The sequence below is a fragment of the Leopardus geoffroyi genome, chromosome C2 (genome assembly GCF_018350155.1).
Source record: "Leopardus geoffroyi isolate Oge1 chromosome C2, O.geoffroyi_Oge1_pat1.0, whole genome shotgun sequence".
NCBI classification, from domain to species: domain Eukaryota; kingdom Metazoa; phylum Chordata; class Mammalia; order Carnivora; family Felidae; genus Leopardus; species Leopardus geoffroyi.
Genome location: NC_059333.1, coordinates 122,256,275 through 122,544,632, shown reverse-complemented (window position 1 = coordinate 122,544,632; position 288,358 = coordinate 122,256,275). Strand labels below are relative to the sequence as shown.

The window sequence follows — 288,358 nt, the reverse complement described above, 5'->3', positions numbered from 1 at the left end:
TGGGCTCTGTGCTGACAGCTCAGAGCCTGGAGCCTGCTTCAGTTTCTGTGTCTCCCTCTCTCTCTGCCCTTCCTCTGCTCATGCTCTTTCCCTCTCTCAAAAATAAATAAACATTTAAAAAAAAGAAAAAAAGAATAACGCCCTGCTTAGTGCTCCAGTATATGTAAGGAAGAGTCCAAGAACACATTTTATAACTTGTATTGTGTAGCGTAACTAAAATAATCATGGTGATGGGCATTAGGGAGGGCACTTGTTGGGATGAGCACTGGGTGTTATAAATAAGTGATGAATCACTAAATTCTACCCCTGAAACCATTATTACGCTATATGTTAACTAACTTGGATTTAAATTAAAAAATAGTCAGTGAACAGCTGTGGCCTTCCCCAGCCCTAAGGCAACGGGGTTCCCTAGCCATTCAGGGTTCTGCCGCCTCCTGTGTGGCCTTAGGTGTCATTTCTTTCCCCCGCCTGTCCCCTGGTGGTAAAAATGGGCACCACAGGCTCAGCTTCCAGCCAATATTCCATCCAGAGTAGCCCGGCTCGCCGCTGTCTCGCTACGCCATCTAGTGACTGTTGTTAACACTGCAGAACAAGAAAGGGATTGTACGAGTTGGACCTCACTCCCCTGCGCCAACACCCACTGCGCGATCTTGAGCATTTGGCTTAACTTCCCTGAATGTTAGTCTCCACATTTGCAAAATGAGTAATGCACCTACCTCAAAGAGTTTTTGTGATAAATAAGATCATTGGGGTAAAACACCTAGCCAGAAACAATGATCCATGGAAATTTAGCCCCTCTCAATAAAATGAAAAATTAAATTGCACGATTAGATTCTTACAAGCTGGATCATTGGTTTTGTAAAAGAATAAAGGGTCATAAAGCAGGTCAGTTTCGAAGGCATGGAGGAAAGGGCAAAGGGAATTGTTAGGACGATGTGGGACGTAGGCCACGACTCAGGAGTGTAGATGTGGAGTCAAGTGGACATTCAACAGCCAGTGGATGACTTTGAGAAGCAACCTATGCTTGTGTCCTTAAAATGCAGATATGTGAAGGTCACAGGACACAGCATAGCAGAAGCCATGAACAACAGCAAATTTTCTAGTGGGGCCAGGCCAGTCAAGGAGGGCTCCCTGGAGGAGAGGATATTTAGTTAGGGTAGGATCTGGGGAATGAAGAAGGGCTCAGGGATGGGCTGGTGGTTCTAGACCAGGGAAGGGGAGAAAGGAGAGGTGTGAGCAAAGGGTCCAGGGGCTTGGTGAAAGAGACCAGCCAGAGAGAAGCAGGAGCAGGAAGTCAGACTAGACCACTCTAGGGCCAGGAGCTTCACCTGGACCCTCTGGAATGGGAGGAGCCCACAAAAATATTCAAAGACAGACTGACGTAAGGCAGATGCTGCGTACAAACTTGACATCTCCGTGCAAGGTGAATGGCAAGAACAATTAGATTGGTCGAATGCACAAAGAATTCAAAGCAACAATCCCTGAAACCGGTATTAGGTGGGAACAGCCGTCTGGTGGCACCAGCACTTTTCAGCAGGCTCTGCTGGCCCTACTGCTGGGTAGGATTGTTTCATACTCAGCCAGAGCCCTCGTCAGGCTGCAGTTGCCTCCTCAGAGCTCATCAAGTGGCCCATCCTCCCTGCCGAATTAGGAGAAGCGGCAGCTCCTATCAGCCAGAGGCGGCCAGACGATGTAGGGCCAATCCTACACCCGCTGAGCATCAGAATCACCCGGAGACCAGGGGCGCTTGTAAAAACCAAATTCCCCAGCTCCAGCCCAGAACGGCTCGGGCAGAATCTCTGGGGTTTGGTCCTAGAATCAGAATTTTTAATAGCTCAGCAAGTGTTGGAGATATGTCTCCAGGCTTAGGGGTACCGGTGAGGAGAAAGAGCAGGGATTTGGAGTCAGACAGACCCAGGGCAAATCCCAGGCCCATTCCTTTGCAGGGAAAAACTTCTTTACCAAAAAACTACTTTAAGTATAAAGACATCAATAGATTAAAGGAAAAAGGATAGAAAAGGATGTACCATACTAACCAAAAGAAAGCTGGAGTGGTCGTGTTAATATCAGATGAAGTAGATTTCAGATCAAAGAATATTTGAAGGGATAGAGAAAGTATTTTCATAATAATAAAGGGACAATCTATCAAGTACCCATAACAATCCAAAACATGTATGCATCTAATAACAGCTTAAAAATACACGAAGTAAAAATTAATAGAAGTGAAAGGAGAAAGAAACAAGCATGTAATTATGGTCTCATTCAATAAGTGATAGAACAGGGGCACCTGGGTGGCTCAGTCGGTTAAGTGTCCAACTTCGGCTCAGGTCATGATCTCACGGTTTGTGGGTTCGAGCCCTGTGTTGGGCTCTGTGCTGACAGGTCAGAGCCTGGATCCTGCTTCACATACTATGTCTCCCTCTCTCTCTCTCTCTCTGCCCCACCCCTGCTCACGCTCTCTCTCTCTCAAAAATAAATAAAACATTAAAAAAAAAGAGATATCAGGGTTCGTTTCAGCTCTCGGACCCAACGGATTCAACAGGGGCTTAAACCCACAGCCATGTTCTGTTTTATGTTTTTCTTCCCCCAAAAGAAGTCCAGGTGGGCACTCCGGGCAGATGTTGAGGCTCTAGCAAGCTCTCCAGCACCCAGACCGCCCCCATCTTTTGGCTCCACCGCACGTTGAGTACCATCGTTACAATTGCCTCAAGATCCAAGGTGACAGTGGAGTTAGTCATTACATCTCCTTCCAGCTAGTGGAAAGGAAGAAGGGGGAAAAGGAAGACTGGATGTGAGTTAAGCGAGCCTCTTTTAAGTAGCCTTCTCAGAATTTCTCCATGACGTGTTCACATCTACTGGCCAGAATCAAGTCACATGGCCACAACCACTTCCAAGAGAACCTGGGAGATACCTTCCTTATTGCGAACAGCCATGTACCCAGCTAAATACCAGGGATCTGTTACTACCTAAAAGCGGGGAGGATAGACTGCCCAGAACTTTCCAGGGAGAGGTGTGGCTTATGAAAAGATGGTTATTCACTGCAGCCTTACTCAGGAGAGTACACAGAGTGACAAGGTGCCTGATGTCAGTCCTGCAGAACTACCATGTCAGGGACCTTCCAAGGAGCCTGCGGGAGAGCCTGAGGGAGGAAGAGCTGGAGCCCGACCGGGAGGAAACTTCGCAGAGCTAGCGAGCCAGAGGAGCTGGGGCGGGAGAGGAAGGGCATGTTCACAGCTTGAAAAGCAACGCAGACCTATAGAAGCACGGGCTTCCGAGCAGCTGCAGGATTTCACTCCAGAATGGTCACCCGAGCTGGAAACGGAGCAGGTCTCAGGATGGGTGGCATCGGAGGAAGCCAGCTGGGAGAGTCGGAACAGAGAATGCCTCCGCCATGAGCAGGGATGACTTCTCCAGATCCTGGCAGAGAACAAGAGGAGAAAGGTAGGGCAGCAGTGGGAGATGGAAGAAGAGATTTGAAGAGGAGTTTTTTCCTTCCCCAGAGGACTGAAAGAGAATTAGGAGTATTTAAATGCAGATGGGAAAATGGGGCGCCTGGATGGCCCAGTAGGTTAAGCGTCAGGCTCTTGATTTCCGCACAGATCATGATCTCACGGTTTGTGAGATAGAGCCCCACATCAGGCTCTGCGCTGACAGCACAGGGATCCTCCCCCTCTTTCTTCCCCAGCCCCCATCTCTCTCAAAACAAATAAATAAACACTTAAAAAATAATAAATGTAGATGGGAAGAAGCCAGTGGAGAAAACAGTTAAATAAAACCTGGAGAAGAGGAGAAAAGTTGAAGTCTGGAATTCTCCCCTCTTGTCTTGCCCGCAGAATTCCAGACTCAAGTGACTTGCTTCTGGGAAGGAGGGCACCTCTCCACTGGGGACTGGGGGGCAGGGGAAAGAGGACAGACCTTGGCAGGGGGACACAGGACACAGATGTTACAGAGAAAAGCTGACTGTGATTCCTTTCCCACCACCACACTCTCAGATCAGAGGGTCAGAGAGGAAAGTGATTTCTCTACTCCCCTCTTCCTGGCAGAGACTGGTGGATAAGAGGTTAATGGAGACTTTAGAGGCTCCTGGGATGTGCCCATTGTTTTGCTGACCATATCAATGGATGTAAATGGAGGCCTGGGGCAATCTAGGTGCAGAGGCAAGAATGGGCTACATTGCTCTGAACCAGAAGGTGTGGGGGTTGTGGTTGCTGGACTGTGAATAAAGACAAACAGGGCAAGGAAGAGGTGGGGTCCAACTGGCGAAAGCAGCTGAGGGAATTTTTAAGAACAGGAAATTCTAATGTTTGATTTTAGGCTGTTTGCGTTTCTGTGCTATAAATTCCACTGGTCTCCAAAATGATCGGTAAAATCTGCCGTACCTGCAAATGCTTTGTCTGAGTGGTGAGGGAACCCTCTGGGATCTGGATCTCCCTTGGACTCCTGAGGAGGTTCTGGCAGGATGCTGAAAGAGCCCCCTCTGAGAAGCGGCGGCAAAGTCACCTGCTGAGAGTGTGAGTGGGGCAGGGCTGGAGCCCATGGAGGGATTTGCAAAGAGCTGCTGTGGCACCTTGGGGAAAGAACTCCTGGTGGCATTGAGGACCCAGCTGAGTTGAAGTCACAAGGTTATATTCTCCCAGCCTGAGACCAACAGCTCTAGGCCACGTGGAAGTGGCACAAAGGGGCAGACCACTGGGTTTCTTAGGGGTACCCCAGGGGACCTTGGGGGATGGATAGGACAGCTTGACAGAGGGACAGAGAGTTTGAAGTTACCACAAGAGGTGGAAAGCTTGGCCTGAAGAGCGGTGGAGCCTGGAGGGGTTGACAGGGAGAAGCTCAAGTCACATCAAAGACTTCCAGATCTCACTGAGGAGAACCAGAGGGACAGGGACTGTGTGTACCCTGGGCAACATGTGGACTTAAGATGCTCATGGTCAGGGGCCCGTGGCTCTGTGATGGAGAGGTCTGGAGTATAGTCGTGGGAACCAGTGGCTCAGGGAGAAGAGGGGTGAAGATTCTGGGAAACATGGCTGTCTAGGGTCCGAGAGGCTAGGGCACCTGACAGGTCGTCCGTGTAGGCACTGGAGTACCCCGGGTGAGGAGGAAGGCAGTGAGAGGGAGGTGCCTGGCAGGGTAAGTCAGCCCCCAGCAGGGGAAGAGGGCTGCATGGTTATATGGCAGAACCCCCAAGGGAGAGGGGGATTTCTTGCGGCAGGGGTGGGGGGCGGGGGACAGGGGGGCGGCGGCTTGGTAAGGGCATGGAGAATAGGGAGGCCTGAGGTATCAGGCACAAAGGAGAATGCATCAACGGCATTGAGGGTTTCTTCAGGGGAGCAGTGTCCTGAGGGCCAAACGGTGAAGGCAGATGGTGCAGGAGGTCTTTGGTAAGAGGGTTAAGGACAAAGGGTTTCTTTTCCCCATGAAACAAGAGCAAGCAAGAGCTCATTTTGAGGGACAGGGTACTCCTCACTGCCATGTAACTGCCTGGCTGCTCGGTCCCTCTCTTAAGGCAGACATAGCTAGGGGTCGTTACATGGAAGGGTCGTCCCCTTCCATAGGGGACCCTGAAGGGGCCTCCAAACCCTCAACACCGCTTTCCCGGGGAAGTCGCCACCAATGGATTAGGTCAGGGGTTGACAAATTACAGTCCACCAGGCTAAATGCTCAGTTTGTTCTCCGTATTTATGAGTCTCTTATGTTTTGTTCCCCTTCCTGTTTTTATATTCTTTTTGCTTCCCTTCCCTATGTTCACCCGTTTTGTATCTTAAAGTCCTCATATGAGTGATGTCATATGATTTTTGTCTTTCTCTGACTGACTCATCTCACTTAGGGTAATACCCTCCAGTTCCATCCACGTAGTTGCAAATGGCAAGATTTCATTCTTTTTGATTGCTGAGTAATACTCCATTGTGTGTGTGTGTGTGTGTGTGTGTGTGTGTGTGTGTGTGTGTGTATATATATATATATATATATATATATACCACCTCTTCTTTATCCATTCATCCATCGAAGGACATTTGGGCTCTTTCCATTATTTGGCTATTGTGGATGGTGCTGCTATAAACATTGGGGTGCATATGTCCCTTCGAAACAGCACACCTGTATCCCTTGGATAAATGCCTAGTAGTGCAATTGCTAGGTCATAGGGTAGTTCTATTTTTAGTTTTTTAAGGAACCTCCCTACTGTTTTCCAGAGTGGCTGCACCAGCTTGCATTGCCACCAACAATGCCAAAGAGATCCTCTTTCTCTGCATCCTCGCCAACATCTTTTGTTGTCTGAGTTGTTAATGTTAGCCATTCTGACAGGTGTAAGGTGGGATCTCATGGTGGTTTGGATTTGGATTTCCCTGATGATGGATGATGTTGAGCATTTTTTCATGTGTCAGTTGGCCATCTGGATGTCTTCTCTGAAGAAATGTCTATTCATGTCTTTTGCCCATTTCTTCACTGGATTATTTGGGTTTTTTGGTGTTGAACTTGATAAGTTCTTTATAGATTTTTGGATACTAACCCTTTATCTAATATGTCGTTTGCAAATGTCTTCTCCTATTTTGTCAGTTGCCTTTTAGTTTTGCTGGTTGTTTTCTTGGCTGTGCAGAAGCTTTTTATTTTTATGAGGTCCCAGTAGTTCATTTTTGCTTTTGTTTCCCTTGCCTCCAGAGACGTATTGAGTAAGAAGTTGCTGTGGCCAAGATCAAAGAGGTTTTTGCCTGCTTTTTGCCAGGATTTTGATGGCTTCCTGTCTTACATTGAGGTCTTTCATCCGTTTTGAGTTTACTTTTGTGTGTGATATAAGAAAGTGGTCCAGGTTCATTCTTCTGCATGTCAGTGTCCAGTTTTCCCAGCACCACTTGCTAAAGAGACGGTCTTTATTCCATTGGATATTCTTTCCTGCTTTGTCAAAGATTAGCTGGCCATACGTTTGTGGGTCCATTTCTGGGTTCTCTATTCTGTTCCATTGATCTGAGTGTCTGTTCTTGTGCCAGTACCATACTGTCTTGATGATTACAGCTTTGTAGTATAGCTTGAAGTCTGGGATTGTGATGTCTCCTGCTTTGGTTTTCTTTTTCAAGATTGCTTTGGCTATTCGGGGTCTTTTGTGGTTCCATACAAATTTTAGGATTATTTGTTCTAGCTCTGTGAAGAATGATGGTGTTATTCTGATAGGGATTGCATTGAATATGTAGATTGCTTTGGGTAGTATCGACATTTTAACAATATGTGTTCTCCCTATGCAGGAGCCGGGAATCTTTTTCCATTTTTTTGTGTCTTCTTCAATTTCTTTCATAAGCTTTCTATAGTTTTCAGTGTATAGATTTTTCACCTCTTTGGTTAGATTTATTCCTAGGTATTTTATGGTTTTTGGTGCAATTGTAAATGGGATCGATTCCTTGATTTCTCTTTCTGTCACTTCATTGTTGGTGTATAGGAATGCAACCGATTTCTGTGCATTGATTTTATATCCTGCAGCTTTGCTGAATTCATTAATCAGTTCTAGAAGTTTTTCGTGGAATCTTTTGGGTTTTCTGTATAGAGAATCATGTCATCTGTGAAGAGTGAAACTTTGACTTCCTCCTGGTCAATTTGGATGCCTTTTATTTCTTTGTGTTGTCTGATTGTAGAGGCAAAGACTTCCAATACTATGTTGAATAACAGTGGTGAGAGTGGACATCCTTGTCTTGTTCCTGACCTTAGGGGAAAGCTCTCAGTTTTTCCCCATTGAGGATGATATTAGCATTGGGTCATTCATATATGGTTTTTATGATCTCGATGTATGACCCTTCTATCCCTACTTTCTTGAGGGTTTTTATCAAGAAAGGATGCTGTATTTTTGTTAAATTCTTTCTCTGCATCTATTGAGAGGATCGTATGGTTCTTGTCCTTTCTTTTATTGATGTGGTGAATCACGTTAATTGTTTTGTGGATACTGAACCAGCCCTGCATCCCAGGTATAAATCCCACTTGGTTGTGGTGAATAATTTTTTTAATGTATTGTTGGAGCCGGCTAGCTAATATCTTGTTGGGGATTTTTGCATCCATGTTCATCAGGGAAATTGGTCTATAGTACTCCTTTTTAGTGGGGTCTCTGTCTGGTTTTGGAATCCAGATAATGCTGGCCTCATAGAAAGAGTTTAGAAGTTTTCCTTCCATTTATATTTTTTGGAACAGCTTCAAGAGAATAGGTGTTAACTCTTCCTTAAATGTTTGGTAGAATTCCTGTGGAAAGCCATCTGGCCCTGGACTCTTGTTTTTTGGGAGATTTTTGATTACTAATTCAATTTCCTTACTGGTTCTGGGTCTGTTCAAATTTTCTATTTCTTCCTGTTTCAGTTTTGGTAGTGTATATGTTTCTAGGAATTTGTCCATTTCTTCCAGATTCCCCATTTTATTGGCATATAATTGCTCATAATATTCTCTTATTGTTTTTATTTCTGCTGTGTTGGTTGTGATCTCTCCACTTTCATTCTTGATTTTATTTATTTGGGTCCTTTCCCTTTTCTTTTTGATCAAACTGGCTAGTGGTTTATCAATTTTGTTAATTCTTTCAAAGAACCAGCTTCTGGTTTCATTGATCTGTTTTACTGTTTTTTTGGTTTCAATGGCATTAATTTCTGCTCTAATCTTGATCATTTCCTGTCTTCTGCTGGTTTTAGGTTTTATTTGCTGTTCTTTTTCCAGCTCTTTAAGGCGTAAGGTTAGTTTGTGTATCTGAGGCCTTTCTTCCTTCTTTAGGAAGGCCTGGATTGCTATGTACTTTCCTCTTATGACCGCCTTTGCTGCGTCCCAGAGGTTTGGGGTTGTGGTGTTATCATTTTCATTGACTTCCATATACTTTTTAATTTCGTCTTTAACTGCTTGGTTAGCCCATTCATTCTTTAGTAGGATGTTCTTCAGTCTCCAAGTATTTGTTACCTTCCTTTCCAATTTTTTCTTGTGGTTGATTTCGAGTTTCATAGCATTGTGGTCTGAAAATAGTTTATTTATTTATTGTGAGAGGGGGCAGAGATACAGAGAGAGGAGAAAATCCCAAGCAGGCTCCACAGTGTCAGCACAGAGCCTGACGTGGGGCTTGATTTCATGAACCATGAGATCATGACCTGAGCCAAAATCAAGAGTCAGATGCTCAACTGACGGAGCTACCCAGGCACTCCTAGATGTCATTAATGCCACACAAAATGGAGGATGCCTCCCTGGGCTACCAGAACTGGGAGAATGCAGGCTTGGGCTGAGGCCTCACAGGCCACTCAGAATGATGTCTGTCAATGTTTGGCTTATGCTAACCATACTCATAGGAGACTGATGTACCCCCTTCTCCACAAAGGAGGTGTATTCACAGCACTGAGACCCTAATCTGGAGTCAGGAAAGTTCTGAATGTGTCAATGTGCTAAGATGGTAAAGTGTTAGTCCTTCAGCTGCTTAGGAACTGTGAGCCCTGAACCAGAACGTCCTAAAACAATCTCTTACTCCAGGGCTGAGGTTCCTCTCTGGTGGCAGGACTCCCCCAAACCTCTCTATCCAGGGTCTCTCCTTTTTGGACAGTAACCTAGTTTTCTCTCTGAACCCCAGGTTTTCTCTGCTGCATGATTCTTGAGGTGGGTTCATGCCCCTGAATTAGCTGTAGTCTCTCTGTGCTACTCTGCCTATCCCAAGAGACATTCCCTGCAGATTCATCAGATCTTACAATTCCAAGGCCTTGCTATTGTATTTGCCTTAAAATTTGGTTTAGGAGAGACTCAGTTTCTATGTCCTTTGGGACATATGAATCTATCAGGAAAATAGACACACAAATCAAGAGCTTAGGAGATCTTGTTGGACTGGATTCAGACTTGATAAAAGAAGTAGATGACCTCATTGAGGTACGTAAAGCAGAAGGCTTAGAAGTTAACCTCAGGGAACACATCAAAATTTTAGGGCAGATGGAGCAGAGTACCAAGATCTAGAAAGAAACACATATTTTTTGAAAATAAGAACATAATCCTGCCAGCATGCAATACTGTTCAACAGATTGGAATATTTGTTTCAGAAGGCTTTGTGCTGTAAGTATTGGTACCTATAAGAGCTTCCCCAGGAATTAAGCCCCAGAAGGACTTTGGAGTAGATTCTGAGATCTCTGACTACCTACTCTGACCACATCCATCTCAGAGAATTCTTTGAGGGTATCTCTTGGATTCTGCCTCTGCAAGCTGGGGAGCAACATTTACCTGGACATCCCCTAGCCAGTGTGAGAGGTGTTACTGCAGAAAAGAGAGCTCAAGGGTAGTGGAGGAGATGGTGCTTTGGGATCATACCCAACTTTGTGTGGAGAACAAAGTTTAGGCTAGATGAGGACAGTGGCCAAGTCTGCCTCATCTCCACTTTTCTATTACAATGTTTGGCTCTGTCGGGTACTCAATACATATTTGTTGAATATATGTATGGATAAATAGATAAATGAACGGGTGCGTGAATTAGTGGATGAATGGATGGGAGGATGGATGGATGGATGGATGGATAGTGGGTGGATGGAGGGTAGGGTGAGGTTTCAGTCAATACTGGTTTTCCAATATCATTAGGTTTGCTGCCCTCCCCCTTTCCCACAGCCCAAGCCAGCAGGACTCCTCTGAAAAAATATGGAGGTCCTTTACTTAATCTTTCAAACTTCGGGGATAATAATACAGATTTCTCTTTCAACCCTGAGGTTTATGTTTACTTAACAAAAATATTGTACATGTGGACTCAAAACCTTACCAGAAAATAAGATCGAGGGATTGATATATGTGGATTTATAAAACTTCTAATATATTTAAGTAGCCTCTACAAAAACACAATAGAGTATCACTCAAAACAACAACTACTACTACCATCTTAATGGCATTTAAAATATTTTTTTAGGGGCGCCTGGGTGGCGCAGTCGGTTGAGCGTCCGACTTCAGCCAGGTCACGATCTCGCAGTCCGTGAGTTCGAGCCCCGCATTGGGCTCTGGGCTGACGGCTCAGAGCCTGGAGCCTGTTTCCGATTCTGTGTCTCCCTCTCTCTCTGCCCCTCCACCGTTCATGCTCTGTCTCTCTCTGTCCCAAAAATAGATAAACGTTGAAAAAAATTTAAAAAAATAAAAATAAAATATTTTTTTATTTAAAAAAGTTTTTTTAATGTTTATTTATTTAAAAAAATTTTTTAAACATTTATTCATCTTTGAGAGACAGAGAGAGACAGAGCATGAGCAGGGAAGGGGCAGAGAGAGGGAGACACAGAATCCGAAGCAGGCTCCAGGCTCTGAGCTGTCAGCACAGAGCCCGAAGCGGGGCTTGAACTCACAAACTGCGAGATCATGACCTGAGCCAACGTCCGATGCTCAACCGACTGAGCCACCCAGGCGCCCCAAGGTTTATTTATTTTTTAGAGAGAGAGAGAAAGAGCGAGTGGCGGGGGGAAGCAAAGAGAGAGAGAGACACAGAATCTGAAGCAGACTCCAGCTCTGAGCTGTCAGCACAGAGCCTGACAAGGGCTTGAACTCATGAACCGCGAGATCATGACCTGAGCTAAAGTTGGATGCTTAACTGACTGAGCCCCCCAGGCGCCCCTAAAACATTTTAGATTGGCAATAATGTGCCATATATAATTAATTCACAAAAAATATTTTCAGGATCTTCCTTCTCTAAAATTTCAAAAAAATAAAAAGTGGAGATGGGAGGATTCCTATACATCCACTTGCCTTGCTGCAAATACTGTGCATCTAAAAGCACTATTTTTTATCTCCATGCAAATATTCAAAGCCTTTCTGACATTATGATATGGGTCCCTAAATCATAACTGGAGTGACTCACCGTTCGTTCTGCCTCCATTGTAATGGTTCCTGATCGTGAAAAAAGGACTCAGATGTCCAGCCACGTAGTTCAGCATTTTGAACTAGAGGGATGCAAAACTGAGGAGGAATTTCTGTACCTACCCCATCTACTTTACAAGGTTTCTAGAAGAATCCCCAAAGGAAAAATAGATGAGAGGCCCTTTGTGACTCTCCAGGCTCTGTGTAGCTTCATGCAATTCGTGTTGTATGTATTAGAAGAGAATCAACCTTCCACAGAGACTCTCACAGGTCAGATCATGTCACTCACCTGCTCAGAAGGCTCTGGCACCTCCACTCACATGGCACGTTTGAGCAAGCCCTGCCCACAACCTGCAGGGCTACCTGTGATCCAACCATCCCAACCATTAAGCTCAGCTCTTACAATAACCCTTCTACCAAGGGATTCGACTTGCCAAACTTGATCCCACCCCAGGACCTTGGGACTTGCCATTCCTTCTGCCTGGCATGCTCTTCCTCCTGATATTCCCACTTCTTCAGTTCTCTGATCAAATGCTTTCTCTGCACAGAGAACTTTCTTCACCAGCCCCATCTAAAATACCATCCATGGGGCTCCTGGCTGGTTCCGTTGGTGGAGCATGTGGCTCTTGATCTCGGGGTTGTGAGTTCAAGCCTCACATGCGGTATAGAGATTACTTTAAAAAAAAATGTTTAAAATACCATCCACCTCCTGTTCTAGTCCCTCACCCTGATTTTTTTCTCTCCATGGCAATAACTTATTAATTTATTTATTATGTGTCTCCTCAACTAGGAAGGAATATCCACAAAGGCAGAGAATTGTCTGTCTTTTTCACTGGGGTGTACATGGCACTTAGAACATCAGCAGGTGTTTTTATTAGTTATCTGTTGCTGCATACACAAAGGTAGTGGCTTAAAACAACACACATCTATTACCTCAGAGTTTGTGTGAATCAAGAATCCAGGCATGGCTTAGCGGAGTCCTCTGCTTTGGGACTTCTCATGAGGCTGCAATTAAGGAGTTGGCTAGGAGTTGGATTCTTATCTGAAGATCTGATTGGGGAAGAATCTACCTCCAAGCTCATATGGTTGTTGGGAGGATTCAGTTCCTTTGGGTTGTTGGACTCAGAGTTTCAGTTCCTTTCTGGGTATTGTCTGGAGTCTGCCCTCAGTTGCTTGCCAGAGGGTCTATCCACAGCTTAGCTCACAATATGGCATCTTGCTTCATCAAAGTGTCAAGGGAAAGAGTCAGTTAGCAAAACAGAAGTTACGTGTTATGTAATATAATCACAGAAGCATCGTCTTGTCACCTTTGCCATATTGATTAAAAGCAACTCACAAGTCCTGCTCACATTCAAAGTGAGGGGGTTATACAAGGGTATGAATACTAGGAGGTGGAGATCATTGGGGACTATTTTAGAGTCTATCTGCCACATTACTTGCTCAATAAACACTGAATATTTTTAATCCAATGTACAAATTGACACTGGGGAAGGAAAGCTGTAAGATTCAAGATTCTTGCAATTTATTTCTTGCACAATGTAGAACTTCTGTGAAATTTACTTATCCTTTTCCCAACTTCCCTCTGATGTTCTGTGACCAGCCTGGTCTGCTTGCCTGCATGAGCTGCCCCAGGCTTTGAAGATTCACCCAAGAGAAGTGACCCACACACAACCCAGATCCTTCAAGAATCTATAATCTGAAACTCACCATTCACAGAGTTTATTCCTTATCCACAAGGATCCCTGGAATTGGTCAGTTGCATCCTTATACATTACAAGCTGGAAGTGGTGTCCTTGAATGGTTACTTTGCATTTATGAGGTCTTGCTGCTAGCCAAGTTAATAATGCATCTAATAAAAAGAAACAAAGAAATATATTGTTCAGTAAGGTAGATATTATTAATATGATTCTGTTTTAAAAGGGCCATTACTTCAGAGTCTTGATGTCTGGCATGCTGTTAAAGAAGTCTTTTTTTAAGAATCGCCATGACAACAGAGAGAGCCCCACTTCCCCTGAGTCGATTACAGATTTGTCCATGTAGGGAATTGGAACACATCCAGCTTACTGGGAATCCTTTTCTGTCTCCTTTGGCAAAAGCCCTGGCTTATCATCCAGAGTGAGCTGGAGTCTCAAGTCCATCAATATTCACTGATGAAGTCGTCGCCATTCATTAACAGAGACTTGATCAGCAGACGTTTATTGATTGCCAGGCACATGCACGGCACTCTGGAGGATTCAGAGACATTGCTGTCTGAAGGATTGATGTGTCCACTGCATGACAAGTTCCAGCCCCTCCAGGCAGAAGGAGCCATGTGGGACTGAGCTCTGGGTGGGACAGACCCTGCTCAAGGACCTGGGACTTAAACGGTGAAGAACCGTGATGTCATGATGTGCACATTGGACAGTTCTGACCTGTGAGGGGATTCTTGGTGTGCAGGGTTGGGCTGCATGGATGAGAGGCCTAAGACAGTGGGTGAAAACCTGCCCTGGGTCTTAATTTTATATAAACTCTAACTCCAAATTGCTGGGTCACCTTGGGCATGCCACAGGACCTCTCTAGCCATTACTTTCATCCCTTACATGAAATAGGATTACATTTCTTCTTGGTGAACCTGCAGTGATCACATTGTGATCTGTTGCTTGTTTGACCAGACAGGCCTTTGAACCTGCTCGGGCAGTGATGACCTACTGTTGTCTTAGAGGTGCTCAACACAGTGCTGGGTATGCCCTACACTCAACAAATGAATGAATGAGAATTGAAGCCTTCCTGCAACCACTCTATTCTTTGCCAACCCCTCCACACTGCTATTATACCAGCCTCTCACTCTTCCAAAGGAAATCCAGGACAGTAGAAAGCACCCCAGTGATCCCAGGCCTGCTTCCCACCCCAACCTATGGCTCAACTCAACTTTTCGACTTTGGATAATTTTTCAACCCAGGAAGGGTCCAAAGGAATGGGATAAGGTGTTGAAGCCAGGTATGATGGATAGGGAGAAGGGGGCAGGGGAGGAAGGAACAAGTCAGAACTGTTTTGCTTCCTGTAAGATGTGTGAGAATATGTTGGATGCTCTGTGCAGTGAGGGAGCAGCTCCATACTCAATTGGCAAGATGAAGAAACAAAAAATGGAATGGTACAAATAAAAAGCAAATAGTAAAATGGTAGCATTAAACCCAACCAAATTATTAATCTCATTAAATTAAAATAGTTTAAACACTTCAAACAGAAGGCAGAATGTCAGATTGAATAAAAAAGGAACATACAACTTTATGATGCTTACCAAAAACCTACTTTAAATATAAAGACATCAATAGATTAAAGGAAAAAGGATAGAAAAGGATGTACCATACTAACCAAAAGAAAGCTGGAGTGGTTGTGTTAATATCAGATGAAGTAGATTTCAGATCAAAGAATATTTGAAGGGATAGAGAAAGTGTTTTCATAATAAAGGGACAATCTATCAAGTACCCATAACAATCCAAAACATGTATGTATCTAATAACAGCTTAAAAATACACGAAGTAAAAATTAATAGAAGTGAAAGGAGAAAGAAACAAGTATGTAATTATGGTAGATGCAACCGCTTATTCAATAAGTGATAGAACAGGGGCGCCTGGGTGGCTCAGTCGGTTAAGTGTCCAACTTCGGCTCAGGTCATGATCTCACGGTTTGTGGATTTGAGCCCCGTGTTGGGCTCTGTGCTGACAGCTCAGAGCCTGGACCCTGCTTCAGATTCTGTGTCTCCCTCTCTCTCTACCCCTTCCTCACTCAGGTTCTATCTCTCTTTCTGTCTCTCAAAACTAAATAAACATTAAAAAAAATTTTTTTAATAAGTGATAGAACAAATAGAAAATCAGTGAGGATTGGAAATCAGCTGACTTAATTCAGTCAATCAGCTTGACTTAATTCATATTTATAGGACACTCTACACAGCAACAGCAGTAGGGACATTCTTTTCCAGAACATTATCAAGTTAAACTATATTATGGGCCATAAATAGGTCCCAATAAATTTCTTAAGAATCAAAGCCTACAAAGTAGATTCTCTGACCACAATGGAGTAAAATTAGAATTCAATAACAGAAATATAGCTGGAAAATCCCCACATATTCGGAAATGAAACAGACTATTAAATAACCCATGGCTCAAAGAACAATCAGAAAGTATTTTGAACGGAATATGAATGAAAACAACACATCAGAATTTGTGAAACACAGTTAAAGCAATGATTAAAAGGAAATTTGTGCCACTAAAAGCCTGTATTAGAATATAAGGAAAGTCTTAAATCAGAGACCTAAAATTTTACCTTAAGTAATCAGAGGGAAAAGGAGCAAAGTAAATAAGAAAGTAAATAATAAGTGTAAGAGTAGAAATGAATAAAACAGAAAACCAAGAGAAAACCAATGAAAGCAAAAGATCATTTTTGAAATGCTCAATAATATTGATAAACTCTAGCAGAGAGAAGAGACAGACAAAATACAGAAACAAACTACCAACAACAGGAATGAGAGAGGAGAAATCATTACAGATCCTACAGATATTAAAAAGATATGAAGGGAATATTGTGAACAGCTTTATGCTAATATTTTTGACAACTTAGATGAAATTGACAAATTACTTCAAAGACACAAACTACTGAATCTCACTGGAAAAGAATAGATATTTTGCACAGTCATATCTACTTATGAAATCAAATTCATGGTTAAAAAAAATCCCATAAAAGAAACTCTAGATCTACATGGCTTTCATAGTGATATCTACCAAATATTTAAGGAAGGAATAACACCTGTTTTACACAAAATTTTCCAGAAACCAAAATAGGAACAAACACTTCCCAATTCATTCTATGAAGCCAGCATTGGCCTGACATCAGAAACAGAAAATTATTTCACAAGAAAATTATTAATATCACTCATGAACATAGATGGCAAACATTTAATTTTTTAAAATTTTTAAACATTTATTTATTTTTGAGAGAGAGAGAATGAGAAGGAAAGGGGCAGAGAGAGAGGGGGGGACAGAGAATCTAAAACAGGCTCTGCACTGACAGCAGCAAGCCCAATGTGGGGCTCGAGCTCACAAACTGTGAGATCATGACCTGAGCCAAAGTCGGATGCTCAACCGACTGAGCCACCTAGGTGCCCCAGATGCAAACATTTAAAACAAAATTTTAGCTAATCAAATTCAGCAATGTATTAAAAGGATAATGTATCATGATCAAGTGGATATTATCCCAGGAACCCAAGGTTGGTTTAACATTTAAAAATAATGAGTATAGGGGCACCTGGGTGGCTCAGTTGGTTGAGCATCTGACTCTTGATTTTGGCTCAGGTCATGATTCTAGGGTTGTGGGATGGAGCCCCACATCAGTTTCCATGCTGAGTGTGGAGCCTACTTGAGATTCTCTCTCACTCTCTCTCTCTCTCTCTCTCTCTCTCTCTCTCCCTGTCTCTTTTCCCCACTTTTCCTTTCTCTCCCTTTAAAAAAAAAGTATAATTCACTATATTAACAGAGAAGAGAGAAAAAATTGTATGGTCATCTCAACAGATGGATAAAAAGAATCTGATAGAATCCAACATCCATTATTGGCAACAACTCTCAGCAAATTAGAAATAGAAGGGAACATCTTCACCCTGATAAAAAGGAAACTATGAAAAGCCCCTAGCTAACATCATACTTAATGGTGAAAGACTCAAAAACCCTTTAAAATCATAAATATTTCCACTCCTCTTGTTTAGCATTTTACTAGAAGTTTAAACCAGTACAGTAAGAACAAGAGATTTAAAAAGCATAGAGTTGGAAAGGAAGAAGAAAAACTGTCTTGATTCACACATGACATAATCCTCTCCATAGAAAATCTTAAATGGATCTACCAAAAAGCTGTTAGAGCTAATAAATGAGATTAGCAAGTTTGCAGGATACAAGAGCAATATATAAAAATCAATTGTATTTATATCAACTACCAATGAACATTTGGACATTTTTTAAACAACACCATTTATAACAGCGTCAAAAATATGGAACCACTGGGGATAAATTTTTTAAAAAATGTGTAACACCTGGGGGAGGCTGGGTGGCTCAGTCGATTAAGCATCCGACTCTTGATTTTGGCTCAGATCATGATCTCACAGTTCAAGCGTTCGATCCCCACATCGGGCTGTCAGCACAGAGCCTGCTTGGCATTCTTTCTCTACCTCTCTCAAAATAAATAAATAAACTTCAAAAAATGTGTAATACCTGTACAATGAAAACAATAAAACATTGTAAGAGAAAGTAAAGAAGACCGAAACAAATAGAAATATAGGGTGTACATATTTCAGAAGACTTAATATTGTTATGTTCTTTAACTTTCCCAAAGTGATCTATAGATTTGTTGCAATCCCAATCAAATTCCCAGCAAGTGTTTTGTAGAAATTCACAAGATGATTCTAAAATTTATGTGGAAATGTGAACGACCTAAAACAACACGATTCTGAAAAAGAAGAACAAAATCAGAAGTTTGTGCTACCTGGTATTATGATTTATTATAAAGCCACTATAATAAAGACGATGTGGTATTGCCATAAAGATAGACATATAGATTAATGGAACAGAGTAGAGGGGTCACGAAGACACAAGGACATATAAACCAATTGATTTGCAACAAAGGTGCCCAGGCAAATCAACAGGGAAAGGATGATGTCTACATATGATGACAAAACAACTGGAAATCATACGCAAAAACTTGGACCTCCACCCTGACCTCACACTCTATACAAAAATTAACTTGAAATGGATCATAGACCTAAATATAAGAGCTAAAACTTCTGGAGAAGTTATAAGAAAATCCTACTGCTGCTGGGTTTGGCAAAGATTTCTTAAAGAGAACACAAAAGTCAAGAACTGTAGAAGTCAAAAATCAACAAATTAAGCTTCATCAATGTTAAAAATTTTGCTCTTCAAAAAACATTGTGGGGCATCTGGGTGGCTCAGTGGGTTAAGTGTCAAACTCTGGATTTCAGCTCAACTCATGATCTCAGAGTTTGTGAGTTTGAGCCCCACATCGGGCTCTGCCTCTCTCCACCCTCCAAAGGGGGGAAAAAACACCTTAAAAAAACATTGTCATGAAAATAAAAATGCAAACAGGCTGGGAGAAATTATTTGCGCAGCGGACGTCTGACAAAGACTTGTGTCTAAAATATATAAAGAACACTCACGACTCAATAATAATAATATTGACAACCCAATTAAATAGTTAAAAGGTTTGAACAGATACTTCACCAAGGAAGATATACAGATGGCAAATAAGCACATGCAAAGATGCTCACCATCATTAAACAGTAGTGAAATACACATATTTAGACCACAGTGAGATACTACCACACACCCACCAGAATGGATAAAATTTAAAGTACTGACCATATGTATCAGGTGTAAGGATATGGAGCAACAGGAATTTTCATACACTGCCTGAGAGAATGCAAAATGATATATTCACTCTAGAAAACAACTTGGCAGTTTCTTAAAATGTTAAACATAGGGGCACCTGACTGGCTCAGTCAGTAGAGCATGCGACCCTTGATCTCGGGGTTGTAAATTAAAGTCCCACGTTGGGTGTGGAGATTACTTAAAAATAAAGTCTTTAAAAAAATTTAACATATGCCTACCCGATAACCCAGCCATGCCACTCATAGATAGTTACCTAAAAGCGACAAAAGCATGTGCTCACTAGGACAAGTACCAAGTCTTGTACACAAATGTCCATAGCAGGTTCATTTGGAATAGCCCAAACTGGGAACAACCCAGATGTCCATCAACAGGTGAACCGATAAGCAAACTGTGGTATATCTTTAAAACGGAATAACTTCCTTTTTCTTTTTAAAGATTTTTAAAAATGTTTATTTATTTATTTTTGAGAGGGGGGAGGGGCAGAGAGAGAGAGAGAGAGAGAGAGGGAGGGAGACACAGAATCGGAAGCAGGCTCCAGGCTCTGAGCTGTTAGCACAGGGCCCAATTGGGGGCTCGAACTCATGAATCATGAGATCATGACCTGAGCTGAAGTCAGACGCTTAACTGACTGAGCCACTCAGGTGCTCCTAAAATGGAATAATTTTTTTTAACGGAATAATATTCAGCAAGAAAAAGAACAAATCGATACATCAGAATGGATGAATGTCAAACTAATTATGCTGAGTGAAAAAAGCCAGCAACAAAACAAAAAGGACGCATTCTGTGTGATTGCATTTATATAAAATTCTAGAAAATGCAAGCTACTCTCTTGTGATAGAGAGTAGATCATTTGTTTGGACGATGGCGGTGATGGGGAGAACCAAAGGGGGCAAACTGGGGGAATATTTACACAGGGTATGATTAACAAGAGTTGGGAAAGGTAGATGTGGGGGTTGAGGGAGAGAGAGATGTCTCCCAATCTCTGGTTTCCAGACTAGGGAAGGTGGGTTATGTACAATTCCCTAAGATGAGAAACACCACGTTAAACATCAAAGTGTTCAGTTTTAACATGATGGAGTTTGTGAGCAAGCAGTTGGATGTTCTTGTCTGCTGCACAACAGAGGTCTGGGCTGGAGGCAAAGAATCTCAGAACCCAGGTCATCTGAGCCTGGGTTAAAAAATGTAAGTAACCTGAGTACACTGAGAGTATGGGTGACCCCAATGGGCTTTGGAATGCAATTTCCGAAAAAATTCAAACTCACTAGAAGATAAATTTGTTCAGCTCCTCTCTGGATAATACTGAATTTGTTTCCTTTTCATGCAGTGGTTTAAAAAATAGAGAGATAGGAAAGAAAACATCTTAGTTCAGTGAAAAGGGCCCTGCAATTTTGAGGAAGCCCCGGTTCTAGTCCTGGATCTCCCCTTATCTCACTACGATTGATTTTGGACAAGCTGACTGTCCTCTGTCCCGTTTCCTCTGGGCACAGAATACTGCATTGGCAATGACTTTCTTTTGGCATTTTAAAGTTTTCTAGCTTCTATCTTTTCTGTTTTGGGTCCTAACTGGAAGTCTGGAGTGTTAAGTGGGTCCCACCTCTCTCATGAACATGAACCCCAGTTCTGGTCTCCCAAGAGGCCATGAAACTGCAGAAAGGTCCACCAGGTTCCCACTTGCTCTTGCCCCCTTTCTGATTGGCTTCTAACTGAGAGGGAGGGACTGTAGGTCCCTTCATCCATCCATCCAATATTCATAAAGTATGTGCCAGGTACTGTGGCAGATGAAATAGATTGCCAGAATCTTTTGTTGTCCCTTTAGGATTTCTAAATGGGATTCGTGTGAGTTCATCCAGTGCTTGTCTGTCTCTTTTTTCTTAGAAACCTCTTTTAGTTGAGCTCAGAATTTAGAGGACGACAATGAATATTTAGATCTGTGATTCAGCAAATTACTTCGGTTCTTTCTGATCTTTTTTGGCTCTAGGTCAGGTTCAGAGCCATCTCTTAGTTTTATTTAACGTGGTCATTTGTGTTCTGTTCTTCCAGATTTGCCTCTCTGATTAAATTTTAACCAGATAGACGGTAAAATGAATTTGCCCTCCCTAGTTGCTCTCAGGAGGGGAAGGGGCTTATGTAATAAAAACTGTGGTGGGGAGAAGGGATGGCAGCTGGTGGTAAGTAAAATGAATCATGCATACATAAATAATAGAGAACAGACCACCCTGAAGCTGAGAGGCTCCCACTGCATTTTTTCAAAATATGCATGTGTTATAGGGAGAGTACATTTTTGCAAGAACCCCTGAAATAACCTTCAGCCTTCTGTAAGATATTTATCTCCTGAGGCCCCAGGGTTGCCAGCAGTGAGGTGGAAACTTGCATGGGGCAATCTTCTCTCTTTATAGCTTAGTTTGATATTCTGGACTGTAATAATAAAATATATTATGCATCATTTTTATCTTAATGCTTATTTTTGTGTACTGCGTATTTTTTCCCAAGTTTCTACAGTGAATGGGCACTCCTTTAATAATCAGAAAACCAAAACCCATGACAAGTGGAATTTATAAATAGTATTTATAACTTAGATATTATGGTGGGCACAAATGAAATATTTTGTGTGGATGTATAATTCTGTTGTCAGGCAGGATTGCAGGCAGCAGACCTTTGGAACTTGGAACCTGGTGCAAACAAACCACACTACCTCCTCCTCTAGAGGACTCCCTGGTATTATGTTACATCGGTTTCTGCTCTCCACAACTTGTCTGCCTCCTGTCCTAGGGTTCCATTGGGTGAGGCAGTGGCCCATTGTTTCTCTAAGTCTGCAGTGCAAGACAAAGAAGGCTGGACAAATATTTGTTCAATTTTTGCTTAATGAATTGAAACTGAATTGAAGATGGCCACCTGCTCCCAGCTGCTCCCGGTCTAGGCAGGGATTGATTGTGTGAAATGGCAGCAAATGGCAGCTGCCTAGCAGAATATTCATAACTTGGGTGAGCCTGGGACTGTTTGTATAGGTTGCATGGGTTCAGCTTTCACTGAATTTTGATAGTTTCCCCGGAGGCCAAAATGTGTGTGGAAAGGACAAAGGAACAGGCTGAGAAAAGAAGCTGAGACCAAGGTTGTGAGCTGATGGCACTGCACGTTTTCATTTCTACTCTGTTTTACGGTCATCGATGGGTATCACTTGTTCCTCTATCAGATGAATAATGATGGTGACAGTTCCTATTGTGGCACAGGAACCAATGTGCCACGCACTGTGCTATGGGCTTGTAGTACTCAGGACTCTCTTGCTTGCCAGTGACAGAAAAAAACCCAATTCTAATTTGTTTGGGGGAAGTAGGGGATTTATTGAACAATGTACTTGACAAATCCAGGTCCTGGTTTCAGGCATGACAGAAATCCACCTGTCTCTCAATTCTGCCTCCCTCTGTGTCAGCTAAGTTTCTGGCACAGCCTCCCTAGGTGCTGGCTAGATGACCACTGACAGCTTCAGGCTGATGACATCTTATCTCCTCAATAGCCACAGAGGAAAGAGGTTTAATGGGGATAGTAGTCTTGGGATGCTTCCCCATATATATATATTTTTTTTCCCATAGGAGCCTTTTCTTTTTCTTTCCTTATAGACCCTTCTTCCTTGTGGCTCAGCCATGAGGTGTTATTGTCCTAGAAGCAGGGCAGCGTGGATACCACTCTGAACCTAAAGTCCATAGGGACAAGGAGGGGGATACCTCCTCCAGAATGGAAGATAGCATAGAAGCCCTCAGGGAAATGGCAATGGGAGCAAAGAGACTGGAGAGGATGGGTCTAGGGAAGAGTATGATGCCCAGTTCCCTGAGGGGCCCGAAGCCACCTCTGTGCCATGTCTTGGCCTAGAAAGGGGTAGAGTACAACAGAAATCCCAGCAGGTTGAGAAGAAAGCTGAAAGCGAAGAGAGCCAGTGCCCACTTCTTGTTTGGAACTGTGCCCCAGAATGCCCTGTGCCAACACAGGAGGGCTGTAACAAAGTGAAGTGGTTGTGTGACATATTTAATGGGAAATGGCTCTGGAAGATGCCCGACTCACCCTTAGTCCTCCTGTGACAAAGAAAGCATCCAGAAGCACCCACATGTTCCCTGTGGGGGGTGAGAAGGTAGCTGAAAGAGAGAGGAAACCAACTTCCCACAGTGGCTGGGAGAACAGGATGGACAGGTGACCGACTCCTGGCAATCGGAGTCAGGCCCAGGGCTTGTTGGTATGGCTGGCAAAGAGAAGCTATTTCTCTGCCGGACTTGCGGCTGTGAGGTTGTGAGCCTCGGGCTGCTGGGGTCTCCTTGTGGAAAGAAGCAAAGCTGACTGATGAAGAGTCTCTGGAGTCTTTAGTCTCTGGAAATAAATCCAGACACGAGGCAGAAGTGCCCTGGGCTTTTCATTCGCATAAGTCAACCAAAGTCTTTCTTTGTTTAAGCAAGTGAGAATTGCATTATCTGTCATTGACAGCAGAAAGGGCTCTAACCCAAGTAAGGTATAGAGAGGCAGCGCCAGCAAAGAGGTGGAGCCTGGAATCAGTGGGAGGACAGTCAGAAGGAGGAGCCTGTAGACCAAAGGAGAAGTGTTAGGTGGAATGCGTGGGCTGAGAGCCAGAGGAGAGCGAGAAGGCACAGTGAAAAGATTTTGTGGTGAGCAGTACACGCTCCCGGGTTCATGACTGGGAGGGGTTGTGTCAGTGGGGGCAGGAAGGAGCTCAGGACAGCAGGGCATCACGGGACTAGGGTGAGAAGAATGCCTTCAGGGGAGGAAGGCATCCTAAGTGGCTAGGGGAATGGAAAGGTGAGACCACACGGGTAGATGGGGTTGAGAGCTTGGAACAGAAGACTTTGGTGCAGGAAGTGCTGATGTGAGATAGGAAGTTCTAAGCAGAAAACCAGAGAGCAGGCAGAAACATGGGTAAGGTATCTGGGTGTACTGTGGATTTAGGAGCCCTCAATACACGAGTGAAAGAAGAGGTGAAGTGATGAGCTCCTCCAGAAAGTGCATCTCAAAAGTAAATAGTTAAACAGCAGTGTCTATTTTGCTCAAGGCCAGTTATGCTAGGGCATACAGGGGTCATTGACACCAAAAGCCTGACAGTCACAGTTGGTGAGATCATCACCCACAGAGAAATCGTGTAGAAATTCCCTCCAGCTGGAAGCCAGCGTTGGAAGAAATGACCCCACGAATGCATTATCACATCAAGTTCAACCGCATGCCTTGAGGCTAACAGCGCGTTACAGATCAGTTTCAAGTAGCTCGCTCCTAGGAAGCCGCGGGGTCGGGAGAGGGTGAGAGAGAGGCCTTGCGGGACGCCTGCAGGCCATCCTGAGACCCAGCAGCCGCAGGTCTAGAGTTGACCTACAGGGCCGGATGTGGTCGGTGCCGGAAGAGAAACGTGAGGAAGGCTGAACGAGGCGGGGGCATGGTGGCGAGAACCGTGGGTTTGGGTCCACGCGTCAGCAGTGACCCGGCGGTGGAGGATCCCAAACACGCGTGCCCAACCCAGTACCGGGATCGGGGCGGTGCCTAGCCAGGCACAAGGCCCAAAAGCACCCACACTAGGACCCGGGGCGAGTCTGTGTACCCCGGGCTAGGCGTGCGTCCGCGTAGTCTGATCCCAAGTCCGGCTTTGTGAGGCGCGCGGCGACTCTGTGTGCATGTGGCTGCGGTCCCAGTACACTCACGGTGGCCGTGACCGTGGCTTAGGCACGCCGGAAGCTTGATGGACTGGCCTGTCTCTGGGGGCTCTTTGGCCCTCCAGGGTCAGCATCCCCTCCGCAACCCCTTCCGCGCGCTTCTCCCCGCCGGGGCCGCCCCGCATCGGCGTCTCCGGGGCGGAGCTCGAGGGCGCCCGGCGCGGGGCGGGCCGAGCCCGGCGTGGGGCGGGGCCAGCAGGGGGCGCTGCGGCATGCTGTGCTGCCCCGAGGTCGGTGCACGCAGCCCTCGCCTCCCCCCCGAAAAGGGCTGAGCAGGCGGCGAGCGCCGAACCGGGCGCGCAGCGACGGAGCCGGGGCCGGAGCCGGGCCGGGACCATGGACGGTGAGTGGGAATGGTCCGGGGCCCGGCTGCTTGTCTTTTGGGCTGAGCGGCGCGGAGGCTCGAAGCGGGCAGGAGCCCCAGGGTTGAGAGCCCGAGGGGATCCTCGGGACGCGCCCAGGCCGGGATGACGGGACTGAGTCTCTGGTGGGAGAGAGGGGCTGGGGCGGGCTTCAGAGCACCGGGTCTGAACCCCCCGACTGAGCTTCCTTCTCCATTCCCGCTCCTTCCCCAAACCCCAGCCCCCGACTCGCTGTTTCTCCCCCAGGCCACCCCGGCCTCCGCCCCGCCGCCCCCTGTCTCCAAGCCTCAGCACCCTCTAACTCTGCCAAGGATTCCGGCGCCGTCTCCCGAGCCCCCACCTCCCTCAAACCCGCTGCCTCGGGCTACTCCACCTCCAGCCCCGCGCCCCTCCGGCCCCGCCTTCCTCCACCGCGTCCCCGCCCCTCCAACCAGCTCCCGCCCGGCGCCCGCGCTCCTGCGTCTAATTCCAGCCCCAGCTGGACCTCCCAGGATCCCGGTTCCCGCGGCGCTTCGAACCTGCTGGTCTCCAGGTGAGAAGGCGGCGGCAACTTCTCCGCGGCCTTTCTCGGGGGTGAGGCTGGCATCCCCGCAGCCGCCTGCGCCCGGCGCCTGCGGGAGTCCCGGGGCCCCGCCGAGGGACCGGGACCGCCCCGCGCGCGGGCTGGCGTGCCTGGGTGCTAAGGTTGGGGCTGCGTGCTCCAGATCCCACGGCCTTGCTTTTGCTCGTCTGGAGCGATCTAATAACGAAGCCGGCTTTGTCACACACCAGAAATGGAATTGGCTTAGAGCAGGTTGCTTTCTTTGTGGCAGCAGCGGTCTTTCAAGTTGTACCTGTGGATGGTTCAAGGATTAGCGGTGCAGGAGGACGTGGAGCCATATTTTCCCGCTTCGCTGGGCGTTCGGAGGCTGAAAGGGGTCCCCCCGGGGAGCGAGGCTCTCACCGCCTGAGTGGCCAGTGCCTTCGTGGGAAGGCAAGGATGCTTTGTAGGCTTTCAAAAAGTAAAATCAGGAGAGATGTGAAATTAGATCGGTGCAAATGGGGAAGCGTGGGGTGGATGGCCAAGGGAGCCTCAAGAGGGCTTCATAACTTGGGGACATTTGTTGCCTATGATGCGGAGGGCCCCCGGTGAACCCGAGTATAGAGCAGACCATGCCCAGCCTAGGCTTACAAACGTGACATGACTGCAAACGGAGCTTGGCAACAGTTCCTTCTCCTTGGAGGTGTTGGTGCTCAGCCTGGACATCTGTGGGAAGAGAGTTCAAAGCAGATGGTTTGAAAAGCCTCGTGTTCCCTAGAGAGGGGTGGAGATGCACTGGTTACAGCCTGAAAAGCCAGTGCCTGAATCTGCCCGCATCCCTTCTCCTGGCTTTCCTTAAGTCTTGTTTTAAATTAATTGCGTATTTCAGAGAAAGGACATATAGGGGATACTTCTCTTTCAGGAATTAACTCCTGGCCAGTCCACCCTCACTGATGCTTGGGAGGCTGCTGTGGGGCACCAGGGACAGGATGGGTCACTGGGTCTCTGAAGCCTAAGGCTCTGAGCATTTGTGAAACTTGCAGTATCCATAAGTTGTTGTTGTTGTTGTTGTTGTTTTTCTATTGATTGGCCTGAATAGTAATTAGCTCAATATCCTTTCAGCATTGAAGAGTGAATTAATGAGTAATTAGCCCAAGGTCACACTGGGGCTCGGTAGGCTCCCTCTAAGTGCCCACAAATTGCTGAGGGCACCTTCTTAGTCCTCATCATGCCGTTCAGTGGTGAGTTGTTGACTGTCAGATGCCCCACTAGCCAGGAATGCCTTCAGCGGGGAACCATCTCTGTCAGCACGCAGCCTGGCACCCTCTAAGTGATAGGTACTCGGTGTTTTCTCTAGTAAACAAAATGGATCCCCCTCTTGAATCTAGGCTGAGTCCATAACTCTTGTTTTTCCATTGTGCTGCACTGTTTTCAAAATATTGTCCTTAAATTCATCAGTTTTTTAAAAAATGCATCCTGTCACTGGAGACAGACTCCTTTTTGTGTTTATTTGGGAGCAGAGCACTCGGTTTATGGGTCAGGCTCTGATAGCTGGGTCTCTAACCTCAGTGGGGACTCCAGAATTTCCGTGAAGGAAATCAGCTGTCCTCAGCCTAGAATTGGGGTGAGGGGGTGATGGGCACTCTGGGGAGCTAAGGCTGTTTGCTGAGGGGTGAGGCCCTCGCAACTTAACCTGTAGGGCCCTGAGTTGTGACTGAAGCTCCCCCCGCCGCATCTCTCATCCATGTCTGTAATGGGAAGGAGCACTCAGGGAGACCAAGCAGTGCTTGAAGAGCCCTGCCGGCCGCTTCAGATTGCACCATCTTTAGTCCAGTGGGTACTGTTCACCCCAACTTTCCCGTGGAGAGCTGGGAGCAGTGCTTCTTATAGGTTTCTGGCAATGTGGTTTGTGGCTCTTTTGGGGCTGGTGGTTTAGGATGGGGTTTCTGTTTGTTGGAGGTGGCTGTTACCCACCGACAGGTCAGCAAAGTCCAGCTCTTCTTCCTCTGTCAAAGGCCGGCCCTGAAGAATACGACCAGAGGCGGAGGGGGTGGGAATGCCCCGTGCCACCTTTTTTCAGGAATCCCGCAAGGCTGCCATTCAGCATGTTACTTGGATGTGGGAACCGGCACTGCCCACGGGTTAAGGGTTGTCATGGGCTTATCTTTCTTCCCCAGACTGTCTCAGTCTCCAAGTCTGGCTCCTACCCAGAATTCCTGCCGCTGAAGATGAAAAATCTGTTTTTTAGAGGAGGTTTAATTAATGCCTGCGGTTTGTGAGTGAGACAGGGAAGGAGGGAGAGAGAGGGCGGTGGTGCCTACTCTCAAGGTGGGTAAGGAGAAGGATGGGAGAATATTCAGGGTCCTGGAAAAACAGCAGGGGTAGACTTCAGCCCCAGGGCATTGCCTTGGGACAGGGCTTTTGGTTGGTGGATAAGGATGTATGCCCACATTCTGGGATAGGGGTTACCAGTAGGAGCAGAGTCACTGAGATAGGAAAAATAGCTCACAGTAGCCTGAAATACGATTTGTTGGGCTCACTGTTCACCTTTCCAGAAAGCCTTGAAGGACAGCTGAGAGCTGGACTTAGCACAGTGAGAGTGCAGAGCTATTTTAAGTTTTTGAATGAGGGTTGCGCTGGGCCCCTTTGGAAATGGCTTGAGTGACATTAAGCTGGGGTTGGCCCTGGGGAGTCACCTCACACCTGCGATGCTGAGGGAGAGAGCCCAAGAGAGTGGCAAAGGAGAAGCAGCTGGCAGAGTCTGTGTGCTGCACTTAGGGGTGAAGAAGAGGCAACAGCTGCTTTCTGGTAGGATGGTGGGCCTTTTGACAGAAGCAGCCTTCCAGGGACCTTTTTTTTTTAAATGTTTTTATTTTATTTTTGAGAGAGCATGTGCGCGTGAAGGGAAGGGCAGGGGGTGGGGGGTTGGCTGGGAACAGAGGATCCCAAGCAAGGTCTGCACTGACAGCTTTGGCGCTGACTGCATTGAGCCCAATGTGGGGCTCAAACTCATGAACCTCAAGTTCATGACCTGAGCCAAAGATGGCCCCTCAACTGACTGAGCCACCCAGGCGCGCCCCCCCCCCCCCCCCCCGCCAAAGCACCCTTCTTGAACCTGCTGGGCAGCCTGGCAGATGGAACAGGGCCTGCTGAAGCCCCCCTCCCCCCCAACCTGCAGATCCTGGAAGGCAGCCACGCATGAGGAGGCACCTGTGAACCGGGAATGAATTGCGGAGTCTGCTCTGAGTTCCAAAGGCAGGAGGGTCAGGATTATTTAACTGGACCACAGACTCCAGCCTGCTAGCCTCCACCCCCAGAAAGCTGCTGTGAAGGTTCTTGGGCCTTGGTTAGGGAAACCCCGGGCTTTTGGAAGGTTACGGTTCAATCAGTGATGAAGAGAGGAGCAGTCCCAGGAGCATGGATGTAGATAAGTGATTGAAAAAGGCATTGAAAAACTTGGAGGGGCCTTGAGGAGTAGTTCCTGCAGCCAGGGGTAGCTTTCAGTGTGTGCTCTGGGCTGGGTCATCCATGCACCTGCCCTCCCTTCCTTTGTCCCTCCCTCCTCCTCTCCTTGCCCAGTCTCATCCTTCTGTACTGCAAACCTCGGGGAGCTGCCTCTGTGCTGGTACCCTGAGGTAGAATTGGGGTGACTCAAACATCTAGTAGTAGCAACGAGGAACTTTAAAATTCTGTTTATGTTTGCCCACTTGCCTCCCCAACTTATACATTGATGTTTCTCTATTATGGGGCATCCTTTTGTCATGTGCTTACCACTCTGGGCCTCTGTGTGTAACCGACTTCCTCAGAGAGAGCTGTAATCAATAGCATGGAAACCAGAGCTTTAAAAAACAAACTAAGATGAAAATTATTGCACCTGGTTTTGACACCCCCTTCCCCTCCTCTCTGCTTGTTTGTGATTAGAGTCATAATTTACACCAAATTTACAAATAGTTAGAATACTATTTGTCCTACCACTCAATTAGTAGGAGACCTGTGTCTTTCCCACTAACAAAACCATAGCTTACTTTCCTAGAACTACCTCATTCTTGGATCCCGTACCAAACTTTAGGCCTTCAGAGATACAGCCATATCATTTTGAGCTTTTAAACTATAAAATAAACTATAAAATAAAATGAAGCTCTTGCTTGCTAATTTTGTCATCTAATATGGAAGAATCTGAAGTTAGAATAAAACATGTTACTGCCTTGTTAACTCTTTATGCTTCTAAAATGAAAGAAGCAGTTGGATTAAGGTGGAAGAATGTTATTATGGTAGAAATGTCTGGAAACTCAAAAATAATAAAGGAGGGACACAGTCTTACAGAAATAAACTGTTAAATTTTAAACATTGTTACTAAAATGTACAGAGGTATAAATAGGAATTTCTATAGAAGTATAAGCAAGTATAGAATTTTAATGAGTATAGATAAGTATAGAAACTTTAGTCAGTCATTTTGTTGAAATATTTAATTAAATATTTAATATTATGATCATACATTATTATGCTTATGCAGTACCTTACCATATAAAAATTTTTTTTATGTTTATTCATTTTTGAAAGGGAGACAGAACACAAGTGGGGATGGGGCACAGAATCTGAAACAGGCTCCAGCCTCTGAGCTGTCAGCACAGAGCCCGACGCGGGGCTCGTACTCCCGAACCACGAGATCATGACCTGAGCCGAAGTCAGATGCTCAACTGACTGAGCCACCCAGGTGCCCCAGTACCTTACCATATAAATAGGCAACTGAGCCTGTGATCTTAAGTCCTTCCAGCAAGTCTGGGATCTTAGAGATGAGGAAACAGGACCACAGGGTGTTTCAAAAGGCTTCTCCTAGAATGTAGAACTCTTGAAAAGAGAAATATTATGTAAACTTAGGTATTTCTGCTACAGTTGCTTGATAACCAAATGTGACTACATAGTTATTTGAAAATTACAAGTAGTCTCCTGCTTAGGGGTAAAAGTGGGTATTGGCTTTCTTTAAAATGTTCTGCAGGTCAAACAGACACAACCAGCATGTGATCAGCACTACCAGAAACCTCCTGGAAGGATTTCTCAGGGTTTGTGGACGTAAGAGGTTCTCTGCTGATGACTTCCCAGTACTAGAGTACCTGAAGACCTGTGTATTCAGCATAGTACAGTAGTGAAGAGTATAGACTCTGAAGCCATTCTGGCTTGGAATCCTGGATCTGTCATTACTAGTCTTGTACACTTGGACAAGTTACTTAACTACTCTGTGTCTCAGTTTCTTCATTTGTAAAATTGACATGATGATAAAAATTGAGATGCTATTGTGAGGCTAAAATGAGTTCGTACATGACAAGGACTTGGAACGGTGCCTAGCACATGATATGCTTTAAAAATGTTAGCTGTTGGGGCACTTGGGTGGCTCAGTCGGTTAAACGTTAAACTTAGGCTCGGGTCATGATCTTCTGGTTTGTGAGTTTGAGCCTCGCATTAGGCTCTGTGGTGTCAGGGCAAAGCCCGCTTGGGATCATCTGTCTTCTCCCCCCCACCCCCTCCGAAAAAAGAGAAATAAACATTTAAAAATAAATACATTTTTTAAAAGTAAAAAAATGGTAGCTGTTATTACCATTCACTCATTCCTTAAAAATATGTTTTTGGTGCCAACCAACCTCACCAAGTTGATGGATACAGGAGAATGGACAAGACACACATAGCCTGTCCCAGTGGAACAGAGGACTTGATGCTTAAGTTCACAGTGAAGGACCTGAATGGTAGTGCAGACATTTCCCAGACGCTCACCTGCCTCTTTGCCACCTATTATGATCATGAGGGCCTAGGGCAGGCCTATGAAGGGTTGACCATGGCAGGGGGTGGAGCTTATTATCTTGATCGGGTACACTCAGGTGTGATGTTGCCTTGCCCGCTGTTTAAGATATGCCCGCGATTCACAAGCACATGTTGGTTGTTAATGTTTTAACTATCACTCTTGGCCTCAGGTTGTTAGTGGGAAGTGTGATAAGAGACTGTAAACTCAGTATTTACTCACCTGCTTTGCCGGCACTGCTCTTGGTCCTGGTGGACAGCATACTGCCCTGACCACTGGTTCAGACTGGTGTTTCAGCAGCCCTAAAAGCCTCCCCAGTACTGTGAGAGACCCAATTCTGAGTGAGCAATAGCACGGCTGCTTAAGGGTGGCCGGGGGATTTGCACTGAGGCAGAAGGCCAGACCATCATGCTTCCTGTATCTGCCATAGTCAGAACCTTCTGGACATGAAGATCTCTGGGGGACTGTATTGATAGGCTTGGATTTAATAACTGGTTCTGGAGAATGGAAATCCTCACTTGCTCTGTGTGTCCTGCAAAGAAACTCCCACGTGGAAGCCTGCCCAGCTAGCTAGCGCCTGCCATCACGGCCTGGCGCAGGCCTCTAGCCATGGACTGTGGACTGGAGAGCCCATGATCGCTGCCTCAGGAACTTGAGCGCCTCTGCCTTGTGTGAATGTGATTGCTACAGCCTTGGCTTCACACTGGAGCACTTCGTGTTAATGTGTTGCCTGTCGGACTGGAAACCTAATAGCTCTCTTAGTGAGGAGCCTGTTTTTTTGTTTTGTTTTTTTTTTTTTCAACGTTTTTATTTATTTTTGGGACAGAGAGAGACAGAGCATGAACGGGGGAGGGGCAGCGAGAGAGGGTAACACAGAATCGGAAACAGGCTCCAGGCTCTGAGCCATCAGCCCAGAGCCCGACGCGGGGCTCGAACTCATGGACCGCGAGATCGTGACCTGGCTGAAGTCGGACGCTTAACCGACTGCGCCACCCAGGCGCCCCGAGGAGCCTGCTTTTATTTGTTTTTGAACTACTGGAATTTGAAGTCAGGGAGATTTTGTCATTTTTTTTTTTTTTTTAAATACTTGCCCCATGCTTGGAAAATAAAGAAATGACAAAAATGTCATTCACTTTTAAAAGCCATTTATTTGTATGCAGGCAGAACTGAGTTAAGCAGAGGGGAACCTGTCTTTAGTTTCCATGTGGTTCCCCGGGTGCTCTAACTTTTCTGGTCTTGGTTGCCTCACGATTTCCCAGATGGGGTCATCTTTTGTCACCAGTTTGTCTGTCTCCATCACAGTACCTAATGGAAACCTTGACCTGAAAATCAGAGCTTGGATATTTATGGTTGAAGGTCATCGCACTGACAGTTGATTTTTTTTCTTGTTGTTGGCTCCGTCTTCAAGGTGAAAAATAACTGTTGTCTTTGAGAAAGGCGTATTTCAGGAGATGCTAATGTCAGGCAGGAAGATGCAGGTACGTCTGCCTCGTTCTTGGTTCATCTAATTTCCATGTTAGTAGCATATGATTTTTTATTGGTGCATCTTGCTCTAATGACTGCTGATTATCTTGGAACAGCTGCATTAATTGATGGTGTTTAACAACTCAACGTACAGTAAGTAATTGCAGTTGGCTTGGCTGAACAGAACAGGTTCTTTTTTACTGGCTTTTTAGCTCAAGGAGTGTTTTCTCTGTGTGCTGAATGCCAGAAAGGGAGTTGGGGACGCTTTGCCCCAGTGCCTACCCACCACTCAATGCTCACACTCCCCTGGGACACTGCGTGCCGTCCTAGCATCTTTTCCCACTGCGTGCAGATTGTCTTTGCACGGACCTGTCTCCTCAGCTTGACAGGGAGCTCCTGGAGGCCGGGGCTCACATCCAGCACGTCTCTCTGACTCTTCAGCCCTGAGCACAAGGACTTGCATGGAATATGCCTCAGTAAAAGTTGGGTGAATGAAGGATTGGCTGGTTGCAAATCAGTCAGGTTTGCTTTTAGCTGCAAGTAACAGAAAGTCCTACTTTAGTGGTTTAAGCATATAATGGTTTCTTTCTTTCATGTAACAAGATGTCCAAATGTAGGTGGTTGCTAGCATTAGTTTCAACAGCTGATGTCTGTCTGGACTGACATTTCTGTTATTTTCTTGGCCTGTCCTTCATGATGGTGAGATGACTGCGGCAGGAAGGAGGCGCCAGCCACACTGGTACCTTTGATCAGGAAAGCAGACGTTTTCCCCAGAACACTGAGCAGACTTCCCCTGACATTTCACGTGTCACATGACCAGTCCCAGTTTAAAGGGCCATGTGACTATTTAGCAGGGCACACTGTTGCCAAGAATAGTTGGGTGGGCTCACTGCTAAACAAATAACCCAAATATGCTTAAAGACTCAAATATGGTAGACATTTACTTTTTGCTGACACAAAATCCAAAATGGCTGTTCCTAATTAGTGGGGAGTTCTCTTCCAACAGGTGATTAAGGGACCCAGGCTCTTAATTCTGCCATGCTTGTTTACATCAATCAGAAGAGGAGGGAGCCTGGAGGATGGTGTGTGGGAGAATTTTATGGGCCAAGCTTGGAGGTGGTGAATTAATTCCAGTGATATTCCATTGGCAGGGGCTCAGACACATGGCCACACCTCCTGGAAGAGAGGCTGGGGAATGTGGTCCAGTGCCTAGGAAGAAGAGGAGTTGGGTTTTATGATTAGCTGGCAGTCTCTGCCACACTGTCCCTCCCACCCCCGCCCAAATCAGAATTCTCTTAGCAAGGAAGAAGGCATGAATATTGAGGGACAACTAGGGTTGTCTGTCCTAGAAGGAAATAGTGTGCTAAGAAGGCTACCTCCCAAAATAGTCTTCATTTCCAGATCATCTGTCTTAAATCCCTGCTTCTGTTCCTACCTTTCGGAACTGGACCAGAACAATAGAAGGTCCTCATTATCCCTGTTTCTTGACCCCAGGCCTGTTCTTAACAGCTTTAAGGGAATGAGTCATAATTGATCCCCCTCAGCAGTTGAAGATTACCCCCACTGGAAATGGGATTCAGCACCCCTAGGCCAGAGGAGCTCTGAGCCTTTGAGACCTTCTTGCCAGCGAGCCTTTCAAGTACCCCCACTCACCTAGCCTTCCAAAGTTTCTGTTCCTCTTCAGCCCCCAGCCTAGCCCACCCACATCCGGAAGGGAGCAAGGGATGCAGCACAGAGTGACCCCTGCTTCCCACTCAAATGATTTGAGAAATCTTTTCCCAGCCACTTCCTGCTAGTTTTTCTCTGTAAACATTAATAAATGACCCACTTACCTACTGAGTTAAAGTGTTTTGTTCCTGTTCCATTCGTGGTGGGTTTCTGTGACACGTGTTTCTCCATCCACAGTATCTTTCTTGGTGCCCTTCTTTACTGCCTCCCTTCTTTTCTTCCCACACACACCTACTGAGCCACCTGCTGCTTCCTCAGCTCTGTGTTCGCCCAGCCCTGCAAGCAGTAGGCAGGGAAGGCTGACCTGAGCCTGTGTGTTGACGCATATGATGGGAGGGCTGTGGTCGCCCAATACTGGGGGGCCTCACCTAGCATTGGGGTCAGGGAAAGCTTCTAGGAGGAGCTGCCTTTTGCGCTGCATTTAAGGATGAGTAGGAGTTAACCAGGTCAAGAAGGCACTTGGGCCAAGCGAGTGGGCACAGACACTGAATTATGAGAAGGGGCCTGTGGCGGTTGGGGGAGAACGGTAAGTCCAGTGCGCCAGAGTTCGGGTCCAGCACTGTGGTCATTTACTCATTTAACAGAGAGTGGTGACCGAGGCAGATAAGGTCGCAGCCCCAAGGGAGCTCAGGGTCTGGGCTGGAAGAGGGAATGAGGCTGTAGGGGAGGGTGGGTGGGAATCCGAGGTGGGCTTGGCTGCTGTCCCAGCCGCTGCCCTGAAAGGTTTGCTGTTGCAGGCTGAGTAGGATGTGGGCCCACTGATTGTGCTGTTCGCCTATGCTGCCCCGTCCCTCTGTTTCCGATTCATTTCTGGTCCTGTGCCCGGGCATTACTCAGGCCATGGAAATAGAGGCTGGCACCAGAACACCAGCGTGTAGTCGGTGAGGAAAGTCGAAACTGTCATTACATATCAAGGTATATACGCCAGCTGGATTTTTGACGGAGCGCTTTCTCGGAGCCCCAAGGATGAGGTCCTCAAGTTGGTTTACGATTTTTTTCCCTCTCCTTTCAACTCCTACCAATACTTCTGGCTACTTGGCTCAGAATATGGCCTAGCTGTGTCTGTTACCCACCCTGTAAACACACTGAAATCTAAGTGAGGTTTGCCCTTGCCGTGGGCTGGCCTGTTGGGAGAGGCCGGGTCACCTCTACGGGCCCATTGGATACTGCTCCACGGTCCACGAGGGTGTCCCTCCAGGCGAGGACTACATGAGCACCACCTGAGAAGGGAACTGTTGTCACCAGCAGGCAGGTCTGCTCAATTCCCCGAGGAAATGGGGGCTGTGCCAGGGTTCAGCCGGGCTGTCAGCTGCCTTCATTGTGACGAATGGCCCCAGGGTGGTTTCCTTCTTTCTCTCTACCCAGCCCTGTTCGTTATGGTGGAATTGACGGTGCTAGGGAGTGGGATGCAGAGAGGAACTTTTGTGCTAGTCTAAGCCCAGGGCTGAATGTATGGCATTGTGTTTCCAGGTAGGGAAATCTCAGTCCATAGAAGGAAACTCCACCAGCCCCATGGTGTCTACTGGGTGCCTTCTTGGTGCTAAAGGCTGTAGGGAATATATAGTAATAAAATGAGAAAAGGAGGATCGTTACTACCTGTGATGTGATTTATAATAAGAAATATATGTTTGTTCATCCCTGTTTCTGGTGCAGACCCCCTAAACTGTGCTGGGACCCAAGAAGGTGTCTTTTGTTATGTTAATGAAGTGATGGTTTTTGAAAGCCCCCAGGTAACTAAGGATGGGGACCGGTTGCCAGGAGAACCAGCCTGTGATTAGAAGGTTGGAACTTTCAGTCCCATCCCCAGACCTCCAGGGAGGGGAGAGGGGTCGGAGGTCAAATCAGTTGTCAATGGCCAACGATTTAATCAGTCATGCCTATGTAATGAAACCTCCATAAAAACACAAAAGGATGGGTTTGAAGAGTTTCCAGGGCGAGCACTTGGGGGTGCGGGAGACTAGCACCCTGGGAGAGAGCATGAAAACTAGGTGACCTTTCCCACATGCATATTTTTCCCTGTGCACCTCTTCCATCTGACTATTCCTGAATTCTGTCCTTTTATAGTAAACCGGTGATCTAGTAAGTAAAATGTGTCTCTGGGTTCTGTGAGCCACTCTAGCAAATTAATTGAACCAAAGAGGGAGACAGACCTCCAGGGACAGCACAAGGGACAACCTGGGTTTGCCATCAGCCTCTGAAGTGGTGAGGGCTGGGGGGAAGCTGAGCCCTTAACCTGTGGACTCTGACGCTATCTCCAGGTAGGTAGGGTCAGAATTGAGTTGAGTTGTAGGACACCCAGCTAGGGTCAGAGAACTGCTTGGTGATGTGCGGGGAAAACCCGTACATACACTAGACTTAGGTACGGAATCCTTAGTACCCTAAGTGCAGTCCCTTCCACAACCCCAGAAAGTGGGTGATTTTATATTCCGCTAGAATATAAGCTCTGTGAGGGAAGGGATTTTGGACTACTTTGGTCACTGCTGATCCCCAGCTTCTGTAACTGTGCTTGGCGTATTGCAGAGGTTCAGTAAATACTTGTTGAATGAATAATCGAATCACCATTTACAGGTGAGGAAACCAGCTCAGAGAGGTTAAGTAACTTGCCTGAGGTACTGCAGCTGGTAAGCGGTGGAGTAAAAGGCCCGGCTCTCAGTCCCAGGGAGGCACCATGAGCTGTGACTTGGGGTCCCAGCCCCATTGCCCTTGGAATGTGGGCTCCTTCCAGGATAGCCCTGGAGGAAGGCCTGCAGCCTGTCTGGCTGATACTCTGCCCAAATGCAGCACAAGCTTGGCAGAAGCTAGCATTTGTATGGTGACGAGCCGCAAGCCCCCAAATGTCAAAGCCGGCAAGGTTGTCTGCGTTCTTGGCTGCCAGTGCCTTGCTGTAAACTCAAGGGTGAGATGTGTATACAGGAGTGTTATCTGTCAGCTTCTGAGTGATGTTTCTATGTTGCCGCCTTCATCCTGTCAGGCGTGTGTTCAGGAACCTTCTGTGGCTCCCTCCTCCTACAGCAGCCTAGTCTGGCCCCACTCATTCTCCACCCTGTTCACTGATGAGTGACTGCATAAAACCTGTCATCAGTCAACAGTGTAGGGAGGGGTGGATTCTGCCTCTGCATGTGTACCACTGGATACATTATTTATCCTCCTTGAAATGCCTGCTCACATCAGGCATGCCCACTAACATCCTACCTGCCCTGTAGCTTTAGCAGTTTCTGTCTCTTCCTTAAAGCCCCATCTGACCATTTAGCACATGTCCCCTTCCCTAACCCCTGTAGCCTCAGTCTGTTTATATAGTGCATTTCCTAATGGAGTTCCTGGAACCCTGGTTTCTTTGGGTATGATGGGGCTTCTGCTGAGTGGGGCGCCAGACCCCTCCCAGTAAACTATGATTTTATCTTTCTTACACATCAGGTTTCATGTTGCATTAGTTTTGAAAGGAGGTACTCTTTCAAAACCACTGGTCTCTCAATAGCTTAGGTACCTGCCTTGTGACTTCTTGCTTAACTAACATTGTTTAAAAAATAATTTAAATAGGGGCGCCTGGGTGGCTCAGTTGGTTGGGCGTCTGGCTTCGGTTCAGGTCATAATCTCACATCTCACAAGTTCAAGCCCCGCATTGGCCTGTGTGCTGACAGCTCAGAGCCTGGAGCCTGTTTCGGATTCTGTTTCTCCCTCCCTCTCTGCCCTTCCCCCACTCTCTCTGTCTCTCTTTCTCTCTCTCCCTCCCTCTGAGAAATAAATAAACATTAAAAAAATTGTTAATTTAAATAAATTCTACAGCTTTCTTTTTTTTTCTGATTTTAAAAGTCATAAATGTTTAAGAAAATTTGGGGGGCGCCTGGGTGGCGCAGTCGGTTAAGCGTCCGACTTCAGCCAGGTCACGATCTCGCGGTCCGTGAGTTCGAGCCCCGCGTTGGGCTCTGGGCTGAGGGCTCAGAGCCTGGAGCCTGTTTCCGATTCTGTGTCTCTCTCTCTCTCTGCCCCTCCCCCGTTCATGCTCTGTCTCTCTCTGTCCCAAAAATAAATAAACGTTGAAAAAAAAAATTTTTTTTTTAAAAATTGTTAATTTAAATAAATTCTACAGCTTTCTTTTTTTTTCTGATTTTAAAAGTCATAAATGTTTAAGAAAATTTGGAAAATGCAAGACTATAAATGAGAAAAGAAGTCTTCCAGGATGCTACCACCTGCTTCAAGAGTTGTAAACCAGTCTTTCCCCCTTGCAGTTTGTTTCAAAGCAGAGTAAAATTACTGTAGTCCCAGCCATAACCACTCCTAACATTAAGGGTCTATTTTCTCTTTCCAGGGTTTCTTTAAGAATTGTCATTTTTATTGATTTAAAAAAATAGCACTAAAGAGTATAACAGTAAAAAGTCTCACTCTCAGCCCTGTTTCAGATGACTCAGTCCAGTTTTGTAATGTATCTTCTTTATAACGTAATTGAGCTCAAACTGTATATGCTGTATTATAGCTTGCTCTTTTGACTTAACATAACATTTTCTGTCATTACTAACCATTTGTTATTTGTACCATAACACACTGTAAAAACAAAGCATTAAATATGTGAGTAAATATTGAAAAGTCCACAATAGAGATAACCACTATTAACTTGGGGACTGTCTCCTTCCAGACCTTATTCTGTAAGTTTACATGTTTTCTTAAAATTTCCTGGTATATGTTGAGTTGTGCAAATGTTTGTTTTACCTTCAGAGACACCTATACAATAGATTAGCACTGTATCTATTATGCTGCTGAAATAGAGAACAAAGGCAAAAGAAGAAAATTAAATTTCTTTACAGTTTAGAGCCCATTGACAAGTCCTTGACACGGGCAGAGTGACCTTCCTGTAGGAGCTCAACCCCCTCGATGATGACACTTTGCTAAGGGCAAAAGGCAACCTTAGCTTAACAGTGGCCTCACCTCCAGGATCCTGTAAGTCTACGTTAACATATAAAAACTTCCTTGGAAACTTCCTTTATCTCTGCTCCCCAAGATACATGTTAGCAGTCATCCTCCAAGCACATGGCCCACTGATATGCATCTAAAGGGTCTCATGACTAGGGTTTTACTAGACAGTAGTAAAGGACCTTTTCCTAACAGCTAGCCTCTCAAGGTCCTGGAAACCTTGCTTCCAAAATTCCTTAGAGACTTATGCTATCCCTAACCCTCTCTTAATCCCAGTACAGCTCTTCCTACCCATAGGCCCTATCCCCACGCTTTACTAAAACCTCCTGTTTGCACCAAAGAGGATTCAAGAATTCTTTCTTAACCATTCACTCCGAACCCCACCATCTCCACATCACTGCCACTTGCACACTCTCTCTCATTCATTTTTCACTTGGCAGAATCTGGAGATTTGTCCACATCCACACCTAAGCCCATCTCTTTCTCCTTTCCCCTCCCTTCCCTTCCCTTCTTTTTTTAAAAGATTTTATTTTTAAGTAATCTCTATACCCAACGTGGTACTCAAATTCACAACCCCAAGATCAAGAGTCACATGCTCTACCAACTGAGCCTGTCAGGTGCCCCCCTCTTTCTTTTTAAAGGCTAAATCCTGTTCCATTATATGAACAAACTGTAATTTTCCAACCATTTCCCTCTGGGGTACATTTCAGTTTTCAAATTTTTTTTTTTAATTTTTTTTTTCAACATTTATTTATTTTTGGGACAGAGAGAGACAGAGCATGAACGGGGGAGGGGCAGAGAGAGAGGGAGACACAGAATCAGAAACAGGCTCCAGGCTCTGAGCCCTCAGCCCAGAGCCCGACGCGGGGCTCGAACTCCTGGACCGTGAGATCGTGACCTGGCTGAAGTCGGACGCTCAACCGACTGCGCCACCCAGGCGCCCCTCAAATTTTTATATTTATTCTTATTGCTGCTTTATACACGTGAATAAGCATTTTTGGGGATTAGATACCCAGAATACAAATTCCTGGGGCAAAAGGTATGTGTGTTTACTGTTTTAATGAGACCACAGTTCTTCTTCACAAATACTGTTCCACTTAACCCTCTTACCAACAGTGTGTGAAAGAATGTATTCCCCCCCCCCCCCCCGCCTTGGGACCAACATCCACTAGAGACGGATGATCTTTTTATTTTTTTGCCAATCTGAAGGGTGAGACATACGATGTCATTTTTAAATTTGTATTTCTTTCCATCCAGCTTTTCCAAGCATATACATACACACATTTAAAAAAAAAAAAATGGGTCGTGCAGGGCATGGCTCTGTATCCTTTTTTAGTTTTTCACATCAAGTCACATTAAAATGTTCACATTTTCTGGGCCATTGCATGGTCTTCAAAAGCTCACTTGTTCAGGGGTGCTATTTCACTGAACGGTGCAGATGACCTGGAATGTTCTTTATCTTAGTTTAAGTCCTTAATCTCCAGCAGCCTGGGGAATGACAAGTAATAGAAAAGAAGGGAAAGCAGAAGGAGCACCTTCTGTGGGGGATTGTGGGATCTGCCCAGGAAATGAAGCAAATTAAAATCTGAATTAGATGTTTGCTCAGGGGCTCATCCCTTAGGTATTTGGCAGGGAGGTGCCTAAAGTAAATATCACCATGAGCTCTTGTTTTATAGGGACATTGAATACTATCTGTTAAATATTAAGAAGCTTCACCTGTTTCGTGTGCTCCATTAAAAGTGCACAGCTTTGTTTGTTGTTGTTGTTGTTGTTGTTGTTGTTGTTTTGGATAAGGAGATTATGATGCTCCCAGAGCATCTCACATCAGCGGAAACATCCGGGAGGCAGGGTGGTGTGAGGGACATCGTGTTGAACTGTCAAGTCTGAAGAGTTGGCTTCAGATTCCGGCTCTTCCCCCGACAGCTGTGTGTAAACCTGAAGAAGACACTCAGACCAGTTCCCGGGGGTCTGTGTGGTGTGAATGACCAGGGTGTGAGTGGCTTTGGACAGCCTGATGGAGGTTAGGCTAGTAGTTAGAGGCCAATTCTAGCTCAGTATTATTGAGAACAATAAAAATGAGCACTGTCTAATAGCAGGATGGTATAAAAAATAAATATTTGGTCTTTGCCCCCCCAGTTCAGGGCACGCAGCTCCTGGAACACGGAATCTCCAGAGTGCTAAAAGTATCTTTTAGGTGCTAATGACTGCTGGTCTGGGGGTCAGGAGAGGGGGTAGATAAGCTTCTGGATGGGAGCTGGTTGCCTGAAAGGCCAAAGCACCATTAGAGGTTTGGACTTTAAGCCCCACCAATGGCCTATGATTTAATCCGTCATAGATGAAAGGAGACCTCTATAAAAACCTCTAAATAGCGGGGAGTTAGAGAGCTTCCGGGTTGGCAGCACATCCGCGTACTAGGAGGGCAGCATGCCTGGAGAGAGCATGGAAGCCCTGTGCCCTGGCCCCACACCTTGCCCTGTGCATTCCTTCCATTTGGCTGTTCCTGAGTTGTATCCTTTATATAATAAATCTATGGTGACAGCAAGCAAAATGTTCTCCAGTTTTGTGAGCTGTTGTAGCAAATTATTGAACCTGAAAGGGGGAGGGGTTATAGGAGGCCCCACCTCTGACTTTGTAACTAGATTAGACAAAAGTGGGTAATTTGGGGACCCAGTGCTTGTGACTGGCATCTGAAGTGGGGGCAGTCTTTGGAACTGAGCCCTTCAACCTGTGGAGTCCGACACTAATTTGGGGTAGTCGGTGTCAGAATTGAATTGTAGGACACCCAGCTGGTGTCCACAGAGTTGGAGAATTGGTTGGTGTGGGGGGGGGAAAAAAAAAACGACAGTGTTTGGTGTCAGAAGTATTGTGAGTCAAAACAGCTGAGCTGTATATGTTACCAGTCTCCAGAAATGTTCTGACACACAGTCAGCCAGGTCTGTGCTAGGCTTTGTCCACCAGAGGCACGCTTGTGAACAGACAGACCTCTATCGCTGCCGTACAATGGTTTGTAGTGAGTCCCAGGAGACAGCCAGCCAGCTTTTCAGTGTAGTTGTTTGATTATGTACTAATAGTCCCGGAGAGTGTCCTGAAGGAGAGATACAGAATGACTTGAGAGTGTCAGACAGGACCCTGATCTAGACAGGGGAGTTCAAGGGCAGCTTCCCTGAGAAAATGGTCTTTGAGCTGGGGTCCGAAGGCTGATGGTGAGTTAGCTATGTGGGAAAGGTGGAGGGGCAGAGGAGAGATAGCAGCCTGCTGGCTGGGGGAAGGCAGAAAGGATGGATTGCCGGTGACTGTAGTGAGCCTCTCCTCTGCACATTCATCTGTCCATTCATTCAGCCCTCCAGCAGACATCGATTGATTACCTGGGCCAGGTACTGTTTTTGGTACTGAGGACAGAAGAGCAGGGAGCAAGACAAAGTCTCTGGCCTCATCACTACTGCTGCGTAAGAAATCATCCCCAAATTTGGTGACTTAAAACAGCCATCATTTCACTGTTATCCTCATGGTCTGGAGGTGGACAGGGCCAGCTTGTGTTTCTCACGCGGGTCTCTCACAGTTATGCAGGCAGTGGGTGGTCTAGAATCATCCAGATATTCCCTGACTCACATGTCTGATGCCTGGGCTGGGAAGCCTCAGTTGGGGCTGCCTGGGCGTCCCTGTCTCTGGGTGGGCTCTCACATGGTCGCTTCAGGCCTCTAAAGCAAATGGTCCAAGAGAGAGCAAGCCAGATAGAATCTCATGGACTTTCCTGACCTGGTCTTAGAAGTCACACAGCATCATTTCTGTCCCATTCTATTCACTAAGGTAGTCCTGAAGCCTAATCAGGGGAGCTAGAACTCCCTCTTGATGGGAGATGTGACAGAAAACTTGTAGATGTGCTCCAGAACCCCCACACCCTCACCTTCTGTTCCTCCTAGCTTCTTATCCTTGGCTTTAAACCTACCCACCTGCCTCAGCTCACCAGCATCCTCCAGAGAAGGCAGTCTTATGGCCTGCATCCTGGCTCCAGCATGCCCCTTGGGGGTCCCACCTTCTTCCCCTGCCCCAAATAGCTCCAGAAAGGAGAGTTTTCTTCATCTCCTTTCTTGGTGGGAGATGGGGTGGGGGGCGGTTGGTGCCTTTTGTGGACTCGAACCCCAGGCATCTACCCAGCTGACCCACCTCCTAATTGGGTCATCAGAGAACATGCATGGACACAGGCACCAAATCCCCAAGGAGCAAGGCTGTTTTGTGGGGCTCAGAGATGGCCAGGATGACTGGTAGTCGTACCAGTGAGCCCGGACTGACAGTGAGCCTTGTAGGCCTTGGGCAGGGTTTGATCAGCATCCTAAGAGCATTATGGGAAACTGCTAAATGGCCAGAGTTTTGTTGACCACCTTCCAGGAGGATTACAGAAGACAGTCCTATGATCTCACTTACACGTGGAATCTTAAAAAAAAAAAATGAGGTCATAGATACAGACAATAGATTAATGGTTGCCGGGTGGGGGTGGGCTGGACAAAATGGGTGAAGGACGTCCAAAGGTACAAAATACCAGTTATAAAATAATTAAGTCATGGAGGTGTAATGTACAGCATAGTGACTATAGTTAGTAATACTATATTGTGTATTTGAAAGTTGCTAAGAGTAGATCTTAAAAGTTCTCGTATAAGAACAAAATTGAACCATGTATGGTGATGAATATTAACTATGGTGAGGAACGTTAACTAGGCTTATTGTGGTGATCATTTTGCAAAACATACAAATATCAAATCATTGTGTTGTGCATCTGAAACTAATATAATGCTATACGTAAATTATACCTCAGTGAAAAGAAGACAGACCTCTGGGAAGACAAGATTTTGCATTATGTCTTTAAGTTAATGTTAGAATTATTTATTACAAAGGATTTTCAGTATGTTCCTAGTTTCAGAAAAGGAAGCACAGATCTCCATCCTGATTAAACGAGTTATAATAACACCAATGATATGGCAGTCTGTGGTCAGTTATCATAAGGTAGGTGGGCAGAGCCAATCTTCCGTAGCCAACAGAGTTCACACCACTGTCAGCTGAACAGAGTTTACAGCAAACATAACTACCATTATGATGTCCTGTAACACCCAACAAATAGTGCAACAGTTAACAATCAATAGTGCCCAAGTAATAAAACAGAAAACCTTGGAAGATGACTATTAAAACAAATCTCTAAATGTTACAGGATAGGTCTTTGCTCTCTTTAGTAGACATACTCAGAAACTCAATTTAGAAACTTAATTTAATGATGGTAATACAGAATAAGTATTGGTTCATTTAGCTTACGTTTGTGGAAACTGATATGTAAACAGAAGTCATGGCCACCGCAGTGCCCTGCATTCTCAAAAACACTTGTGTGAGCAGCTGCCTCCCCCATGGTTCTCATTAAATACCATTGATTTATCTATCTATCTATCTATCTATCTATTTATTTATTTATTTATTTATTTATTTTCTAGAACCCCTAGTGATTTACAGGTAAGTATGGCCTGCTCTGGAAAACTTGAAAGGACCTACCATCCTCCAAATGACATCTTTGTTTCAAGACCTCTACTTGTCTCAGCTTCAAGTTAGGTTTCAGGGTAAGTACCACATTCCAGATGACAGAGTGGTTTTAAGATGTAAATGACCAGGTCTCTCCCGTAAATGTTGCTTGATGATAAGTTTATGGGGCTAACCCCAACCTGCACATTTATTTTTTTTTTTTTCTTTTTCCAACCTGCACATTTAAAAATTCCTAGAAAACTCTTGCTTTGAGAAAAAAAAAAAAAAAAAAAAGGAAAATGGAAAGGAATTGACCATTATTGAGCTATTATTGATAGGGTTTTGGAGTGGCAGTAGGGTCTGGAGCGTATGGCCAAGAAAGAAGTATTAAGATGTCTTTGGCTCAAAAAGGTGATTTTATTAAAGCATGGGGATGGGACCTGTGGGCAGGAAGAGCTGCCCCAGGACTGTGAAGAGAGACTGGGGTGGTAAAATTAAAGGAAGTTTCCAAAGGGACTTTGATATGGTAAAGAAGATTCATGGATGCTGGAGGCCTAGCTTTTGTCAAGCGAAGGTTGTTTTTCCCCCTAGCAAAGTATTAACATGAAGACAGTAGGGAGTTCCTGGAGAAATGTCATACTCTGCCAGCCTCAAGTATTTGTCATTGGGCTGCAGGTTATAAGGAAATTTAATTTTATCTGCCATTTCCTTCTGCCTTTGTTTCCCACATCATTATGGTGTTTTATGTATATTGGTTTAATCTTATTCAAAAGCCTATATATACAGATAAGTATTAGTGTTAAGCTACTGTAACAAATTCCCAAAGTTCAGTGGCTTAACACAATAGATTATTTTTCCTTTATAAAAACAGTCCAGTTTGGCTCCAAGATGGCGGTATTAAGGATGGGGGTTCATGAAAGTGGTGGGACCTCTGCTCCACCCAGAAATTTGGGGACCCAGGCTAGCGGAATCCCCGCCTTCTATAATATGTTGTTCCTAAGTGTTTTTTCCTCTTTTCTTTGGATTACTTTATTTTTTTTCTTTAATACTGCACATTTCTGTTTATTCAGTATCAAGTCCTATCCTATCTTCTTTCCTTTCCAGTTGTATTGAGATATGATTGACATATAACATCGTATTAAGGTGTACAACATAATGATTTGATATATATATATATATGTATGTGAAATGATCACAAGTTTGGTTAACATTCATCTCCTCAACTATTTATAAGTTTTTTTCTTGTGATGAGAACTTTAAAGGTTTACTCTTTCTGGGGTACCTAGGTGGCTTAGTCATTTGAGCGTCTGACTCTTGATTTCGGCTTAGGTCATGATCTCAGGGTCATGGGATTGAACCCCGCATGGGGCTCCCCACTGAGCATGGAGTCTGTTTAAGATTCTCTCTCCCTCTCCCTCTGTGCCTCTTCCTCACTTGTGCAAACTTGCTCTCTCTCTCTCTCTCTCTCTCAAATAAAAATGAAAAAAAAACAACAAAAGAGATTTACTCTTTCAGCAACTTTCAGGTATACAATAGAATATTGTTAACTATAGTCACCATGCTATCCATTACATCCCCAGGACTTATATATCTTGTAATCAGGAGTTTGGACCTTTTGTCCACCTTCACCCATTTCCCCTACCCCATCCCCTGCTCTGATAACCACCAAACTGTTCTGTTTCTATGAGTTTGGGTTTTTTTTAGATTCCACATATAGGTGAAAACATAATGCTTTTAAGGTCCAGCCATGTTGTTGCATATGATAGGATTTCCTTCTTTTTTTAATGACTGAATAATACGCCATTTTATATATATATATATATATATATATATATATATATATATATATATACATATATATATATATACATATATATATATATTTTGCACATTTTCTTTATTTGTCAGTGGACACTTAAGTTGTTGCCATGTCTTAGCTATTGTAAAAAATGCTATGAACATGGGGTACAGATATCTCTTCAAGATGCTGATTTGGTTCCTTCAGATATATACCCAGAAGTGGGATTGCTAGATCATATGGTAGTTCTATTTTTAATTTTTGGAGAGACCTCTATACATTTTTCTCCAGTGGCTGTGCCAATTTACATTCCCACCAATGGTGCACAATAGTTCCCTTTTCTCCACATCCTTGCCAGCACTTAGTATCTCTTGTAAAATAGCCATTGTTTTGGTAATAGCCATTCCAATAGGTGCAAAGTGATATTTCATTGTGGTTTTGAATTGTATTTTGTATTTCTCTATAGATTAGTAATGTTGAGCATCTTTTCAAGTATCTGTTGGCCATTTGTACATCTTCCTTGGAGAAATGTTCATTCAATTCCTCTGCACATTTGTTTAATTGAATTATTTTTTTGCTATCAAGTTGTATGAGTTCTTTATATATTTTGGATATTGATCCTTTATCTGATACATGATTAGCAAATATTTTCTCCCATTCCATAGGTTGCCTTTTCATTTTGTTGACTATTTCTTCCGCTCTGCAGAAGCTTTTTAGTTTAATGTAGTCCCACTTGGTTATTTTTGCTTTTGTTGTCTTTGCTTTTAGTGTCAAATCCAAAAAGTTATTGCCAAGACTGGTGTCAAGGAGCTTACCCCCTGTGTTTTCTTCTAGGAGTTTTATGGTTTCAGGTCTTACATTTAAGTATTTAATCCATTTTGACTTGATTTTTGTGGATAGTATAAGATAGGGGTTCCATTTCCTTCTTTTCCATGTGGTTGTCCAGTTTTTCCAACACCATTTATTGAAGACACTGTCCTTTCTCCATTGTATATTCTTGGTTCCTTTGTCATAAGTTAATGGACTATACATGCATGGGTTTATTTCTGGTATCTCTATTCTGTTCCATTGGTCTCTGTGTCTGTTTTTATGCTAATACCATACTGTTTTGATTACTGTAGTTTTTGATATAGTTTAATGTCAGGAAGTGTGATCCTTCCAGCTTTGTTCTTCTTTCTCAAGAGTGCTTTGTTTATTTGGTTGTTTTGTTTGTTTTTTGTGGTTACATACAAATTTTAGGATTGTATTTCCTATTTTTGTGAAAAATGCTATTGGAACTTTGACTCTGTAAATTGCTTTGAATAGTATAGCTATTTTAACAGTATTCATTCAGCTGATCATCACAGAACATCTTTCCATTTATTTGTGTCTTCTTTAGATTTTTCCATCAGTGTCTTAGTTTGCAGTATACAGGTCTTTCATCTTGCTAGTTAAATTTATTCCTAGGTATTTTATTCTTTTTGATGCAATTATAAACAGGGTTGTTTTCTTAATTTCTCTCTCTGAGAATTTGTTGTTAATGTATAGAAATGCAACTAATTTTTGTATATTGATTTTGTGTCCTGCAACTTTACTGAATTCATTTCTTTGACAGCTTTTTGGTGGACTCTTTAGGTTGTTTTATACATATATATATATATATCTCCTGCAAATAGACACAGTATTATTTCTTGCTTTCTAATTTGGACGTCTTTTATTTCATTTTCTTACCTAATTGCTCTGTGAAGGACTTCCAGTACTATGTTGAATAGAAGTATGTGAGAGTGGGTGTCGTTTTCTTGTTCCTGATCTTAGAGGAAAAGCTCTCAGCTTTTCACTATTGTGTATGATGAGTACCATTGACTTTGAGGTTTATGTTTAATTACAGCTTTAACCTAAGCCAAATCAAAGTTATGGAGCTTATAACAGCGTTAGTCTCTACTCTATTGGAATGGAGCTTGGACCAGATAGCAATTCAGCTTTCTTCCTGAGCTAAATGCCTGTGATTCTGTGTGACAGTGTTCTTAGCTCTGTTATTGTAGAGTTTGTAAGTGCAAAGGAGCTCCCTAAAAAAGGTTGAGAGCTTATTTTGGGATATGGACCAGAGAATCCTTGGGTCTCAGGTACATGAAGGGCTCCTAGAGGTCACCCACATCAGCCCCCCTCCCGCCCACACACAGCATTGCCAGCAGGTGGCTGCCCACACTTGACCCCCTCCTTGAGCAGGAGGGCTCATTCTGTACTGATACCGATGCTGCCAAACCCCCTCTGGACTGTCAGCAGTTTTCTAAAATGTATTTCAAGGGCATGGAGTTCCTGCCCTCGGCAATGGCAGTGATTGTCTACGAGGGACCTGGCGCTCCATGCCTCATCGTGATCAAGTCACGGAATGAGCCGGCAGTGAGCCCAGGGTTTAGTCAAAGCTCTGTCGGTAAGCGTACTTCTAGCCTGAAAAAAGCCCTCCTTGGGCAAAACCCCTTGATCTGTGGCATGCATCAGTGCTCTCATTCACGCGTCTGTCCAGAACAAAATCCTGTTTCTGTGTAGTATTGTTAACACAGACAACACAGCTTTCAGAAAGCAGAAGTGGCCTTGGCAACCTCCATTTCCAGGTGTGCCTGATTCACGTTGCACAGCTGTGATTCTCAGGCCCTTGTAAGCTCTTTTTATTTTCTGCCTGTGAAATTTGGCTTTCACCACGCAAACCTTCATTGTAGGCTTGTATTTCTAGTTTTTCAGCCTTGCCTATTTAATGTTCTGTGCTTTCCTTGACATTTTAACAAACTTTTAATTGACACAGTTTGCTTGCAAAATAAAAAAGAATCAGCTAGCTGTATTTTTAACGTGGCTTTGTGATGAGTAAATCATGCCAACTGCATGTTCTCCCTTTTTTTGTTGAGGTACTTATAGTTGCTCTTGACATTCTAAAGTAAGAATATGCCAATTTCAGATGTCGCTACTTCTGCAACTTGAGGAGGAGCAAAGCAGTGAAGTTGGATGGAACACAGGCTTCTCCTACAATGTCAGAAAGAGATCACTGGGGAGTACATAAGATTGAAAATCCTGGCTTGATGAATTAGTTATTTCAATCTGTTCTGGTCCCGAGAAATGATCAGGCACCTTGACAAGTTTATCCTTTTAGAGCTGGAAAAAAACCTCAAAGGAGAGAGTGGCAGGAACATGTAGTTCAGAAATGGTGGAGGGGGTGGGGGGCGGAAGCCTTTAATATTTCAGGGATTAAAAACACTAACTCTGCAGATTATCTGCCTCAAATCCTTTCTGGGAAGAAATGGTAGGTAGATAATTCATGTTGTATATTTGAGCACATGTAAAATAGGGAATAAAAGGTCTTGATGCTGGAAAAGGCACCACAGTCAGCAGGCTGAGGGATGCCGCTCTGCCATGTGTCACTGCCGAATTGCACCTGAGCAAGCCAGCGCTGATGTTTCTTAAACATCTAATTATGACTGTATGTGCTTTGATCGCTAGATCTGAAAAGTGCCAGTACTGTCATTATTTTTTAGAATATTGTGTGTGTTGTCAAACCTTCTCCAACGGTGGGTTTTTGCAGACAACCCCTTGCTCCCTCGTTCCTAACAGAACTCTGATTCTGTGCCTGCCTCCACCCTCTCCCTTCCTCTATGGGCCTCTAGCAGGAGGTGAATCCCAGGTGTTTTCACTTACTTGCTGTGGCCCATTGCTGGAGCCTCCTGCCACTATTCTTCAATGAGACATTAGGAGAAATCCACTGGGGGGTTTCTGGGAAAGCTTTCCTTACTTCTAGAAGAAACGTGCAAGATTGTCCCTTCTGCCTCTTCAGATTGCCAAGTGGTGGTGGTGATGGCTGTTGAGTGTGGCCACCATCTCAAAACCCCTGGAGGAAGTCATCCTAGGGACAGGACAAAGACAGAGGATGGCAGAGAGTCCAGACAGGGACAGGTTCTGGCTTCCTGATGATGCTTTTGGGGTTGCTGAATTAACTAACCTTGGAGATGCATTCCTCAACTATGTTTCGTTATGTGAGAATATGGATGAGTCCCTTTGCATTAGCTAGCATTTTTTTCTTAGACCTGCAGCCAAGCCATCTTCAAAGATGCATAAGTAGTTTTTTTTTAAATTTTTTTTTAACTTTATTTATTTTGAGAGAGAGAGAGAGAGAGCAAGCTAGGGAGGGGCAGAGAGAAAGGGAGAGGGAGAATCCCAAGTAGGCTTTGCACTGTCATTGCAGAGCCCGACATGGGGCTCAATCTCTCAAATTGTGAGAGCATGACCTGAGCTGAAATCAGGAGTCTGACACTTAACCAGCTGAGTTACCCAGGTGCCCCCAAAGATGCATAAATAATTTAAGATAAAATAAAAAATAAAACTCAAAAAGAACAAAGGTTATCATAACCATGATTCATTTATATCATATCTAAGAGTGACATTCTTAAAGTTTATTTATTTATTTTGAGAGAGAAAGAGAAAGAGCAGGGAAGGGGCAGAAAGAGGGAGAGAGAGAATTCTAAGGAGGATCCAGGCGGCCAGCATAGAGCCCAATGGGGGGCTCAAACCCACAAACCGTGAGATCATGTAAGAGTGACATTCTTAAATATGTGATGAGCTTTTTCTGTCTAATGCAATTTGTTATGAATATGTATGTGCATGTTCATCATTACCTACAGAAGGAGCCCCCAAGAAGAGGACCAATGTCATTTAGTGCTGGTGGCAAGTTCTAGTTAGGATATTGGCTTGGCTGCTTTAACAGAGGTGAAACAACAGTGATTTTAGAAGGTTGTGAGATTATTTATTCTCTCCCAAAGCAGTTTGGGCTGACAGGCAGTCGGGAAAATGGGTAGCCTGCCCAATGAGGTCATCCAGGGTTCTTCTGTGTTATCCACTAGGATGTTATCTCCATGCGCATCAAGAAAGCTGGCTTACCACCCCACCAGTGATTCAGAGCATGGGAAATGGTGGAAGAAGGAAGGTCAGAATGAGATAGGACTGATAGCCTCCTTTTGACCCAGAATTGCACATAATACTTGTAATCATAACTCATTGGCCAAGTTGATCATATGACAACAGCTAGTTGCAAGGGATTCTGGGAAATAGTATCCCTAGCCGAATGGCCATGTATCCAGCTAAAACGTAGAGGATTCCATTAGTAAGAAAAAAGAGCAAATAGACACCTGAGAACAGTTCGAAGTGTCTGCCACATAGTGTGTCCTCTACAGTGGAGAGGGAGAGCGTAATGAGGACAAAGCGCTGGGTGTCACTCTCTGTGAAGTAAGGATTTGTGTCACAGGTCCAGTCTCCCTAAGCAGCCTGGAGCTGTATGCCGGTCCTGACCTGGCCTCTCTTCTGGTCAACCGAGGGACTTGAAGCAGTGGTGTTTAAAACCTCTTCAAGCTCTGACCTTCTATGGCATAGTCCTGCAGGCATTCTAGTTATAGAGCTGGGGCAGAGACAAAGTGGAAGCAGAGTGAGTACTTCATATGTGGGTGGCAGGTGTTAAAACCATACAAGAAGTCACTGCTAACTTATTGAGCACTTATTAGGAGCCAGGTACTGTGCTGGGTCCCTTACACCTGTTAACCTCGTTAGCCCTGACACAACCTGTGAGCTGGAGCCTATGGTTGTTTCCATTTCATAGATGGGGAAACTGTGGCTCAGTAAGGGTGTGAGAAAGGCTCTAGACCTAGCCAACCGATCCCTGAGCCCCCAGGCTTAACTACGTGTTGTGGGAAGGGCTGGGACATGAGGTGGGATTTGTGGGGTGTGACCAGATCATAGTGAACCCTGCAAGTAGGGTTAAAGAGGCTTGGGCCTGATGCTGCCCTTCATCGGGGCCAGGCTTGGGATTGATCTGCAGCATTGATTGGCGTCCCCACCATTACCCCATAGCCAGGGGATGGCTGTTGCCACGTGCGTCACATCTGGGCATGATCTCTCACTATCCCAGGGTAAAAGACAGGCTGTTCTTTAGGAGGAGAGTACCTGGTAAGAGATGAGCCCCAGGAGGGTCAGCTTTGGGTCAGAGTGCAGGATGAGGCACACCACTTGCCTAACAGGCATCCTTTAAGGTGTTTGCCCCTGTGAGTCGAGCTGAGCCTGTGGCCTGCTCCTGTCCTGTATTCCCAAAGGAGGCTGGTGCCAGGAAGGCACAGAACCTGGCCCTAGAAAGTGAGAGCCGTCCGTGAAATTGGCCTGTCCTTTAAGCTGGCACTGATTAGTGGCGTGGATTCTGGGATCACACTCCTCCTGCTCCAGCCTGGAAATTAGTGGCTTTGTGCCCAAAGGGAGCTCCAGAGAGGGAGTGGGCGTTGGTGCATGTATTGTCTTGGTGGTGGGACTCCTTCAGGTCATCAGATAGGCTGGTCTGGGTAGGGGGAGTGAGACCCTTGCAGCCTACCTGCCTGTGGGTGCCAGCCAGGGGTGAGGACTCCCTGGCCCGGCCCCATGGGGCCTCTGGGCAGCCAGATTTCCTTGGGCACAGCAGTCTCACTCAAGGTGCAGCTGTTGGGTGGTGCCTGGACTAACCCACCTCCCTTCTCTGGCTCTTGACACTCAGTACAAACAGTGCAAACCTTCCCGTTGCCCCCAGCAGCCAGTACATTTTTACTTAGTGCTTTTTCTTTGGTTCATTCTGTTTTCCTCAAATGCAATTATAAACACACCAGCTCCAATCTGCTCTTCAAGACTGAGCCCTAGGGGCGCCTGGGTGGCTCAGTCAGCTCAGCATCCGACTTCAGCTTAGGTCATGGTCTCATGGTTCGTGAGTTCGGGCCCCACGTTCAGCTCTGTGCTGACAGCTCGGAGCCTGGAACCTGCTTCAGATTCTGTGTCTCCCTCTCTCTCTGCTCCCCCCACCCCACCTCGCCTCGCCCCGTGCGTGCATGCTCTCTCTCTCTCCCCCTTTCTCTCCCTCCCTCCCTCTCACTCTCTCTCTCTCTCTTTCTCTCAAGAATAAATAAACATTATAAGAAAATTAAAAAAAAAAAGACTGAGCTCTAGCTGAGCCTCTTCCAGAAATCCTATCTGCTCCCTTTAGGTCTACGTGGTTCTCCTCCTCTCCCCACGCCCACTTCCCCCTGATGGCACCAGTTTCATATGGTGTAATGGTCTTTTTACTCATTGGTCCGCTGACCAGTCTGTGAGCTTCCTTCCTTTCTTTTTTTTTTTTTAACTTTTAATTTCAAACATACACACAAGCAGAGAGGATCATATAGTACATCCTCAAGAATCCCTTGCCCAGCTCCAAGAGTTGTCAGCATGTTGCCAATCTTGATTTATTAAGTCCTCCTCAACCTGCTCCCACCCTGAATATTTTAAAGCAGTTCCTAGATCTTGTATCATTTTTCCATATATACTTCTGGACCTTTTAGCTGTGAGCTTCAGGATGACAGTACTGTGTCCTGTATCCTGTGTCCTGTGTCCTGTGTCCACAGCACTGTGGATGATGCCTGACACATATTGGCTCTTGAGAAATAATGTTGTTTTGAGTCGACTAATTGGGTGAATGAATTGGCTTCAGCCCCTAGAACTGAGCATGCATTCTGGGTGCTGGAATTTGAATAACAGAATGTGAATAGCTGCTAGGAGCCCACAGCTTCCTTGGTGCCTGTCCTGCTGCCTGGGGTTTCCAGGAGGTTCTGAAATGTGTTATTTATGAGACTTTAAGGTTGGTTTATTCTTAGTCAAGCATCTTTGATTTTGCAATGAAACTCTACTTTGAGGTGACATGGGGTAGAGAGGACTATTAAGATGTAGCTTTTACCTTTGCTTGGTTCATATTTAGTTCACAATTATAGCCTTGGGGTTTGATTTTTTTTTAATTATAATACCATATTTACTTGGGCCAAAGTGATTAAGACCAAAAAAACAAAGTATAGAATACATCTAAAGCATTTTCTTTAATAACACCTTTCTATTCCTGGTAATGGTATTTTAACTACGCAAATAAGAGATAATTGAATACACATTTTTCTTTCAAGCAGTTGTGGTCATGTTTAAAACCCTGAATTCTGTACACTTTGAAGGGAACCCTGAGCCCAGAGTCACTAGATGTGGCATTTCTCACTCTTACGAGGTAGAAAAGCAGGCCAGGGTTTGGGTTTTTGGAAATCTCTGGTGGTAGAATGGTAGTTTGTAAAAATGTCTTTGACATGTTCCTTTTTACTTTTAAATTCAGAAACAGTATTTACCACAATATAATGGGAAGTGCCTATTGACTAGTCCTTTTTTTCAAAATTATATTCTAAAATATTTTCTTTCACCATTCAAATCTGTTGTAAAGTTAAATTAAAGTTGGCTGGGTTTTCTGTTTGTTTTATTTTTTGCTGTTTCATCAGGAATTCAGAGTAATAATTCTGTTTCTGGATTTAAGATATTTTTACCATGTGGTTTTAGCGCAGGGAATAAGGCTGTGCCCAGTAGACATCTGATGACTATGTAACTTATATGAAACATAAAACAGTTGTTTCTACAGAAGTATTTATAGGAGTTGGATTTGGTCACCATGCCATATTGAGTCTAGAGTGTCTTTTCCTTGGAAGGTAGGGGGTGGGACTTGAGGATGTCTGAGGACAAGGAGATGTGGATGCCGTGCTGAAGTAGGTCATGAGCCAGCATCTCATCCTGCTGCTTGCTGTAGCAGTGAATCTTTCCATGCACTTTATTTTCTGGGCTGTGAGTGAGCAGGCTGTGGGGTTTCTGCCATGGACCCAGAGACCTGGCTTTCACTTGGCATGACTTGGACAAGTCTGATGAAGTGTCTGGGGGAGCCACAGTATACCCCAGGAGTGTGTGCACACAGCCCCCATGGAAGGAATACGCAGGAACACGCCTGGAGGGAACCACGGATTGTGTGACTTCCTGAGAGGCTGTGTGAGCCTCCTCCCTGCAGATGGAAAAGAGAATGGGTTCTCTGGAGAATGGGCCAGAGCTCAGGCCACAGAGACAGAGCCCATTGGCTGGTAATCCTCGTCTTCTTAGGATGGGGCCCAACAGAAGCTGACATAGATGTTCCAGGCTGGAAAGCCTGTGGCGGGGGGCGGGGGGACACCACAGATGAGTCAGCTGAGGGAAGGCTCGTCATGGTGGAGGAGTCAGGAACGGGGCTGCAGACGTGGCTGACTGCTCTGATGGCTGGGGCTGGTGAGTAGGGAAGTGGCCAGTGGTCAGTGGCCAGGATTTGGAAGAGGAACCACAACACGGGGCAGAAACAGCAGCTCAGGGGAAAAGGCAAGTCTTTGTGTTTAGATAATGATGCAAGGATTCCTCCAAAGCTGGGCAGTCAAACACAGCATGTGCCTACTGCTGCTGCTGTGTGTATGTTTGCTCCTCACTGCCTTCCCGCTCTTACCCTTATTCCCAATCTTATTAACATCGGGATCCTCGACTCGGAGAAACAAAGTTAGTTGTCAAAGAGACACACAGAAGATAAGCGGCAGAGCAGGGAATTGACCCAGATCTGCAGGTCAGTGGAGCCTCCTTTTTGCCTCTGCATCATGACTCCTCTCAACTGAGGAAGTGTCCTCCCCGAAGGCAACTTTTCTCTGAACCATGCGCCCTGGGGCCCACATGGCACCTGCACGTGGGTACACACACACACACACACACACACACACACACACACACACACTGGGGTCCTAGCTCTAGCTGCAAACACATTTGTCTTCAAATCCATGTGAATTTTAGATACCATGTTTATTTAACCATTTTAAAAAATGAAGAAAGGGGTGCCTGGGTGACTTAGTTAAGCGTCCCAACATCGGCTCAGGTCATGGTCTTCTACCCACGTGGGGCTCTGTGCTGACAGCTCAGGGCCTGGAGCTCATTTCGGATTCTGGGTCTCCCTCTCTCTCTGCCCCTCCTCTGCTTGCTCTCTCTCTCTCTCTCTCAAAAATAAATGTTTTAAAAAATCTAATAAAAAAAATTGAGAACAAAGCATGACCTTCCTCTCCAAGTTTTCTAGGAAAATAAGCCCCAGAAGAAGGCATGTGTTCTTCCTGGGGCTGGATGTTGCCACCCCTTCCCTCCAGGCTGTGTGCACAACCCCCCGGGGCGGTGATCACACCAGGCCTGTCCCTAGCACAAGTGGAAGTAATGAGACTCTGACCACATCCCTGGCATTTGCATTTGGTGGTGGTGCCATAGAAGAGTCAGAGGGGGAGGGTGCAGAAATCCTGAGAGCATTCGGGGGGAAAGCGTGGGTGTTCCCAGATTGAGGCCCATGTCATCAAATGGAAAAGCTACAGATATGTAGAGAATGTCAGTAGCCTAAAAACTAGAAGCAGTCAGGCAGTTACACAATCCCTGCCATTTGGTTAACGCGACACATCCTCAGTATTTTAAATCTGGAACTAAATATAGACCTTTCTGAAAAAGCACGCAGCATATTGAGGAATGTAGGCAAGTGGAGCTTTGCGTGTGCTTCCTGCAGATGACGATATGGAGCTCTAGAGCCTGGCTTAGAAATCCCTAGGAAAGACGCAAGGCATTTCTTCTTTGTCGTATCAATTAGCTTTCGTTTTGTATCAAGTCCCAAAACGGAGTGGCTTAAAACAGCAACCATTAAATTTGCTTTTGATCCGTGGGTTGGCCATGCAGTCTTTAGTCTGTGCTGACTTTCTTCGTATCCATCTGCTGGTGGCATGGCCAGGCTGGCCTTGCTCACATGTGTGGTGATGGGCAGGCTGGTTGTTTGAAGAGAACCTCAGCGGGGACCCCTTGTTTTGGTTCCATGTGGTCTCTCACGGCCTCCAGGAAGACAGCTGGTAGCCGGGTGTCTTTCCATGGTGGCCACAGTGTTCCAGGAGCAGCAAAGGAGGACAGGCCCCAGTGCATAAGTACTTCTCAAGCCTCTTCTTATAGCTGTTACTGTTGTCTCCACTGGCTGAAGTGAATACCTTGTCCAAGCCTAGAGTCCATGTGGGAGGAAACGACACAGGCCATGGATACAGAAAAGCGTGAACAAATTGGGGACTGTCACTACTACACATCCACCGTGCTCTAAGCCTGAGATTTAACTCCTTGATTAGTGGTTGTTTCCACCTAAGGCCCACCAGAAGACAGCTCTGAACAGTATTGTGGTTCATCCTCATGTAAAAAAAGGCAGTGTCAGGTAAAACCGTAGGCGGAGTACTGGTGGCCTCACCTGCCAGAAAGTGTGGTAGAAAATCCGCTGAGAGGCTTGGAAGCAGCAAGTAGTTGAAGGGCCAGACCTGGCCCAGCACAAGAAGAAAGACCCTCGCCTCCCATACCCAAATGCAGAGCAACCAAGTGGCAGGTCTGGTCTCTGAGGTACTGAAGCAAGAGGTACCCCCAGGCTCAGAAGTCAGAGGTGGGTGATTTCCCAGAGCAGCAAGGTTGTTTCCCAGGCTCAGAGTGAGAGAGAGGCCGAAGTCAGCTTTTGAGCCGGAGCTACAGGAGGGATGTGGACGCGAACGGGTGAACGTTGAGTACTCGCGTACGTGGAGGAACCAACGAAACAGGTGAGGGAACTATTCCTGTTACCTAGGAGGAGGGAAGAAGTGGCAAAGTGAACTGAGAGAAAGACGAGGTAGTAATGCTAATAACAACCATTGTCCTTTGAATGTCTGTCACATACCGGGGATTGTGCGTAGTCTTTCCTGAGGGAATTAGTCCTGAGTCACAGATGAGGAAACTGAGTCCTAGAGAGGTTAAAGAACTGGCCTATGTCACTAAGATGAGTGTTCTGGCCCAGGTGTGTCTGACTCCCCAGGGCTGTGCCTGTCTTTCAGCACCATGCTGCTGGTGGGGTGCACAAGAAAGAACATCTTTAGGGGGAACTCAGTGGCTCAGTCGGTTGGGCATCTGACTCTTGATTTCAGCTCAGGTTATGATCTCACAGTTCATGGGTTCACGCCCTGCATCAGGCTCTGCACTGATAGCACAGAGCCTGCTTGGGATATTCTCTCTCTCTCTCTCTCTCTCTCTCTCTCTCTCTGCACCGCCCCCCCCCCCAACAAACAAACTTAAGAAGATATAAAGAACATTTTTAGGCAGCAAAGACCGTAGAGCCCTCTTAACAGTAGAGCTCAGAAACACCCCAAAGGTCATCTCCCAGGCAGGAACACTGGAAGATGTTCATGTAAAGGAAAAGATGGTGGCCTCAGAAGGTGTCATGGTAACAGAAGGGGGAGGAGGGCATAAAGAAAAGCTCCAGCGTATTTATTGTCAGGGGTACAGAGATACCCCACAGGAGACATTTGCTCTGAACTTCCTCCTCATTTTGTGGTCTAATCTCCACCCACACACCCCACTCACCTTCCCCAATCAGAAGGATCACCTTATAAGAAGGTCATTGATAAAGTGGAATAAATTGAATCAGGAATGACTGAGGTAAGGAGAGGGCTTTGAAGCCCACAGGCTGTTTAACAAGGAACTGCCAGCTGTTTTCGAGTATCTAAGAAGCCAGCACATGCCAAGAGTCAACTTGTTCTGTGTTGATCCACAGCTTGCAGCTAGAATCAGTGTGCAGACCTATTGGGAGACACTACAACAAGTAAAAACAAACTGTAGAGGCACAGAGATCTTGTTTGTATCTTGTCGCCATGATTTAGTAACGTGTGCTGTTGATTTGGTTTTCTGCCTGCGTATTAGAAGCACACACATCTGCCCTGCAGAGAGTAAAGGAGGTCATGTCAAGGGCCCCACGTGGTGACTGGTTCACATTGTGCTCTGTGAATGGAAACCGAGGGAATGATGGTTGTGAGCAGTTAGAAGTTCCTCGTTCCAGGATGCCTGGATGGCTCAGTCCGTTAAGCATCTGACTTCGGCTCAGGTCATGATCTCAAGGTTTGTGAGTTCGAGCCCCATGTCGGGCTCACTGCTGCCAGTGCAGAGCCTGCTTCAGATCCTCTGTCCACCTCTCTGCCCCTGCCCCCTCACGTGCTCTCTCTTTTAAAAATAAATTTTTTTTTTTTAAAGAAGTTCCTGGTCTCTGGGGAAGCAGAGCAAAGTTAGAAGGCTGCCACTCATACCTAGGTTGCAAGGGTGGCTGAGGGAGCATTGTTATTCTGCCCACGTGGGGTATGTTTTGAAAACACTGTGGCCAGTGTTCATAGGTGAATGTTGTCGCCTTCCATGCTCATCCCCTGGGGAGCTGGCCCAGGCAGCAGAGGCTATCTAGGGTGGAGGGCAGGAACCTTGACTCCGATTTTCCTTAGGTTGTTTTCCTATGGGGAGGTTTACTGTTGAACAATCAGCTGAGCATTACCAAAGACACCCCCCCGAGGTCAAGGTGGCCCAGAGCCACCCAGGCTTAACACTTTGTTTCTGGGATTGGGGTTTATCAGCATCAAGGGTTCACCCTCCTTGTTGCCACAGAAAGGAATACCTGTAGTGCTATAGTCCAATGGACCCAGGTTCTGTCTCCTACTGTGACCTCACCCTCCTTGGGGTTTCAGTGCAGAAGTCATTGCCCCTCACCAAGCACAGCTTCTGCTGAGCTGCTTTCAGATCCACGCGTGTCTTTTCAGACCCTCTCAGGTAGAGTTAATGAGGAGTTTGAATTTTGGAAACAGAGAACATTTATTTGGGGTCCCAAATACATTAAATCTGGGGTGGGATCAGCCAGGGTAGTATGCTGTTTTAGCCATGATGCTAAACTTGTGAGTCTAATGAGTCCTCTCCAAGGCAGGGAGGGGGTGTCCCCAGGAGGCGTTGCAGGTCATTTTGGAATGCTAGGCACTGGCCCTTGGTTAGGGGTGGTGACTAAAGGGACAGAAGCAGTGCTTATTTGAAGGTCTAAGGTTGGGACCTGTTTGTTAACAGAGATGCTGGTTGCCAAAGTACAGGCTCACTTGTGAGGTGCAAGTGTATTTTTGTTAGTCTTTTAGCAAATGTTCTCTTTTTGTAGAAAGTCTGACAAATCTCTTTAAAGGAGTGGTTCCCAAAATCCCCTGCAGGGCCCTTGCTGGGGTTAGGGGCTGGGAGATAAGGGACTCCAGCGCTCTGGATCATACTTCATTCCCTACCAATACACTTTTTTAAAAAAATAGGTGAGATGAGATAAAATTCACATACCATCCAGTTCACCCAGAGTGCACAATTCAGTAGCTTTTAGTTTATGTTATTCGCAAAGGTATGCAACCCTCCCCACATCAGTAAATGAGTTTTGTCTGGTTGCGTCTCTTGGGGCTCTGAAGGAAATCGTATCCGAAAGAGGAAAAGATGCCTCCACTAAGAGAAGGTTTGAAATTTTTGTTGTCCTCATACTGTACCACGTTGAATCTTTTCTGAGGAGAGTGTCGTTTTCAAGTTCTATCTGGAACCCCAGAGAGAATCAGGAGATAAACTGGATGTCTAAGACTGACGGGTTACCATCTAGAGCCAGCATTCACTTTTCTCACCAGTGCCCATCATTCACCATTTTTTTAACGTCCTTTTGCACTGCTCTGACATGGTTAGAGGAAATAAGCGTGGGTGGAATGGGGCTGTGGGAAGACCAGCGGACGCCGCTGAAATAGGGTCACCGGTCCAGATGCGAAGAGGCCTTTGATTAGCAGATGGAGCTATGAGTGTAGGGACGAGTCCTCTGGCACACTCCAGCCATCCCCAAAGGCGTTACTGCGGGACGTGTGACAGTGACTGGCATTCAGGTTAAGGATTAAAATTTTAAGAAGACCAGAATCATATTAGCCCAATATTCACCAAAAAAGGTTGAAGATGTAGAAGTTGGTTGTCAGCATTGGGTGAGTACGTGCTGGTCAGTAAACACTTGTCTGTCTGGCACACTGTAAGTGCTCGATAAATTTCCTTACCTTTTTCTTTGGAAAGGTCATGCTGGAAAGTATCTCATTTTCTTTTGATGTCAGATCAACGAAGCGTTCACGAATTGGTTTCCTCCTCTTAATGTGAAGGGATCATTCTCGGCTGCTCTTACTTGGGGGCAAAGACGTAACCAACAGTGGGCTATTGTTCTCCGACTAGGATTCCCGCTTCCCTGCTGGAGGACTGGGCTAATTGGATTATTTTCAGTTGACAAACTTGGTTTTCCACCTCAGAACACATGTTTATTGCCTCTGTTTTATTCACAGGCAGGATGTGTTCCCGATTGGAGGTGAAACCATGAAAGGAAAATAGAACGAATAATAATGCTTTTCCGCAATCGCTTCTTGCTGCTGCTGGCCCTGGCTGCCCTGCTGGCCTTTGTGAGCCTCAGCCTGCAGTTCTGTGAGTATCGCCTGGTGTCACTGGGTCGTGGTAGGGGAGGGGGCTTCATTCTGAAATAGAGGGCCCTTGTGGGGAGCAAACAAGTAGGCCCCAAAGCCTTTGTTTTTCAAATGAACAATGCAGTTTAAAACAACTGAGTCTTTTTATTGTTGGTGCTGATGGTGAATGGGTGTGAGTACAAATCCCAAACTGCAGAGCATTGTCCTGAGTGTCTTTTTTTGGCCATAAGGAACTAGAGTGCTCGCTAGGCCTCATGGTACGTTTTTGGCTTTTGCACAGATTACTAAATTGCCCAGTTATTCTGCCTTGGATTCCCAAGGCAGAGACACTGAGTGGCCCGGCTTGAGCAGGGATATTTGGCTGCTGGTTGGTTCTTTGAGCCTCGGGTGTCTGTTTTATGTTCGGTGAACTGTGGGGCTGCCGTTGTTGGGGAGGGTGCGGGAATTAGGTACCAAACTCTGTTTCCTGGGGCAGCAAGGACCATGCATGGGAAGTCTTGTGTGGTGAGGAAGAGCAGGGTCGATGAAGTCAGTCCACGGACCTCACCGCCCAACACTTTGTCCTTCACGGGGAGCCTGTGCTCAGGCTGGGCCCTAAATCTGTGCACCCCACTGCTCCCCAAGATTGGCCATCCTCTAACAGAGATCCAGCCCTGGCACCTCCTTGGTTGGAACCCTTCAGCTGTGGCCAGTGGTGTCTGGGAGGCTCTTTGCCCTCTAGGCTCCACCTCCACCCGGCGCCCCCCCCCCCCGCCCCCCTCCCCCCACCCCCGCCCTTGATCTCTTTGCTGTAGCAGTGCTGAGTTACTTGGCATTCTCTACATGTTTACTCTGTTCTCTGTGCCCAGATCCCATCAGCCCCTCTGTCTGGAGTTCCATCCTCCTCACCTCCCTCCCATCCTTTTCTCCACATGGTTCATTCAGTCCTTTTCTCCTCTAGGAACCTTCCATAACCCCCTCACCCCTAACTTGGCCTGGTGCTTCTTTGATGCACATCCAGGATGCCCTAAACCTGTTCTCCTCCTTACATTAACCTGTAGTATTCTAATGCTCAGTTCTTGTGTCTCTTCCTTCAACAAGACTGTCTGTTCAGGGGCACCTGGGTGGCTCAGTCAGTTAAGTGTCTGACTCTTGGTTTCGGCTCAGGTCATGGTCCCATGGTTTGTGAGTTCGAGGCCCGAGTTGGGCTCTGCACTGACAGCTCAGAGCCTGCTTGGAATTCTCTGTCTCCCTTTCTCTCCACCCCATCCCTGCTTGTGCATGTGCTGTGCATGTGCTTTTTTTTTTTTTTTTTTTTTTTTTTTGCTTGTTCATAACCTGTGCGTGTTCTCTCTCTGAAAAATAAACTTTAAAATATATATGTATAAAACTCTGTGTTCTCTGAGAGCAGGGACCATGTCCTGTTTCCCCCTATACCCTAGGAATTGCACTGCCAATGACACAGTAGGTGTTTCATGACTGTTTATTGAACGAATGAATGAGCTACACCTGCTCCAAAAACCAGGCTGATCCTAATTCCCTCTCCTTCTGGTGCTGTGTACTTGAAGCTGACGATGTAAGATGCTGGCAATTTTTTTTTTTGTTTTTTTTTGCCGTCACCTGCCTTCCCTCCATTATACCACCTCACCCTGATGGGTGGGAGACAAGTGGTTGGCACCCATCACTGCCTAGGACGGCTCTGTGAGGAGGTGGCGTTTCTGTTGCCGTTTGAATGATGGAAAGAAGAGCAGGTGGTTCAGCAAGTGGGTTGTTCTGAGTGCACTGGGGAACGTGGGACACACTTGGCACTTGGAATAAGTGGTTTGAAGTGAGGAGGCTTTGAGCAGGTTTCCCTGACACACCTCCATGTGACATACTCCATTCACACGTCCGGTACATGTGACAGGCTATCTCTAATACAAAAGACTATTAAAAATACTCCCTTTATCCTTCCAGAAGAGGAAACGAGGTCAAGAGAGGGTGGGCATAGGAAGTTTAAAGATACTCCAGATGGTTAATGAACCATAAAATACGTATCCTTTCTAAAAAGACATGTGCTAGGACCCTCGGCAGTTTAATTGTTCATAACTCGTCATGAAAAATTTTTCCCTCCTTTGGTTGGAGAGGTAGGAGGGTACAATCAGCCTTGAGTTTTATTCTGAGAAGCTGACGGGTCCCGAGACACGAATGTGGGTTACTTGTGTTTGCTGCGTTTCTTTTGCATGAGGTGGTTTCCACGTCACTGAATTGGCCAGTGTGTTTTGCTTATATAACTCTTCTGAAAGTACCTTCTGTTTTAGGAGAGCCAATTTTCAGCCATACTTTTTTTTTAAGGAAAATTTTGCAGAGTAAATTAGGCTGCCTGGGTTTGAGCTCTTTATTCTTGGCTACATCGGAGTTCAGGAAGATATTAAGATATGGATGTTCTTACTGCTGTTCTACTTCTAGGTAAACTGTAACTTTGAAATTTACCCATTTCTGTAGAAATGGAGTTTAATTGCTTTATTTAATTGCGTCGCGGGTTGCTGGTTATTATGGTGTGAGGAATGGCACTAATTGATAATACGAAGGTATATGTTTGACTAACGCTTGTGTGTTCATTCCTACCCTAAATTATATGGACTTTTTTTCATCATTTCTTTTGACTAATTTTTGAATGCCAAATTAGCACACGTAACTATTTTAGGTAATATTTTTGAGGCAGTCAAACATAACGTAGTTTTTCTCATGCGTTAAGTGAACAGGATAGTTTTATTTGCTTTCTGCAATGATCATGTATTTTGTCCTGTTGATAGTTTTCTTTTTCTGGTGTTTTGAATATGGGAAAGTTATGACCCGGGTTACAATTTAAAAATCATGTTGTTTAAATAAGCATTTCTTCCTCTTGGTGCAGAAGGTGGGTCTGTGAACCCGGGTATGTTTATTAAGTGCTTATGTGTGTTGGGCATTTTTCTACAGTGTCGGGGTAGAGGTGGTATGGAAAGGATATAAAAAAGGTTAAGACACAGTTCATAGTTTCTCAAAATATGTTTCTTTTAAATGGCGTTAATGCTAACAGCCTCTAATGAAAATCATTCACTTTGTATTTCCAAGTCCTTGATGTTTTTGAATTTGGAAATAGGGAAATTCTGAAATTCCTGATGTTTGAATTGTAGAAGGGAACAAGGAAGGCATGCCTAGCTTTAGTTCTGGTTAAAATGTTTACAAGTGGAAAAATTACTTCTCAAATTAAGGCACTCCGTTAGTGCAACTGGGCAAGAGGGCCAGGACGTGAAGACTTGTGAATGATTAGTTATTTTCTAATCATTAGTTATGTTATGTTAGATTAGATTAGTTAGATTAGTTATGTTTCTGCTCTTTGTGCTCTTTTGTAATCGTCCATTTTCTTGCTTCGGCTCAGCCTTTCTTTAATTCTTATTTTATGCTCATTTCACCATGTTCCACCCAGCATTCCCAAGATGGCAGTGTGACAGGAGTGCGCAGGCTCTGGAATGACAGCCTTGGATTTGAATGCTGCTCTGACACCTACCAGCCGTGTGCCCTTAGGCAAGTTCGACTTCTCAGAGCCTGTGTTTCTTCTGTAAAATGGAATTAATTGCTGCTTTGCAATGCTGGTGTGAGAACAGACACCTTGCAGGGAAACCCTTGGCTTATGGAAGCATAGTCAGTGTAAACCTTTTAAGCAATAGCACGGAGTCCCGTTACCACATATCATCTTCAGAAACCAGGGCTCTTGGTGTCCCACAGGCTGCTGAGCCTTGTGACCCTTCAACCACTTGTCAGGGAGGAGGCTTTTGAAATATATCTTACATTTATTTGGTTTTGATTAGACTTCATTGGCCGAGATAGCAACCAGTCTACACTGGGCACATGGCACCTATATCTGGGGGCAATTTTCCTGGGCAGAGCCCCAGTTGACCAGAGCAGATTCTGAAGGAAATTCCGAAGATGGATTAGAGGTTCAGATCCCCAGGCAGAAGAGGGAAAGTTACCTACAGTCGTGAAAGCCAGGGCTGTCTTCAATATCTGAAGAACCTTTTCTGCAGGAGTCATACCTGTTCTCTGTTGGCCCAGGTGACCATGGGGACACATTCCAGTTAGGCAGAAGGTGGAACAGCCTAAAGGTCAATGTCATACAGAGGTGGAATGCATAGTGTGCAAATTCTGGAGCCTTGCTCTGCAAAGAGGAGAATATTAGGTCATTGGGCCTGATTAAGGTCTCTTAAAGCTTCGAAGTTTCATGAATTTTACCTTTTTTGGTTGATCCAGTGCCATGAGTATGTATAACTTTGTCCTTCAGCAAATGTTCCTTGAGTTTCCACCATGGGTTAGATCCTGGGCCGGTAGCTTAATCCCTCAAAGGCCACAGGAGCCATTTGTCTACTGGAAGAGAATCATGACAGACACTTGGAATACAGATTGCATTGTGCTAACACAGGTAAGAGGCGATAGCATGTAAGGTGAGAGGGGGTAAGAACATGGCTAAAGAGTTAGACTGCCTGGATCAAATCCCTGTCCTGCCACTTACCAGCTAGGTGATCTCAGCCATATCATTTACCCTCTCCGTACCTCAGTTTCCTCATCTGTAGAATAGGGATAATGATGGTTCCTATTTCATAGGGTTAGTAAAGGATTAAGTGAGGTCATGTTTATAAAACACCTAGAACAGTGGCTGGCGCATAGTGATTGGTGTATGTATGTTTGTTAAATAAAATGGATTAGAGATCATTTATGGCAGGGTGATATGGGAGGATAGAGGACGAGAAGCTAATTTAGACTGGGAGTTCAGGGAAGACTCCCCAGCAGAGGTGACCTCCTTGAGGGATGAGTAGACGTTGGCCGTGGAGGAAGGTGAGAAGAGCATTCCTGCAGATGGAGATGGTGTGCAAAGGCAGTGAGAGAGCAGGACCAGTTTAATCACCTGTGTGTAGCTATTAACGTGGACAAAGGCTGGGGCCACCTCCATCCCCACGTGACGTCCTGAAGGCTGTGGGGAGCCACTGAAGGAGGGAACACACCAGCAGATTTATGTCTTGGAAGGACCACAGTCTGGGATAGTGTTTGCCAAGTGTGGGCTCCTGAGCACCTTGAGCAGACTGGCCCTGGGGACTTGTAAAGAGTACATATTCCAAAAACAAAAAAAGAGCACATTTTGTGCCCTTCCTCCAGAATCCAAATTTTGGCAGGAATGGGACCCAGAAATCTACATTTTTGACAAGTTCCCCGGGTGAGTCTAGTGAGCACAAATTTTGGACACTCCCTGTTTGGAGGCTGATGGAAGCACGAAGCCTGATGGAGGCAACTCAGGCCATTTTGCCTCCATAAAAGTCTGAGGGTGGCACCCTGAAGGTGTTGGCCCAGGGAAGAAGAAGCAAAGCCAAAACGGCAGGTGATGGGTGGGTAGAGTGGGTCACGGTGATGGGAGAAGAGGGAAGACCCCATCAGGACACACGGGAGTCTGCCTGGGGTAGTTTGGTGAATGCCTTATTCACTAATCCATTCATGCGTTCATTCACGTAAACATCTCATCTCCCCCTGGGTTAAGTGTGCCAAAGGCTCAAGGCCCAGCCCATGACATGGCCTGCCCACAACATGGCCTGGGAGGTAACCACGTGGAGCTGATGGCTCCGTGGGACTGAATAAGGCCCAGACAAGTGGACAAGCTGGTCACAGAGCAGGACGGGTAGTTGGGGGGGTGTCTCTGAAGTGCATGGAGGTCATTGGAGGTCCCCAAAGGCTGACTGGGTACTACGTACCGCTGGAAAGTGGATTTCAGGATCTGAGCCTAAGAGAGACTCTGTCCAGACCCCCTCCTGGGGCACTCTGTGTTCACTGTTCCTGAAGCCATGACTTGGAGAGACCAGGTCTCCTGGGGGCATGTAGAAGCCACTCCAGACTGACAGTTTTGTTTGGCCCAACCAATGTTTTCACATTTTTGCTTTTATTTATGAATGTTTTAGAACTTAGGCAGTTTCACCTAAACTTCCAGCCCCTCTTTAAAAAAAAAACAAAAAAACAAAAAAACAACTTTCCAGCAAGCTGAGACCCATGGTCCCTTGCAGCGAGAGTAGCTAGAGCAAGCAGCGAGGTAGTGGCCGCTCCCCGTGGCGGTGTGCAAGCTCTTCCTTTCTCCACAGTCTCCACTTGCTAAGCCCTGTCACCTTGGAGTTTGTGCCCTGTCACACAGGTAGAGGAAAGAGAGGACAGGGCAAAGATGAAATCTGGGCAGACAGAGGAAGGGAAGCCATGAAGGAGACAGAATGGCAGCAGATGGGGCGCTTGGGTGGCTCAGTCAGTTGAGCATCCAACTTTGGCTCGGGTCATGATCTCGCGGTTTGTGAGTTCGAGCCCCGTGTCCGGCTCTGTGCTGACAGCTCAGAGCCTGGAGCCTGTTTCAGAGTCTGTGTCTGCCTCTCTCTCTCTCTCTGCCCCTCCCCCACTCATGTTTGCTTGTGCTTTCTCTCTCTCTCTCTCTCTCTCTCTCTCTGTCAAAAAAATAAATACATTAAAAAAATTAAAAACAAAAACAAAAAAAGAATGGCAGCAGAGAGGTGGGTTTCCAAAGCCAAGGAAAACAGGTGGGCAGATGAGGAGCCTCAGCTTAATCACGTGTGTGTGTGCACGCGCGCACAGTAGGCACCCCAGCCGAACTGGCTTAGTGTATGAGTCATTTGTGTGTGCATAGTATGAGTGGTGGTGTGTACGTGTGTCTTCAGTAGTTTCCCAGGTAGCTCTCTTCCGGCAGGGCCACCATTTTCCCACAGCCTGCAGTCCTCACACCCCTTCCCCTTTTATATGCTACTTTGGATCGATCGTCCTCTGGGAAATGGAATAACCAAGTTTGCTGGAACCGTGTGTAAATTAAAAGAAAATTGCCTCTGAGGAGGAGAGTGAGGAGCCCCCGACAGGTGCCTGGGTATTGTGATTTTCGCCTTGATTATTCACACCCCGGCCTCAGCCTGCTCTTTGTAGTTGACTGTTGACATTCACAGCTCCCGCTTTTTTGCACGCACCCTTGAAGGTCTGGGGTAGATGGTGGTAGGGATTTTGCTGAGGCACAAATTTGGATAATAATAGCTGGGAGTGAGCTCCTGGCTGCTGAGCAGGCCTGGCCCTGCCAGCTGACTGGGGGCCTTGTGGTTCCCTGCCCTTCATCCTGAGTCCATTTTATGGAGGAAAGCGTGTGCCCCAGTGGTGTGTGTGAAGTGGGGATTCGTGAAGATTTTAGTGTTTTCATGACAAAGATTTGAGGATGCCAAAGGCCTTAGGTGCTATGTACTCTATTTTAAAAGCCACAGTAAGGTTCCTCCTAGGATTTTATTTTGGTGAATTGGAGTCAAAAAGAATGAGGAGTTAAATATGAGGGTTTGCATTTTTATCCTAAGTTCTGTTCCTAATATCCCAATCTTGACATTATCACTAAAGTTTTACATGTAGTATTTTTAAAATTTCAATCCTTTTCTTGGAGACTTGTTTTCTGTTTGATTTCTGAGAGGTTTAATTTTGTTTTTTCTCTGAATGATTCATATCCAACTACCACATAGAATGAGTTTCCCTTCCTGTCAATACTGTTGAATTGACACACACATGTATTCCCATATAAAATACCATATGTACTTTTAGTTAATATATTATGGACAACCTTCCAAGTGATTACAGATGGGTATATATGTAATCATGGTGTAATGGCTGCGGGAGTATTTACCATTGGACACTTCTGCTGCCTTCCCCCTGTGTCTGTTATAAGCAATGCTTTCATAAACATCTTGGAATGCTCATTTCCATCCTCTCACCTAATTATTCTTTTTTTAAAAATTTTTTAAGTTTACTTATTTATTTTGAGAGAGAGAGCAAGCAGGGGAGGGGCAGAGAGGGAGAGAGAGAATCCCAACCAGGCTCCATGCTTTCAGCACAGAGCCCTACGTGGGGCTCAAACTGAACCGCGAGATCATGATTTGAGTCGGACTCTTAACTGACTGAGCCACCCAGGCGCCTCTTGCCTAATTATTTTTAAGAGAAATTCTCTAAGATCAGAAACTAGGAAGGAAAGAGAGAAGGAAGGGAGGAAGAAATGAAGGAGGGAGGGAGGGAGGAAGGGGAAAGAAAGAGAGAAACAACGCCCCCACTCTGGAAATGCCCCCCACATGTTAAATATGTCTATTTTTAGCTCATGGAAGGGCCTGCTATGGGATACTCTCACCCCTCCTCCAGTGTAACTACAACGTGAACACGTTCATCGCATAAGACATGTGACGAAAGTGGATTTGGCACACTTAATTTTGACACTTACCTACAGAATTTTTTCACCCACAAGGAAGGGAATCTCATTTTAGAGAAGAGGAGACGATCAGGGCTAGTCAGTAAAACTAGAAAACGTTAGCCAAAGTAGCCAGTGAACTTCGGAGCATATCCGCATATGCCAGGACTGTGTGAGGAGAGGAACAAAATAGGAGAGGAAAGCTGCAGGTGTTTACATTGGAGTAACCGCTGGATGGAGGGGAGCCAAGGACACAGTGCAAGTTTGCCCAGGTGGAGTTTACTCCAACTGCACTGATGAACTTGGGCCCCACTCCCTGTTGCCTTGGCAACAGGGCACCTGCCCCAAGCTGATGACATTAAAAACCCCCAAAACTCAAGAAAGTCCACAATGGCATGAGATAAGTCATAATCAGAGGTGGAGCCCTGTGATCTTGACGGCAGCTCTGCCCCAGGGGAAGGGGAGGCTGGGTGGGTTAAGAAACTACCAGGAATGAAGTCTTGACAGCAGAATCTGAATCTGGCATATGAGGGTGAAGTCAGGCTGCACCCAGGAAGAACTCTCTGACTGTCTCACTGTCCACACACAGTGCCTCACCCGCCTGGCAGAGCCAGGCTGCCCCCTGCCCCCCACCCCGGGTGGGAGGGACAGGGAGTCAGCCATGATGTGTGGCCCCTCTCTGATACGTCTGGCTTGGGCTGCAGCATCACGTCTTGCGCCCCCCACCCCCACCCCCCGCCGCCTCCCTTCCTGTCTTTCCTGTATCATCTGAGGGGCTGGGCCCCACTGCCCAGGGGTCTGCCTCTTGGAGAATCTGGAACCCAGCCAGAGTTCTGCCTCTTCCCAGCCCCAGGTATCCAGCAGAGGAAGGGCTGGCTGGTCACTCCAGGTACCTGAGGGCACAGGTCCCTCCCTCAGCATTGTCTCTCAGTGAGGGGGGCTTCCCCAAAGCTCTCCCTCACCCCTGGCCATCTCTTCCTGGTGACCCTTCCCACAGACAGATGACCAGCCGCCTTTCTGCACAGCTGGTTTGTTGGCCTCATTGGGGTTTAGTTTCCCTCTAAAGGTAGACCTTTGAGACAGAAAACTTACTTGTTCCTCTTGAGGGGAAGAGGAAACAATGTCCTTGGGCCTTAGTGACTCTCACCAGAGCAGGGATAGAAGCATGGATTTAACCTCTGGCAGGACATCCAGCCACACATATGTGCTAAAATGTAGACTGTGGGTTGTTCTAGGTGATAAGATTATGGGTGATTTTCACTTCTTTTTATACCTTAGTGTTGAATGGCTATTTTAGGATGAACACATGTTTATGTGAGTTGTACAGCTCCTTTTGCATTTTGAAAAAAGAAAAATCTCCTGTCAAGGGTGTTGAAATCAGAAACCTGTTTCCAGGCACCTAGGGTTGTTAGCCTGAGTCTGCAGATGTCCACATTGTCTCATTTCAGGGGTCCTTTGAACCCTGTAAACTGCCGGATTCAGAAGCTCGTGTATGCAGTCCTTTCTCAGGGTAGAGGAGCAGTAGCTTTTATCAGATTCTCAAAGGTGAGGCAGAGGGGATTCAGGCTGAGAGATGGTTAAGAGTGGCTGATAGTTATTTTCACAGTTCTTTCTGGGAGCCTGTCCTTGGATGACTCTCCGATTTCTAGTTTCTGTCATGATTTGGCATCCTTTGTGCTTCTGTCATCTCATCCAAAGGACTCTGTTTGGGCCAAGCCAGTTATCAGTTGCCTCAGAGGAGAGTGAGGTTTCCTGGCCCCTTTGAGAGACCACAGCTGGGCTCACGCTCGGGCCGTAGGGGGAACCCAGTCCTTATGCTCTGGCAGTCCGTGGACTTAGGGTTCAGTTACCCATGTCAGAGGGAGGTCAGGCAAGGAGGAATTAAGAGCTTGGGAACAGTCTATGACAATACCTCCAGCCTGATCTGATGTGAGTCCCAACCCCATGAGCTACACCTGCTGTGATTTACTGGCTCCCTGAATGGGACCAGGCTTATCACTGGGACAAAAGCACTTACCAGATTCCTACCTAACGGTGGTTCACCATGAGACAACAAGAATGAGGAATGAAGAATGGTTAAGAATGAGGAGAACAGGAAAAGTTGGTTATATTGCAGCCCAAACTGGATAGGTCGGAAAGGACAGATTTCAGCTATTTGATCAATCTTGTCCATGTAAAATCCAGTCTCTCAAAGTAAATGTGGACTTGATTTTCACCTTGCTTGATTTCTACTCCTGCCTTTAAAAGTAAATGGCCAAAGGCAGATAACCGAACTGGTCTTTGGTTGTGGTTCTGTCTTATATTTGAGAATTACATATAGATATTTATATATTCAGTGCTGGGTAGAGGCACAATGGGCCTTTAGGACAATTTAGTGGATTGGGGAGCACTGAGGGAATTGTGGAAATTGCCTGTGGAGCAAATCATTATTTTCTGGCAGGCCAGTGAAGGAGAGAGAATTCAAGAGCCTTTGGATGATTGGGGAGTACAAGGACCAGGGGTATTTTAGCTTGTAAGAAGGTACCATCTTGGGGGCATATAGCTGGCTCAGTTGGTAGAGCATGCGATTCATGATGTTGGGGTTGTGAGTTTGAGCCTCACTTTGGGCATGGAGCTTACTTAAAAAAAAAAAAAAAAAAGGTGTCATCTTGGATATGCTGAATGTATTTAAAGGAGTCAGAAAAGCTCCTAAAATTGAGTAGTCGAGAGGAGAAGGGAGACTGGTTCATTGTGCTTCTGTGAAAGGTGTGGACACAGAGGGTCTGTATCGCTTCCAGATCCTGAGTTAAAGAGAGCACCTTTTAGGAGCCTGGAAGTAGCCAGAATAATCATTTCAAGGGGCCAGACATGCAAATAACACTTCTTACCCCTTACCACACTGCAGGCACTATATGGTGTTCCATAGGCGAGGTCTTTGGTCATCCGTGCCACCACTGTGGTAGGGATGCCATTATCTTCATTTTACAGGTGAGGGGAATAAAACATAGGCAGGAATGTTTGCCCAAAGTCATGCAGCTAGGAAGTAACAAAATTGGGACTTGAACCCAGGTTTGTGGCTCGGTGGCCCCCAGTCCCATACCACCTGTCTGCAGTCAGAACCATGGGCAGCAAGGGTGACTGAGGACAGACTTCAGTGGCCCTGGAAAGGAGGAGCCCCACAAAAGAGGTGACTGCAGTCCCCTAGGGAGATGACCAGCCCAGGGCTGATGGTGAGGCAGGCCCTGGAGCTAGGAGGGTAAAAAGGAGATGGAGGGGCCACTCTTTTGGCCCGATGAGGTTCTCTGCCGCTGCAATCCGTGGTGTAACTCAGGCAGCTGAGCCACTGGTGGAGAGGTGAGCCAGCACTTCAGCCCTGCTGTGCTTTGGTCCGTGCGGACGCCTCTGGGTCCGTGACACCTGGGCTTTGGACCTTCCAGGTGCCCGTGTAACGAGAGGAAGAGCTGACAAATAAATGACACAGGCACAAGGACAGTAGGGGATATCTTGCAGCCCAGGGCCTAGGGTAGGGATGGCAGGAGGCCACCTGAGTCCTTGTGAAACTGCTCCTATCATGTGAGGAAGCCTTTCTTTCCTGGAAAGGGCCCTTATTGGCACAGTTGGCTAGACTCAGGTCCCTATCCCTGGACCCCAGTCAGCTTGGCAAGGGCGGAGCCCTGGAGGAACAGCATGACAGCCCCCCATCAGGCCACAGGTTTGCCATGGGGGGAGGTGCCACTCCACAGAAGGGAGGGACAGGAGGTGATCTGGCTCAGGAACACGGGTGCGGAGGGGAGGCACAGTACTCAGTCAAGTCAGATTTGAAGCACCTGTAAAGGGCTTGCATACAGGGGGTTAAGGCCAGACCTTGTGGGAAAAGGCCAAGTGTACAGGTAGATTTTTATTCTCTGCCCTGGGCCAGAGCCCTGATATGGGGAGATGAGCTAGAGACCGTGGGCATTGGCTTGGTGCCCTCAAGGAAGGACACTAGCCTGTCTGTATGGAAGTCAGAGTGACTCCCAGGTAATGAGCTGGCAGCAGACATCTGTCTGTGAGACTACCTGCTGATCCTGTGGATCACTGAAGTTGTCAAAGTAACTGAAGCGGCCTGAGGCCCAAGGCCAGACAGGGGCTTACAGCCTAGGGGCCTGTGCTGGTAATTAATGATCTGATCCTGACCCTGGGCCCTTATATCTCTTTTCTCTGCCCAGTGAGACACTTCATCAGAAGCAGAGAGCACAGTCCCTGGCTCAGAGCAGTCCTCCAGCTCAGCAAGCCATTTATGGAGGGCCTGCCCTGTGCTGGTCCGATGGGCAGTATTATAAAATTTTTTTTTTCAACGTTTATTAATTTTTTTTGGGACAGAGAGAGACAGAGCATGAATGGGGGAGGGGCAGAGAGAGAGGGAGACACAGAATCAGAAACAGGCTCCAGGCTCTGAGCCATCAGCCCAGAGCCTGACGCGGGGCTCGAACTCACGGACCGCGAGATCGTGACCTGGCTGAAGTCGGACGCTTAACCGACTGCACCACCCAGGCGCCCCGATGGGCAGTATTATAAACGGGAAAAAGACATAGCTCTAACCCTCAAGATGTTTGGGGTGGCAGGTTGACAAACTGGACAGCCCTGCTTATGGGTACTGTGGTACGAGCCAAGATGGCAGCAAGAACCAGGTGGGCCCATGGAAGAGGGATGTCGGGGTGGGATTCCTGGAGGGGTGACCCTGGGATCCTTATGGAGTTGGCCAGATTTGGGGAGCAGCAGTGAGATGAGGGTAATTAGATGTAAAGGGGGGAGTGTGGTTGAGAAACACCTGTGGTAGTGGGGACAGCTCTGAGCAGTTCAGGACAGTGAGAACCAGGTTAGGGGCGAGTATGCAGGAGGGTGGATCTGGGGGAGATGTCTCACCCCAGGCTTCTGTGCATCAGAACCTCCCCAACATGTCTAGTGTGTGGAGGACCCGTCAAAGGGCCCCATGTGGCCTGGCCCTGCATTCTGATGATTCAGGAAGGTGTAAACAGCACAGGGTGCTATCAGAAGCTAGTGAGTGAGGTTGACAGGCCCAGATGTCAGAGGAAGAAGCAGCAGATACAGTCTTTCTGGATGAAAGGTCTGTGATTTTTACCCAGTCTTTCAAACCACTGCTTCCCGGGGTTATGAATGGGTCATTTGAACCCAGCTACTATGGTTCCTTCTTATTCCATGGGCTGCTTAGTAAAAATACCACAAACGGGGTAGCTTTTAAACAACAGAAATGTATTACTTTCAGTTCTGGAGACTGGGAAGTCCAAGACCAAAGCACCAGCAGATTCGGCGTCTGTCAAGACCCGCCTCTTAGAAGGCATCTTTTCTCTGCAATCTCATACGGTAGAGGGGCAGGGTCGGGGTTACTCTTTGGGGTCTCATTTATAAGGATGCTAATCCCATTTGACCTAATCATCTCCCAAAGACCTCACCTCTAGATATCATCACACTGGGGGTTAGGATTTCAACATGCAAATTTTAAGGGGACACAGACATTCAGTATATAGCAGTTCCCAAGTGGTAGCCCCCATAGGCCTTACCTCATGTGCTTACAGATAAAGTAGCAAACTGTGGGGACTCTGGGATGCCCAGGGACCAATGGCCCCCGTCTCTGTGTCACTTCTACCATCATGTGTCCTTAGCTTCACCTGTCTCTGACCCAGACTCCAAGGGAGTGTGCCCACAGGCAGGGTTAAGAAGCCAGAATCTGGCACCGTTCCGTAAAAGATCAGAGTTAAGGATTGAGGGCTGCCGCACGGCCAGAATTGCTGGGTCATTAAGATGCTGCCCTCAGACATATACTTTTCTCATTCGCTTGCTCTGGCACAAATTCCCCCAGAGTAAATTACCTCCAGACACCCGAGCTGTGTGTTAGCAGTTCTGGCCCCTTCCAGGTGCGGGGAAGAACGTTGCTGTAGGACCAAAGAGCTAATTTTGAATTGGGGAAGAGCCAACTCTGTAGCTCTGTGATTGTTGTTTTAGTACAAGTAATACAAGTAATGAATGAAAAGATGCTAATAACTATACTGATACTATTCTGCTAATAGTATATCAAGACATTATAGCAGGATACATATATGTCTATAAATATCGGATATGTATAACATATGCTTACTGTAAGTATATATGTGCGAAATACATAAAACAATATGGAATTTTATGGAAAAACAAGTAAAAATACTTCTTCACACCCCATACCCCTGTTCCCCAGAAGAAACCACTGCTGCATTGTCAGGATGTCCTTATAGACATTTTTTTATGCACTTACATAATGTGCTTGTAGATTCATACATTTATAGTTTTTTTTTTTTTCTTATCTAGTGACTTGGTTTATTCACTTCACTTCATTTACCTTTGATTCTTTTCCATTCGGTTTAGTCATGGCAGAATATTCCCCAATATGGATGCAGCATTCTGTTCTGTTCATGATGGATATTTAGTTGATTTCCCTTTTTTGTTATTACAAACAGCACTGTGGTGAATTTCCGTGGCCATACCTGTTTGTGATTCGAATTGATACCTCTGTTGAGTAGCTTCCAAGATGTAGAATAATGGGATCAGGGATAAAGCACATAGAACATTCTGGTGAATGCTGCCAAATTCTTCCAAAGGTTCCAGTTTCCACTGCCACCTGCAGCACGTGGAAGGCAGTTTCACACCCGTGCGGGTACTGACAGGATTATTAAAACGTGATATTCTAGTCTGTTGGCAGGGTGTCACATCCTGTTGTTTTATTTTGTATTTAAGTATGAATAATGTTGAACATCTTTTCATATGCTTATTGCCATTGGTATTTATTTTTCTGTACTTGGCCCGCTTATATCCCTTGCTGATTTTATGGTTGCAGGAGCTCGTATGCATTTTGGATATTAATAATTTGTCTGTTAGGCATGTTGCATATATGTTCCTTTCCTTTTGTTTATAACATCGGTTTGCCAAAGGGAAGTCTAAAGTATTTATTTAGAAGAATTTGTAGGGGCTCCTGGGTGGCTCAGTCCTTTACACATCCGACTTCAGCTCAGCTCATGATCTTGCAGTTCATGAGTTCATGAGTTTGAGCCCCACATCAGGCTCTGTGCTGACAGCTCAAAGCCTGGAGCCTGCCTCAGATTCTGTGTCTCTTCCTCTCTCTGCCCCTCTCCCTCCCCCTCTCCCATCTTCTCCCCCTCCCTCCTGCCCTCTCTCTCTCTCTCTCTCTCTCTCAAAAATAAATAAATATTAAAAAGAAAAAGAACTTGTAGAGTAAATTAGGGAATTTAAATGGATTTAGATTGGTGATTGGGTCCTGTTTTAGCTATTGTTCAAATGTATGTATGTATATTATGGTGATTAATAAACCTTTTAGAAATGGTGCATGGGCACACCTATTTCTGTGCATTTTCTCAGTGGGTGGATGCTAAAAATGCCACTATCATTGTATAGAGAGTTCCAGAAAATCTGTGATGCTGCAGAGAGGTTCCCCATACATGGAAAGGTTGGAGACCGTTGACCCAGAAGATGGACTTAATCCACTTATAAGTAATTCATAAAAGTCTATTAATCAGGACTCATTTGATTGAAAGTATCAAAAACCCAACTCAAAATAGCTTAAGCAAGAAGGGTTATGTAAGATGTATATGTAACTGGGACCTCTAAGAGAGGTTCTGCCTTCACCCACATCACCCAGGGTCTCAAAGGATGGATATCCTCAGGTCTCCCTCCCTTCCTCCCTCTCCTCTCTCTCTCTCTCTCTCTCTCTCTCTCTCTCTCTCAGTCTCTGCATTTGTTGGTGTGCTTGTCTGTACTTAGTATCATTAGCTTCTACAGCAAGCAGAGGCTGTCTGAGGATGGATAGGTGGCTGGGCAGGCCCAGGTTTCCATTCTTAGAGATCATCATACAAAGGAGACCCTTTTCTAGTGTTTGCACAGCACCTCTGCCAAGGAAAAGGAGACGAATTGCCCCATCACTGTCCTCGTTGACTCAGTCACACGTCCACCCCAGCCAAGGGTCAGAGACACTGTGATTGACAGTTCAGCCACAACCGGGAGAGGAAGGAGCAGTTCATCAACAGAAAGGGGGATGCTAGCTGGACAGACTGCAGGACCCACGTATGACCTACAGAAGACTGGTAGGGAGAACCTGGCCTGGAGGCAGAGGAGTGAGCTTGAGATGCGGTTCCATCCACCACATACGCCTTGGGCAGCTGCCTCAGTCTCCCCCTGGGCTCTAGGCTCTCTTCTCTATAAAGTGGACTTGTGAGGATTAATGAGTGATGTCTGGATCAGGCTCTTGGGAACCCCGAAGTGCAAAGCAGGTGATATCAATGAGATCTGTCAGACAACACATCTCGCGCTTTGTAGGCACTCCATAGGTGATGGTTTTCCTCCCTGGTATTTCCTAGAATTCAGAGGGTGTTAGGAATGAAGCAATCAGTTTGCATGAAGTTCTTCCTTTACCACCGTGAGTGAGGCCGCTTTCTCTGGGATGGCCCACCCGTGGTTGCACAGGTAATTATTGGTCAGAAAAAAATAATAGCATTAAGAAAGAGGCAGGGCACATTTCCTGATGAGAAGCTGACTTCTTGCTGGACTAAAGTCCACCCTAATGCTGTGGGAGAGAATAGTCGCTCAGTGAGAATCTAGCCACACCCTGGGCCCCTCCAGCCGGCCTGGTCCCTCCTGTGACTGCACGTGCCATGACCTGCCTTGCCTTCCTTGCAGTCCACCTGACCCCGGTCTCCACAGCTAAGAATGGAGTGAGTAGCAAGAGTCGAAAGAGAATCATGCCTGACCCAGTGACCGAGCCTCCCGTGATGGACCCCGTTTACGAAGCTCTTTTGTACTGCAACATCCCCAGTGTGGCTGAGCGCAGCATGGAAGGTAGGCCTGCCTGTGCCGCCTAACTTGGTACCCAGCACCCCTCTGGGAACTAGTTCTTCAAGCAGCATAGCGCCACGATATGGAGCCAGGCGGCCTGGACTCAAATCCTGCGGTTGCCACTAGGTCGTGCCCTTGAATGAGTTCCCAAGTTAGCTTCCTCCTCTGCTGAATGGGGGTAACCGGCAGTACCTACTCACAGGGCTGCCCGAGGCCTGAAGTAACTGTTTTGAACAGCACGTGGCTCAGGATAAGCCCTCTGCAAATGTTTGCCATCATGGTTTTCGGTGAGACGCCAGAGATGGAAAGGTGGGCTTGGCGGGCTCCAGGGCATCACCCCCCCAGCTCCCCTCTTTTCCAGTAAGCTCTCTCAGGGCTTAGGAACTCCACAGGATGCTGGATGCTCTGTTGGTGTATTGTAGAAAACGTGCAGGAAACTATGATTTCTGTGTTGAGTTTTGCTTTTTTGAAAGTGTATCAAAGAATGATGTTGAATATTTTTGTCAGTTTGTGCCCTGATTTGTTTCGTGGAGGTTTAAAGCAGAAGTCATCGTTTCCAGTACTTCTGTGGGCCTCCCCCTAGTCTGTGGATGTGAGGGAGGCCCCACGAATCGACATGCCCCCATTTCACTGGTCTCCAGCCCCCAGCCACACCCCCAGAGGCTCCCCGTTACTTCTGGAGGTCTGAGACATGTATAACCAGCCCTGTCATGTTCCTCCGCCTGCCTTGTGAGCCACCCCCACCCCCCAGCATGGCACCCTCTTACCATGGTCATCCCTCCCCAGTTCTGCAGAGTGGAAAGGATCCACACTTCCTGTGCGTTAACCAGGACACATGCTCCTCTCCCACAGGTCACGCCCCGCATCATTTTAAGCTGGTCTCCGTGCATGTGTTCATTCGACACGGGGACAGGTACCCGCTGTATGTCATTCCCAAAACGAAGCGACCAGAAATTGACTGCACTCTGCTGGCTAACAGGTAAATTGCACTTTTTCTAAAAGTGATTTTCAAGAATATGTTCTCTCCGTCTCAGTCACAGTGCTGACTGGAGAATGACACAGGCCAGGAGTAACCTACACTCGCTGAGCACAGACCATTCGCCGGGAGCCTGATCTTTAGAACAATCCTGAGTGTCAATTGCCATTTCAGAGTTGCGAAGGAGGAGGCCCAGAGAAGCAAGGACACCTGTGTAAGGCCACACACAGCAGATAAGTTGAGATTTGGGTCCAGGCCTGTGTGAGGTCTGCTCTCCTCACCTGTGCTCTTCAGTTTGAGGAAAAGCTGGGACACAGTGCAGTGAACACTGGGCTGGATGTCCTCAGGCTCAGCTGTTCTCTTTGGGGGCAGCAGGTAAGTCCCTTAGTCTCTGAGCCTCCCCCTCCCGTCTCTGCAATGAGAATGACCATGCTGACCGTGCAGGGTCTGGGTGAGGAATGAAGTGAAATAACAGAGGGGAACGTGCATTACCAGCTGCAGAGCCATATAAATGTAAGATATACTTCAACCTTTTAATTGTTCATGGGAATAGAGACAGCACGTTCTTGATTGAGAACCCTTAGGGTAAAAAATAATTCAACAGAGAGTGGAAATTTTGAGTATAAAAATAGCACAGCTCTAGGAGCGCCTGGGTGGCTCAGTCAGTTAAGCATCTGACTTCGGCTCAGGTCACAATCTCACAGAACCTGAGTTCGAGCCCCGCATCGGGCTCTGTGCTGACAGCTCAGAGCCTGGAGCCTGCTTTGGATTCTGTGTCTCCCTCTCACTGTTTCCCTGCCCTCCCCCACTTATGCTCGGTCTCTCTGTCTCTCAAAAGTAAATAAAACATTAAAAAAAAAATGTTTAAATGTTAAAAAAAAGAAAATGGCAGAGCTCTAAAATGAAATGATGAGAGGCACCTGGGCGGCTCAGTCAGTTGCGTGTCTGACTTCAGTTCAGGTCATAATCTCATGGCTCATGAGTTCGAACCCCACATCAGGCTTACTGCTGTCAGCACAGATCCTGCTTCGGGTCTTCTGTCCCCCCCCCTCCCCCCCCCCCCCCCCCCCGCTCTGCCCTTCCCCTGCTTTCACTCTCTCTCTCTCTCAAAAATAAATAAAACATTAAAAAAAATTTTTTTTTAATGAAATGACGAGCCGGGCCTCTGCAAATGTGTCTGGGGGCACACCACATGGCTTGAGATTTACTGAACGAGCAGAGGAGATGGAGGGCAGTGCCCAGTGGGGAAGACGTTATTTGGATGGAATGCTTCCGGGTGCCAGCCTGCCTCGGGCAGGGCTGCTCTGGCAGAACCATGGGTTGCCTGTCTGCAGCCAGGCCTGTTCTTTCTAGTGGATGGCGGTGTGGAGCCAGGGGTTTCAGGTTAACTCTTTGCGCCTCCAGGCTTCTCACTGTCCAAGATCATGGGGAAGAGGAAGTGAACCATTCGATGTAAACACATCATGAAATACCGTATGACTATAGGCTTCCATGCACTTTCTCCTTTCCTGCTGGAGGTCACGAAGCTCACAGCCTGGGGGCTTGTGTCGTCTGTTGTGCGTTTAGCAAGCATGGGTGCATGTCCCAGTGTCCCGTGAGTTGGTAGAGCCCCAGGGTTGAGGCTGGCCCCTGTCAGAAGGCCATGCAGTCACTGGCTTTCTTCCCCCAGTCTCTAGCCTTCTGTGCCAACCCTTCCCCTGGGGTCTTCTGTGCTGCTCTACCCACCTTTTGCCGGCCCCCCACCCCTGCAAGCCTGTGTATCTGCTGTTTAGCTTGCTTGCCCCGTCCCTGTGTGACCCACTCCTACAGCTCCTCAGGAGCTCCCCTGAGAAGCTGCCTCCTCTGTGAAACCTCTCCTGGTGTGTGAGGACGGGTTTCTGGTCGTATTGGGCACTGCCACTGCCTCACTCAAACTGAGAAGAGGGCTGTACAGGAAGGGTCTCAAAGCAAAATATTTAATGACCAGACCTAAACTGGCCTTAGGACTAGGGCAAGGGTAGAGGCCACTTGCTGTGCCGGCTGTTAACCCTTTGGTTTCTGGATTGGGGGATTGGCTGGAGGAATAGGGTGAGGTGCAGGGAGGACAGCTCAGAGAAGGGGCTTTTCTCCACTGGCACAGACTTTGGATATCTGCCCTTTGAACTGCCCAGGAATGGACAGGAAAAGACCTCCGAGTTGGGCAACCTCAGGGCAGCCTCAGGGACTTTGTGGACAGTTCCACGCTTCTACCCTGGTGACTCCCGGCTTCTTCTCCTCTTTTTCTGTCTGGGCTTCACATTCCCAGATGTGAGAATTTCAGTGGCTTGGCTCAGACCAGGAGTCTGTCCCCAGACCAGTCAGCTAGTGCTGCAGGGTCCCTGAGTACCTCAAGGCTCTGGAGGCTACCCTCGCTGTTCCTGGAGAAGGTGCCCATTGGGCATGGCCCCCTGGCAGCGGGCAGGGCCTCCTCTTTGCACCTACATGCTTCGCAGCCTATCTTCCGGCATGATTATCTGTGCCCTTCCCACATCACTGGCTCCTTAAGGGCATTGGGTCTTGCTCCTTCCTGTATCATTGGTGCCCAGTCTGAGCCTGGCATAAAGTAGGTGTTGGACTAGGTTGGTTGCTGAGTGAATTCAGGACCTTGGTGAAAATCACAAGTCATAATTGCTAATCAAGTGCCTCAATTGATTTCAGCCTCTGCCCTGGAATCCTCTGAGGACTTTGTGACCTTTTGGTTGTAGGGAAAATCACTTCACCTCTGTGAGCCTCAGTATTCTGTCCTGGCACATGGGGACAATAGTCCATCCCTTATTACATCCTCATGAAATCTGACTAAGGGGACGGACTAAGCACTGAGCTGGTCATACTGAGAGGTTTACAAACGATGGTGTTTCATTTACTGCAGCAGCCTGCAGGTCTTCTGGGGCCTGGCCTCTTTCCCACTCTGAATGGTCATGGTCATGAGGCCAGGCCAGGTCCCAAGGTCCCTCATTCTGTCACAGCCAGGACAGGGCCCTCTGACAGGGCCATTTCTGAAGCTCCCATTTGAGAGACGCTATTCTGGGGACCAGCTGCCCAGACTGCTTCTGCCCTCATTTTCTCTGGCCTTGATCTTTTGGCCTACTTTTATTGAACATTCTGTATCTTTAAGAGCTGCTTTAAGTCTTTTGTGGAAAGAGGGTGGAGTATGCATGTTTAATTAAATAATGTCATTTCATTAATTCTACTTTTAAAAACATGAAGTTGACTTGTCATAAATACCCACTTGGGGAGCCTGGGTGGCTCTGTCAGTTGAGCATCCGACTGGCTCAGGTCATGATCTCACGGTTCGTGAGTTCGAGCCTCACATTGGGCTGGCTGCTATCAGCCTATCAGCACAGGGTCCACTTTGGATCGTCTGTCCTCCTCTCTCTCTGCCCCTCCCCCGTTCACACTCTTTCCTTCTCTCTCTCTCTCTCTCTCTCTCTCTCAAAAAATAAATACAATATTTAAAAAAATTATAAATACCCACTTAGAGTAAGAGTGAGCAGGACTCCCAGTGACAGGGACCCACTTTGAGCCTCTGAATCCCCTGAGACTGTGGGGTCTGGGTCACCAGTTGTGCCTGTGCCTTCCCAGGTGCTAGTTGAGCTTCAAAAATCATTAATTTTTATGGCATCTTAAAGGCGGTGGATCCTGGAATGTCCCTGCTACTTCAGTCTAGTGACAGGGTTTATCGGGGCCAGCAGGCAGGCTTGCAGTGAGCTGAGTAATCAGTGCCAATGTCAGTACAAGGGAGCGGCCCCGTGTTTCCCTTCACGGTGACACATTCCATGGCTCTCCCGAGTCTTTGTAGTGGAAGCTGCCTCTTCACGAATGCCCTGTGCCTCATGACAAAGGTGCTGTTGTAACCCTCATAGGACAAGATTTAGCTAGCAGTAAGGTTATTAGCCATACATGTGCCATGTGCATTAAATGCTTTTTTTCTGCACTGAAGAATATGAATCAGATACTGTTTTCTATATTCAAGGAAGAAAAGAATATTCAATTCAACCAGTATTCAACATGTTATTTTATTATTTTTTTTAATTGTATTTATTTATTTTGAGAGACAGAGAGAGTGCATGCAGGGGAGGGGCAGAGGAAGAGAGGGAGAGAGAATCCCAAGCAGGCTGCATGCTGTCAGTGCAGAGCCCGATCCGGGACTCGATCCTCAAAACCGTGAGATCGTGACCTGAGCTGAAACCAAGGGTCAGATGCTTAACCGATGGAGCCACCCAGATGCCCCATTACATTTTATTTTAAAACACGTATTATATGTCAGGTACTATGTCATGTAACAGGAGGTGACATGTGGGCAGGCACCTAAATAAGATGAAGGAGCCAGCCCTGTGCAGATCTGGGGGAATGGTGCTCCAGAAAGACAGAACAGCAAGTGCAAAGAGCCTGAGGCTGGAGGGGCTGCACATGTAGGAGAACAGTAAGACCAGTTATGTGGCTGGACGGGAAGACTAATGGGAGAGCAGGCTTCTAAAGATTCATGGAAGAGAGGCTGCTCCTGCCCCAGGGGGCCCACTCCCCTCTGAGAGACAGATCTGATGCCTAGCACATGGTGAGCCCTCGGGGAATGGTGGCCAGCACGAATGGTGGCAGCAACGGCAAAGGTATTAGAGACAAAGGCAAAAAAGTAGAAGCAGAAGTAGTTTTGGAACCATATTTAGGGGCACGAACCACAAGAGGGCAGCCTGACCCAGTTTGCGGCAGAGGGAGAGGTGGGATGCCAGGTCAGGGAAAGCCACCAAGAGAAAGGGACCTCAAGGGTGTGCAGGAACCAGTCAGGTGGCGGCTGATGATAAATGATACCTGGGGCGGTGAAACCTGTGCAAAGGTGAGGGGAGGTGGACGGCTCAGCCCACAGGCTGGAGTGGAGAGGTGGCGAAGGACTAGGTTATCTGACACTTTGAATGCCCAGCTAAGGATTGTGGACACCAGGCACAAAGGCAGTGAGGGAGCTGGGAAATGGAGGGATGAAATTATGAAGATCTCTGGCCGCCATGATGTGGAGGGTGGATTAGACGCCGGCAGTGATGTTTATGTTCCTGTGGGGACAGCGATCCAAAAGAAAGATTTCCCGCAGAGTCCGAGCCGAAGTTCTTAAAATGACCTACGAGGCCTCTTGTGCTCTTCCTCATCCCCTTGCCCTGCTTTGCCCTCCGCTATGGCTCTCCTCACCCTCACTCAGCCTCAGCCACACTGTCCCTAGCTCTCCTTCCCACTGACTGTGTCCTCTCTGCAGATAGCTGTTCCCCAGTGGCTTTATGGCTGGCCAGTTCCCCCACCTCCCACAAGCCTTTGCTTAAATGTCACCTTCTCAGTAAGACCACTCAGAAGACTTCACTTATAATTACAATGCACTTCTTCCACCCAAATCTCCTGGGTCCCCTTTTTCCCTGCTCAACGCATCAATGCTTCATAGCATCTGTTACCTTCTAATGTGCATGCATGCATACATGCATGCACGCGTAAACACACACACTCTCTCTCTTTCTAGTGTTCATTGTATGTTGTCTGTTTCTCCAGGCTCCTAAGCTCCCTGAGGGCAGTGTTCAATGCCGCTATATCCCAAGTGCCCAAGACAGTGCCTGGCACATGGGAGGAGCACGATTAAATATTTGTTGAATGAATAAATGATAGAGGCTGAAACTGAGGGAGTGGCAGCAGAGTTGGAGAGAAGTCTTGGATCTGAGAGAAGGGCACCAGGTGGGGTCGGTAGGACTTAGTGACAGGTTGGATGGGGGTGAGACAGAGACAGAGAGGATGGTGCCCAGATTTCTGATGGGGTGTCTGGCTCGTGGTGGTGCCCCTCTCTGGAATAGAAAATGCAGAAGAAGGAGGAGTGGGAGGTAAGTTATGAGGACAGGTCTCAGTGCTAAGTTCGAGTTGTCATCAGGCATCCAAGTGATAATTTCTAGAAGGTGTGTAGGTGTGGACTCAGGGGCATTGTCTTGCTGGAAGGTAGAGGTTCATTTGAGAGTTCACATGTTGATGGCAGCTGAAGCCGTGAGCTTGACTGGTATCACAGAGCCTGTGGAGTGAGGGAAAGCCAAAAACAGTCCTGGGAAATGCCAACCTATAACACAGCACAGAGAGAAAGGAGGATCCCGGGAGGAGGTGGTGACTACAAACACAGTAGTGATGTTAGGAGAGCTAAGAAAGGAGAGAGTTTTAGGAAAGGGTGAGGGGTGAGTAATCAAGTCAGTTAATGCACAAAGTTCCAGAAAGGCAGACTGAGAAAAGTATATTGAGTTTATCCTTGTAGAATTTCATTTCATTAATAAGTTCCTTTGCATAAATCGTGAAAATCTGTAGTATGAACTCACTCCAGTTTCTAGCCACGTAAACATTCTTGAATTGTTTTCTGATAACAGTATCACGGGTATTAAACCTGTTCTCTGTTTGTCTTACTGTTCTGTGCAGGACTCAGAAATTGCTCAGATTATAGCCAAAGCACAATAAATTTTCCCATGGGTGTGTAGATTAGCCTCAGGGTTCTGTCTCGAGGTTTGTGGCATAGAGAGAAGTGAATAATGCGTATAAAAATGTAAACTATTTTGGACGTGAACAGTTTGAATATGTAAACTATTCTGGACGTGAACAGTTTGAAGCCTTAAGATAGTAACTCTTTTAATTCTTCCAGTTTTCAATATGAAAGCTGATTTCCAATGAGGCTACAATGACATGAGTTTTTCCCGAAGAAAAATTCATCGTCACAAATATCATCATCTCTATGTTAGTCAGAGTAAGGCTAGCCTTTTGTAACAAAGAGACTGAAGAATGCATTGCCTCAAATAACAAAGAGGTTTATCTTTTCCTTCTGTGAAGGTCTGAGATGAGTGAACCGGGTTATAGGACGGGACTCCACTTGGTCATTTAGGGCCCCAGGTTCCTTCCAGGTCATTGCCCCCATCGTGCCCTAGGGATGTCTACATGATTGAACTAGGACTGCTGCCATGTCTAAATAGTGGCCCATGGGAAGGAAAAGAGTGTGAAGGGGCACCCCATGATCTGAAAACCTAAACCCAGAAGTGGGATACATCCTTCCATTCCATTGGTGAAGAATACCATGTGGCTCTACCTAACCACCAGGGCCTCAGACATGGGATCTAACCAAGTTCCCAAGAAGAGGAGAACAGATTTTAGGGTACAACTGTTAAAAGAAAAAGCAGAACCAGACAGTAGTAGTCGCAAAAACAGATTTTATCCAGGAACTAATGCAGTAGGAGAGCAGAGACCTTAGCATAGAACTGGGCACTGGGGCGCCTAGGTGGCTCAGTCGGTTCAGCGTCTGACTTTGGCTCAGGTCACGATCTCATGGCTTGTGAGTTCGAGCCCTGCGTCGGGCTCTGGGCTGATAGCTCAGAGCCGGGAGCCTGTTTCGGATTCTGTGTCTCCCTCTCTCTGCCCCTCCCCTGTTGACACTCTGTCTCTGTCTCTCTCAAAAATAAGTAAACATTAAAAAAGATAAAAAAAAAAAAAAAAAAGAACTGGGCTCAAATCCAAATACAACATGGGCAGTGGAAACTTACAGCCAAGGATCAGAGTGGGGGTCAGTGGATGGAAAATGACTAAAGAGAAACCTCAGGGGTGAGGAGATTGCTGAAGGCAGACCAGGGTGAGCAGATATCACCTGGGAGATGAGGAATTTGATCAGATATCAGGAGCAGGAGACTCTGGCTACATTGACTTAGCAGGATGTTTTCTAAAACTGAATGATGCAAAGAGGGACATAAGTCCAAAAAGAACATGGAAGTCCAAAGGTTGAGGCCTAGTTGGGAAGACGATTCAGAGGAGCCTACCTATAGTTTGCTCAAAGAGAATCACAATTAGCACAATTAGCAGTTTCACTCATAGTACTCCCATTGAAATCTGAATATTTTAATAAACCATTGTAGGAACTTGCCATATTCATTGCTACAGATTATGGGAGGCTTATAGTTTTCATAAAGCATCTAAGGTTGGGGCACTTCCCATTGGAATTCATTCACACGTGTTTTGGAGTATCTGCCATGTACTAGGTACCCTCTTGGCTGCAGGGGTGGAGCCATGGCCTTGGCAGATAGGACCTAGTCACTCAGATCCAGGACAGGCCTGGGACTCAGGTTACCTGGTCCTCTTCCTGTTAAAAAGATCCAGCCATCTGCCATCTCTTCTGTATATGAAGTTTTTCTTCCATGAATCACCTGTCTTTCCAGACCCAAAACGAGTTTTCATATGTATAGTTAGATATTAACATACCATTAAGTAGTCAGATGCCCTGAAAACTTGCACCAGCTCTGCAAACTCTGCCCGTAGTGAAATTTCATTCCCGAAATTGGCAGCAAAGCCTCCTCAGATCCTCAAAAATCACCAGCCCATAATAATGACCTGGAACAGAATATTTGACTCCTGTTGACGGATAGCCTTTGTTTGTGTGGATTCATATTGGCAGCCTCATTGTCAGTCTGGAAACCTTATTCCCCAGTTTGCAAATGTTTATCTGTTTTAGCCTCAGGAGGAACAACATACCCTCTGTGTTTATGAAAAGACACAATGCCCTGCAGCAATCCAGGATAATTAGACTGTATTAGGATTAGCATTCTCTAATTTTAAAGTTTGTTTGTTCAGAGAGAACACGTGTGCGCGCGCGCGCGCACACACACACACACACACACACACACACACACACACACGGAAGAGGGGCAGAGAGAGGGAGAGAGAGAATCGCAAGCAGGCTCCAGACCCAGTACAGAGCCCAACTGGGGGCTCCATCTTAGGACCATGACATCATGACCTAAGCCAAAACCCAAGAGTCGGAAGCCTTACAGACTGAGCCACCCAGGCGCCCCAGCATTCTCTAATTTTAAAACACTTTTTAAAGATGGACTTTTTGGGGCGCCTGGGTGGCGCAGTCGGTTAAGCGTCTGACTTCAGCCAGGTCGCAATCTCGCGGTCCGTGAGTTCGAGCCCCACGTCGGGCTCTGGGCTGATGGCTCAGAGCCTGGAGCCTGCTTCCGATTCTGTGTCTCCCTCTCTCTCTGCCCCTCCCCCGTTCATGCTCTGTCTCTCTCTGTCCCAAAAATAAATAAACGTTGGAAAAAAAAAATTTTTTTTTAAATAAAATAAAGATGGACTTTTTTTTAGCGTTATGTTTTTGAAAGATAATAGAAGCATTTTAGTAGTTACTTTAAAAGCATTGTCAAAGTTAACTGGGCTTTCAGACAAGAGAGGTCTGCCATCGGGACAATTTATCCTTGCTTCCTTTTCATGCTGCTTTAGCTTAGCTGGGAACTAGTCTTATCTGTTCACGTCTGTTCAGCTGGAGAATGGATATACGTTCACAGGTCATTTCATTATTCAGGGAAATTGTATATCAGCCGTTAGAAAGATAAATCTTGATTTACCCATGTACTTCATGGCAAAAATATAAATGATGCCAGATATTACAAAAAAAAAAGATGTTTTTTAGCTCTTCATAACCACCCTCCCATGAAATGAAATACTGTATGTGCAAAATGCAATGTGAACTGTAGAGAACTATGGCGATCTTGGTTACCTTAATCAGTTAATTTTCTTCAAAGGAGATTTTCCCCCAGGTCAGTTCAGGATTACTGAGGGGCGGGTTGAGGTAGGTTTTCTAGGAGGAAGGGGCAGCATATGGAAAGCGTTGGAAGCATGAAAGAACAAGATATGTTGGGGGTACAGAAGGCAGTTGGTTGCGTGTGACCAGAGCCCAGCATTAGAATGGAGAGGGTGGGGAGCCCTGAAACTCAAGTGAGGTAGGGTTGGAACAGGCAGATGGGCCACACACCGCTTCCATGGGAAGATGGCAGTGAACAAGAGCAGGGACAGTCGGCCTTGCCTTTAGGTCGATCCCCGGCTGTGAAAAAGGCAAGATTAGACGAGCAAGATTAGGCTAAAGTAGACCAAAGAGGAGCCCGTGCCATACGGACAAAAGCTGCAGGTCGTGGCTGCAGGGATGCAGGAGAAGGGGGGTAGAGAAGCCCCAGGAGGACACGTCTGCAGGATTGGGTGGCAGATGGCATGTGTGGGAGCAGGGGAGGGAGAAGTCAAGAAGGGTTCCCAGCCTGGACATGACTACCCGGTGGGATTCCGTAGCCGCCTGGGGAGGGAGACGGGAGGGGCGCAGGTTGGGGATCTGGGTGGTGGAGGGCAAAGGTGACACCCATAGTACTGGGAATGATGGCTGCTTCAGCAGAGGTTAGGGGCTCAGGCTGGCCTTGTGGAACGTCAGTGGTCATGTAATAATGGTACTGGAATTTAGAAGCGATTAAGCCAGTACCTATGACAGTGGGTGAGCAGGGCATGCCACGCCTGAGATTTTGCTGACTGGGGTTGAGACCCTTGTGGACCGTTTTGGAGCACGGTGACCACTAATTCTCTGTGTTGTCTCTTTAGGAAACCATATCACCCTAAACTGGAAGCTTTCGTTAGTCACATGTCAAAAGGATCCGGAGCCTCTTTCGAAAGCCCCCTGCATTCCCTGCCGCTTTACCCCAATCACGCACTGTGTGAGATGGGCGAGCTCACGCAGACAGGTATGCACAGCGGCCATTTGCTCGTTCCTTCTCCTGTGTGCTCCTCCATTTGGCGTACATCGGAGCAGATGCGCCTGGGCTAGGCTCTGGGCTCACGGGAGTGAATAAGGGCTAATACCTCAAGCAGCTCTGAGTCCACCAACGTCTCTACACACACGATTTCTAAAAATTAAAAATAACCCTTTTTATATTGCAAAAGCAGTATAGTCAATGGAAGAGAAGTTAGGAAAGACAGCAAGCAAAAGGAAGAAAAACGTAAAGTACCCATAACCCTAGTCCACTGAAGAAATTAGTATTCTGTTTTCTTTCGTTTATGTGCATGCTTACGCGCACACAGCGGTAGCTTACTAAACACAGTGTTTTGTAACTCACCTTTTCGTTTAACGGTACGTTGTGATAGTCTTTCCCTGTCAACAAATATTTGTCAACAACATCATTTCTTTTTTTTTTTTTTTTTTAATTTAAATCCACGTTAGTTAACATGTGGTGTAATAATGATTTCAGGAATAGAATTTAGTGATTCATCACCTACTTATAACACCCAGTGCTCATTCCAGCAAGTGTCCTCCTTAATGCCCCTTGCCCAAGCCCATCCCCCGACCCAAGACCCCTCCGGCAGCCCTCAGTTTGTTCTCTGTATTCAAGAGTCTCTTGTGATTCATCTCCCTGTTTTTATATTATTTTTTAACAGCATCATTTCTGATGTCTGCCTATTATCCCACTCTTGCTGGGCCATAATTTCTGTAACCAATCCCATGTCCTTCGATACTTCAAAGAAAATAACCTGATTAAGTTTGGATGGGAGAGATCTCAGGAACAAACACATACGGCAGATCCCCAGTGAGCGCGGAGTTTGTCTGGCTGAGAGTGTTCCTCACAGAAGCCCATCTTTCTCTCTGTAGCCCTGTTCATACCACTACACAGCCAGTTCATTGTCATGTTAGGTTGGTGAGTTAACTGTGGGGTCACCTCTGTTGAGAAGAGAAGGAACTGGGAATCCCCCAATAGGTTCTGGTTTCTTCCTACTTCAGTCTGGGATCTGAAAGGACCTTTTGCATGGTCACCAGTCTTTTTGGAAGAATCGGGAGACCCTACCGGCCATGTTGTTGCCTTGTCCCACCAGTACTGTAGGACCTCAGCTTTGATGGAGGAAGGTCTCTGTCCTATGGTTGGCCCTGTGGATTTGTCACATATTTTTTAAAGTTTATTTATTTGAGAGAGAGTGTGTGCTCAGGTGTGGGAGGGGCAGAGAGAGAGGGAGAGAGAGAATCCCAGGCACCCCAGGCCTGTAGTGGTTTAAAACAGGAGTTCTCATCCTATCAGACCAAGCACCCCTTTTTGTTAACAGGTATTTTGTGGTGCTCCTTTAACCATCCTGAAGTGAAATTCAAATATAATATGACCTATTTTAAAGAAGGGCAATTATTTCAGATACCCTAACTCTAATATAAAGAAGAAACAAAAGGAAATGAATTTGTTTTATAATTTTATGTCTCAATATAAAAGCTTGAGCACACCCACACTAGCAAATAGAATGACACAGTCGGTTATTTATGCGGGCAACTGTGACAACTGTGACAGTTGTAAATGCAGTCTGACCGAGGGATATTATCCCGGGGACTCTAAAACCATGTTTTGGGACATGATTTTTTTGGCAAGTTCTGATCAAAGTAAGATCAGACGTCCCTTAATTTATATTGCATATCTGGAAAAAATCAGTGGATGTTAATGGTATGTAAAAATGGTTTTATATTTATGATACAAAGAAACAGGTTGTAGGCTAAAGTATTTTAACAGGTTTTTCATGTGTGGGAATATTTTGTGGTACACAAAAGTTAGGTGGGACAGAGAACAGTTCCTTGTGGAGACTGTCTAGCTCCGTGGCCCCCACCCACTAAGTATCAAGAATGTTCTTCCCCACATTATTGTGACAACTCAACCTCCAAACGCTCCCTGAGACCAGAGCCATGCTTGCTGAGAACCACTGGTCACACTCTCTGGTTGCAAGCAACAGAAACCAACTCAAGCTAAAGAGGTACATTTATTGTAAGGATTCAGGGTGATTCACAGACTTAGATTTAAGGGCAAGAATATGACCAGGCCTCCAGAGACTGGAACCAGGAATAAAAAAAGCTGTCTGTCCCAGCTTCTGTGGTTTTGCTCTGTCCACAGAGTGACAATCTTAGCCACACCCAGAGGTGAACTGCAAGTCCAAATTCTTTTTTTCCCTCATGGGTGTCCTCTTTTTTTTTTTTTTTATTTTAGAGAGAAAGCACGAGCAGGGGAGAGGGGTAGAGGGGAGAGAAAGAGAATCTCTAGCAGGTTCCATACTCAGCATGGAGCCAGACACAGGGCTCATTCCCACAACCCTGGGATCATGACCTGACCCAAAATCAAGAGTCAGATGTTCACCCGACTACTGAGTGCCCCAAGTGCAAATTCTTGAGAGAGAGAGAGAGAGAAAGTGTGTGTGTCTGATGGGGTCCTTCAGGGTCAGTGCCCATCAGCTGGCTAGGAGGTCAGGGTGACTAGGCATTGAGCAGTGGGGGCCCAGCCACTAGATCCAGGGGCTGTTCCCTGAAAAGAGGTTGGGGGAGGTGGCCCTTACACACTTAGAGACAATTGTTCATTCTGACCTCTCTTCTCAATTGGTCTATTATCTACATCGTTTTCTAAATCAACGTTACTCTAGAAATCATTTTCTCAGTACTGTTTGTTCCTGTTCCCTTATTCTCTTTTTTAATGCTCACTTTTATCTTCTATTTTAAATTTCGTTAAAAATATATGGATGTTAGGATAACCATTTATAACTGAAACACTTTTGGCACCCCCACAGTAACTATATAAGATTGATCATTAGTGCCTACTCTATTCAAGACGCTTTGGCAGCTGCTGAGTGTAGGAGAGAGGAGTGGCTGGATGAGTAGATGCTCCCCGGCTTGTCCTAAAGGAACCGGCAGCTGCCGTGGGACAGCGCGCAAGAAGGCAGCTCACCATGCTGCTGCAAGCTGCACGGTCCTTCAGAGTAGACCCAGGGCTGTAGAGTGCACAGAACTGTGAAACGGGACCGTTGACGTCCGCCCGACAGGGCCGGTGAGGCGGTGAGCGAGATTAGCGTGTGTAAAATGCCTAGCACGTGCCAGCCTACGCTAGGCTCAGTGATTACAGCTCAAGCCCTGGAGATCCAGTGACAAACTGGAACAGGAAGGAATTTTTTTTAAGCTTATTTATTTTGACAGAGAGAGCATGGGAGGGGCAGAAAGAGAGGGAGAGAGAGAATCCCAAGCAGGCTCTGTACTGTTAGCACAGAGCCGGATGCGGGGCTCAAACTCACGAACTGTGAGATCGTGACCTGAACCGAAACCGAGTGTCAGACGCTCAACCAACTGAGCCATCCAGGTGTCCCAGGAAGGAATTCTTGATCTGACCTGGAGGAGGAGGAAGGAAGACTACAGAGAAGGCAGTATTGGAGCTAGAGACTGGATGAGGATTTCTCTAGGCAGAGCAAGGGGAACGGCATGAACAAAGCCATGAAGAGATATATGTTGGGAGAGGATAAGAGACCCTAAATGGCTAGAACATAGTATTTCTGCATGAAAATGCAGGGAGAAGGCACTGTGAGCAGGGACTAGGAGGGCGAGGTTGGGCCTGCGGGGATATTGGGGGTCTTGAGTTCCAACTCTGCCGCTTAACAGCTCGGTTTCTTCAGCTGTAAAGTAAGGAAATTGGGTAGATGATAATATGCCTTCTTTATCAGGTTTTTGTGAGGATGAAAGGAGAAAGATCTGGCATGTGGGAAGCACTCAGCCTTGATGTATGTAGCCTAGGCATAGGTAGACCCAGAGGTGAATTGGGGCCAGACACAGATTCTTAATCTTTGTCACTCGTGGTTTGCCTCTTTATGCAAATCATTTTGGAAATAAATGCCTAAGACCTGTGTCAGCGCCGATCTCTGAAGGAATTCCCTCGATATTCTTCCTTCAGAATGGGACCCAGATACCCTTCATGATATTTTCCTAAGCTGTTCCCCTTCCCGGGCCAAAGCAGTTCCCTCTGTCTCACGCACTTCAGCCTTGAGTTGTCTCAGGTTTTCATATCATTTGGGCATCTGAATAAGTGACATTGGTCATGAACTGGTCATGGGGCCTGCATGTGGCTTACCCTCTCCGAGAATTCATATCTGTTGCTGAGATTCCATCACCCCCACATCCTACTGCTTGGAGGGTGAGCTTGCAGATTGTTTTCTGTTTGAAGATAAGGCTTTTCTTTTTTTTTTTTTTTTTCAAGATAATGTGTTGCCATACTGTGGTGGTTCAAAAATAAAACTTGTTAAACTTTTAGTTAACAGGTAAATTTAAAATTTTTGTTCCTATGTTCCATTTATCCCATTTCTGTGCCCCTGTCATCCCCAGGTAACCATTGGTATTAGTTTCTTGCATGTCCTTCCAAAGGTTCTTTATGCAAAACACAGACACATTCTGTAGTTTATGCAAAACTACAAATATACATTCTTACTTTTCCCTCATTTTTATTTAAAAGAGCTATAATAAATGTACTGTTCTGCACTTTGCTTTTTTTCAAGTATTCCATCCGGTATCTGAGCAATCATTCCGTGTCTGTGCAGACAAAATATCCTTGATGAGCTGGTAACCCTGCGGCAGGATTAGACGGAATGCCGCTAGAAGGTTAGCAGAGAGCCTTCGCTTGGGAGAGTAGGGAGAATGAGGGAGAGAACTCCCCGGCAGTGAGGGGACTAGGGAGCCAGCAAGCAACTTTTTTTCTTTACCTGAGTGATTCCCATGGGCCCTCACTGCATACTAAAGAATGCTGTGTCCTTGGGCAGGTTGGAGAAAGCTCTCCTTAGGCCCATGCCAATTACAGCCTTGACACCTACCAGCAGGGCATTTCCTGCCTTCTGAGGCCCACCAGTCATGATGCCCCTTCCCAGGGAAGGGGCTGGGCAAGAAGGGAGGGATTGGTGCTCCCCAGCTCTGCCCATCCCTTCATGGATGATAACCCCAAGGGGCTCCCTTCACGAGCTGATGGAGCTTCCACACGCTGGGGGATGGTTTTGGTTATATTCTCTGGCACTGATGTAAAGCATTGTAGAGTTGGCCACAGACTTGACTTCCCTTTGCTACTCCTTCTGTTGGGCTAGTAGTGAGGGCAGCTCGTGTTCCTGTGTTTCAGGAGTCGTGCAGCATTTGCAGAATGGCCAGCTGCTGAGGGACATCTATCTAAAGAAACACAAACTCCTGCCGAATAACTGGTCCACAGACCAACTTTACTTGGAGACCACTGGGAAAAGCCGGACGCTCCAGAGTGGGCTGGCCTTGCTTTATGGTTTTCTCCCTGATTTTGACTGGAAGAAGATTCATTTTAGGCACCAGCCAAGTGCTCTCTTCTGCTCCGGAAACTGCTATTGTCCCCTGAGAAACCAGTATCTGGAAAAGGAACAGCGTCGGCAATACCTCTTACGTTTGAAAAACAGCCAGCTGGAGAGGACCTACGAGGACATGGCCAGGATCGTGGATGTCCCCACCAAACAGCTTCGAGCAGCCAACCCCATAGACTCCATGCTCTGCCACTTCTGCCACAACGTCAGCTTCCCGTGCACCAGAAATGGCTGTATTGACATGGAGCACTTCAAGGTGATCAAGACACATCAGATAGAGGACGAGAGAGAGAGGCGGGAGAAGAAACTGTATCTGGGCTATGCACTCCTGGGCGCCCACCCCATCCTCAATCAGACCGTCACCCGGATGCAGCGTGCTGCGGAGGGCAGGAAAGAAGAGGTCTTCACCCTCTACTCTGCTCACGATGTCACCCTGTCACCAGTTCTCAGTGCCTTGGGCCTTATGGAAGCCAGATTCCCAAGGTTTGCAGCCAGGTTGATCTTTGAGCTCTGGCAAGACAGAGAAAAGCCCAGTGAGCATTCTGTCCGGATTCTTTATAATGGTGTTGATGTCACGTCCCACACCTCTTTTTGCCAGGACCACCACAAGCATTCTTCCAAGCCCATGTGCCCCCTAGAAAACCTAGTCCGCTTTGTCAAAAGGGACATGTTTGTGGGCCTGGGGAGTAGTACTAGTACTAATTATTATGATGCATGTCACAGGGAAGGATTCTAAAAGGTGAGCAGCACAGTGCTCATAGAATCTATGCCAATAGAGAGGGATGGGAAGGGTCTGATTCTAGTTCTGTCTGTTGCCAAGGGTTTAAGATTATTGACTTATAAAGGCTAGAAATTGTGTTTTAGAGCCACGTAGATGGTTGGGTTGAACAGTAAGTACGTCGCTATAATTGGGTACACGAGTTAGTTACTTGGTACGTAATGGCCAGTTCACAGAGAAAGGGAAGGTACTTTTATCAGAGCCAGACTTTGCTTACAACGCCAGAATAATAATTCAATACTCAAAGTTGGCGATCCACACGTATATTATTTTGATCCGCCATGGTACTATATGATGGAACCAGCAAACCTCAGCCCGCATTTTCTTCACCTGGGACAATTTTACCTTGTCCTGACTTCAAGGAAACATTTCCTGAAGTGATTTATCTGAAATAGGGGTCGGCAAATTTTTTCGGTACAGGGCCAGATAGTAAAGATTTCAGACTTTGAGGACCCAAAGGCCACATACAGTCCTCACTGTTCAGCTCTGCTCTTGGAACATGAAAGCACCCACAGACAGCACATAGCCAGACGAGTGTGGCTGTGTTCATGGGCTGCAGTTGTGCTGACCCCTGACCTCAGAAAACTGGCTCCTCTACAGTTTGCACTTTCAGCGCTTTAAGAAGCAATTGAACGCAGAGAATTATTCAGTGGTGCCTCCAGTAACCTCCACTAGACACACCGAATTTGGTCTATATCTGGTGTTACAATAAAACTTGAGGGGAAGTAAATATCAAATCCGAATGAATCATAGAAAAATTGTTAGAATAATACTTGATGTTCATGATGATCGTGATAGATGATAGTTTTAAGTATGTTTTAAATATTTGTCTGCTGTAGTCTATTTGCTGTATATGCTGAGATTTTTGTATTCCATTTAGTATTTTTATAGTCTGGGAAAATATTTTCTAAGGCCAGTTTTAGATGTGCTCTTATTCCTATGTGATATTCAATTTACTGTACCTGCTTGGTGGTTAGAAGGAAAGCCAGAAGCTGAATTCAGGCACTTTCTTCCAATAAAACTAATTATGGCCCATTCCCTTTGACCAGCCCTAGAATTAGATCAGTTTTTAAACCATTTTCGTCAATTTCAAATGGTAAATTCTAACTGATTTTTAAATAAGTTTTTGGAAGAACTTTGTTACTAGATAGTTAAATAAGCTTTATAAGGTATTTTATATATTAGAAGCAATTATAATGAAATCTGTGGTTTCTGAACTAAAATGGTGCTAGTTCCTTGTGAAGAAATGTAAAGTGCAGGTGAGACTTTCCTGTGTCGTTGGCATTCCAAACTTTTTGTTTTTGTCTAATGTTGCCTTTGGATACATACGTCCATTTCTATAAATAAATTTTTGAAGAATACTCGTACATACAAGTCATGGTTTGTACCTATGGGTCTTTTCAAGTAAGTTCCAGTATTTTAGAAATGTATCCTGTTGTTGTTGTTGTTGTTGTTGTTGTTGTTGTTGTTGTTGTTGTTGTAAGTAAAAATGTTGCAAATTAGACAACTCTCCAGTACCCGCGGAGAAAAGAGGCCAGGACCCGTGGCCCGGCTGCAGGCTGCGCATGGGGCCCAGAGAACATGCACAGCTAGTGGCCTTGGACTGGTTTGAAATCCATTTACACAGCTCCTTTCATTGCTGAAAATCGTGCTGTCTCTTGAGTACTTAGACCTAATCAGTTGGTTTTTGCTTCCACTCACAGTATATTTGAATTAGGACTGCTAAACACAGCTTGAAGATTTAAAACCAAAAGTGAATCAGAAGATGTTTTAAAAATCAGTTGGAAACGTCTCTTGATAAAGGTAAATATTTTGGATAAAAGTCAACATTAAAAGCATAGGTAAGAGGTTTTTGCCTCCCAAGACATCAGGTATGTACATCATTAATATACCTTCCTCAGCATCAAGTACTGAGACATCTCTCTCCATAAACAAACACTGAGCACTGAGCCGAGATTAATGCATTTAGTTCTTGGTTTCTGGGCAGTGGTCTTAATGGCTTCGTTCATGGCAGGTGTGGGTGCAAATTCAGCTTTCTTGTTTTTATGATTAAAATTAATACATGCTCACTGGAAAAAATCAAACTATACTGAAAGCAGCTTCAAGTGAAGTTCTCTTTTCTCACCTCCAGAGAGAACACTGTGAGCTGTTTGACAGATACTCTTCCAGAAATTTTCCATGCAGATGTACAAATATACATAATTTTTAAATAAGATCACTTTGTATATATTGTTCTGTGATTTGCTTCCCTTAAAATATATTTCTTATTAACTTACTTCCTTTAACAGTATGTCTGGGAGGTATTTCCACATTGAGATAGATGATAGGTAGGTAGCTAGCTAATATTTGCATAATATTTAATGATATAGATGAGACTTTTTAAAAAAACTTTTTCATGATTATTTATTTTTGAGACAGAGAGAGACAGAGCACGAGCTGGGAAGAGGCAGAGAGAGAGGGAGACACAGAATCCGAAGCAGGCTCCAGGCTCTGAACTGTCAGCACAGAGCCTGATGCAGGGCCCGAACCCGCAGACTTCAAGATCATGACCTGAGCCGAAGTCAGACACTTAACCGACTGAGCCTCCCAGGTTCCCCTAAAGACATATTTTTAAAATATTAAATGAATGAAATTGAAACTTAAAACCAAGGTACTAAAATGAGACCACAGGCTTTTGAGGTACACAGGACAAGCAGAAGCCAGTGATTGTACACGTTAATTTTGTAGCCCAATTGAGCAGTTAACCCTTTTTCAGTACAGCTGCAGATATTAACATGACTAGAGTGTTTCTCAAATTTCACTGATAAACAATTGGAGAACTTAATACTGCTGTTACCCTATTTGAGGATCTTCGAGGCTATAGCAGAATTAGGCTTTTGAAAGATGTGAGTGATTCCTTTGCCTAGGACCCCTAAAAACTGATACAGGAGAGGCAGGGATGCATTCTTCCATTTCTGTGAGTCTTCAGGAAGCCTTCTGAACAGATTTAGCAGCCCAAGCTAGCGTGGGTGTACCCGGGTGTGTTTAAACACAGCCCCAAGTACAGAGCAGAAAACAGCTAGGGTTTTTACATTGCAGTACTGGCTTTGATAGTGGCCAGAGTTCTGGCCTGGGCCCCAATTAACTCCCATTGCTCAAGGCCACTGAACTAAATGTTGGTACCTGCCCTGTAGCCATCTCATGAATACTTGAGAGGAACCAGCCGAATTCAGAGTGTCTGGTCAGGCCGTCCTGGCCTCTGAAACCCACTTGCCAGCTGAGACTGGCCTTGATGTGAGGAGCAGGTACACTGAAGGGTCCACTTGGCTCTTCCCAGAGCTGCAGAGCCCTTCAGCAGGGGGCAGCCTGCGGCCTGGCTTCTGGATACCTGGGAGCAGTAAAGGCACCATTTTGGGGTCACACTTTCCTTGAGAAATGCCCCACAAGCATTTCTTTATCAATCTAAATGCTCTCAAGAAGTTCCTATTACCCCTAACACAAATGGGGAAGCAGGCTGGAGTGGGGTACGGGGGTGAAGTCACTTTTCCAAAAGAAGAGCTGAGCCTAGTGTCCAACCCAAGTGTGTGTGACACCGGTCAACTTCATAGCGCTTGTACTGTGTAACACATCATGGAAAAGTCTTTTCCTAGACTAATTTAATCCTCCCAATAGCCCTACAAGATACCATATTTGCTGGTGAATATCAATGAGTACTAAAACATAGTGGGGTTACAACTGTTAAAAATTTAAATGATCAGGAAAATATTCCAGCTGTGCCTCTGACCATCTGTGGTTGCTGCTTTTCTTATGAAAAAACCACATAATATAAAACTAATCTTTGCAGTGATGTTATACTCAGCCATTAAGGGATGGCATCAAACATAATGTCTAGCCTTCAGGGAGGGCCCAGTCTTCCATCTGTAAAGGAGATAGGGTAGTTTGCGGGGCGTGTTCGAATAGGGAGACCAGCTGTCCTGGTTTGCCTGGGACTAAGGAGTTCCCCAGGATGAGGGACTTTTCATTGCTGAAATTGAGCACATTCCAGGCAAACTGCGACAGGTTGGTTACCCCAGGGTTACATGAGACACGTGTCAGGTAGTACCATCATTCCCACTTTATAGAAACAGGTAAGTGTGATGGTGTGACCCATCTGAGGTTTCACACAGTAGGCAGCAGAGGTAGGACTCAAAGCTCTTGCCCATTTAACTGGAAGGACCATGTTCTTAAGCAGGACACAACAGTGCCTCTCAAAACCATTTAGGACTTTGGGTGCCACAGAAACCTGAATACAATGGTTAAGCAAATAAAGCCTTTCATTTTCCCCAGTGGCCCGAGTGTCAGAAACCCAGACTGCTATTTACATCTTACCGGCTGGAACAGGATCCATTGGCCCACCTCCATTGCAAAGGAATCTAGGAGAGTGAATATTTTTGTTGGGCACATTGCTGTCTCTCTCTCTTTTTTTTTTTTTTTATATATTTTTTAAATGTTTATTTTTTGAGAGAAACAGAGCGTGAGTGGGGGAGGGACACAGAGAGAGGGAGACACAGAAGCTGAAACAGGCTCCAAGCTCCAAGCTGTCAGCACAGAGTCTGACGCGGGGCTGGAACTCATGGACCATGAGATCATGACCTGAGCTGGAGTCGGACACTTAACCAAGTGAGACACCCATGCGCCCCAAGGTGCCTCTTAATAAGGAAGAACGGGGAGTGGATATTGGGAAGACCATGACTCTTCCCCAGCAGCTGGCAGTGTCTCCTTCCTGGGACAGCCACATCCAATGAGTAGGCAAGGCAGGGATTGAAAACCCTGGGGGCAATGCTGAGGGGCCATCCCTGTTTCAGCACTCCCCATGGCATCAGCAGAGACCTCATGACTGCATCACAGTCCACTTGTGCCTCATCTGCTGCCTTCCCTTCCTCCGCAGCATTGGCCCCAAGAACATTCACGAGTAAACTTCCCACATGCATCTCTCTCAGAGTCTGCTCTTGGGAACAGACCTGCAACAGAAGGCAAGCAAAGCCTAGGGCCTAAGGCCTCTGCTAGTCTGGGCAGTAAAACTGGGGTCAGTTGCTTGAAAGGGATAGTATATCTATTGATGACAAATGTCTTCTATCTCTGCCTTTGAGGGGCTTAGTGTGGCAGTTCAGTAAGTGCACAAGAAGCAATAGGAGAAACTTGATCTTGAACAGCCCAAAGCTGATTACACAGAGCTGTTCTACCAAGACTTTCCATTTATTGAACACATACCAGGAGCTGGACACTGGCAGAGCCATTATGTCTCATGGGCTGTGTAAGCATTTATTATCTCCATTTTACAGGTAAGGAGACCGGGGCCCAGAGGTAGGCCTCTGCCCAGGATCCCACAGTCAGTAGGAAATGGCAGATTCAGGACTGGAGCGTGGGTTTTCCCAGACAACAGACCTCTTCCAGCTCCCTTGGCGCTCTGCTTCCTCCGCCCCCTTACTCCACTACCCTCCTACAAGTGAATAAGCAAAGCCTGAAAACTGCCATACAGCTGAGTCAACGTTAGTCCAGGGAATGATCTCTGTTACATTCGTGATTCCAGCTCCCTCCATTTCTCTTCCAGCTTTTTTCTAAGGCAGCCTTTCCAAGAAAGTAGGATCATCTTCTCATGGGTTGTTTTAGCCTGCGTTCCGAGAGCAGTCTGAGGGGGAAAAAAAACCCAAAAAAAAACCCTTAAGTGTAGGTGTTTATGAGGGAACGTTGTCCCGAGGACAGGAGCGAAGGACAGGGAAGGTGACAAAGGGAAGAGGGAAAGCTGCAGTGGGGCTGTGGGCCGAGCTGCCACGGTCACCGGTGGCTCCAGCCCACGCGACCTCCTGACAAACCTGAGACGCATCTGAACCATTCACCCGGAGGAAGACCAGAGGGACGTTGACCCCTTGCTCCCATCCTCGGCTGTCTGCCCCCTGTTGCTGGGTCGGACCCGCAGGAGTGCAGAGGGTTCACCTGGGCACCCTGGCATCTGAGAAGCCCTGAGGCAGAAAGCAAGAGCATAAGATGCTGTCAGGTCAAGGCCTGCATGGACTCGGTCGCCACAACAGTGGGCGTACAGAGACGTTAGGCCGAGAGAGGATGGGGAAAAGCAGCAGGAGACGTGTTCGACGTGAGGAGGAGTCAGTGTTCACTGAGCGCCTCAGGGTCCCGGGCACTGTGCTGTGCTTTGCAAGCAAAGCCTTGTTTCTGTCTCATAGCAATCCTGTGGCCCTGATATCATCCTTCTTGTCTCCCATTTTTAAGCTGGAGAAAGAAGCTGAGAGGAGAGGTCATCCTCCGAGGCCTCCCAGCAGGGAAGTGGCAGACCTGGGAGTCAAAGCAGCAGACTCCCGAGCCCTTGCTCATCATCACTCCACCTTCGCAGTAAACATTCCTCACGGGCCCCACATGAGTGTGTGAAGGTTTACTAATACATGCTAAGTCCACACTTGATATTTCTCTCTGGTGCATGGACTGTACAAATCAAACCACGCCCCTCCTTGTTGAAACCCCTTGGTCCTCCCCTACCTTCTAGAGAAAATCCAAGCTCCCTAAGGTGACTCACAAGGCCAAAGGGGTTGTGCACAGACTGCCGTCGTTGACACGTTTCTTGCGTGCCTGGGAGAGAGAAAAAGGGCCAACGTCACCATGTGGGATGCCAGGTTTGCAGAATCTCTGAAGGGGACCGTCCTGTCCGGAGCCCCCCAGCCAATCTTCCTCAGGACCTAGCAACCTCCCAGTCTTTCACTTTCTTCTGCTTCCCCATTTGTGTCTGAAGTAGGATATCCCAGAAAAGGAAAGCGCTTTGGAACCACACAGGCTGAGTTCAAAACCAGTTCTGCATCGCTTCCTATTGTAAGCTGTGAGACCACAGATTCCCCGTCTGTAAACTGGGGGTGATACCTCCTGTGAGAGTGTACATAAAGTGCTAGGCACAAGGACACCTCTATAATCACTATTGTCCCCAAGTTATTCTTTCTTTTAACTGCTCTGACACAAGGAAACCAGCTGGAGCCGGGACATGCTCCTGCCCATTAAGCCAGAAAGCCCATCTGAAGCCATAATATCATGCTCTAGGCATACAACTACCCGGGCTCCTGCACTTCCCTTTGGCAGTGAAAAGAACTCGAATCTTCTGAGTCCTGCCTTTGTGCCCAATGCCGTATTTGACACCTTACATAAACATCTCAGCTATTCCCAAAGGGAAATTAAGCTCATAGCTCATCCTTTCCCCATGTTTCCTTCATTATCTATATCTAACCTCCCTCTTTGGTGTTAGAGTTACTGCCCATCACAGGAGGAGCAGCTGATCAGAGTCCAGCAAAGGAATTGAGTCATCGGCTTTAGGTCAATTGGTCTAGCCCCTCCTTAGCCCCTAGAGAAGCAGCTGCTGAAGCAGCAGCCCGGGAAGTGGCACGCACCTCGACAGAAGACAGATCCTGCCCTCTGTGCTTCAGCTTTAGGGAGTTGCTACCCCTCTGTGCCCTGGGAGAGACAGGTAAGATGCTCCTCCATTCTCCCTCCTCCCCCATGGCTGGTGTGCTCCTGGCAGTGGTGCCTAGGAGTGGCAAGTCCTTCTGGTCGTAGCTGTCTGGCTTCCTCCTAGCTCGGGAGTCAAGCATGTCTTGGTTAAGCACTTCCTAGGTGAGAAATCCTTTCTGGAGCCTTTCCGCAAGCTGGCCAGAGACTGAGCTGCCACAAGCCTGAGGTTTAGCTCTGGAGTGTGCAGGGCACGGTTGGGAAGGGGCGCCACACTGCCGTCTAGTGTCAATTCTGCCTGGCCCTTGTTCTATGGCGTTTCCTCTTTCCCAGCAAACTGAAGCTCCCTCTGGTGGCCTAGGAGTCACCTCTCCTCTCCACTTGCCTATACAGTAGCCCACACTTGCCCTTAAGGGATACATTCCAGGACCCCCAGTGGATGCCTAAAACCACAGATACTGAACCCTATATATACGATGTTTTTTCCTGTACATACATGCACATAATAAAGTTTAATTTATAAATTAGCACGGTAAGACAATATTAATAATAAAATAGAAAAATTATAACAATATGCTGTAATAAAAGTTCTGTGAATGTGGTCTCTCTCTCTCCCTCCCTCCCTCAAAATATTGTACTGCACTCACCCTCCTTTCTACGATGCTGTGAGATGATCAAATACCTACATGATGAGATGAAGTGAGGTGAACACGTAGGCACAGTGATGTAGCATTAAGCTGCTACTGATCTGAGGATAACTCAGAAGGAAGATCATCTGCTTCTGGATCACATTTGACTGGGGGCTGAAACCATGGAAAGCAAAACCGCAAATAAGGAGGGGGGAGCGCTACCATATTGTCTTCAGGATGTAGCAAGTAGAAACACACTCTGTATCCAAATGGTTTCACCCCAGCTGCCCTTTGGTCCCACTGGTGACCCAGCTGTTCGGCATTCTCAAAAACTGGCTCCCTGATGAATGGACTGATCATTATATCGACCTTCGACCGATGAATCCTGACGGACTACTGTCCACCTAAAAAGTTAACGCTAAGTGACTGGCCAGTTGGCTGATTAAGTTTCTAAACCACAAATCACTTGACCTACTGGCTTTTTAACTGACCTTCTAACACTAAATAAGTAAATATCTGATAAGCTTGAACTGCCTGCCTGCTAACTCTTCCACTAACCAGCTGAATGACTGATGGCCCAGCAGAGGACCTGCAGACTGACAGCCTGGCTCCATAACTAAGGGTAACAGAAGGATGGAAAGAGAGACCGCCCCATCCTCATGGCCTGAGACTTGATGAGGCCCAATGCTTCATCCTCTGGGGACTTGGAGCCCTACTCTATCTCCTTTAGCACCACTTCAAAACTACAGAAAGGGCAACCAGGAAACTGGTCCTCTGATTTACTTCTAGTGAAGTTCTTAATTAGGGACCAAAAGATAGGTTCTGATTTTGTTTTCAAAATCGTGGTTACACAGCTATGTTTATCTGGGAAAAGTGTTCACAGCTTTCACTGGATTCTTAAAAGAGTCCAGCAGACACATTCAGAACTACTGCTCTGGAAAAGGCCTCAGCAAACATTCAGATAAGCAAACCCCTTACCTGAATTCAAACTCCATTTATCCCTCCCATTAAGCCAGTGATAGGAAGGTAACCAGGAAGAGCCAGAGTCATAATCGACATGGATGGAGTAGGAAGGATAATGGCTGAGCTGTGTGTGAAGTTCCCAGAGAGAGGCCCAAAGAAATCAACATGTGTTCTTTTGGCTTGGAGGCCACACTTAGCCCAAGGTAACAGCACAACCTCAGCTCTGGGAGAGGCTCTTTGAACTGAGATGGATACATTTATCAGGGCCATTGTCTGGAGCATGGAGTATGTGTAAGTGTATGATCATGAGTAGCTATATTTACACAGTATTTACACAGCAGTGTGCTCACAAGGGTGGGTATGACAGAGCTGTATGGCTATGGGAATGAGTGTCCTCTGGGTCAAAGTATGCATCTAAATGGCTTTGTGAGTAGATTTACACGTGTGCTCACTCCAGGACCCCTCCAGTGTTTTTTGGAGTTAAGACAGATTAGGAGCAAGAATTTCTTAAAGTGAGATCATCTGCAGACATGCCAGCAGCCCACATCAGAAATCTGAGAATCCTCAACTCCTTCCTCCCCCTGAGCCTTTATCACCCACTCAGTCCACACTGCCATTGTCACCATTGGTTATTATCACATCTCCCTAGACTACAGCTCGGTCTTCAATGCCCTCCCCTGGGGAACCTTCCCAACCACAACCACAGTGACCTTAATAAAATGAAATTAGGGTCGCAGTGCACCCCGGTCTGAAAGGGAGAACAGCTTTAAACTGTCAGGGGATGTCGCCATCTCATTAACTCGAAGGTCCTTTTAAGGTCGTTTCTCTGCTCGTTGGGGACTCTGAGCTCTCGAGGCCCCAGAATTTGGACGCATGGCCCCTCAGCCTGTTCCTAAGCCACACCCCCAAGGTTTTAGCTCCGAAGCTTCTTCCTCCAGGCCATGAGGCGCTGCCCCTACATCTGACAGCTCAGAGATATCACAAACCGCTGTAATTGCCTAAATGCAATTGCAATTGTAACTGACAGAGGTCCCAAGTCCGTTCTAACCCGGGACTCCTCCCCAAGATACAAAGAGCCAGAGCAGCACAGGCGTACACGACTCCCCCGTGGCGCAGAACCAGCAGCCGCAAAGTGAAAACGGAAATGTGCGTGCGCAAAGAGAACAGTAGGCACTACGACTCCCAGAATCCTCCTGACCAAGATTCCATTTCCCAGAAAGGCCCTCGGGGTCCCCACCCCGGAAATGCGCTGTTTTGCGAAAGCAAAACGTGGGACCAGCCTAGCAGTGGAGAAGGTTTCTGAATGGGTAGAACGGAGCGAAATTTGTAGAGTGTTTGCCTCCAGAGGTCGTTCGTGAGTCAGAGAAACCCGGACTTTGGAGGGAAAAGACCTGGCCACAGTCCTTCCGCGCTTCTCGGTGCGGTGTGCGGGTTCTTCTGCCGGCCCTTCTCAGCTTTTGCACTCCCTCCGCCTGCTCTGGCCTTGCCTGCCTGCGGAGGCTACAGACTCTCTGCCCACCCCCGGGCGTCTCTGAAGGTAGAGGCCTATAGCGAGGCAGTCCTGTGTACCCTTGGTCCCTGCATTGCCTGTCTTTCGCCGGGAATTCATACTGGATGGAATTCTTTTAACGACTTTTGAACATTTCTGCAGAATCTTAGTTGGTCAGTATTCCATTACATCTGCATAACGGCATTTTAAGGAATATGCAGTCCGGCTCAGCCTAGTTAAAAGGGACATCGAGGAGAAAATATTAGTGAAATATATAAAAGACTAATAATCCAAATATAAGTCAATAAGGAAAAGGTAACCCAATTGAAAAATGGACAAAGAATATGAACAGGCAATTCACAGAACAAGAAATAGTTAACCAAAACAACACATGTTAAGATTTCCAACATTACTAGTAATCGAGAAAAATACAATATAAAACAGCAAGCTGTTTATTTTCACCAAAAAATGCTATCAGATAGTTAAAAGAGTAATAGGGTTGCTGATGATGTTTCTGACATCAAGCCTGTTCATCGAATTCGATGTTGATGTGAGCGTAAATCGGTACAGTGCTTTTAGTAGGCAATGGGCTGTTTATCAGCCTTAAAACGCCTGCGTTCCCTTTGAGGTGGGGAGGGGCTGACGCAGAGCGGGCGGGGCTACGGGAATAGACGTAGTGGGAGGGACTGGAGGAATGGGCGTTAAGAGGAGGGCATAAAGGACTGGAATGTAAAGGGCGGGATCTGTAGGACCCGGAGTGATTAGAAAGGACTGGGGTTGGCGGAGAGGGAAAGGGACAAAGGCTTGGGGGAACCAAGAGGCACTTGAAAGGATAGGGGGAAGTGAGAACAAATGGCAGTGGGAGGATTAAGGGGGATTAGAAACAATGGGAGAAACTTGATGGGGACCGGCAGGGATTAGGAAGGTAAAATAGAAACACCTGGCTTTCAGTGAATTGACCTAGAGCCACTGGCATTACAAGACGTGCTATCACTGAGCAAGGCCGTTGTGGAAGAATGAGGTTTGTTAGCAAACAGGAAATACTGACTTTCAGAGTGCTACTAACTGTGCCTTGCAAGGTTCTTTTACTTCCTCTCCTCTTGGCTCTGTTTTCACATTGTAGTTTGTTTCTAAACGCAACCTGAGATCTTTAAAAACTCCTTAATCTGAAACTTCTGATGGTGAATGGCTTGTATCTTTCCCATGTGATCCTCAGATGCAAAATAGGCATTTCAGCTGCTTCAAGTAGAAAGTTACTGTGTCACTTTTAAAACTCGGAAATGCCCCAAATCCTGGGAAGGCATCAACAATGCGTCTCTCTGTAATAGAATGCAAGAAGTAGGCATAAAGGGGTGCAAGTCCCAAGACTCTTCCATTTCTCTCTTGGTTTGAGGCAAGCGTTCTTTTAGCAAATAGAGGGCCCTGTGGTCCCTGGCTTCTTCTGTGGTTCATGCTGTTTTCCACACAGTGAACCACAGGGCAACCAGATAGCAAGAATCGGCAAAGGGACAGGGCTGTAAAGGGCTGAATTTGCAGCCCTAAAAATGCACATATTGAAGCCCTAACACCCAGTACTTTAGAATGTGACTGTATTTGCAGATAGGGCCTTTTAAGAGGTATTTAAATTAGAATGAGGCCATTTTAGGTGGGCCCTAATCCAGTCTGACTGGTCTCCTTATAATAATAAATTAGGACACAAAAAAGACACACTAGGGATTTGCACGCACAGAGAAAAGGCCATATGAAGACATGTCCTTGCTGACACCTTGATCTTGATCTAACATCCTCCAGAACTGTGAGAGAATTAATTTCTGTTGATTAGACAACCTAGCCTATGTTGTGTTGTGTTATGCCATCCCCAGAAAACTATTACGGGGGCCTTCACAGGTCTGGGAAAATAAAAATTAATTCAAGTCCTCCAGTTAACTATTACTGGGAACTGTTTAGAAGTGCTTCCTTTGAGCATGGAAGAAGCCCCTTGCTGCACTCCCGTACACATATTTATTTTTTGTTCAGGAAATGTGGAGTCTGCTATTACAGGGCCTGAAAAGTTCCCAGGGGTGTTGCGGGATCATCGAGTGCAAGGATCAAGAAAGAATTCTTGAAATGTTATGTGGTGCAACTTAGTTTATTTAAGCAGCACATAGGCAGGACCCATGGGCAGAAAGGACTGCGCTTTTTTGCTGTATGAACCTGGTAGTTATATACTTAGTGCTCCAGGGGGAGGGGACGTGCAGGGAGTGTTAGATCATAAATGTTTGCTTTGAATTTCTACTCCTAAAACCGCTTTTGTAACATTTCTCCAGTGCTTATCATTCGGTTTGGTATTAACTATGAGTGAGATGTATAGACTGTCGTGAGGCCCTTTAAGAATGTAGCAGCCAGCACATGTTGGATCCTTGCTGGAACTGTGCAGGCTGTAGATCAGCCAGAAGTGAACATTTCTCTGCTTCCGTCCCTCATCATTTCCCCCCTGGCCAATTTTCGGTCCTTAAATCTCGAAGGTGGTTGAAGGGTGAAGGCCTCATCTTCTGTGACTTCTTCAGGCTGACAGGGGTCATAGAGATGTCCCAACCTATGGACCAAAATTAGTCACTCTCTGTCCCTGCAAGTAACTATTATGGAAGGCTGTTGCCGTAGAGTCCAGAGTGGACATCAGGATGAATTTGTTTCAAGTAGTAAGGATCATATGTCGGTTGGGTGAAGGAGTCAGGAACTACTTGCAGGTATCTCAAGAATAGAGAACCAAGCAAACGAGACAACACATTAGGATTATTATTATTATTATTATGAAAATAAGAAGAGCAATGAGAAGACCCTTTAGTGTGGATCACAGTCCACCTCCTGACCAGGAATGTAACCAGTCATTAAGTGACAATGTAGGATCTTTTAAGAGCACCAATTTGATTATTCATATCAGTAAGTAATCTTATATTTTTGTAATAATCCTGAATGTAGATGCAACATGCCACTTTATTTTTTTTAATGTTTATTTTTGAGAGAGAGACAGAGTGCAGGCAGGGGAGGGGCAGAGAGAGAGGGAGACACAGAATCCGAAGCAGGCTCCAAGCTCCGAGCTGTCAGCACCGAGCCCGAGCCCGACGTGGGGCTCGAACTCACAAACCGCGAGACCATGACCTGAGCTGACTAAGACGCTCAACTGACTGAGCCACCCAGGTGCCCCGCAACATTCCACTTTAATAACGGCACATGTTCCTCCTTGTGCTGCTGAGACATCTAATGCCATTCTATTTTGTAGAACTGCTTTATACACGAGTTATTTCAGAGTTTAATAATGCAATGTTATTTTAAGGGTCATTTAAGGCCTTAATTGTGTTTGTCAAGGGCCTCCATGTGGCATATGACATTTTCTAAACCTACTGATAGAAGGAAAATAGATGTCAGATGATCATACCAATGGAACACAGATCCTGTCCATTGTTGTTTTAGATATGGAAGATTAGCTGGAATTGTGATAGTCTTAGTGCTATGGCCATGCATCTAGCCATAATCTATAGTACATCTTCCATTCCAGCCTGGTGGAAGCCATGGCTGCATATTTGGCCCATATAACCGTTGTGTTCCATTAGGTGTTAGCCATCTGATGCCCGGTCACTTTGTCCAGTCAGGAGCAAACCAATCAATTGCCTATAAAGTGACGGTATGGTCACAGGTTTCTGGGGGAGCCATCCCATTTGGTGAGTATATTGAGCCATGAATCAAGGGTATGGTGTTTTCTGTTCCCAGCATAAATGGTCTTCTGGCTTAGTTGTCCTGTTATGGTAATAAGCCACATAGATCCATCCCATATTTGGTATCATCCTTCCTGGATGATATCGACAGGAAGGACTGTGTAGTTGGGGAATTTGTTGTTATGAGCCTACCTGTAGGTTGGCATATTCAGTTAAAATTTTAATAGATTTGAGGGTAAGAGAAAGGCATCTTATCGCCTAGAGAGTCACATGTAACATCTATCATAGGCCAGCAAGAAACATTCTTTCTAGTAATAGAAATATCCCTCTATGTGCTAGTGTGCAGGTGATGTATCATATCAGCTGCGTATTGATGTAAATAATGCCAATCTGTATCTTGTAAAGTAGAAACCCACCAAGGAAGGCCTGAAGTGCTTGATACGGGCAGTGAGCTACAAATCCAGCATGAATACTGGTTTTGTAGCTCCACGTAATGTTATACCGACTGTAAAAAAGAGTTACCACTTAGGTATGGTGTGTAGATGGCAGGTAAAAGAAAAGAGACCTTCATGTTTTCTTATCTCGTTGTTGAAAAGGAATTTGAGATCTGCTGGTTCACAGGAATATGAGGGCACATCGACCAGTTCATTGTCACTCTCTGTTGAAGGGGTATAAGTTTAATTCAAGAAATATGAGTCTATGTTGAGTGACCTTCTAGTTTTACCGCAGTGGAGTGCTTAAAATGACCCTGTAAGGTCATTTCCATTTAGGAATTTGTTCTCCTGAGTTGTTTGCCTGCCAGTCTATTTTAAATAGACTAGTTCTCTGGGGTTTACTTGTAAAGAATTTTGAATTTCCTTAGGGTCCGGTTTTGGCAGTACTTCATTAGCGTGTTCGTTACGAGTTTTAGGGACTAATCTAGTGTCTAATGAGAAGTGTAACATTACTTTAGTCTGGGACTGAGGATAAGTCAATGGTAAGGGTCAACCATATATTAATTCAAAAGGGCTTAACCCTAATCTTTCCTGTGGGGTAGTTCTTATTCCTAAGAGACCTATTTGTAAAAGAGTTACCCAGTTTTCTTGTGTTTCTATCCTCATCTTAGTAAGGTATCTTTTAAAATTACGGTTGGCCTTTTCAACTGTGCCTGGTGATTGAGGATGTCAGGCCATATGTAAAAAATATTTAATTTTATGGGTTTAGGCTACCTGTTGAGTTATTTGGGCTGTAAAGGATGGGGCATTGTCACCTTGAAGAGATCAAGGGAGCCCAAACTGGGGACCGATTTCCCTTAATAAAGTCTTTGTTACTTCAGTAGCCTTTTCTGTCTCACATGGGAAGACCTCCATCCATCCAGTAAAGGTGTTTATATAGACTAATGAATATTTATATGCCTTATAAGGTGGCAACTGTAAAATCAATTTGCTAGTCTTCCCCAGGGTATTTTCCACATCTTTGGGCAAGTGTTAAAAAACGAAGGTGGAGGGGCGCCTGGGTGGCGCAGTCGGTTAAGCGTCCGACTTCAGCCAGGTCACGATCTCGCGGTCCGTGAGTTTGAGCCCCGCGTCGGGCTCTGGGCTGATGGCTCAGAGCCTGGAGCCTGTTTCCGATTCTGTGTCTCTCTCTCTCTCTGCCCCTCCCCCGTTCATGCTCTGTCTCTCTCTGTCCCAAAAATAAATAAACGTTGAAAAAAAAAATTAAAAAAAAAAAAACAAAAAAAAAAAAACGAAGGTGGTCATAGTGCACCTTCAAGGTTAACCTGGGCACACACTGCACAAGACTTCCATGCATTTTATAAAACGGCTCTTAATCCTATTCCATCAAATAAGGGTTTGGTGAAATTCCATAAAGCTTCTCTTCCCATATGAGTAGCCTGGTGCAATCTTGTTGCTAATTTGCATTGTTTTTCCTTAGGGACAAAGATTTTTCCTTTATCTTTTCTTATACCATCCCTTAGCAGTTTTAGTAGATTTTCCCCCAAATGCTCTGTTGTTCCCTTCCATAGTATAAGTGGAAACCACAGTGCTTAAGAGATTAGAGACTGGTCTAAGACTCAGAACTAGTTTAGTTCAAGCTGTCACTTAGGCTGCCAAATTGTCTAAATTATTTCCTTTAGATTCTAAATTTGTTCCTTTTGGGTGTCCTCTAAGATGCTTTACAGCAGCTTCTTTGGGGAGATGAACTGCCTTTAACAGAGTTACAAATTTAAGTCCATATTTAATAGGGGAATTATGACTAGTTAATAATCCCTTTTACTTCCAGATGGCACCATATGCATGAAGTGCAAGGAAGGCATACACACACATACACTCTTAGACCTTTTTAAAAAATGTTTATTTATTTATTTATTTATTTGTTGAGAGTGTGTACATGAGTAGGGGAGGGGCAGAGAGAGAGAGAGGGAGAGACAGAATCCCAAGCAGTCTCTGTGCTGACAGCAGCAAGCACCATGTGGGGCTCCAACTCACATGAACTGTGAGATCCTGACCTGAGCCGAAACCAAGAGTCAGACGCTTAACCAACTGAGCCACCCAAGTGCCCCAACTCTTAGGCCTTTAGCTAACTGAAGAGCTTGCATGAGAACTATCAGTTCTGCCTTTTGAGCTGAAGCATTGGTTGGTAACAGGTTGGCTTCAGCAGCTTTCATGAAACTAACAATTACATATCCAGCTTTACTTTGTCCTTCTTACGTAAAACTACTGTCGTCTATAAACCACCTATCTGTGGCTTGATCTTTTAGATCCAGACGTAGCTGGAATAGACTAATTCTATTGCCTCTTTACAGTCATGTTCAGGCAGCGTAGTAGCATGGCCTTGTCCAGGCATGAGGAATGCTGGATTTAGGGTTTGACAGGTTTGAGAACAGTACTGGGGGAATCTAAAGTATAGTTTGATCTTTAGTCATCACCCTGTCGTTCACTGATGTCCTTTAGTTTCTAAAGGACAGTGATAAGAAGTCATCACTGTCAATGGCCGTCCCATTGAAAGTTTAGATGCTTCTACTAGCAATGCAGTGGCTGCTACTGCTCAGAGACATGCTGGCCATCCTTGGGCTGTACTTTCAATGGCTTGGAAAAACATCCTATAGGTCTCAATTCATGCCTGTAGTTTTTGTGTTAGTACTCCTAGGGCTTGGCCCTGTTTTTCAACAATGAATAGGGTAAATGGGTTTTTCTAAGTTTGGTAGAGCCAGGGCCTGGCCGAAGATAGTTTAGTTTTTAGTTGTTGAAAGGCCCCCTGTTGTTCTTTGTCCCATTTTAAAGGCTCTTATTTGGCCCCCTAGTGGCCTTATATTGAGATTTAGCAAAGACTCCAAACCCTGGAATCCATAGGTGGCAAAATCCAGCCATTCCTAAAAAGGTTTGGAGTCGTTTTTTCTTGTGGCAGGAGGTCCCAATTCTATTATAGCTCTTTTTCTCTCAATTGACAGGGAATGATCTCTAGGAGTTAATTCATATCCTAAGTATTGTACTTTCTGTTTAGAAATTTAGAAATTAGAATTAGAAATTAGAATTTCAGCCTTTTAGGTGATACTCAGTATCCTCTCTCTCCAAGAAAGTTTAGTACACAATAGAATTATAGCTCAAGGCCCCTTTTATGGCTGCATATTAAAATTTCATCAACATATTGTGATATTGTTCCTTGAGGCAATGCAAGATATCTAAGTTCTCTACTGAGTGCCTTGCCAAACAAATGGGGACTGTCTCTAAATCCCCATGAAAGGACTGTCCATGTAAGCTGCCATGCTTGTTCTCCTAAAGGAGTCCATTCAAAGGCAAATAGAGTCTGGGCCTCTTCTCTTAAGGGGATACAAAAGAAGGCATCCTTTAAATCAAGCACTGTAAACCATTCTGTATTGCCCAGAATTTGAGTCAATAATAGTATAAAGGTTTGGTACTAGAGGGTGAATAGGGACTCTACCGCTTAGTTTATTGCTTTGAGGTCTTGTACCATTCTGTACTCACCATTAAGCTTCTTAGCAGGCAAAATGGGAGTATTATAAGGGGATAAACAAAGTTTAAGAATTCCGTATTTAAGAAATTTACCTGTAAGTGGTTGGAGTCTAGCTCTGGCTTCTCTCTTAAGAGGATATTGTTTTTTTGTGTGGAATAATAGCAAGATCCTTTAGACCTACTTTGATGGCATGGACCCATATTGCCTTCCCTGGGATGTCACAATTCCATGCTTGTGGGTCTACTTGCTCCCAAACATTAGGGGGAATTCCAGGATGAATGCCTGGTTTTTCTTCAGCCCTCAGGGAAAAGAGACCATCCTCCTACCCAGTTAGTTTGAACTAGCTTCCCAACTTAATTAAACATGAAGTCCCTTCCCAGTAGGGAAGTGAGACAGGAAGGGAGAACCGGAAAAGAGTGGGTAATTAATTGTTCTTCATATTTACAGGTTAAAGGAAAAGTTACTTAGCATGATTTAGGTTCTGCTTCTATTCCGGTAATTTTATGTTTAGAAAGACAGGTCAGGCAAGAGTGCTGAACAAGGGCAGAGTAAGTGGTTCCTGTATCAGTAAGAAAATCAGTGAATTTACCTCCCATGTCCTGGGTAATCCAGGGCTTAGCCACCTTGATGTTCAGGGAAGCCAGACCAGCCTCAGCCCCATAATGCCATCTGTTCAGGTTGTTGCTCTCAGGCTGGGAAATGAGTTCCTGTCTTCCCCTCTCTCTGGAGATAAGGACAGTCCCTTTTCCAGTGTCCCTCTGCTTTTCAAGTGGGATTGGCCCCCGCAGAGAGCATTTATTCAGACATTCTTTACTCCAGTGTCCAGTTTGGCCACGCCTATAGTATGAGGTCTTACCTGAACTTCTGTCTGAGACCAGTTTCTTCTGCTGCCCCTGGTTAGCCTGGCATTGTTGGGGATCCACAATAATGGCAGCCAGTATTTGAACCTTCATTCTACTCTGTTATTTTAGCCCTGCGGTCCTTCTCCTGTTTTAAAGCCATATCTCTGTTTTTAAAGACTCCAGTGGCCGCTTCCAACAGCCACTGGGTTGGAGTTTGAGGGCCTAGGGCCATCTTTGCCAGTTTACAGTGAATGGTGCTGACTGGCTCATAAAATGCTTATTTAGGATAGCCATCCCTTCTGGTGTGTTTGGGTCTAAATCTGTGTATTTATAAGTTGCTTCTATTAAACACCCCTGAAATAAGGCTGGATTTTCAGCATTTGCCTTGGTCACTTCCTTAATTTTATCAGAATTGACAGGTGTAGAAAATCCTCTTTACACTCCCTCCAATAAATAGGTGACCATATAGTCTCGTCTTTCCCTGCCAGGTCTGTCCTCTTGGTAGTTCCAGTAAGACTCAGCATTAGGAACAACCTCTCCTCCTGCTGGATAATGGTTTCTACCCCTAGTTGCCAACTCATCTGCAAATTCCTTTTTTTTTTTATGTTTATTTATTTATTTTTTTTTTTCAACGTTTATTTATTTTTGGGACAGAGAGAGACAGAGCATGAACGGGGGAGGGGCAGAGAGAGAGGGAGACACAGAATCGGAAACAGGCTCCAGGCTCTGAGCCATCAGCCCAGAGCCTGATGTGGGGCTCGAACTCACAGACCGCGAGATCGTGACCTGGCTGAAGTCGGAGGCTTAACCGACTGCGCCACCCAGGCGCCCCTATGTTTATTTATTTTTGAGAGAGAGAGAGAGCATGAGTGGGAGAGCAGCAGAGTTAGAGAGGAACAGAGGATCAGGAAGCAGGCTCTGTACTGACAGCAGAGAACCCAACGTGGGGCTCAAACTCAGGAACTGTAAGATCATGACCTGAGCAGAAGTTGGATGCTTAACCAACTGAGCCACCCATGTGCCCCTCATCTACAAATTCTTGTGCCCCAGTCCAAGTCCAGGCCTTTACTTCTGGGGTACAGCAATGTGTTAGAATAACATAGATATCCTTACAGGTTAAATCAAACGTTAGAGACACCTGGTGAAATCCATCTATAAACTTGGATGGATCCTCTGAGTATCATCCTAGCTTTGGTTTTATTTGAGCCAGATTTGACATGGAAAATGCAACATGTACCTTAATTGTGCTCATTTCCTCATTTGCTACTTTCTGAAGTGGATACAATCCTTCCTTAGTCTGAGTGTTTGGTAAATATGATGTTCTGTTTCTAGTTTATGTCCCCCTGAACTAGGAGTAGAAGGCTTCAAAGGTTTATGTGGAGCAGGAATTACTAGGGGACTGGGGCTTGCTTACAGGCTCATTTTCACTTTTTCTTCTGCTCATTGATTTTCTTGTTTGTCTGACCGAGTTGGTTTCTTTGATTATGGTGGTCTTTTTAAACAATCGTTGTCTGAAATATCTAAAGGTGGGGAGCCTGGAATCTTGCCAGACACATCCTACAAGTCTTCTTAGATTAAGATCCTGACTCAGTGCCATAAAGACCTGGATGTAGGGTATTTTGGTTCATTTTCCCTGTTGCCTGCAAAAAAAAGGCAAATTGATAAATAGTATTGAAGCTTAAGGACCTGTTAATGGGCCATTTTTCATCATCATCCAAAGAATACTAAAGCCAGGCATTTTTGTAGAAAAAAGATGAAGCACTTCTTCTTTAAATCCTGTTGTCCAAATTTACTCCAAGGTGCTATGAGATGGCCCAAAGGGGAATCCCATGGGACTGAGGAAGTTGATTCCGTAGTTAATCCCTATAAAACGAGGAGACCGCATACCTAAAACCATTGCCAAAATCCCCCTCAATTTCCAAATGGCATCCCACCAGGAATATTGCTGAAGGTATCTGGGGTTCAGAGTGCTGAGAGGCGTCCCTCATTCCTAACCCTCTGACACCTTTGTACTACCTGAGAAGCGATGCCAACCTCCCTTTGCTTTCCAATTGCATTCTGGACTACAGTGGGTGCTGGTGAACGGACTGAGATGCTACAGACACTGGGTCTGTCTCCATTTTGAAGAAGTCAATATATTTGGCGATCAATAATAATAACCTTTGTAAGCCTCTAGGTCTAGTATTAATGGATGGGGTTTTCATGATGTATTAAGCATCATATATCTCAGCTGGAAGCGTTTTCAATCTGAGAGCAGGACCAAGAATGTCAAATAGCCCTTGAGTAAGGACAAATGAGAGACCTGGAAAAAATAAAAGCATGGAGTTCCTATCGAATCCAGGCAACTTACTCAGGATCTCTGTTTACAGTCCAGCTCCCCATTGGGTAGTTCTGACTGGTCCCTTTTGAGAAGTACATGGTCAGACATATCTTGGATTTTATGCTAATCGAGGGATCACACTGGGTTATATAGGTAGAAACCTTATGCGGGAGTTTTGAGATTGGTGGCCATCCTAAACCTGACGATAATTTATGCATCAAAATAACAGGAAAAATAAGGAGAGTCTGATTTCTTTTAAAAAAAATTTTTTTTAACGTTTATTTATTTTTGAGACAGAGAAAGATAGAACATGAACGGGGGAGGGTCAGAAAGAGAGGGAGACACAGAATCTGAAATAGGCTCCAGGCCCTGAGCTGTCAGCACAGAGCCCGACGCCGGGCTCGAACTCACAGACCGCGAGATCATGACCTGAGCCGAAGTCGGCCGCTTAACCGACTGAGCCACCCAGGCACCCCAAGGAGAGTCTGATTTCTGAGCCCAAAACCATTACAGCCAAAGTAATAATGTCTAGCTGGGTGGCAGGAGTCCATCCCTTTCCATAGTGTGGCCACAGGCAAGAGGTTTTCTCCTGAGCACTCAAGCAAGACTCATTCCCAAGGGTCATACTATTCAGGACATTTCCAGAAAAGAACAAGTAAGAAGTAGAGGCTGGAGAAGTAAAAGAGACTTACCAAGTTGCACAGAAGCTCTTGTATTCATTCCATAATCCCTGCACAGGCCACCAAAAATGTTATGGGGTTGTTGAGTGCAATGGTCAAGGTAGAATTCTTGAGACATTGTATGGTGCAACTTAGTAAACTTATTTAAGGAGGACAGGGGAAGGATCCATGGGCAGCTGGTGGTTATATGCATAGTGCTCAAGCGGGGGGAGATGTGCAGGGAGTATTAGATCATAAATTTTTATTTGAATTTCTACTAATAAAGCTACTTTTGTAGGACTTCTCTGGTGCTTATCATTCAGTTGGGTATTAACTATCAGTGAAATATACAGGCAATCATGAGACCCTTTAAGAATGTAGCAACTAGCACATATTTGATCCTTATTGGAACTACACAGTCTACAGGTAGACTTCTGAGCTAAATGCGCACATTTTTCTGCTTCTGTCCCTCATCAGGTGGAGCCAGTTACCAATCATAAATTGGTAAGGAAAAGTAGGGATGTCTGGCCAGTCTGGCTGTATCTCTCAGCATGTCTTCTAACTGCTCAAAGATTTAGTCCTTGGCTTTGTAGATTCAAAAACTTTTTCAGTTCAGGTCCAAGTAAATTATTTCCACACTGGCTCTAAAAATCAACTGAAATTTTAGCTTAACAACGAGAGCTATAGGGGCGCCTGGGTGGCTCAGTCGGTTAAGCGTCCAACTTCGGCTCAGGTCATGATCTCGCGGTCCATGAGTTCGAGCCCCACATCGGGCTCTGTGTTGACAGCTCAGAGCCTGGAGCCTGTTTCAGATTCTGTGCCTCCCTCTCTCTCTCTGACCCTCCCCCATTCATGCTCTGTCTCTCTCTGTCTCAAAAATAAATAAACGTCGGGGCGCCTGGGTGGCGCAGTCGGTTAAGCGTCCGACTTCAGCCAGGTCATGATCTCGCAGTCTGTGAGTTCGAGCCCCGCGTCGGGCTCTGGGCTGATGGCTCAGAGCCTGGAGCCTGTTTCCGATTCTGTGTCTCCCTCTCTCTCTGCCCCTCCCCCATTCATGCTCTGTCTCTCTCTGTCCCAAAAATAAATAAACGTTGAAAAAAAAAATTTTTTTAAATAAATAAATAAATAAATAAACGTCAAAAAAATTTTTTTTAAATAATGAGAGCTATATTTTTCAAAAAAAAAAAAAAAACCCAGAAATATTCATGTTAGATTAGTCCTAAACAATCTTTTCCCATGAAGAAGAGCTAAATGGGGGAGGGAGGGGGGAGAAGAGCTAAGTGGAGACAAAAAATTCTTACCTGAAATGACCCTTGTTCTTTAGAACTCAACTGAAAGGTCACTTCCTTGGGAGAGTTTTCCTTGACCTTGCTAGGAAGTATTGGAGCCCCTGCTCTGAGGTCTTAAGGAATCTTGTGTTAGAAAATCCAACTTGTGGTATTTTTCATGAGTTGTTTATAAGCCTGTATTTCCCATTAGACAATGAGCTCCAAGAGGAAAGAGGTTGTGTCTTATCACGGATTTATCTTCAGTAGTATTTGGACTACAGTATGTGCTCAGAAAAACAAACAGGCAAAAAACCCTAGGGAATGAATTTATTAATTAAATTATGCTATCACATGTTTCTTCTATGGGATCTGCCTTCCAAATGGACAATGAGACCAGTCAGTCATCTCCCCATCTGCACAGTTTTGGAGACACAATGATAAAACTTCCTCCTTGGCTTTTCCTTTTCTAGTCTTTTTAAGGATAGTCACTCTTCTATCCTATGCCCTTTTTCATTTGATTTTACAAATGGTCTTTTTCCTGGTTTTATTTACAATGAGACCCCTTATTCTTATCACTAAACCACAACATAGGATGAATAAGTTCTGGGAAAGTCTTCTAGAAGCAACATGTCCCCTATAGACTATGATCCTTGTGGACTACATCTCCTGATTTGGTCTCCAGACGTTTAACCCATCTCACTTTTAGGTTTACTCACCTCTGTCCACTGACTGTTCTCCCTAGGCACACAGACCTGGTGGTCATACTCCACATTCCCAATTCTTCATGGCTAGATTAGGGATTTGAGTGCATCATGTAGATTGATGGGTATAAGTTAAACACAGGATATAGATAAATATTGAGTCTTTGAATTCCAGGAACTTGAATTCAATTTTTAGAGGTCAAAAACAAAAAGTAAATCCGAAATTCAAGAAGCCAAGTGCAGAACAGCCAAGGGTCTCATGTTTCCTATTAGGGCAGGACTAGAGGTCTGAGTATAGATGAGCCTGAGCCTAAAGAAGTAGATGGTGGCATGGTCTTGATGAGCTAAAAGAAAGAAAGGAGGGGGAGATAACGAGATTAGAGAAACGGTAAGGAAGTAGGTGATGGCTTTTTCCCCTGGAAGGTTCTTTGGTCCCTGCTATTCCAAAGAAACTAGCCAAACTTAGCAGACTCAAGTTTTAACATTGCCTTTTCTTTACATAATACCTACCTAAATTCCAGTTTGTTGTTCAATGTACCTCCTGCATGCTGGTGAATGTTAGAGTCCATGAAGGCATGCGCACTGCTATATCTTCAATACTATCCCTAGAATAGTGGGGCTCGACAAGTGTTTTCTGAATGGATCAATAGATGTCTGTACAGGTAGGTGGTTGTATGTACGAGTCTGTATTGGTTCACTGTGCAGTGCCTGCTCCTACTTCCCACAGCAATTTGTGACTCTGTGATAGGTCCATTTCTCCATCCACCTGCCCTCTTACAGCTCTAAAGGCCCTTAGTCCTTTGGCTCAAATGCCTTAGCTTTGCAGACTAGCTACTTATTAACTAAACCGTTGCACCACTTGTTCTTATAGCCTTAAATTAATTTGGGTTAATTCTTAACTGTTTCCTTTCTGTACATATGTCATTTAAAGGTTTGCCTTTATCTGATTTTCCCCAATTTCCTGTGCATTTGTGGTTTCCTACAGGAGCTCTCTACCAGAGGCCTCAGGCAGCCACACCAAACGAGTGTGGGCATCTAAGTTTTCTAGGAGGACTCCAGCTGCTCTGGGCCTCATTCAACTGGTGTCCATCCCAACATTCCCACTGAAGGCTATTTGTGCTAGAGGAGGAAGAACGCCCTCTCCAGAGCCAGTTCTTGGGGGGAAAAGGATTGTTGATATAGCCAGAGCCCACAAGGAAGAAAGATTATTCTGCAGCAGCTAAAGGTGGGTAACATGCTTTTTCTCCAGTTCAGTAGGAGCAGTCCATGTTTGCTTTCTTTCCCATGAATTTCATTAGTGTGTTTTCATCCCGAGTGATCTTTGGAATAAACAGGAAGGAATGATTTTAAACCTATAGAATAAGCTTCCTGGGGAACCAAGAGTTTTTCCACCATTGACTCTAGCAATATCTAGCACAGTGCCTGACATGTAGATATTCAATAAATGTCTGATGCAGGAAGGAAAGAACAGAAGGAGGGCAGGAGAGAAAGAGAGAGAAGAAGGGATTGGAGAATGGGCACGACTGGAAAGAATGTTCATGTATTTTTCAGAAATAATGTGATAATAACATAGTTGTGTTTTCAAAGCTAATTAAGTGCACTATCACTGATACCTACAATCAATAAAACAAATTAAGTCACTTTGCAAAAGGAAGGGTGTATATATAAAGATAAAGTATTAGTATAAACCAGAATAACAACAAAGGTACTCTTTGGAGCTTATGAAGAAAGATAACATCAGTGATTACAGTTTAAGATAAATTCAAAACTCTAATGCAACAGCCATTTGTTCTGTCTATACCAATTCTCAAAACAAATGAAAACCAACAAGAACTTTATCTATGGATAAATGCAGGCTGATCATGGAGTGATAGAACTGACTGCAACCGGTTGGTTTGGTATTTAGAAAAGGTCAACTAATCAGAAACGGTGCACTGAGGAAATTTACAAATATCTAAGCTTCCTGCTGTTGAGAGGGATTAACCACACAGTAATTCAGCAAACGCTCAAAAGCATTTAATTATGTGTCAAGGAAAAACATCTCAGTGCAGGGGGAGGTGAAAAGATTAAGGAAATTAGCATTTTTTAAAAGTATCAGTCTTTCATTTATTGAGATCATACTGGCTACACAGTTCAGGTCCAGCAAGCCAACTCTAGATGACACATACCTTGCAAAAGAACACATCAGCATGATGGAGCTAGAAGGGAATAATAAGACATAATTTTTATAAAATCAAGATCTCATAACTAAGGGATTGTTTCTTCAGTAAGTCAAATTGTAACATATGTTAAGGTTCTCAATGTTAGGAAAAGCCATAATTATTTTATATTATTTTAATTTGGGGAAAATAAAACATAACCTAGGAGAAAATCCAAAAACATCTCTAAAACAAATTCCGAGAGACTTTCTTTTGACCAGCTTTGCAAAGATTGTGTCAATGGGGTGTCTAATTTGGTTTGAAAGGTTTGTCAGAGTGGTTTAGACCATCATGGTCGGCACGATTGTATTATAAAAGAAAACTGTTGGTAATGTGACTAGCAGAAACAAGAAACAAAAAAACAAAAACAAAACAAAACAAAACAGAACAAAAAACCCATGGACCTTATTGCTGTGAGTTGTTCCCGAAGTTATAATAATATAATTCCACTTTTACCTGTGCAATAAATGTCACCTCTGAAACTGATTATTTCAAGAGTTGAGTAAGTCCCAAACTTTAGCCAGTGATAATTTTTGCCCTACCTTTTACAAGTTGTACTACCACTGACATATTTTTTCTTTAAGTCAAATTAGGCTGTTTTTTTTTTGTTTGTTTGTTTGTTTTTTAAGTAATCTGTTTACCCAACATGGGACTTGAACTCACAATCCCAAGACTAAGAGTCGCATACTCTACTGACTAAGCCAGCCAGGCACCTCAAGTCAAATTAGCTTTTTAACTTAAATATATTTAAAAGGAAACTTAGTGGATGTTACCACCTAAAATCATCTCAGGCATTCTTTGGAAAATACTTCCATCATGTGATGATGATGAGAAGGAGGAGGATGATTAATAATAATAGTAATACCAAGAATAATAATAATAATGAGAAGAAGAAGGAGAAGTTAAAGACTGTTTTCAAACTAATTCTGTGAAATAGAGACATATTGGTAGAGAAGAAATCAGAATCCTTAGAGCTCATGGGAAAATGTTAGGGTAAATCATATGCTCAGATTACAGTTTGTTCTTTGAAGCTTTATGTAAGAAGCAAGTTAATATTTACATGGCATTGAACTTCAAAGTCCAGGAAATAATAAGGAGGAAAAGAGAGTGAGAGAAAAACAGTTTGTGTCACTTCCTTGCTCCTCCTTACCCTGTGGCAAGGCCCCAAGGGGGCAGCAGGACACAACCACTGGAGGGAACCAAAACAGTGGGGTTGGGTCTTATCTTTCCAGAGTTCAATAGCTTTTTATTAAGTTATAAAAATTTATTATGCTAAGATACAAGTGCTCTGTTTCCCGACTCACATGGTGACTATTCTTGATAGAGTCTCATTATGTCTTTAAATAATCATCTTTCCTTTGTGTGAAATTCTTTCCCTTACTTTTTTGTAGGGATGTGATCTCTGATTATGTTGTGTGTCTTTGCCATGATACTCTTGGTTTATAGAAGAGAGTGCTGTTATTGTAACGTGGTAGGACATTATTTATGTGTCCAGTACAATGAACATCATCAATATTTTCCAGTACTTTCTTTCTGAATCTTCCTCTTGTTGGGGGGTTTTCACTTATTCCTGATTTTAAGTTAGACCAGCCTCATACACAATACCAGCAGGGTGGACAAGGGGTGGGCCCCGTATCAGACGCCGTTCCGGGCTTGCTTCAAAGGAGTCATCATGCCTGAAGCAGTAGTAAACCAGTGCCTACCTGGAGGGGAGCCACTGCTTGCATTTTAAAATTCTGGTCATGTGGTATATTGAGATTGCATGTATTTAGATACATTTAGAAATGTTGAGTCCCATAAAAGATCCTTTGAAGTCAGGCTCCATTGTTTGGCACCCCTGTGTGTTCTTAAAAGAGTATCTGGAAGACAGAAAAGGAAGCTGGAGAGAAACTTCCTTCAAATGAAAAGACAGCATGAGAATTTTTAAAGTTAACTGCCTGCTCCTTCAAGGAGGAGGACCATAATTCTCCATCCCTTAAGTGTGGGATATACACATTGACTTCCTTCCAAAGAGTACAGTACGGAAGGGAGGCGAGGAGAAAACTCTACAGAGGAGAAAACTGACAAGCATGACTTTAACCTGGCTAGCCCACGTCCAGTACGTACCTTGATAGGATATGAATGAAAATAGCACTTTACCTCTATGGTCTTCCTCCCCAAAACCTATAATCCCAGTTTAATCACGAGAAAAACATCAGACAAACCCCAGTGGTAGGAAATGCTGTAAATAATTGATCAGTATTCCTCAAAACTGTCCAAGTTCTCACAAACAAGAAAAATATAAGAAGCTCTCACAGCCCAGGGGAGCCTAAGGAGACATTACAACTAAGTGTAATGTGTAACCCTGGATGCTTTCCTAGAACAACAACCAAAAAAGGACATTATTGAAAAACCAAGGAAATCTGAGTATGGACTTTAGTTAAAAATGTTGTAACCGTTTTGATTCACTGGTTATGACAAACACACCATACTAACGTAAGGCATTACCAATAGGGGAGACTTGGGTGTTGGGTATATGAGAATTCTCTTTTCCATCTTCTCAAATTTCCTCTAAACCTAAAACTAAAATTAAGGGGCGCCTGGGTGGTGCAGTCGGCTAAGCGTCCGACTTCAGCCAGGTCACGATCTCGCAGTCCGTGAGTTCGAGCCCCGCGTCAGGCTCTGGGCTGATGGCTCGGAGCCTGGAGCCTGTTTCCGATTCTGTGTCTCCCTCTCTCCCTGCCCCTCCCTCGTTCATGCTCTGTCTCTCTCTGTCCCAAAAATAAATAAACGTTGAAAAAAAAAATAAAAAAAACAAAACTAAACTAAAATTAAAAGTTTATTTAAAAAAAAAAAAAGCTAACTTCCAGAGAAACCACTCTTTGGAAAACTATTGAGAGTCTTCATGACTCTCAATATTTCCTAAATATCTTAGGGAAAACTTCTGGTGGTTCTTGCCCTAAGATAATGGGGACAGGTTCTTGTTGTACAGTCTAGTGCTTGACGGTACTTCAAGAGGGGAATCCAGAAGGAAAGGCAGGGATAAATAATTTAAGATACACATTCATTCATTCATTCATTCACCCATACCCCTGCACTGAGAGAGTGATACCCATCCCCTTGGTTCAGCTCTTCCTGGTCTCCTTCATGGACTTCTTTGTATCTGTCCATCCTTAAAGGTGGTATTTCTCTTATACACTCATGTACCTATTATCCTACATTTCTGCATCCTTGGCTTTATATATCATTCATTTGCCAATAATTCTCTGATGTGTAAATGGATCCACCTGTCCAAAGATGTCCCCACTTAGGTGTCCCACATGCACAACACGCAGCAGTACGTAGTGCTCCTGAAAACTTGCTGAACCCATTGTTTTTCTTTTAATCTTTAATGTTTATTTATTTTTGAGAGAGAGAGAGAGAGCATGAGCCAGGGAGGGGCAGAGAGAGAGGGAGACAGAATCCGAAGCAGACTCCAGGCTCTGAGCTGTCAGCACAGAGCCCAACGCAGGGCTCAAATTCACAAACTGTGAGATCATGACCTGAGCTGGAGTTGGATATTTAACCGACTGAGCCACCCATGCACCCCTCTTTTAATCCTTCTCTTTGTGAATGATGCCACCACCCCGTCAGCCACTCAGATCAGGAACTCACCCTGTGCGAGCTATCCCACGAAGCCCCTCAGTTACCAAATTGTCCAGATTCTACCTCCTGAATTTTTCTCAGAGCTGAGCCCTTCTCTCCAACCTCAGAGCCTCAGTCCAGCTTCTCATTATGCCTCCTCCCAGAGACAGCTTCTTCCCTAGCTGAACTCCCATCTCCAGCCCCATCCACCCCTGCCCCTGCCCACAGAGCTGACCACACTACCACCCTGCCAACAACCCTCCATGGTTCCCTAGCACCCTGGAATAAAGGCCAGGCCATCAGCCCTGCATACAAGTCTTCACAGATTGCCTCCTCCTGTCATTTCACCTCATCTGCCACTTCCCAAACTCACCTCCTGCTCCTATGATACTACTGGGGATCCCTTCTCCTGATTTCTTCCCATGTCCTCCTCCTACTTCACTAGTCAACCCAAACTCTCTTTGGAAATGTTCTCTGAGCCTTCAAGCCCACGGCACCCTCCAGGGCTCCTCCTTCGTGTTCTGGGTTCCCCTCCCAGTCCCAACCCCTTTCCCCAACCCACACCACCTCCACTGCGTGTAACTCAGGCATTACATTCAGTCATTCATTCAGTAATTGGCTTGTCTGAATTCTAAAACTACAGCAGTGAACAAAACAGAATTTTAAAAACCCTGCCTTGGCACTTCTAGTTGTTCTGTCTTTGATTTTCCTGGCTCTCCCTTGGAACTCTTTGAAGGTGGGAAATGCTTTTATATGCATCTTAAGTGCTTAGCATAGTATCTAACACATAATTGGTGTTCAAAAAGTACAGATGAATACAAGAATGAAGACCCCCGGTTTTGTTCCTCTCCTCCTTCAAGCCAACCCAAATAGAAGAGCCCCAGAAATGCCTTCAACATGCTGAGGAGAAAGAACTTTAATATCACTCCATCCCCTCCCCAAGTCCTCCTTCCAACTTAGTTAATTTCATTTTACTTTGAGCAGCACAAGTGTAGTGACTCATCCGCTCTTCTTCTCTGAGGGTCCTCACTTGCCTCTGGAGACGATAATAATTACACAATCAGTACATTATAAATGCTGGCGGTTCATTTTTAATTTTAAGAACTAAGTTCTAGGGGTACCTGGGTGGCTCAGTCGGTTCAGCATCCAACTTCGGCTCAGGTCACGATCTCACGGTTCGTGAGTTCGAGCCCCGTGTCGGGCTCTGTGCTGACAGCTCAGAGCTTGGAGCGTGCTTCAGATTCTGTGCTTCCCTCTCTCTCTGTTCCTCCCCTGCTCGTGCTCTCTCTGTCAAAATAAAAAATAAACGTAAAAAAAAAAAAAAAAAAAAAAAGAACCAAGCTCTAGATGAAGCACAAACAGTTATATTTCTAGAACAAAACATAAAAGTTGTAAACCTCGGTGCCATGTAACCGTGATAGTAAGGGTGCCGGGCATTAGGGATTGGGCAGCAGAGAGTAGAAGTGGAAGGACACACAAAGTGGGTCAGTTTCCTTGTTTACAAAAATGGGAGTCACACAAAGCTGCTTTACACCGATGGGTCAAGAACTAGAAAATTATACTTAAATTTCTGTTGCTTTTCTTTTTACTGGACAGCCTTTGGTACTGTTTGAATTTTTTAAAATCAGGTACACGTTATATTTATAAATTTTAGAAAGCTAGTTGGACTAGAAAATCACTGAAGGAGGGGCACCTGGGTGGATCAGTCAGTTAAGCGTCCAGCTCTTGGTTTTGGCTCAGGTCATGATCTCAGTTTGTGGGTTCGAGCCCACGTCGGGCGCCTCGCTGACAGTGTGGGGCTTGCTGGGAATTCTCCTTCCCTCTCTCTTCCTCTCTCTCCCCACCCCCCTTCTCTCTGCCTCCCTCCCTGCTCTCTCTCAAAATAAACTTAAAAAAAAAAAAAAGAAATCAATGAAGGGGAGGTAGACTGTTTCATGGTGAGGGAGCAGTCACTGGGAAGTTAGTTGGAGTCCCTTATGTGTGGGGACGTGCCGGGAGGTGGACGTGTCCAGGGTTGACTGCAGCTGGTGACCTCAGGGAGGTCTGGCCTTCCCGTCAGTGCTGAGTCACTGGCTGAACTGCGGCTGACACGTTGTCCTGACTGTAAGGCCACCACAGGTGCCCCCTCCCGCTCAGTCCCCAAAGCCTCAGGGACAGACCTCTGGGAATAGAGCAGAGGTGCTGGCAAGTCCAACACAACCTCCCGGAAAGCCTTTCTCTCCTGACAGGGAATGTGCCGTGGCTGTCCTCTTCTCTCTTTGTCCCCTTTTCTGATGATGTCATTCTCATCTGTCCCATGGAGCTGTTGGCAGAACACAGCCTCTGGAGCTGGAAGACCTGGGTGAGAAGGTGGCCACACACCGCCTTGTCCAGGTACCTTGTGCGGGACACCCAGACTTTACACCCTGTTTCCCTCCTGCCCTCCCGTAACATGCCCTTCCCACGTCTCTGGGTTCTTTGTTGTATAGGAGACAGAGACAGGCAGAGACAGAGAGACCTGGCCAGCCCAGATGTGTCACCATCAATAGGCACCTGGTGAGGGACCACCTTATACCACCTTCCCCTCGGAAGTTTGTAGCATTGGGCCTTCCTTCGGGGCAGACCACCTTCAGCGTTCACGTTTACCCGGTTCAGCTCTGATGTTCACACCTTCTCCAAGAATGGCTGTGTGTGCCTGCGCATGGTGTGTGTTGCTGGTAATGATTCTGGAGGGGTTTCACTGTAAGGCCGTTCTTCTCTGCATTCTTTTGGTAAGCGTGTTGTGATAAGCTGAGGCTGAGACCGGGGGTGAGTTTGAGTTTTTCCGTTCCCTGGATTTGGACAGGAGGAGAAAGGCCTGAGAAGCTCTGAGCTAGTTGGAGACTGCTCTCACCAGCCCCTGAGCCAGTGTCTTATGATCACTTGCTCTTGCTGGAGAGGATTTTTCTGGGAAGGCCTGTGAGTCAGGAGCCCCAGAGTCCTCGCCTAGATGACTTCAAAGGAGTCACGGGCTTCTCGATGCCTGATGAATAAGTGGAAGATGATACAGCTTGCCTTCACCAGTCTCAAAGCCTTCTGACCCTTTTGGGGAGAGGATCAGCAGTGGGGAAATGTGTCATCAGCGTTTCCCTTTGCTGACCCTTTGTCTTTCCTGCAGACCCATGTCTGATTCCACATCCAAGAAACTTGACGTCTGATTTCTGCTCTTATCTTGTTTTGCTTTTTTCCATTGTTTTTCTAAATTCTAAATCGAATCATTCAGGGCTCTTGATGGTCTCCAAAATGAGTTGATTTTTCCTAGCCTGTTATTCAAATTCTGGCCCCTTCCCATTTTCCCATTTGCAACGCCCTGTCATCCCACCAAATTCATCAGCTAACCATTTCCTGAGTCCATCACAGACACTTCCACCCTTGTTTGTGCTTGTCCTCTCGTCTGGATGCACCCCGCCACCCCCACCCCTCAGATTTTACTTTCTCTTCTCCTGTAAGTCTGTTGAAATCCTGCTGGAGCCCCTCCTGCTGCTCTGTGGGGCCCTGCCCCAGCTGCTCTAGCCCTGGCCGCTCCTCCAGCCTCTGAGCCCATCGTCCTAACCGTACTTGTGACACCCTTGTAGTTGGCATACGCTCTGTGTGATGGCCGTTAGCGTCTTATCTGCCCAGCTTTTCCTTTGTGTTGGGGATGTGTCTTTCACTTCACTGTATTTCCAGAGCATTTCCAGAGCTTGGGATGGACTGTGTGGTGTATCCCGAATATGCAGTGGGTGGTCCTTGATGTTTGCCCAAGATAAGGATGAAACAATCTGCCGCCCTGAGCAGTGCACCAAGTGTTTGTTCCCAGAACCCTTGGGTTTGATAGGAGCCTACAGCTGAGAGTTGGGGGAGGGGTGCAGGGAGAAGAAATCCAGAGTTGGCTGGGGTTATGTCTCTTCTGTATTGCTTCAAGTAGCATTAATTTGAAAAAGAAAAAAATTCAGTGCTAAAAATCTGAAAACCATTGGACTCGTTGTTAATGTCCATGCCTAATGTGGTCAACAGTAGGGAAAATTCATGCTCGCCTTTGAAAGGAGTGCCAGTAGTACTGAGGAGACCATCAGGAAAGGAAGAATTTGATCCAAAGAGTGGGCATTTATTTATTTTATTTTTTTATTTTTTAGAGAGAGAGTGTGTGTGGGCAGGGAGAGGGAAAGGCTCGGCATAGAGCCTGACACGGGGTTCGATCCCATGACCCTGGGATCATGACCTGAGCCGAAATCAAGAGTTGGATGCTCAACTGACTGAGCCGCCCAACTGCCCCAAAATGCCCCAAAGAGTGGGCATTTTATACAGTGCCAAGAAAAAAAATTACTGTCCTACAGAAAGGGATTTAGTAGACAAATGAACTTGCCAAAACCGTGTGAATTCTAGAAGTTTGCATTTGGGTCACAAAAGGTCACAAGTGATTGAAGCTGCACAGTGGTTAGAAGACCTGTCTCCTCTGTGCAGGTCTTTGAAGCCCACAGAAGACAGTGGAAAGCCCAGTCAGTAAAGCTTTGTCTGTATGCAAAAGACAGCACCAAGGCCTACCAGCTCAATAGAAAGGGGATGAGGTGGTGTCAGGGCATAGGCAAAGGACACCTAGGACAGTGAGTCAGGTGCAGCCAGGCCCAGGAAACCTGAGGGGGAAAACTGTTCACCTGCTTGCTTGCTCATTTCAGACGCCCCCTCCCTGTTTCTCTTGCCTGTCTCTGTTGTCTACCTCTGTGTGCTCAAGATGGCTACCGGCCCTGAATCTGCAGGACCTTGTGGCACCAGAGACTGCTACCATCTAACCTCAGACTGGCCACTGGGTCCAGCCCGTGCTAAGTGGTCCATTCCCTACCCAATCAGTGCGTGTGTGGTGGCGGAGGGGAGTCACTGTGAGGTCAAGAAGCCCTAACAGTGCAGGCTGGCTACAGGAGGCAGAGTATGGGAGCCTAGGCTCTCCAGGACAAGAAAGGTGTGACTGGCGTTGCAGTGATCGCTTGCCTAGTGCACACTCACGGACACAGAGACACCCAGCCCTGTACTTTGCAGGGGGGTGGAACACACGCGTCTGCGGCGCAAGCCTGGTGATGATGCACTGACAGCTCCCGGCAACATTTGTAATGCTCTTGCTTCTTCTGGAGGCTGCAGCCTCATCTCCTCTCCTTACTGTGGACTTTACAACATAGGATGGGGTCTGCTTGGCCAGTTTCTCAGCCTTGGCAACAGAGGAAGTCAGAAAATATGAGGCCTTCGTGCACAGTGCAGTTACCTCTGAAGTAAAGGGTCGTGTCTGAAATCAGCACGTAAGATGAAAACATATTTAACCAAAACGTCTCTTGAAAATCCTTTAAATCACGCAATAAGTATGGGACACATACATCTCTCACTAAGCCCCACACAGCCAGTTTTTCTTCTAGCATCACAGCAGGCCATGTTTCTTGGCTGACAACCAGGCAGTGTGGTTGGCTCGCATTCAGGGGCTATGTTTTATGAAAAATCTTTAAATATTAGATCCATTCTCAGCTAGAGGCAGCTATATGCCACAGAGGCCCATGGTAGCTGAGGACCCCAGGGAAATGCAGGCTCCCTCTGAGGCATCTCACCAGAGGAGTGTGGAGGGAATACCCCACAACGTTAAATCTCCCTACCCTGTTCCTTTCTTCCCCACTCCTCCCCCATTTTCCTTCCTTCCTTCCTTCTTTCCTTCCTTTCTTCCTTCCTTCCTTCCTTCCTTCCTTCCTTCCTTCCTTCCTTCCTTCCTTCCTTCCCCCTCCCTCCCTGCCTTCCTCCCACTTTTCTTTCAGGGATATATAGTTAAATAGATGACTCTTTAGTTGTTTGTGGGATACGATGTCACTGTAAAAGTATAGTACCCCTGTTTGTCTGTCCATCTGGTATTTATATATCATTTCTCCACAGGGGGATAAAGCACTCTTTCAGGCTGGGACAGTGTTTTATAGTTTGCAGCATCTCCGCTGTACCTTCCCCAACCCCAGGCACCCCCAAACCCAGCCCTTTGTACGTAGTGTCCTGCTTTAATGTTGTTTAGTTGTTTGCTTACTGGCCAACTCTAACCCTGCTATGCTTGGTTCTCCTACCTGAGAAATGAACCTTAACTAAGGAGGAAAAAGGGTGCATAAAACAAACACTTGTTGGAGTTTGAAGGATTAGCTAACCATGGAAGGCTCATCCTCCAGATCATCTCCCAAAAAATGAAAACATGGACTGGATCAGTGGTTTTGAACTTGGCGATCCATAAGAGTGACCTGAAGAAACAGATTCTGATTCAGTAGCTCCAGGGCAGGGCAGGAATCTGCATTTCTGACACCATGGCTGCTGATGCCTAGTCCTCCCCCAATGCTAACGTTACTGCTACACTGCATGTCATGGGGAAGGGCTGTGATTGGAGGAACAGTCCCACGTCCTTGTGCCTGAATGGAGGATAGTAATACTCCTCAACACCTGGCATGTAGGTTTCTTGTAAGGACAAAATGATTTAACATTTGCAGAGTGTTTTGAGCAGTGCCTGACACAAAGTGAGTGCCATGCGTGTGTTTTTAAGTAACAGTGAATTTGAGAGCCCATGCCGGTTATCTGCCAGCACACCTCTGAAGCACATGAAATCAGCTTCCTCAGATGCAAGCGAAATCTTGGGTGGAGACAGCTGGAAAGCAAAATAAGAAGCAGCATGAATGTTACTCATGATAATTTTATCTGCCCAGGAGCACAGACAACCCACAGGACCTGGACAATACCTGCTGTCCCAGAGGGCACAGCCCCGGCTGGGCTGGAAAAGACAGGAACAGCTGCACAGGCACACGCCTTCCACAGTGGCCCCCCTAGCACCATCCCCCTCCTCCTCCCCAGGGCTCAGCCTGCCTCCAGGGGACAGGTCTCTGCTGAGTTCTATCATATTATTGACCGCTTCCAATTGCTAGTGACCACATCTCTCATGCTATTTAAAATTATCTGACTTATGTGGATCTGTTTATTTGTTTGTTTGTTTGTTTGTTTATTTATTTATTTATTTATTTATTTTGAGAGAGACAGAGCAGGGGAGAGGCAGAGAGAAGAGAGAGAATCCCAAGCAGGCTCCACACTGTCAGCGTGGAGCCTAATATGGGGCTGGAACTCATGAATTGTGAGATCATGACCTGAGCCAAAACCAAGAGTCGGACGCACAACTGACTAGGTCACCCGGGTGCCCCTGATCTGTTTATTTATTGAGTTTTCACCACAGTCTCATTCTCTGTACACCCCGCACCTCGTACAGTGCTTGACACATAGTAGTTGCTCCATAAATACTTGTTGAATGCACACACCACAACAGTGTCCTAGTTGTGGAATTGAAGGGGGAATATAACGCATTCTTTCTCTTTTGTCTATCATCACTTTTCCATCATTATTGTAGGCTGGAAGCTGCTTCTCAAAGGCAGGGGGGTCTGAAGGCAGACCGTTCTGTGTGAGAACTATGAGAAAAGGGACCTTCCCAACTTGTCCTGAAAGGTTCTCAGCCCTTGCCCAGCTGCTGGCCAAGGGGACATTTGTCTTTCTTAAAAAAAAATTTTTTTTAGTGTTTATTTATTTATTTTTGAGATAGAGCAGGGGAGATACAAAGAGAGAGAAAGAGAGAGAATCCCAATAAGGCTCCGTGCTGTCTAACTTGAGGCTCAAATCCATATATCACAAGATCATCACCTGAGCTGAAATCAGGAGTCAGGTGCTCAACTGACTGAGCACCCAGGCATCCCTGGGACATTTGTCTTAAAGACTTAGTACAGAGTACAAGGCGGCTGGTGCCTGGACAACCCTGATTCTCAGAAATATCCCCATGCTCCAGATGGGAGGCATAAAATCCAAGCCACTTGTGCTTCCCATGCTTTTCAATTTACTTCTCTTGACCATTGATGATAAAAGGTACTGTCTTATATATCGATGGAACATGGGCAAGGCATCTCAGTAGCCCAAAGCAAAGACAGAAAATTCTTAATGGGGGAGGGGAGTGGCAGGTCACAGATGAATTCATAATTGCAACCAACCCTAGCTTCTGGGTAGTGTTCCTCACTAGGACTCCTTTCGGCATTTGGGCTGGCATACTATTTTGTGCTGTGGGACTTTCTCACACACTCGGGCAGTTAAATCCGCCATCCCCAAGGGACGAAATGCCAATAGCGTTGGAGTCTTTTGACAACAAAATAAAATGCCACCAAGCAAGCACACCCACTGTGGGTGACCGCTCCATTTGAGAACTGCTAGTTAGGGGAAAGTAAATTACTTCATTTTACTTAAATGTGGTGTTTTAGCATCATCGTGTTTGGGCAGTTTAAAAAATTAATTTTCAATTACAGAAGTAGTATGTTCTCTTTGTAAAAATAGATTCTAGATAAAGCTGGTCTCCCCTGACACCCATTTCTAGTTTTAGTCACCTCCCTACCTCTAGGAGGAAACGAGCATGACCAATATGGTTTCCACCCTTGCAGACCTCTCTCTATGTGTTTACATACTCGCATAGAAACCTGTACACACGTATAGCGGAGTGTTGCTGTTCATGTATATTCTACTGTGTATTTCACCTGCAACTGGAGGTTTTCACTCGGCAACACGTGTGGAAGATCTTTGCATGTCAGAACACGTAGCAATGCCTCATCCTGTGCAGCAGCTGCACGGTATTTTACCATGTCGAAGAGCCTCTTAGCAGAAAGCTGCAAAGGAAATTACTACCCTGGATGAGGCGTTGCCTGCGGTCTGGTCACAGGACCAGATGAGACAAAAGCTGAGGTCATTTTGAATCATCGCCTCCAACCCCGCTGTTGTCCACAGAACAAAGCAGTGCCTTGACTTGAATTTGGAAGTAGTATCTGGAAGCCCAGCTCTTCTGGCTGGTGTATCAACCCAGCTTTCTGAGTCTTCGGCACTGAAATGGATTCATTTTCTAACTTAGCCTCTAGTGTGCCATTTTCCATCATTAAGCTCTAGTTCTTAGAGAGCCAGTTTGGTGATCGCCTCTGTCCCTTAACCAAGTAATGCGCGAAGAAGGATGTTAATTACAAGTCTGTGAAGTGAGCACCTAATGTCAGGTGCTGTCATCCCTTATCTCTAAACCTCACAGCAGTCCTACACAGTAGGGATTACTAGCTCATTTTCATAGATGAGGAAACTGAGGCCTGGAGAGATTAGATGATTTGCCCAAGGCTGTTCAGTGAGTAAGTGGCACAGCCAAGACACAAACCCAGGGCTTGCTCTCAGATGACAAATGATGATATCATCAGCTTATTTATTCATCCAGCAACATCTCCTGAGTGTTTCTAATGTGCTAGAAATGGTACCCAGCACTAGGAATGCAGTAATAAACAAAGCAGTAAACAAAGGTGAGATCTCTGCCCTCATAGGGCTTGCATTCTAGTGGGGGAAATAAGAAGTAAACAAATACATACTGTAATTTAGGGAATGTTAAATACCATGAATGAACATAAAACAGAATAAGGGGACAGTATGTTGCAAAGGGGCTTCTTTATTTTATTTTTTTAATATTCTGTAATGTTTATTTTTGAGAGAGACACAGAGAGAGAGAGAGTATGTGTGCAAACGGGGAGGCGCAGAGAGAGAGGGAGACAATGCAAAGCAGACTCCAGGCTCTGAGCTGTCAGCACAGAACTCACAAACCGCGAGATCATGACCCAAGCTGAAGTCGGATGCTTAACTAGCTGAGCCACCCAGGTACCCCTCAAAGGGCTTCTTTAGAAAGACTGTTGGGTAAGGCCTCCCTGAGGTGGAGATATTCAAGCAGAGATCTGAATGAAGCAAGAGAGTAAGCCATGCTGAAACCTCAAGTGAAGCAGTGTTGCAGGCAAAGAGCAATATGTGCAAAGGTCCTGAGGTCAAGCATGCTAGGCATGTTCAAGGAGCATAAGGTGGCCAGCAAGGCAGAGAGAGAAAGAGGAGGTAAGATCAGAGAGGATGCCAGGCCCTGATCACCTGAGCTTTCTAGGCCATTGGTAGGACTTTGGATTGACTCTGAGTATGGTAGGTCTTGGGAGAGTTTTGAACAGGAGATTGGTATGAACTGGCTTAAGGTATTAGAGAATCATCCTGGCTCTTGTGCGAAGAAAACAGTGTAGTGGGGTAGAGTAGATTCAGGGACATCAGGTAGGAGGCTGCTGTAGGAATCCAGGGGAGAAAAGATAGCAGCTCGGGTCAGAGTGGTAAGCTGTGGAGAGGGTAAGAAGGGATCGGATTTGGGGTATGTTTTGAAGCTAGAACTGATAAGGCTTTTTGACAAATTGGATAACTTTTGAGGAAGAAGAAGAGCAGTTAAGAATGACTCCTAGGGCTCTGCCTGAGCACGTCTTTGGAGGTGGTACCACTTACTGAAATTAGAAAGCCCAGTGTGGGGTGGGGAGCCAGGGAAACAAGTTTGGGGAAGAGTGGAGAATCATGAATTCTGTTTTAGACACATTATGATTGTGATCATGCCTGTTGACCCTGCAGATGGAAGTGTTGAATCAGCAAAGGGACCATCAGGAAAAGGAAAAGAGTTCAGGCGAGAGATACAGATGTGGGACTCACCACTGTATTTGAAGAGGTACGGGCCTACTGGGGACCTATTCACTCAATTTATTACCTGCTGTGTGTGTCACAGTGCTCCATACTTGGAATGTAGCAGAGAGCAAGACAGACATGGTGATTATTCCAGGTGACTTCCTCTGAGCCCAGAAGGCCACCAGGAATGGTCTTAACTTGTTATTATCAAACTTATTCAGTGGTAGAGTAGGAGCAAGCATAGAGATGATCACACACGAACCCCAAAACTCCTCTCCAATTGGCAGCTGAGGAAATGGAGAGATTAAGTGATTTGTTAAAATCTGTTGTTTAAAAACCACTTACATTTTAGATTTTTTAAACGCATGTATCCAGCCCAGATTGTGTATATTTTTCAGTTTTATTTGTATTTTCTTACACTCTAAGAAAGAAAGGTAAAATTGAGTGGAGAGTAAAATAGAGGGTCAAAGACTTTGCTAAAAAGACCTATAAGGAATTCAACTGGATTCAGTAAATATTTATTGAATACCCACTGTGCTGGAGCCCAAGCCGTGTCCTAAACGTACGCGCTCCACTCCCATGAGATTTTTTTAAAAAGCATCCTAGGACGACCCGCAGAATGTTTACAAATTGTATTTCTGTTAAGGGATTTGTATCTAGAATGTATAAAAACTCCTACAACTCAATAATAAAAAGACAAATAACCCAATTTAAAAATTGGCAAAAAATCTGAATAGACATTTTTCCAAAGAAAATGGGATGCCTGGGTGGCTCAGTCGGTTAAGCGTCCAACTTCAGCTCAGGTCCTGATCTCTCAGTTCCTGAGGTTGGGCCCCACATCAGGCACACTGCTGCTATCTGCAAGGAGTCTGCTTCAGATCCTCTGTCCCCCTCTCCCTTGTTGACCCTCCCTCCCCCACTCATGCTTTCTTGCTCTCTCTCAAAAATAAATAAATATTAAAAAAAAGAAAGAAAATGTACAAGTGGTGAATAAGCCCATTAAAAGATATTCACATCACTAACTGTTAGGGAAATACAAATCAAAACCACAATGAGGGGCATCTGGATGGCTCAGTCAGTTAGGCATCTGACTTTGGCTCAGTTCATGATATCGCAGTTCGTGGGTTCGAGCCCCACATCGGGCTCTGTGCTGCCAGCTCAGAGCCTGGAGCCTGCTTTGTATTCTGTGTCTCCCTCTCTCTCTGCCCCTCTCCCACCCACACTCTGTGTGTCTCTCTCTCTCTCTCTCAAAAATAAACAAACATTAAAAAAAAAAACCCACAATGAGATAATCACTTTACACCCTCTAGGATGGCTGTAATAAAAAAGACAGACAGTAACAAGTGTTGACAAGGATGTGGAGAAATTGGAAACCTTAAATATTGCTAGTGGGACTGTAAAACAGTAAAGGCACTTTGGAAAACATTTGGCAGTTTCCCAAAGTGTTAAACATAAGCCTACCATATGACCCAGCAATCTCATGCCCAGGTGTATTCCCAAGACAAATTGAACATTTGTCCACACAAAAACTTGTGTACAAATACAAATGATTATATACAAATGGTATTCACAGCAGCATTATTCATAATAGCCAAAAAATAGAAACAACCCCAAATCCATAAACTGATAAGTAAATAAACAAAACGTGGTATACCCATACAATGGAATATTGTTCAGGAAAATTGCCTGGGAAATAAGTTTAAGGTGAGAATGGACAGCCAAGGACAGAGTTCTGTGAAGCACCAATACTGAAAATACAGCGACAAAGGAAGGGTGAAAACAGATGGTCAGGAGCAGACGATGACGAGAGAGTTGACATTAGGAAAACCAAGTGTGGACCTCCAAGAAGGAACAGCTTAATGGAGGCAAATGCTATAGGGAGGTCACTGGTAAAAAGCAAGACACAACCACCACATGCAACGGACATTCACGATCGCTGCTTTGTCTGAATACGCTTGCCTTTAAGACATATCTAGAACAGGTGAGGAAATTGAAATGTGGAAACCGTATATTCTAGAACTATTGTTTATTTTATTAGGGGTGATATGATCCTAGAGGTGTGTGGGGAAAAGTTCTTATATTTTAGAAGTGCATACTGGATTATTTCAGGGTGAAATGTCAGAAGGTCTGTAATTTATTATATAATTCAGCAAAATAAAAGGAAACAGTTATGGCAAAATGTTAGTAAGGGTTACATCTAAGAAATGGGTATGTGTGTTCATTATGCTATTCTACTTTTCTGTCCACTGGAAAACTTCAGAAATCTAAACAATTATTAAACAAACAAAACCTGAGAAGAGGCCACTAGAGTAGGCAGTTAGGAGAGCCCTGGTGACCTCCCAAAAAATAGCTGTGGTTGAGAAATGGGCATACTATCCAGATTATAGGAGGTGAGGCTGGGGAATGGGCATAAATACTCACAGTGGTGTATTTCTAGACACTTTTTGTCATCAAGGGATCTAGACTTGACTTTATATTGTGAAGAGTTAGCAACTTCCCCTAGATGTGCTACCAAGGACTTTTGCAAAAGAAGGAAGCTGGGTAAGACTGTGTTTGGGTGGGTTGAAAAGATAAGGCACCCATTCTGGATAGATGTCTGGCCCAGGAAGAAGCTCTGGTGGTTGCTATGGGAAAAGGAGGTGCAATGCTTCTGGGATGACAGAACATTAACAACCACAACAACAAAAAAGGGTTTGGGAGGGATGGTCAGGGTTGGTAAAGGTCAGTCCTTGGGGACACAGGTGTAGAATCTGCAAGGGTTGCCCTTGCAGATGAACACACGGGCCTGGACAGGTACACAGCTCATAGTGCTGGGGAAAGTGAACTCTGCCCCATGGGGCACACAGGGATATGAACTTTAAAGAACGGTGGAGTTCTGCTCAGGATGCCGCTCTTTCCATCCCACAGTATCTAAAGCCAAGCAGACATTATGCTGTGAGAATAAGTTTTTCTTTTCCCGACCCCATCTGTCTGCATTTGAGATTCATAATGCTTCTGTTGACTGAACTTTGACCCTGTGCTGTGTGAGCTAATTATTTTGGCCCTATTATGCAAGGAGAGTATTCTCCCATCTCGTCCCTGGGTCCCACCTCTTAGCTGGCACATTTCTTCTCCCTAAACTCAGAAAAGCTGTATAAGCCTGTTGTGCGTGGATGGGGGTGTGCACATGTGTGGGTTGGGGGTGGAGAGGTGGGAAGGTGGGGGCTCGCACCTCTCAGAAGGGCCCATCAGAGTGCCTACCACACCAGAGGTTTCCAGTGTTAGTTTTCTTCCCCACCCCTCCCTCATCCATCCTAACAGCTTAGTTTCTGTCCAAGCCCTAAACTATTCATCACTGTGGCATCTGAAAACACCCCCATGGAGTTCCCAAAGGCCACCCAGGAGACAAGATCACCCCCGCTGGGAACTTCTGCTCAGAGCATGTGAGTAGAAGGCAATGTCAGTCCTCAGCAGGGGCTGGGGATGGCAGTTTCTGGATTACTGAGCTGCTTTGTGGGAAGAAATTTCCTAGAACAGCCCCCAACTGGGAGCCACTGCTCTAAATAGAGACTGTGATTTCATTTTTCTTTTCTTTTCTTTTTTTCTTTTCTTTTTTCTTTTCTTTTCTTTTCTTTTCTTTTCTTTTCTTTTCTTTTCTTTTCTTTTCTTTTCTTTATTTTCTTTTATATATTTATTTTGAGAGAGAGAGAGCGTGAGTGGACCAGGGGCAGAAGAGAGAGGGAGAGACAGAATCTCAAGCAGGTTCCTTGCTGTCAGTGCAGAGCCCTATGCGGGGCTCAAACTCAAGAACCATGAGGTCTTGGCCTAATCTGAAATCAAGAGTGGGACACTCAACCAACTGAACCACCCAGCTGCCCCCCAACTGTGATTTTTACCACTCATCTCCAGAATTCCTACTGTTCACCTCTGGCCATGTTATGCCCAAGGTGGGGAACACCCCCAAGGTTCTCCATCCTGGCTGCACACTGGAATCACAGGGATCTTAAAAATGCTGTCACCTGGGTCTCACCCCGAGAATCTGGTTTAGCTGGCCTGGGGGTCCCAACTATTTGAATGCCCTCAGTGATTAGCCAGCACTGATAACCAGTTACCAGAAGATATTCTTTGTGAATAAGCTTGAGGCTAGGGCAGGGGCGAGGGGAACAGCATTGAATAAATGCTTCCGTTAACTGGGGAAGTGCCTTCATTAGCTCCTCCCCCTTTAATTTATTCTACTCTTTCTCCTCTTGCCCCTTCTACCCATTTTTATTATAATTATTTAGAATTAATTGTGCGGTGCCCTTTTGTTCATCCAAGCTATTCTTCCATTGCAACAAAAGGTAAGAATGGAAAAGACAGCCGAGTCTAGAGCTCCTTAATGTTTTTATTTCCTCTTGGTTTACAATCTGGCCAAGGGAGCAAAGGAAGGTTAGGGAGAGACGCTGGGACTCAGGGTAAATGGGAAATGATTCAGGGTCCAGTCACACTCAGCCCAGCCCCATCCACAGAGCCGGACATCAGACTTTCTGGAAGGTACAGGCCAAAGGCATCTCTCAAACCCTCTGAGTTGTCTTTATAGCTTAATGCTCACATCGGAAAGAGACCAAGACTCAAGCCTTCTTCTTCTCTTCCACATACCCTGTGGATTGGAGTCTCTGAAAGAAGGCACTGTCTACTGTGAATGTTTTATTCTGCCATCTGCCAGGAGGAAATTAGTGTGGGAAAACAGCCAGTGCAGCACTTTCACTGCTAGCTTTTATGAAGGAAGAATCAAAGAACTGTTTTTCATTATTTGTAAAGCCTGTGTTTCAGAACTTTATTCTTTGATAGGCTCATGAAATTTACCCAAGAATCTTAAACTTAGGTGTCCCTGGTTTAAAAAAAAACCACACAACTTGTGAGTTCTGCGTGGGTGGATTGCACATCGTTCATGCCATCACGCGAGTTGTAGCTCTGCATCTCAGACCACACACTCCTGGTTAGTATTAGACATAAAATGAGAGGAGGGAAACGGTTTGCATGTCCAAAGGTTGGTGATTGATGTGTTTCCTGATTTAAAAAACAAAAAGTGTCTATTAGCCTTCCTTTTTGTTTTTTAAAGTAATCTCTCTACCCCAGGTGGGGCTCGAACTCATAACCCCAAGATCAAGAGTCACATGCTCTACCGACTGAGCCAGTCAGGTTCCCCCAAAACATCATTTAATTGACAGCAATATTTGCAATCGTTTATGGCTCTTTTGAAACTGACTTTAATCCATTAAGATATTCCTGGCTCAACTCTGGCTAAGATTATGGTTCCAATTTAACCTGAGTACAGACGTAACTGCAGAGTTATACTTACATACATGAGACACCGGTGCTCGTCGTGTACTGAACCTAAGGAGGGTCCGTATGGTCTATAATACTCTGTACATGTTGTTGTATAGGTCGTGCGCCCATTTGCTTTCAGACTCATGGCTCACCCTCACCTGCTCTGCCCTGTGTCTCAGGGAGCCGACCACTGCAGACAGGTTTCCCTGACAGGCCGCCCTGTCACTTGGGTTCCAGCTGGGCTCAGCCAATGAGAAGCACTGGAGAGGACTGAAGGGAACGGCCAGGTTGTTTGTCCCTAAACCTCCTGCCCTTGGGTAGTATCTCTGACAGCAGCAGTTGCAAGGCTCCAGCCCCTACTGAAGGGCCTGCTGTGGCTCCAGCTACTATTGGTGATCGTAGCCCCTGGGCTCCGGCCATACCATCCCTCTGATTGTCCCTCTAGCCTCAGGGTTGTGACTGACTTTCCGCTGCCACTAACCTGAACTTCTCAGGTCATCCATCAAGTTGTATAAGCAATTCTCTGCATCAAGCTTCCTCTGTTAGAAATCCGTATAGTGGTTTCTGTTGTTCTGGCTAGACCCTAACTAATAACATATGTCATGGTTAAAGTACATTTTCCTTTCACATGGATTAGCTGTTAGCAATTTTTTAAATTAGGGTTGTGGTTACCAATCTATTATTTCTGTAATTATTTGTTTGAAGGATAGTTCATGATCTGTTGAAGTTATTACTGCTTTTCTAAATGCTTAGATTTCACAAATGATTGTGAATTCCACCAACTTGAGCTTCAAAGCAGTGACCTAATTTTACCCATTATCTTCATGTGACAAATGCCATGAAAATAGTGAATCATATGCCATTATTATGTTATTCATAGTAGCATTACTGGTGCATTTTGCAGAAATGGCCCAAAATCTTCTTGAGCTAATATACGTACTGACTTCCAGCAACAGCATCATGAAGGAATGATCTGGTGGTAGTTACAGTAAAAGAAATGCTCATAATAACTTTGAAACTTAGAAGTAATTTATATCTCACTCTTTAAGTGATTTATTTTTATTATTACTTGTAATATCTTTCCTGAAACTTTGCCTAAAACTCTCTCTCCTGCCGACTGCAAATTCAGATCAACTGGATCATTCCAGGAGAGGAATGCATTAGTAGACAGTTTTCTAAGGGACCTCAACTAAATCAAGTCACTTTGGCTACCACTTCCTTTCTTCCCTTCCTTCCTCATCTTGCCCAGGCTTAAAGGACCCCATAAGTACAAGAAAAGTATATTAAAAGAGCCAGAAGTTCAGGGGCACCTGGGTGGCTCATTGGGTTAAGTGTCTGACTCTTGATTTCAGCTCATGTCATTATCTTACAGTTTCATGAATTCAAGCCCCATGCTGGGCTTTGTGCTGACAGTATGGAGCTTACTTGAGATTCCCCCTCTCTCTGCCCCTCCCCTGCTTGCACTCCCTTTCTCTCAAAATAAATAAATTAATTAATTAAAAACAAAACACAGAAGAGCCAGGATTTCAAACATGGAGCCTGGTACTGTACCTGTCAAGAGAGTTTAGCAGTGTCTGATTTAAAGATGGCAGATTAAGCGTGCTTGGTTTTATTGTCACCAAGACCCCACTAAAATGAAAATTGGGTATTTAAAAAACGATAGATACCCAGTAATGGCAGAGGGACTCTCAGTAGATAACAGATTTCAAAGATTTTTCTGGAGGGTAAACAGTGGATGGAAGAGTGGTGGCTGAAGAAAGAGAACAGAGGAAGCTAAACTCATACTGCATGAGTGGAAGGTTAGAGGAGTATAGAATCGAGAAGGAAATCTTTTGCAAAGCAGAATTTGCCACTAGACAACTCATAAACATCAGCTGAGTGAGTGATGGACTGAAAGGGGAGTGATGGATAAAGTGGCACAAAGGAGCAGCTGGCCTCTCTCCCCACATGGCAGCAGGTAGGCTCTCCCCCCATCTCACCCCACTGCCAGTAGGAAACAACAACCGTATTCTTTTCTCTACAGAATTTAATGGCCACGTGGATAAGCCCCCTGACATGTTGGTATTTAGGCGTTCCCTAGCAAATAGCTGGGTTTCTGCCAAGTAATCACAGTAAAAGTAATACAAGTAGCAAATGGTTACATAGCACTGTCATGCCTACACTATGTATCAATTTATTTAATGTTCACAGCAACTCTAGGAAGAAACTGAAGCACAGAGTGGTGAGATAACTTGCCTTAGATGTCACAGCAGCTAACTGGCAAAGCTAGATCACCACAAGGTGAAGCCTCAGTAAGCCCTTTCCGGATTCAAAAAACAAAAAGTACCAAGTAACATCTTACTACCTCATTGTGAAGTAAAGAGAACCAAGGATGACCAGATATTTGCGGAAAGGTCACAACATGAAAGATGGATACAAGTAAACACAAGAATGACCAGAGGAAAGAGTAAAGATAGGAAACAGAAGGGAAGAAAGAAACCTCCAGTTAGTATTCTCAGAGGTATTTGGGAAGATACTGCATCATAAGAGAACAGGATGCAGTGAAAAAGGAATAATCGGAGAAGTATGAATAGCCTCTGGAAATTAAGAAATACATTTGTAAAATCTAAAAACTTCAACAGAAGCATTTACCAAATGCATATTTATGCAAGGCACAGTTTCAGGCCTGGAGATGCAGGCAAGGTTCTTGCCCTCATAGAGCTTACATTCTAGGAGAGCAGAGAAGACAGATATTCAGCGATTTAATAAATAAATATATAATATATCAGGTGATAAATAAAAATAAAGCAGGGAAAGGAGCTAGGGAGCAGGCAGGAGTGTTGCTCTTCTATGCAAGACCTAAATGAAATGAGGGAGGGAGCTGTGTGGTTATCTTGAGGAAGTATAATCCCAGCACCTTGCCTCCTTTCAGGGATACACATATATGTATTTCTGTCCTTGAGGTGAGTACAGACTGTGAATGAACCAGGTGATAATTTGAATTCTCAGAATCTAAATTTCGTAGAATCCTAGAATTCAGAGTATGTTTAAAGTAAAGATTATAGATGAGGAGACAGTCGGTGGAAGAGCTTCAAGTTTAAAGGGAGATGCGGAAGGAGGCAAGAATGGAAGAAGCATTCCATCAAGGGAAGGCTAGCTAGACTGGGCCAAAGGAGCAGCCAAGAAAACCGCCAAGAATCGACAGTGTATGTGGGTGGAGGGAGTAGAGAAGAACTTAAGGCCATGCCGCAGCCATAAAAGTCCTATCTATAATCATTACAGGCTCACAGGCCATTGAGCTCAGATATCAAATATGCACAGACAAAGAAGCCTGAGGAAGCCTGACTGCAAAATTGAAGGCAGCAGGAACACCCCCAAATAAAACTAAGCTGCCTTCAGTCTTAGCACCAGTTTGCACTACTAACACCTGCACCCTCACCCAAAAGCCTTCAGAAGTATCCTAGTTCAGGCCATGGTCAAGGAGTTTCATTGCATAACATACAAAACTTCCTCCAAATAGGCAATAGTCTCTTTCTCCCAAATCCCTCTGCACATAAGTGCTGCTCAGACCCTCTGTCTCTTCCTACCCCCACCAATCTCTCTGTCTCTGTTCTTCCTGCCTCCTTCCCCCTCTCATTCCCTCTAAAGCAATCTCTCACACCTCAACCCAACCCAAATCTTCCCTCTTTCAGAAAGCCTAACCCCTTTCCCCTAAGGGTGATCCCCCTTCTCCAGCCTGTTCCATTTGAATCCCTTACCTCAGCTCAGATAAACCAAAGAAATTTCCTCCAATTCATACCCCTTAGAAAGAAGGGAAAGTTAAGGAATTATAGAAACTTCTTGTTAAATGTCTTCACCGTTGTTATTAAACCGAAAACAAAAGTTGACATTGGAACTCATCAAGGAAAATTGAGAGCCAATCAGCTACCAATACAACAGATATTTTAGTTTCCCAGAGAGAAGGGGTGTTCAGGAGGAGGGGAGTGGGAAGGAGAGAACAACAGCTCTGAACTGCCATTATTCGTGTGCATGTTTTTCTCTCCCGCTGAAGTATAGAGATCATCTCATGCATTGTTGAAGTCTGCACCTTCCATAGCGCCTTAGCAGATACAAATACTTGAATGAATGAGAGAGTTTGAGTGAATAAGTGAATGAGTGCGTGAACATGGCAAGGTCAGACGGTGAGTGCAGTGAGGTTGCTCCCAGGTGTCATGTTACTCACCATCATCTGGGACAGTTTCTTGCCAGCTCTCCTGGGCTCCAGCATCTGTCTCCAGGGACCCTCCCGTCATTCCTCCTGCAAGTGTGCTCTTGCAGAACGTGGTCCTCAGCCAACTTCTGCAGTTTCTCATAACCACCTTATGAAGTCAGCACTTGGGCCTCTAGTCTCATGCTAGTTCCCAAACTTATTCAACCCAGACCCTTCCGATTGTTGATTTCATAAGTCAATAATCCCTTCACTCTCTCACTAATAGTGTGGATTAAGTAGTATCAAGGTGTAAACCCTTCAGAAGCGTTATGCACAACACCCAATACTTGCATCTCAAAGTCAACTTTTTGTTTTAATACCGTAAGCATTATTACAAAGAAATCATTACTAACCCAAAGAATCTCTAATTCTTGGTATCTCCCATGGGAGCTGTCTACTAATCCTCCTTAAGCCCTGCTCTCATAATGTACTTTCTGTACTGGAAACCCAACTGCCTCATGCCTGAACTCCTCTTCCCAGCACTGAAAACCATCCACAAACTGGCCCCACTTGCCGGATGTAACTCCATGTATACCCCAATACCCCCAGCATGCATCATTGACCTCACAATCAGGCATTGACTATTCCTACCTCTGTCCCTTTGTCAAGGCTCTGGAACCTTCCTTTCCTTCCCTTCCACCTTTCTTCTCCAGCCAGCTAAAATCGGGAAATTGGATGGCAAGGTTTCCTCCTAGTGTCCCTTCTCCAGGGAGACTTTCTTGATTCATCCAGTCCTTCTGTCTCTCTGAGCTCCCCATGCCCTCTCTACCCAGCTCATCCTTTACTTCATGGCCTGTAGTCTTATCTCCCCAGTGAGCTGGTGCCTTCCTCCTGGAAGGGCCCATGTCTTTTACTTCCCTGTATTTCCAGAGTGCCAAACACATTGCTGTTCACCCGGTGGTTCCCCAAATGATTCCTCTGGGGACACAAGAGAATTTCTAGAGTAATCAAGATCCAGATCTAGGCTGGTGGGTCCCAATTCCAGGCCTCATTTTCATGATTCTTCTTAAAGATCCTGTTTCTTTTTCTTTTTCTTTTTTTTTTTTAATGGGGAGTAGAGCACTTGGGAAGATCGTAAGAACTCCTGTTTCCACTAAATTAATATATGCATATTATGAGCTAAGCTGTACATAGTGTTTAGACAAGAGAGAATTTCTAAGAGGTGAAAATTATGGTGAAAGGAAGGAGTTGAGGAAGCTCTGTTCAAAATGCAGGAGCCGTTGTCTTCCGGGGGGGATTTCCATAGATTATACATAGAAGAAATAGCTGCATAATATTCAGCTGCAAGGAATGCCACGTTTCTGTATTTCTCTAAAATCAAATTAAACTTGGCTTCAAGGTCTTCACTCTCTCCAGCTGGGGAAGAGCCCAATATCATAATCACTGAGTCTCCCTGTTTCTGTCCCCAAGGCTTTCCTAGGCCCAGGGAGGTGGAGATGTCCTGGTAGGTAGACCATGGTGGGGGCTTTGGTTTCCACTGTTCCTTCTGCTACCCCACGTGCTAGTCAGGGATGACGCTGAGAGGACCATGGAGAAACTTCTCGGTGCTGTGTCTCTCTCCAGTGACTACAGGTTATCCATGGAGGCCCACACCCAGGCTCTCAAAGCAGGAGTGTTTAGTGTCCAAACTCCGTAGGCTTTCAAGTAGGCTCCCACCTGAGTTCCTGCAGGGGTGTTGGGTCAGAGACCCCTGCCACCCTGGAAACCTGCACTGACTACCTCTACACGTGAACATGCACACACATATGCATGCACGTGCACACACACACACACACACAAACACATACACACACACACACACATGCACACACTTCCCCCTCTTGGGGAACCACCAGTGGAGCTGGGCCACATTTTCCCCCTTTAATCCTGAGTAATTCCTAAGTCTGGCTTGTAAACAAAGATCTGAGTGAAAAGTCTTTATCCTGGAGCCTAGAAACTTCTCTATTTTAGACTGTGAAGCACAAAGGGCTGTTTCTTTTCCCCTGAGGACAGGAAGCCCAGAACTTAAAACTCAAGGCCAAGAAGAAAATTACCTTATCGTTCTTTTTTGCTGATAAGGCCACAGCAGTAAAAAGGATAAGACATCAGTTAACTTCTCCGTCACTCTGTTTCCTGGGTGAACACTTGAGCCTGTAGGATTTGTGTGGTGGAGGTGGGGGTGGGCTGGCTAAAAGCATTAACAAAGGAGATTTGGACACTTGATGAAATCTCAAAGGGCAGCTTAGGAGGACAAGCCAGGGAAAGAAACCTGAGCCACGTGCCTGCAGCATTAATTGCAGCAGGTGCCACTGTGTCCTGTGACCATTTGAAATGAGGAAACGGCAATTTGCAAACACTTCCTGTGCGGCAGTTAGACTAGGACCGGTGTGAGGAGCAGGGCGGCCAGTGCAGGGGCCGATGGGGCTAGCAGGACTGAAGACCACCTGCTCTCCACTCACAGAGCGGTGCGGCCTGGCGTGGGGGCTGCACCCGAGGGGACACATTTTCCTAACTCGTACAGAGGTATCATAGGGCTCTTATGGCCCCACTTAGGAAGGACAGTGGGATAAGGGAATATGCCAAGCCTAGGAAAAGTCTGGGTATTTAGATGACTGTAACGATGGATAAAACTTTATACCAAGACCCAACCTTATGGTAAAGCTCAAGCGAACAGCAGGAAAACAAAAAGCATCTACACACCTGAACTGAACGCTGATCAGGGGAAGCCAGGGAAGGGAGATCAGGACAAAGTAACCCCTCCTTCCCTCCCGGCCCGCCCCCCCCCCCCCCACCGCCGCCTCCACCCATATAGGCAGTGGTCTTCTGCCATGTTAAGAAGTAACCAGGTAACAGGGCTAATATCTAATATCAGTCCAGGCAAATGTGGAGAATTTTAAAAATAAATTCTCACTTAAAGAGTTGGAGTTTCAAGATGATTAGCACTGCCAGACTTCCGTATTTAGTATTGAAGGCAACCCAAAAATTATCTTTAAAAGTGTTCTCCTGTAAGCCTCTTAGAATGGGGGGAACTGGAAAAGAAAGATTTTGAGACTCCCCCTCATTACACAAGAATGGCTTTTTACAGGGGCGCCTGGGTAGCTCAGTTGGATAAGCATCCGACTTCGGCTCAAGTCATGATCTCATGGTTCATGGGTTCATGAGTTCAAGCCCTGCGGTGCACTCAGAGCCTGGAGCCTGCTTCAGATTCTGTGCCTCCCTTTCTCTGCCCCTACCCCGCTTGTGCTCTGGCTCTCTCTCAAAAATAAATAAACATTAAGAAATTTTTTTCAAAAAAGAATGGCTTTTTATAAATTCACTTGGGAATTATGAATGTAATAACTGTTTGTGGCAGAAAATAATTAGATCCTACTGAATTGCTCTTTCAAAATTGTGTGTATGTGCAACACTACTATTTATGTTTGATCTTTTCCCCATACACTTGACAATTATGGATAGTCTCAGTCTTTTCCATGTTGGCCCATCTGAGAGGCAAATGATCCTCACTGTATTGTTCTCCATTTCCCTGATGCTAGTGATGTTGAACATCTTTTATATGCTGTCATTTCTACCTTTCCTCTACATATTACTTGTTCATATTCTTTGGTCTTTTTCTAATGTGTTGTTTGTTCAGTTAGTGCCGATACTCATCCTTTAACTATTATATCTCTTAAAAATATTTTCTTGGGATGCCTGGATGGCTCAGTCAGTTAAATGTCTGACTCTTGATTTCAGCTCAGGTCATGGTCTCACAGACTGGGCTAACAGTGTGGAACCTGCTTGGGATTCTCTCTCTCCCACTCTCTCTCTCTGCCTCTTGCCTACTTGCATACGCATGCACATGCATTCTCTCCTTCTCTCTTAAAATAAATAAATAAGCTTAAAAATATATACATTCTTAAAATCTTTGTTATCTGTCCTTTAACATCGTTTATGGTATCTTTTGCCATACAGAAGGCTTGGGTTTTTAGGTAGAGAAATTCATTATTGATTTTCTTGATGGAATCTTGGATTTTGTGATTTATATAGGACTGTCTCCTCTATCACCAGATTATAAAAATCTTCTCTTTTATTTTCTTATGGTACTTTCATTGCCTTTAAAAATGTTTGTATCATCAGTGTAGCTTTTATTTATTTGGCATACAATGCAGGGGTAAGACCATTCATTAAAACCACCTAACTGCATTTCCATGTATCCTAGAGAAAAGGGGGGGCTAAGTTCTTTCATCTATCTAAGAGACAGTGGCAAAAACTGTACGAAGGACTAAAGGACACATAACACCAGTCTGTATCCAACAAAGACCATTTGCTGTAGTGGGAAAGCTGTTATGACAACCATATAATCCAAAATTTCTAAAGTGGTTCATATTTGCAATATTCTTTCATATAGACACATGATTGCCATCCCACTTTTGATTTGGAAACGGGGGCTAGTATAGTCAATGGGATTGTGTAAACACAAGCCTGTAAAAGAGGACAAGGCAAACACCACAGAAGATACATTGAATTCTATGAATTCAGAGGTGCAAGCAACGTTTCTGCCTGGAAATATTAAGGAGAACATTCGAATTGGGCCTTGAATTAGGCCAGTTAGATTTTGAGAGACCAAGATGGTCGAAGAGGTCATTCTAGGCCAAGGTAACATAGGAGCAAGGGTAGAGAAGCAGAGAACCACAGGTTGTGTTTCTGCACTCATGAGCTATCCAATTGTCTGCTATATAGAGAAGTATCCAGGGATTAAATTAGATGATAGTTTGAGGCTGGAGGATAGAAAACCTTGAATGCCAAGGTAACAAATTTGTGCTTTATTTTCTAGATAATGGATCACCACTGAAGGCTTTATTTTTTTAACAGCTTTACTGAGATCACAAACATACAACTCACCTATTTAAAGTGTACAATTCAGTGGTTTTGGGTACATTCACAAATATGTGCTACCATCACCACAGTCAATTTTAGAACACATTCATCACCTCAAAAAGAGATGTGTACCCTTGGGATGCTTGGGTGGCTCAATCGGTTAAGCGTCCGACTTCAGCTCAGGTCATGATCTTGCGGTTTGTGAGTTTGAGCCCCACAACAGTCTCTGTGCTGACAGCTCAGGGCCTGGAGTCTGCTTTGGATTGTGTCTCCCTCTCTGTCTGCCCTTCCCCCACTGATGTATGTGCATGCTCACTCTCTCTCTCTCTCTCGCTCTCTCTCTCTCTCAAGAATAAATAAACATTAAAAATTTTTTTAAAAAAAGAACACGTACCCTTTATCTGCTACCCCCTAACCCTCCATCCTCATCCCAAGCCTAAGAAACCACTAATCTGTTTTTTATCCTTATAGATTTCCCAGCTCTAGACATTTCATTTAAATAGAATCATATACTATGTGGTCTTTTGTGACTAGCTTCTTGTGTTTGGCATAATATTACCACTAATGGCTAGAGAAGTAGAATTCTCTAATCAAAGTGGCTCTTTAGAAAGAATGTTCTTGATGCAGAATGGTAGAAGGGGGCTGTGAGGCCAGGGAGTGCCATTAGGAGTCCATAATTGTGCGTACCTGTTATGGGGTCTTATGCATGCTCAATAAGCAAGGTTTTTGGCTGCAAGTAAGAAAACACTAAACTATAAATGGCTTAAATAATAGGGACATAGTATCTTTGTGTGTATGCATGGTTTTTTTCTAATTTTTTTTTCAACATTTATTTATTTTTGGGACAGAGAGAGACAGAGCATGAATGGGGGAGGGGCAGAGAGAGAGGGAGACACAGAATCGGAAACAGGCTCCAGGCTCTGAGCCATTAGCCCAGAGCCCGACGTGGGGCTCGAACTCACGGACCGCGAGATCGTGACCTGGCTGAAGTCGGACGCTTAACCGACTGCGCCACCCAGGCGCCCCTGTTTTTTTCTAATTTTTAAGTTTTTATTTTAATTCTAGTTAGTTAACATACAGTGTTATATTAGTTTCAGGTATACAAAGTAGTGATTCAACACTTCATACATCACTTGGTTCTTATCACCCATGACAAGTGCACCCCTTAGTCCTCATCACCTATTTCACCCATCCCCACACCCACCTCCCCTCTGGTAACCATCAGTTTGTCCTTTATAGTTAAGAGTCTTGATTAAGAGTTAAGTTTCTTGATTTGTCCCTTTCTCTTTTTTCCCCTTTGTTCATTTGTTTTGTCTCTTAAATTCCACATATGAGTGGAATCATATGGTATTTGTCTTTCTCTGATTGACCTATTTCATTTAGCATAATACACTCTAGTTCCATCCATGTCATTGCAAATGGCAAGATTTCATTCTTTTTTGTGGATGAATAATATTCCATTGTATATATATTCCACATCTTCTTTATCCATTCCTCAGTCGATGGACACTTGGGCTGCTTCCATACCTTGGCTATTGTAAATAATGCTGCTGTAAACACAGGGGTGCATGTATCCCTTTGAACTAGTGTTTTTGTATTCTTTCAGTAAATACCCAGAAGGGCAATTGCTGGATGATAGATAGGGTAGTTCTATCTTTGACTTTTTAAGGAACCTCCATACTGTTGTCCAGAGTGGCTGTACCAGTTTGCATTCCCCACAACAGTGCACAAGGATTCCTTTTTCTCCACATCCTTGCCAAACGCCTGTTGTTTCTTGTGTCGTTGCTTTTAGCCATTCTGACAGGTAAGAGGTGATATCTCATTGCAGTTTTGATTTGCATTTCCCTGATGGTAAGTGATGATGAATATCTTTTTATGTATCTGTAGACCATCTGGATGTCTTCTTTGGAAAAATGTCTGTTCATGTCTTCTGCCCGTTTTTAGACTGCATTATTTGTTGGGATGCCTGTCTGGCTCAGTTGGTAGAGCATGCAGCTCTTGGTCTTGGGTTTTGAATTTGAGCCCCACATTGGGTGTGGAGGTTACTTAAAAATAAAATCTTTAAAAAATTTTTTTAAAATTAATTTGAGTGTTTCTGGGGTGTTGAGTTGTTCTTTATATATTTTGTTACTAACACTTTGCCTTTTAGTTTTGTCGATTGTTTGCATTTAGCAAGATTTTGTTCATTAAGTTTGTAACTGTTTTTTTTCTTTTGGTAACTGAAATTCCTGAGAGGATTTGACATGAAATTTGTAAATGTTGTTTTAAATGTTTATGAATATTTAGTTAGGTCAATTTATATAAATAGTTACTTGTTAGGGGAATATAATCTTTTAAATTGATAAGTTAATGGAACATGAGTTCAAAGTTAAGAGAAAATAATTATTCTTATTTTTATACTTTTGAACATCTATGTTTATGAATAAAACAACTATGTTTACAGGTGATTTTAAGTTTATGGGTTTTTTTTTTTTTCTTGAAAGAGTGAGAGAGAGGATGTGTGTGAGGGGGCACAAGCAGGGGAAGGGCAAAGGGAGAGAGAATCTTAAGCAGGCCCTACACCTAGCACAGAGCTGGACACAGGGCTTAATATCACAACCAGGAGATCATTACCTGAACTAAAATCAAGAATTGGACACTTAAGTGACTGAACTATCCAGGCGCCCCTAAGCTTACATTTTTTTAACTTAAACTTAATTGAATATTGATTCAGACACATGTTAACATATATATTTCTTTCTGTGCTCCAAATTCTACTTTGGACCTTAAAAGCTCAATTGGTAGAGGGGTGCCTGGGTGGCTTAGTCAGTTAAGCGTCTGACTTTCGCTCAGAGTATGATCTCAACGGATCACGGGTTCAAGCCCCACGTTGGCTGTGTGCTGACAGGTCGGAGCCTGGAGCCTGCTTTGGATTGTGTTGTCTCCCTCTCTCTCTGCCCCTCCCCTGCTTGTGCTCTGTGCCTCTCTCTCTCTCAAAACCAAATAAACATTAAAAAAAAAAATTTTTTTTTTAAACCTCAATTGGTAGTAAAATACCCAACTCATCTAGGTTTTTAGGGACTACTTTAGTTTTAAAACTGGAAGTCCCACATCCTGGGAAGCTTAGCAAACTGGGGCAGGAGGTTACCATTATTGGCAGACAATCCTCTGACCTTCACAACAGCCATGTGGCAACCTGGTGTGAAATCTGCATGCAGGGTTTTTATTCCCATTAACAGAAGCAGCAGCTGGGCTCAGAGATGTTAACATGTTTTGGCCAAGGCCATAGTTTGGTTTATAATTTATCCATCTTTCTCACGTCCTTTTTCTACTTAATGTGATTGGTTGATTTATTTCTGAGGTCTTTCCTCCCTCCCCAGTGGAGAACTTGTTTTTTTCTTTCTAGAAATGAGTTTTATTTTCACCTGGAGGAGCCATGGTCTAAGATTAACTTCAGCAGTAACCCCTAGAAATTCTTTTGTAGAGACATTCAGGGAGGTTGCCTTAGTCTTTGAAAGATGGGTAGAAACAAAGGTTATGAAGTTGTTCAGTACATGGATTACTGTGCATTTTAAAAATTATTTTGCTGATTATTTAAAATATATTAATATTGGGACACCTGGGTGGCTCAGATGGTTAAGTGTCCAATTCTTGATTTTGGCTCAGGTCATGATCTCATGGTTTGTGAGTTGGAGCCCCATGTTGGACTCTGCACTGGCGATGTAGAGCCTGCTTGGGACTCTCTCTCTTTCCGTCTCTGTCTGTGTCTCTCCCACTTGGTCTCTCTTTCTCTCTCTCAATATAAACAAATAAACTTAAAAAACATAGTAAAATAAAATACGTTACAACTTATAATTAGCTTTTCAATGATGGTTTTATTGGGATATAATTCACACACCATAAAATTCACTCATTTATGCTCTTAGCCCCTATTCTTAGAGTCAGGGAAATGCAAATTAAAGTAAAAGTGATGTGATGAGCACTGGGTGATGTATGTAAGTGTTGAATCACTAAATTGTACACCTGAATCTAATACTACACTGTATGTTAACTAACACGAATTTAAATAAGACTTAAACAAAATGACGTGACATATAATATACTCTACTGCTCTTCCAAAAAATAAAAGGCAAAAGTGAAATACCAATTTTTACCCATCAGAATGGTAAAATGTAAAAAAAAAAAAAAAAAAAAAAAAAAAAAAAAAGTGATTACTATTCAGTGATGACAAAGATGTGGGAGAATGTTTAGGCTCAGATATTAACGGTTGAAGTATGACTTGCTTCAGCTTTTTTGAAAATTATCTGAAAATATCTATTACTACTTTAAATACACAAAAAACCGAAACAATAATTTCACTTTGGACAATTTATTTCATAGAACTAAAATTATGAAAGGATAAGGATATTTATTGCAATATCTCTTTTGACAAAAGAAACAAATACCTGGGGAAAAAACCCTTTGTCCGTCAGAAGGGAATGATTGAGCGACATGGTTGGCCATACCACGAATGAGTTCGAGCACTCTTCCCCAAACTTAAATCAGTCTTACACCATTAAAATATTTTTATTTGACTTGGCTCCAGGATTCTACAGAGAAACAGAATTAATAGGATTCATATTTACATTATATATGCATTAATAGTATACATATATGTGCATATATACATAATAGGATACATATACACAGAATATTTATTATGAGGAATTGGCTTACATGATTATGGAGGCTACGCAGTCACATGCTCTATCATCTGCAAGCTGTAGACCCAGGAAAACCTGTGGTATAGTTCTGAGAAGCAGGAGAGACCATGGTGTAAGTCTCCGTCTCAGGGCAGGAGAATACCAGTGACCCAGGTCATCAGGCGGAGTGAGACCAAATTCTCCCTGCCTCCGCTGTTTTGTTCTAACCCCTCAACAGATTGTATGATGCTCACCCACGTGGCCGAGGGCCATCTGCTTCACTCAATCTATAGATTCAAATGCTAATCCCACCCAGAAACATTCTCACCGACACACCCAGAAATAATGTTTAGCCAAATAACCAGGCACCCCATGATCCAGTCAAGTTGACATAAAATCAATCAGTACACGTATGTTTGTTATAAAATGAAGTTTTATAGTACCACAGTCAACAGAAAACCAGGATTACTTACTATGCCTTGAAAATATCTGTAATATTAAATCAAAGACAACCAAAGGATGTTACTCATTCCTAGTTAGATAGTATGGCCTATCAAAGATTCTAATCCTGAGCCCAGCGATCCACAAAAAAAGTGAAACGTCAAGTGTCAGAGATACTAAAGACACACACTGCATGATTCAGGGTTATTTAATGTCCCTCATAGGCTATATTAGCTCCTTGGAGTCCACAGTACTGATCATTCCGAACTTCTATAAACATATAGGAGATTCTTATTTTGGACGTGAAGGGATATTCACAATTTATTAGATAAAAAAAGTAAGTTGTAAAGTAATGTGTGTTAATTCAATGTTTATATAACAGGCAAATCAAAAGAAACCCCTGTGTGTGGATTGGTTGCTTGTCTTGGTGTGCACATGGAGAAGTGGATGAATATCTCAAGTATAACCATAGGAAATGACCATTTTTATAAGTTAAAAATGATCTAAACCTGGATATTAATACAACTCCACCTAATAAACCACCAAGGCTGTTGACATTGATTATGGGAAGGAGTAATAGAAAGTCTTATAAGTCTTTTATTATATTGCTTTTAATTATGAGCATATATTACTTTTGAATTTTTCACAATTCTAAGAAAACCATTCCAAAAGAAATCAAAAGAAAGAGAGCACATAGCCCAAGCCATCAAAAGCTGTGAATAAAGCTGCAAGTCTTTAGTTATATGTCGGTGACATCTCAGTAAAGCTTTGCGGAGGGGAAGCTTTAGATCCTTGGGTAGATCACATATCATTAATCCACCTCAGCACTATTAACATTTGGGACCAGATAAATAAGATGTTGAAATAACTCGTAAGAGCATAATAGTAACACACCTGCAGGTGGTCTTTCTATTTGGATGAGGATAAAAACCTTAAGTCCCAGGGATGAAATTCCATCAGTAGTGAAGGACTTGGGGGCATTGAGGCCACTTCCTCAGTTGTGAGGGGTTGTCCCGTGTAGTATAGGATGTTTAGCAGTGTCCCTGGATTCTACCTACCCATGATAGTAGCACCACCCATCCCCAGTCAAATGACAACCAGAAATGTCTACACAAGTTGCCAGACATTCCCTGGGGGCAGAATCAGCCCAGGGTGAGAACCACTGGTCTAGTTTTCAATTTCTCATTACTGATGGGACACCTTGAACCAAGTTAGGGAACCAAGTTAGATCCCTTAAAGATCTAACACTGTCTGATTTCACCAATATGGAATCTATGAGTGTTTTCCAGAAGCTGTTTTCCTCCAGAGCCACTAGAGGGGACACTCTGCAACACAAAGGACAGAAGAGACCTTGGGGAACCTTGTTTTCCTCTACTTGTGGACTTTGTTGTCTCTGATTTGGAGGGCCCAGCCTTTAATAAATAGTCTTTGATGTTGAGAGCTATAACCTTTACCCACAAGGCATGTAGAGCTGTTTGCTTGTGGTTTGTGCCATAAAAGTCGGTGTTTTTAGATCTGGTGGAAGAGAGTGAAGTGTTCTTTGCTTCTTTAAACATTCTTCATAAAGCAGTCAGATGAATAATATTACTAAAAAGAAGTTTTGTGTCTCCATGAAGAGAGCCCATGGGACAACCAGGATAGGATGTCAAAGACTGAGTTCTCTTCCTGGTCCTGCCACTTCCAGGCTGTGAGACATTGGCCAAGTCTCTTAACCTTTCTGGTTAGATACAGCAGCTAAGGAGATAAGCCGAGAGATTAAGGTCACACATCGAATTATATGGTCAAGCAAGGGTTTGGATCTGACCTGTCAATTCCATGGAATACTTGTGAAAATCAAATGAGATGGTGTACGTGAAAGAGCATTGAGGAATAGAAAGCCCCTTACAAGTTCAGGGTGTGGATTTTCAGGTATTATGAGGGCAAAAGGAGATGGTGACTAAGAGTGAGCATGGGGGGGAGGGGTGCATGGGGAATGGGTGGAGGAGGTCCACAAAGGCAACAGCAATAATCCTCCACCAACTCTTATAAATTATAGAAAAAGGCCTTAACACCCCCAAATCCTTCACTGCTGATGGAACTTCATCCCTGGGACTTGAGGTTTTGATCCCCATCCAAATGGACAGACCACTTTATGCTCTTAGGAGTTGCTTGAACACCTTAATGAAAGTGAAAGATCTACTCCAACACTTGTTTCTCAGACTTTAAAAATCCTGAACCACAGTGACAAATATGTTTCACAGAGAGACCCAGCTCGCACCCATATTTTAAAACCAAAACAAAAGTCTTATAATGTACTTGAATTCTTCTGTTTTATTTTGTCACTTGAAGCTCACGCTGGTTCTGACCCAATAAATAGTGGGTACTGACCTGCAGTTTTAAAAACACTGTCCTAGAAGTTTTTGTGGAGGATGGAGTCCTGGTCCTAGGCTGGGGAAGAAACAGGAGATACGACCACCAAACATTACTCAAGGAGCCTCGAGGATGAATTCTTTTACAATTTTCTAGGAGCTGATTCTTTGGGGAATGGTTCAGGAAGTGGAAATGAAAGCCATAATCCCGAATTCATCTAAATGAATGAGGATGGGCCACTGAGCAGTAGCCTCCCAGCTGGATTCTCAGAGGTCATGATCTAAACCCCGCTCCATTAACATGAAGTATAGATAGGTATAATATAACCAACACCATAATAAAAATTAAAACCCAACATTTATTGAGCCCTTATCAGATGTTGCACTGAGCACTTATGTGAATGGTGATACAAACAAAGTTTGAGAGTTCCCTGGTTTTCTTTATGTCCTGAACGCTAAAAAGAATTCTGGCTTTGCCTGTCCACTTTCTTCCCCTTACCTATCAGAAGAACAGGAAGGAAATAGAAGAATTAGAGCAGCATTGGTTAGGGTGGGAGAAAAACTTGCTAGGGAGCTTGGGAGAAAGAAGGCAAGGCCAAAGCTATTGGGTATAAGGAGTTTGGACAAGACGGGGAAAAGGATGTTAAGAAGGCTTGCAGGGGGCTCTATATGGTGCTTCAGAAATGCAAGTATTGAATATGAGTTAATTTGAAATTATTTTTTGGTAACTGGACTGGGTTTCTTAGATTGTAACATCACCCTGAGACTGGCCCATGTGGGTTATGGTCTCAAGAGGGTCACATAATCATTATCTTATTTAATTTTCATAACAAACCCAGCAGGTGGTATTATTATTTCCTTTTTTTCCAGATTAAAAAAATAAAGGAGGCTGATACAGGCTAAGTAACCTTAAAGTCATATAACTAAGAAATAGTGGAGCCAGTACTGAAACTTAGGTCTTTCAACCTCCAAAGCTCTTAACAAGTCCATGAACAAAGATTATTTCCAATATAAATAATATCAAGGAAGAATAAAATAATTAGGATAGGATTTAACGAAAGGAATATAAGACTTGTATGCCAAAATGGTAAAACATTGTTGAGAGAAATTAAAGATCTAAATATATGGAAAGGCTTCCCAGTTTCACGGATCAGAAGACTTAATGTTGTTAAAATGGGAATACTCCCTAAACCGATCTACAGGTAGAACACAGTCTCTGTCAAAATCCCAGCTGGAATAGGGGTGCCCGGGTGGCTCAGTTGGTTAAGTGACCGACTTTGGCTCAGGTCATGATCTCATGGTTGGTGAGTTTGAGCCCCGCATTGGGCTCTGTGCTGATAGCTCAGAGCCTGGAGCCTGCTTCCAATTTTGTGTCTCCCTCTCTCTCTACCCCTCCCCTGTTCACGCTCTGTGTCTCTCTGTCTCTCAATAATAAATAAACGTTTAAAAAAAACAGTTAAAAAAAAAACCCAGCTGGATTTTTTGTAGAAATTGAGAAGATAATCCTAGAAATCAAATAGAAATGCAAGGGATCCAGACTGGCCAAAACAGTCTTTTTTTTTCCTTAATTTTTTTTTTTAACATTTATTTATTTTTGAGACAGAGAGAGAGAGAGCATGAACAGGGGAGGGTAAGAAGAAGAGGGAGACATAGAGTCTGAAACAGGCTCCAGGCTCTGAGCTGTCAGCATAGAGCCTGACGCGGGGCTCAAACCCACAGACCGCGAGATCATGACCTGAGCCGAAGTCAGCCGCTTAACCGACTGAGCCACCCAGGCGCCCCCAAAACAGTCTTGAAAAAGCACAAAGTTGGACTCATCCTCTCTGATTTCATACTTATTATGAAGCTATAGTAATCAAAACAGTGTGGTGCTAGCATAAGAACAGACAGATCCATGGAATAGAATTAAGAGTCCAGAATTAGCAAATATTTATAGTCAGTTGATTTTTGACAAAGGGGCCGAGACAATTAAATGTGGGAAAGAATGGACTGTTTTTTAAAATAAGCTTTGAGGGCACCTAGGTGGCTCAGTCAGTTAAGTGTTCAACTTTGGCTCATGTTATGATCTCACAGTTCATCAATTTGAGCCCTGCATCAGGCTCTGTGCTGACAGCTCGGAGCCTGGAGCCTGCTTTGGATTCTGTGCCTCCCTCTCTCTCTGTCCCTCCCCCACTTATGCTCTTTCCCTCTCTCTCTCTCTCAAAAATAAGTAAATAAATAAAATTTATAAATAAATAAAATAAAGTAAAATAAAATAAACTTTGTATTTTAGAACAGTTTTAGATGTTTAGAGTTCTTGTGAAAATAATTTTTCAACAAATGATTCTAGATATCCACAGGAAAAGAATGACTTTGGATCCCTACCTTATACTATATAAAGTGGATCATAGACCTACATGTGAGAACTATAACTATTAATCTATTAGGGGTGCCTGGGTGGCTCAGTTAAACATCCAGTTATTGATTTCGGCTCAGGTCATGATCTCACATTTGTGAGATTGAGCCCCATGCTGAGCATAGAGCCTTCTTAGGATTCTCTCTCTGCCCCTCCCCTTTTCCCCTCAAAATAAGTAAATAAACATTTTTAAAAATAAAATAATACTGGGGCACCTGGGTGGCTCAGTCAGTTGGGCATCCGAATTCAGCTAAGGTCATGATCTCAAGGCTCGTGAGTTTGAGCCCCATGTCAGGCTCTGTGCTGATAGCTTGGAGCCTGGAGCCTGCATCTCCCTCTTTCTCTGCCCTTCTCCCTCTCATGCTCTGATTCTCTCTCTCAAAAATAAATAAACATTAAAAAAATTTTTAAATAAAATAAAACTATTACTCTATTAGAAGAAAACTTGGGTATAAATCTTTATGACCTTGGATTGGACAATGGTTTCTCAGATTTGACACCAAAAAGCACAAGTGATATAACAGAAGATTCATAAAGGGAATTCATCAATATTAAAAACCTTTCTCCTTCGAAGAATATCATAAATAAAGTGAAATGACAACCCACAGACAGGGCAATAATATTTATAAAGCATATTTCTGATACGGGATTTGTATCCAGAATGTATAAAGACAAATAATCCAATTTAAAAATGGACAAAGGATTTGAACAAACAGTTCTCCAGAGAAGACATGCAAATGACCAGTAAGCCCATGAAAAGATGCTCAACATCATTAGTCATTAGGGGGATGTAAATCACAAGCACAATGAGATACCACATCAAAACCACTGGGATGGCTAGAATCGAAAAGATAGACAAGAATTGTGTTGTGAGGATGCGCCGAAATCAGAACTCTCACACATGGCTGGTGGGAATGTAAAATGGCGCACTTTGGAAAACAGTCTGACAGCTCCTCAAGATGTTAAACAGGATGCTCGCTTCGCAGCCCGTGTACTAAAATGTCAAACATAGAGTCACCTTACAACCCAGCCCAGCACTCCTACTCCTTGGTATCCACCCAAGAGACATCAAAACATACGTCCACACAAAAGCTTGTACTGGAATATTCATGGCAACATTATTCACAACAGTCAAAATGGAAACAACCCAAATGTCCATCATCTGATGTATGGATGAACAAAATGCGGCACATCCACACAATGGGATATTATTTGGGCCTAAAAAGGAATGAAGTACAGGGGTGCCTGGCTGGCTCGGTTGCTGGAACATGCAGCCCTTGATCTTGGGGTCATGGTTCCCAGCCCCATGCTAGGCCTAGAGCTTACTAAAAAAAAGTTAAAATAATAAATAAACAAACAAACAAACTGAAAAAGGGGAATGAAGTACGGATATATTCTACAACATGGATGAACTGTGAAAATATTATGCTAAGTGAAAGAGGCCAGACACAAAAGGCCACATACTATATGATCCCATTTATATGAAATGTCCGGAAGATGCAAATCTATAGAGACAGAGAGAAGGTTAATGTTTGCCTAGGACAGGGGGGTGAGGGGTGGTGTGAGTGAGAGTGACTACTAATGGGCATGTAGTTTCTTTCTGGGGTGATAAAAAAGCTTCTAAAATTAGATTACAGGTCACACAATTCTGTAAATATACTAAAATCCATTGACTTGTACACTTTAAGTGGGTTAACCTTATGGTATGTAAATTATATCTTAATAAATTGTGTTTTTAAAAAGTGCATGAGATGAAAAAAATTGGAGGCAGCAAGTATAGAAAAGTCTTTGAGGAATTTCTTGAACCTGTAAAGGTTTTATTGATGTATTTTTTGATTACCAGTATATAACTGCATTTGTTGTAAAAAAAAATAAAAAATAGAAAATAAAAAAAAAACTGCATTTGTTGTAACAAAGGATTCTCTAGATGGGGTAGAGGTTAGGGGGTGTCACTGTACTTACTTCTCTGGGTCCCCCAGTAGATGTTTTGCCCAATTCTGATTTTATCCTATTAGGATCAATCCCAGAACACACAGTGCCAGGCTTTGTATCTCACTGAAGCTTACTCATCATTTCCCCTTTTTTTCCTTTTGTCTTCACATTATCCTGGCCCCGCAAGGTAGAATGAAAAAATAATAAGCCTCTCTTTGTCTCATTAGAGAAATAAACACCTGTGTATGTGAAGCAAGCAAGGCCACCAAGCCTTTGGGGAAGCAGAGTGGGGAGATGCCCAAAAGGCATTTTCTACAGAGAACCAAGGGGGATAAAAAAAAAACCCAAGCCTTCTGCCAAAAATGCCTGGAACTTAAAGTGCTCTCCTCAGCCCAAGGTCAGGCTCTGCGTGGACGTTGACAATGACCCTGATCAGTTGTTGCTGCTCCCTTAATTAAAAGCATGTGGCTTCCTCTCTTCCAAAATTCACCTTTGCTAATTCCACCTGCCTGGGGAGTCAGAACCCTGTAATTCCTCAGAGTGGCAACTGGCAGAATTCCCAGGAACAAGGTGGCAACACGACGTCCCCAGCTACCAGAGGCATCAATCTCCTGAGCCAGGGAGAGGGGTCTCATAACCACAGTGGGGAGGAAAGCCATGGAGTGGCATTATTGAGGAGGCCACTGACATCTCCCTCCCTGCTTCTGCAAGGGGCTGGAAATTCCTGGCATTTGTATTCCTCTTGGAATGTGACATTTACTCTAGGAGAACCATGGAAAAGTACAAACCATAATCATAAAGCCCAGAAGGAGAAGGTACCTCCAAGGTCATCTTTATCCTGGGCCCAGATACCCCCATAAGCAGATGTTCTCCTCTGGCCAACCCACCTCACCTTGGCTTGAACACAGCCACTGATAGGACTCGCACTCTGTCTCAGAACGGCAGCTGATTCCTGGTAGAGCAGTGCTAAGGGCAGTCACTGCCCCTGTCAGGTCCAGCTCTGTCCCTGTCACCTCCAGCCCCGCCTTGTACTTGAAACACGCCTTTGTTCTAACTCCTTCTCTAGGCCTTGGAGTCTTTGAGAGCTATCTTGTTTTTCTTTGCTCTAGTCTTCTTGCCTGTCAGCAGTGCCTTTAGCTGCACTGACCCCCCACGTATCCCCATGAGTCCAGGAGGCAACAAAGACAATACTGGGCCTCAGCCCCTCTGAGATACCCAGTCCACAGTTCTCCCACACCCTGCATCCACCACACGCCGTCAGACCTCCCTGACTTTGTCTCCCCATCCCAGCTTCTTACCCCCACTGGGACCTGACAATGAACCTGCCTTCCTGACCACTCTGGCTATCCCAGACCTTGTGTTGACCCATTGAGAGGACATGAGGCCTACTTCCCTAGACAGACCATCCCTAATTCCACTACTTCCTTGTGGAATGATTTCAAGCCCCATCATTACCCTTTGCTCACCTGAACAGGCTGCCCTTGGTCATTGTTCACACATTCACTTCAGCCACTCAGCATGGTGATTCAGAACACAGGATTTGAGATCAGACGATCCAGGCTCTGCCATTAGCTAGTGTGAGACTTTAGAGAAGTCTCTTAATCTCTCTGAGCATCATTTTCCCATCAATAGAATAGGGAAGAATAATAGTACCTAACCTCATAGCTTTGTCATGATGATAACAATAAATGAAATCATCTTTGTAAAGCACTTAGCACAGAGGCTTGAACATTCAGTGCAAGTATTCAGTATATGTTTTCTACTATTTTATTCTAAAATTATCATCTAGGGGCACTTGGGTGGCTCATTCAGTTAAGTATCCGACTCTTGATTTGGGCTCAGGTCACGGTCTCATGGTTCATGAGATCAAGCCCCGCGTCAGGCTCCACGCTGACAGCATGGAGGCTGCTTGGGATTCTCTCCCCTGCTCTCCCTCTGCCCCCTCCCTGTCCCCTCCCTGCTCATACATGTGCACGTGCTCTCTCTCTCTCTCTCAAAAATTTTAAAAAGAATTATCATCTAAATGTATCAAAATTCATTCATTCACCATATATTTACTGAGTCCCATGCCAGCACTGGGATATAAAAACCCTTTTAAAGAATGGTCCTCTCTTAAATCCAGGAGGTGCAGGCTCACACTGGCACTCAGAGACAAGGAGCTGAGGTCCAGGGCCATGGCATAAAGGCACTGATCACCAGATACTGTCTAGGGAATGTGACAAGAGCACCTTCCATCTCTTCACATGTCTTTTAATACCGTCTCGACTCCCTGGTTAAGGCAGCACCACAAGGAAAAGGGGGAATGCCAGAGGGAGAGGTAAGAAATCCCCAGAGAAACGCCCTCTTCTGCTTCTCTCTTTGACAGAGCGTGGCCATGCCTCTGCCATGCAGGAGGGTGACGTCCCTTGGGGGAGGCCTTCTTGAATCTGCCTGGGACTGTTCCGGAAGTAGGAAGGGCGGCTGGGGGTGGAGAGACAGCAGGAATGTTCTCCTGGCTTGCTGCTCTGTACAGGCGAGTGTGCCGAGAGGAGGGCCTCTGGACATCAAAGGTTCCTTTTGTCCCCTTCCGAGTGGCAGGGCAGCCAGGCCGCTGGCGATGACTCAGGCCTGGCCCTGACGTCACCCACGCCCGGCCACTGGCCTCCCTCTGCAGCCAGGAAACTGGCTGGGGAGTGGCACTCGCAGCTGCAGCAAATCTCAAAATAAGGAGGCAACTGCCTCTCTCCTCCTCCTCTCCATCTCCTCACAACACACCTTTCTTTTCTTCTTTTTCTTTTTTTTTTTTTTTTTTTAGCCTTATGGAAGGTTTTGCTTGTAGATCAACTTTCAAAATGTAGGAAGTCAGAATGGGTGACATCATCAGAAAAATATGTGGAGCTGATCTCAACAAGAAGTGAAGAACCCAGAGCAAGAAAGCGGTTTTAACTCCTGAGTCCAGGGAGTTGGCAGCGTTTGGGTTTCAGAGGAGCCAGCATCTCCGAGTAAGTGAAGGCCCACCCCTGCCCCTCTCACTCAGCACCCTACACTGTGTGGCGCCATCTTGTTTCCTGACACCTGCGGCTTGGCAGGCCCCAGCCCAGAGGGAGGTGGTGGGGACTACATTTGGGAGACCCTCCAAATATAGCACCAAAGCGATTTTATCTGATCTCTCTCTTTTCACAGGACCAGACAAGAATGCATTTCCTCTCAAAAAAAAAAAAAAAAAAAAAAAAAAAAAATATATATATATATATATATATATATATGTATACATACACATAGGCTGAAACCCTGGGGGAAATGGCTCAAGTCATGCCTTCCCCGGTCAACCTTCTTGTTTTGTCTCCTCTTCCTCCTCCCCGAGCCCTGGTGCTCTGTTTTGGACTGCCAGAATGTTTGTTCAGAGTTCTGAACTCTTTGCTTCCTGAATCTTAAACCGAGTAATCAGACATAAAAAGAAAGCCTGTTCTAGGCAAATACGTGCCCTATGTCGTCCAGTTGTAGTTTTGCACTTAACCTGGTAAAAGATGGCAGTTTTCATAAGAAAACATCCACAACCTGCCGCCTTCACAGAGAGTGTTTCTGGTTGCTTCTGATTGTTTTGGTGCGCGCACCTCCATTGTTTCATCACCGTGTTTATAGAGTGCTTATTTTAATTCCTGCTTGGGCTATTGCATCTGGAATGATACTAAACACAAAGACAGATCTAATGTATCTCTGATGTCTGTTTTAATGTCACCTAAAAAACTTAAGTCGTTGCATAGCCTATAATTTTACAAGCTCTGGAAGTTCCTAACCAAGAAAGTTAAGTTCCTGAGAGAGAAGTTTAAATGTGTACATAAGAACTGCAGAGCACATAGGCATAGAAATCATACCCAGTGCTCCTAGCCTCCAGTGTCATCCCCTGAGTCAGCATTTAGTCTTTGAATAGCTTACTTAGCAGAGTAGAATTGTTCTTTATAAATTCTGTTTTATAATGATTAGAGGGGGATGTATTAAAAAAATAAATCTTATTTTAAAGGCAACGGAGAAGCTTGTCATTCACTGGAAAACAGTGGCAAATTCCTTTGTAGTCTGACAACACTCCTGGAAAGTAACCCTATATTTGTTTTGTAATTCTAATATATTCATTTTGTACATCTTACGTTTACTTTTTGTTTTAATTTAATGCATCAGGTTGTCGATGTGAGATTCTGCTAAATTACTGTTCTTCTGGCTGTAAGATCTGAATGCTGTGACCACTAATTTGGTGAGTGTCATTTGTCCCTAATGGCTGCTTAAATTTAAATTCACTAATTCTGTTCTCTTGGTTTATAGTAAAATTTAAGGAAAGGGGAGAAGGCATGGGAACTTGTGCACACACACAAAAATAACTACATCAAAAAGGACATGTAAGTGTTAGGATATGCTAATTGCTATAGTAGACTGAAAAATGTATAATGGCTCAAACACAACAGAAGTTTATTTCTTGCTCACGTGACAGTATAGTGGGGCAACTCTCTTTCACACATGCATTCAGAGATACAGATGGAAAGAGGCTCCACCTTCTGCAGCATGTGATTTTCAAGGCCATCAGGACTGTCTCCACTCCCCAGTGAAAGAGAAGAAGAGTGTGAATAAGAGCAGAGGGGAGGTTTTCACAGGCCATGCCTAGAAGGGATGTACAACACTTCTATTCATATTTGGTTGACTAAAACTCAGTCACATGACCATGGCTAACTGCAAAGGGATCTGGGAAATGTAGTTCCCAGGGAGGCAGCCACTTCCCAGCAATGGTCTAGAGAGTTTCTGGGTAAGAGGTTGTCCTCTCTGGCACAGCATAATAAAGAGCTTAGAGATGCTCAAGGATAAGATAGCAGAATGAATTAGTGGGAGAAGCAAAAAATTATCAGATATTTAGTATTCCCTGACTGACTCTCTTAGGTAAAATCTAGCCATATGGGCAAGGAGCAGTGGGTGAGATTTTTCAAGATGCCTCTGTTCTTTCCAACCCTGAGCCTTTCTATGAGCACTACCATGCTGCCAGTGACCAGTACATGAGGAAAGACATTCTTTCCCTTATTTTCCCCTCCAGGGTCCTCTTGGTCTAGGATCATTCTGGCATTGTTTCCTGCTTCTGGGTCTAGTCATGCTAGTTGGAATTGTCCAACAGAATTCTGTTCCCCCAACTTTGAGCCCCAGTAGTCTATTGGAAAGCTCATGGTTTCTTTAGCTCATGGTTATGTCTCCTTCTGGGAACTTTGGGAAGCTATCCTGCCTGATCTACTCCAGATCTTGGGAAGTGTTTTAATCTTAGGTGTGTGATCGGGGTAAGGGGTAGGATCCCTGACTGAAATGAGATCTTCAAACCAAGTTATTAGAGAAACATTTAAAAATAGATTTAAAAGGCTCAGGCTGGAGAGATTAGTGCAACCCTAAGGATTTGATACATAATTCTAGTTTTTTCTTTTCAGGGAAAGTTTCAAAACATGTACTGAAATAATGAGTGGTAAGGATATAATCCCTGTTTAGGGAACTCTGAGCTAATTTTATGTTTTATGTAGCCTTTTCACCATTGTTGGTCTTAGTGCAGAATTCCCCTGCTGGTAAATATCAGAAACCATATGGTGGGTGCCTTATGATGCCCCAAGGGCAGCATAAAGACCTCCAGTAAAAACGGACTTAACATGCTTGCTTCAGCAGCGCATATACTAAAAATGGACTTTGCCTGAGTCTTTGCCTGAGATAGTTCTGTAGTTCTGTTGTCAATATCTGGCTAGATACCCTGGTTTCTGATTGTATTTTGCCCCAGGACTTGACATTTCTGAGGCCCACACCCACACCCTGAAGAGCACACATTGTCCATTGTGTGGGAAGGCAGCTACTGGCCAGTTTGACACAGCCTCTAGGGCTCTCATGGAGACTGGTGCCTGGCGTAGTCTCCTATCACTGCTGCCTCACCTCTGCCGCTGCCCAGTGCTCTCACATCAGGAATGGTCTAAGGAGAAGTGGAGTAGAGTAAGTTGAATTGTTGCAAAAATGCTTCAGTCTCTCAGAGTTCATTTGCTGTGCCTTGGGTTTGTCCTGGAAGTATCTACTGAACTGAAGGCTGGCTGGGCTGGTGGAGGAAGCTAAAGATAAGACCAAGTTGAACGGGCCTGCTTAGAAGGGTGCAGCCAAAGGAGTAAGTTGAGAACAAATGCTAGGTTTCTTTTTTTTTTTTTTTTTTTTTTTTTAATTTTTTTTTTTCAACGTTTATTTTATTTTTGGGACAGAGAGAGACAGAGCATGAACGGGGGAGGGGCAGAGAGAGAGGGAGACACAGAATCGGAAACAGGCTCCAGGCTCTGAGCCATCAGCCCAGAGCCTGACGCGGGGCTCGAACTCACGGACCGCGAGATCGTGACCTGGCTGAAGTCGGACGCTTAACCGACTGCGCCACCCAGGCGCCCCAAATGCTAGGTTTCAAAAGCTAGAGCCAGGTGGGGATGATCTGTTGCTGGAAGCCCCTGTCTAATGGAGTCAGCCAGGAAGGGCAAGGCCAAAGGCCATTCAAGAAGGAAAATGGGGCGCCTGGGTGGCGCAGTCAGTTAAGCGTCCGACTTCAGCTCAGGTCACGATCTCACGGTCCGCGAGTTCGAGCCCCGCGTCGGGCTCTGGGCTGATGGCTCAGGGCCTGGAGCCTGCTTCCGATTCTGTGTCTCCTTCTCTCTCTGCCCCTCCCCCCTTCATGCTCTGTCTCTCTCTGTCTCAAAAATAAATAAAAACGTTAAAAAAAATTTTTTTTTTAAAAAAGAAGGAAAGATGTCAGGGTCCATTTACTTGGGAGACTCAGCAGTCCCAGTTGATAAATTTCAACCGCCATGTGGTAGTGACTTCTCAGAGCACTAAGTACGTAGGAAGTGACATATGAGTGTGTGTGTGGAGGGGGTGGGCTGGGGTCAATCTCCTGATTACTCCTGTCTACCTGTATTGATAGCATGAAAGGGAGGGGTGTGTAATCGCCATATCAGAATTTCAGTACTGTCAGCGTGACCCCTCCACAGTGTTGTTACAGCACGCTGAGTGACCTCACAAACACACCAACATGGCAGGGGTGACAAGGTATACACTTGGTAAATATTTTGATCTTCAACATTTTCAAAAAAGTGTCAAAGTAGACATCATGGGAAAAATTAGACTTCTCTTTAATTTTATATTTTCTTATTTAAAAAACTGTTTATTCCACGTGAGGGGTATAATTAAAATTTGGGGCACCATAGTCTTTTCAGAGCTTAGGTCACCTAAAGAGCTTAGCCTGGACCAATTAATCTGTGATAAGCAGGCATGGATGTGCACAGCAGGCTGACATAGATAGTGCCTAGACCAGTTGATTATTTTTATTATTTTTATTTTTTAACTTTATTTTTGTTTTATTTTTTAAATTTTTAATGCTTATATATTTTTGAGAGAGAGAGACAGAGTGTGAGTGGGGGAGGGGCAGGGAGAGAGGGAGACACAGAAATGAAGCAGGCTCCAGGCTCTGAGCTGTCAGCACAGAGCCTGACGCGGGGTTTGAACTCAGGAACAAAACCGTGAGATCATGACCTGAGTTGACGTGGGATGCTTAACTGACTGAGCCACCCAGGTGCCCCTATTTATTTATTTTTAAATGTTTATTTTTGGCAGAGAGAGAGTATGTGCCTGTGTGAGAGGGGGGAGGGGCAGGGGGGTGGGGGGGACAGAGGATCCGAAGTGGGCTTTGTGCCGATAGTAGAGAGGCGGATGTGGTGGAGCTCGATCCGTGAGATCATGACCTGAGTGGAAGTCAGACATCCAACTGAGCCACCCAGGTGCCCCTCAGTTGGTTATTTTTAATCCCAGAGGTTTTATAGTTTTCATAGCACAGAAATGCAAGCCCTCTTCTTACACTGGGTCGGCATTTATGAATGTTCTTTTACTCCACTGAGAGGATTTTGCAATAAGGCCACGTCATATTCACCAAAGCTAAGAATTCATGGTAATAGGGCTTTGTAATTGCTCATGCTGAAATCCCCCGATTTCTTGTCAAGAACGAAGTTGGAAAACACCACACTTGAAGACTTCACGGTTTTGTTTTTAACTCAAGAAGCCTCTGCTTTTCATCAGAACTTGAAAGCTTCCTCCCGCCTCCAAAATGGTATTTTTAAAGGATGTAAAACTGAGATTCTGTCAGAATAAATAAAGTAATATATGTGAAATGGTTTGGGGGGGAAAATGGTTTGGGCAACTTAGAACAATGCATAGCAAGTCAAGATACTGATGAAAATAATTATAATAATGGTTAGCATTGGTGTTTTGACTTTTACTGTTGGTATTAATATTGTAAGTATCATCATTTAACATTTTTTGGTCTTTCTCAATTGACTTTCATCTGAGATCCTTAGCACCACTCACTAGCTAGCCACAGCATGTGGGATAACATTTTCAAGGTCATTCGGAAAGGTTTGACTATAGGCCAGAAGCCTAACCAAGAGGCTTGTAATGTTACTCAGAGAGAGGTTTGACCCTGGGGGGGGGGGGGGGGGAGGGTCACTGAAATCTGTGAGACAGGATGGATTTGAGCTATCTCTCTGCCAAAAAAAACCCAAAAAACCAAAAACAAAAATGGTGTTTCCTGGCATTTTAGGGGGCTCCCAGTGCATTGACCACAGGAGGCTTTGAAACCACTCCACAGAAGCACTGACGTCGGGTGGTGTCTCCCAAATGAGAATGGAGTCCATCGCCTGTCCCAAAGCCCCTAAGCCTGAGTGCAGTCTGTCTGTTTGGTGTTAATGGGGCGGGGGATTATACAGAGTCAACAAGCATGAGTTCAACCCAAGAGCAGTAAAGAAGGTATCATTTAAACTGTGAACTCCCCTCCATGTCCCAGATCCTGTCATCTGCTATCTTGGAATGTAGCGGGGAAAGCAGTATCTAGTGAAAGGATTTTCTCATTGATCCAAATTCCTTGGCATCAACTATTCCAAGGTACTTCACAAAAGAGAATGTAGCTTGAAATTTACCCCAAGCACCAGCCAGAGTCTGAGTCCTTCTACTGCAGCCAGGCCATGGTTGGGCTGGACTCCTAAGAGGAGTCTCTTCCCTCCCTTTTCACCCTACATGAGGTGAATTCCTTTTTGTTTCTTTTAAAATACTTATTGTTTTTCAGATAAAAAGAGTCATAACTAGTTACTATACAAAAAATAGAAAATACAGAAATATATCAAGGAGAAAACAACAGCTTCCAGTAATACAACAAACAAGCAACAATTCTGTATTACCATTTTGATGTATTTGTTTCCAGTTTTTCGCATATAGAAATTATTTGACATGGTATTTTATGTTTTTTCTTACCTCACTTCCATTATGTTGTAAGTATTTCTCCAAGTCACTAAATGGCCTGTGAAAATTTGATTTTTTTAATGTTATGTTATTTATTTATTTGTTTGTTTATTTATTTATTTATTTTTGAGAGAGAGAGCGGGAGCACAAGCGAGGGAGAGGCAGACAGAGGGAGACAGAGGATCTGAGGCAGTGTTTCCTGACAGGCTCTTTGCTGACAGGCTGTCAGCAGCTAGCCCAAAGTGGGGCTTGAACTCACAAACCGTGAGATTGTGACCTGAGCCAAAGTTGGACGCTCAACCGACTGAGCCACCCACATACCCCTGAAATTTTGATTTTTAACGTCTGTGTTTCCCTTGCATTGATATGTCTTAATTTATCCTTTTTGGGTTTTTTTGATGGGCATTTTTTTTAAATGCTTATTTTTTTTTTTTAATTTTTTTTTTCAACGTTTATTTATTTTTGGGACAGAGAGAGACAGAGCATGAACGGGGGAGGGGCAGAGAGAGAGGGAGACACAGAATCGGAAACAGGCTCCAGGCTCTGAGCCATCAGCCCAGAGCCCGACGCGGGGCTCGAACTCACGGACCGCGAGATCGTGACCTGGCTGAAGTCGGACGCTTAACCGACTGCGCCACCCAGGCGCCCCTAAATGCTTATTTTTGAGAGAGAGAGAGACAGAGCCTGAATAGGGGAGGGGCAGAGAGAGAGGGAGACACAGAATCTGAAGCAGGCTCCAGGCTCTGAGTTGTCAGCACAGAGCCAGATGCGGGACTCAAGCCCACAAACGGAACCGGGAGATCATGACCTGAGCCGAAGTCCGATGCTTAACCGACTGAGTCACCCAGGCACCCCTTTGATGGGCATTTTGATTGGCTGTAATGCTCTGCTATTACCAATCTGTAAACATTCTTGTGGATGAATTTTTGTGGACATCTTAGGGAAAATTCCTAGAATTGAATCAGTAGGTCAAATGACCTGTTTCTAAATTTCCTAATGCACATCAGTAAATTAGCCTCCAGAAAGTCACCAGTGTCTATTTCAAAACCTAAGTCCCCTTCAGTTTCTCATGTTAAAATGCATGCTCCTAGGCCCAAGTGGCGTCAGAAGCTCTAAGGACAGGGCCTAGGAATATGCTTTTCAATACACCCTCCTAATCCTTATACACGTTAAAGCCTCTTGATATGCTGCATTCAATTCAATAAACATTCATTTCAGCAAACACTTATTAGAAAACAGAGAGCCTTGAGAGAGTATATCTAAACCAGAATTTAACTTAAAGGCTCCTTTTTTGGCCTCTGAAGTTTAGATTTTTTCTTAATTGTGGTATGGTATAGTTGAAAGATTTTCAGCTAGAGAATCGGGAAACCTTACTGTAAATATGAGATAACTGAGACCCAGAATGATTTACTTCCAGGGGGTTAGCCAGAGATTCAGTGGCAGCAGTAAAACAAGGACTTGGGTAGAAGCAGGGCCTAGATCTCCCCAACCTCAGGGTAGCAGAGACAAGGCCCCAGTGAGAAGATAGACACCTCATGTGAGAGACTCTGCCTCAACCAGGAAACTTTGATCTGCCTTCTTATAGGCAGGGCCATATCTCAGGACCTGTATGGGCAGCCCAGACCCTGTGAGGGGCCCAAGGGCCCACCTTGGTCACCTAATGAGACCAGGCCACTGTGTGCCCTAAGCCCTGAAGTGGTAACACCGAACCTGGACCAAAGAGGACATGGGCAGCCACGCAGAGCCATGCACAAGAGCAGAAGAGGAGGCCGGGTCCAGAGTCAGAATGCAAAAGAGCAGAGACTCATATTGTAGTCAGATCTTAACTGCAAAAGAAGACAGCCAGAGCTAGAGGGGAGCTGTGTGACTCATTCTCAAGGATGGAGTCCCATCACATAACTTCACTGTCTGGGGAGGTACCTGTCCATAGCTGTGCCTGCCTTTTTGAATCTGACAGGTGCTGTGCACCGGGCTGCCTTCTGACAGCAGGTGAGTAGTAGCACCTGGCTGAAGGAGGGGCAGTGGGTCAGAGAAGAGGCTCCTGAAATTGGGAAATCTGGGAAATTCTCTGTTAGAGCAGAAAACATAGTAAACAAACAACAACCAAATTAAAAAAAAATTTTTACCACCTTCTAAGGAGGTGTGAGCATCCATCCTGCTGCATAACCCTGCTCAAGCCCATCAGACTGCGCCTATTGGTCACCTGATGGCATATGGCCGACCTTTCTCATTCTACCACCCCAGCTTCTGGGGGAGTCACCATCGTATCATTTGCTTTCATGCTCAGCCTCCACAAACAGCTCAGTTCCAGTTGGTCCCTAGTTCATGTTTAGGTTCTATAAATCACTATTTAGATTCCTCCACAGCCAAGTCCACATCTTCTGCCTGTGACTGCACCAGGTGAAGTGCAAGAGCCAGAACGCAGAGGCACCAGGGAGTTTGCCTCTGATCACTAAGCTTTACTGCTTCTGTGAAGGGTCTTCATGGTCTCTTGGCTGTTCCCACATAGCATCACTGCTCTTCTCATTCTTGGCCTTCTGGTCCAAACTTGTAGATGATGGGTATGGATTCCGGGAAGTTCTACAACCTCCCTTCACTCAGGGGTACAACAGATGGAAGGTGACTTCCCAGACATGGCTGGAGCAGTTGTCATCACTATGATGTTGGGTCTATGCAAAGCCCATCTCCCTGGCATCCTTTACAACTTCTTTGGCTGAAGCACCTTCTGATGCTTAGATAGAGTTCTAATTACTGGCAAGACCTGGATCCCTTGGCCAAGAAGGTCCATGTGGTGGTGACAGCAGTACCTCTAGATCTAACCCTCAGGAGGTAGATGTTGGAGTTCTGTGACATCCAGACAAGGTGCCCACATGCTGCTGGCAAATCTGAGATTATCAACAGAGTAGGAAGTCCAAGGGCAAAAAGTGTTCAGTGGGGTCTGTGATCTGACGAGTGCTGCTGGTGATCCCATTCTTCCCTGTCTGTGCTGACTCCATGTCTACTCCCCACACACCTTGCTAATGAGTAGTTGACTTTAAGAATAAAAAGCATTCACACAGTCTCTGGCCAAAGCTGCTGGACGACCCTGGCCCAAGCAAATTCTGTCTCTGCTCCATGGCTACCATATCGTGGCTTTCGTATCACCTCTTGGGAGAGTGTCATTGGTATCAAGTCTACCTGTTGGGCCAAGATGTACTGCCTCAAAGAAGCCCAGCATCCCCAGACTGTGATGTCCTACTATTGTAGTCAGGAGCAACTGGTCAAATCTAAAGACTCACCACATATCAAGAGCCCCATTTTCCATCATTGAAGTGCCAGACAGCTCAAACTGCTATGTAGACAAGTATTATGAAATCTGGAACAGTGAGAGATATCAGAAGGCAATGCACCCAAGCTCTGAAGACACCCCCAATTGACTGCCATCTTGACCGGACCAGCAGAAAGAATCCCTACACGTCTATCAGAATGCCTAAAATAACAAATTCTGATGTTCCCCAAAATTGACAAGGAGGTGAAGAAATTGGATGGCTTTTGCACCTCTGGTCGGACCATAAATGGTATAGCCACTCCGGAAAACAGTTTCTAATAAAGTTAAACATACATATATCATACAGTCCCACTCCTGAGTGTTTATACAAGAGAAATGAAAACTTATGCTAGCACAAAAGACTGTATATCAATATTCATGGCAGTTTTATTTCTAATAGCTTAAAACAGGAAACCAGCCAGACGTCCTTCAAGGGGAAAATGGATAACAAAACCGTGGTACATCCATACCATGGAAAACTATTCAGCAATGGAAAGGCACACACTCTTTACATACAACTTAAATGGATCTAAGGGCATTATGCTGGGTGAAAGAATGCCAGTCTCAAAGGGTTATATACTATATGACTCCATTTATAACAAACTCAAAGAGACAAAATTGTAGTGATTGAGAATAGATCAGTGCCAGAGGTTGGAAGAAAACGTAAATGACTTAATGACCTAAGAAAGTGTGATTCTAAGAAGGTTAGCACGGGTTTTTTTTTGGGGGGGAGGTTTTTTTTTTTTGTGGTGATGGAATAGTTCTGTATCTTGGTTGTGATGATGGCTATTCCAATCATTAACATGTGATAAAATTTCATAGAAACACACACGCGCACACACATACACACACACACACACACACACACACCCATACAAAAACTGGTGAAATCCAAATAAGGTCCTTGCCTGAATCAATAGTATTATACCAATGTCAGCTTCTTGGTTTAGACAGTGTGCTAGGCTAGTGGATGATATTATCATTGGGGGAAGCCAGATGAAGTTATTTAGTTACTCTACTATTTTTTCCATGTTTTGTGATTCTTAATCTATTTCCAAAAATGTTGTTAAAAGCAATTCTAAAAACTCTTTTGAAGCTAAAAAAAAAAGGGGGGGAGGGTGTTCCCCACCCCAGAAAAGGGGGATTCAGCCACTGGCCTCTCTTTTACGAACAACTCCTATTTATTTTGCCACTTTCTGATTTACGGGTAGCCTTCTAAGGCCTCGCCCTCTGCTTTTCAGAGACAGCCCATCTCAGATGGAATAAAGCTCAAGTATTCCAGCACAGAGAGTGTGAATATGCCCCCTTTCCCCTCCCTGAGACTTGTAACTTCAAAGCGAGGTAAAGACTCAGAGATCTAAGAAATGGTCTCACGATGAAAATCTAGGACAAATCATCCTTCTTGCCCCTGCACGGTGATTTCTTTTCTGGAATGGCTCTTTGTCTTCTCTGCTCTTCATACAGATTATTCTCTTCACCTTCACCAAATGGGCCCTCCTCTAATGGAAGGAGATTAACCCTTCTTTGCCCCCTTTCAATCTCATTCAGCGGAGGGCTTTCTTATAGCTACACTGCTCTCTCTGAGCCTTGTGCCACAGCTGAATGCTACAGCGTGAGATGGCTGTCTTCCCTTTGAAGATGTATGCCTCTGTCAAACACCTTTTTGCCAGATTTGGCCCTGGAAAGGCAGTTTTGAAATTAAACTTCTCATGAGCTGCTTGGGTTTACAGAATGGAATTGCACAAGGCCATGGGCATTTAGGTCAAGGGGTACTTGCTGAGCTCACTACCTTCAGGTCCCCATCTTAATGAAATGCTAGCATTATTTACTCCCTTGCTTTGCTGAGGAGTCCCCAGCATCACCTAAGATTGAAGCTGAGCATATGGGACGGATTATGTGGTATCCTGTCCAGATATGACAATACACTCAGACATAAGCCACTGTCCCTTAGGATGAGCCTCAGCCCCCAACTTCCTGCCGTGTGTTATTATGGAGATTCATCTCCAGGGACCATGGTGAGAGGGACATAGGTGCACCTTTCCTGGGCCTGGCTTTGGCCCATAGTTCAGGGCAGTGTGCTAGAAAGGTGTCAGTTTGAATTGTTGATTTTCAGTAGGCGTTGGTGAATCTCCTAGCTCTGCACCTTTTGGTTTCAAAACCATACTGAACAACGGAAAATGAAACCTGCAACTTATTTTTAGCTGCTCATGCTAACTCATGAGATTTCTTTTTTGCAAACCAAATAGGATAAAGCCTACTTCAGCTGGCTAAACTTAATCTGATTGACTTAAATGGCAATCAAACCTACTTCTCTGATACTTCTGAAGTGACCCTTGGTCTCAGGTGATATTTTGGCCAACATTTACTATTTTGCTTAAAATTATATTTAGTTGAGCTTTAAAAAAAATTAAACAAGTATACTATAACCTTTTCTTGTGAGAGGAATTGAGAAATAAGTTATAGCTGTCTTACCAGAATCTTCATTAATTTGCTTTTCTATAACCATTTAATAAGTACCTATTTATTTATTTCTTAATTTTTTTAATGTTTGCTTATTTTTTGAGAGAGAGACATAGTGCAAGCAGGGTAAGGCAGAGAGAGAGGAAGACACAGAATCCGCAGCAGGCTCCAGGCTCTGAGCTGTCTGCATAGAGCCCAATACGGGGCCCAAACCCCTGAACCATGAGATAAGCCGAAGTTGGACACTCAACTGACTGAGCCACCCAGGCGCCCCAATAAATACCTATTTAAATGAAAGCCTGGAACTTTAATTTTTTTTTTTTCAACGTTTATTTATTTTTGGGACAGAGAGAGACAGAGCATGAATGGGGGAGGGGCAGAGAGAGAGGGAGACACAGAATCGGAAACAGGCTCCAGGCTCTGAGCCATCAGCCCAGAGCCTGACGCGGGGCTCGAACTCACGGACCGCGAGATCGTGACCTGGCTGAAGTCGGACGCTTAACCAACTGCGCCACCCAGGCGCCCCGAAAGCCTGGAACTTTAATTGAGCCAGTGTGTTGCATTACAAAGGGGAGAGTACTAGAAATTAAGGAATAGGGCTTTTATCCTGTTTGCCGAGGTCTTCAGATATAATACTCTATTTGAACATGATTTTTTTCCACCTCAAAGAGAGGGTTGAGATGGCATCTTGCAAACTGCCTTGCCCATCCTATAGTTCTACGAAACATGTTCTGACGCTGAGGGCCCAGGAAAGGTTGAGGCACAATTTAGAGGCAATGGTATTACTGTCAGACCATTCTTATTTCTGTCTCCCTTTTTCTGTTCTGGGAGGGACAGATTTATTTTTTATTTTTTTTTTTTAATATATGAAATTTATTGTCAAATTGGTTTCCATACAACACCCAGTGCTCATCCCAAAAGGTGCCCTCCTCAATACCCATCACCCACCCTCCCCTCCCTCCCACCCCCCATCAACCCTCAGTTTGTTTTCAGTTTTTAACAGTCTCTTATGCTTTGGCTCTCTCCCACTCTAACCTCTTTTTTTTTTTTTTTTTTTTTCCTTCCTGGGAGGGACAGATTTAAACAAAGCCTGTGGTCTGCTTGCCAGACAATTTGTGACTCCCTTTGGGAAACAAGTGATTAAGTACTTGAAAGACTTCCATAGATATTTTCAGCCCCTAGGTCCATTCCTTAATTCATGGAGCAAGTTCCCCCATTTTGGGAAATGGCTTCATGAGACAAAGCTAAAGATTCCACTGGTAGTGATGGGAGCAGAGAGGGAACTCCCAAGTTGGTGTTGGTCAGTGAAGAGCATACCAATATGAGCCCCCTTCACTGCATCAGACAACGCTCTGGGTGCCACGGGAGATACACAGATCTTGCAGGAAGCAAGCCAGAGACGTGATTAAAGGTAGATAATTCAATCAACAAAAACTTATTCTGCCTTTATCTTCAGTCCGAAGGAAGTGAAGATTCACTGAGGTTTGTTAAAGCTGCTCTGGTGAGATGAGGTGCATGGTTATGGCCTTTCTGAGCCATGTCTTTATCTGAAAGAAGAAAAGACAAATGGCTTTGTTCCCAGGTTGAGTCTTGGAGTATTTGCTGCCCAGGATGAAGGGAAGATATTAGGAGAGGATTATGTTCTCACAAAGGGTGGCTTTTACCAATCTGTGAGAATTCTTCCTCCTCCACCCTAGTTTACATCCCTACCCTCCCTCTTCACCCTACTTGCCAGTCTCTCAAGAAAGAAGAAACTCAGCCATCTTACTGAATATGTGTCTTGCCAGTTCAGGATCTAGTAGAACCTTGTTGTTCTTTCCTTTAGTGCCATGTTGCAAATGCCCTGAGAAAAGCAGGAACTATTCTGCTGCTAACGTTGAGGTAGTGATATCAAAACAGTGGTGAGGAGTATGGAGGATAGTCCCACAGGAGAGCTGGATTGAAGTGGGGCAGAATGTTGTCGGTCAGAGTCTCCCTCCCAACCCTAAGTCACTCACCAGTTTTTCTCTGTTGAAAACCGCATGGTTCACATTTCCCGTCTCCCCCAGGTCTTTCCTAGAAGATAACCTCAGTTTGGTCCCCAAGGTTTGCTGCCTCATCTTTGCCATCAAGTATGTACTCCGTTCCCACATCTTACACAGATCCTAATGGATAGAAGTAAGCAAACTCATGTCTAAGAATTGGAGGCTTCCCGGAGTTCAGATTCCTGTCCTGTCCGTCTACTCAACCATTCATTCTACTGCCTCATGAGCACCAAGCAACATAATCCTCCTCTCATATTCCCAGGCAGAGTGGAGCTGATTAGAAAGCCCCCTTTGAGAGCCATCTGGTTGGCATATAAAATTACTGCCAACGAGCAAGATAGTCAGCTGGCCACATAACCAGGAGGCAGGAGACTTGGAGTCTAGCTCTTGGCCTAGACCAACGTGGAAAGCAAGCTGGGCTAGATTTTTTAGAATTATAAACTTCGGAACCGGAAGGGATCTTAGAGCAAAATGTACAGATGCTAACAGAGAGAGTTAATCACTAAAATCATGCATTTGAAACACTAACCATGGTTGAGGAAAATCTCTTACTCAAAAGTTAGACTTTTGAAAAATCCGTTTTCAATATATGTTGAGGAAGGAACTCATAATACCAATTTAGTTTATTTGTTCAGGACAAAAATACTATTCGTAAGTGGGAACCTGGTCAGTCTTGATTGCTACACTGATTTTTCTTTAACTGAAAATTTAGATTAGAACACTCTAACAACCTGATAACAAATTTACTCACACATGCTGAATCTATTAGGTACAAAAGGAAACAAGATATACTTTTTAATATAACAAATGGGCTAACTTATTAAATGTGTGATCTTGGGCAAGTGACTAGATTCCTCTCAGCCTCAGTTTCCTCATCTGTAACATGAAAAGACACCTAGTGAAGGCTTTTGCTCGGATGGAAATGTGAGCTTTCCCACTTACTTTGTCTCATAAAGCATTTCCAAATTACGACACATCACTGACCAAAATTGTTAATCTGCTCTCTACTCTTAACTTTTCAACCTGGTCTAATGAATTCCTCCTTTTATTTTCTTTTCCACCTGCTGGTCCAGCCTGTCTCCAGTTGATGGCGTCCTAGGTACCCACAGTTTCCAGGGCCTGGGAAATTAAGGCTGGTTCATATAAACAGAATTAGTCCTGGCTTCAGAGAGTGGGGATTCCATCTACCAGGATTCTGACAGGAAGAAGTTTCCTACATCAGGACAGAATGTGGATGGAGGAGGTTTTATCCTCTGAAGATTGGTGGAAAGACCTAGACTCTGGAATTGGTCAGACTTAGATTTGAATCCTAACTCTGCTATTTCCCATGTAACTAGAAATCCCAATTAGGTCCTCAGCCAAAGTTGATAATAACTAATACTCACCTTGAAGCCTTTTGGGTTAGAATTAAATAATATAATATAGCCAAATATTGAGTATGTAGTAGGTTCTCAATAAATGGTAGCTATTATAGACTTAGCTCTGATTAAGATAGGAAACAGAAGTTCCTGCCCAGCTGCGTAGGCAAGATATAAATGTTCAAAATAGCACCAGACTTTCAAAAAATTTTAAGTAAAAATATCATCCAAAGCCACTTTTAGTCCTTGATAAATTAAGTCACCATGTTGTTTCCAGGACTAAATACATTATAGACCGATGTAATAACCTCATAAAACTTTTTAAACTTTTTAATGCTAAGAATTTAAACAAAAATGTTGAATTTGCTGAACATTTCGTTTGCAAAAATTTAGATTTAGAATGGCCTAACCTGGTAACAAATTTACCCAGAACTTTGAATGTCCATATTAGGTGTAAATGGAAACCAGCTGTAATTTTTAATGCAGTGAATGTAGTAACATAGTGCAAACCAATCCAAATGTTTATAAACCAAGGTTTCCTCTGGGACTCAGTGCCCTGACTTTCCTTTTTTTTTTTTTTTTTTTTAAATATACAGAGTCAAGCTTTGTTCATACTTGAATTATGTACTTTGCATAAGCCATGCAATTTAACTTTAACCCGCAGGACTGAAAATAAAATGAGCTAAGACTGCAGAGCAACGAGACTGTGGGCAAGGAAGAACGTTAATCAAAGTGAAAGGCACACCCCTCACTGCTGTCTCTGTCCATCTCTGTCCTGTTCCTGCCAGGCTGTTTAGGGCTCCTTATACTTGACTCCTCAGAGTGGCAGAAACAGGTTAAAATTTTTATCACGCAAAAGGGATTTGTCATTTATTTATTTATTTATTAATGTTTATTTTATTTTTGAGAGAGAGAGAGAGACAGAGCACGAGCAGGGGAGGGGCAGAGAGAGAGGGAGACCTAGAATCTGAAGCAGGCTCCAGGCTCTGAGCTCCGAGCTGTCAGCACAGAGCCCGACACGGGGCTTGAACCCATGAACCGTGAGATCATGGCCTGAGCCAAAGTCAGACGCTTAACTGACTGAGTCACCCAGGCACCCCAAAGGGATTTGTCTTTTAAATTAATATTTGTGTATGTGCCCCGAGGATGTTGATGAGGAGCATGCTATTTCTAAAAATCATAAGTGAACACATACCCTTGCCACTTGTAATCATGACAAAGCCTAAGTAATTCAGGCATGAGCGTGGTTTTTTTTTTTTTTTTTTTTTTTTTTTTAAGTGCAAAACAGGATTTACTAGTTGAGAATGTCTGCCTAAACAAGCTCATCAATCTGAATGCTTTTAACTACAATTCAGATTTGTTTAACCCAAGCAGGTTTGGTAAACGGGCCAAGTTTGCTCATTGTGCATATTTAGAATATCACAGAATAAACCAATATGTGGCTTTTAGGCTCATTTTGACAGAGGGTGGACAGGGAACCCACTGGGAGGTTTGGAAACCGCTTGCCCTGGCATCAGGTTTAAGAGTATCAGTAGGGGACCTGACCACATTCACCACCCTGCCCCTGTGAGGACATAACACTATTCGCTCATCTCATGGGAGCATGATGCGGATTACTGTCCTTGTCACTGTCATTTATTATCCCAGGCAGAGGAGGCAGCGACTTAGTTCTATGTGGTCACAGTTGATTCCATGTGGTGTATATCTAGCCTACATGATAATAATTTGTGAGTATTTTAACATGATCGTCTAGCTTTCTGATGTTATTACTAGGGAAGAGCTGAACAGACGCTAACAGCACCAAATGTCTAGGTGTTCACTTCTACCTCACAGACCCCACCGTGAGGACCCTGCTTTCTAGATGACCGTGTATTAAATTGGTACCTTGTAACTCAGCCTGAGAGTCTCTCTAATTCTTGACCCCCATGGTAAAGGAGGAATTAGCCTAAGGACACTCCATTCTAATTTTCTGTCGCTGTCAATGCTAACCAGAGCTCATAGAGCAATGTTGTGGGGGTGGGGAAGATGGCTCCACCACTGGTGTTAGACCAGGAGCTACTGTTTCTGTCAGAGCCACGTTTATTTCTGGAGTAGTTGTAGGGGAGAGATGTGCTCCAAAGAGAAGAGGATTCGGTGTGGTTCAGGTATGAGCGACCATCTGGACGGCCCAGCTCGGAGACTTTAAAGTGTATGGGATAGAGATGGGCTGGGTGCTTTCCACACATTGAGCTGAAAATCACTTGGGTTCTGGGAAACGAGATAGAATGAAAGCTAGAAACAAAAGATCCAGTTGTGAAACCTAGCACCTAAGTTAAGGTGCTTGAATACAATTTCTCCTTTAAAAAAATTCTGGGGAACTTGAATATTTTGCTAACCTGACTATTTTTAGCCAGTCCTTGTAGAAGATCGAGGCGCTAGGAAACTAGAAACCCCAGAAAATATGAATTCATTTTTGCACGTGTTAAAATTAATTAGCATTAGTATATTCAGTGACACAACAAGACAATTAAAGAATTTTGGAGAGATAAGAAGAAAAACGTAAATATATATTCAAAATAAGGCTCATAGCATTTTATAAAAATGTTGGCTTATGTCCAGGATCTAAGGGTGGGGGTGGGTATGGTTTCTTTGTAGCCAAAGAAAGTGGAAAAGAATCTGTTCTATTTTCTTAAAAATAAAAGACTTCTTGTTTTATACAGCATGGTAAAAGAAATGCTTTTCTGTTTTTTACCTGCCGGCAGTTTCTGGAGGAAATTTTTCTAGCAAGCTATGCTGTTTTCCTCTCTTTGGGGACATGGTGACACTGGTTTTGTAGCTAAACACTATTTGCTTATTAGGCATTTCTTCAAAATCCTGAATAAGCAGCTCTTTCCACATTTTTTGTTCCACATGTTAAACGTTTCACTGCAATTTGAGCTTCAATTGTGTGTGTGTGTGTGTGTGTGTGTGTGTGTGTGTGTGTGTGTGTTGATAGAAAGGATTGAAAGGGGATGCATAAGAATTCTTAAAGGTTTTTTGTTTAAAAAATTAATTCCTACAATTATGTATTGGAGTCTCTACAGAAGGCAATTCCAATTTATTACACACAGCCAAACTAGATCCCATCAATCTTGAACAGCGGGGGTAGGGAGGTGGTATTGAAGAAGACATGAAATTTGGTGTTTGAGTAGATGAGATTTAATTTTCGGAAAACATTTCACTCATAAAACGGATGGCACCCCAGTGTCAGCCCTGACCTCCATGATGTCAATGTCATCGTGCAAGCATAGCTAAGATAAGCCTCAAAGTAAAACAAAGAAACATCACATCTCAGCACAACACCATTTCTTCTCTGACAGCGTGTACAATATATACACATATAGCCTTTGGATATCCCTGCCAATGCCTCGTTACTTTACAGTTTAGCTTCTGGAGAGGGAGGGAGGACAAAAATCATTTTGCGTGTTCTATGTTCTGAGCAAATGCGGTAAGTACGCTGGTGCAGGTCTTAACATTATTTAGGTCAGTATCCTAAGGATGGCTTTTATCGTTCATGATGATCAGCTATACCGTACATCCAAAGGAATTCAGCATCAATTTTTTTTTCTGTGCTGATTTTATTTGCTTCTAAGTTTAAGCAAATTCATTCACATTTTAATACAATTCCAACGGAGGAGGTATCTGCCGCTCTGTACTGCAGATACATTCAGCAGGATACATTTACACGGCTTGTGGTTAGAGGTTATAGCACCGATACAGACAGCCCGATCATGCATTCTTCTGTAAGCCTGCCGGCACCGTTTAGGATTTGAAAAATAATCTAGAAATGCTATACCCTGTATAATATTATTTTTTTACTTCACAATAGCTTAATAGTTTTGGATTTTTGTTGTTGTTGTTAGCAATTCTATGAAATTAATAGTCTATCAAATGCACCCCAAACCAGATACATACTGTATTGAAAGCTTTCTTCAAGAAGAAGATATGACAGTATTCATTCCGGCTTATTTTCTTCATTAGCAAAAGGATTGTTTGATTCTCAGAAGCAAAAGGACACATGCATTGTGCAGCAGCTCTGCTTAAGTGTACGAAATGCCTTCTACTGTCTGGTTGCAGAATTTGGAGTTTGCTAAACAGTGTTTAGTGATTGGGCTCATCTTGCATCACCAGTTGATGACATTTTTCTTTGTTCCCTCCTACCCAGTTGAACCAAGACTCTGAGGCTGATATGCAATGTCACTTACAACATTAATCAGATACTGCATTTAAGGTGAGCTGTCCCCTGCCTCCTCCTTCCCCAGTGCTCGTGTCTGCATGCAGTGCGTATCTTGCTTCTGCGAGCCTAAGATGGCAGGCAGGATTAGCCGTGCTTTTGCTGTGTGTGCATGCTGTGTATAGAATTCATTACACGTTGCCTAGTATTTCAGATGTGAGTATGTAAATGCTCGGTATGCCATATCATCTGGTAGCGAAGACTTGTTTTTGCCTCATTACAGCCTTAGATATTTCAACATCACCTTTCAGTTCCGATTCATTTGCCTCTGGATGTTTGCTTTTCATCACGTTCAAAATAGGATTTTACCTTTTTTTTTTTTTTTTTAACAAAGCCAAAAAAAAAAAAAACCCTAAAAACAAAAACAACAACAACAAAACTCTGCTACCAGATGGTGTCTCTCCTTTCTTCTTGCCTTTGCTGTCTTTTAAATAATGTATGTTGTATTGTTAATTAATGTGAATATCAAATTAAACACTTGAAACTTACATATTTATTATGCAGGTAGGAGGCAAGGTGGAATCTATTTTTAACTCGTGTGCACTCCATGGTGTGCACACAAGTTGGTTCTCAAATTTGTATTTTCAGTGCTGGTATCAGTGGTTTGATTTTCAGCAAATGTGACAGTGGCCTTTGCAGTGGTCAGCTCCGGGCTTTGAACTCTCAGAGGAGGAAGGGGAAAAGAATTCAGCACACCACCTCCTTGGTTGCAGCCTCAGAGAAACCTTGGAAGAGAAACTTCTTTTTTCAATCCTATTTTCCTGTTGATAAATTCAGTTCTCGTGATCACAGTACATTCAAGCTGTTCTGCGTATGATTTTTTTGTGTGTGTGACAATTGCATCTAAAACTTGTGAGCAAGAAGACGGAGAAATCAGTTGGTCTCCATCGCTTTACATAAAAATGGCTGAGTGTCTTGTCATGCTAGCACTGCATTAAGTGATACACACAGGTAGGTCGAAATTTGCATGTTTTATAGATTTTTTTAAGCCATGCAGCAAGAATATTAGAGGGATTAAAATATGACTTTCATAATGAAAATTAAATAAGACAGCTGTAATTTTTTGGAGGGAGGGTATTAAATTGGATAGGCTTTCCTATTCAGATACTATATCAATGTATAGCTTTGCTAAACTTACAAAATGATTCTGCTATAAAAGTGAGCTGATTCCTTTTTAAAAAATTATATATATATGATAGGTGTGGCGCCATTAGACAACAAAAGAATTTTTTGAAAAGTCTGTTGATTCAGCTCCATTTTAGCTTGAAACTAAAAATAAATGGTTTTCTTGAGATAATTTTAAAGAGCGCAAACAAGCTTAATAAGAAACATTTAAAATATTTAAATTTTAAGAAGCGGTCTTTAAACGTGTTATATGAAAGATGAAAATAAAAACTTACATGCTCCCAAAATCCATTTTAGATAATATACAAGAACAAATATACTATTGGTTTATCTATTATTTGGAGAGATGAGGAGTTACAATTTTTAAAGGGGGGTGGTGGATATTAAATATAGATGGCCCTGTTAGAAGAAAGAGAGCTTCACTGAAAGAAAAAGAGTCCCTAGAATGGTTCATTGCAGACCATACAGCTATGGTTCTGTAAGTACCAAATTCTGCCACTTTTCAGAATAATTTCATGGGCTCTTTCCTTTGAGCTTAACTTCCGAAATATATTTTAGTTTCAACTTAACACTGGGCCAGAACCTGTTTCCTTGGTAACCAAATCTTATTTAAAAATGCAATAACTGATATGCAAAAGAATGTCTTAAAAAAAGAAACAAATGGTTAATGAAAACTGTACAGTTCTTTTTTCCTCCCATATAGAGTCTGCACTGGTTTTAGACGTTTTTAAATGCGGTCTTCAAGCCTTAAAAATTAAGCCATATTTCTACACATATAGAGAAAGCTTGCACAGGGAGAGCTTTTTTTTCCCCTCCTTTGTGTTCAGTACTTTCAAAAATTAAGGTTTTTCTTTGTAACGTGCTCCAGAATGCTGGTCAAGGTTTGTGTACAAAGGTGTAGTTTCATTATCACTGGTTCACCAGCGCCCCTGAAACAAAAGGCATCTCAGAAATTCTGAGAATCAGAAAATGCTTATGCCCTTGTTTTCCCCGATCCCTCCATCGGTAACCTCAGAGCTCTGGGTAGAGAGGGACTGAGACCCAAGCCCACCCCCCCAATGATAAGTGCACATCGAGCCTTTGTGGAAACGTCTTTATAGATGTATTAATAGGAAGATACTGGCAAACCTGAAACCTCTCTGAGGTTTACTCCAATGTGAAGAACATTGAGACTCAGAACCCTCTGTGTAAATAGCTGCTTTATTCTAGCAGTTTGCCCGATATTCCAAAGCACTGTCTGTAAAACCAAACCTCTAATGGGCTAAAGGTTTGTTGCTGCTGTTGTTGTTGTGTTGTTTTGAGGCCAACTTGAATATTTTGCTTGGAGTCTTTCTCTGGCTCAATGATATTAGAACATGATTCACCTCATAGTGATTTCGTTCTTTGGGCTTGCCATGAAATATCCTTCCTGCAATACCTTTTTTTTTTTTTTTTTTTTTTTTTGGCTGTTCGGGAGCCATTTTCCTTCTTGCCTGTGACTTAAAATGACTAAGTACATTTTGAATATAGCATCAATCAGAAGATCATAAAATGAAGGGAAATGTAGGACACCTGATTCAGTATTGCCTATTTATTTTAGTACCAGGAGCATTAACAGTTGCAGTAGAATCAAGCTAATTGTCATTCGCTCTCGAGCAAATAATGAGCCAGGCATTTGTAATTAAAACACTATTGCTATTCAGAAAGATTACAACTACAACGTCTTCCATTTTGATAGGCCGGTACAAATTAATCATTTTGAACCTATTTGAATCTTAATCTCAAGGTTAGATGGATGCAATGGAATTGTTTTACCATAAAAATGAATGCCTGATAGATTCAACAGTGTATTTCTTCTTTATAAAATGTTGGTCCTTTTATTGTTAACTCAAGCATGGTTGCGTCATCTTGTAGATTTTCATACCTAATGATTTTTTGTGGCATTATTCATTTATGGTGCTCTTGGTCTTGCCGAAAAGAATTTTAAACACATTTCAAGGAGGTTGAAAGCCAAGTAAGACTGTTGGGAAGTATATTGTACCATTGTCATTCTAATAAATAGACCAGCGAATGGAAGAATAATTATTATTTATTACTTTGTTGTGTTTCGCCTTAATGCTTTGCCTTCATATTTCACAGAAATATTTACAAGGCACAAAGCTTTTCTAAACTTACCCATTTACAATTATTATTGGATCTCCTAGTCTAGCCAAAAACACTTCCCGATGATTGCAGAGATGGCATTTACGCACTCTCATTGCCTAAAAGGCTATGCTTAACCCATTTACACTTTTGGCTAAGGTGTTTATACCGGGCAGGCCAGAGCAGGTGCGACAAGAAGAATGTGCAAACAACTGCCTTTGTTCTCACCAAAACAAAATGAGCAAATCTGTGGTTTTCTACCTGAATGATTTATAGTCTCCAGTTCTCTACTCTTTTTCTTTGGAGAATAGGAAATGTTTTTCCAAGCATTAACTCAGTGAGACGACCACGGTTGCATCTCTTGCTACTAGAGTGAGCTTGATCTACCTCAACCAGTTCTGTGGATCCCCCCGTTAAAAGACTGGTAGCCAGACCCTGTTTTAGAGCTGGTTGGTAGGGGAAAGAGGATCAAAAAAAAAGATCTAGCACTTATATCTTTAATACTAAATCCTGCTGAAGCCTTTGAGTTCCTACAACCATGTCGTTCATTCTAACAGCTCCCTTCCAGGGGAAATGCTGTTCTTAACAGCTTTGTTGGTAATGAAACATTCGACAAATTTATTGAGCACCTACTACAAGCCAGGCATTTTCCAAAGGCTGGAAATATAGTAATGAACAAGAGATCAGGGCCTGCTTCTTATGGACCTGCCTCCAATGGAGAGGAATGGTGGGGGTGGGGAGCTCAAAAATAAATATGTAAACAATTAAAGTAAACAAGCACAAAGGAGAAAAATAGAAATTTAAAAAGCAAGAGTGAAGGACTCCTGGGTGGCTCAGTTGGTTAAGTGTCTGACTCTTGATTTTGGCTCAGGCCACGATCTCACAGTTCATGGGATTGAGCCCCATTTTGGGCTCTGTGCTGACAGCAGGGAGCCTGCTTGGGATTCTCTCTTTCCCTCTCTCTCTGCCCCTCCCCGGCTTACACACACACACACACACACACACACACACACACACACACACTCTCTCCCTCTCTCTCTCTCTCTCTCTCTCTCTCTCTCTTTCTCAAAATAAAGAAACAAACTTAAAAAAAAAGAGAGAGCAAGAGTGATATCTTGGGAGGAAGAGAGCCACTTTCGAATGATTGGCCAGGAAAAGCCTTCCTGAAGAGGTGGCATGTAGGCTGAGACCTGCCTGCAGGCTGAAATGGACCCAGCCAGGTGATGTTCTAAGGGTACCATTATGAGGCAGAGGAGGCTCATCATTATGAGGCAGAGGAGGCTCATGCTCAGACTGCAAACTCCTTTCTTTGTGGAGCTGCTGCTCTAACAGAGCCAGGTCTGACGACTTTGCAGGTTCGGCCTTACATAGGTCAGCTTCCTCTTATGTAGGTAGGTGGCTGGTCTTAGTCAAATTCCCAGGATGCAGTGCCAGCGAAGTCACTACCTGTGACCCAGTCCCAACCTGAAACCACCTAACAAGGTGCCGTGGTAGTGATGAAACGCTGGCATAGATTTAGCGCTCACCCCAGAAATCCCCAGCAGAAAGGATTTTCAGAGCTTTGTTTTTTGTAAGAACTCCGGAAAGTAAATGCATGGCAAAACATTGAGACAGTCGTTTCCTTTCACTTTTTCAAAAGCACATGGTGGAAGGATCAGTCCCATACCGCCAATAAATTGTCTTTGTGCTCTAGTGCCTAAAACACTTCAGTTCTACAGGTCACTTTGCCCAACAATGGCTTTCTAAGGACCTCACTCCTTGGCGTGGTGTTTCTCTATTCGAGCAAGTAATACTAAAGAAATTCTTTTTAAGAACCTCGACTCTTTTATGCCTTTTAGGTTGGTCTGCTGATGAAGCTCTGAGAACAAAGGGATAGCTTTGCTGCATAAGTTAGAAACCATAAGACCCTATGAAGCCTTCAGAATGTGTCAGAGGCATCTTCTAAGATTGATTTACAATATAGTGGGTTTTTTTTTAAGTTTTTATTTTTATTTATTTTGAGAGAGAGACAGAGAGCAAGCAGGGAGGGACAAAGAGAGAGGGAGACAGAATCCCAAGCAGGCTCTGCGCTGTCAGTGCAAGCCTGACTCGGGGCTCGAACTCATGACAATGAGATCATGACCAGACCAGGAAATCAATAGTCAGACGTTCAACCGACTGAGCGTCCCTAGTGGGTTTTGCTTATCACAAGTTAGAGGTGGCCTGGCTGACTCCTTACACTTTGTTTGGTTTTGACTGGCTCGTGAAACTTTCCACTGCCTGAAGTCTGTTCTAAACCTTTGTGGTGGAGTCTTGCCCACGAGTGCGGGAGTGGGCTTCACTTCCTCGAGCATCACTTGTTGAGCATGTACTGTGTGAGAGACACCGCTCCAACCCAGGCAGAATGGAATGTGACATGAAATATCCCAGGAAACTTGCATCCAGGTTCCTACACAAGGCTAGCACATTGTATGGACAGGCACAATTGTGTGTCCTGTCTGTTCCAGAAAGAAATGAATGACATGCTGTTCTCTTAGTGGCCTTTTATACCGTTACCTTGGAGGCCAGCCTTCAGTTTGGGGGCATTTCAGCTGATGGCAGGGGGGCTTCTTCCTGGGACTCTATATCTCATCCTCATCACCTTCCCAAGATGTCTTGGCTCCTAATAAGCCACCGTATGTCTGGCTGCCCTGCTCCAAGCTGGTCTGCCTACATTTGCCAGGTGACTTCAACAACGGCTGCCACTCTTTTGCATTCATGAGCAGATGTTAAGTTGAGAGGCCCTTGAATGCAAAAATTTGAATTTGTGATGCAGGCAAGATGCTTCTGCCTTTTTACCTTCCCTGTCTGACAGTGGGGGTCTCCCTGCTGTCTGTCCTGCAAAAAGGCTTGACGGGTAACAGGTATATCAAAGACCAGTTGCCAAAGCTCATGTCTCTGTTAGGTGATCTCGGTGTGGCTCTGCTATGGCCTCAATGTCTCATTGACCAGAAAGGTGTTCTTTTGATCTTGTAACTCGTTTTGCATCCTTTCCCTTAATGCTTTCCTTGCTTCTGCAGCTTCCTGCTCAGGGTTCAAGACTAGCACTTGGGTCTACACTCACTACACTTGGCCTGCAGAGGGAGTTTGTTTTCTGGTTCTGTTTTGTTTTAAAATTGCCAGTGTAAATATTATTTCTGTGTTCATGAAAAGCTGTGAGAGCTTTCGTGATTTTCCTTATATAAAACAATAAACCTCTTCCTTCCCCTGTGGTCATTGCTGCCAAGTGGATATTTTGAAATTCCTTTTTCCTTTTTCCTGCTAAAATGTTCTACCCTGACTGAGGCCTTGCTCTAATTAAGGCCTAACAGTCCTGCCCATCTTCCCCAGCGCGGAGCATGACGTGCGGAGTGCCTGCCCCGAGGGCCTTACAAGCCAGTGAGACGAGAAAACAAAAGCCACCAGCTGAGAATGTGGTTAAATCCCAGAAGGGCAGTGCCCTTGTAATTTTTTCCCCCTTTTCTCTTGTTTCTTGAGCTGTGGAAGGGAAGAGGGGAAGCTTTAGTAGGGAAAGAGAGGGGCTACATCACTGAAGGATTCTCTAGAAACTGCAGGCTATTGCGGAAATGATGTGGAAGAGAATGGGGTGGTCATTTAGGAGGCGAAATGGGGCGGTAGAGGGGACTGCAGACAGAGAGGGCTGCAGAGGGACTGGTGGGGGCAGAGAAAATAGGAGGAGACAAAGGGAGCAGTCAGGAGGCCGCAGGTAAACAAAAGGAGATGCTGCTTTGCCTACCCTGAAGCTGGGGGTGCAGGGTCCAAGGGCCAAAGAGCGGAGAGGGGGTGCAACTAGAAAAAGAAGTCTAAAATGCAGGCTGCAGGCTTGCGGTATAGGGACTGGCACCATGATGTTCTGTCTGGCTTCCATGGTGATGTTGCCCTTGTGGCTTAATTGTCCCATGTTGGTTAGTACAAAGAGCCTACAGACTGACATCCTTAAGGGTAATTTATCCCAGAATTTTTATGAAGTCTCCATTCCAAGGCTTCTATTCTCCATCTGAGAATGTCAGAGAGCCCCCCCCCCACCCCCATTGCTCTGCTAGATCTGGATTGAATTTTAAATGAAATAAGCAGACTTCTCACTGCGTTGTGATCTTCTACAAAGCCCAGATGAGAGATAGATCCAAAATACCTGATTTAAGCTACAGATATTAGGAACTCTCTCCCGAAGTCGTATTGCTCATAACAGGCATGCTGCTCTGTTTTTGGAGCCTCCCCTCCCAAGCCTGTCCTTCCTTGTTCTTCACCAGTTTATCCAGACCCTGATCTGAGTGCCAGTGGTTACTCTCACGGAGTCCCTTGCTCTGTAGGAGGACCACACCAGCTGGTGTGCCACCACTCAGTGCGGTCATCATCCCTGTACTTCTTGCTTAGCTCTTACAGGAATGTGAATCACAGACTTCAGTTGCTGTGTGGACCTTAGACACACTTTTTTTTTTTTTTTTGTCACTGAGAGAACTGTGGCCCAGAGACGTTGTGACTTCTCCAGGTCACTTGGAGAGTTAAGAGGCCATGCTTGACTCCTGGTCCAGTGCAGTTTCTACAATACACTTCTTTTAGGTCACAGGGAAGCCCAGTCCTAAAGCACAGATAGTAAATATTTTAGGTTTTGTGGATTGAGGCACAATTGGCGATACCACATAGGTATTTATATAACAACAGAGAAAGCAAATGAGCTTTTTTAAAAAAAATTTTTTACGTTTATTTATTTTGGGGAGACAGAGAGAAACAGAGTGTGGATGGGGGAGGGGCAGAGAGAGAATGAGACACAGAATCCGAAGCAGGCTCCAGGCTCTGAGCTGTCAGCACAGAGCCCGTTGAGGGGCTCAAACTCACAAACTGTGAGATCATGACCTGAGCCGAGGTTGGATGCTTAATCAACTGAGCCACCCAGGCGCCCCTCTATAAGCTTTTTTTTTTTTTTGACAAAATTTAATAATATATAATATTAAGTATAACAGTAATAAAATATGCACTGCCCTGCATTAGATATAGAAATGAATGATGGTGGCTATGTCCTGATAAAACTTCACTTGTGGACACACTTTCAGTGTTGAATTTCATGTAATTTTCAGATCATTAAATACTAGTCTCCTTTAGATTTTTTCCCAATCATTTAAAATTGTAAGAAACATTCTCAGTTTGCAGGCTATACAAAAAAAGGTAGTGAGCCAAATTTGGTCCACAGATCATAGTCTGTGGCCCTGTTTCCTAAGTCACAATCTGCAAATTGGGGGCCCTTTGGCCAGTCCAGTCCACACGTGTGTTTTATTTGTTAACAATTTTAATTGAACCAGTTACAATATTTCCATTTTCCAGTTTTTTAATTGCTTCTAATCATAAATTCTTCTCATTGTATTTATATAGTTCTAAGTATAAAAGTAATATATACCTACTGTGAAATAATTTGAAATGTTGACATTTTGGCATGTATTCTTTCAATCTTTTATCTATGCATGGTGATTTTTTTTAATACTTGAGATAATATTTTGTAGACAACTTTGTATCTTCTTCGCATTCACTTAATATCATGTCACTTTAAGGCCTTTCTTTACATATCTTTTAAAACTTTATTATGAAAATCTTGAACCTTAATGGAAGGGCCAGCTTAATGAAACCCCATGTTCTACATGAAACCCAGCTTCTACAATTCTCAGTGGCTGGCAAACCTCGTTTTATGTAATCCTCTCCTGTATTATTTTGAAGCAAATCCCAGACATCACATCATTTTATCTCTAAGTATTTTAGTATGATTCTCTAAAAGACAAGGATACTCAGAGAAAGCCCTTTTGCTTAGCCAATAAATTCTGAAGTATATATGGGCAAAAGAGAATAATGTCTGCAACTTACAAATGGTTCAGGAGAAAATTAGGTAGGTAGGTAGGTAGGAAGATATGAGTAGAGTGTATATAGGAGGTTTTTTGTACTGTTCTTGAAATTGTTCTATAACTTTGAAATATTTATAAATAAAAAGTTTTTAAAATGCTAAGTTACTAAAAGAATACATTTAAAAATGTGACTTATTAAGAAAAATAACCACAGTATCATTATCATTGCCAACAAATAATAATTCTTTAATAACATGAAATATCATAGCATTTCTCCTAATATGGCCTAATTTGTCCAATTATGTCATTAAAAAAAATAATTTACTTATTCAAAGCACAATTCCAAATAAGGTCCTTACAGTACAATTGATATTCCCTTAAATTCCATTTAATTTATTGATTTCCTTCCTGCTTTCTTTCATCCTTGCTATTGCTATAAAAAAAAAATGTTGAAAAAATACTATTTGACCTGTAGGGTTGTCTACAGTCTAAAATTTGATGACTACATTCGTCGGTGCTGTTTTCCATGTTCTTCTGTTGCAGAAATTTCCTGTAAATTGATAGTTACAGCTGGAGACTTGATCAGATTCAGATTCCTTTGTTTGTTTGTTTGTTTAAGTAGTCAACATTTCATAGGTTTTCATATAAAAGTCCTGATTTTTGGCTTCATTGGGAAATTCTGCAGATCTGGCCTTCCCACGTGGCAACAATTGATCTGGGGCTGGGTAGTAACCACGCTTATTTCCCACTTAGGCGGGATATGAATTATTCTGCAGGCCCCAGGTCCTATTACTTCTGCCTGGCTCCCAGGAGCCTTAGAGCCCCTGTTCTAAACACTGCCTCTTCAGGGGCTTTGGTAGACTTCTCAAGGCACCATCACAAGAGGCCTTTTTAGGAATGTGGTAGAGATTAGAGAAGACGATTCAGACACGGACTTTTTAAGATGCTTAAAGGAAAAAGATAAGTAGCTACATAAAGGGAGGCCAAGTGATAGAAATTTGGTGAGTGCCAGGATTCGGGAAAGAGAGAAGAAACGTAAAACAGCAGATTAACAAAGTGCTGCAAATATGGGAAAAAGAATGAGTTATAGATTCCTAACCCATGGGGGGAAACTAAGGAAGGAAATGGGTTTAAAAAGAGACAAACTTGAGTCTTTTTATACATTATGATAATATTGAAACCTTAAAAAAGGGAGAAAGAAAGAGAGAGAGAGAGAGAGAGAGAGAGAAGGGGGCAGTAAATGTTACATTGGTCAACAGTCCTAAATCAGAAAATGCAAGCATGTAGTTGTAGCATAGCAGAAATCATGTGGTGATTAAAGGAAATGAGGTAGAAAACGAGGAAAGCCTCCTAGAAAAAGCCACTGGAAAAGGACCGGCAGCCATGGTTTGGAGATGTTGAAGAACTGGTAGATATTTAAGAGGAGAGGATCTTGAAAGTCTTAGAATTTTTTTTTTTTTTCGGATTTGCAAATGTATTGAACTGAAAAGTATAAAGATATAGAAAAACAAATCACGTTTAGTTGTTTGGGGAAGAGAACTTAGAGAAAAGAATAAAAGCTTTAGAGAAAAGAATAAAATCATAACAAGTTGGGATGTTCCTGGAAATTTCCAGATAGTTCCCCTTACTCAAAAGAATGATTAAGAGAGAGAATCTGAGACTGGTTATGAGGAAGGGTGGAAAATTTTGAAGGACAGGCTGATTATGTAAGTTTTCGGCTGTGGTGTTCAAAACTGTTGCCATGATATTTTAGTTATTAATAACAATTTGGGGAAATCTCCTTGCTTCTGGAGAAACATTTGGCTCTAATGAGAGAGAAATGCCACTGTTTGTGAATTCCCAAGTGGATGTAAGGAGCCATTCACTTGCTAAGCCTCTTAGGAAAGCCAGAGCCGATTTCACCCTTAACAAGCTGTTGACAGTGTCTGATCAAGGTACCACCTGGAACATGTTAGCAGAACAGAAAGTGGACTGTGGAGTCAGACCTGTGTTTAAATGCCTTTATGTCACTCGCCATGTGACCCTGGCAGCTTGCCCATGGAAAATTTCTAGGGTGTGAAGGTTGCTGTACATATGTAGCTATGATTCTTACTGCTTGGATGGTAGGAACGTAGAGCTCTGAAATAATTGCCCTTCCAGCACTAGCATCCACAACAGTTTACACTTAAAAAGCGCTTACTGTGCGCCCAACAGTATTGTAGATACTTCACAGGTATTATCCCATTTAATTATTTAAAAGCCCTATTAGGTAAGTGTAATCTTAAAAGTAGCCTCATTTTATGGATGAGGAAGCTGAGGCTCAGGGAGGTTAAGTAATTTGCCTAAAAGCCACACAGTGAGTGGCTTTCTAAGTGACAAAGGTGGGCTTCACACCCGGGCAGGCAGAATCCAAAAGCCAAATTGCCTTGCTCTACCACTTCCCATCTCCCAATCTTTTTTTTTTTTTTAATTTTTTTTTTTTTTCAACGTTTATTTTATTTTTGGGACAGAGAGAGACAGAGCATGAACGGGGGAGGGGCAGAGAGAGAGGGAGACACAGAATCGGAAACAGGCTCCAGGCTCTGAGCCATCAGCCCAGAGCCTGCCGCGGGGCTCGAACTCACAGACCGCGAGATCGTGACCTGGCTGAAGTCGGACGCTCAACCGACTGCGCCACCCAGGCGCCCCCCATCTCCCAATCTTAAGAAAGCACAGACAGTCATGGCTCACACTGGCACTTTCCAACCCGTGGTTCTTAATTAACATGCCTCAATTTTCTTGGAGGGGGGGGTGGTCGCCAAATGATTTTCAGTTTCCAAAAGCCTCAATGGAAACACGTAAACTTGCAATCAGACCACAAGTTTCTTTAGGTTGGAATCCACCATTAACAGTGGATTGGCTCAGGTTTTGTAGAAGCTCTAATCGGTGGTTACTTACACAAAAACATTGCAGGGTTGTTGTTTTTTCAAGTGGGAAGATGAATCATTAGTTAATAAACGCAATTTAGTGGAATAGATCTTTCTAAACATGTGGCCTACAGAGAAAGGCTAGAGGGTACTTGGCTTTGGGAAGGTCGGGAACTGCTCATGTACATGTGTGTGCATGTTGCCCAAACTGCCCACCTTCAAAACCCTGCCTTTATTTTTAAATTACACGAGTCTTTAACTTGACTTGAAGTCAATATATTTTTCCTTGATTACATAAAATGTTATGCTGGCTGTGTATTTAATATTGCAATCTCCTTTATTCTTCACCATGATCCGGTTCTTCAAATATAGGCAGGAATGGAGATGCAGAACTGCAAACACTGTATTCCAAGCCGAAAACAGGATAACTGTAATGCCCCCGATTTCGAATCCGAGAGACCACCAAGGAGCCGATACAGATAGAAACGCATGAGGGTTTATTTGCAAGCTGGAGCTTGGGCCCAAGGATACCGACAAAGCAGAGCAGGGACTTGGGCCCCTAGGTTAAGAGGCGTAGCACTTTTATAGGGGCCGGTGGCCAATGAGATTGTAACACACACAGAAAGTTGCATAGTCATGTCAGTCCACACTCAGGTGGCCAATTGAATTACAATTTACCCTATAGTAACTGTTTGAACTAGCCTATCACTCTGGTCAGAATTGGCACGCAAGTTTGGCGGGGAAAAGGCGGGTTTAAGAATTGGCGCGCAAGTTTGGCGGGTAAAAGGCAGGGTTTACATTCTTTGACGGTTAGGGGTTCCGCATTCCTATATGAGCCGGTTTCCAGTAAGGGTGTGCTCAGCGGCTTGACTAGGGTGGGGGAGTGTCTTAAGCAATAAGTAGGTCATGTGGGGGTTATACATGAGATGGTGGGTGTAGCACAAAATGGAGTTAGTCTTGCTCTGCTTGTCCAGGGGTAGGGGATTTTTGTTAAATTCCTTGGTCCCACATAACAGGCTTTTGATCCTTTTAACTTGTAACCTTGCAGTAAATCTTTGCTAGAGAAAAATTTAAAGTAAGACTCATACTACCAAAGCGCGGGGAACGTGGATGAATTTTGTTACAAAATCAAGCCAACAAAACCTGCGCATTACTTCTCCATCCAGGCTGATAGCTCCACAAGGCAAGCTTGTGGCAGGCCTCGGTAAATACTTTCTCAGGAGCAGTCCCCGAATCTTGGAAGAAAGATCCTAGCAGACAGTCGGTGCCCTTTATTCGAGGAAGAGGACTGGCTCTTTTCCGTGAAATGCTTTTTTACACCACGTTGGGAAAAATCTATCTAGGCCTCTCCTGACAGCCATGGGAAAGCACAGGTGACACCCTCTTTCTGAGAATTTGATTACAATAAAACTGCGCTCGACTTTCTCCGAATCCTGCCTCTCTGCAACGTGCAGGGTTTGGATGCCGTCTGGGACCTCGACCTGGAACCCAGGGGCCCTTCTGCGGCCCCAGGCCTTGTTCTGATAGGCTCAGTGGCCCTTGGCCCCCTTAACGGGGTTGTCCTTGGGCCGGGTTCCTAGCTGTGTTCTCCCTTGGGAAGGAGGTGGAGGCCGCTGCCTCCCTGGTGGAGTCTGGGGCCGTCGTAGTTCCCCACCCCCAGCCCCCACCCCGCCGTCGCACCAGGTAGGGTCTGGGCCTCGCGGGGCCGTCGTGCGTCCGCCGCTCCCCTGTCCTGCCGCCACCCTCCCGAGGCCTCGTCCTCCGTGCGGCGGTTCTCCGGGCGCCCCGGCCCGCGGGCTGAGGGTCGGGCCGACCTCTTCCAGCCAGGTCGCGTCCGCTACCCCGCGCCGGGGGCGGGCCGGGCCGGCAGAGCCGAGCCGCCGGCGTCCATTTTCTGGGCGGTGCTGTGTGGCGCAGCGGCCGGACTCGCGGGTCCGGAAGAGCCATGGACCCCCAGGGAAACGCGCTCGCGCCGGAGCAGTTGAGCCCTGTAAGTGCCACTCGCAGGGTCTGTGTGCGTGGCTGGGTGGGCGAGGTGCGGCCTGCGGACGCGGGGCCCCGGGCGCGGCCGGCCTGACCCCTCCTCTGCCCAGGAGGGAGCCCCGAAACCTGGCTGGCAGAGGGTGACGCAGAGCCGTGAGCTCTGCAAACGCTGGAAAACCGAGCAGCTGCAGAGACCGAGCGTCCGCAGGTGCCCGGACCCGGGGGCCTGCGCCCCAGCGAGGGAAGGGGGTCAACTGCAGAGCGGGGCAGGTGGCGCCGCATCTAGTGGCCCAACTGCGCGGCTGTGCTGGGGGGGGGGGGGGGGGGGGAGAAATGCGCACCCAAGGGCCGGGGACGTTATGGGCTCAGGTCCAGCAGGCTCAGGAACTGCGCTGACAGTCGCAGCTCCCCTCCCCCGGCCTGCAACTGGGACCCCAGTCCTGACCGAACGGGAATCTGATGATTTTCTTGGTTCAGCACCAAGCCCCTGAAATTGAATGGGACGTGCAAAGGCAGGGCCCTGCCCCCAGGGGTTTGCAATCTCAGCCTCTTACTTCTGCAAGTAGTTAGGTCTGTTCTATTGGTACAACACAACCGCCCGCGGTAAGCTGCTTCTTTGCAGAGTATATAATAAATCACCCGAGATTTCAGTCTGTCCGCGATTCCACTCTATAAGTCCTCTTCTGTAGGTAAGTGACTAATTGCATTCTGGACTTTGGCCCTAATTGAATATTCCTTTTAAGGATCCATTATAAATGATATATGTTATGGTGTCTTATACATATTTTAGAGGTTAAAGACTTTTCTCCTAATTACGAAGCTCAGCTCCTCCAGTCAGGTTGGCATGGTTAAAAAGAAACATAGGAGGATTTAGTCCGTTGTTTCAGAGAAACTTCTGGTGAAGTACTATATGTAAGTGTAGTGTTTTTCCAACAAGAGTAGGGACCCATTAGAAGATTGTGGAATCAGTTTAGTGCGTTACCGCAGGAATTTTTTTAAAGATATAAAACACATAATCCAATATGGAAAAGAATGGGACGGAAAATATCAGAGTGCAATGCGTATACTAAGTGTTGTTTTGAGACTTTGGGGTTTGTTTATATAATATAATTTTTTAAAACGGTGAGTCACTGTCAAAAGTTTTTAAAACCCTTATTTACAGGTTAATAACCCAGGCTTTGGAATCAAATGAACCTGGGTTTACGTCTCAGGTCTAACATAAACTACCTGTGTGACCTTGAATAGATTCTGTGACCTCTCGGAGCTTCTTTTTGTGTAGCCGTAAAATGGGGGATGTCTCCTACATCAAGGGGTATTATGAAGACTTTATGAGGTCATATATGGCAGTCATTTTGCTCGGTGCTTAACTTATAGTAGGTGCTCAATACACATGCTAATGATAATTACTGTTGTTGAAACATCAAATCCTGGCAGCCAGTCATGGGACGTTGTACTTTTTCTTTTTCTTTTCTTTTCTTTTCTTTTCTTTTCTTTTCTTTTCTTTCTTTCTTTCCTTTTTTTTTTTTTTTTTTTTTTTTTTTTTTTTTTTTAGGTCTTGATGTGGAGGAGATGGAGGACTCAGAACCAAGAATTTCCAAGTGATTTCTTCCAAAGCACAAGAAACTGTTAGTGCTGGTGTGTTCTGACTGAGGTAACTGAATTTGCATCTCTCCTTAGTGTGTATGAAATAAGAAACAGTTTTTCTGAGGGACTGAAGGCCTCCCAAGGGGCATATGATTTGTGCCAGCGATCCAGTAGATTTGGGGATTGCAAAATGACGACACTTCAGTGAACTGTTATTCAGGAGACATGACGCGTGAGGCCCCTGTGATGCAGGGGGAACTAAGTGAAACGAGGCTTCAGGACGACTGGTGTCTTGTTCCAGTTCTGCCAGTGACTGTTGTGGGAGTTTCTGTAAATCTCTTCGTAGATCTCTAGCTTCTCCAGACCGGAAGGGCCCGCAGACATCATTGCGGCCCAGAGAGTTTAAATGACTCTTCAGGGTGACCCAGTGGGCTGGAGCAGAGGCAGGACTGCACCTTGGATCTCAGCTGCTCGGTCATGCGGCCAGCTCCAGGCTGCAGGGTGAGCACCACGCTAGGCACTGAGAGCACAGATGTGAAGCGCCCACCTCCAGGACACTTGCAGCGTGTGTTGGCAAGAACCGACAACCCAGCAGAGTGCTCTCTCTCTCTCTCTCTCTCTCTCTCTCTTTTTTTTCTTACTTACTCCTCACAATACCCCTACAAGGTAAAAAAGAACAGGTGTGAAGGTCAAAGTGTGAAAATGCAGACAGGTCACGGAGGGCTTCGTATCTCATGCTACATTTGTGGTGTACATTTCTGAATGCAGAACACGCTGCTAGGACCACAGAGTTCAAGGCAAAGTGCTTGCCCATGAGGAGCTTGCAACCTAAACTCCAAAGAGGTAGTCAGATGGTCAGTACCTGATGTTCACCCCTGCTTCTCCAGCAGTCATAGTGGGATCTGTGATAGGAAGAAACCTGAGTAGCTGACATATCACAGTTCTTGCCTCTTAATGCAGTTTTTCATTTTTTTCAAATTTAACATAAACTTCCATCCAACTATTAAAACTTACACTTTAGGGGCATCTGGGTGGCTCAGCCAGTTGAGCATCTGACTCGTGATCTCAGCTCAGGTCTTGACCTCACAGTCATGAGTTCAAGCCCCGCACTGGGCTCTGCTCAATGCATGAAGCCTACTTAAAGAATAAAAATAAATAAACGTATACTTTCAACTTATAAACGATAGTAAGGTCTTCTCCAGATTAATTCATTGATTTGTTCATTCAACAAATGTTTCTTGAGCTCCCACAAGGCACGTGGCTATTCAAGACCAAACATACTACTATATTTTTAAAATCATGATATTAGTCATGTTCAGTCTTTTAGCAAGGAATTATTTGTCCAACTGTTGGAGATTTGTTATTGTTAACATGCTGGAATATCAGCTCCAAGAATGTTCGAGATTGACTCCTAAAGGATATGTAGGTCTTTTTAAAAATCTTGAAATCTTAAGAAAGGAATTTCTTCTCTTTAAAATTTTGATTCTGGCATTACTGTCACCTGCTTGTAGAAGTCTTTTATCTGTGCACTTAACCAGTAGACATAGAGGAAAGCAGTTTGGCAAGGGGGCTTTCTTTGACTTGAAATTCTCCCCTCTTTAGCTTTTTTTTTAAAATTTTTTTTTTTAATGTTTATTTATTTTTGAGACAGAGAGAGACAGAGCATGAACAGGGGAGGGACAGAGAGAGAGGGAGACACAGAATCTGAAACAGGCTCCAGGCTCCAGGCTCTGAGCGGTCAGCACAGAGCCCGACGCGGGGCTCGAACTCAGGGACCGTGAGATCATGACCTGAGCCGAAGTCGGACGCTTAACCGACCGAGCCACCCAGGCACCCCTCCCCTCTTTAGCTTTGAAGGCTACCCAGGACTATGAGTGTTCAAAAGTAAAGCAATGTAAGAGCTACTTTAATTTACAGAGTAGAGTTAGAGATAGCTCCAGTAATCGCATCAAGCAACAGAAATCAGTTGTAAGTCTTGACTGCTCCTTGTAATAAACTTAACTCCAAATAGAGCAAATGAGATGTTGAATGTGAATGTGCTTTGTAAACTTTTAGGAGTTCTATAAATGTTACGCAGCAAATATTTATTGAGTGCTCACATGAGTACGTCACCGTGCTAGAGAAAACAGATTCAACAGATCTGATCCCTTCCCTCTCAGGCCCTGTGATGTAGGTGAGGAAGTAAAATATGCAGAAATAACTGTGTGGTAAATGCCAAAATATACAGTTTGGTAATTTGAAAAGGAAGAGGTCTCTTTTTCTCCTAGGAGTCAAGGGATTCTTTCTTGAGAACAGGCATTTAAGCAAGTCCTTGAAGGAAGCGGAATTTCCATCAAAGAGACAGGGAGAAGAGATCATGGAGCATGTTCAGGGAAAGGTAGTGAATCAAGCTGAGTTAGAACTGGCCTATAGAGGCATCCATCCGGTGGGAAATAAAACTGAGAACATTCAGTGCCAAACAGTACAGTCTTGAATGTCAGACTGGGAAATACGAATGTATTAGCCAGTAGGAGTTACTGAATATATTTGAACAGCTATGCATCAGGGGCATGCTCTCGTGGGTAGCTCATGGGGAGATCAATCAGGAGGAAAGGCAGGGCAGAAACCGGAGCCTTGAAGACCAGTGAGAAAGCTTCCACAGTCCACCAAGGAAAGGTGAGAGCAGGAGAGGGGAAGACCTAAAATGGGCGATAGCAGTGAAATGGGAAAGGGACAGATGCAAAGGAGAGAATTGACATAATCTGGCAGTAGAGAACGAATAGCTAGAGCCGCCCCTGAGATTTCCTAGGCAGTGCTGCCCACGAGGAAACTTCAGAGGTGGGAAGGGGCTGCATTTGAGAGGGGCTGAGTTTGAGGCGGTCACATCCCCCTGACAGATAGGGCCTTTGTGCTTCAGAGGAGGGCCTGGGCTAGCTTGGGAGTCATTAAGATACAAGAAAAGGTGGGAGGAGAGATTTTCTAGAGAGAGAATATAGGGAGGCAAAGGTTGAGAAAAAGAAGGATGAAGGGAGGACCTAGAGGATGAGTCTGGCAAGAGAGCAGGACTCCAGCAGCCAGCAGAAGGGGGTTCCCGGTGGAGGGAGAACGGAAGTACCAGATGCTGGGGGGTGGGGGCTGGCCTCAGGATGGCCACTGGATTGACAAGGGCTAGATCATGTTTGTGATCTCCTTTGTGAGATGATATGACTTGCAGAATGAATATTAAATGGTTTCATTTCTAAGAGTTGGTAGCTTGCACAAATCAAGAATCACTATTAAATTTGACCCCAGCAAGGCCCAAAACACACTTCTGATTACTAAAATTCCAGTGTTAAATTTGGTTTTGATAGTAGTCATACACTTTATTCTGTTGTGAGCAGGCAGACCAAAGAATAACCGTCGACAGAATAAATTCTTCAAAAACTCCCATTTCTGTTGATACAAGAGGTTTTCTAAAAGTAATTTAATTCTTTTGCCTTTTACTAAAAGGGTATTGTATGATGTATGTGTATGAGAGACAAAGAGCGAGAAAGAGTATGTATGTGTGTATGTGTGTGTGTTTTCATGGGCATATGAGCTTAATACAATGGAATGAGAAGACTGGGGTCAGATAAATCTAGTTTCACAACCTCACCGGGCCATTTTCCAGGCTTGTGACTTCAGAAAAGTTATGTCTCGAAGCCTAACTTTTTCCATCTATAACTCAAATAAGATTATTTGAAGATTGAGTAATATATAATTTGGTCAGGATCGTACCATAGCAGGCAGTTAATAAGTGTTGATTCCTTTCTTCTTACAGCCTTGTATAGGTATGTAAATGTCTGTGTAATATGCATCTATACATAAAGCCTTATCCTTATGACTCATTTTAATGTGTTGATTTTATCACAGAAAGAGCATTCCTCCCACTATAGCTAATCCATCCTGTGATAATTCAAGTGACTAGCAACTTAATGGATACAATTCCACCTGGGGAATTAAAATGTGGGTTCCCAGGCCCCTGACTCAGAGATTCTGATTATTTAGATTTAGGGGAGGGTCTAGGAATCTTCATTTTATTTTTATTTATTTTTTTAACGTTTATTATTTATTTTTGAGAGAGAGCAAGAGAGAAAAAGAAGAACGTGAGCAGGGGAGGGGCAGAGAGAGAGGGAGACACAGAATCCGAAGCAGGCTCCAGGCTCTGAGCTGTCAGCCCAGAACCCGATGCAGGGCTCGAACTCACTAACCGTGAGATCATGACATAAGCTGAAGTTGGACGCTTAACCGAATGAGCCACCCAGGTGCCCCACAGAGATCTTCATTTTAAACAGGCAGTGCAAGATGAGGATTAACAAATGCCAGTTTCTAGGAAGCAGATGAAGGGAGAGACCTGAGACTTGATATACCGGTTTCAAATCCATTTTCTATCAGAGATATGTCTATTTTCCAGTGTTTTATATTTGTATCATTAATGTTTATGGATTGTATTTGTAATAAGATAAAAACAAATGAGTGCCAGATAGTCAAGGGATGCTAGCATTTGCACCCCACTGTCTCTGTCTGCAGCACAGCACATCCACAGCAGTACGGGGTGACATGCCTCCGAGTCAGCTTCTCTTCCTATGGAGTCAGTGGTGACACCCTGTCCCTGTGCCCAGAGCTTGCAAAAGCAATGTAACTTTAAGTGTGGTGGCAAATAAATAACATATTTAGTGGTGGCAGTAAGATGTATCTTAATGTATTTTTCTATGGTTGATAAACATCTCTGCCATTTGATTACATTTCTCTGCCTGTCCGCATCTTGGAATCATATAATTTTTAGGCTAGTTCACATCGCTCGTCTATCCCAACGTCACTTAATCTATGAAAAAATAACTGATCCTATATTTCCTCCTAGTCCTGGTTTTCTTTGCTTATTCACAAGAAAGGATCGAGACATATGTTTATCGATGTTTAAGCTATGTATAGAGAATATAAAACATATTCGATTTGTTCATATTGAGTTGTTCTTTGTGCTCCTTGCACATAATTTAAAAATCAGATAACTGGAATATGTTTATTAAAATTATCCTTTTATAATGCTGTTGGCATTCTGTTGATGGTTTGCTTCTTTTGGAGGATGCCAGTGGCCTGGAGCCTTCCTAGAGTTTCTCTGTCTGTTCTCATCGTGCCCAAGGGGAGAAGACAGAGCAGTTTTCATGAAGTGAATTCTATACCTTATGTGCAGTATTTTAGCCATTGTATTAGAACCTCAGAATAACCTGGCATGATGGAAATTGGGGCAAAGAAGCTCAGTAGGGAAGCTGATGAGATTTTCACACCCTGAGGTCTGATTCCAAAGTCCAGCCTCTCTCAGGGGTAGGGAACCCCCTGTTGTTTCCCCAGCCATATACAGAGAGTATGAAATAGATCTGTGTTTCTGATATTAGCTCGAAGACTTAGAGACCCTTGTCCTTGATATTATTGTAACCTCAGAATTTTTTACAAGAAGCAAGTGGAGCAAAGCTAACATGCAAACTTGAAATTGTTCAATAAATATTACCTATGTGCCAGGTGTCAGATTAGGACCCCACACTTGTGGCACCTCCCTGTCTCCCTCACCCCTGTCTCCCTCACCCTTGTCTCCCTCACCCTTGTCTCCCTCACCCCTGTCTCCCTCACCCCTGTCTCCCTCACCCTTGTCTCCCTCACCCTTGTCTCCCTCACCCCTGTCTCCCTCACCCTTGGCTCCCTCACCCCTGTCTCCCTCACCCCTGTCTCCCTCACCTATCCTTATCTACTATCCATGTGCTGCTGCAAGCTTTCTTTTTAAAGTGAAAACACCAGTGGATTTCTACACTGATAAGACCATCAATTTGTGTCTTTTTATAGCTGTTACTGTTCCTGTGCAGGGCTGAATGTTCCCAGAGTCACTGTGCCAGTTGAACGTTTAGAACGGTTCCTAGGGGGATTGCCCAGAGGTGCTCAGCAAGTGTTTGTTGATTATCCTCTGAGGCCTAAGGTGGGGAGAGGGAAGGAGCCCAGAGCCCTGCATTGGGAGGTTGGGGGAGACAAAAAACACCATGGCATGAGAGACCAGACCAACCAGGAGGCCTAGGACTTGTCCCCGTGACCCACTGAGCCACCTTGGGAAGGGAAGTTGTAGAGCTTTGCTGGCTTGGTTTCCACATCTGTAACCATAGAAGGTTTGGCTCAGTGATTATTGAGGTTCCTTCTAGCTCTAAGATGCAGTAATTCTGTTCCCTCTCCAGCAGAAGAACAGAGGTGCTGGGACAAGCGGGTGGAAAGGGGAGGCAAGAGTTAACTCCGTGTTTAAGGTCTTCCAGGGATCCTGATTTCAGAGTTCCATCTGACTGTCCTCATAGACAGACTAGTACCAGCCAGAGTTTGGGTTCTGCTTTTACCCTCTACACTTTTGAGGCAAGTGTATGAATTTAAGGGTGGGAGATTGTTTGGGAGAAAATTAAGATTCTTACAAAAAGACAGAGCCTGGCTAGGAATCAATCAAGAGATGATAAAATAGGAGGTAGGGAATCATGGTTTTCAAATTTCTTCGCTAGAAAGAACCTCAGAAATGAAATAGCCCAACCTCCTCACATTCTAGATAAAGAAATAGGAGTCCAGGGAAGTGCTAGGACTTAACTCAAGATCACACAGCTAGTAGCAAGCTGGGAACAGAACCCAGTGACCAGTGCCCAGTCCAGTATGTTCTCTGCAGAAACAGGTGAGTCCTGTCTTAAGGCAGGTTATAAGGAGAGCAGAAGATGGCAATGAGCAAGCAAAGCGTAAAGAGAGGCTGAACCTGTTCTGTTGGAGAGCGGACCATAATGCCTGTTGGGCTTCTAGTACACAGTAGGACACCATGACGCAAAACTTCCATCCTGTTGACCAGTGGACTCTTGTCAGTTAAAGTAGTCGAGAAATTTTCTTTTTAAACTGGGAGAGGCAGAAGGTGGTTTCCTTTTTTTTTTTTTTAAGTAGTTTTTATGCCCAGTGTGAAGCCCAACACAAGGCTTGAACTCATGACCCTGAGCTGAGATCAAGAGTTGGCCACTTAACCAACTGAGCCACCCAGGTGCCCCTGGTTTCCTTTTTTTAAAGCTTTTTTTTCTCTCTTACTCCAGTGTAAATTACTATGCTATAAAATAATTTAATTTTGATAGGAATTAAATATTTCCTGAAGGAATATGAAGAGGAAGACCCAGCTTGCACTGGCCATTTCAATGCCTGTGTTTTGCTGACTCCTTTTGCTGGCTGCTTTTATATGTGTGTTTATCCTATGCTGCGTTTTCATGAGAAACCAGTGGCTATTTAAATCCTAGAGGAGCATCCTGAGGTTATTTCAGCAATCCGTGAAGGCAGGCTTTGTGTAAGGTGAGATAGATGGGAGCTGTCACTTCCTGCTTCGTGAGTTGGATATTGTTTCTAGGCCCCGTTTTGTCTGTGTTATTTTTCCTGTTCATGTGTTAGAACAACTTCTGATTATTTGTAGAGTTGTTTACAATTAGATAATAAGACCACCAATTCAGTAAAGACAAAGCGGAATTTCTTATCTTGCCAGGCAAGAGACCCAAACTTGTATGCATTTTCACGTAGGCATAGAGATTTCAGATTAACTCTGATAGAACATTGATTCACTTCTAGACCAAAGTGAGGATTTCCTTTTTTTTTTAATTAAAAAAATTTTTTTTTATTGTTTATTTTTAGGACAGAGAGAGACAGCATGGGAGGCAGGGGAAGGGCAGACACACACACACACACACACACACACACACACACACACACACACAAACTGAAGCAGGCTCCAGGCTCTGAGCTGTCAGCCCAGAGCCCAACTGGGGTCTCGAACTCACGAGCCATGAGATCATGACCTGGGCCGAAGTCGGATGCTTGACCGACTGAGCCACCCAGATGCCCCCAGGATTTCCTTTTTTAAAAACCTACTCAGCATTCTGGTCTGTCCCTGCCTATACCTGTTTATTCTGGTCTTGTAGTCCCTGACATGAGCTCAAAGAGCAAGTCTTCTCAAGGTCCCAAAGCTGTCTTTATGCTCATGGGTGGAAGCAGTTAGGACTGTCTCACAGCAGCCAGAGTCATACCTGCTTCCTGGGTGCCCGCTGCAGAACCATATTTTCTGCCCTGTGTTCTGCCCTTACCTTGGACTGATGTGAGTTCCACCTTTGCTTTAATGGGAGGACCACCTTGAGTCAGCAGAACGCACTAGGATAGATGGAAACAGCAGTGAGGTGGCAAAGAAATGAAGCCCTGAATGGGGTTTTACTCAGACGTTAGAGAACTGGCCTACCCTGAGTGCTGTAAATAGGGTTAAAAAAAGAACGTGACCTTTGAAATTTTTCCTGTCAAGGTCTAGCAATTCTGGAGTTTCTGTAGCCACTATACACTGTAAGTTGACTTTTTGCACCGAAGCACCGTTAATTACCCGGGAAACACATCTTTTCTTAAACGAGTATACGCTACAAGAGTGAGTCTCTTACCCTGTTTTGTTGTGTATTTAATATTCTTGATATTTGGTTTTGGTTTTGACATTTTCAGGAAATCACTCAAGAGCTTTTTGCCACATTTGAATCATCATCTATTTTAAGACTTTCTTTTCTATTTATTGTTATGAGTTTCTGATAAGATGATTTGCGCATCTTTCTATTTTAGGAAATCCTTTTTGAGGACTTTTTTTTTTTTAATGAAGTTTAAGTAGGAGTCTTACCTCTAATCCTAGTAGCTACCTTACATTAAAAATGACCTATTTCTTCGCCCCATGAGGTTCCCTTGCTTAGGGAGGATAAAAAAAAGTTGGGTGATTAGTCATTGTGGCGTTCCACAAACAAATCCTTTGGAGGCCATGATTTATGTTGCTGATCGGGGGAAAAAAAGGTTATATCTGTCTCTAGACAATTACTGTCGTGAAAGTTAAGTGCTGTATATTCCCAGAAGGTCCCCCGAGTGTCCTGTTTGTTGTGTTCAGGTTTCCGAACCCGGTGGCCATTTTCTGTGAGTTTGAATCCCTGTGTGAAGCCCCTCCCACTGTGGAGTCTATGAGCATTTTGTTTTCTAAAATGAAAGCACAAGCAGAAACTCGAGCTGTTCTGCAGAACAGCCTGTTCTTCAGATTTTTTTAGATCAGTATATTCAAAAGCATAGTTTTTTAAACAGCCTATTGTGGGTTTTTATCTGCAGCATGTTTGGGATTGTTTGGAGGATTTTACTATTTTTTTTAGTGTAGACAGCTTATTTATCGCTGTAACTGCTCTCTGTTTCCCCCCAGATACTTTCAGTCAAACAGGTGAGCGAGGGGGGAGGGAACTATTTTGATACCTGACTACCTCCAGAAACCTTCATTCAGTTTCGAGTTAGTTTCTTTCTTTCGGTGTGAGTTTGGCAAAACCTCACTGGAACTCTCAGTCCCTTTGATATTCCTTCCTCCTCCTGCCTTTTCCACCCACCAGTTTTCCCCAGGCAATTTCTTTTGTCTCAGCCGCTGTGTGTCCATTTGTGTGACCAGCCAGAGTTTTTGTAGCATTTTCACGGTACAGAAGCTCTTGTGCCTCCAGTTGTATGCCAGACCTACGGACAGGCTTGCTTGACAGCTCTCCCAGTCACCTGTATCTCCTGGACCCAGAGAGGAGGTGACTGTTTCACAATCCTGTGCCACCTCGGGGATCTATGCTGCCATGCCTGGCCTCGCTCCAGAGATTTCAGTGTTTCCAGTGGTGGCTTCAGACTGGAAAAATGGGAGGTGGAAGAGAAGTCAAGGAAAACGCAGGAGGAGGAAACGTGTGTGCAAGGAAAGTACGTACATGGATTCGAATATGTGAGAGCTCGGGTCCATGAAAACGATCCCTGTGCATTGGCATTTCACCAGGGGGGAACATGCTGTGGACTGCGGACTGTGTGTTGACAGTGGGGAGCAAGCGTGGCGGAACAGGGAAGAGGCTCAGCAGCTTTTCTCCAGGAGGTCCCCACTGGTGTCAGAGGCCAAAAGGATCAGCTCTGCACCCCCACCCCTACACCCAGGGTCTCTGGAGCAGAATTTGCTTCCTTGGGTTGATCACCATTGTTCTGTTGAGCGCTTCGCAAAAATTCCCTGGAGCCACTTGTGATCTTGGTAGATACGCGTTATTGTGTGGATCCCACTGTTTGAAGCCCAGACTGCCAGGTTGTCCAGGCTGCATTTCTGTGTGTAGCTTTTGGAATTGTTATTTGTGTGATACAGTGGTGAAGCACGGTGTCATTCAGAATACTCTGACCCAGGAAGGAACTACTGGTAAAAGCCTGTGCATTCTCAGCAATTATTGCTTCCCTCACTATATCATCTGCTAACGATGAATGTGGAATCTCTTTTGGAAAGGAAAGCAGGGTGCCTCCAGGAGTATGAATCTGATTTTGAGGAGCTAGAGTTGACCTTGTGGTTGACGTGACTTTTGAAGCAAAGTGAAGAGTTTGCTATCTGCCACTCTGCTCCCTAGGATTCATATGTTAAGAAACTTTCCACTTGGGCATGAACAAAGTGGAGGGATCCTGAAGAAATATTGTGTGACCCAAATACACTCCATGTTAAGGCTTCTCACCACCTATCCTTCATTAAGATGGAATACTTCAGTAGTTTTGAAAGCTTGGATACTGATACCTCACCATATAATTTTTAGGAGGGCATTGAATCACAGTGCAGAGATGGAAACGTTATAGGCAGAATAAAACTTTTAAGTGATTTCTACTTAGGTTCTTATAGATTAGGGTCTAAAGTTCAGATACATATGGGGGCAAGAAGATAATATGAACGTTCATTGTGGGCTGGGTATAAGAAGATAGAATAGTGAAATTGGGGCAAACTGGAGGCTTGAAAATTTTTTTTAAGTACTGGAGGGCCAAATGAAACATATCGACAGGCTGAATTCAGCCTCTGGACTGCTTGCCTGCCAATTATAGAGCCACACCACCGGCAGCCTGCCCAGTCTTTTCTTGCAGAGCATTGGGACTGAAGTTCTTTAAGACCCATCCCAAGGAAAGGTCATGGCCATTGAACCTTCTCCATGTCACAGCAAATAAGGGAACCACTTTGAATATAAACGGTGTCTGGTCTCATACTGGCAAAGCTATTTGTCAGTAGAATCAGCAGCAAAACACAACATGTATGTCCAAGGACATCTGGGGGACATCTTGAGAGGCATCAGACATAGCAGCCTTGATTAAGCTGCCCAGTGCTCGCTGTGCCCATCCCAGGATAGAACAGGAAGAACCCACCAAAAGCAGCCACTCCCTGTTCAGGCATGTTCCTCCCGAGGCGGCTGAATGAAGCCAAGACTGCAGAGGCTAACCTGGCTGGCATCAGGCCATGGGGTGACAGTGAGGGACAGCAGGCATTTCATGAAATAGTCTCTAGCATTGACTTGCTTAGCCCAAAGATGCTTTCTGAAATATCAAGCATTTAGCTACTGCCTAGCTAGTCCCAGACTGGGACAGTGTGAGAATTGGCCTCTCTCTGTTGACACTTGATTGACCTTCTGCACATCCTGGAATTTAAAATGCCTTGCCTTTTTTTTATAAATATCTTTTAACCACTCCTGTTTTCCTTAGCTCTCTCGGTGCAGAGTGAATCATAATGTCTGTAAAGCACTTAGCACAGGGCCTAGCATGTAGAAAGTGCTCAGTAAATAATAGCTCTTCCTGTCATTGGCATCATTGTCATCACCATTATAACTATTATAATTTCACCAGCAGGTAAAGGAACTTAGTTTCCTTAAACCTGAAATCCAGTTGTACACCTCAGCCACCTCCACCCTGACATAAATGAAGATGGACCACATACATGTGACCCACTGTGTCTGAAAATGCACTTGACAAGATGCCCAGCTGACTCATGCACATGAATGTTTGGGGAACACTGCTCTAGATGCTGTGGTAAAGCAGAGACAGACTTGCGTAGAGATTGGTCCTTGTGGGTGTGCTAGCTAGAAGATGCTTTCGGATAGTCTTAGAGGGTAGGGACATCTTGGGGGATGTACCTGTTGCATTATACTGTAAGGATGTATGATGGGGTGGTTTTGACCACACCAGGAATCTGATTCTGAAGGCTAGTGTTCCTGAGCCATGACTTTAACCTCAGCCTAGCATGTGGTTCCTTTCCACCTGCCCCACACCCCACTGACCTTCTGGCCAGGCAAACCATGTTGCCAAGAAAGGAAATTCCTATGTTAAGAGGCCAGAAAACCTTTGCGTGTCAGGGAACCGACACAAGCAGTTATGGTGTAGGACTTTAGTGGTGGAACATGTATCAGTGTAAAAATGAGGAGGGATGTGGTCTCAGTAAAGGTGCGGGGACCCCGGGAGGCGTGAGAAGGAAGGTGTAACTGAACCTTCTTTAATGTTGGTGACTGAGAGTTTTGCCTGCTCCTAAGGAAACATTTGGAAAGATAGAAGTAACCAATCCTGTGCTGCCTCGGTGACTTGTCTGGACTGAAAGCTACTAGAGTGGTGAGGACAGAGTGGCCACAGTATCTGAAATAATGAAGCCTAACTTCATATCAAATTAATTTAGTCTAGAAAGTGAATTAATGAAAAGTCTTTTCAGCCCTTCAAAGCTTTCACTTGTATTTTGAGGGAACCATGGTCTAACATTTGTTAATTTATGATTGTGGTGATTTTTTCCAGTCTGCATAGTACTTTCAGATGGCCTTGTGCACTGCACTCTTAGCAGCCTGGGGTCCCTTGGGCGGCGTAAGACTTGGAAGTGTAGCTGCTGATTTTAGTCCCTGAAATAGTTCTCTCTCTCCCTCTTTCTTCCTCTTCTTCCTGCTACTGTCAGGGAACTTAGCTTGGAGTTCTGGATCTCAGTCCCCTCTCCCATTTATCCAGATGGGTTTTTGCCATGGGGTCAGTAGTAGGTTGAATGCTGGCCGCCAAAAGAGGTGTTCATATCCCGACGCTATACATATGACCTTATTTGGAAAAAGGGTCTTTGCAGATGTAGGTTAGTTAAGGATGTTGAGATGAGTTCATTCTGGATTGTGGGGTGGGCTCTAAATCCAATGACAACTGGCCTTCTAAGAAACACACAGAGGAGCAACCCATAAAGAAAAGTCCATGTGAAGACATAGGCAGAGATTAGAGTGACACAGCCACAAGCCAGAGAACGCCTAGAGCCATCAGAAGCTGGGAAAGGCAAGGAAGGATTGTCCCCTAGCGTCTTCAGAAAGAACGCGGCCCTGCTGATACCTTGAGTGCAAACTCCAGCCTCCAGAACTGTGAGAGAAGAAATTTCTGTCGTTGTAAGTCACCGAGTTGGTGGTAACTTGTTAACAGCATTATTAGGAAACTGATGCAGTGTCCAGTCCTAGTCTTGATTCAGAAATGCCTGGGAACTTGTGAAAAATGACTCTCTGGGGCTATACCCCTGACCATTCTGATTCTGTCAGTCTGGAGTGGCACTAAGAAACTAAAGTTTTGATGAGAGCCTCCAGGTGATCCTGATACATCCATTACCCCTCAGGAGTGGTATTCCTCAGGCTCCTTCTGTTCATCCACTTTACTTTCCTTGGGCAATATCCCTGCTCATGTCTGCGACCACCTCCTCCATGCCTGCCAGCGCACTGCACATCTGAGTCTTCAGGCCGGCTTGCTTTCAGCAGCAGAGTCTGTTTTGGAAGCCTGTTGACTGAGAGCATCACCTGCGTATTCCGCAGGCTCCTCAGGGAGCACAGACTTTATTATCCTCCTCCCAAACCAGCTCTTTGATCAGGTTCCCTACCTGCCAGTGGCACATCGAGGCAATGGTATCAGGGTGTAAACCCTTCCCTCTCTCTTTCCTCTCATTTCTGGTGAGTTGATTCTTCCATCCAAATAGCTTTCAGATCTTTCTCTCCTCTTCCCCACCTTCCCTTTGCCTTCTTTCTTTTTTTTTAATTTTTTTTTCACGTTTATTTATTTTTGAGACAGAGAGAGACAAAGCATGAACGGGGGAGGGTCAGAGAGAGGGAGACACAGAATCTGAAACAGGCTCCAGGCTCCTAGCTGTCAGCACAGAGCCCGACGCGGGCTCGAACTCACGAACTGTGAGATCGTGACCTGAGCCGAAGTCAGCCGCCCAACCAACTGAGCCACCCAGGCGCCCCGACCTTTGCCTTCTTTCTACACTCCTTGCAGACATCCTTCTTACCAAATGGTTTCCAGAATGATCTGCCTGCAAATTTGTCAAATGATTCTCACTTAAAATCTTTGAAATGATTCACGATTGTCCAGGCTGCACATTAGAATCATCTGGAGAGGCGCCTAGATGGCTCAGTCACTTAAGCACCTGGCTCTTGATTATGGCTCAGGTCACGATCTCACAGTTCGTGAGTTTGAGCCCCATGTGGGCTCTGCGCTGACAGTATGGAGACTGCTTGGGATCTTCTCCCTCTCTCTGACCACCCCCCACTCGCTCGCTCTCTGTCTCTCTGAAAATAAATAAATTTAAAAAATCTCAGTAGTCAGTATTCACCCAAGACCAAACAAACCAGAATCTCGAGTTGGAGCCTGCTTGTTGGTTTTTTATCCAGTTCCCGTGGGTGACTCCAATATGCTAGGCTGGAGGATAAAATCCAAAGTCTTGGTAACATTCAGAACTCTTGACACTTGGGTCCCTGCCAGTCTGTCCCTCTCTGTCTCCATCAGGCCCTGTCCACACCCTGTGTGGCAGCCATTCCCCACCTCTTTGCCATTCCCCAAATGTATCATTCTATCTCATGCCTCCTTGCCTCTGCTCAGACCTCTGCCTGGAGATAGAATGCCTTTTTCTCTTTTCGATTCCAAAGAAATGCCCTGTATCTTTCAGGAGTCCATTCCACCTCTCTTTCCCTGACTCTCCTTCCCCCAACTGTTTAAGCCTGCCTCCTTCGGAGTCCTGGGCACACTCACTCGAGTGTGATCATCACGGAGGAGCTGTTTGTGTGCATGCCTGTCTCTTCATTAGACTGTGGGCTCCAGGTGGTTGCTGAATGAGGGAAGAAATAAAGGATTAAACAAAGCTAAGGGGTTGAAATAGTGTTTCTGCTTTTCTGAATTATTGAGCCCATGCTGCCTTACACCTCCTCAGACACCTGTTAAGAAAACAAAGGTCTACTTGGTTTTAATGACCGTAATGAAGTTTTAGTAGAAGTAGAAGTAGTAGTATGTAATACCATTAATTGAACACTTCCTAGCTAGGTTCTCTGTAGTCGTTACTTCCTTTAACTGACCCAATAATCATCTCAGGTATCATTCCCATTTTACAGAACGAATTAAACAAAATGTTGTGCCATCACGTAATGCAAGATGGCAGAGAATACAAAGTGGAATGCAGACATGGTCACCTGGTTGGCAGTGTTAATGGTTTGTAGGCCGGTCAGGAAAAACTGGATCTGTTGGTCAAATGGCTATTGATATATAATCTTTCGAATGGCATATTCACATTTGACACTGAATTTGGCACACACACACAAAAACACAGCCATTAAACATAATACTCAAAAGATGAGATGGTGATTCATATTTATTAATAGCATTTGGAATCACATAAATACAGTCTTCCTTTTAAGTATGCTAGAAGGAGTTTGTGACCCACAGTCACAAGATCAGGGTCAAAAACCCAACCTTGCCAATTACATGATATGTGGTGTTAGGATTTGGCTTAATTTTTCTGAGCCTCGGTGTCTTCATCTTTGAAATGGAAATAGTATTTCACAGCCCAGAGTGGTATTGTGAGAAAGAAAATGAAATGGTACGTATGAAAGTGATTTGTAAATGGCCTAAGGCTAAGCAGGAGTAAAGCTGAGTGTTCTTGTCCTTGTTCTGCATTTGGGTCCAGAAGATTGGCCTTTAGAAAAGTGTCAGGATGGAGAAGGTGGTGTCCTGCTGGGTCAGTGAATATGGGCACCGAGGCAGTTAGTTGCAGGTTGTCTGATTTCCTGGTGGGGCAGGGTACCAGGAGGCTGGGTTGTGAGCCCCAGAAAACCAAATGGCACGAGCTAGTTAGGGAGGATGTGGGAATGAGGAAGAATGGTTAGAAAATTAGAGTCTTCCGCTTACTGAAACAACAGAGCTGAGAGAATGTAACTGGTCAGGGTTTTACATTGGTTCACCTGTAACCAAGGACCAGCCCAGGGATCACAGATCGACTCCAGGGAGCTGGTTCTTTTAAGTAAAAGGTTTCTTTTCTGCAGCTCAGAAGTTTTCTGGATCTCAGCACAAGAGCTCACTTACCCTGAGGTCTCAGTGTCTTGATTCCAAACATATTAACGCATTAACACAGACGGAGATGTTCTTCACAGGGCCACTTCCTCATAGTGTAGATTCAACCTGCTTCCTCACCAAAAATGAAATCAAGGCTTTATCTGTTTTATCCTGATAGGTTGAAAAATATTTTCCAAGTCCCAGTCTTGAAACATGATGGGCGGTGGGGGGAGAGGTTAGAAGAATGACCACATTCTGCCACTCTGGAGGTGAGCATAGAAAACAGCCCTGCCTTTTTTTGTCACCGACATCACCATCCTAAACTTACCTGTAAATTTCAGGAGGATTAATCTGTGTAACATGTTTTTAAAACATCAGTAGATCCATTTTAAGTTAGAATTTACATTCTAAAATATCCCAGCACACTAGAGATGATGAACAAAATGAACATGATTAAATCTAATCAGAATAAATGGGTGTGTTTGAGCTTCCGTTAAAAAACTCAGCCTTGGAAGTTTGGAAGCTGAGAAAGAAGAAGAAAACAAGGGAAGAAAGGAGAACTTCATGCCAGAAAAAAAGAAGCATGTGTGTATCCTAAATAAAATCAATTATTTGCTCCCTATTTGCCCTTGCTGAGTGCTCAGGTACTCTCACTGAATCCTCCTAACACCCTGTGTGGTTTTAGGGAGGTCAGGTCCTTTCTGTGGTCCTGCTATTAGTAAGCAGGTCCTAGTATCTGCCATTTGAGTGTGATATAATGAAGCACACGGAATCGTAAGTCCAGAAACCAGTTTTGGTCACACCATGAGATCTTAGACTTTTCCATGCCTCAATTTACTTGCATCCAAAATGAGAGGATTGGACCAAATCCAATGCTCTTTGTCTATTAAACCCTCTTCACAGTGGACTAGTAGAGGAATTTGAAATGTTTAGCCCAGGAAGGGGGGACATGCTAAATAAACCTTCAAAGGGCTCTCGTAGGGCAGAGGCCACCATTGAGGGCCCCTTCTTTGCTCCTGGTGAGGACTGCCCCTCCAAGGAGGAAATTCCTGCACGGGGCAGGGCGGTACCCACCCTTTATCTGAAGACTCCCTAGAAGCCATTTGTGGCAAATTGAGAACAAGTTAGAGTGCAAACTCCATTAAGAAGCTGGCTCTCTTTGTTACCTAAAACACTCAATGTCTGTTTCTTTTGGAGCAATGCATACTCATCTGCCCATTGAGAGAAAGACTGAGGGGACAGGATTACCAGCTACCCAGGACACTGAGCATTTCTCTGTGTGGACTCAGCACCATCTTGTGGACACAGCGCTCTGGACTGGAGATGGGCTGTGGTCATCAAATGTAAAAGAACCTCAGAACACAACCCGGAAAAGGCTGCTGCCAAGGCAAAACTCTGTCTAAAGGATCATGTTTGTAACAGGGGCTGTCTAATCTCGGAGCTAGGAACTGCCTTAGGAAATTTACTTTTATGACCATAACCCTGTTATTAAGCCCGTGACACCTGGAAGAGCAGCGTGGGCAGGCTCAGTGACAGTAGCCAGACCTTCCCAGGAGTTGTGATTACTAGGAAGCTCCTCAGCGCAGAGACCTCCTTGGGAGGGAGCCCCAGGCTCTTTCCTCCATGGTCTCCCTTCCCTGTAGCCTGCATCCGGCCCCACCCCTTCTGGTACAGAGCACCCTCCGCCCTGCCTCCTCTCTTCCTTGCTGGTATTGATTGCCACTCTGGGCATGACTTCTTTATTGTGCTTAAAGGCCCCCTTCCCAGTGAGGTGAGGATGGAACAGAAGGAAGCTGTGAAGAGAACAGAGCACTCAGGTTGTAAAATGCTTTGCCTTCGCTCCATCTGCTAACACTGGTGGGGCTGGCCATGTGGATGTTTTTGCCATTTCTGTGTGTGAAAAAACTGAGTAATGATCTAATCTGGGGCTAAGATGATAGTCTGAGGGCACTCTTGCTCAGCATCTTTACCCACAGTGGGAAGAGCAATGTGTGGACCCAAAGAAGCCACTGGCCTCTTCTCTGCTTATTCTTCACAGTAGGGTTGTGGTGGGTGATATCTTCAATGGGCATATAGAACCCCCCCCCCCAAAAAAAAACAATAGAGTCACTAATTTTCTATTTGTTAATACAGTTATTGATTTTATTTATCATAAACATCATGATGCATGTACTTTTTCTTTAAAAGTAGGCATTGGTTCTATCAGTTACATTACTGTACCTACATTAACATATTCTTGCAAGACTTTGATACAGGAACTGTTACTGTTATTACCCACATGGTCCCTTATTTTGCTAAATATTTGTTTTTGCATTTACCTTCCATGACTGTTTTGTAGCTAACTCCTTTTCTTCTGGGGTCAGCCTGGCTCCCGACTGCCCAGCCTGTCAGAACTAGTCTTTTGCTCAGGCTCACTGGAAGCCCTTGAAGCCTGAAACTCTCTAGGCCACTCATCTTTCCACTTCAGCTTCAGAGAAACCCCTGATTCCAACCTTTCAAGCAGCAAGCATTAAATTGGTTGTTATTATCAAAATGAGATGGGCTAAAGAAAAGAGTTGTAGGTATTGGTTTCTGGAATTTTCATGGAAAATTAGAATGAAAAGAGCAATAGAATGAAATGCACTTTATGTGCAAGTTGCCCTATCATATCCATTTTGTAGATTTAAAAAAAACAGGTCTGGAGGTGTTAATTAACTTGTCCAAGTTCATACAGCTAGTAAGCGGCAGAACTGGAACTTAAACCCAGGAGTGTATAAGCAGAGACCCTGCTTTAACCTCTAAGGATGAAGATGTAACTATACAGACAGAGAAAAGATAGCCCAATGGAACAGGAGAAGGAGAGTTTGCGACTACTGACTACATCTGACAGTTGTCAAAAATTTTCCTCCAGGGTTTCAGTGGAAGCTTGAACCAGATCCAAATAAGCACATAAACATGTTAAACCCCAGACTGAACCCAAATTAAAAAAAATTTTTAATGAACAAACCACAATCTAATGAATCCATTAAACTGAGACATAAACTAAAAAAATTCTAAAATCAGAAAACCAAAATGTTCTCTAAAGTAAGTCATACCAAACTGACAAGTTACTAGGTTCCTAGTTTAAAGTAAGAAGGCGGTCCCAGGACATGGCCTTGCAAAAGTCCCATGGTATGAGAGGAAAGGAGCAAACGTGGCCTGCTAGGAGTATGTCTACAGGTAGAGGTGGAGCAGCAGAACAGAGGTGAAAGAATGTTGCTCTCCAGAGCAGCCTCATCACCGAGTAAGCTGACAGACACCACCCTAACTTTGCCTTGTAGAGCGCAATTTGAGTGATCTGACCTAAGGGGACAAGGACACATCATGGAAATTTGTAAGTGATTTAGGTATTTGTCTTAAACATTAAGCATTCTGGTCTCCTTCCTATTAAGCTTTTTACCAGAATTGCTAATAAATAGCTAACTTGAATGATTTTTTTAATTTAAATTTTTAATACCTTTTTTCCACGTGCTGAGAAGAATGCTAACAAACGATGCAACTAAAGAAAAAAAAGAATTTAAGATGGTACTTGTAACTAAATGCCCACATCTGAGCTAAGGCTCAGAGGTAACTGCTGTCTGCATTAGGGAAGAATGATTAGTTGATGAGCCCCTCTGGGGTATTAAGTACTGTGAGGGGTGATGGGGACCTCTGGGCACACAGTGAAATAGAACATATGTCCCTGCCATTGAGGAATTTCACATTCCTTATATTTGGGTCCTGGGGCCAAGGCTTGCAATATTTGTTCCTACTGACATTTGCAACTAATTATTAATTGGTAATAGTAATATTAATAATAGCTCATGGTTAGCAAGCTTGATTTTGTTCCAGACACTACACAAAGCACTTTTAGGTATTATCATTTAATCCTCATGTTAACCCTGATAGATTCTATTTTAAAAAAAATTTTTTTAACGTTTATTTTTGAAGGAGAGACAGAGCATGAGCCGAGGAGGGCCACAGAGAGAGGGAGACACAGAGTCCGAAGCAGGCTTCAGGCCCTGAGCTGTCAGCACAGAGCCTGACGCAGGGCTTGAACCCATGAACTGTGAGATCATGACCTGAGCCGAAGTCGGACACTTAACCGACTGGGCCACCCAGGCTCCCTGATAGATTCTATTTTTAGCTCCATTTTGCAGATGAAGAGGCTGAGGTGCAAAGAGCTTAAGAAGCGTGCCCAAGGTCACAGCCAGAATGTGACGGAGCCAGGTCCACCTGGCACCAAAGTTCAAGCTCTCTGCCACTATCCCAGATTGGACGTGATCTCCCTCATCCTGAATTATCCTTAGGGAGAGCCTTGTTTCGTGAATGGATTGATACAGGGCTTTGGGGTCTCTCGGTTCTCCTGGTTCAGGAGCTCTGATCTCCTCACTCACCCTTTCAATACCCACTTCTTATGGTAGCCCCTGTGTTGCACTCAGTTACTGGTGAGTGGTAAGCATTTGATAAATATTACCTTGAAATAGAAGTGGATCAAAAAAATAACAATTGTGGGGCACCTGACTGGGTCAGATGGTAGAGCATGCAACTCTTGATCTCGGGGTTGTAAGTTCGAGACCCACGTTGGATGTAGAGGTTACTTAAAAATAAAATCTTTTTTTAAGTAGGCCTCATGCCCAGCGTGGAGCCCAACACAGGGCTTGAACTCATGATCCTGAGATCAACACCTGAGCTGAGATCGAGAGTTGGACGCTTAACCGACTGAGTCACCCAGGTGCCCCATAAAAATAAAATATTTTAAAAAATAATAATAACATTTATGAGTGCCATATATTACTTTGAAGTTTACTTTTTTTTTTTTTTTTAGGAACACAAAAATAGAATGTTATGGAAAATTCTGAATTTCCCCAAAATGTTCACCCCAGAGCCACCTGGTGGTCCATATGGTATCTTTATGCATTTTAAAGAAACAGCCCCGTCCGTATGGCAGGAGGATGCAGCCCTCCCCAGTGTACCTGCCTGGCCAAGCAGAGCGTGAGCTGGCTCTCAGCCTCCTCTTCTTGACAGCATATCACAGGGCATGGCCTGTCCCCCTGTGTTTGGCAGCCCTGCTCAAGTCCAGTTGAAAGTTTGCCAGGCACTCACACACGGGTAAGTAGGCTGCGGTCGTGAGCCTAGGAGCCTTTGGTACCAAGAACTTATTCTTTATTTCTTGGTGCTTCTGAGCCTGAAATGGAGAGTCTAGTCTTTGAGTTCCACTGCTGAGTCTGAATCCCAGCTGTGCCGCTCACTAGTGAAATGACCCCAGTCAAGTGACACAGCCTCTCAGAATGCTCAGTTTTCTCATTTGCAAAATCAGGTTGCTGTGAACTTAATCGGGATGGTGTGTACACAGTGTGTAGAACGGTACTGGGCACGTGGATGTGCCCGTCAGGTGCTGTGGGCACAGCATGTGGCTGGCATAGGGGGTGAATTTCCTCCTGTCAGTTGAGCAGGTCTCGTTGGGGACATTGATACACTTGTGGTGGGATGTCAGTGTGACACTACACCAGCCCTGAGGAAGGCTGCCCAGAGGGGTGCTCGAAAGAGCAGGGGACAACAGCATAGTTAGAAGTCATGGGCCAGTGCATGTGCACAACATAGCTCAGTAACTTTTTTATACTACACCCACATGTTAACCACTTTGAAGTTTTAGTATTTTTTTTTTGTTGTTATTTTAAAAGTTTGTTTCCAGGGGCGCCTGGGTGGCGCAGTCGGTTAAGCGTCCGACTTCAGCCAGGTCACGATCTCGCGGTCCGGGAGTTCGAGCCCCGCGTCGGGCTCTGGGCTGATGGCTCAGAGCCTGGAGCCTGTTTCCGATTCTGTGTCTCCCTCTCTCTCTGCCCCTCCCCCGTTCATGCTCTGTCTCTCTCTGTCCCAAAAATAAATAAACGTTGAAAAAAAAAAAAAAATTTAAAAGTTTGTTTCCAGCTTAGCCTAAGCACTCAAGAGACAAAAGCCAAATCCCTGGAGTTTAAACTATTTAAGAACAAAATTCATCTGAGTAAATTTTAAAGATTTTATTGACTTTATTCCATAATTTGTGAATTGAGCAGCATCCAATCTAGCAGATAAAAAAAAGGAGCGCCAAAGCACTATGCAAGGCAAGAGATTTTATAGGCAGATGGGAGCAGAATATGGAAGTTACACTAGGCAAAGAGGCAGATTGGTTATTGCAAGGTTACTCTCCATATAGCGGACGGCAGGGCCTTATTAGCAGGGTACTTAATGCTGATAAAAGTTGATTCGTGATTGACTGGTTTAAGATTCCATTTCTGGAAGAGGTGAAACTAAGTTAAGTTTCAGTTTGGTGACATGGGGCTTAGCTTAGCATAAGGAATTCCATTTTGGGCCTGTTGTCTATAACAGAACAAAGCATATCAGGGCATAAAGGGTTGCTCTTCTCCCTTTTTTTGAGCCAAAGCAGTAATAGTAAGCCATTTCTCAGTGTTTTGAAGCTGCGTTTCAGTGTTTTAACTTGTTTGGGCAGTGACAACTTTGTGGGCAATAGATAGATGGCCCTGGCTTGTCTTATCCGGCTCAGGTTTAGGCTAGCAGTGTTGACCTGGTGTGTGTGTGTGTGTGTGTGTGTGTGTGTGTGTGTGTGTCCTTATACCATGTCAGAACAGCCTTCTTGGCTTTTTTTATGTTCAACAAACATACTCACACCTTTTAGCATAGGTGACAAATAGCAGGGCAGTTTCTGTTGACCTAATGCTGGATCCAGAAAGCTTGGTAACAGTGCCCAGTATAGTAGGCTTTAGAAAGCTTAATGTTTGGGTGCTTTTTGTTTTTGCATTCATTCAGTAAAGGTTTGTTAGCACCTGTTCTGTGCCAAGTACAGTGCCAGGAGCTAAGGATACTGGTAGACAGTCTTAGCTCTCATAGAATTTATACTTTTGTGGTAAAGGCACACATTTGTCAATGTTTAATTACAGTTGTAACGAGTGCTATGAAAGAAAAGTATGCTGAGAATAGATAACAGATGAACCTAATTGAGGGGGAAAGGATTGTTGGATAGAGATAAAAGAGGACTACTGCCTGGGCTGGAAGGGCATTCTAGGATGCAGAAGCAAGACCCTGAAGTGACAAGTTCCTAGGCATATTGAATGAACAGAAAGAAGGCTGATGCACGTTAGAGTGGCAGGAAATGCGGTTAAGTCGCAGAGGACTTTATAATCCTTGGTAAAGATATTGGAATTTGGGAGAACCTGGGGGGCTCAGTGGGTTAAGCATCCGACTTCGGCCCAGGTCATGATCTCATGGTTTGTGGGTTCCAGCCCCGCATCGGGCTCTGTGCTGACAGCTCGGAGCCTGGAGCCTGCTTCGGATTCTGTCTCCCTGTCTCTCTGCCCCTCCCCCACTCATACTCTGTCTCTAAAAAATAAATAAACATTAAAAATTAAAAAAAAAAAAAGATACTGGAATTTGGATTTAGGGTTTTAATGAGCCTCACTGACCACCTCTCAGTTCTGTGTTTGTGGGGGACTCTGCCGTCTGCCATGGGGAAAGCTCACACCCAAAGTGACCCTCCCCTGGAGATTCTCTTTTGCTAGTGCTCCCCTGATGCTTCATACTCATTGCTCTCATGCTGTACCCTGACTGATAGGTCTCTAGCATGAGCTTCATGATCCCTGAGACTGCATCATGCCCAGTCCTCTAATGAGCGGGTAAATCTAAATACTCATTGGGGAGGGGAAGCAAATGAAAATTCATTTTCCTGATACATACATACACTTCAGAGTAACAAATCCTGGCTGTGCAAATCCTTGGTCTTTGTCTTCTGAGTCCTTGGACTGAATAGACTTTTAGAAAGCAACTTCTTTTAATATTAAGATTTTAAGTTGGCCACACGTGGGTATAAAGCCTTGGTGTTGAGTGTTTAGCAAATTCTGGGCTGTGGAGCAGGCACCATGACTGACTGTGTTACGTGTTCAGGTGGCACCTAGAGAATGCCTACTGCAGCACCACTGTTTGCCCGGCCAGCATGCAGAGTCCTAGGCCGGGGCCCATTACGTGTAGCAATGCTCAGGTTGCCCTGGTGACTGCTGCCCATGGCAGGGTGTCTGCTTACCTTAACTCCGATCCTCAGCTGCCCTTCTTGGCTACCACTCTTGACACATTCTGCTTCATGACAGGCAGCATTTCTTTGTTACTTTTTTTTTTTTTAAAGCTTATTTATTTTGAGAGAAAGAGTGCACAGGAGAGGCAGAGAGAGAAGGAGAGAGAGAATCTCAAGCAGGCTCCACACTGTCCATGCAGAGCCCAATGTGGGGCTCAAACTCACAAAATGTGAGATCAAGACCTGAGCCCAAACCAGGAGTCGGATGCTTAACCGACTGAGCCACCCAGGTGCCCCTCTTAGTTACTTCCTGGTGTGTGATCTAGGCTGGCTGCCCCCAGTGGTTCTAGCTCTTGAATCTTGGCCTGGGTCTCTTCCTGCTATGGGCTTCCACAGTAGTGATCCCATACAGTACGCCTGCTGTTTGTACTCGGTGCAGGGCAGTTTTGTGCTGCTCTGTCTTCACTCCTGCTGTGTGTGCACGCGCATGTGAGGCGGCAGTAGAGCGCGGGGGACTGAGCACCGTGCTGTCATCAGAAGTGACAGCTCTTCTGTAAGCACGGTACTGATCTGGGCTCAGTTTCCACTCGATACCGTGGGCACGATAATATCAGCTTCCATATACTGAGCACAAACTCTGTTTGTTAATTCACTTAACCCTGTGAGTATATAGTAATATCTCCACTTTACTTTCCCACTGCCCAGGATGCTGAAGGGGATTAAAAGAATTAATATTTGGGGTGCCTCGGTGGCTCAATCAGTTAAGTGTCTGACTTCAGCTCAGGTCATGATCTCTTGGCTTGTGGGTTCGGGCCCTGCATCGGGCTGTGTACTGACAGGTCAGAGCCTGGAGCTGCTTCGGATTCTGTGTCTCCCTCTCTCTCTCTGCCCCTCCCACCCACCTCAAAAATAAATAAAATGAAAAAAAAAAAAAGGATTAGTATGTGAAGTGCTTTGCAACCTGAAATACATCAGATAAAAGCAATTTTATCCTAAATTGATTAGGGAAATTCAAACAGATGGGCATTGTATGTGGCAGTATTTATGGTGCCTACCCATGTCTAATGCTGATTTAGAAACATGTATCTATTTACAGTGTGGATTGTTTATTCAGTAAGTGAGTATTTACTGAGGGCCTACTATGTGTCAGGCACTTTTCTAGGTGCTTACGATACATCAGTGTAGAACATCAAAGTTTACTGCCCTTGTGGCACTTCAATTCTAGCAGGCAGATGGACAGTAAGAAGTAAAGGGGTAAATTGCGTAGTATATTGGAATGTCATGGGTACTGTGGAAAAAATAAAAGCAGAGCAGGGTACAGGGCATCGGGAATGCAGGGGAGGGGGGCAGGTTGCTCTCTCAATCAAGGGGAGCCTCGTTCATGTTTTTTATGCCTAGCCATTTCATGTAGTCATTCAGCAGATGTTTCCTGAGCACCTACCATGTGCTGCATCCCGTAGACATAGCAGTGAACAGGACTCACAAGGTCCTTTCTGTCCCGGAGCTTACCTTCTGGTGGGCAGAGCAGACAATGCACAAGCAGGCAAACGCATGTGATAATTGCAGGATGAGGTAGGTGGTATGAAGGAAAACCAGGCATTATGAGGGCAAGTGAAAGCAGAATCAGATAGAGACTTGGGGTGATCCCCCCGGATGACACTTGAGCTGGGCCTGAAGCATGAGAGTGAGCCAGCCCTGGGCAGTACTGGGATCAGTGTGTTTAAAGGCCCTCAGGGCTGGAAGAGACCTGGCAGGTGGAGTAAGCAAAAGGAGGCCTATGTAGTGAGCACAGAGAGTGGGGTGGAGGGGAGCAGGCAGGTCTGGAGAGAGCAGCCGGGACCTGTGGACGATACCGGGCCTTGCAGGCCACAGTGAAGCTTCTGGATTTTGTGCTGATGTCTGGAGAACACCGCCAAAGGGTTTTAAGCAGGGGTGGACTTGATCTCATTTGTGTTTATGAAAGACCATCCCGTGTACTGTGTGAAGCATGGACTGCATAAGCAGTCCTCTCCAGACCACCAGCTGAGCAGGACATGGTCAGTTCTCAAGCTGATTCCAGCCCACACTCACTGAACCAACCCCACCGTGTGCTGAGTGCTGCTCTTCATGCTGTGTGTGTGTGTTGTGTGCTCGCTCCTTCCTGCCCAGTTTCTGGCTCCTCCAGAAAGAACCAGTGTAAACTGGGATTCCTTGTCATTCAGTAGTCCTGAGAAACCTGGGGGACAGAGGGAGCAGGGGGTGGAGAGGGAAGGTGCCAGGGGAGCTGGGTTTAGATGGTTTAACACCAAAGCAGCAGTTAGTGTTCAGTCCATCTTAGTTCTTGTGACCAGCTGGAGGGTCATTGTTGTTCAGTAGCCAAAAATTTCTGACAGTTCTTCCTTGTGTCCTTCCCAAGAGGAAGCAGTCACCTGAGAGGAATAGGGCCATTAAATCAGTTGGTCCTTCAGGCTTCCAAAATATTGGTATTTGGTTTTTTGAGACCAGTTCTTTATGATAAGCTCACCTGGAAATGAGAAGTCCCAGAGGACAGGAACCCTGTTCTGGTCTTTTTGGTAACTTGGTTCCTGCAGCATTCATATTTAAAATGCCTCCTGCATTAGGGACGCTGAGTGTCAGTGGAATTTGGTTGAGATCAGGAACAAACACAGCACCGGAGGGCTTAGAGGTACACTCTCTAAGCAAGCAGATATCTGGGCATGCATGATCCTGAGATGAACCCAAGGTACATGGACTTCCCTGAAATACTGTTGTGTTTCAAAAAGGAAAAAGAAGCCAAGGACCTTTTCCCCCTTTCATCTTTCCAAACAAGCAACTTGAAATATTTAACTGAGCACATTGCATCATTCATGAATCTGATAATGCTCGTTCTTACAATCCATATGCACGCAACTACAAGTCTAGAGACCAGATGTTTACCTTTTCAAAAGAATATATTCAGGTGAGGTTGTTCAAGCCAGCCTTTCTCTGTTGAATACACCCTGGAAGCTTCCTGGTGTTAGCCTTTCGAACGGCCTGAATTTCAGTTGAAAAAGCAAACTTTCCTCACCTCACCATGCTTTCTTGAATCTGATAGTTTAAGTGCGTTAAAGTCTGATAAATGCAGCTCTTCTCTACCCCTTTTTGGACTGCGTTTAGAAGAGAAATCAAGAGGATTTTCCTTTTCCTAGACATAGCCGAACTCTATAAAGGGCTTCTGTTTTGTAATCTGTTTTTGAGATCCGATGCGTGTGTTTCTAACACCTTGTCATGTGAGGGTGTGACGTAGTCACCCAACAGGACTGTGAGAAAACGTACTGCAGGGATGTGTGTGGGGTGGTGGACCGGACTCACTGAAGCTGTGTCCTTTGTCGGAACACTCTCTGCAGGGACTAGCAGACCCGTGTGGTAGTTTTCACTTCGATATGGGCCCCTCACTGCCCCAAAATGGACTGTGCATTTGACTTTTGCAGAATTCCAGGTCAGTATCCTAATACAGTGTGTTCTTTTTTTAGTTGGGTTTTATTTCTAAGTTTCTTTTTATAGAAGGAGCTGTGCAGTAGACAGACGCAAAAGTTGCTCTGTTGATTCAGTTTTGTTGTTCTGTACGTTAGGAATTGGGTGGTGGCCAGCGGCTGCAGGAGGGCCTTGGGCCTTCTCCTCCGATCAGAAGATTTAGAAAAATGGGCCTCAGTCTGGCCCCGGAGAGTAGCCTTACTCGACGTTGTATTGCTTCACTCTTTGTCATGTCTTAAAGATTTACTAATAAAAGTACACCAAATTTATAGATATGTTATTGATTAATGAAGAGGTTTTCCAAGATTTTTTTGTACCATGAGAGTTAAAATCTATATGGAAACTCTCATTTTATGTTTTTTGATTTCTGCATATTTCAGTAAAGTTGCCTTGACTAATTGAGGAGGGAAGATTTAATTAAGCTGGAGGGGCGCCTGGGTGGCTCAGTCAGTTAAGCATCTGATTTCAGCTCAGGTCATGCTCTCACAGTTCGTGGGTTTGAGCCCCATGTCTGGCTCCATGCTGACATCTCACAGCCTGGAGCCTGCTTCAGATTCTGTTTCCCTCTCTCTCTGCTTCTCCCCTACTTGTGCTCACTTGTGCACGCACTCTGTCTCTCTTCAAAATAAAAAGATATTTAAAAATATAATAAACTGGAAATAGAGAGTATTAGTTGGTCAGATCATTGCTAAGGATTGTTTCCCTTTTTAAAAAAAATTGTTAATGTGTATTTTTGAGAGAGAAAGTGTGAGCAAGGGAGGGACAGAGAGAGAGAGAGGGGACAGAGGATCCAAAGCGGGCTCTGTGCTGACAGCAGACAGCCCAATATGGGGCATAACCTGAGCCAAAGTCAGACACTCAGCCAACTGAGCCACCCCGGTACTCTTCCCCTTTTTTAAAGTTCAGTTGTAGAATGAGTGAACCAGTGCCTAAAAGCAGTCTCCAGAATCTAATGGGGTGGGGGCTAATTCAATAGATGAATGGTTAGAATTGTTATGGGCACACAAAATTCTGTGAGCAAGCTAACCTTTGAGATTTGGAAGGCAAGAATGCGAGCAGTGCTAGATTGTGCAAACATAAGACGGGCCACAGTCCTGCAAATCAAGGAACAGTTGTCACCTGAGCACCTATAGTGCGGAAGGCCTGTTTGGCCCCCTGGTTTTTCAGCCATGCTCAGACTCCAGAGGTTTTAGTAATGACTTCAAGCTTGGGAAATTCATGACAGCTATAAAATATGTGTCTCTGTGACTGTGGGTATGTCAGTCTGTGTTTCTGTATCCCTCGGTCTCCTTCTCCTGGGGATTTCTGCTTGTATTTTACTACATTCTCATTCACTTTGTCTCTCGTTCTTTTAAGCCTATATCTGATTTCTCTTATTGAGTAAAATAATTTTTAGAGAACTTAACAATCATTTTGAACATCTTCTTATAGGTTAGAGTAGCATTTCTCAAATGTTTTGGTCCCAAGACCTCCTTACACTCTTAGAAATCATTGAAGACCCAAAGAGCTTTTGTTTATCTGACTTAAATAACTATCAATATTTGCCATATTCAATATTTAAAAGGAGATTAAAAACAACAACAACAATTAACTCGGAACACCTGGGTGGCTCAGTCAGTTAAGCATCCAGCTCTTGATTTCAGTTCAGGTCATGATCTCACAGTCATGGGACTGAGGCCAGCATCAGGGCTCAGAATTGTCACTCACCCCTCTCTCTGTCCCTCCCCTGCTCATGCTGTCTCTGTCTCTCTCTCAAAATAAACAAACATTTAAAAAATAATAATCACGATTCATGAAAAATAGCTGTGATAAACAGTCATGATTAAATAACATTTTTAATAACATTTAAAAAAATAAATTTTTCTAAGGCAAAAAAATGTAATGAGAGTGGAATTATCTTACATTTTTGCAAACATATAATGTTTAGCTTGATAGAAAGGCAGTCAGATTTTCATATTTGCTTCTGAATTCAATGAACAAGTATGTTGTAGTTGAAGTATGTGAAGAAAATCTAGCCTCATACAAATAGGTCGTTGGAAGTGGGAGATGTTTTCTAATAGCTTTTCATTTAATTGTGGATATTCCTTGATAATACACCAAAACTTGACAGGTAGTTGGTTTTTTTAAAGGTTAGCTGTGACATGGAACTTGAACCAAAGCAACGAACTTTCCATATGTTGTCACAGTTAAATCTACTGATCTTACACCTTTTTGCCTGTATGTGCGTGGTTTTTTGTTACAATATTTGGCAAATGTTAGTTCACTGAGCTATGCCTGTCTTCCAAACTCATTGCACGATATACAAAAGTCACATTCATTAACATCACCACCAACCTCTGTAGAAAAATCATTATGTATTGAGAAATGTAGAGCTCATGGCGGTGAATGCCAAAGTTTGTGTTAAATACCAAATTTTCCAGAATTGCGATTTTCATCTGAAAGTCAAATTTTATTACTGGGAACAAAATGGCTACTTCCTTGAAGTGACAGTCCCGCTTAGTTCATTTTCAAGAAAATGTTTGCCCAGATATCCACATCTGAATAACCATAGTTTGTCTGTCAGTCGTTTTTTAATGTAAAAATGGTGTTCCATGAAAAAAAAGTTGGCTAGTTCAGCTCACAACTCTAAGAACCACCCAAGTGCTCAAGGCAGACATTGGTTTTTCAGTGCACTGGAAGTATTTTGTGTGTACCTCCCATTTTATCACACAAAATAGTAAAAAAAAATGTATATTCAGTAGCCAAGATTTAATAAAATTAATAACTTTTACCTTCTTATCTGGGTGTTACTGGCTTGATGCTTGCTACAGTGCTGGCTCTTTTGCCCATCATTGCTTTTGTACCATTAATGCACATATTAGCATGGCTGGGGGTTGGGGGTGGGGAGGCAGATGACATCTTTATGTTATTATGAAAATAGTTTTGACCTCATGAACCTGCTGAAAGGGTCTTGGGAGACTCCAGGTCCATGAAACACTTGGAGCCAACTGCCACATTAGGAGGAAACTAGGAAGAAAATGGACAGGAATTAATCTTTATTTTCCTACTTACTTTTGCTGTCTACAGAGTAGAATTTGGGTTCATTTGGTTCTAATTTTGAAAGCTTTAAATCAGGAACTTTTCTAAATACAGGGTGTAATTTAAGCTGTTTGCTGCTCAGGGTCTGAAGAGCCAGCTCCTCTTGCTTATTGTCACCATCGTCGACAACGTACTGTACCCTACAGGTGTCGCGAGAATAAAGATGAGTTAGATTGACCTTGCACTCGAGGAGCAAATAGGGAAGAATAGAAACATGAACAAATGCATAACACTTCACGTTTCATAAAGGTGGGAGCCAGAATCTAGGCGTTCCAGAAGACGAAGGGTGCCCAGGTGGGCTGTCACCTGAGATGGGTAAGTTTAAGGAATTGCCAGGCAGAGGAGCTAGAGGCTAGGGTAGAAGAAACTCAAGAGGAAATAATTTTTCTCCTAGAGGTTTTATACAGATGTAGTGTACAGATCTTCCAAAGTTAGAAAAAAGGTATCCATCTAAGGAGGATGCATGCTGTGGGTGCCGTAGGTGCATCGATGTGGGGGAGGGGAGGCTAGGACAGAGAACAGGACTTCTGCTTTGTACTTTAATACACTTCTGCACTGTTTGAATATTTTACCATGAGCATAGATTGATTTTATTGTTTTAAATATAGTTCATCCTAAAAGCTGGTGAAGTGGGCGCCTGGGTGGCTCAGTCGGTTGAGCAGCCGACTTTGGCTCAGGTCATGAACTTGCTGTCCGTGAGTTCGAGCCCCGCGTCAGGCTCTCTGCTGACAGCTCAGAGTCTGGAGCCTGTTTCAGATTCTGTGTCTCCCTCTCTCTCTGACCCTACCCCGTTCATGCTCTGTCTCTCTCTGTCTCAAAAATAAATAAGTGTTCAAAAAAAAAAAACAATTAAAAATAAATAAATAAATAAATAAATAAATAAAAGCTGGTGAAGAAGTGGTAATTTAATCTTCAAAAGTATCTTATTTAAGTGTCCATCTTTGCATTATATGTATGTATATGTGTTAGATAAGGTTGAAATATGGCAGGAGACGAAAGGATCAGAAGATTCTAAATATGTGAATGAACTAGAATTTCCCAATGGCATTTATATAAAGTATAATTATAAAGTATGTTTATCATACTTTCTGTAAACATACACATATGTACTTGTACTATAATACAGAATTTTATGTTTACGTAGAGGTTTATGTTTTATTTTTATATATAGACATATATACATATATATACACATGTATATATATGAATATATGTATAAATAAATAAAGGATGAATATTCATCCTTATTTCCTCAAGTGCAGTCCCAATGTATACCTGTTTCTCTAGCGTAGTTATTAGCTGCACTCCTTTTGTCTTTCAAATGTCCACGTATATGTGTATGTACACATAGATATATGTGTATATCACATGCTTATGTTGTATATATACATATAGATATCTATATGTGTGTTTTTATAGATAAATATGACTGTGTAAGTATTTTATATAGCATATGCTCATATATTTATAAAGTCACTTAATTATCTAATTACAAATTAGTTTATGTGGGGCCTGGGCAGCTCAGTCAGTTGAACGTCGACTCTTGATTTCAGCTCAGGTCATGATCCCAGGGTTGTGGGATCAAGCCCCACATCAGACTCTGGGCTAAGCACAGAGCCTACTTAAGATTCTCACTCTCTTTCCCTCTGCCCCTCTCCCCCACTCTTGGGCGCTGTCTCTCTAAAATAAAAAATTAGGGGCGCCTGGGTGGCTCAGTCAGTTAAGCATCCAACTTTGGCTCAGGTCATGATCTTGTGGTTCATGAGTTTGAGCCCCGCATCTGGCTCTGTGCTGACAGCTCAGAGCCTGGAGCCTGCTTTGGATTCTGTGTCTCCCTCACTGTCCCTACCCCGGTTGCGCGCGCTCTCTCTCTCTCTCTCTCTCTCTCTCAAAAATAAATATTTAAAAAATATGTAAAATTTAATTTAATTAAAAAAAAAAGAAATGTAGGTAGGCCCACCAAAATTTTTGCATCTATAACATTTGTTGTTAGCCTTTTTCATGTTTGTCTATCCCATCTCAGTAATACTACTGAGAGAAGTGAATGTATTACATGAAGCTTGCTGTTTAGAAAACATTTTAAAAAGTTACATGTAAATTAAATCTCATCTCCTTTCCATCCTACATTTCTTTTTCTGAGGTCTTTTGTGGGCTTTCCATTGGCAGGAATTCCTAAGGCTTAAGTGTTAAGTTACTCTCTATAAAGAAATAGTGTAGAGGAGGTCAGTTAACTTTTTTAGGTCAAAGAATACTGTTTTTGCCGAGGATGACTACCCCCTCCACCCCAAACACACAAAAACTCACTTATAAGTCTGAATTTTAATTTTGGGGGGATCTTTAAAGTAAGTATGTATGATAAGATCTGTGGGTCTAATGTTATTTCCCTTTATGTTCTTATCAGTCACAACAAAGGAAACCAGCTAACGGGGCCAGGCTGGTCAGGTTACAGAGAGAAGTCACTTGGCCGTAAGAGCATGGGCAGGCAGTGTGTGAGTGCAGGTGGCTGTGATGAGGGGACACAGCTATGAGGCACCCAGTCCTTCTTGCCAGGCGGACAACAACCATTTTGCCCACTCTTCCTGTTGTTCAAAAAAGGTATATTGGTTTTTATGTTAAATCTTACTCTTTTCTTAAATTTTTTTTTTCAACGTTTATTTATTTTTGGGACAGAGAGAGACAGAGCATGAACGGGGGAGGGGCAGAGAGAGAGGGAGACACAGAATCGGAAACAGGCTCCAGGCTCTGAGCCATCAGCCCAGAGCCCGACGCGGGGCTCAAACTCACGGACCGCGAGATCGCGACCTGGCTGAAGTCGGACGCTTAACCGACTGCGCCACCCAGGCGCCCCAAATCTTACTCTTTTCAATGTCAGCCCAGTTTAGTCAAAAACGTGGTTCCAAAAACCAGATTGGTCAGAAAAACCTGTGGGGGCCAGATTTACCTGTGGCCTACTGTGGGTCTGTGGGTCTACAGACTTTGAAGTGATTTCTTTATTGCCCTTTGAACACGTAGGATATGGCTTTTAGCTTTGGCACCATCTGAGATGACCCCGTGACTGTGGTGGGAAGTGGTTCAGGTGGGAGGTAAAATCAAAAAGGAGGTTCTAGAGGGTTCTAAAGTCTTAAAGACTTTAAGGTCCACCTTCAACAACTTTCACTGCTTTTTCAATTTGTATTTGCAGATTTAGATTCTTTGAACTGTTACACTGACTCTTGGATTATAAGCTTTTTGAGGGCATGAAACTCTGTGCCTCTTTCTGAGTGAGGTTCCCTTCCCTTTGTTTAGATCTGCAGAACTAAATTCTACCCTCAAGATCCACTACATGGCACTTTCTCCTCCAGGGCTTTGACGAGTGTCTCCCTGTGCCTTCCCTCACCCCTATTCCCAAGCTCCTCCCCAGAATGCCACTGCCTTCTTCCAACCTGCCTGCTTGTGTGATTCCACACATTTGTGTGTCTTTGTTATGAGCGTTTCATAAGCACATCTTATACCCCTTGCTGCACCACAAAGCTTTGAAGGCAGAATTTGTATATATTTTATGGCACAGGGTTTTAGTGTCAGCCCACTGGGCCTGGTTCTAGCTGGTTGATAAAAACTACTTGAAGAATCTCTGAGACAAGGTGGGAAAGAGACTCATCAAGTTTATGTGTTGTGTCTTTTGAATTTGGTATCATATTAATGTTTTCCTTATTCACTAAATCAGTACAAATACAAAACATACAGAGGTGCCTGGGTGGTTCAGTCAGTTGGGTGCCCAACTTCGGCTCCGGCCCTGATCCCACAGTTCATGGGTTCGAGCCCTGCATCGGGCTCTGTGCTGACAGCTCAGAGCCTGGAGCCTACTTCGGATTCTGTGTTTCCCTCTCTCTGTACTCCTCCCTCCCTCTCTCTCTCTGTCTCTCTCAAAAATAAATAAACATGAAAAATATTTTTAAAAAATACATTGGATTCCAGGGTCTTTCCCCAGCTGTTCTAAACCAGAATTTCTGTGGGAGCAGGGGAGGGGAAAATCTATCAATTTATACTATTTTAAAGCTTCCCAGGTGACTGTGATGCATAGCCAGGTTTGGGAACTACTGTCCCAAAGCATATAGTAGGTATTCAGGAAACATCTGTTCAAATGTGGAATGAACTCTTGTCTTCCTGTAACGTTTAGTCTGATACCATGTACTTAACAGTTGTTCCATAAATGTTGGTGGAGGGAATGAAAATCTATTCTAAGTCCAGATACCACCCCCCACTCCCTTCCTTAGCTGGTGGTAGGGCTGTCTGCTTGCCCCCGCCTCTCACTCTGTCTGGATGGATGGGCTGCTTCTCAGCTGGACCATGGATGGCCTACCCACCTGGTCTCCTGCAGCCAGCTTGCCCCTCCTCTCTGATTGTTTCAGCACACGGCAGCCTGAGTGAGTGGGGTTTGTTTTTTTTCCAGGTCAAATCTGGAATAGATTATGACTTTCAGTGGTTCCCTCTTAACCTAGAATATAAAATTTACCATGAGGAGTACTTTAGAGTCTTTATGACCCTTCCTTTCCTAGCCCATGTCATTCAACAGAAAGGTGTTGAGGCCTGCCACATGTCTGGCACTGCTGGGGATCCTGGGGACAGACCATGTGCACACGCTGTCCCGCCATCACACAGACCCACTCATCAGTCTCTGAGTGCATATACCCTTTCATCATTTTTTGTTTGTTTTGCCTGTGGTGTTCCTTCTGCTTAGAATGCCTTTCCCACCCTCCTGTTTTTTTGTTTGTTTGTTTGTTTGTTTGTTTTTTATTTTATTTTATTTTTTCAATATGTGAAGTTTATTGTCAAATTGATTTCCATACAACACCCAGTGCTCATCCCAAAAGGTGCCCTCCTCAATACCCATCACCCACCCTCCCCTCCCTCCCACCCCCCATCAACCCTCAGTTTGTTCTCAGTTTTTAAGAGTCTCTTATGCTTTGGCTCTCTCCCGCTCTAACCTCTTTTTTTTTTTTTTCCTTCCCCTCCCCCATGGGTTTCTGTTAAGTTTCTCAGGATTCACATAAGAGTGAAACCATATGGTATCTGTCTTTCTCTGTATGGCTTATTTCACTTAGCATCACACTCTCCAGTTCCATCCATGTTGCTACAAAGGGCCATAGTTCATTCTTTCTCATTGCCACGTAGTACTCTGTTGTGTATATAAACCACAATTTCTTTATCCATTCATCAGTTGATGGACATTTAGGCTCTTTCCACAATTTGGCTATTGTTGAGAGTGCTGCTATAAACATTGGCGTACAAGTGCCCCTGTGCATCAGTACTCCTGTATCCCTTGGGTAAATTCCTAGCAGTGCTATTGCTGGGTCATAGGGTAGGTCTATTTTTAATTTTTTGAGGAACCTCCACACTGTTTCCCAGAGTGGCTACACCAGTTTGCATTCCCACCAACAGTACAAGAGGGTTCCCGTTTCTCCACATCCTCTCCAGCATCTATAGTCTCCTGATTTGTTCATTTTGGCCACTCTGACTGGCGTGAGGTGATATCTGAGTGTGGTTTTGATTTGTATTTCCCTGATCCCACACTCCTGTTTTATTGATTGATTGATGCCAAGCTTTCCAGGGCCCCTGTAAATAACAAGTTGGCCCTTCATCCTTTAACACTTTGTACGTACCTTTAGTATAAAGCCTACCATCATGGATTGCAATTATTAGTTGACACTTCTCTTTCTCCCCCTAGACTCTGAGCTCCTTGAGGAAAGAGACTTGTCTCCTATTCCTCAGTATTTCCAGCTCTGAGTACTGTGTCTAGCCATGTTAGACAGTAACACATGTGCTGGGGAAGAGTGACACAAGAATGAAGTTTTTATGTGTGTGCCAAGAATTTAGATTGAAGTGCTGCATAGTTACTCTGATTATAAAAGGATTTCTGCCACACTGTGGTAGATCATCCCCCTTTTGAATAGTGTCGTACGTGGATATTCCATAGTTACAACAGTGTGTTAATGACCTATATAATGATGCTCTCTATTAGATGCATTATTCTAACTGTGAGTATGATTAAGATATTATTAAATGTGGGGGCGCCTGGGTGGCTCAGTCGGTTGTGTATCTCACTGGCTCAGATCATGATCTCATGGTTCATGACTCACATCAGGCTCTCTGCTGTCAGTGCAGAGCCTGCTTCGGATCCTCTGTCCCCCTGTCTCTCTGCCCCTCCCCTGCTCGCACTCTCTCTCTCTCTCTCAAAAACAAACGTTAAAAAAAGATATTATTAAATGTTAACATTTGGCCTTTTACTAACCATCCTAATTGAACAGCCTAAGAGAAGAATCAGAGAATCTTACAGAAGTGAGGGGGTGCTTATCATCTAACATCCTGGAGTGTTCATTGGCTTGATGTGAAATACTGTATTCCCCAAGTGGAGGTAGGGCCTAGTGGGAGTTTAAGAGTGCTGTGAGTTGGAATGTTTTGGAAGAAGCAGTAGTTTTGAGGTGGAAGGCCAAAACAGATGTCAGCATGGAACTAAACTGAGAGGGAAACCACCTTTTAAAATCATATAGTATGTGTTTTGCCAGATCTGAGACTATCCAGTCAGGCTGGATAAAGAATTGAAATAACGTATGGGCTTCAGAAAAGCCAAACAGGATGTGAATAAATGAGGCAGGAGAGAAAGTGGATCCTCCAGGGGCCCAGAGCAGAGAACTCATGGAAGGCAAAAGAAGCATCAGCAAAATATGTCATTGATCTGTAACCAATGAAGAACGGACTCCTGCCACCTGTTCAGGGGTGACCCCCTCTCCTTCAGGGGCATAGAGGAAGCCGTAGGTTCCATTTCGTTTAATTCCATTTCTATTTATAGACTTAATCCCTCACATTTCTAAAAAAGATTCATGGACGGTTACAATTAAAGGCACAGTACACAAGTAGAAAAGAACTAATATTAAATGAAGAAAATGAGACACTAGTCACACCAGAAATCCAAGCTAACAATGGCTACAACAGTTGATGATAAAAGTTAGTTCTAAGCTTCCTTGTCTTGGAAATAGAAGCATTTATTAGTATTAATGCCCTTTTTCCTGTGGCTGGATGAGATCAAAGAATGAATCAAATGGATCCTAAAGTATAAAGGACACTAAATAACATAATGGGCACAACTTATAACAGCTTCAGAAAAGGGTAAAAAGAAATTCTTCATTTGGCCATCTGGTCTCTCCACAGCTGAATGAATGCTGTGAGTTAAATGTTGTACTTCAGTGCTAGGAAGACACTGCCACTAGAGAGGCTGGGGGCGCTTGCCTGGTTGGCTCAGTCGGTTAAGCATTCAACTTCTGATTTCAGCTCAGGTCACGATCTCATGGTTCAGTTCATGAGATCAAGCCCTACATCTGGCTCTGTGCTGACAGTGTGGAGCCTGCTTGGGATTCTCATTCTCTCTCTCTCTCTCTCTCTCTCTCTCTCTCTGCTCCTCCTTCACTTGCTCTCTCTCTCTCTCTCTCTCTCTGTCTCACTCTCAAAATAAATTTTAAAAAAGAGAGAGAGATAGGCTGGATGAACAGCTCGTTAGTATGACCTTTAGACTAGAGGGGTTTTTTTGGTTTTAACTGCAGGAGCGATCTGTTAGTGTATAGTGAAATTAGTTGAGTGAGTTGCTATTAGCATTTTTAAAATGAAACAGAACAGAATACATGACACAGAGTAAGGTTAAGTTTGAATTTAATTTAGATCCCTACATACTAACATACTATGTATTTCTTATATAATATACTATCTCTTACTAGAATATTAGTTGGTAGGCTTTGGCCATTCCAGGCTTATGGTTTAAAATATATAGAGAAAATACCAAGAACTAGGTGCCGGGAAGAACAGAGATAAGATCCTTGAACCAGAACAAGAGCCACTGTGCCTTTAAATTGTGCCAATTTAGGAACCTGTGACTAGACTCAGTATTTTTTTAATGAAATACAATTAACATACAGTGTTATATTAGTTTCAATTCAACAATTGTATACATTGCTCACTGCGCATCACATTTGATCCCCTTTATCCGTTTCATATATCCTCCCACCCACCTGCCCTCTGGTAACCACCAGTTTGCTCTCTGTACTTAAAAGTCTGGTTTTTTTGTTTGTCTTTTTCCCCCTTTGTTCACTTGTTTTATTATTTTTTTAAGTTTATTTATTTATATTGAGAGAGACAGAAGCAGCATGAATGCGGGAGGGGCAGAGAGAGGGAGAGAGAATCCCAAGCAGGCTCTGTGCTGCCAGCGCAGAGCCCAACACAGGTCTCAAACTCATGAACTGTGAGACCATGACTTGAGCTGAAACCAAGAGTCGGATGCTTAACCAACAGAGCCACGTAGGTGCCCCTCACTTGTTTTATTTCTTAAATTCCACATATGAGTGAGATCATATGGTATTTGTTTTTCTCTGACTTATCTCACTTAGCATTATACCTTCTAGATCCATCCATGTTGTTACAAATGGCAACATGCATGTTTTTGACTGAGTAATATTCCTGTGTGTGTGTGTGCGCGCACGCATGTGCATGTGCGTGTGTACCACATCTACTTTATCCATTAATCTGTCAGCAGACACAGGTTGCTTCCATATCTTGGCTATTGTAAATAATGCTGAAATAAACATAGGGTTGCATATATCTTTTCAAATTCGTGTTTTTATTTTCTTGGGGTAAATACCCAGTAGTGGAATTACTGGTGCTGGGACAACTGGACAGCCACATGCGGAAGAATGAACCTGGACCGTTTTCTTACACCATGTACAAAAATAAACTCAAAATGGATGAAAGACCTCAATGTGAGACCTGCAACCATAAAAACCGTTGAAGAGAGCACAGGCAGTAATTTCTTTGACATTGGCCATAGAATCATTTTTCTAGATATGTCTCCTGAGGGAAGGGAAATGAAAGCAAAAAATCAACTTTTGGACTACACTAAAATCAAAGCACAGTAAAGGAAACCATAACAAAACAAAAAGGCAACCTGCCAAATGGGAGAAGATATTTTCAAATGATATATCTGATAAGGGGTTAATATCCATAACATATAAATAATTTATACAACTCAACACCAAAAACCCACAAATAATCCGATTAACAAAAGGGCAGAGAACCTGAATAGACATTTTTCCAAAGAAGGCATAAAGATGACAAACAGACACATGAAAAAGTGCTCAACATCACTAACCACCAGGGAAATGCAAGTCACAACGACAATGAAATATCAGCTCACCCCTGTCAGAATGGCTACCATCAAAAAGATGAGAGAACAAATGTTGATGAAGGGTTGGACAAAAGGGAGCCCTTGTGCACTGTTGGTGGGAATGTAAATTGGTACATTTACTATGGAAAACAGTATGGAGATTCCTCAAGAAATTAAAAATAGAACTACCATATGATCCAGCAATCTCACTTACGGGTATATGTCTGAAGGAATTGAAATCAGGATCTTAAAGAGATACCTTCAAATCCAAACCACAATGAGACTAGACTCAGAGACATGCTTTCTTGGTTTTGTGCATTGTTTCTTTTTCGTGTGCCTTCAGTACGTCACCGAGCCCTTTTTGAAAACCCTAATCTACTTTGGCTGTAATAAAAAGGGAAATTAGAGGGGCGCCTGGGTGGCGCAGTCGGTTAAGCGTCCGAGTTCAGCCAGGTCACGATCTCGCGGTCCGTGAGTTCGAGCCCCGCGTCAGGCTCTTGGCTGATGGCTCAGAGCCTGGAGCCTGTTTCCGATTCTGTGTCTCCCTCTCTCTCTGCCCCTCCCCCGTTCATGCTCTGTCTCTCTCTGTCCCCAAAATAAATAAACGTTAAAAAAAAAAAAAAAGGGAAATTAGAGAAAGTATGAGATATGGCCAGTAACGCAGAGAGGCAGGGAACCCCTGGTGGTCCGACTGGGTCATGCAGACTGAGGGTTTCCATTGAGAGACCTTTCAGAGCCACAAATTAGAATGGCTTCTCCAGTTCTTCTTCTCTGAGCGGGCAGTACCTCTGTATACAGGTACTGCTTACTTAGGGAAAGCTTTTAAAAAAAAAAATCATCTTCCTGCTTCATAAATGATGTTTGGATCGGGTCCTCAGGGTTATCTATGAAAATAGGACGTTTGTGGCAGGACCATGGCATTGCCCAGCTCTAGGAGTTCAATGCAGCAGCCTTGAGTGATGATGAGACCCTTCACATTTGGGGGGGGGGAACCCTCCTCCTCCCAAATTTGGACGTGTATATATAGCTACGGCTTTGGAGAAAGAGTTCTGGGAGGATTTCCAACTATAACAACTATTAGCAATGGTATGAGAAACAGGCTGGGGCGAGATCAAGATTTAGCTTCTAATGTTGACTCCAAGTCTTGCAAGTAACAGCAAATGAGATAAAAACCTGTATTTTCATACAAAAAAAAAAAAGTTTTTCAAAAACATTGAAAATTGTCTAGAAATAAAGAAACTACTTGTTGGGGAGCCTGGCTGGCTCAGTTGGTAGAGCCAATCTACCAATCTATGGTAGAGCATATGATTCTTGAACTCGGGGTTGTGAGTTTGAGCCCCACGCTGGGCATAGAGCTTACTTTAAAAAAGAAGGAAAGAAAGAAACTAGTTTTGGAAGGGTCTCTGACCATTTCTCTCCTCTTGTTTCAGATGACAGTCATGTCCCTTTCCAGGGACCTCAAGGACGACTTGCACAGTGACACAGTGCTCTCCATCTTAAATGAGCAGCGCATTCGGGGCATTTTATGCGATGTCACTATTATTGTGGAAGACACCAAATTTAAAGCCCACAGCAATGTCCTGGCTGCTTCAAGCCTTTATTTCAAAAATATCTTTTGGAGCCATACAATCTGTATTTCCAGCCATGTCCTGGAACTGGATGATCTCAAAGCTGAAGTGTTTACAGAGATCCTTAATTATATCTACAGCTCCACAGTTGTCGTCAAGAGACAGGAAACAGTCACGGATCTTGCAGCTGCAGGGAAAAAGCTGGGAATATCCTTCTTGGAAGACCTTACTGATCGCAACTTCTCCAATTCCCCTGGTCCCTATGTATTCTGCATTACTGAAAAGGGAGTGGTTAAAGAAGAAAAAAATGAAAAAAGGCACGAAGAACCTGCCATCACCAATGGGCCAAGGATCACAAATGCATTTTCCATCATTGAAACAGAAAATAGTAATAACATGTTCTCTCCACTGGACTTGAGAGCAAGTTTCAAAAAGGTCTCCGACTCCATGAGAACCACCAGCCTCTGCCTGGAGAGGACTGACGTGTGCCACGAGGCAGAGCCCGTCCGCACGCTGGCGGAGCACTCATATGCAGTTTCCTCCGTGGCCGAGGCATACAGAAGTCAGCCCGTACGTGAACACGACAGCAGTTCGCCTGGTAAAACAGGTAAAGAAACCTGTGAAGCTCTAGCAGCAAAACCGAAAACGTGCCGAAAGCCAAAGACAGTCTCCATACCCCAGGCTTCCAATTCAGCTGCAGAAAATAGACCACCCCCTCCAGCAGCCAGCTCAGAGGTTAATCAGGAAAGAAGTCCAGAGCTGCCTGCCGTTCTTCCTCGTTCAAAATCTCCCAACAACGAAGGAGATGTCCGTTTTTCCAAGGAAGATGAAAATAAATCCTCTGACGTCCCGGGGCCGCCGACGGCAGAGGTCCCACCTCTCGTGTACAACTGCAGCTGTTGTTCCAAGTCCTTTGACAGTAGCACTTTGCTCAGTGCCCACATGCAGCTCCACAAGCCAACCCAGGAGCCGTTAGTGTGCAAGCACTGCAACAAGCAGTTCAGCACCCTGAACAGACTGGATCGGCACGAGCAGATTTGTATGAGGTCCAGCCACATGCCTGTTCCCGGAGGAAACCAACGCTTTTTAGAAAACTATCCAACCATCGGACAGAATGGAAGTTCGTTCACAGGTCCAGAACCGTTGCTCTCTGAAAACAGGATTGGTGAGTTTTCCAGTACCGGAAGTACCTTGCCAGAAACGGACCACATGGTTAAATTTGTTAATGGGCAGATGCTCTACAGCTGTGTTGTATGCAAACGTAGTTACGTGACTTTATCCAGCCTCCGAAGACATGCAAATGTTCACTCGTGGAGAAGAACATATCCATGTCATTACTGCAACAAAGTATTTGCATTGGCTGAGTACAGGACAAGACATGAAATTTGGCATACAGGGGAGAGGCGCTATCAGTGCATTTTCTGCCTTGAAACTTTCATGACCTACTATATTCTCAAAAACCATCAGAAGTCTTTCCATGCCATAGATCACAGACTTTCCATTAGTAAAAAAACAGCAAATGGAGGCTTGAAGCCTAGTGTGTATCCATATAAACTTTACAGGCTACTGCCTATGAAATGCAAGAGGGCTCCTTATAAGAGCTACCGAAATTCTTCCTATGAAAATGCTCGAGAAAGCAGTCAGATGAATGCGTCAGCATCTGGTCCCTATGTCATTCAGAATCCACACAGCTCTGAGTTACCGACGCTGAATTTCCAAGACCGCGTCAACACCCTCACCAGCAGTCCAGCCGTCCCCTTGGAAACATCTGCACGCCAGGACATGCCCGCTTCTGCCAACGTACAGAGCGCAGAGGGGACCAAGTGGGGAGAGGAAGCACTGAAAGTCGATCTCGACAATAACTTTTATTCTACCGAGGTGTCGGTTTCTTCCACTGAGAATGCTGTCAGCTCTGACCTCCCAGCAGGGGACGTGCCTGTTTCGTCTTTGAGTGGTGGCAGTGAGAACGCAGCCTCTGTGATCAGCTACAGTGGCTCAGCACCCTCGGTCATTGTGCATAGTAGCCAGTTCTCATCAGTGATAATGCACAGCAACGCCGTTGCCGCCATGACCAGCAGCAGCCACAGAGCCCCTTCGGACCCAGCAGGCAGTCAGCCCCTGAAAGACGACAGCAAACTCGAGCCTGACAAAGCGGGCAGGGTCGTCAGCAGACCCAAAAGCATTAAGGAGAAAAAGAAGATTGTGCCGTGTAACAAGGGGGAGATAGCAGAGGAGTCCAAATACGTCGCTGATCCCGGAGGGTCATTGAGCAAAACCGCAAGTATGAAAGAAACCAGTAAAATTGAAACCTACATTGCAAAGCCTGCTCTGCCAGGAACCTCCACAAACAGCAACGTGGCGCCCCTTTGCCAGATAACGGTGAAAATTGGAAACGAAGCCATCGTGAAAAGGCACATCCTAGGATCTAAGTTGTTCTATAAAAGAGGGAGAAGACCCAAGTATCAAGTGCAGGAGGAGACCTTGCCACAAGAGAGTGACCCAGAAGCCAACAGAGACAGCCCACTCGGGCTCTGCCAGTCCGAGTGTGTGGAAATGAACGAGATGTTCGATGACGCCAGCGACCAGGATTCCACTGACAAACCTTGGCGTCCTTACTACAACTACAAACCCAAAAAGAAATCCAGACAGTTGAGGAAAATGAGGAAGGTCAACTGGAAGAAAGAACATGAACACAGGAGCCCAAGCAATAAGTGTAAATACCCAGCAGAACTGGACTGCGCTGTGGGGAAAGCTCCTCAGGAGAAGGCCTTTGAGGAAGAAGAAAATAAAGAGATGCCCAAGCTGCAGTGCGAACTCTGCGATGGAGACAAAGCCTCGGGGGCCGGCAATCAAGGAAGGCCCCACCGGCATCTCACTGCTAGGCCTTACGCCTGCGAGTTCTGTGCCAAGCAGTTCCAGAGCCCTTCCACGCTCAAGATGCACATGCGGTGTCACACCGGAGAGAAGCCGTACCAGTGCAAGACCTGTGGGCGGTGCTTCTCGGTGCAGGGAAACTTACAGAAACACGAACGCATCCACCTGGGCGTGAAGGAGTTCATCTGTCAGTACTGCAACAAGGCATTCACGTTGAACGAGACGCTCAAAATCCACGAAAGAATCCACACCGGCGAAAAGCGTTACCACTGTCAGTTCTGCTTTCAGAGTTTTTTGTACCTTTCCACAAAAAGGAATCATGAGCAGAGGCACATTTGGGAGCATGATGGGAAGGGCTATGCCTGCTTCCAGTGCCCCAAAATTTGCAAAACAGCTGCTGCCCTTGGAATGCACCAGAAGAAACACTTATTCAAGAGCCCAAGTCAGCGGGAGAAAGTCGAAGGTGACATGTGCCATGAGAACTCAAATCCTCTGGAGAACCCACATGTCAATGATTCAGAAGACAATGACCAAAAGGATAATGTGCAAACCATTGTTGAAAATGTCCTTTGAGTGGCGATACTTAGAAAAATCTTCAAAACTATAAGTTGGTGGGTTTGTTGTTTTGGGGTGTTTTTAGCTGTTTCTTCTGGTGTGTTTTTTTTTTTTAAGTTTAGTTTTGTTTTGTTCACACAACAGTCATGAAGGAGTGAAATGTAAAAAAGAAAATCTCATTTGTGAAAATTCCAGAAAAAGGATCCTAATATCTACTTTGGGTTTTAGCATTAACTTCATGCAAAGTGCACAAAAATGAAATAGCTGAATCCTCCAGTATCCCAAGTATCTTGTGGAAGTTTATGAAGTTCTTAGCTGTGGTATTTCTGCCAGTGGAAAAAAAAAGAGTCTAATGTTAGCCTAATTTAGAACTTTCTAGTAAGTGCTAATAGGAACTGGCTGCTGAGCTGTCTTTAGTCACTGGAGAAAACGAGGGTCGGATATCATGAAAACATCATCTTCATAAATATGTTAGAAGGTAAACGAGCTATGACAGTCATTTTTCCCATCCAGCTTCTGCGCTATTAAAAATTGTTTAAATTAGTGGATATATAAGAAATATTTAATATTATAGCTGAAAATATGTGTGAAATTGAGTAACTTAAGTAGGACATTCATACATTATCTAGAACTACTTTTCTGCAACACAAGCCTTGTAAAATACATATATAAATCACTATGACTTTTAACTATCCATGTCCCCTGTAGAGAATTATAATGACGAGCAATAGATCTGCAAATAATGAGGACTAATGGAAAAATCAGTAGAAAGCATCTTGATATGATTTAAGAGCACGTTGTATGCTTTTAGACGGAATGCTGTTCCCTTGAAGTTCTGGCTGAGCTATTACTAGAACTGGTCTACTCCAGTCACAGAAAAAAATAGGTCATGCCTTATCTATGGGGGAGAGCCCTCCCAGAATTTTTCTCTGATCACCTGTGCTGTATATTACTTTGCAGTGGCCTCACTTCAGAAAATAAAGAAGGGTCAAATTCTTCTGAAACTCCCTGCAGTCTTCCATCCATCACAAGGCCATGGATGTAGAGGTCTATTTCAGACAGACTTAATCAGTCTCCAGGGTTTAAGTTAAAACCTGACACATCCCATTCCACTGAAGGAGTGTCCAGGAAATTTAGTGCAAAGCATGCATATGGTGGTGAATTCCCCGGCACTTGAAAATGACAGAAAGCCTAATCCCAGTGATTATTAGCCTTCTTGGAGATTATGCAGCCCACAAGTATATACTAATATAAAACAAAAGGGCATCAGAAAGACACCTCCCACCTCACCCATTAGTGACTTGAGTGGGCAAGAGGAAGCGATGACCTTCCTTGCCTCAAACAGTAGCTTTGTTTTGGGGGAGGTTGGAGGAGAGATAGACTGTGGAGTAATACGATTCCATCACTTACTTATATGACTCAGAAACATATCCCCAAAGCCAGATGCCTTGTCTTCATGTTTGCAGACACCTGGCTCCCTTGCTAAAAATCCACTTAAGTTGTTTCATGTTCTTTTATGCTGCCCCACACCACCACCATTGCCCTCCAAGTCTAATTGCCCTGTAGGATATTCCATCATGTGGATTAGGTTCTGGGAAGCTGGAACACATCATTCTTAGGTTATAAACTGCCAGAATAGGAGGGAGAGAGAAAACATTCCTACCCTTTGATCACCAGTGTGAGCAGAACCTGGAACCTGGTTTAAGGGTGACCTACAGCTATTCATGTTCATGGGATTTGATAGATGGAAGCCCAAGGTTATTCAAGGTTGCAGAGTCACCATAATGAAGAAGTAGTTCAAAGGACTCCAGTTTCTCTCTTCAAGTATTGTGATGTCTCCATGAAGAAGACTTAATACGGATTTGGGTGGGCGAGAAAGCATTTAAACACCCAGAGAAGGACACGATCAAAGCTGACCTTTTTATACAGTAGTATTTTGCTGTTAAGTAACCCCAATATTGCATCTGCATTTATCTTTTGTTGATCTACTTTCACTTACTTACATACAGTATTATGTAATAGAGGAAAATGGGGAAATGCAAGCAAATTCATCCTTATTTTATACGTTGTATATATGTATACCTGCACTACTCATTTGGGTTTTGTTAAAAGAGGTGGTCACAAAGGGCTTATGAAAATCATTTCTGAATTGATAATTAGAATACTGAATAGGTAATTCGGTGATCTACTAATTTATTTTATCTCAATTGGGATTATTAATCAAAGAGAATTACTGTGTATTTCAGTCATGTTGATTTGAGGTAACTCCAAATATAAAATTATTACATGTAGTGATGTCTCCTAGCCCTTACATGTGGAAATTTTTTAAGTGGACTTGTATGCTGATAATTCTAGACCAAAGTAAATATGGCAGAATATTTATACATGAAAAAATAATTTTGCAAATATTTTCTATAATTGTATTATTCGTTTAAAATGTTGATAGCTTGTGTTAGTTTCAGGGAGGGGTGTATATTTTGATAAAAAAAATACTTGACTTTGTAATTCTGTATATTCTATACAATTTATAGCAGAGCCGTTTTAAGACAGCCTTGTCACATTTTTGTTAATTGTGAAAACTTTATCATGAGTGATGTTTATGCATTGAGTACATAACGACCAACTAGAATTAAAGTAGGTGTAAACAGTGAACATACTGTATGCTGTACAAGATATATTGTAATTTGCTGTTTTAGCATCTGTATTTTGGTTAGAAGATATTATTAAATGCAGATGTTAAGGGTTGGAAAAGTCTAATTTTATTTTTAGAAATAATGAATATAAATTTGGTTTTGCTTGATTAAAATAGCTTATTCTATGTTAAGTCTCTTAAATGTTTTAATGTTAATTCTTTTGTGCAGTCAAGCGGCTATTTCCTCTTTGTGAGTCACAGCCTTGTTTCACATATTATTCATTTAATATATTTCTGTTTCCTTACTTGTTTACGTTCCATGATACCTACTTACATGCTTAGGACTCAAATGGAATATGCATTAAAAAAAAAAAAGCAGAAATAAGAGAGATTGAAGTCTTCTTATCATTTAATGCCTTGGCTAGGCCTGACCTTGTGATAAATCAGAGAGCGTTGAAAGTGTTCTGTCTACTCTACTCCTCCTCGGGAAACAAATTACACTTAGTACCAGGAATCTGGCAGGGTTCTTCCCATGGGCTGTTTCATTCAGGTCTTTTCCAGCAACCATGGGAAGTAGACTTCATTATCTACATTTTGTAGTGACTTTGAGAAGATCACACAACCAGACAGAACCAGGATTCCAAGCCAGATCTCCCTGACTTCAAAGCCCATGTTTTTGTTTCTTCTCAACACCTTAGAGAAAAATACTTAATGTAAACTGAACGGGCAGTGAGGCAAAGAGGCATGACAAATGAATGCAGCTTTATGATGATAGCTGTTACAGTGATGGCCTTCAGGAGGCCGTACTGGTTGGTCTCAGCTTTCCCTGACACCACCGCTGCTTTATTTCTGATGCCTCTACACTCTGGGCATTTGGCTTCTCTTGTATGTTGGGATATTGCCTTATAAAATCATTTTTTAAATCTGTACACTTTTTCTTTTCAAGAATATAGAGTAAAATTGGGGCGCCTGGGAGGCTCAGTCAGTTAAATGTCTGACTTCGGCTCGGAGGCCCGTATCAGGCTCTCTGCTGTCAGCTCAGAGCCTGGAGCCTGCTTCAGATGCTGTGTCTCCCTCTCTCTCTCTCTGCCCCTCCCCTGCTCCCTCTCTCTCTCTCTCTTCCTCTCTCTCTCTCTCTCTCTCAAAAACAAACATTTTTAAAAAGGTATTAAAAAGAATATGGAGTAAAATATTTAATACTGTTTTAAGCTAGTAATTTTTCACATAAAAAATGTCCCCTCATCACAGACTATATTCCTAACTTTAATTATCTTCAGATGCATGCAGTTAGTCACAGTAGCTAGTGTGAAAGGGAGTGCCAGTGGCTCAGGCAACATAATCCATCACCAACACGGAAAATAACGCAAATTTCCAGTCCTACTAATGTCTGGCCAGTAAGCATCAGTTTTGTATTTGAAGGATAATCCAAACCAAATCCAAATCAAAAATTTGATAACTGCTGCCTGCTGAAACTAACTTCACTTATCTAGCAAAACAGATTAAATATTGAACAAATTTTTAATAATTGAGAAAGCTCGATTAAAAGCATCAAAACAAATCCTGCAAGGCAATCCTACTTGTGCATATTGTATTAATCACTTTGGGTTCTTTTACTCCTGTTTCTCACCTTCCTCTTTTCTCATTACCCCCCCAACCCCCCCACCCCCCGCCCCCGGTTGACCGGGTCCCATGCCCTCTGTCTCCCCTCAGTTGCTCTTTGCAGAGGCAATTTCCTCCATATCTGAGAACTCTTCACCTTCCTCCTCCCCAAATCCTGGCCAGCTATCAGTCTCCCTTCTGGAGAGAGGAACCCCTTGCCTTGTCCCCACTCCCCCTCCCCAGTATACTCCCCTTGACGCTGATTCTCCAAGGAAGGTCATCAGTGAGCAGGTGAGTTGGCTTGGGGTGCAGATTTTAAAATGAAATTCTCCCAAGTTTAGACAACTCCTGGAAGAACTGGTTATAGCAGAAGTATGATTACATTTCTTAAGGTTTTGTAAATTATGATTTCATTCTTGATGTCTAAGACCTCAATTCTAGTTACTTAGAATGTTTTGCTGAGAAGTGAAGAGCACTTTTTTCCCCAATTTTAAAAACTATGACTTCTATGTCACATAGGGGTCAGGATGTTATTCTTGTTATAGGAAACTTAGGTATATAGAGATTTAAAAGCTGGAACAGTGCTAATTAATGGAGAATTTTAATTCATTTATTCAAAATATGTTTAATTTGGGGTCTCAGGTGTTGTGTCCAGGCCAGGGCTATAGAGTTATAAGAGGTAGCCTGTGCCTTTGAGGAGCCAGAACCGGGGAAGGAGACTGATGAGGCAAGGCACGATTACAAAACGAAACCCTGAGTCCCTAGTTGCTCAGAACCAGATTGGATTATGTTGGGTTCTGAGAGAGAGGGCACTGAGCTGGGCCTGACCGAGCCTGGGCTTCCCAGTGCAGGCAGGTCCAGGTAGGAGTGGCTAAAACACAGGAGCATGGGTGAGTGCATGTGGTTCCGCAGGCCTGGGGTTCGGGTGGTGAGCCAGGAGAGGTACACAGAGGACACATCACCAGGGCCTCGTGTGCCTTGCCAGAGATTTTGTATTTCTGACACAGATAGATGATGGGGGAGCAGATGAGCAGCTGAGTGCTAGGAGGGAAGGGCAGAGAGCGGTTCCAGAAGGTCCAAGCGAGAGGCCGTGTGAGGGCTTCAACAAAAAGGAAATGATCTAATGTGTTTGAAGGATGACTCTCACTGCAGTATAGGGAAGAGACTGCAGGTCAGTGAAGAAGGTCTCTGGAGCGCCTGTGTGGTTCAGTCAGGTGTCCAACTCTTTTTTGTTGTTGTTGTTTGTGAGTGACTTTATTCTTTTTTTTATTATTTCTGGGGCGCCTGGGTGGCTCAGTTGGTTGAGCTTCTGACTTCCGCTCAGATCATGATCTCACGGTCTGTGAGTTCAAGCCCCTTAAGGGCTCTGTGCTGACAGCTCAGAGCCTGGAGCCTGCTTCAGTTTCTGTGTCTCCCTCCCTTTCTGCCCCTCCCCATTCACACTCTGTCTCTCTGTCTCTGTCTCTCTCTCAAAAATAAACATTAAAAAAATTGTTTTCAATTTAAATTCAAGTCAGTTAATATACAGTGTAGCCTTGGCTTCAGGAGGAGTAGAGCCCAGTGCTCCTCCCAACAATTCCCTCCTTAATGTCTGTCACCCATTAACCCATACCCCCACCCACCTCCCCTCCAGCAACCCTCAGTTTGTTCTCCGTATTGAAGAGTCTCTTAAGGTTTGCCTCCCTCTCTGTTTTTATCTTATTTTTCCTTCCCTTCCCCTATGATTATCTGTTGAGTTTCTCAATTTCCACGTAAGACTAAAACCGTATGGCTGTCTCTCTCTGACTTATTTTGCTTAGCATAATACACTCTAGTTCCATCCACATTGTTGCAAATGGCAAGATTTCATTCTTTTTCATCACTGAGTAGTACTCTATTGTATGTATATACTTTATCTTCTTTATCCATTCATCAATTGATGGACATTTGGGCTCTTTCCATAATTTGGCTATTGTTGGTAGCGTTGCTATAAACATTGGGGTACATATGCCCCTTCGAATCAGCACGTTTGTATCCTTTAGATAAATTCCTAGTAGTGCAATTTCTGGATCGTAGGGTAGGGTAGTTCTTTTCTTAGGGTTTTTTGGTTTTTTTTTTTTTTAAACTATTTTCCATAGTGTTCTCCAGAGTGGCTGTACCAGTTTGCATTCCCACCAACAGTGTAAGCGTCCAACTGTTGATTTCAGCTCAGGTGTTGATGTTGGGGTTGTGAGTTCAAGCCATGCACTAGGCTCCACACTGGGCGTGGAGCCTACTTTAAAAAAATGTAAGTAACCAATGACTCACTGCAATGCAGTGAAGAAACTATTTTTTCTTCCCTTGCAATATATTTTTGAAGAAATTATGTTGTTTGTCCTGAAGAGTTTGTCACAGCCTGGGAATTAACAAGACAGCTTCCTAAGTTGGGTTATGTTCTTCCATCAGGAGGTACATACTGCCTGAGATAGTGGATGTACTTTGAAGGTAGATCTGATAGGATTTATGAGTGGTTTAGGTCCCAGGAGGTGAGAAAAACAGAGAGGTCAAAGATGACTCCCAGGTTTTGGGTCTGAGTCATTAGAAGAGTGGAGTCACCTGTAGACCACTAGCTTATGTGGACCAGAAGTTCGGAAGGGGGACTGGCTTTGGGGTGAAGCTGAAAGTTGTGTTTCATTCATTCAAAACATCTTTGAGCTAGGTGCTGGGAATACAAAAACAGAAAAAACAAATTGTCCCTGTAGCTTATGATCTAATGGGGAACACAAAAAGCTAACCAATTACAATTTCAGTAAGTAATGTGAAGAAGAGGTGCCATGAGGACATTTAACAGGGGGCCTAAGCTAGTCTGGAAGTTCGAGGGAAGTCGTCCTTGAGGAAGTACCTTTTGAATGAGATCTGAAAAAGGAATAAAGTTGAAAGAGGAGAGGAGCGCCTGAGTGGCTCAGTGGGTTAAGTGTCTAACTCTTGATTTTAGCTCAGGTCATAGTCTCACGGTTGATGAGATCGAACCCCACATCCAGCTCCATGCTGTCAGTGCAAAGCCTGCTTGAGATGCTCTTTCGTTTCCTCTCTGTCTGCCTCTGCCCTGCTTGTTCTCTCTCTTGCTCTTCTCAAAATAAGTAAATAAACTTAAGAAAGAAAGAAAAAGGAAGGAAGGAAGGAAGGAAGAAAAAGAAAAAGAAAGAAAGAAAGAAAGAAAGAAAGAAAGAAAGAAAGAAAGAAAGAAAAGAAAAAGAAAAAGAGAAAGAAAGAAAAAGAAAAAGACTTTCCGGGTAGAGGGAATAGCATGTACAAGAGTCTGTTTCTAGGGGGAACACAGTGCATTGGAAGCCAGTGGTGGCCAGAGTGCTAGAGAGGTGGGTCTGAGAGGAGACTGGAGGCTGAAAGCCATACCCTGCAGTACCCCCAGGTCATGCTAAGGATTGGGATCTTACACTAAGAGCAGCAGAGAGCCATTGGATTGTTGGACAAGAAAAATTTTTTAAATCAGCTTTGTATTGTGAAATGTCACCGAAGCTGAACTGTGGGGAATGACACAGAGGACAATAATGGCCAGAAGTAGAGCAGGCAGGAATCTGTTGCAGTGGTCCAGACTGGAGATGATGGTGGCGTGGGTTATGTATTGACAGTGAAGATGAGAGAAAAGAGGAGAGAATGAGTGCTATTTAGGAGACAAAATCAGCAGAACTTGATACTGGATGGATATGGAGAAGTGAGGGCTGGGGAGGGGTCAAGGATAACCTTTTGTTTTCCTATTTGTTGACACTATGGGAATGTAAGATGTCTCCTATGAAGCTTGTATAGCAAAAGAAGACCGAATCCTGGAAAACACCAATATTTGGTGATTGATATTTGATGAGTAAATAAAAGTCTGTAAGAGGCTGGCACGGAGAAGGGAACAGAGAAGTAGGAGGAAAATTGGAGGAGTGGCATCTAGGCAGCCAGAGATGAAGAACCTCTCAGAAAGGAGAGAATCATCAATTGTGTCAAGTGAAGATAAAGCCGAGTAAAGAAAATCTGGAAAGTGCCCTTTTGCACTTAGCAACTAGAAGGTCACTGGGAGCGATATACTGGTAAAACAGTTAACCATCACCTTGGAGAGCAGGAAAGCCGGATTTATAGTCCTTGCCAATGTCTGTCGTGTAAACACTCCTGCCATGGATGATTTTAAGCTGCCAACGTGATGTCACTGAATGCGGAGTTGAGAAGAGAGACATCCAGTTGGCTCATGAGAGCTGGTATGAGCCTGCTGAGTAGTTTCAGTGTGGTGGTACAGGTGGAAACTGGGGGGCAGATGCAGGAGCAGAGAGGAAGAGAGTCAGCAAGGGTTCTTGTTTCCAGAAGCTGAGCTAGGAAGGAGAGAGGAGAGAGAAAAGGAGCTGTGAGTGGAACCTGACGCTTGGAGACCAGGATTCCACCACGTGGGGTGAAACAAAGGATGAGGAGGCAAGAAAGTTGAGGGTATTGGTGAGAGACTCCATTGTAGCCAAGAACTAGAAAGCCTGGGTTTAATATAAGGAAGCACAGACCTCAGTGTCTGATAAGACACGCACAAATGGAGGAGGCCTGAAGGCTCTTTTACAACTACTTTCATATTTGTCTCTCACCATCATCCTGTTGTGTTACCAGTGATTATTGTCTTCATCTGAGAGCTGTGGGCACAGAGCATAGAGAAGCCAAGGGGCCCAGAGAGACAGCGCCAACACCTGTCAGTTTTCAGGACATGGTTCTCACCACCCCCAGCTGACTCCACATTGACTGAGAGATTTTTCGGAAGGTGGGGGACTGGGCCAATGACAACTGCTATGCTTTCCTCAGAATGAGTGTTTATTAGCTTGAGACTCGAATACCCTGAGTCCTATGTCTTTCTTTTTTTGTTGTTGTTTTTTGTTTTTTGGTCAATGTGTTCTTCTGTGGCAGTTCGTGTAGGCAGACCTCATTTCACTGCGCATCACTTCACCGTGATTTGCACTTATGGCATTTTGGGTTTTTTTTTTTTTTTTTTTTTTTTTACACATTAAAGGTTTGTGGCAACCCAGCATTGAGCAAGTCTGTTGGTGTCTCTGTGTTATATTTTGGTAATTCTTGCAATATTTCAAGCTTTTTCATTATTATATTTGTTATGGGGATCTGTGATCAGTGTTTACAACTCACTGAAAGCTCGGATGAGGCTTAACATTTTTTTTAGCAAGGAAGTATTTTTTTTTAATGAAGGCATGACACTGTTTTGGGGTTTTTGTTGTTTTTTTTTTTTAAGTAGGCTTCACGAAACCCAGCATGGAGCCAAATGTGGGGCTTGAACTCGCAACCCTGAGATCAAGACCTGAGCTAAGATCAAGAGTCAGACGCTTAACCAACTGAGCCACCCTGGTGCCCCTGTATATCGGTTTTTTAAATGTAATGCTATTGCACAATTAATGGACTATAGTATAGTATAAACATACTTTTACACGTATTAGAAAACCAAAAAATTCAATTGACTTGTTTTCTCGTGATACTCATTTTATTGTGGTGGTCTAGAATCAAACCCACAATATCTCCAAGGTGTACTCCTGTATGACCAGGCACTCTTCTAAGCATCTAATTAATGTTAATTTATTTAATCCTCATATCCATCCTGTGAGATAGACGTTGATATTATCATCCCCATCAACGTTTAATGTGGTTATCTTTTGCTGTACAGTGCCACAAAACTTAGTGGCTTAAAACAGCCATATACAGTGTTCTCAGATCATATGGTTCTGTGGTTTGACTGGGATCAGCTGAGCGGGCCCCTCGTGCAGGTATAGTCAGATGGTGGCATCGTCTAAAGTCTTGACCACCCTGGGCATCCAAGCAGTCCCAGCCCAGCTTGGATTCAAGGGTGGAGGGATGGACTATACTTCTCAATGGGGGAGTAGTAGGCACATACAACGAGGGAAGGGATTGATGGCAGGCATCTTTAGGGACAAGCTATTCTACAAGAGCTAATCCCCAATGAGAAAACCAAGCACAGAGAAGTTATCTTACCCAAGGTCATACAGCTGGTATGTGGAGAAGCAGAGTTCCCCGGCAGTTGAGTTCCAGAGCCGGCTAATAGAGGCAAAGGGCACTGAAGCCCGAGAGCACAGACCTCCTCTCACCACAAAGCTGTGGTGGGTAGGAGCACAGCATTATTTGTAGTAGAACCGGAGAGTTCCTGGGATTAGCTGTCAAGGATTTGGGAGAGCGGAAGAAATTCTGAAAATACTTTAAATGGAAATAAATGAGTAGGGTACAAATTGAGTCAAATTTCAAGGACTATCTAAACAAGGCTCTTTTCATGTTGGGGGTGAAAATGGGGTCTGTGTGGCCCAAAGCAAATGGGAGACTTCATACTTTTGCTTGCCAATTTGCTTGCCAATTACCCAATGAGGAAAGAATAGAAGTATAGCGAGGAGTGGGGGAGGGGTGTATTGTTTGTTTGTTTGTTTTTCTTATAACTAATCAAAATCTGAAACTTTTAGTCAGCTACTCCAAAGGGTAAAATATGGGGGGAGCCTATGACTGGACCAAGGAATTCGAATCTGAGATATAGACTGGCCCCCGAAAGGATCTTCATGCCCCTTCTGTGCCCCCCGTTGTATAATGTCTAATGTATAAGGCTCTGAAAATCTAGGTCATCACTTAACTTTTATACATTGCAGACCCTCTGATGGAAGAACGTCTTCCATTAGGAAGGCCATCTAAAAGAAATTGCCATCTCTAATTCAAAAATTTACTCACTTCACATAAGCGATAGGCTACTGCCAGAGAGAAGCTGACTCAGCTCTGATGCTTGGCCAGTTTCTCTCCCGAAATCTGGCCAGCTGAGATACTGTGTAGCGTAGGTGCTGTTCATTTCTAGCTTCTCAGTTTTACGGGGCTAAAAGGCCACATCTCACACCTTAACTGGAACATGCCCAATATCTGTGTAAATGTGGTTATAGTGGGAAGAGCAGCAAGCCATTTCCCAGGTCAGACCCCTTCATTTCTGATGTTTCTCTTCCTGAAGAGAAACCCAGGGCCACGATTTTTGTCATCATGATGGGAACCAGCCTCCTCTGCTAGTGCTCATGTGGACTGTGGCAACATTCCAGCCACTGGGAACTCCTCACCATTCAGTGGCATCCTTACACCTAAGCAGGAAGGCCCCACCCTGGCCCTCCTCCGGAGGTCCCCCCTCCCTCCAGGCAGAGTCTGCATGCAGGGCCAACAATGAGGTACCCACGCAGAGTGCTCAGGACCTGAGAATTCTCTGCCCACTTGCAGGGCCTGCTCGGATCTCTTCCCTGCCAGGGTCACTCCCCTAGACCCCAGGGACAGGCAAGGAGCAGGTGTTTGCAAGGGATGTGGACGGAGTTTGTGATGAAGTTTCAAGATCACATGTGTATGTGCCCAAAGCCCCGGCAGTGTGGGAAGGAGCAGGGCGGAGAGTAAGAAGAAATACAAGGACACCCTGGGCCCAGCCTTTCTCATGCTGTCTCACCCCAGTCAGGAACACCACAGACTGGGTCCTCTAAATCCAAACCTGGCCTCCCAGATTATTAGGAAGGTATGTTTACCGAAGGAAGAGAATAGAGCATATTTAATTAAGAGCTTACTCACCTGACTTATAACCTTCAAATTTAGATACATGATATACTACCATTGACCCTCAACCAACACGAGTTTGAGCTGTGTGAATCCACTTATATGCAGATTCTTTTTATAAATACAGTACAGTGCTATAAATGTATTTTCTCTTTCCTATGGTCTTCTTAATAAGATTTTTCTAGCTTACTTTATTATAAGAATACAGTATGTAATACATCTACAACATATACATAATTGACTGTTTATGTTATCGGTGAGGCTTCTGGTCAACAGTAGGCTCTTAGTGGTTAAGTTTCTCGGGAGTCAAAGGTTATACACAGGTCAGGTCCCCAGTCCCTGCATTGTTCGAGAGTCCACTGCATAGGCTTCCATCTGTGCTCTTGCCTTTGACCTTGTTGAACTTTGGGGGGCTGTCACCACTCCTCAGAGTATCTGGCTTTTCATCACACTGTGTCTGAGTACAAGTTCCTAGCAATATTGAAAGGTCCATTCTCACGCCACTCCGCCCCCACCCACAGACATGATCATTTCTCAGTGTCTAGGTCAAAAGTCCCTTCTAAAGAAAGCTTCTTCCTTAAGGTGTTTTGTGAGACCAACCCTCAGACCTCGGCTTGCCTTTGCCTCAGTCCGGCCCCACAGCTCTCTGGCAAAATCCTTTTTCAATTCCACCTTTCCACCTTTCAATTCCCTTAGACGGCACGCTCCTCCAGGCAGAGTCCAGAGCTTCCTGATTTAGCTGTGTTTCCAGCATCAGCACAGCAATGCCAAACATGAGTCCTCTGCTAAGGGTGCTGATTCTCCATTCCGGGGTGACCGACCATCACTGTGTGTCCAGGAAGGAGGGTTTTCCTGAGAGGCGGGGCTTTTCAGTGCTTAAACCAGGTCAGTCTTGGAAAACCCAGGATGACTGGTCACCCTAATGGGGAAGAGTTTCTTCAGAACGGGAGGGGGCATCAGCAGCCACAACAGAAGTAGAACTAAGCCCCCATCTGTCCTGCTAAGTGTGGTGGACAGCTCTGGGTTTTCCTGGTAGACATCTCTGGGGTTTCCTGCTGAGTCCTCTTCTAGTCTGATGGTGAAAGCACCTGAATTTCCTTTAGAAATCACCTCTCCCTCGCTTCTCAGCCCCACCTTCAGACCATATCGATCAGGTTGGGGGTGGCTGGTAGGTGGGCAACACATAACCTTGTTCTAGTATACTGGATTTCTACTTCTCAGCACAAGGGCAAGGAAACTGAGCCACGACCCTCTCAGCTGCCACAGACAGAATAGTTGGCTTTAAGCAAAGCAGGATGTGAGGGCTTAAGAAAAATGGTACTGTCTCTTTCCTCTCTCTCTCTCTTTCTCTCTGTCTCTCCTATCTCTCCCATTTCTCTCTGCCCTACTTTCCTCTCTACTGGCTTCAGTCTCAGACTGGTTCTCTCCAACTGAGGGCAAAGATGCCTATGCTGAAGGGAATAAAGTCCCCACTCCCCGCAAAATCTTCAAAGAGAACAGAGACAAGTCTTTTTTTTTTTTTTACTTTTTTTTTTTAAGTTTATTTATTTTTGAGACAGAGACAGAGCATGAACGGGAGAGGGGCAGAGAGAGAGGGAGACACAGAATCGGAAGCAGGCTCCAGGCTCTGAGCCATCAGCCCAGAGCCCGACGTGGGGCTCAAACTCATGGACCGTGAGATCGTGACCTGAGCTGAAGTCGGACACTTAACCGACTGAGCCACCCAGGCGCCCCGAGACACATCTAATAATAACTTCCTCCAAACAGCAGAGTCTGAATTCAAACCCAGAACATCCAACATCATCGTAATCTCTACTAATAGAGGTTTTATGCCCCTCCTTCTGGGACGTGCTGAAGAAAAGCCCATCAAAATGACCACAGAACACACTGTGTTTGGCTAAAACTAACTGAGCAAGGGACTTGTGCCAAATGCTTTCATCTGAGCAAGAAGCGGGAAAGAAGGTATTGTTTTCACCATTTAATAGAGGCAGAAAGGCCCGCGCCCAAGGACTTCACCACTCACAGTGATGAGAATCTACATAGGAAATGAGAACTCAGTTTACTAGCAGATCCTCAAGTTGGGATATTGTTTCCTCTGCAACTACACCCCTGCCTGTTCCACTCCCCGCCTCACTCGTGCTGCCCGAGGAACATCGAGCCTTCACTCCTCACCGCTTGTGTTTGATCATTCAATGACTTTTACAGATGAATGCAAACACATCAGAATAGGTGAGCCCGGGAATTCTCTTGGTTAACAGAAATGACTGCTCTCTGCTTAATAAAAGGGGAAAGCAGGCTAATGCGTTGGTAGGTGTTTATTCATTATGTACGTATTTAATGAGCTGGTACATGGTAAAAGAAAAAAAAAATTTTCAAATACAGTGAAAGGGGACACAGAGAAAAATAAGTTACCCTCGCATTCTGCCCCAAGGTTTCTCCCAGGAGGCATGCACTGTTCTAGATCTTGGGTAGTCCTCCACAGACATCCTATGCATATCCAAGCATATATGTATATTTTATATATTAGCTATATATATTATACGAACTTATATATTTTTGTTTCCTTCCTTTTTTACACAAATGTGAGAACGCTACACATAGCATTCAGTACTTAATTTATTTAACAATAATAATATCCAATAATCTCCAATATCATGGAGAGCCTTTCGGGGGACACGGGGGAGTCTGTCTTCTTGTTATGCCTACGTCGTACTCTATTGTATGAGTCTCTAATAAGTGTCCTACATTTGTTTCCAATCTTTTCTTTATTCGCGCATTTTAGACCAACTTTTATAACAAAGATGGAAACAAACAGGAAGAGAGTTTTCTGCTTAACTCTCATCTAGAAAATCCAGTGAACAGAAGCTCCAATCCCTTCTGAGTCTCCTGGTAGCTTGAATCAACATAATTCAAATTCTGAGCTCTCAAGCGTAAGTCTTCAGAACATTTTGCTCTGTATTCAATGCAAACTAAACAGAAGTGCCTCTGTCTTCAGGGTCTTTTGTTGTTTAGGCAAAAATGGGATGTGGGAAGGAAACAAGGGGAGAACCTAAGATGGATGGATGAAAGTTGGAACCAGGAAGCCCTCCACCTCATCTCTGAGCCCCCTTCGTGCCACCTTAATTCGTTCTCTCTGCGCTCCCAGCCTTCTCTGTGTCTCCCTGCCCGCAGTGCAAGGTGCTGGCCAGGCCCACGGGACCTCACAAAGCGTCCGTCAGAGACTGACTGCCGTCCCTGTGCACTAATTGCCAATTCTGGAAGAGAATATCTGATTCCTGCCCTCCCCCAACCCCCGTTGAAGAAATTGGTTCCCTTTGGTCAGTTTAGTCTGGACCCAATTAGCTCTGGTTAAAGGGACAGAGCCCTGTCAGAAGATAGCTGCGGAGGCCCGATCCTAACCGGAAACGCAACCTTCAGAGAAGGGAGGGTGGGCTAGGAGAGGTCAAGTGCCCACCACGAGGTCCTGCAGGGGCAGGAGCTGCTTAGTCAGTGACTGTATCAGCATGACCTTCGAGACCTGTCATGATGGCTTCGACTTCGCCATCCAGCTTTCCAGCCCCAAGTCTCCGATTACGGACGTACCTGGACAGTTGTAAAAAGTTCTGCCTGGCTTACAGGCAGGCTCAGGCCTTGTCCCACAACAGCGTTTCACATGTTTTTGTGCGTGAGATGGCACGTGGCGAGGTGTGCGATTTGGGAAGGTGCTGGGAAAGGATGTCTCAACCCACCCCCACACCCCCCACCCCGACACATACTACACATTAAAAAGTGACCTTGTTTCGACAGTTGTTTCCACCTCCCTTTGCCAATTTGCAAACATGTTCTTAAGACAGTTTATAAACCTGTTTATGCGAAACTTGTTTTCGAATGCGTTCTTTTTGAAAGCATATTTATTTAAAAAAGAAAGCATGTTTATATTTGGAAAGCGAGTAACGTAAACAAGCTGTCAGCGTTTGACAGAGGGCTGATGGAGGCTGGGGTAGGATCTGTGCCTAGATTGCTGCCTGCTGTAGCCTCCAACCCCCAGTAAAAGTTTAGCATGAAAGCCCAGTCTGCCCTACCCCCCATAGGCATAAATCTCATGGTTTCTCTCTCAAGAACACTGAACCGGACACGCGAACCGTGGAGGGGACTCCATCCTTTCTGCAGAGCCGAGGAAAAAATCTTGCCAGCAGAGGTCACTGACGCTCCAGCTTGCGATTTAGCAGCAGCCTAGGCAGGAGGCCAATCCCGGTAAGGTTGTGCCCACTCTTCTTCCAGCTCCTGTCCATTCACTTGCTCCCTGCTTTGCATATTGAAGGAAGTAACCGTCAGTGTTGCCATAACAAAAGTGTGTGCATGCTATCAACAGTTTTCCTAGGTAGTACCTACCCTTTCATATCCCAAACCTAAGAGTTTTTAGTTTAACATTAAGTTAATACTCAGGATAAGACGGGCAATAACTTGAAACACAGAACATCAGGTTCTGCTTCAACCTTGGTTTGCACTTGACCAGGTGTAGACCATCCCATAAACCAGTTATATCTGCCTCTTGCCTGAATTACTGGGAAGCGACCCCACCACACACACAGGTAAACACACACACAGTGGCCTGAGGTAATATGCAAAGACCCCTGTAATGCAGGGATGGGTGCTGTGGTATGGCATGGAGTCAGACAACCCAGTGAGAGGGGTGAAAAGAGAAGGCACCTGTTGACTGCCTGCAAAGAATGAGGGGCATTTAGGAGCCGCCGATGGGCCTATAGCTAGCCTTGGACTAGCTGCATACATCAGACCTACTTGCCAGCATTCTGTAGTGGCGCGAGATGCTACGAGTGGTCATCTGTCCATTAAGGGTGGAGGGGAAGAAACTGCATCTATGGGATGGGGGAGAGAATAGTAGGGCCAAAAACACACAAAAAACAAACTATTGACCTGCCATATGACAGCACCCACCTTATATACTGGCAGGGGCTAAGATGCTGCCAGCCTCAGAGGCCAAGTGAGAATATTAACTTCTCAAGCCATTAAGATATATCGTATGGCCTGTTCTCCACCCCGGCAGCCATGGAATTGCACCTCACAGCCACCGGGCCACAGATGTGTGATGGTCCTGAAAAACCAGAAGGAGGTACAGGGGTACAGTGGCAGCAGGAACCCCCAGTGAGAGGAAGGAAGCCGCCCACTAGCCTGGGAAGAGGTCTGAGGAAGAAGCATGTGAGGTAGGCCTAAGTCAATCAATTGCATTTTCCACGGTCACAGTGATTGGCTCAGCAGTGTGCATGTGACTCACCCAGAGCCAATGAGACTTAACATTCCCCGGGAAAGTTGTAGGAGAGAAGGTGTGTTTCTACCCCCGGCGAGACTTGGAGCTGAAAAGATAGAGTCCGGAGATACTGGATTCTTCTTGGCAGCTGAGCTTTGTGAGGCCACCTTGAAGCTCCTGAATTTATAACTGATACGGTGTAAGAACCTCAAGTGGAGGGAAATTGGGTGCTGATAACATTGTTTGAGCCCTGAACGCAGCCATACCTGAAGTTAATTTTACTCCTAGGTTTTCCGTGTGCCAACAAACTCCCTTTGTGCCGATTAGAACTGCACTCCCGTGCCCCCTGGGGTGGAAGAGATGAGGTAAGTGTTCTTGGAGCCACTTCTGCCGTCTGATACCCTTAGGGTTCTTTGTGTTGAGGTTGATCCGAGATAAACCCAATTGGCCAGAGCAAGCTGCTCCCGCTTCAGGAGTCCCCTGAAGCTTGCTCCCTCACAAACATCTGGACTATTCTGAATCTTTCTGACCATTCCTGGCTCCAGAGTGGGAGCCAACAACTTCAAGGCATGAATCTGAATTCTTAAGATCCACACAGGGGTACCAGCATTTCCTCTGCATATCACCTACAGAAAACAATACACATTTACAAGCATCTCATTGACATTGAAGTTAAAACTTCAACTTTAAAAGTTTTTTTAATGTTTGTTTGTTTGTTTTTTTTCAGAGAGAGAGAGACAGAGGCAGAGAGAGGGAGACATAAAATCCAAAGCAGGCTCCAGGCCCTGAGCTGCCAGCACAGAGCCCGACACGGGGCTTGAGCCCAGGAACCACGAGATCATGACCTGAGCTCAACTGACTGAGCCTCCCAGGTGCCCCTAAAACTTTGACTTTAGATGTAGAAGAGCTTCTAGCAGGAGAGAGATGAGAAATTGGATCATTCCCATAATCACTAATTTAGATGTGTAAAGTATCACTGCTTTCCCCTTTCTTTATTCAAAGTTCTGCCTTTATTCCCTTCCTTACGTGATGCTAAAAAATAGGGTAGGGGGGGTGCGCCTGGCTGGCTCAACTGGTAGAAGTTGCGACTCTGGGTGGTGAGTTTGAGCCCCACCTTGGGTGTAGAGATTACTTAAATCAGTAAACTTTAAAAAAGTTTATCTAGGGGCTCCGTCGGTTGAGCATCCGACTTCGGCTCAGGTCATGATCTCACGGCTCGTGAGTTCGAGCCCCACGTCGGGCTCTGTGCTGACAGCTCAGAGCCTGGAGCCTGCTTCCGATTCTGTGTCTCCCTCTCTCTCTGTTCCTCTCTCTCTCTCAAAAATAAATAAACATTCAATTTAAAAAAAAAAAAGTGTATCTAGGGATCATTTCTGCTTTTGATCCTTTTTGGGTTTTTTAACTGAAGTTAAACATGCCCGCAGCATAGTGCACAAATCTTAAGTGTACAGCTTGATGGATTTTCATATGTAGAACAAATGATCTGTTCCCTTTGGGTCTGTGTCCTCATCTGTCAAGCGACTGTTAGTGAGGCAGCAATCCCCAGAGATTTCTTCCAAGCCAGTGACCCCATTCTGGATGTTTCCGTACAATGGCACCTAGATCCCTGTTGCAGTGTGCCTTTTTTTTTTTTTTTCAACGTTTATTTATTTTTGGGACAGAGAGAGACAGAGCATGAACGGGGGAGGGGCAGAGAGAGAGGGAGACACAGAATTGGAAACAGGCTCCAGGCTCTGAGCCATCAGCCCAGAGCCTGACGTGGGGCTCGAACTCACGGACCGCGAGATCGTGACCTGGCTGAAGTCGGACGCTTAACCGACTGCGCCACCCAGGCGCCCCGTTGCAGTGTGCCTTTTACCCCACGCCTGATGCAGTGGCTCTGCGTGGTTGGCCGCGGATAAATCTTTTTAGGCTGAGTTTCCTCAGGACTGCCTCTGACCCATGGCTGGTCATGGCTGGTCCATGGCCCACAGCACGGCCACAGTCATCATTGTGTCCTCAGCACGCGCTGGTAAATGAGCACGTGGAGAGGGTTTAATAGATACTTTACTGGAGGGGGTGGATGGATGGATGGATCGATGAGTGGGTGGTTGGGTCTCAATTCCAAATCCTTCAGGGAGAGAAAAAGAACTAAACAAAGAAGAAAGCTGGTTTTGAGGAAATCGGGCTGTTGTCTTGACAGGAAAGAGGATTCCCTGGCCATCCAGCCAGATGCTTATTGTTCAAATCAGTTTCCGGTTCCACTGTAGTATAACTGCACAAACTGCTTAGAAACCCTCTGGAGTCCAGCATACTGCTTTAAGCCATGAGGAAAGCAGAGTGTTTATAAATTGTTGGCCGAAGGGTTTGTGTTATGCCTGATAATGTTAAATCAGGTAGGGGGAAAGCGTGTGTGTCATTTAAGATGCTTTGGACAACAATCCATAGAAAAGCCAGCTTAGCAAGATGTCCCCAAGTAGGCGTCTCTAAATCTCAGTTGTTTCAGTAAGGACTTGGGCCTTTATTCACATCTGTCAACTCTGCATATGGTACCTACCCTCAGAAGATGGCCAGAGCAGCAGACCCTCACACAAGTCCAAAAGCAAGACGAAAGGGCAGCATGGCAGCACTTTCTCCCTGCCTCAAAGGCCCTCAGCAGTCCACAATTTAGACCAATCACTGGCAAGGAAGAAAAGCATGGCTGCAATAAGGGTTAGCCTCTGGGATTGACTCATGGTCACCGAATAACTGTACAAAATCAGGGTTCTTTGAGCATGGGAAGTGAAGACAAAAATTATGAGGGAGCAACCAGCATGTTTTCTATGGCATGGACACATTGGCAGTCACTGCCGATCATCCAGACCAATCCAAATTCAACTAAATAAATTATTTTTTAACTTTAAATAATCCATTTCCACAATAAAATTGGATGATAGCCATTGACCAGGCAACCAAGGGGCCTGCATATAAAGCTCTAGTAGCTTCTACAGGCCATCGGTGACAATGAAGGCCTTCTTGCTCTGTTTACCACAGATTCTCTCCAGCAAATGTAGAGACTTGATAAGTGTGTCGGCCTCTTCCTGGGTAAAGGTCATGGCTCTCGGAGAAAGCGGCTCATTGTGTGGCCTGGCAGAACAGCCATCACTTGTTCCTTCTTAGTGAAACTCAGCAGTCTGGGACCAGGACTGAGTACCCTTCAGCTTCCCTTGCTAGCTCCACCTCAAGAGCACACCCACATGAGCCTGGATAAATGACTCTGTGAGGGAGGCATGTGGGGGTGGGCAATGACCCTGGGAGGGCCAGAGACCGAGGGCAAGGGGTGATTTCCCAGGAAGTACCAAAAATGTCACCTAAGAGGCTCATGTACTAACAATTAGCCTTTTATTCCCACCCTCTCTCTGCAGTTATGCGGGCAGGACCAAGGCTACCCTGGATGTAGTGTGTGTGTGTGTGTGTGTGTGTGTGTGTGTGTGTGTGTGTCAGAGAGGGAGATCAGGATTAGCATATGTGAATGAGCAGGAGAGAAGTGGCAGGGCCAGAGGGCCAGAGAGTGAGTTGTACCTGTTGTGATCAGTTCACCCCCAGGGATCACCCTGAGTCCACACGGTGGCACTCTTTTCCCTCCCTCCCAGGTTTGAGAGGAGTGCCTGGGACCAACTGAGTGAAAGAACTGATGTATGCTGGATCATAATCACTCTCATGGGCTCTCTTGGCCTCTTTTCTACCTTCTTCAGCGTTTTGCTACCCTCATCCTTTCTCCTTGTCTCCACACTTGCCTGCAATAATTGGAGCCCGCTTCCCCCAAGAACAGGAAATGTGTACCATTAGAGGCACTGAAGATAATTTCAGGGACACATAGACAAACGTTTTATAGTTTAATGGATATGCCTTTCTTGACCCTTGTCGTTCCCAAAAACAATAGTAAGTTGTATATTGGCCATGAGAATTCCATTGGTTCTTGAGTTCTTCCTCCAGGAAAAGAATGTTGAACTCTCTAGAGGCTGGAGGAAAACAAGGCCCAGATGGAGGGAATTTGAATGGCATCTTGGAACATAAAAGCAGTGATTTAACTCTTAAAAAATCACATCTTTGGGCTCCTAATCCAGTGCTTCTCTCTCCACATCATACATACGTCTGTTAAATATATCTGTCTCATCTAGAGCATTTTCTTTTTTTCTATTAACAAAGATCTTGTACATTACTCAGTGGAAATAACTGCTTTCTAGAGGACGATGTAGGGAGCTGGTAATTTCTGGTTCTACCCTGATTTCCAATTCCACTTTCATCTAAGTCTCTCAATAGATCTTTAAATATCTTTCATTTAATTTCCTCATCCAGGAAATTACAGTACATTACCGATATTTTAATGAGTTCTTAGTTAAGAATTTCAAAGGTAACAACTATCTGTAGCCAGGTTTCAAAAAAAAAGTTTAATTGAAATGAAATTCCAATACCCCAGATAAAAAGCTACATCGTATACAAGATTAAATAGCTCAGTTCCTGTGCCAACCTTTTTTTTTTTTAACGTTTATTTATTTTTGAGACAGAGAGAGACAGAGCATGAATGGGGGAGGGTCAGAGAGAGGGAGACACAGAATCTGAAACAGGCTCCAGGCTCTGAGCTGTCAGCACAGAGCCTGACGCAGGGCTCGAACTCACGGACCGCGAGATCATGACCCAAGCCGAAGTCGGCCGCTTCACCGACTGAGCCACCCAGGCGCCCCTGTGCCAACCTTGTTTATAAATTTCTCGTTTCTCATTGCAGACTCAAGGTAACTGAGACATCTAGTGTCCAGTCCTAAGAAAAACAAATTTCCACCAATTCTGGTTTTAAAGAACTCACCAAATCTGATGGTACTTGTGAGTAAAGCTATGAATTTCTCCTCCTTAATTCTAGAAAACCTCTTCGTGGTGCTTCCTGGGCCTAACCCTCTTCCAGGTGAAAACTGTTTTCAGATCGCGGACGTTCACAAAAGTTTTCTCAAATTTCCTGTTCTTGTTACAACAGTGTTGCCATTCACATGGATAAAATCCATCCCCTTGATCCCATCCCTCCTCCTCCAACTTCTTTAACAATTTCCCCAGATAGAAGACGCCTCTCTAGCAAACCAACGAGCAAACAAACACACCCAAAAGCACAGAACTTGGAGAGCTTCCAGGTTGGCAAACGTGGGTATGCAGGGAAAGTGGCACGTGCCCAAGGAGGGCACGCAAGCTTCATGTCCTTTTGCCCATTTCTTGCCCTAAGCATCTCTTCCATTTGGCTTTCCCTAACTGTACTCTTTAATAATAAATAGTAATCTAGCTAAATGGAAAAAAGAAAGTTCCTCTCTTCTTCAATGGCCTGCTAAGGTCACACCTTGTTTTCTGGATTTCTAGTCAACGAGTATGTATATATAAATTCAAGATATTGAAATTATTTAGTACATGTACAAAATATATGTAAAAGTATAAAATTATAAAATATTTTTACAATATAAAATATATAATATATCACATATATATACACAAAAAGCATGTATTCATTTATATCACATAATGAATACTATTTTCATATCATGATAACTTTTATATTTTTTTAAATTTTTTTTAACGTTTTTATTTATTTTTGAGACAGAGAGAGACAGAGCATGAACGGGGGAGGGGCAGAGAGAGAGGGAGACACAGAATCGGAAGCAGGCTCCAGGCTCCGAGCCATCAGCCCAGAGCCCGACTCGGGGCTCGAACTCACGGACCGCGAGATCGTGACCTGAGCTGAAGTCAGATGCTTAACGGACTGAGCCACCAAGGCGCCCCTCATGATAACTTTTAAAAGTGACACCGAAGGCAATATATGACACCAAAGGCAAAAGCAGCAAAAGAAAAAAAAATAGGTTAGTTGGACATTGTCAAAATTAAAAACTTTGGTGATTCAAAGGATATCACCAAGAAAATGCAAAGAGAACCCTCAGAATGGTAGACAATATTTTAAAATCATATATCTGGTAAAGGACATATCTAGAATATATAAAGTGCAATTACGACTCAATTATAAACAGATACATAACCCATTTTTTAAATTGACCAATGAGCTACACAGACATTTTTCCAAAGAAAATATACAAATGGCTAATAAGCACATGAAAAGATGCTCCACACCACTAATCATCAGGGAAATGCAGATCAAAACTGCAATGAGATACCACCTCACACCCACTAGATGGCTATAATCGAAAAAACAAAACAACAACAACAACAAAACAGGTAATAACAAGATTTAGGGATCATGTAGAGAAATTGGAACCCTTAGGCATTGCTAGCGGGAATGTAAAGTGGTGCAACCTTTTTGGAAACAGTCTGGAAGTTCCTCAAAATATTGAATATAGAATTAGTAGAGGACCCAGCAATTCCACTCCTAAGTAAATACTCAAGAGAAACGAAAGTATATATCCACACGCAGACTTGTACGCCAGTGTTCACGTCAGCATGATTTGTAATAGCCAAAAAAGTATAAACAATCCAAATGCCCATCAACTGATGAAAAGATAAATAAAATGTGGTATAGCCACACTGCAGAATATTATTCATCCATATGAAAGAATGAAGTACTGGGGTGCCTGGGTGGCCTAGCTGGTTAAGCATCTGGCTCTTGGTTTCAACTCAGGTCACGATCTCACAGTTTGGGCTCTATGCTGACAGTGGGGAGCCTGCTCGGGATTCTCCTTCTCCCCTTCTCTCCCTGGCCCTCCCCCACTCATCCTATTTCTGTCTCTCTAAATAAATAAATAAAAACTTTTTTAAAAGCTAATTATAAGTAGTAACATATTTTAAATAATCAACAAACAAAATTATTTTTAAAATGCCCCGTAATCCATGCACTGAACAGCTTCGTAACCTTTGTTTCTTAAATTTTTTTTTTTAATGTTTATTTATATTTGAGACAGAGAGAGAGACAGAGCATGAACGAGGGAGGGGCAGAGAGAGAGGGAGACACAGAATCCGAAATGGGCTCCAGGCTTTGAGCTGTCAGCACAGAGCCCGACGCGGGGCTCGAACTCACAGACCGTTGAGATCATGACCTGAGCCGAAGTCGGACGCTTAACCGACTGAGCCACCCAGGCGCCCCCGTAACCTTTGTTTCTACCCATCTTACAAAGACTAAGGCAACCTCCCTGAATGTCTCTACAAAAGAATTTCTAGGGGTTACTGCTGAAGTTAATCCTAGACCATGACTCCTCCAGGTGAAAATAAAACTCATTTATTCTAGAAGGAAGAAACTAAGTTCTCCACTGGAGAGGAAGGAAAGACCTCGGAAGTAAATCAACCAATCACATTAAGTAGAAAAAGGACGTGAGAAAGGTGGATAAATTGTAAACCAAACTATGGCCTTGGCCAAACCATGCTAACTTCTCTGAGCCCAGTTGCTGCCTCTGTTAATGGGAATAATAACCCTGCACACAGGTTTCACACCGGGTTGCCCCAGGGCTGTTGTGAAGGTCAGAGGATTGTCTGCCAAGAACAGTGACCTCCTGCCCCCGTTTACCACGTTTCCCAGTTTTAAAACCAAAGTAGTCTCCAGAAAACCTAGATGAGTTGGGTATCTTACTACAATTGAGTTTTTAAGGTCCAAAGTAGATTTTGGAGCACAGGAAGAAATACACAGGTTGACATGCGTCTGAATCAACATTTAGTTCAAGTTAGAAAAATAAGTTTAAAGTCACTTGTAAACAGAGTTGTTTTATTCATAAATACATACATTCGAAAGTATAAAAATGAAAATAATTATTTTCTCTCACCCTTGAGAGAGGTGATATTCTCCTAACAATAACTATTTCTTTTTTTTTTTTTTTAACGTTTATTTATTTTTGAGACAGAGAGAGACAGAGCATGAACGGGGGGAGGGTCAGAGAGAGAGGGAGACACAGAATCAGAAGCAGGCTCCAGGCTCTGAGCTGTCAGCACAGAGCCCGACGTGGGGCTTGAATTCACGGACCGTGAGATCACAACCTGAGCCAAAGTCGGATGCTTACCCGACTGACCCACCCAGGCGCCCCCATCAATAACTATTTCTATAAATTGACCTGGGGCACCTGGGTGGCTCAGTCAGTTGAGTGTCCAACTTTGGCTCAGATCATGAGCTCACAGTTCGCGGGTCTGAGCCCTGAGTTGGGCTCTGTGCTGACAGCTCAGAGCCCGGAGCTGCTTTAGATTCTGTGTCTCCTCTCTCTGCCCCTCCCCTGCTCACTCTCTGACTCTGTCTCTCTCTCTCAAAAATAAGCATTAAAATTTTTTTTTAATTGACCTAACTAAATACCCTTAAGCATTTACTACATTTACAAATTTTTCTTACAAGAATTTTTAAAATTTTTTTTTAAGTTTTTTAATTTGTTTTGAGAGAGAACGAATGTGAGCATGGGAGGGGCAGAGAGAGGGAGGGAGAGAGAGAATTCCAAGCAAGCTCTGCACTGTCAGCACAGGGCCCGACATGGGGCTTGAACTCATGAACCATGAGATCCTGACCTGAGCCAAAATCCAGAGTCCTTCTGCTTAACTGACTGAGCCACCCAGGCACCCCTAAGACAACATTTACAAATTTAGTGTCAAATCCTCTCAGACGTTTCAGTTACCTCATAAAACAGTTATAAACTTAACAAACAAAATCTTGCTGAATCCAACCAATCAGCAAAACTAGAATGCAGCCCACAGAATGGGAGAAGATATTTGCAAATGACATATCAAATAAAGGGTTAGTATCCAAAATATACAAAGAACTTACACAAGTCAACACCCCAAAAACAAATAATCCAATTAGAAAATGGGCAGAAGACATGAACAGACATTTCTCCAAAGAAGACATCCAGATGGCTAATGGACACATGAAAAGATGTCCGTTATTACTTACCATCAGGGAAATACAAATCAAATACAGTGAGGTATCACCTCACACCTGTCAGAATGGCAAAAATCAATAACACAAGAAACAAGTGTTGGTTGAGGATGTGGAGAAAAAGGAACACTAGTGCACTGTTGGTAGGAATGCAAACTGGTGCAGCCATTCTGGAAAACAGTATGGAGTTTCCTCAAAAAGTTAGAAATAGAACTGCCTTATACAGTCGCACTACTGGGTATTTACCCAAAGAATACAAAACACTAATTCAAATGTTTATTTATTTTTTGAAAGAGAGGGGGGAAGAAACAGAGAGAGGGAAAGAGAGAGACAGAGAATTCCAAGCAGGATCCATGCTATCAGCACAGAGCCCAACGCTTGGCTGGATCTCACGAATTGTGATGTCATGACCTGAGCCGAGATCAAGTGTCAGACTCTTAACTGACTGAGTCACTCAGGTGCCCCAAAAAACACTAATTCAAAGGGATACATGCACCCCTGTGTTTATAGCAGCATTATTTATAATAGCCAAGATATGGAGGCATTCCAAGTGTCCATCAATTGATGACTGGATATATACAATGGAATATTATTCAGCCATAAAAAAGAATGCCATGTCGGGGCGCCTGGGTGGCTCACTTGATCGAGCATCCAAACCTTAATTTTGGCTCAGGGCATGATCCCAGGGTCATGGGATCAAGCCCCTTGTCAGACTCCGTGCTGAGAACGGAGACTGCTAAAGATTCTCTCTCTTCTTCTGCCCCTCTCCCCTTCTCACTCTCTCTCTAAAATAAACTTTTTTTTTTTTAATTTTTTTTTTCAACATTTATTTATTTTTGGGACAGAGAGAGACAGAGCACGAACGGGGGAGGGGCAGAGAGAGAGGGAGACACAGAATCGGAAACAGGCTCTAGGCTCCGAGCCATCAGCCCAGAGCCCGACGCGGGGCTCGAACTCACGGACCGCGAGATCGTGACCTGGCTGAAGTCGGACGCTTAACCGACTGCGCCACCCAGGCGCCCCTAAAATAAACTTTTTTAAAAGAATGAAATCTTGCCGTTTGCAGTGACATAGCTGGAGCTAGAGAGTATAATGCTAGGCCAAATAGGTCAGAGAAAGACAAATACCATATGATTTCATTCATATGTGGAAATTAAGAAACAAAACAAATAGGCAAAGGGAGGAAAAAAAAAAAAAGAGAGAGAGAGAGGCAAACCAAGAAACAGACTGTTAACTATAGAGAACAAACTGATGGTTACCAGAGGGGACGTGGGTGGGGGATGGGTGAAATAGGCGATGGGGACTAAAGAGTGCCCTTGTTGTGATGAGCACCGGGTGCTGTATGGAAGTGTTGAATCACTATATTACACGCCTGAGATATAACACTGTACATTAACCAGCTGGAATTAAAATAAAACTTTAAAAACTTTTAAAACGATATTAACTAGAAAAAAAATCTTGCTAACTCCGTCAAAAAGTAATAAATACATGAAATGAAACTTATTGATGTTGGGGCACCTGGGTGGCTCAGTCATTGAGTGTCCAACTTCAGCTCAGGTTATGATCTCACGGTTCATGAGTTTGAGCCCTGCATCGGGCTCTGTGCTGATGGTACCGAGCCTGCTTTGGATCATCGGTCTCCCCCTCACTCTCTGCCCCTCCCCCACTTGCCTTCTCTCATGCTCTCTCTCTCTCTCTCTCAAAAATAAATAAACTTACTTATTGATGTAGGAAATCAAATTCACTTAACATTCAAACTGTTTACAAATTTAATTACATTATCTTAGTTTCTAATTAAAATCTCTTAATTTATCCAATAGAATAAATAACGAATATAAATTATAATGATGATTATGCAACTTATATTTAACTCTAGCATTTAATAGTATGGTTGATTTACTTTATCACACCCAAACTTTTTTCCCTATCTTCCTACAAAGACAGTTTATCCAACCCAGTTGCAGAGCTGCTATCTCAGATCCATGGAACATGAACCCAGAACCCAGGATGCCCTCCACTGAGATGTTAACTCAGTACCTGTTAATACTCTGAGTCTCCTTTTAGAGTATGTGACTGTCTAAGCCCATGTATCCTTTTCCCCAATTTCTGCCTTGACCTCTTATATAACTTTCCATTTTCTGATTTTCTGAATCCTATTTATAATCAACCAGCCTATTCCCCTCCGGATTTACATTGAAGAGGTTTTTTTCCCCCTCTTTACACCTGCCTTAATTATCTTATTTTCAAGTATTCTGAAACTTCTTGATGAACAATATGGTTTTTGTTTTTTTTTTTGTTTTTTGGTTTTTTTTTGAGAGAAAGAGAGAGAGAGGGAGAGAGAGGACATGTGGGGGAAGGGCAGAGGGAAAAGGAGAGAGAGAATCTTAAGCTCGGCATGGGAGCCTGATGCTGGGCTCTATCTCAGGACAGTGAGATCATGACCTGAGCCAAAATCAAAAGTCAGACACTTAACCCAATGAGCCATCCAGGCGCCCCTAGTACATTTAAAGCACTTTGCAAATATAAGGAAATATACTTACAAATGTTACTGCCGTTATTATTTGGTCAACATTGATGAGTTCCTTTATATCAATTAATAAATACTTGTTGAGGGGTGCCTGGCTGGCTCAGTCAGTAGAGCATGTGACTCTTTATCTTGGGGTTGTAAGTCTAAGACCCACATTGGGTGTAGAGATTACTTAAAAAAATAAAATCTTTTTAAAAATACACACATACGTAATACTTGTTGAATAAGTTGTAAGGGGAAAATCAAAATTCTATGGGGTTGTAAGTCTAAGACCCACATTGGGTGTAGAGATTACTTAAAAAAAAAATCTTTTTAAAAATACATACATACATACATACTTGTTGAATAAGATGTAAGAGGAAATCAAAATTCTATTCTATTGCATTTTGAGAAATGGCAGATGATTCTAATAGTTCATCTGGAAGAAAAAGCAAGCAAGAAAAGATGAGAAAATTCCAAAGGCAATTAGCAATGAGGAAGACTTAGATATTAAAAGTTATTAAATAGTTATTGTGGTCAAATATGTGTGGTATTGGCACAGTAATTGACAGGCCGATTAAGGGAACAGAAATGAAAGTCATAAAATTGTAATTACATATAGGATTGTGTAGTTTATAATAAAAGAAGGAATACAAACCAATGAAAAGTAAATGGCCTATTAAACAAATGGTGTTGAGATTCTTGCCTATTGGGGGGAAATATGTAAAGTTTGGTTCCAACCATATGGTAAAATTAATTTCAAATGAATTAAAGAGTGAAATGCTCTGTCTCTCTCTGTCTCTCAAAAATAAATAAATGTTAAAAAAATTTTTTTTTAAAGAGTTTGGAAATCTGTCCAGAAGTAGAGATAAGCAAGCCAACAACTCCGTTTTAACACTGGCACAATAAAACCACTGACAAGAGATGAGGGAACTCAACGTTATGAAGTCAATAAGAATTTCTCCTAAAATGGACAAGTAGACCAAGGTGCGCATATGTGTTTGTCTTATAGCCTTTAAAAATATATGTGTCCCTATGAAGCATAATTAGTAACATCTTTGGCCAGGATTCTGTTAGCTATCATGTTCATGCTTTCTTTTCCAGCGTAATAACAGATGTTTACAATAATGACTAAGGAACTTCAGGTTCCTGAAGTTTCTTTTCTATAATCTTTTATTGATGAAATCACCACACCATCACTATACAATGTATTTCTATCACAAATGTCTGTGTCTGCAAGTGACTCATGCACTTGGTATGCATGCACTTGCACACAAGGTAATTTTATTAATTGTTCCATTCCCTGACAACGCTTGTGCAACAGATATTGGACTACAGTTTAATGTAGAAGATTCTCTTATCTGAAGTGTAGACAATGGCATTAAAACAAAGCTAGTATTTAATAGAGAAAAGGTAAGAAAATAGTAAGTTTAGCTGATGAAATGAAGTCAAATTTAAAAATGCAAAACTCGGGGGGCAGGGTGCCTGGGTGGCTTCAGTTGGTTAAGCGTCCAATTTTGGCTTAGGTCATGATCTCATGGTTCGTGGGTTTGAGCCCCACATCAGGCTCTGTGCCACAGAGCCTGCTTCAGATCCTGTTTCCCTCTCTATCTGCCCCTCCCTCACTCATTCTCTCTCTCTCTCTCTCTCTCTCTCTCTCCCTCTCCCTCTCCCTCTCCCTCTCTCTCATAAGAAGGGAATTGTCTAAAATGTTAAAATCTATCCTGTGCATATCTATTAAGTTATCAGGAGTATCTGTGGCACTCTTTAAAATCAGCCCGGCCGTGGTATCCAACAGACAAAATAACCAACAGAGGGAAAGTGCTCTGTTCATCTCCCATGAAATGTTACACTTCAGCCAAAGCCTGGGATGGATTCCATCCTTTCTCTTCAAAATGCCTTTCCTTCTTCTCGCTCTCTCTCTCAAAATGCAGTAATTTCATCAGAGGCTGCACAAAACCTTTAACTTCAATCTCCCAAATATGGTTTTCTTCCTGGCAATTCCCTTCTCGTGACACAGTCAGAAACTCTAGCTCTCTCAAAGCTGACATTCTAGTTTCTCACTCTCTGTCACTCAGGTTCTCCATGACATGCTGTAACTTTCTTTCGGTCTTGCTCCCCAGTTGTCCCTGTGCAAATCCTGTAGGCAAAGAAGTATAAGTCCACCCCTGGACGAGACATTGCCTATCTCCCTTTCCTGCTTCTGTTCAATGCCTTTCCCCCCCTGCCATTCCAGGCATCTGAAGTGACTTTTTCTCTTGTCAATAAATGATGCCTTCCTTAAAACAAAATCACCAACTTTTTAGGTGTTAAAGGTCCTTTAAAAAAAAAAATGAACATTGATGATATAAACAGTGGCTTGTTTCTAACATTTCACTTTGCAGAATAAAAAGTTGATAGCCCTATGTTGGCCCTCCCATTACAATCATGTTAGCACAAAAAAAAAAAAAAACAAAAAAAACAAAAAAACAAAAAAACCAAAAAAAAAACAAAAACAACAACAACAAAAAAACATGTTAGCACAGCAAACTTGTGAATTGTAGAGTCAGAGAAGCTCAGCCCTACAAAGAAGTCTCCCTTTGCAAGTCCTGGCCTGACCCCATTGAGAGAAAATAGGAGAACTGTCCTAGTCCTGAGGCTCCTGTGAGTTCAAGGATAGCAAAGAGCCCTTTCTCCTCTGTTAAGATTTGCCCTCAGAGTCTGGTTTCCTGTCTGAGGACCTACGTCTTCTTCCGGCCATTCACTGGACAGATGTGGTCTACCCACAGGGCTGCGGTCTCAGCCTGGCAGGCCTCAGTGGAACAACCACATTAGAACATAACATGTGGCATGAAAAATTATCAACGTATATAATGGTGATAATATAGTTTTGAAACAGACGAAGATGCTGTTTTCTTGTATATTTCCTTATGCTGACCTCTCTCCACCCCCATACCTCCAGCGGTTTCCAGTTGTTCAGGGAAGTTTAGGATTGTTACAGGAGGAATAGAAAGAAAAAGAGAAACAGAGAAAGCAAAAGTTAAGTGTCTGTTTCCAAATAAGATTTTTGAATTTTTCAGCCAGATTATCTTAAAACTAGACTTTGTAAAAGAGAAAAGATAGTCTAGATTCTCTTCTCTGTCTTGTTAACATATCAAAAGCCAACTTGATCATAGAGTTCTTACGAAGGGAAGTCCTGGAGTAAAGAGGAAGAGAAGGAGGAATGCCTACCCTATCAGTTCTAGTGGACTATCTAAGAAAGAAGGGGAAGTAAGGTAGAGTAGCCCTCAGAGGTGAGCCTAATCTCCCTTCTCTTGGTTCCACCCAAAGCAAGGAGGTTTGTGAGGTGGGTGGGGGAAAGGTTAGGGGTTTCCGAAGACTTCATCTTTGGGACTCTGAGAGGGCCTGACGTTGCAGGTGATTGGCATCACCCCGGGAATGGCTTCCTCAACAGCATAGCATCATTCTGCTGGGAGAGAAGCAAAATGTGATTTCCTGGGCTGCCTCCAGGACCAGTATGGAATAAATTGGACCAAGGAGTTCCCATCTGCTCCAGAGAAGAGGCCTGGAAAGTAGCTGAATCGAGAGCCAGCAGGCCTCCAAGCATAGGCCAAGGAAAAGGTGAATCAGCAGTAAGACTGGGGGTGGACACCCTAGGCAGGAGCCAGATGGAGGATGTGGGGTCTGCAGCAGCAGCCAGAGCAGAGACTGAGTCATCAGGGAGCAGAAGCAGGCCTTCCAAGGCAGGAGGGACCAGGCCTTAGGTACTGTAGTTGCAGCCTCAGCAGAGCTCACAGAACTTCCAGAGATGGATTGGATACAACCCAGGAAGCGTCCAGACCACCCACCCACAGCAGAAATCAACAAAGATGCACAAGATTCTGCATGGACCTGAGGATCCTATCTTTTCTCTGTCCCTGCAGGGTCTGCTAGCCACAACTCCACCATCTCGAAGAGACGGAAAAGGAGGATGCATTTACCTAAGGAGGACCATTTACCTAAAATGTCTGTTTAAATTGTGTGCCGGAATACTTTTCTCTCCCTTCGGTGGTTAGAGGCTCATCAGGAAGACAAAAACTATTTTAGAGACATGAAAATGCTGCATCTTCTCTTGCGCATTTGTGAGGAGGGTGAAAAAATCTGCAACCCTTCACACTCAGGAGTGTCGCCAGCTCTTCCCGTCCTCCTCCCCGTTGCTAAATGTGGTGCCGCTTAGCTGCTCAGTTCCTCCCATCCGCCCACACCCAACTGTGGAGAAGAGCTTGCAGGGTCCAGACCAGATCTTTGGGAATTCCACCACACAACCAGGGGGAGGGGAGAGGGATGGAAGTGGTATAAGCCACACAGGTAGGTTGCAAGAAGAAAGAATAAAAGAGGCCACGGAGAGCAGGGGGCATGAATGTGTTCAGATGCATCATGTAGGAGAGGGAGAAGAAGGGAGAGATTGGGTGGATGGGAGAGCACACTACTGGGGGGGGACGAGAGTGAGGAATGGAATGGTTGAATATTAGAGAAGAGGAAAAGTATTTTGGTGAAAGATGCCGTGGATTACCTACTTGGATCCCATTCATATTCCTTGAGATTTAAAAGTGGAATTCCTGGGGCACCTGGGTGACTCCGTCAGTTAAGCGTCCGACTCTTGATTTCAACTCAGGTCATCATCTCATGGATTGTGAGATCGAGCCCCATGTTGGGCACTGTGCTGATAGTGTGGAGCTGCTTGGGATTCTCTCTCTCGCCCTCTCTCTGCCTCTCTGCCCCCCCCCCCCAAATAAACAAATAAATACATTTTTTTAAAGTAGAATTCTTACCAGGACTTTGCTTTTTTGAACCCTACCTACTCAGGGTCTGAACCACATGGATCGCAGTTTTTGGCAGGTTTACAAACACAGACACCTGCCATTTTACTGAAGATGTATTCATATAGAGCACGGATTCTCAATGGGAGATGATCATGCCTCCTAGAGGCCACTCAGCAATGTCTGGAGACATTTTTGGTTATCACAACCGGGAGATGCTGTTGGCCAGAAATGTTGCTAAACATCCTGCAACGTACAGGACAGTCCCCAAGAGCAGAGAATTATCCCAGCCAAAATGTCAATAGTGCCACAGTTGAGAAGACCTGGTATAGAAAAATGGAGGAAGGGGCTGTTGTCTCCTTATATCTTCTCTTCCCAAACACTACATGTAAGACAGCTTTTTTTCATTTTATTATCATTTATTATTATTTTAATGTTTATTTACTTTTGGGGGAGAGAGAGGTGTGAGCACGGAAAGGACAGAGAGAGAGGGAGACACAGAATCTGAAGCAGGCTCCAGGCTCTGAACTGTCAGCACAGAGCCCAACACAGGGCTCGAACTCACGGACCATGAGATCATGACCTGAGCTGAAGTCGGACGCTTAACTGACCGAGCCACCCAGGTGCCCTAGCTTTTTTCATTTTAAACATTTTATCAAGCTTGGCAATATTAATTTTTTTTTAAGTTTATTTTTTTTTCGTAATCTCTACACCCAATGTGGGACTCGAACTCGACCCCCAGATCAAGAGTCACACACTTTACCAACTAAGCCAGTCAGGTGCCCCTGTGATATTAATTCTTAAACAGCACTAAATACATACAGTACTATTATGCAAATCATAGATTTTGGGTTCCTAAAAACCTTTAAGTTTAGGAGAGTTCCTATTGTAGAATTCCAGACTCCATGGAAAAATAAAGTTGAATATTCGGAGGTTTCCAGAAAATTCACAAAAAGCCTTAACACATATTTCTACTCTCAATGTAAGTATACACCAAACTAGCACACCAGACAAAATAGCTATTACATTTCAGGTGTGATCAGTATGAGCAACTATTGCTTCTCTCCGTCTTTTGCTCACTACTAGAAGATCCTCAGAGCCGCCCTCTTCTGCCCCCAGCAATTTCACTAAAGTATTTGTTTGGTGTGGCTGCAGATAAGACATCTACTAAGAAGGATTATTTGGGGTAAGGGTGCTAAGCGATAGTGGTACATCTGGCCCTCCATTCAAATGCAGTAGTAAATACCTTTGGATTTTGATTCCACTCTTCCTGGCCCCTCTCCATCAGCCTTTCCTCCATATCTGCACAGATAGCCCTAGAGTGTCCTCATAAGGATGACCTCACGTGGCTTAAAGCAACAACACAGCAAATTGGCCATTTTAGTGGCCATATCAACTCAATTATTTCAAATAGGTCACCAGCTTATCAAACTTCCTATTTCTTTTGTGGCTGAATATCCATGTCTTTTCCCTGGAATTCAGTTTTATGAAATAAATGCCAAAGTCTTCAAACTTACATAAAATACAGTTTGCAACAACAAAAATATTACTTTTAAATGTTTTAAGGGGAGAGGACTTTATTCTCTCATGACATTCCTGACCTCTATTTTGTTTTATTTTTTTTTTTGATGTTTATTTATTTTTGAGAGAGACAGAGACAGAATGCAAGTGGGTTAGGGGCAGAGAGAGAGAGGGAGACACAGAATCCAAAGCAGGCTCCAGGCTCTGAGCTGTCAGCACAGAGCCTGACGCGGGGCTCGAACCCACGAACCGTGAGATCATGACCTGAGCCCAAGTTGGAGGCTTAACCGAATAAGCCACCCAGGCGCCCCCAATCTCACTCTATTTTAAATTGAATAATTTAAATTGAATAAATTAAATCACTTGGGTGGCTCAGTCAGTTGAGTGACCGACTTCGGCTCCGGTCATGATCTTGCAGTTTGTGAGTTCGAGCCCTGCGTCGGGCTCTGTGCTGACAACTCAGAGCCTGGAGCCTGCTTCGGATTCTGTGTCTCCCTCTCTCTGCCCCTTCCCCGCTCATGATCTGTCTCTCTCTGTCTCTCAAAATTGAATAAACGTTAAAAAATTGTTTTAATTTTAAATGGGAAGCAGTGACCTACGAGAAGACTACCAACACCCTTGACCTTGGGAGGTTAATTCGGGCATCTGTCCTTTCATTGGGGTCCACACTGTGAGGGCTAGAATACAGGGTTGGGTTGTCCTTAACCTCTACATTTTTCTGTAGGGCCATGTCAAGAAGCCAGAGACAGGACACAGTGCCAGAGGGAGATTGCCACCAGGCCTGATCCTAGCAAAAATGCCACCTAAATAACTGCCTTTAGATACCCCCCAGTTTTGTGGAGACCTGACTCCTTCCTCCAGTAGCAGCAAATGGCACACACAGCCACCAAGTGATGAGCAGTGTGCATCAGGTGATTTATGAATGAACAACTTGGATTATAAGAGATGGTTTCATAGTGTCAGCACATGATGTGCAAAAGTCAAATTTGTAACAGCTAGGATCATGCTTTTGGCTTCACTGACTGACAAATGGTACCTTAAACAAATAGGCATCTATTTTTTTTTCTCTCACCAGAAGCCTGGAGGAATGAAATTCAAAGCTGGTTGCAGAGGCTCAAATATTTCAGGGACAAGAATTCACTTGTTCTTTTGGTCATAGTCACAAGACAGCTGTTGCATTTCCAGGCATTGTATCCATGTTCAATGAAAGAAGAAGGCGGTGGGGGGGGGGGGGGCGGCACACAGGGAGAAGGTGTGGCAACAGACTCATCTATTCTCCCAACAAGAAAAGCAAAACTATTCTTTTCTTCTGGAAGCACAAAGAAGACTCCCTCTCATGTCTCATTGAGTCATATAACCAACCCTAGCTGCCAGGGTGGCCAGAAAAGCAATATTTAGCTTTATTGACCTCCATAGTGGAGGCTGCAAAGGAGAAGGAGGTGGGGAGTATCTGTTGAGTTAACTATAACATAAAACTCTCCTGTTTCCAACCTGGCATCTTAGACTAGTTGGAGGCCCAAAGGAAAGAGATGAGGACTAGGGCTAAGAGTTGATTTTATGAGAGATTCTGAGCCCAAGCAGTGCTACTTAGGGGCCTAGCTAGAGAGGTGGCCATTCTTACCAGATCTGCTGACCGCTAGAAGCATTTTGTGAGCTCTGAAGGACAACGTTCTGGGCTTGGGCCTTGACATTTTCACAGCAGGCACCATAAAGTGGCGAAAGTCCCTCAAGCTACTTCCTGGGCAGACACAGTGACAAAGGGAAGCTAGAGCAGGAAAGGAAAGACACAACAAACCCAGAAACCCCCATTCTACCAATGGTAAGTCTAACATCCCTTGGACACTCTTGGAAATAAGTAATTGGGGAGAGTTTAAATTATTTGGGCAAGTGGAAGATGGAGGCAAGCCCAAGAACTTTTGAGTTAGTGATGTTAATAGGATTTCATGTGTACCTGCAGGCTGATGTGGCTGCCTGGAAGTTAGATCATAATAGCAAAAATGAAAACAACTTGCAACTTTGAAATCAAAGTTTTGTTGCTCCCACAACTTACAAAAAATTGAAAATGTTTCAATCTAGCCCACTAGTAGACCAGTTCCCGACCTATGAACTTCTGCTCTCCTGGCTATCTCTGCCCCAAATCAGCTGCTTGTTACGCACACAGCCCCAGCCCAGAGGGAGGATTGCAAACCCCTCACCCTGCCTCCTTCCCCTTCTCCTTCCTCATCTGACTTCTGAGATGTTGCCTTTTCTCTGCACCTAAGCTTTCTACAAAGCCCAGGCTCAGCCCAGTATGGTTATGTGGTCTATTCTGGTTTCCCTTGTGGGTTTTAGATTTAGCATTCTGAGCTCATTTATTAGCAGCTTCTCTGAACAGGTCATCTCTCATTCATTTGCTCATTCATTCATTCATTCATGCATTCATTCATCATTCATCAAACATTTAGTAAGTGCCTTCTATGTTCTTCTGTGTTTTATTGTGCACTAATGAGTCAAAGACAAATAAAATATTGTCCAGTCTGTGACAATCTTAGACTCTCTGGGCACTTTATAGCAGTGGAATCAATACGGTATTTGTCATTTTGTGGCTTATTTCCCTTAGCATATCCTCAGAATTCAACTATAATGTATCATGTGTCAGAATTTCCTTCCTTTGTAAGGCTGAATAATATTCCATTATATGGATATACCATATTTTGCTTATCCACTTATCTGTAATAGACACGGGTTTGTTCCACATGTTGACTGTTGTGAATAATGCTGCTATGAACATGTGCATACAAATCTCTTCAGGACCCTGCTCTCATTTCTTTGGGGTATATATCCAGAAGGAGAATTGCTGGATCGTGTAGTAATTCTGTGTTTAATTTTTAAGACCCATAAGGACTTCTTTTTTGTTGACAAAATAAACTGTAGTTGTTTAAGCCATTTTCTGACAATTTTTCTGTTACTTGCAGCCCAAAGCCTCCTAATTGGTATGATGGAGGAGAGAGTGGGGAGGGAACCTTAGACAAAGGGAGAAGTTGGATCACAGCAGATCTGCATTGAACCACCTGGCACATTTAGGAAACTACACAGAGCTAAGCATATCAGCCCATAAAGTGTAGGAATGTATCTGTTGCATCTGTGACAGAATGCATCCTAGCTAGTTTAAGCAGGAAAGAAATGCATTAAAGGTACTGAGTAACTGGGGACTCAGTTACCTGAGTCAGTTAAGCGTCTGACTCAGTCGGTTAAGTGTCTGGGTGGCTCAGTCGGTTAAGCGTCTGACTCTATTTCAGTGCAGGTCATGATCTCACGGGTTCTTGCGTCCCAGCCCCACATTGGTCTCTGCACTGACAGTGTGGAGGCTGCTTGGGATTCTCTCTCTCTCCTTCTCTCTCTGCCCCTTCCCTACTCATGCTTGCGCTCTCTCTCTCAAAATAAAGAAAGAAACTAAAAAAAAAAAAAAAAAGGTACTAGGTAACTAAGAATCTCTTGGAGGGTCAAAGAGTCAAGTTGGAACTGTTTTTTCATCCAAGAACAGCAATTATTCTCTCCTCTGAATTTAAGTCTCTTATGGCTTTAACTCCCTGGGGGAAACTGTGTCAAATGTATGCATCCTAGTTTCCAGAGAGACTTTGACCTCAAGAAAGATGGACACAATGTTCTGAAGTTCATTCAAGTTCAGTAGGAAAGAGTGCTGTGATTGATTGGTAGTATGTGCCATGGGGATGAGAAAGGGAGGTATGGGAGCTTATTATGGACTGAATGTGCCCCTCCCATTCTTTTTTTTTTAAGTTTATTTATTTTTGAGAGAGAGAGAGAGAGAGAATGTGTGTGTGTGTGTGTGGGGGGGGGGGTGGATGGGCAGAGAGAGAGGGAGACACAGAATCCAAAGCAGTTTCCAGGTTCCAGCTGTCAGCACAGAGGCCCACACGGGCTCAAACCCACAAACTGTGAGATTATGACCTGAGCCGAAGTTGGATGCTTAACAGATGGAACCACCCAGGCACCCACTTTTTTTTTTAATGTTTATTCATTTTTTGAGAGAGAGATTGGCAGAGAGAGACAGAGCATGAGTGGGGTAGGGGCAGAGAGAGAGGGAGACACAGAATCTGAAGCAGGTTCCAGGCTCCCGGCTCCAGGCTCCAGGCTCCAGCTGTCAGCACAGAGCCCAATGCAGGGCATGAACTCACGAACCGTGAGATCATGACCTGAGCTGGTGTTGGACACTTAACCAACTGAGCCACCCAGGAGCCCCTGTGTCCCTCTCATTCTTATGTTGAAGCCCTAAACCCCCAACGTGGCTATACTTGAAGACAGGACCTTGAAGGAAATAATTAAGGTTAAATGAGATCATAAGAGAGGGGCTCTGATCATTATAGTGTCTTTATAAGAAGAAATACCAGAGGGTCACCTGGGTGGCTCAGTTAAGCATCTGACTTTGGCTCAGATCACAGCTTGTAAGTTGGAGCCCCGTTTCGGGCTCTGTGCTGACAACTGGGAGCCGGGAGCCTGCTTCAAATTCTGTCTCTCTGCCCCTCCCCTGCTCATGCTCTGTCTCTGTCTCTTTCTCAAATATAAAATTTAGAAAAAAAAAAAGAAAAAACATTAAAAAAAAAAAGAAGAAATACCAGAGAGTTCATCCCTCTCTCCATGTGAACACATCAAAGAAAGGCCATGTGAGGACATAGCAAGAATAACCATCTGAAAGCCAGGAAGAGAGCTCTGACCAGAAACTGAATCGACCAGAACCTTGATCTTGGACTTATAGCCTCCAAAACTGTGAGAAAATAATTTTCTGTTGTTGAAGCCACCCAGTCTTTGGTATTTTGTTATGGCAGCTCAGGCTGCCCAGAGAATTGTAGCATACGTGTCATGTGGTCCCCATCAGTGCCAGAAAACCTCCACTTTGCAACTTCTTCATTAAAGGTTTTTAGGTAAGAAAATGCTGATTTGCATTCTTGAAACACAACTCTGGTGGCAACGCGGGGAGTGGTGGGGAGAGGAACAGACAGGAAGTAGACAGCCTACTTAGGTGTCTTTCAGCAAGTCAAGGGAAAGATGATGAGAGGCTAAGAGTGGCAGTGGAAATGGAGAAGATCACTTTGAAAGACATTAAAGGGGCAGAATCTACAGGATTTAGTTCTTGAACATGAAATACAAGGAAGAGGAAAGAGCAATGACTCCCCAGTTTCTGGCTTGGGCATATGTGAGGTTGCAATTCATCCAGGTAGAATATGGAGGGAGGAACACAGGCAGGGAGAAAAGCAAGTTCACTTTTACAAAATCTCAAGTATCACCTCACAAGATGCTAATTAATTCTATGGGAACACGGTGACTTTACAGGGGGCAAATCTGGCAGATACCAGGCTAACCAAGGAATCAAAATGAATTATCACCAGTAATGGGATAGGTGGTCACATGAGCTTCCAGATAAAGATGTACCGAGAAGAACTGAGCATTGCTTATGTAGTTATTCCCGCCCAAAATACATAATACAAATTGGGGAAAATTCTGCAATGTAACTGGCCTGCCCTGCTCAAGAATAATAAGCTTGTGAAAGACTAGGAGAAACTGAAGAATTGTCCCAGCTTAAAGGAGAGTAAAGGCATGGATACTGAATGCAATAAAGATCATTACTAGGACAATTGGTGAAATTTGCATAAAGGATATAGAGTAGCTAACATATTGCTTCAATGTTAATTTCCTAAGTTTGATAAATGCACCAGTTCCTATAAAGAACTTTTGTTTGGGGGAAATACACACTAAAGTATTTAGGAGTAAAGGGCCCATGCATTCGCAATTCTCAATTATCTTCTCAAAGACAGAGGATGGCAAAGCAAAATATTTTTAAATGTTAACATTTGGAGACTTGGGTAAAGGGTATATGTAGCCTAAAATTACATTTTTAAAAAGGTTTTTTAAAAGAATACATCTTGGGGGTTGCCTGGCTGGCTCAGTCAGAGGAGCGTGTGACTCTTGATCTCGGGGTCATGAGTTCAAGCCCTATGTTGGGTGTAGAGATCACTTAAATAAATAAAACTTTAAAAAAATGAAAGAATACATTTTTGGACTTTAAAAATTAGGTGTAGGTCCTTGGGATTATTGGGATTCAGTGTATTTTTTTAAGTTTATTTATTTATTTTGAGTGAGAGAGAGCAGGGGAGGGGCAGAGAAAGAGAGGAGAGAGAGAGAATCCTAAGCAGGCCCCACGCTATCGGCACAGAGCCATATTTGGGGCTTGATCTCACAAACTGTGAGATCATGACCTGAGCCGAAACCAAGAGTCAGACACTTAACCGACTGAGCCATCCAGGCACCCCAGAATTCAGTGTATTTTTTATTGAATAAGGGTTAGCATTCCCCCTCCATTCCTGGAGCATAAGCTCTTAGCAAATTTGCCTCCTCAGTTCAGGCCATCTAACCTTCACTCTCTCTCCCTGGTGCCTTTGTAGGCCTCACCTGCCTGCCTGGGAGACATATACTAGCTCAGCCATCACTCTTCTTTCCCCAGAAACAGTCCATCATTCAACTTCTGAGCCTTCATGAGCGCTGGGGATGAGAGTCCCCTGGACCCAGGGCCCTCCTGGAGGGAGCATCCTTCCCCTGCTGTCTGCAGGTATGACACCCTTCTGTTCCAGCCTCAGGGCTCCTGCCTTAGCAACTTATCATCCCTTGTACTTCTTGTTCCTAGACTACCCTCCCTTCAGGAAGTGAGCGAGGGTCTTTGGACCACTCCCTTCCAAGAGCTGAAAACTTTCCCCAGCCAGTCTCCTTTAAGGCCCATTTCTTTCTCTTGCAGGGTTCACCTCTCCCTTCTTACTTCCCTGGTGGGACAGTACTGTAGGTGCCTTCTCACATCCTAATATGAGAGATCAGACCCCCTTGCAGGATCTGCAAGAGTCTGGGAGACCCGTTCTGTGGGCTAGTTTTATCATCTCCCACTCTGACCTGTAGCACAAAGAGGACAGAAAAGTCTTACAGGACTTTTGGATTAGACTGAATCAGTTCAAATCCCAGATATCCTATTTACTAGCTGGCTGACCTGCAGAAGCCTTTTAACCTTTCTGAGATCAGAAAATAAGAATCTATAA

General features: G+C 44.4%; 2 protein-coding genes and 2 long non-coding RNA genes across 27 annotated transcripts; 2 read left to right on the top strand and 2 right to left on the bottom strand.

Annotated features, from left to right (window-relative positions):
• Positions 1-12,652: 12,652 nt before the first annotated feature.
• Positions 12,653-25,082, bottom strand: LOC123611486. Its single transcript, XR_006718698.1, has 3 exons — positions 24,911-25,082; positions 13,510-13,651; positions 12,653-13,021 (listed from the first exon to the last, which is right to left on the bottom strand). It is a non-coding gene; the product is annotated as an uncharacterized LOC123611486 (long non-coding RNA).
• A 56-nt stretch (positions 25,083-25,138) lies between these two features.
• PXYLP1 (2-phosphoxylose phosphatase 1) lies at positions 25,139-98,311 on the top strand. Of its 6 annotated transcripts, none has more exons than XM_045503469.1 (7): positions 25,139-25,265; positions 45,167-45,289; positions 62,017-62,148; positions 79,084-79,242; positions 80,092-80,218; positions 90,632-90,771; positions 95,962-98,311. In XM_045503469.1, exons 3-7 carry the CDS (start codon positions 62,070-62,072, stop codon positions 96,900-96,902), a joined length of 1,446 nt encoding a protein of 481 aa, XP_045359425.1. In that variant the 5' UTR covers positions 25,139-25,265; positions 45,167-45,289; positions 62,017-62,069; the 3' UTR covers positions 96,903-98,311. The 6 variants fall into 6 exon arrangements, with proteins under 6 accessions (XP_045359425.1, XP_045359426.1, XP_045359427.1 ...); XM_045503470.1 differs by lacking the exon at positions 25,139-25,265 and adding an exon at positions 25,694-25,816; XM_045503471.1 differs by lacking the exons at positions 25,139-25,265; positions 45,167-45,289 and adding an exon at positions 52,312-52,429.
• An 8,839-nt stretch (positions 98,312-107,150) lies between these two features.
• ZBTB38 (zinc finger and BTB domain containing 38) lies at positions 107,151-279,643 on the top strand. 19 transcript variants are annotated; one of them, XR_006718690.1, is made up of 8 exons: positions 107,185-107,656; positions 121,905-122,144; positions 166,166-166,352; positions 167,527-167,599; positions 186,004-186,069; positions 201,585-201,683; positions 262,486-262,620; positions 264,360-264,401. XR_006718690.1 is itself a non-coding variant. In XM_045503465.1 (7 exons), exon 7 carries the CDS (start codon positions 243,021-243,023, stop codon positions 246,603-246,605), a length of 3,585 nt encoding a protein of 1,194 aa, XP_045359421.1. In that variant the 5' UTR covers positions 107,272-107,656; positions 121,905-122,144; positions 166,166-166,352; positions 167,527-167,599; positions 186,004-186,069; positions 186,661-187,023; the 3' UTR covers positions 246,606-249,606. The 19 variants fall into 19 exon arrangements, 11 of the variants coding, with proteins under 11 accessions (XP_045359421.1, XP_045359413.1, XP_045359420.1 ...); XR_006718689.1 differs by lacking the exon at positions 264,360-264,401 and adding an exon at positions 278,886-279,642 and having other exon boundaries at positions 107,195-107,656; XR_006718691.1 differs by lacking the exons at positions 262,486-262,620; positions 264,360-264,401 and adding an exon at positions 278,886-279,643 and having other exon boundaries at positions 107,178-107,656.
• Positions 258,953-272,385, bottom strand: LOC123611484. Its single transcript, XR_006718697.1, has 3 exons — positions 272,267-272,385; positions 259,612-259,624; positions 258,953-258,963 (listed from the first exon to the last, which is right to left on the bottom strand). It is a non-coding gene; the product is annotated as an uncharacterized LOC123611484 (long non-coding RNA).
• Positions 279,644-288,358: the final 8,715 nt, after the last annotated feature.

What these genes read in the sequence shown, in the direction of transcription:
- PXYLP1 (XM_045503469.1), top strand. Translation starts at nt 62,070, where the DNA reads ATGCTTTTCCGCAATCGCTTCTTGCTGCTGCTGGCCCTGGCTGCCCTG. An exon ending in GAGCCTCAGCCTGCAGTTCT is followed by an intron (nt 62,149 to 79,083) that starts GTGAGTATCGCC and finishes CCTTCCTTGCAG; the next exon opens with TCCACCTGACCCCGGTCTCC. An exon ending in GGGCGAGCTCACGCAGACAG is followed by an intron (nt 90,772 to 95,961) that starts GTATGCACAGCG and finishes CCTGTGTTTCAG; the next exon opens with GAGTCGTGCAGCATTTGCAG.
- ZBTB38 (XM_045503456.1), top strand. Translation starts at nt 199,995, where the DNA reads ATGGACCCCCAGGGAAACGCGCTCGCGCCGGAGCAGTTGAGCCCT. An exon ending in CGCCGGAGCAGTTGAGCCCT is followed by an intron (nt 200,040 to 243,020) that starts GTAAGTGCCACT and finishes CTCTTGTTTCAG; the next exon opens with ATGACAGTCATGTCCCTTTC.